The 284,957-nt window shown below is 33.6% G+C and overlaps 35 protein-coding genes, 2 long non-coding RNA genes and 1 other non-coding gene across 45 annotated transcripts; 20 read left to right on the top strand and 18 right to left on the bottom strand.

Annotated features, from left to right (window-relative positions):
* Positions 1-333: 333 nt before the first annotated feature.
* Positions 334-4,693, bottom strand: LOC122596629 (ubiquitin-conjugating enzyme E2 35). The gene is made up of 8 exons (XM_043769242.1): positions 4,510-4,693; positions 4,284-4,311; positions 3,736-3,822; positions 3,056-3,114; positions 1,538-1,579; positions 1,379-1,452; positions 587-684; positions 334-499 (listed from the first exon to the last, which is right to left on the bottom strand). Exons 1-8 carry the CDS (start codon positions 4,543-4,545, stop codon positions 462-464), a joined length of 462 nt encoding a protein of 153 aa, XP_043625177.1. The 5' UTR covers positions 4,546-4,693; the 3' UTR covers positions 334-461.
* Positions 4,694-6,475: 1,782 nt separating this feature from the next.
* LOC122596052 (phosphoenolpyruvate carboxylase 2-like) lies at positions 6,476-12,272 on the bottom strand. Its single transcript, XM_043768556.1, has 10 exons — positions 12,065-12,272; positions 11,307-11,698; positions 10,806-10,890; positions 10,450-10,672; positions 10,012-10,115; positions 9,825-9,912; positions 9,529-9,683; positions 8,452-9,450; positions 7,545-7,931; positions 6,476-6,896 (listed from the first exon to the last, which is right to left on the bottom strand). Exons 1-10 carry the CDS (start codon positions 12,236-12,238, stop codon positions 6,600-6,602), a joined length of 2,904 nt encoding a protein of 967 aa, XP_043624491.1. The 5' UTR covers positions 12,239-12,272; the 3' UTR covers positions 6,476-6,599.
* Positions 12,273-13,102: 830 nt separating this feature from the next.
* Positions 13,103-15,312, top strand: LOC122595849 (multiprotein-bridging factor 1a-like). Its single transcript, XM_043768307.1, has 4 exons — positions 13,103-13,344; positions 14,455-14,538; positions 14,770-14,852; positions 14,936-15,312. Exons 1-4 carry the CDS (start codon positions 13,209-13,211, stop codon positions 15,053-15,055), a joined length of 423 nt encoding a protein of 140 aa, XP_043624242.1. The 5' UTR covers positions 13,103-13,208; the 3' UTR covers positions 15,056-15,312.
* Positions 15,313-21,537: 6,225 nt separating this feature from the next.
* Positions 21,538-23,399, top strand: LOC122598623. The gene is made up of 4 exons (XM_043771210.1): positions 21,538-21,588; positions 21,674-21,971; positions 22,075-22,189; positions 22,282-23,399. The coding sequence occupies exons 1-4, from the start codon at positions 21,571-21,573 to the stop codon at positions 22,559-22,561; spliced, it is 711 nt and encodes a 236-aa protein (XP_043627145.1). The 5' UTR covers positions 21,538-21,570; the 3' UTR covers positions 22,562-23,399.
* A 256-nt stretch (positions 23,400-23,655) lies between these two features.
* On the bottom strand, positions 23,656-28,674 carry LOC122598288 (tubby-like F-box protein 7). Its single transcript, XM_043770883.1, has 4 exons — positions 28,250-28,674; positions 27,551-27,638; positions 24,595-24,724; positions 23,656-24,504 (listed from the first exon to the last, which is right to left on the bottom strand). The coding sequence occupies exons 1-4, from the start codon at positions 28,598-28,600 to the stop codon at positions 23,925-23,927; spliced, it is 1,149 nt and encodes a 382-aa protein (XP_043626818.1). The 5' UTR covers positions 28,601-28,674; the 3' UTR covers positions 23,656-23,924.
* Positions 28,675-36,843: 8,169 nt separating this feature from the next.
* On the bottom strand, positions 36,844-44,847 carry LOC122598097. Its single transcript, XM_043770703.1, has 18 exons — positions 44,497-44,847; positions 43,770-43,836; positions 43,532-43,654; positions 42,565-42,767; positions 41,703-41,870; positions 41,419-41,601; positions 41,247-41,341; positions 40,951-41,035; positions 40,566-40,778; positions 40,428-40,487; positions 40,228-40,307; positions 39,760-40,064; positions 39,572-39,663; positions 39,372-39,501; positions 38,062-39,215; positions 37,703-37,980; positions 37,386-37,553; positions 36,844-37,293 (listed from the first exon to the last, which is right to left on the bottom strand). Exons 1-18 carry the CDS (start codon positions 44,722-44,724, stop codon positions 37,161-37,163), a joined length of 3,765 nt encoding a protein of 1,254 aa, XP_043626638.1. The 5' UTR covers positions 44,725-44,847; the 3' UTR covers positions 36,844-37,160.
* Positions 44,848-46,447: 1,600 nt separating this feature from the next.
* LOC122597519 (exocyst complex component EXO84A-like) lies at positions 46,448-50,620 on the top strand. Its single transcript, XM_043770108.1, has 8 exons — positions 46,448-46,588; positions 46,770-46,867; positions 47,188-48,229; positions 48,464-48,964; positions 49,181-49,369; positions 49,783-49,919; positions 49,995-50,170; positions 50,450-50,620. Exons 1-7 carry the CDS (start codon positions 46,448-46,450, stop codon positions 50,131-50,133), a joined length of 2,247 nt encoding a protein of 748 aa, XP_043626043.1. The 3' UTR covers positions 50,134-50,170; positions 50,450-50,620.
* Positions 50,621-52,039: 1,419 nt separating this feature from the next.
* LOC122596378 lies at positions 52,040-54,697 on the top strand. 2 transcript variants are annotated; one of them, XM_043768942.1, is made up of 5 exons: positions 52,072-52,382; positions 53,007-53,111; positions 53,260-53,328; positions 53,623-53,715; positions 54,195-54,697. In XM_043768942.1, exons 1-5 carry the CDS (start codon positions 52,268-52,270, stop codon positions 54,305-54,307), a joined length of 495 nt encoding a protein of 164 aa, XP_043624877.1. In that variant the 5' UTR covers positions 52,072-52,267; the 3' UTR covers positions 54,308-54,697. The 2 variants fall into 2 exon arrangements, with proteins under 2 accessions (XP_043624878.1, XP_043624877.1); XM_043768943.1 differs by lacking the exon at positions 54,195-54,697 and having other exon boundaries at positions 52,040-52,382; positions 53,409-53,712.
* Positions 54,698-70,925: 16,228 nt separating this feature from the next.
* On the bottom strand, positions 70,926-72,848 carry LOC122596809 (protein GRAVITROPIC IN THE LIGHT 1-like). Its single transcript, XM_043769457.1, has one exon. The coding sequence runs from the start codon at positions 72,673-72,675 to the stop codon at positions 71,371-71,373; it is 1,305 nt and encodes a 434-aa protein (XP_043625392.1). The 5' UTR covers positions 72,676-72,848; the 3' UTR covers positions 70,926-71,370.
* Positions 72,849-91,028: 18,180 nt separating this feature from the next.
* LOC122596264 lies at positions 91,029-94,690 on the top strand. Of its 2 annotated transcripts, XM_043768815.1 has the most exons (7): positions 91,042-91,831; positions 92,925-93,164; positions 93,281-93,370; positions 93,506-93,655; positions 93,724-93,848; positions 93,988-94,117; positions 94,280-94,690. In XM_043768815.1, the coding sequence occupies exons 1-7, from the start codon at positions 91,283-91,285 to the stop codon at positions 94,403-94,405; spliced, it is 1,410 nt and encodes a 469-aa protein (XP_043624750.1). In that variant the 5' UTR covers positions 91,042-91,282; the 3' UTR covers positions 94,406-94,690. The 2 variants fall into 2 exon arrangements, with proteins under 2 accessions (XP_043624751.1, XP_043624750.1); XM_043768816.1 differs by lacking the exon at positions 93,988-94,117 and having other exon boundaries at positions 91,029-91,831; positions 94,280-94,365.
* A 36-nt stretch (positions 94,691-94,726) lies between these two features.
* On the bottom strand, positions 94,727-102,068 carry LOC122596263 (probable LRR receptor-like serine/threonine-protein kinase At1g53430). The gene is made up of 24 exons (XM_043768813.1): positions 101,808-102,068; positions 99,845-100,025; positions 99,549-99,620; positions 99,306-99,374; positions 99,147-99,218; positions 98,993-99,064; positions 98,844-98,915; positions 98,683-98,754; positions 98,519-98,590; positions 98,343-98,414; positions 98,176-98,247; positions 98,023-98,091; positions 97,852-97,917; positions 97,685-97,744; positions 97,565-97,606; positions 97,442-97,491; positions 97,001-97,356; positions 96,708-96,906; positions 96,489-96,623; positions 96,282-96,400; positions 95,974-96,184; positions 95,660-95,897; positions 95,423-95,573; positions 94,727-95,338 (listed from the first exon to the last, which is right to left on the bottom strand). Exons 1-24 carry the CDS (start codon positions 101,929-101,931, stop codon positions 94,991-94,993), a joined length of 2,994 nt encoding a protein of 997 aa, XP_043624748.1. The 5' UTR covers positions 101,932-102,068; the 3' UTR covers positions 94,727-94,990.
* A 3,929-nt stretch (positions 102,069-105,997) lies between these two features.
* On the bottom strand, positions 105,998-107,159 carry LOC122594852. Its single transcript, XR_006323125.1, has 3 exons — positions 106,946-107,159; positions 106,541-106,690; positions 105,998-106,424 (listed from the first exon to the last, which is right to left on the bottom strand). It is a non-coding gene; the product is annotated as an uncharacterized LOC122594852 (long non-coding RNA).
* An 11,029-nt stretch (positions 107,160-118,188) lies between these two features.
* On the bottom strand, positions 118,189-122,314 carry LOC122596385. Of its 2 annotated transcripts, XM_043768952.1 has the most exons (8): positions 121,974-122,308; positions 120,727-120,867; positions 120,427-120,519; positions 119,923-120,049; positions 119,453-119,562; positions 119,228-119,308; positions 118,904-118,983; positions 118,189-118,598 (listed from the first exon to the last, which is right to left on the bottom strand). In XM_043768952.1, exons 1-8 carry the CDS (start codon positions 122,286-122,288, stop codon positions 118,379-118,381), a joined length of 1,167 nt encoding a protein of 388 aa, XP_043624887.1. In that variant the 5' UTR covers positions 122,289-122,308; the 3' UTR covers positions 118,189-118,378. The 2 variants fall into 2 exon arrangements, with proteins under 2 accessions (XP_043624887.1, XP_043624888.1); XM_043768953.1 differs by lacking the exon at positions 118,189-118,598 and having other exon boundaries at positions 118,900-118,983; positions 121,974-122,314.
* Positions 122,315-124,808: 2,494 nt separating this feature from the next.
* On the top strand, positions 124,809-127,991 carry LOC122597518 (protein trichome birefringence-like 41). The gene is made up of 5 exons (XM_043770106.1): positions 124,809-125,077; positions 125,657-125,834; positions 126,295-126,470; positions 127,297-127,461; positions 127,558-127,991. Exons 1-5 carry the CDS (start codon positions 124,809-124,811, stop codon positions 127,853-127,855), a joined length of 1,086 nt encoding a protein of 361 aa, XP_043626041.1. The 3' UTR covers positions 127,856-127,991.
* Positions 127,992-128,305: 314 nt separating this feature from the next.
* LOC122598729 lies at positions 128,306-128,467 on the top strand. Its single transcript, XR_006323718.1, has one exon. It is a non-coding gene; the product is annotated as a U1 spliceosomal RNA (small nuclear RNA).
* A 581-nt stretch (positions 128,468-129,048) lies between these two features.
* LOC122597517 (protein trichome birefringence-like 42) lies at positions 129,049-130,738 on the top strand. The gene is made up of 5 exons (XM_043770105.1): positions 129,049-129,308; positions 129,430-129,598; positions 129,720-129,895; positions 130,217-130,375; positions 130,447-130,738. Exons 1-5 carry the CDS (start codon positions 129,049-129,051, stop codon positions 130,736-130,738), a joined length of 1,056 nt encoding a protein of 351 aa, XP_043626040.1.
* Positions 130,739-134,491: 3,753 nt separating this feature from the next.
* On the top strand, positions 134,492-137,236 carry LOC122596664 (B-box zinc finger protein 22-like). The gene is made up of 3 exons (XM_043769283.1): positions 134,492-134,891; positions 135,598-136,005; positions 136,562-137,236. The coding sequence occupies exons 1-3, from the start codon at positions 134,703-134,705 to the stop codon at positions 136,847-136,849; spliced, it is 885 nt and encodes a 294-aa protein (XP_043625218.1). The 5' UTR covers positions 134,492-134,702; the 3' UTR covers positions 136,850-137,236.
* Positions 137,237-138,328: 1,092 nt separating this feature from the next.
* LOC122596277 (probable sodium/metabolite cotransporter BASS1, chloroplastic) lies at positions 138,329-141,963 on the top strand. Its single transcript, XM_043768828.1, has 7 exons — positions 138,329-138,939; positions 139,680-139,773; positions 139,872-139,905; positions 139,988-140,042; positions 140,145-140,228; positions 141,085-141,372; positions 141,519-141,963. Exons 1-7 carry the CDS (start codon positions 138,418-138,420, stop codon positions 141,681-141,683), a joined length of 1,242 nt encoding a protein of 413 aa, XP_043624763.1. The 5' UTR covers positions 138,329-138,417; the 3' UTR covers positions 141,684-141,963.
* Positions 141,964-143,357: 1,394 nt separating this feature from the next.
* Positions 143,358-150,170, top strand: LOC122596285 (SH2 domain-containing protein A-like). The gene is made up of 12 exons (XM_043768833.1): positions 143,358-143,645; positions 144,476-144,640; positions 144,755-144,937; positions 145,031-145,120; positions 145,753-145,830; positions 145,915-146,079; positions 146,664-147,008; positions 147,616-147,929; positions 148,065-148,227; positions 148,640-148,983; positions 149,486-149,563; positions 149,970-150,170. The coding sequence occupies exons 1-12, from the start codon at positions 143,490-143,492 to the stop codon at positions 149,998-150,000; spliced, it is 2,112 nt and encodes a 703-aa protein (XP_043624768.1). The 5' UTR covers positions 143,358-143,489; the 3' UTR covers positions 150,001-150,170.
* Positions 150,171-154,677: 4,507 nt separating this feature from the next.
* LOC122596409 (solanesyl diphosphate synthase 1, chloroplastic-like) lies at positions 154,678-158,035 on the top strand. Its single transcript, XM_043768981.1, has 6 exons — positions 154,678-155,139; positions 155,352-155,461; positions 156,135-156,262; positions 156,349-156,452; positions 156,991-157,118; positions 157,207-158,035. The coding sequence occupies exons 1-6, from the start codon at positions 154,875-154,877 to the stop codon at positions 157,753-157,755; spliced, it is 1,284 nt and encodes a 427-aa protein (XP_043624916.1). The 5' UTR covers positions 154,678-154,874; the 3' UTR covers positions 157,756-158,035.
* Positions 158,036-158,598: 563 nt separating this feature from the next.
* LOC122598704 (transcription factor bHLH53-like) lies at positions 158,599-159,681 on the top strand. Its single transcript, XM_043771278.1, has 2 exons — positions 158,599-159,331; positions 159,429-159,681. The coding sequence occupies exons 1-2, from the start codon at positions 158,612-158,614 to the stop codon at positions 159,552-159,554; spliced, it is 846 nt and encodes a 281-aa protein (XP_043627213.1). The 5' UTR covers positions 158,599-158,611; the 3' UTR covers positions 159,555-159,681.
* Positions 159,682-159,846: 165 nt separating this feature from the next.
* LOC122597787 (mitochondrial inner membrane protease subunit 1) lies at positions 159,847-161,425 on the top strand. The gene is made up of 4 exons (XM_043770356.1): positions 159,847-160,081; positions 160,173-160,397; positions 160,934-161,044; positions 161,131-161,425. The coding sequence occupies exons 1-4, from the start codon at positions 159,956-159,958 to the stop codon at positions 161,161-161,163; spliced, it is 495 nt and encodes a 164-aa protein (XP_043626291.1). The 5' UTR covers positions 159,847-159,955; the 3' UTR covers positions 161,164-161,425.
* A 711-nt stretch (positions 161,426-162,136) lies between these two features.
* Positions 162,137-165,106, bottom strand: LOC122598439 (cytochrome P450 72A397-like). The gene is made up of 5 exons (XM_043771031.1): positions 164,793-165,106; positions 164,060-164,277; positions 163,324-163,574; positions 162,878-163,250; positions 162,137-162,785 (listed from the first exon to the last, which is right to left on the bottom strand). Exons 1-5 carry the CDS (start codon positions 165,070-165,072, stop codon positions 162,360-162,362), a joined length of 1,548 nt encoding a protein of 515 aa, XP_043626966.1. The 5' UTR covers positions 165,073-165,106; the 3' UTR covers positions 162,137-162,359.
* Positions 165,107-169,560: 4,454 nt separating this feature from the next.
* Positions 169,561-176,090, bottom strand: LOC122595833 (60S ribosomal protein L18a-like protein). The gene is made up of 4 exons (XM_043768286.1): positions 175,690-176,090; positions 171,324-171,399; positions 170,116-170,230; positions 169,561-170,007 (listed from the first exon to the last, which is right to left on the bottom strand). Exons 1-4 carry the CDS (start codon positions 175,862-175,864, stop codon positions 169,960-169,962), a joined length of 414 nt encoding a protein of 137 aa, XP_043624221.1. The 5' UTR covers positions 175,865-176,090; the 3' UTR covers positions 169,561-169,959.
* Positions 176,091-179,576: 3,486 nt separating this feature from the next.
* LOC122595832 (60S ribosomal protein L18a-like protein) lies at positions 179,577-184,299 on the bottom strand. Of its 4 annotated transcripts, none has more exons than XR_006323259.1 (6): positions 183,933-184,299; positions 182,188-182,263; positions 181,238-181,317; positions 180,951-181,079; positions 180,030-180,051; positions 179,577-179,961 (listed from the first exon to the last, which is right to left on the bottom strand). XR_006323259.1 is itself a non-coding variant. In XM_043768284.1 (5 exons), the coding sequence occupies exons 1-4, from the start codon at positions 184,105-184,107 to the stop codon at positions 180,991-180,993; spliced, it is 420 nt and encodes a 139-aa protein (XP_043624219.1). In that variant the 5' UTR covers positions 184,108-184,299; the 3' UTR covers positions 179,577-179,961; positions 180,951-180,990. The 4 variants fall into 4 exon arrangements, 2 of the variants coding, with proteins under 2 accessions (XP_043624219.1, XP_043624220.1); XR_006323260.1 differs by having other exon boundaries at positions 181,203-181,317; positions 183,933-184,293; XM_043768284.1 differs by lacking the exon at positions 180,030-180,051.
* A 5,433-nt stretch (positions 184,300-189,732) lies between these two features.
* On the bottom strand, positions 189,733-192,695 carry LOC122595807 (persulfide dioxygenase ETHE1 homolog, mitochondrial). Its single transcript, XM_043768255.1, has 9 exons — positions 192,185-192,695; positions 191,411-191,539; positions 191,231-191,338; positions 191,006-191,140; positions 190,878-190,919; positions 190,722-190,781; positions 190,588-190,641; positions 190,018-190,042; positions 189,733-189,942 (listed from the first exon to the last, which is right to left on the bottom strand). The coding sequence occupies exons 1-9, from the start codon at positions 192,461-192,463 to the stop codon at positions 189,851-189,853; spliced, it is 924 nt and encodes a 307-aa protein (XP_043624190.1). The 5' UTR covers positions 192,464-192,695; the 3' UTR covers positions 189,733-189,850.
* Positions 192,696-196,617: 3,922 nt separating this feature from the next.
* LOC122598103 (C2 domain-containing protein At1g53590-like) lies at positions 196,618-200,070 on the top strand. The gene is made up of 11 exons (XM_043770709.1): positions 196,618-196,743; positions 196,869-196,943; positions 197,069-197,212; positions 197,295-197,390; positions 197,480-197,611; positions 197,714-197,866; positions 197,957-197,998; positions 198,790-198,838; positions 198,921-199,016; positions 199,089-199,272; positions 199,358-200,070. The coding sequence occupies exons 1-11, from the start codon at positions 196,618-196,620 to the stop codon at positions 199,854-199,856; spliced, it is 1,596 nt and encodes a 531-aa protein (XP_043626644.1). The 3' UTR covers positions 199,857-200,070.
* On the bottom strand, positions 200,031-203,885 carry LOC122598102 (putative pentatricopeptide repeat-containing protein At1g12700, mitochondrial). 2 transcript variants are annotated; one of them, XR_006323535.1, is made up of 2 exons: positions 201,051-203,885; positions 200,031-200,953 (listed from the first exon to the last, which is right to left on the bottom strand). XR_006323535.1 is itself a non-coding variant. In XM_043770708.1 (2 exons), the coding sequence occupies exon 1, from the start codon at positions 203,852-203,854 to the stop codon at positions 202,208-202,210; it is 1,647 nt and encodes a 548-aa protein (XP_043626643.1). In that variant the 5' UTR covers positions 203,855-203,885; the 3' UTR covers positions 200,031-200,953; positions 202,187-202,207. The 2 variants fall into 2 exon arrangements, 1 of the variants encoding a protein (XP_043626643.1); XM_043770708.1 differs by having other exon boundaries at positions 202,187-203,885.
* Positions 203,886-208,818: 4,933 nt separating this feature from the next.
* LOC122597514 (probable ATP-dependent DNA helicase CHR12) lies at positions 208,819-211,522 on the top strand. The gene is made up of 3 exons (XM_043770104.1): positions 208,819-208,902; positions 209,802-209,951; positions 210,356-211,522. The coding sequence occupies exons 1-3, from the start codon at positions 208,819-208,821 to the stop codon at positions 210,764-210,766; spliced, it is 645 nt and encodes a 214-aa protein (XP_043626039.1). The 3' UTR covers positions 210,767-211,522.
* A 2,078-nt stretch (positions 211,523-213,600) lies between these two features.
* On the top strand, positions 213,601-217,953 carry LOC122595241 (C2 domain-containing protein At1g53590-like). The gene is made up of 11 exons (XM_043767574.1): positions 213,601-213,990; positions 214,098-214,172; positions 214,448-214,591; positions 214,955-215,050; positions 215,140-215,271; positions 215,344-215,496; positions 215,590-215,631; positions 215,990-216,038; positions 216,133-216,225; positions 216,299-216,482; positions 216,573-217,953. The coding sequence occupies exons 1-11, from the start codon at positions 213,865-213,867 to the stop codon at positions 217,735-217,737; spliced, it is 2,259 nt and encodes a 752-aa protein (XP_043623509.1). The 5' UTR covers positions 213,601-213,864; the 3' UTR covers positions 217,738-217,953.
* Positions 217,954-218,154: 201 nt separating this feature from the next.
* Positions 218,155-230,147, bottom strand: LOC122595242 (putative callose synthase 8). Its single transcript, XM_043767576.1, has 40 exons — positions 229,787-230,147; positions 229,383-229,483; positions 229,145-229,266; positions 228,988-229,069; positions 228,795-228,896; positions 228,408-228,527; positions 228,237-228,329; positions 228,074-228,165; positions 227,860-227,986; positions 227,372-227,509; positions 227,206-227,282; positions 226,973-227,123; positions 226,488-226,631; positions 226,281-226,398; positions 225,825-226,159; positions 225,666-225,718; positions 225,519-225,579; positions 225,364-225,445; positions 225,229-225,278; positions 225,059-225,145; positions 224,855-224,989; positions 224,682-224,779; positions 224,522-224,606; positions 224,257-224,417; positions 224,051-224,174; positions 223,883-223,977; positions 223,325-223,466; positions 223,095-223,246; positions 222,909-223,015; positions 222,705-222,824; positions 222,231-222,299; positions 221,887-222,155; positions 221,676-221,795; positions 220,970-221,082; positions 220,788-220,871; positions 220,577-220,689; positions 220,269-220,498; positions 219,145-219,993; positions 218,653-218,838; positions 218,155-218,563 (listed from the first exon to the last, which is right to left on the bottom strand). The coding sequence occupies exons 1-40, from the start codon at positions 230,040-230,042 to the stop codon at positions 218,333-218,335; spliced, it is 5,874 nt and encodes a 1,957-aa protein (XP_043623511.1). The 5' UTR covers positions 230,043-230,147; the 3' UTR covers positions 218,155-218,332.
* Positions 230,148-233,832: 3,685 nt separating this feature from the next.
* Positions 233,833-236,574, top strand: LOC122597975 (pentatricopeptide repeat-containing protein At1g53600, mitochondrial). The gene has a single exon (XM_043770572.1). The coding sequence runs from the start codon at positions 233,895-233,897 to the stop codon at positions 236,031-236,033; it is 2,139 nt and encodes a 712-aa protein (XP_043626507.1). The 5' UTR covers positions 233,833-233,894; the 3' UTR covers positions 236,034-236,574.
* Positions 236,575-238,748: 2,174 nt separating this feature from the next.
* Positions 238,749-239,093, bottom strand: LOC122597513 (glycine, alanine and asparagine-rich protein-like). The gene has a single exon (XM_043770103.1). The coding sequence runs from the start codon at positions 239,091-239,093 to the stop codon at positions 238,749-238,751; it is 345 nt and encodes a 114-aa protein (XP_043626038.1).
* A 693-nt stretch (positions 239,094-239,786) lies between these two features.
* LOC122596680 lies at positions 239,787-241,360 on the bottom strand. Its single transcript, XR_006323356.1, has 2 exons — positions 241,227-241,360; positions 239,787-240,307 (listed from the first exon to the last, which is right to left on the bottom strand). It is a non-coding gene; the product is annotated as an uncharacterized LOC122596680 (long non-coding RNA).
* A 765-nt stretch (positions 241,361-242,125) lies between these two features.
* On the top strand, positions 242,126-244,355 carry LOC122598136 (heme-binding protein 2). Its single transcript, XM_043770738.1, has 2 exons — positions 242,126-242,467; positions 243,763-244,355. Exons 1-2 carry the CDS (start codon positions 242,211-242,213, stop codon positions 244,175-244,177), a joined length of 672 nt encoding a protein of 223 aa, XP_043626673.1. The 5' UTR covers positions 242,126-242,210; the 3' UTR covers positions 244,178-244,355.
* Positions 244,356-245,215: 860 nt separating this feature from the next.
* Positions 245,216-248,257, bottom strand: LOC122597512 (receptor-like protein EIX2). The gene is made up of 2 exons (XM_043770102.1): positions 247,897-248,257; positions 245,216-247,734 (listed from the first exon to the last, which is right to left on the bottom strand). The coding sequence occupies exons 1-2, from the start codon at positions 248,255-248,257 to the stop codon at positions 245,216-245,218; spliced, it is 2,880 nt and encodes a 959-aa protein (XP_043626037.1).
* A 1,891-nt stretch (positions 248,258-250,148) lies between these two features.
* On the bottom strand, positions 250,149-256,416 carry LOC122596219 (ubiquitin carboxyl-terminal hydrolase 15). The gene is made up of 14 exons (XM_043768760.1): positions 256,189-256,416; positions 254,595-254,980; positions 253,987-254,380; positions 253,615-253,897; positions 253,354-253,493; positions 253,115-253,203; positions 252,805-252,890; positions 252,543-252,705; positions 252,282-252,405; positions 252,039-252,196; positions 251,850-251,934; positions 251,396-251,608; positions 251,238-251,299; positions 250,149-250,852 (listed from the first exon to the last, which is right to left on the bottom strand). The coding sequence occupies exons 2-14, from the start codon at positions 254,888-254,890 to the stop codon at positions 250,384-250,386; spliced, it is 2,562 nt and encodes an 853-aa protein (XP_043624695.1). The 5' UTR covers positions 254,891-254,980; positions 256,189-256,416; the 3' UTR covers positions 250,149-250,383.
* Positions 256,417-280,758: 24,342 nt separating this feature from the next.
* On the top strand, positions 280,759-283,684 carry LOC122597511. Its single transcript, XM_043770101.1, has 3 exons — positions 280,759-281,624; positions 283,117-283,228; positions 283,568-283,684. The coding sequence occupies exons 1-3, from the start codon at positions 280,759-280,761 to the stop codon at positions 283,682-283,684; spliced, it is 1,095 nt and encodes a 364-aa protein (XP_043626036.1).
* Positions 283,685-284,957: the final 1,273 nt, after the last annotated feature.

Here is a 284,957-nt window from a genome sequence, read left to right as displayed (position 1 = left end):
ATATTAATTCTCAACCATAGGCCCATAGCATAGTAAAATCTCAATATGCTAAATATAACATATTGAATGAAGATTTTGCCATTAGAGATGGCCCTGTCATGCTCTAATCACCGCACTTGTGTAGACAGACGTGAAGCACATATATACATTTCAATGTGTACACATTTTTTAGGCTAGCCTATTCCCAGACGATCGAGGAGATGAGAGATTAATACTTCAGCTTAAACAACATGATTCTACCCACATTAATTATGTCCCCTTACACAATTACCCAGAACCAAAAATAGAAAAGAGAGTAACTTGTCTCATATACTGGAAAACAGCACGGGCATATAAAAGAAAGTGAACAACATTTGATCGTTCAAGACTAGCAGCAGAATCATTTAAGTTTTGAATTGTCAAATTACATAACCTAACCAAGTACAACGTTATTTTTTATAGAACATCATCCCGCATCTCCATTAGGCGCCACTGGCATACAAACGGGTCCACTCCTTGGCTGAAAAACAAGTATTGAAAAAGATAATCACAAAACAAAGCACCTTAGATTTGTATTATTTGATGAATACCAAATAAAATTATTTACCTGTTTCAACAGCTTCAGCTTCATTAGATTTCCAGTGCTTCGCTATGTTCTCAGAGAGGGGATCATCTGGGTTTGGAGCACTCAGAAGAGCTTGAATGCTGCACTCATACAGTTGTAAAAAAGCAAGTGTTCATTTTTGCATTATTGGCACATTGGAATAACAATTGAGTTGTCAGATTCAAAAAGAAATAATAGGTCAAGTGAGTGACAATCATCCTAAGTGCATTCAAATGCATATAACCTAACAGATTACTGTTAACTAGCTCTTGCTGCTTCTATCTCACGCAAAGTTAGGTAAACTTGAAGACTTGAAGTGGTGATTGTGACAGTATCTCCGTATTACATAAAAGTAGGTTGTAGCGGGTTTTAGTTACCTTACCCTGGCAAGTCAAAAGCTACAATATTTAACTAGAAAGGAACTGAGTCTATTGGGTTGATTTGTGCATTTGCAGATGGATATATGGTTATATGCGTTTGGTCGATTGACTAAAAAATCAAATGAAGTACGTTCAAACGCATATAACCAGATAGCTTGTTGTAAAATACTAAAATAGCTCTTGCTATCAGAATTAAGCACCAAATTCATACACTATCTTTTATTAAAAATGGGTATAGCGTATTTGCAGGATGGACCAAGCCCACCCGACCTATTCTGACCCATATTTATGTTTAGACATGCACTAAAAAACTACCCATTATGACATCAGCTACTTACCCAATCACCATACGTCAGCTTTGGTAAAATAATATCTGTTGGTACCATATTTATAGCGCATGCATGGACAAATATACCTTAGGAGTACAGTGCGAATCTGAAGAGCAGGGCTCCATTTATCTTTGAGGATATCAAGACAAATTCTACCAAGCTGCATAGAAAACTGACGCTAAGAAAGACAGAAACATGGGAAGAACACACACACACACACACAGAAAGAGAGAGACAAGGCATACCTTGTCAATGTTCGGATGATAAATTTTTGTAAGAAACCGAACCTGTTACATTACAATAAACATTACTATCTGAAAGCGAAGACATAGATGCAAACCTTAAGTTGCATCAAGCTAAACATAGATGCATGCACTTATAAAATTTCAAAGGAACATGCAAGCGATGGAACAGCTAAAGAACACCAGCAATCAAGTACAGGACAACAAAATTAGCACAAAAGACTTTCCAACACATAACAAAATGCAGGGGAAATATAATACTTGGGCAAATCATTAGCTCTTACATAAACTTGAAACTAAATGAGTAGAGGACTAGTAGTGCATACATAATGGTTTTCTCATATTTTTATATAAGAACTTCTGGTGAGGGTTCATTATTAGGACATAAAAAATTACATAGCTGCCAATGGAATATTGGCAGTTCCGGATCAAACTTTCCCCTAAGCACTATAAATGCTTTAAAATCAATTACAGTTGAACAAACAGCGTAATGCAGTAAAAGGTTCAGTAAAGGAATTCTAATATGCGGGACAGATTATAACCAAATGAAATCCAGATGGATTAACCACATAAAATAGAACATTACAGGTCTCCCTCCCTCACTCTGATACATGGGAGTCAAAGCCACATTCTTCAGAGAACATTCTGTAATTCATTTATTTGCTTGCCCCTGAGAATTGTTCAGCTAGTCAGATAACTTGATAAGTTATTGATGTCATTCAACTGACAGTACAAGAAGGTAGTTCTTGTATATATACTATACTCAAATGACTAGCTAAATTTGGGCTGCTACAGACAAGTTCAATGGAAACTACAACAGCTTTTGTAAACTCCAACACTAAAAACTTTGATTAAACCTTGTTGTAGTAATGAACTCTAAAAATATATTGGCATCGACACTATATGCTAAATAAATCAAATTTCATAATCTAGCAAAAAAGTCTATCCAGAGCTAATATCAATCTTTTTAGGAAGATTTAAACATATACTCCACACTTTTGAGACATAATTAGATATTTCCCCAAAATGCAAGTTCTCAATGCATAAATACAATGCTTCTAGATGCCAAGACTCAAGAGAATGTAATACGATGAGCATATAGATCCCCATAGGAGAGATTTCCATCTATGCAGATAAATAAAGCAAACACAGAAACACCTCATAAGAATATAAGATACGTATCAAACTACTTCATGTATGATCCGACTGATGAAACCAACTACGTTCAAGGTATCCTAGTAGTCAGTCAGAATCTGTCATCTTACTCATAACAGAATTTCAACAGTGTAACATATATTTATTATTGATGGAGGTACAATCCTATTGACTTGAGGCAGAAACTCAAAAAGCAGTACTACTCATGAAAAATAAAGAGCCAACAATGTTGGCCAAACAATATGATAACATTAGATACCATCATCAAAGCCCCCACTATATAACATCAAAACTCATAACAGGTGTTATCATATGCGGTAAAAAAATGAGCATTTCAATCCACATGTATCAGTTTATCTTCCATACCTTGGGAGCAGCCATTGGATACTCTTCTGGCAAAAATAACTCCAGCTTGAAAACTCCTCCTGTAGATTAGTCGAAGTGAGAACATGCATAAAATAGACATTTACCTCTACATTCATAATAGCTAAACTACAACCATTGCTCCCCTTCAGAAATATGTATACCCAGAACAGATCAAGTTTTATTACTCGTGAAAACCAAAGCAGAAATCAGGTCGTCTTAGGTCCATAACTAATTAGTAACTCGCGTACATAAATACATAATCACATTAAGAGCTGCAGAAACACCTGTTAGCTACTCTATCCTTGATAATGTCAACTTTCCATTTTGTCTGAACCGATAACAGTGTTATTAAAAAAAGATGTTTGAGTTTTAATATATATTTAAAGTCCAACACATTGTGAACCGTTGACTATTCAGCCTTCCTGTTTTGATTAAGTATGTGTAACAAATCAACATCTATTTTAGGATAGCAGAACAAGCATCATTTCTTTTGAATACAGTCTATGATATATATACAACTTCCAAGAAAAGTTTTTTTCAAGTTTAACATCCTAATTACTTGTACACAAATGTCTTGTCCTCTCTTTACCCCTTTCCACATGAACTAAGCAACAAATAACCAATTACAGTAATTAACTAAAACTGCAGATAGTCAAAGAAAATAACTTTAATCAGATTACCTTCATAAGGAGACTGTGTTGGACCAAGGATCATCACATTGAAGTACCGCATATTATCTTCCGACGGCGATGCACTTATTCCCGGAGCTAAAACAACAAAATTAACCATAAACATTATACATTAGTGAATTATATGGAGTACATGAAGCGATAATTTATAATATAAATGATTCAATTAGTGAAAAAACATAAAAGAACAAGAAAAATACATCAAATCTGTATCCTGCATGATGAAAAACATATTCTGAAGTCGAAAAACTGATTTTTGCATCAAAAAAACACGTTTTCGCATTACATTTTTCATGCATCACATAGTCGCAATAGTGGTGCAGATTCTAAACTTTGGGAAATAAAGCGTATAGAAAAAAAGCGAAAAACTTTATCTTATAAACAGGTAGTAAGAAACGAAAAATAACAAAAATATAACTTTTTATACACACAAACACAAATTAACCATTAACACTATACACTAAATAATTAAAGAGTATAAATACACACATATATTATATATAAATTAATATATACTATATAAAAAAGTTAAAGTTCACCTGGTTCGCTAAGTAAGCGCTGAGTTTCCTGGATCATAAAAACAACAAAGTCAAAACCTAACTTAGGGCTTTCAAATATACATATAAATATAGATAATACATATTTATCGTGATCGATTTATCTAAAAGCAAATATATATGTATCAATTGAGAAATGGATCAGATGAATAATTGATAATAAGATCAGGTAATTATTGAAATTAATTCAATAATTAATTAAGAGTACCTTGATGATTCTTCGAGGTAGATTGCTGTTAGCCATGGAAATAAAAATTGTAAGATTCACGCCACCAAAGGGATTTTTGCCTTTTTAGAGAGAGAAGAAGAAAGGAGAGGGTTTTCTAGAGAGAGAAAGTGAAATAAATTTAGTGGATTCGAAAGACTTTTTTTTCTCTCTATCAAGAACAAGGTGAGGCTTCTTCTTATGTACTCTGTCTTTTGCTATTTGGAATGTATTTTGCATATTGGGGCTTGGTTTTTCTAAAATTTGTTAAGTTTGGGTTTTAGTTTGAGTGCATGATTGTGGGACATGCCCTCTTAAGTTTTTAAGTTTCTCTTTGCTCACTCGCAATAGTTTTTTATTGAATTATTATTATAAGTATGTTTGAAGTAATTTACAAAATCTTGTATTTTGAGCTGATGCAATTTGCTTTGGTGATTAAATAAGTATGATACTATGTTTAAATGTGTTTCTCCTTAGATAGATATCACCACTTGAAGTCTTGAACAATCTCATATCAAATGGAAAGAATGAGCTCAATTGTTGCTCCACATCACTATTGGCTGCGAGTAGGCGATCTACCATATCAAATAATACGCCATCACAACTCACCACACTGAAGAAGTGGAGAAAGGTATGGTTCTTCGTTCTTTTGTGTGAGGTGTGCGAGACAACAAGGATAGAGTCAGGAGACGGGGATAAAGATTGATTTTGTTTTATTGCATGCTTTATTTACACAATGAAACACAAATGGGAATGTGCATTTTTCATGCACTTGGTAATCGCTGGAATATATGAAAAATCATTGAAGGTTAAAAACACACAACATAGAAATACCAAAAAGAATTCTTATTGTCACTTTTCAATTTGGGTGTCTCTGTATGGGACACCCATCAATTAAGACGATTAGCAATTGGTACGATTTTAATAGCAATTGTAATGACTTTATTTTCACCCTGATGGCAATAGAAAGATACATAAGATATAAAAACTAAACGAAGATAATATTTTGATCAATATATGTCAAATAGAGCATTATTTTGATTTTATTTGGAAACTTGGATATTATTTCATGGTTAAAATCATATTTCATTTAGGACCTTTCTTTACACACAATAATGTTAGCTTGGGAAAATAGCTTTATATACTCTATGGTAAGTGTTTTCATAATACTGAGTAATGATATTTTTATTCTAAGCATATTTATCCTTAATTTAAAACTAATACGTTTTTGAAATTCTAGACAACTTTAAACTAATATAAATTAAAAATGTAGAGTTAACTTGAAACCAGAGGTCAAGTCCGAGGTTACATCTTTTTTAGTTAAAAAAATCATACGAGTAACTAAGATTAAAATTATATATAAAAAAAAAAAAGTAAAACAACACGTTAAAGTTATTCTTGAATAGTCAAATTATATTCGTTTGAAGGATTATTTCATTTCTCGGTCAACCCCTTCGTGGTCCCACTCCCCAATCAACCCAAACAACTTATTGGATGAAGAGTTTTGAAATACGGAGTAATGACATTTTTGTTTAACTGCTTCATTTTTAAGCAAATATTATATTGAAAAAATTGCGATCGACATCGAAATCTGGATTTGTAACTAAATGACTTTCAAAAATGTGATAATGTAGCGTGTATTGAATAACATTGCGTTCTACATATATTCATCTAAAGCAAGACAAATCAGGTTGTTTTTTGCTACTGGTTTTTACAATTTTTTTTTCTAGAAACAAACAAGTTTCATAAAAGTCTCACTAGAAATTTGCGGCGAACAATCAATGATACTTGAAACCTTGAAAACTATACTAAAAACATAATGATTTGGAGGTTATACGTATAGGAACTAAAGAAAATGACTGTTTCACAAGTGTTGAGTAGAACTTTCTGATGATACCATAGATTTTTATTCATAGTAATGCAATATTCGTATATAAACATATCCTCAATTGTGTACCAATTTCATCATGCCACCACCCGGTAACCAAATAACTCAGCTACAATAGATACCTATCTGTAGCCGGGACATTTCCTTACGGACATTAGGAAGAGTTAAAAAGACTAAAAAATGTGGTGATATAATGGTTAGATGATCAACCAGTGTTCTGCATTCCAGCAGCAATACCCTTCATCGTCAAGATGAGTGTGTCTTCTAAACCCGGTGCATATTCACTTGTAGGATTCAGCTTGATAAGTTCATCGGCGGGTTTACTTGGCTCAGGGTCGTCCTTTGAGATATGAGGTCTCAACTTCACGTGGTAGGTGGGATCACGAATCCGTTTGAGGGTGTAAGCCTGGCATACATTCAAGGTCGTGATGTATGAATCGCGCAGCTTGAGCCTTTGTTTCAAGTAAGGATCACCTTCAAGAAGATCCTTATGTCCAGCAATCTATGAAATGAAACATGAATATCACGGGGTTGAAGCTTCAACTGGAGGAGGCATTTGTGGTCGATGAACCATTAACTTATATATGAGTCGATTTGGACTGTGTTATATCTCCAGTGGGTCAAATAGGTAAATAAAAATTTAGCTAAACGAGTGAAATGGATGCAAATGGGTCACTTTAATGCATAGGACCTCCTAAAGTTCATTGAAAAAAGACTATTATTTGTGACTAATATATAACCTTTGTGATGATGGTTAACACAATGAGTATTTACATAAGACTATAGCCAATGGACAAAAAGTGTTTATGGGTCAAGTTATCTGTTTTCAAACTGTTACCCAACCCACCCATGTTGTCCCCTCTAAACAAATCCACTACACATAACGTCCCACAAAATGAAGCAGTTGACTTTTCCGTTATCATACATACTTCTCTTTACGTTGAAAAGCAACTAACTTTATCTCAAAATTGTGTCAAAGAATGCTTTCCCAAAACTTCTTGTTTTGTGCATTGTTGCATACTCTTTATTGTTCTATTTTTTTAAATTTTTTTGAAAGAACAATGTTTTATTTGAAATGAATTATAGTATGGAAGTACAAAATGGTTAGTCTTTATATAGAATGTTATAGATATCAAACTAAGATCCGTACCTGAAGGAGGAAATTCTTGGTTTGAGAATAGTTATCCCGTAAGGATTCTCCGAATTTTAACAAATCATTAGAAACAAGCAGCTTGTCGTTTAAAGCAGCAATACCAGGATCTCCCTTGGCAAACACCATTTCGACCAGATCAATAGCGACCCTAAAGAAAGGCCATGTTTTGTACATATCCTGCAACATCAACAGACTCTTGGCATCTTTTTCTATGACTTTCTTGAATGCACCACCAAAACCGAGCCAAACAGGGAGATGGAATCTCGTTTGAGTCCAGGCAAAGATCCATGGAATAGCTCTGAGTGATTCTATGCCTCCGCTTGGCTTCCTTTTGGATGGGCGGCTCCCAATATTCATCCGCCCATACTCCAATTCAGGTGTAGCCTATAAACATACAGAGTACAAAACAGCATTCATTTATATTACTTTCATCCATTATAAATATATCTAACCCGCCTTGGTAGAGATGTCAACTACAACTTGTTTACTTATGTAGTTAGTAATTCGTCAAGATGGGTAATGTAAGGATCAAAATAGGTCAAATGCATTAAAACTTGCCCGGGCTCTATATTTTATACAACTTACTTTATTGTTTTATTCAAAGATTCAAGTTATTATTGTCATAGATATTGTTTTCAGAAGCATGATTATTGCAATGCTATTAACAAAAACAAATAAAAGGACAATGAGTGTTTGCATATTAAACTAACTAGATCCGTCATATTCTGACCAGTATTAGAAATCACTTGCTTCAACCCAAACCTACTTACCTGCCCATATTGTCATATCTAGGACCTACTACATAAATATGATTCATAAATCCAAAAACGATAAATATGGATACATAATTGTGTCCCAAATGATAAAACAGGATTACAGTGCAATTTAAGATGAGGATACTTACAAGCCGGAAATATTCAACAAAGCGTGGTTCCTTGAATACGATAGAACGATATTCTTCAGTTGAAAAGGTTGCAAGATTGTCCATAAGTTGACGCCACTCAGGTAGAGGTGAGATGGGGGGATTCATCCCATGCTCAAGAGTGGCTGCACAAAACCTCTGAAGTGTTCTGAAACACAAATGTTCCTCACCAAATGACTGTTCTATAACTTCACCTTGAATAGTGACCCGGAGGGACCCATGGATGGTTTCAGGTGGTTGGGAAAGTATAGCAAGATGGGTCGGGCCACCTCCTCTCCCAACTGTCCCACCACGTCCATGGAACATTGTGAGCTTAACCCCATACTTTTTCGAAACATTTACAAGGTCTTCTTGAGCCTTGTAAAGTTGCCATGCAGCCGAGAGCCTTCCTGCGTCTTTTCCTGAATCAGAGTATCCAATCATCACTTCTTGCTTACCATTAATCCTATTTCTATACCAGTCGATTGAGAAGAGACGAGACATGGCTGCAGGGGCTGCATCAAGATCTGTGAGTTTCTCAAAGAGGGGAACCACTCTTAAAGGTTTTATTACATGGCATTCCCGCTGAAGAAGCTCAACTGCAAGAACATCAGAAGGTGATGTAGCCATTGAGATAATGTAAGCACCAAAGCAGTCAGATGGGAGTTCTGCTAACACATGGAACGTATCCAATACATCTGCAATTTCCTCAGTTTGAGGAAGATCAGGACCGAAAAGAGGACGTTTTCCACTTAGTTCTTCTAGAAGCCATTCTTGACGCTTGTCTTCAGACCACTCCCGATATGAACCAATTTCCAAATGTTGAGTAATGGTATCAAGGACATCTGTGTGGCGTTCAGATTCTTGACGTATATCAAGTCTCACAAGTGAGAGCCCGAATGTAGACACTTGCCTTAAAAAATCAAGAAGAGTTCCATCAGCAATCACATGGTCACCACACGTACATAGCGATCTGTAGCATAATTCAAGAGGCTCCAAAAACTGCAAAACTTTAAAAATTTTGAAATTTGATCCGGGAAGAATCATATATGCACAAATTGGTGGAAAATATTAAGATACCTGTTCAACATGGGTATAAGCGGACTCTTCTGGTATGTCCGAAATCCCATGGGCTAATAAATGACGGGAGCGTTCACGCGTATTATATAACTTGTCTCTCACATCACCAAGGACAACTCGATAAGGTTCAGTGGGAGGAACCTGTTTCCAGAACTCTGCAGAAAGCAAACCGAACATTTACACCTCAAATAGTTTCTTGTAGTCAAAGACTAAGAAAGACCTGGGTTGCAAATAACTTCTATTGGGTTTGACCTAATTTAAAATAATAATACTGAATAATCGGTAACATAAATCACCAATGTAGTGTTTAACATCTCTCCTTGCTGATCTATAGAGTTCTTCTGCTCGAACACGAAGTTCATCACTACATCGCCACATGGACAACTAACAAGAATGATTGCAAAGTAAGTAAAAAATGCTTAAAGAAAGTACATAAAGCACCATCCTGAGTTACATAAAGTTCAGTTCAAAGTATTTGCATACCTCAAACATTAGATCCTCAATCTGGGAAAAGTACATATTTGCAGCCATCATTCTGGCAAGTAAGCAAACATCCCTTGTGACCTCAGGAGTTACTCTTGGATTACCTGCATTTCATAGAATCAATGCTGGGTAAGACTGCGTATTGACACATGGTTATCACTTCTCTGTTGGGTGATACAAAAGGGTTTATTTGATTATGGTATATCTCTCCAGGGTCGAATGAGTAAAAAATAAGTTTAAGTTAAATACAACTAGAAAAAGTTGACCAGTTTGGTTTGATCAGAAAATGTTGGAAACGAGTAGGGAAATCTGTGTTAAGGGTCCTAGCCAAAATCGTACCACTTATATTCCTAGTTCTCACTTCTCAAGGTCTGCCAACAAGCATAATTAGCATTTTACCAATGCCCATTAAGCTTATGTGTTTAACAGGAAACATACCATCACGATCACCACCCATCCATGAAGAGAATTGTATAACAGGTGCATTGTATGGAACACGTTCATTAATCCCAATGTTCTTAAGGGCCGTGTCAACACGACGCAAAAATTTAGGAACACCTTTCCATATTGTTTCATAAAAGTAGCTCATTCCAGCCCTCATTTCATCTTGTGGGGTTGGAGGACTTCTACGGATCTCATCTGTGCGGAAAGCAGCTTGAATCTACATATTAGACCGGAAGAAATGTGAATAGACAATCACAATTACCTTAGTTCGACATCACATCTAACTTATAGTAAACACTTTGACATATAATTGAGTCAAATAGTAGATATATTGAAATGTTAGTTCTTACTTCCCGTGACAAAGCCTCATCGAGTTCCTGTTTCTCATCAGGACTGATGTCTTTGACATATAACTGAGCCAAATAGTCTCGAATCCTAAAGCACACAGAATGACAGAAACTAAAAGTAAGAAATATGTTTTAGTTGACTTTCTGTTACGGCTAGTTGTATAAAATGGTTACTAACTTTGGTTTGATTCTTGTGTTAGGTAATCAACTTAATTTTGGCCAGAAAAACCCATAACAGTTTCATATTTTTTTAAATCTAGGTGATTGACAAAAATTAGTTAGTTACGGGCTACATGTGTAGAGTTAGTTACTTGCCGGTCTTTGGTTTAAATTTGGATTTTGGAATCACTTTAAAGGGAATGAGATGGATTTTCAAACCCACCACCCTAGATGATTTCAGAAAATGCTTAAGCTAATCCCAAAGCCATAAACCAAACAATGTTAATGGGAATGAAATCCATTCATTTAATCCACACCCCTAAACCAAACACACCTGGTACACACCTTCCATGCTTTTGGAGCAATGATCTGCGAACAGCTTGAGTCGGATGAGCAGTGAAGACCAAATCAACCGTTTGACTCTTCAATGCATCAAAAACTTCTTGAGGGGATTTCTTAAGCTTAGTCACAAGTCTTTGAAGGGTTTCCTCGATATCAGATTCAGTTGTTGCCATAGCCTCATCACCAAAATCACCAGTCTTGGCTTTGATCCTTCTACGATGAGCAATCTGAACCTCTTCTGCCAGATTAGCCAAGTTAAGCATGTTACTGAAAGCTTTTGCAATGACAATGGAATCCCCAGCGTCTAAACTCGTCAGCACATTTCCAAGCTCATCCAGTTTCTTTGGGTCATTCTTCCCTTCATACTCGGCAGAAAGCTCATAGCATTCTTGGACCTACACAAAGAAAAAGCAACATTTTTTACACAATTAAGTACAACGGTGAACTGAAGATTTTTCATAAACCTAGTCCATAAACATGTTTGTATCTATCTATTCAAGACTTTCTGCACAAGGGTGTGCAAATATGAAACAAAATCGTACCATACCAATTTTGAGAATATGTGTACTAAATGAACAAAAAATTTACTCCAGCGAAGATCATCTGAATGTGTATCCGTTTACATTTACACCAGATGTATTCCAAAAGTTTGTAAATTAAAATGATCAAAATGCCCATAAGTCAATAATGTATCCAGATTATTATGCTAATGATGATCAAAATATGAAAACACGAAAAACGATGCGTAAAAACAAACATACAGTTTCTCTAAGAGCTTCTCCATGTAAATTCTGAAGAATATCAAGAAACTTGTCCAAAAGCAAAGCATCATATTCAATAAGTTTATCATCTTCTGATACTTTCCCAGGTGCTAATAGCCTTAATTGTGCATCTATTGATGCTAATTTCTCTACTTTCTTATTATTATTCGCCATTACATTACATACATTCTGTATTCCCAATGACACTTTTTTTTTTTTTATAACAATTTTAAAGAATGAAATGAAAACAAAAAATAACTGAATTTAACGGTTTTAGTCACAAAATTTTGGTCGCTGCCCAAGATAATAGGACCCCGTAAAAATTGGACATTGACTTGTTCAGAAAATCTCAAAGCACAACTTCTCATCTTTTTCTATTTATGTTTACTTACTTTTGTTATTAAATTTCTTTAGTCCTTTCTTTCTTACAAAAATATTGTTCTTTAATTTGTTCTTTCTTAGCGTGATCATTTGTTTTAATATACTTGTAGCTTTGAAATTTTGCTATTCAAGTCGTAAACAAGAATAATGCCAACCAAAATAGTGAACGCATTCGTTTGGACTAACGACCCATATGATCTTTAAACAAATTACAAAAGGATAACACAACTTTCAAGGAGAAGTGTAACTATTTACATGTACAATTTACAAAAGAATTAATGCATATGTCGAGTGGAAGTTTAACTACGTACATCTCCTCTCGTCCGTTTTTGACGTGATTGTATGAATGTCTATATTTCATCTAGCCCGTTTTTTAGTAGGATTAGAATAACAACCCGAGAGCAGGATATAAGTAAGGTTGATGTAAACAATCTTGTCTTTACTTTACCGCTTCCATAAAGACCTCCAACCAAATACGAGTGTAAAGAGTTTAGTAATTCGGCCGACTATGACCGGGCTAAATCGGGCTAAATCGACCATTAGCAATGTTATTGTTTTATAGCAAACCTAGCAACCAAACACCCGAGATGCTACACCTTTTCCTTTTTTTTCTTTTTTTTTTTTTTTTGTCTATATAACATAGACACACACACATAGTTATATTCTATCTCTCTTTCTTTCTCTCACAAAAAGAAAAAGTATTCGTACTCATCCAAATACACAGATATTTTTCACCAAAACACACTAATCGGAAAACAAAAAGATGGCAGGCCATATCGTACAAGACTGGGAGCCGGTGGTTATCCGTAAGAAAGCTCCGACCGCCGCCGCTCGTAAGGACGAAAAAGCCGTCAACGCCGCCCGCCGTGCTGGTGCTGAGATCGAGACTGTTCGCAAGGGTTTGTATTCTCCTTTTTTTTCCATTCCATTTATTTTCTTTTTGTCTATATTTATATATATAGTCATAAATTAGGTTTTCATAAGTCTGCTTTTGATTAATCTACTCTTATCGCGTGTTAATTATTTGCTTACCTATTTTTATATGTTTAATCTGTATATATATATATATATATATATTATATTGTCATACATATTGTGTATGTGAAATGAAGATTCTGTATTGCTACATGTTTAATTTTTATATATATGTTTGTGTATAGAAAGACAGGACTTACAAGTTAGGGTTTTGATTTTTGTAAAGAGGTGAATTGAAGTTTATGTATATGTTTATGTGTGTGTATATATATATATACATGTTTAATTTTGTATATAGAGTGTGTTTTTGCGCCAGGGTTTGGTATTAGCTGTATATTCTCCAATATGCCCTATGCTTTAAAAATAATCTATCGAACACCCTTTCATTGTTCTTTGATGTATTTGTATCTAATGATATGGCTTCTGTATGATAATGTCTAGTTGCACAGTTGGTCAATAATTGGCCATGGGCTCCCGATTCCTCGTCTCAAATGATTATTAACTTATATTCATATTGATTGAAATTGAATGCATCATAAAGAAGAGAAACAGTTGCTATTATGATCGGCTTTTTGAAATGAGTATTGAGATGTAACTAATGGGATATCCTCAATTCGTATGTTTATTACTAACAGAGTTTGCTTATTATAAGTTTGATTTTGTGTTGTCAGAAACTATCTTGAGGCTCCAAAAATATGAATTTTGGAGCCCGGATAACTGAAAGCATGCTGAACCTGAAAAGGGTGTTAAATGAAAGTATGATACTTGGTAGCCATTAGATTTAGCAGTAACTTCTTTATGATTTTCATTTTCTCGACCTGTTCCTGCTCATCTTATACTGAACAAAGTTGTGATAATGATGTTCTTTGAGCTAATGATAGTATGGATAGCCAATATGTATTATCGGCATCGAAGCTTCTTCATTTGAGATTTTGTAGCATATTATGGATATGAAATAACATTAGAGAATCTGACATATTTTGGTTTAAATGGATAGCTTGTTGTCTGAAGTTCTATATTTTTTTCTTTTGCAGCTACTGCAGGTTCAAACAAGGCTGCCTCAAGCAGTACTTCCCTAAACACTAGAAAGCTTGATGAAGAGACTGAGAATCTTACTCGTGAGTACTTTCCTGTCTTTGTGAATCCTTCTCTATATGTGTACAACTTTTATATATGTCTAGGAGAGTGACCTGTTGTAGTAAATATGAAAATCAAAGTAAAAGAAATATGATGAATTGAATAAGAAAACGTTTATTTTGTGTTTTAGTATATGAATAAAGATGAAGATTGTGGATCTAATAAAGCAGAAGTGTAAATCCAATTGCTGACTAGTCATGTTTTGTGAACAGATGAGAAGGTACCAAGTGAGTTGAAGAAAGCTATTATGCAGGGTCGTACTGACAAGAAGCTCACACAAGCTCAACTGGCTCAGGTTAGCATTTTCTTATGTTTTAAACATCTGTGGATCTATTTCATTGTTTGAATAACCTAATGGTATTTTTAATAACCATGCAGCTGATTAATGAGAAGCCACAGATCATACAGGAGTATGAATCTGGGAAGGCCATACCAAATCAACAGATCATTACCAAACTGGAAAGGGCCCTTGGTGTGAAACTTCGGGGTAAGAAGTAGAACAAGAACCGTAAGCAGCTGCAAGGAGTTCCTGCCTGTTGCAGCGTTGTGGTTATGTACTTCTTTTTCTACTAAAAGAAAAAAGGGAGAAAAAAAAAAGGGAGTGTGGGTTCGCAAGCCTTTTGTTTCCTTTGGATTGACTCTAATCTCTGCTATGTTATTATGGATTTTATAATTTGGTGTTAAGTCTCAGATGCTCTGATGTGTTGATCATAATCAAAATTATGTCCATGGCTATGACCAGTTCTATTTTATAACTCTGGGCTTTGGTTGTGCATAAGATATGAATGAGTCGCAGATGTGTTGTGTGGGTGCTTAATATGCATATTATTCTCTATACGTGCTGTTTGCCCTTGATTGTGATGCCTTGTGCCAATTATAGTATTTATTGATAAAATAGTGTTGTTAAATATCCTTTCCGTTTTGTAGACACTGGGTTTTTTGTTGGTTAGCTTGAATATTAAGGTGTATCTAATCCCTAGGATCCAGTCAAAAAGCATGCTTTTGAGTTTGGCTACTAACTTTATTCTGTAACGAGAGATGGTTAACAAGTTGAAACGTTCCATGGTTTCTATATCTATTTTGTAAACCATCGTTTTCTTACAAGTTAGAGTGAATAATGTTATAGAAAGATAAAAACTTGTAATGTGAATCTGGTTTTCTGATGCGCGTTTGAGTAACGTCTTAAAAGAACTTCCTTATAACATTGAAATATAAAAGTCTTGGAACGGAAAGTAAAAAGAGAATGAGTATCGTTGAAGAATGTTCATGTCAAAAACTCAAAATGAAATGTCCTGGTTAAAAGTTGAGAATAACGCTAAACGAATACCTGAAATACAATGTAGGTGTGTTGTAAGCTTGGCATAATTTCATAGTATTACTTATACGCATGATGTGAGAACTATAGATTTGTTGGTGTTGTAGGAGACCAAAGACGAGTGACGCTCAACACGGCCATTTTAAGTGAACCCTAAAGAACCATTTCCAATGACCATATGTATGCAAGGTATGGGACAGTGAGGTGAGAAACTATCATAGGATAATTTATGTTCTAACCAGCTCAATAAGAAACACATAGATTGGGTCATGAGTCATGACTTGTCTCATGTCGGCTCTGGAGCCGTATCATGTGAATGCTGCGAGGGTTTGGAGCACAAAAGTCCCAACATGACCCTAACTCCCTAAGCTGGTACCTTCCTAGGTCCTCATCAAATGGTATGAAAACTACAAGCACATAACTACTCTTTTGCTCCCATGTTTATCCCCCGATTTCCTCAAGTTACTTCTCCAACTTGGGTCAAGTTGAGGAAACCTTATCCCTTGATTGAAAATTAATAGCCACGATTCAAAGATGATCTTTAAATCTTGGGCATTCTTGGCCCTTGATTTTCATCTAAGGGTCAAGATTACCCTAAAATGACTATGGTAATCATCTTGAAGTGAATCAAATCATTTTTAAGTGTATAATACAGAATTACTACGATTTACTTATTCAACCGATGACTCGGTGTTTTGGTTGTGTACAGGCGATACCAGCGGCTTCCCTCCACACCACTAGCACATTAGATGCATCTTGGAATTCGGTTCCGATATGTCTTCAAGGTATTGGTTGAGTACGTATACAGGTGATATTAGTGGCTTTCTCTCCACCCAACTAATGCCCATCAAACATACTGGTTTACCTACTATATGTTAACCAAACATGCGCAATCCATGATATCAAATAGCTTGCATATGCCACTGGACTGCCGAAGAACCGTTGATCAGGCGTATCTAGAGTTGTCCACTGTCATACTACGTTATTGTCATCACTTCACTTTGTTAAAGGTGGATACACACAACAAAATTTCACGTTGAACCTACCATCATAAAACCAAGACTAGGGGTAAGTATGAATCGGTTTGGCTCGGCTTTTGCCTAAAACCGAAACCAAAACCGATCTATTCGGTTTTTAGAAAACCAAAACCAATGGATTCGGTTTTTGTTCGATTCGGTTTTCCGGTTCGGTTTGGATCGGTTTCGGTTTTTTCTCGGTTTTTTAAATAAATTTTTGTTTTTAAAGTTTTTTATATATTATGTTATAAATTTAACTTGCAATTGTTAAGAAAAAAAATAGGATATAAAAACTCAAATACAGAGAAACTTTTTATTAGCTAATTATATTTTTTAGGTGTTAAAATTTTTATAACTTTTATAAAACGAATTTTTTTTACTGCACGTTTTTATTAAAAATATACAATATGTATAGATTTGTACATTACAAAGATAAAAAGATTAAATATATTAACATATTTATAAATTATAAGTAATAAATATAAATGTAATATGATATAAAAATAAAATAAATTAAAATATATTTAGTTCGGTTCTGTTCGGTTTTGATCGGTTCTTTGGCATATGAAACCGAAACCCGAACCGATTCGTTCGGTTTTTAGAAAACAAAAACCAAACCAATGGATTTTCTTCGGTTTTCAGTTTTCTCGGTTCGATTTTGTCGGTTTTTTTCGGTTTTTGATTTTCCGGTTCGGTTTTTGCTCACCCCTAACCAAGACCATATCAATATCCATCTAGAACCAAAACAACATCAAAATCCATCTCATAACCACGCATAGCACAAATCTTATACCAAACGTTTCCCTACGATCATCACCACTATCCAAAGTATGGGATTCATTTCATCAAGAACAAGCTGCACAAAAAAATTTGTTCCTACGATTCCTTAATAGTTTAGCTCAACCAAAGATGTAAGTAAGGAAGATGATATTCTTTCAATTAAAAAATCGAAATGGTTAGAGAGATTGAGTAAGAAATGTATGGTAGAAGTAGGGTTGTTAACGGGTTCGGTTCGGGTTCTCGGGTCGAAAATCTCTAACCCTAACCTAACCCACTAAAAATTTCAGGTCAGAAATTTCAATCTTGACCCATTGCTTCTCAACCCGAACCTAACCCACCAACTTGAAAAAAATCGGGTTGACGGGTCGAGTTCAGGTTGGCGGGTTAACAGGTTGATTTCATGCCAAACAGGTCATATGGGTCGTGGATTGGTAATTTGGCGGGTTGGTGGGTAAATTTCAGGTCAAACGGGTCATGGATTGGTGAGTCGAACTATTTTAAAAAATTATATAAATTTAAATTGTTTTCAGGTTGGCGGATCGACCTGCCAACCCAATGGGTCAACCCGAACCCAACCCAAAAAATATTAGGTTAGTGGGTTAGCGGGTTGATGGGTCGAGATTTCACAACCCTAACCTGATATTTTTTTTAGGTTGGGTTTCGAGTTGGGTCGAGATTGATTTACCAATTTCATCATCACTATCACTGTTGTCACTTTTCTTATGTGGGGTTCTTATTTGGAGACTCAGTTTTTCTTTCATCCTTACTCTACTCAGTAAGATGCATAGCCTATTAAACATTTACATTGTTTATATTAACATACCATATTGCATGATTTTTTTTTATCTAAATTATATTATAAAAATAACCCTTTTATATTTGGAAGTGTCGAAAAAATGTACATTTTTACTAAGCACCATTTAAAAATATTTTCACTTACACTACCTTATTAACATTAACAATTAAATTACACTAGTAATCTTTTATCTTTTAAAATATCTTAATAAACCTTTTACATTAATTATCTACATCGCTCGACGCCTCATCTACCACTAACAGTCACCCCCACAACCCGTTATCGTCACAACCACCGCTGCATTGCCGCGGCCCACGGGTAACGTGCTAGTTTAATTTTTTAAAATTTGAACCAAGTAGTAGAACTCAAAATGATTTATTTTGGGAGCAAAATACGGACATAAATCAACATCTTTAAAATAAATTTAAATAGATGGTTGAGATATGACTTTTTGAAAAAATAATGAGTAATAATTAATAACTAATTACCGTATGTCATCATACAATATATTACTTTAATTAAATAATAAGATACATGACAATTAAGCATCACTTTAATCTTTTATTATGTTAAAATACAGTTGCTCTAATAACTTATCGCCCAATCACAACTCTCGATTTTTAAAGTTGACTATTGTTTTCAATTTTGACTTTAATTTACACTTTTTTTGTTTCCATCACAAATTTACACTTCAGACCCAATAGTTTTAATACGATAAATAAATAAATAATAATAGCTAATATATATCAGATAGAATAATAGCCACAAAATAATACGATTTTTAAAGTTGACTATTGTTTTCAATTTTGACTAACTTTGACCGTAAATAACTTTGTTTGTACTATATAGTAGTTGATGAAACTTATATGAACGAAAAGTACATTAAAAACCCAATCTATTAAAATATTTTATATCAAGTGTTACATGACACAAACAAAGTTATTTACAGTTGATGGTGTGTTTTATTCCTTGTCTTTAAATTTATGTTGTACAAGTAACTATCTAACCTAAACACACTTAACGAGAAGAGAACCCGGTCAATGTAATATAGCCTAGTGGTAAGTTACAGGATCGTTCGCAGGGACGCGTTGCGTTACCTAATCTAGTAGTACGTGTAATTCTAGTTTGTTTGGGGGTTTGTCACTAACTCCTAATAAACTAATACTTTTAACAGTAAATTAAAAATCTAACCACGCGCTTTGCAGCGAGAGGCTAATCTGAAAGTTGTTTGGAAAAAGCAAATAACAGTAATTAAATTAAAATACTTGTTTGGCATCTTCGATCTCATGGTGCGACCAAATACTATCATACTGGTTTGTTAGCCTGTTGAAAACTTAATCACGGTTCAGATTCTCGTTAGATTCATTTTGCCTAGTTAGTAGTGCTGTCGCTAAACTCACACTACCCTTTAAAACAAATTCTCGCTAGATTCATTGTTTTAAGCATTATGACCTAAAGTTTGTGTTACTAATTCATCTTTTAATTACATGGCTCTTAAGCCATGACCAGATTTAATTCCCTCCGGTGACCACAGTGCTCGTTTCCCAAGCGAAAATGTCCATGTTCTCCTACAGTCTTTGTATTCCCAAGCGAAAATGTCCATGTTCTCCTACAGCAATTTTCGGAGATTGTGTTTACATCCATCCGAAAGGTTTACACCAATAGAGACCGTTTGATCGGGGTATCCAGGGTTGATTATGACCTTCATAGTATTTTCCTCTTCCTGCATATCCTTTGGGATGGACGGACTTGCGTCGTCGCCCCTTTTTACATCACTGACTTGCTTTGCTGCTTCGTAGGCGGAAGGGATCAATCCTATCCCCGTCTCGGATCGGAATTTTACAAATCTGTGAATTACCGAGGGTACTATCTCCAGCTTTTGCATCGCGGTTCTTCCTAGGAGAATATTGTAAGGTGATGGAGAGCGCACTATTGAAAGGTCCAGCGTCTCGGTCCTTTCATGTGTTCCGTCGTTGATGGTTATGTCTAGGTCGATTTCCCTTAATGGCCATGCGTGTTCCCCCGAAAAGCCAATTAACGGGCCCCGGGGGTCTACTTTCCAGGCTCGTAGGGGGTCTGGTAGTTTGAGGAAGCAGTGTTCAAAGATCACGTCACACTCACTTCCATTATCTAAGTAGACCCTTCTCACCTCGATGTTAAACACCGTGGTTTGAATAATGAGAGGGTCATTGGACGGTTCATCCTTTCTCAAAAGGGGGGAATAAGAACCCTTCGTCTTGGCTCGAGGTATGTCTGGGCGACTGGCAATTCCTTGGTTGATGGCCAAGGCTGCCCTTCTGTCCCTTAGGGGCTTGTTCTTGTTTTTCTTTACCATTTTTGCGGCGCGAGTGCACAAAGATCTTTGTCGTAGGTTTTTGGTTCTGGATGGGGTCCCACGGATGGCGCCAAATGTTTGTACACCAAACCGCGATTAGGTTAAGAAAGGAGGATGATGGGTGTTTTTGGTTGTTTGTTGGCGATTCCCCGAAGGTAGAGTGAATCTCTTTACGCCGATCAATTATGATTTGATAGAGTTTATGAATGAGTTAGAATGAATGAATGATGCCTTCGTGAGGTCTTATGAATCTCCTTTTATAGGGATGATCTTGGTTTGAAAAATAAGTCAAGATCCGAGGTCTTCTTTACAGGATATTGTTTCCATAAATGCCGGCCTTTTTATAAGAACAAATCTCTACTTTGTAGGGAAACAATTCTTATCCTTTTTAATCTTTTGTGTGCCCTTCGTTACGCACGATCTTCGTGACTCACTTCGTGACTTAGGCAGGGTGTGTCATCACTAATGTTTTTTTATATTTTTTTTCTTGAATTTTATTGAATTGTATCATCTGGGTTTCTTTAATCTATTGTTGTTTAGATCAATTATGATTTTACGTATCTCCTAATGATAAATAAAAACCTAAACCTAAAAAAAAATATATATATTATCGCATTATATATTCTCTCTTTACCCTGTTTCTTTCATTTGACCCTTAATTAATTGGTACGTGCGTGCTTTTATTCATTCAATTGCCGGTCATCGTCTATTGATCTAATCATTATATATTTAGGTGTTTTGAGATTTTTGTATATCCTACCTTGGATCTTGATGGCGGCTGCCCCGGAGGTATCTATCTATCTATATATCTGTGTTCATTTGTTTATTTTTTATTATGCCATCAATCCCAAACACTAACCAAAACTTATTTCAGCTTGTATTAATCGGTTTCGACAATTCTGCATGGATGCCCCGCGGTTCTGATAATCTTAATGCTCAACTTGACGCTTTTAAATATTATTGCCATACTAAATTTGAAGTAACTTTCATGCTCCACAATTATTATGTTATTCGTATCTTTGATTTTTTTCTTACTCGTACTGTGTGTGTTTGTTTTTTGTTACAGACTAATCCAGGTTCCTTTGTGGGCATATTCACAATGAGTGAGTCATGCTATGATGAATGTCTTTTTCCTTCTACTGATCTTGAAGAAATCGTGGATAAAGCTCAAGGTGTCTAATTAACACACTTTTTTCCTTTTAATTTTACATGTTTGTAGGATTTTCTCTATTCTACTAAATCATTAAATTTAAACTATGCATGATTCTTTCTTAGGTATAACTACCGGTTGTGGCAACTTGGACGTTCAAAGCGCATTAGTATTTAACGCTCCTTCTCTCAGAAGATGGTGCCCAGGTTTGAAAAAAAGGATCCTTCTCTTTATTGGAGGGTATGTAATTCTTTTCTTAAAATTTTGTTGCTTTATTTATTTATCTAGTGCATACATTTGCTAAATACTTAGGTTTGTTTCTTGGCTGCCAGTACTACAAATTTGGATCCAACATTCGTGGCCGAGTTTTCGAAGATATTGAAAGACTGGTCTATAGTTATTGATGTTGTCAACTTCTATCCGGAGGACCGTTTGTGCGTATATTCAAAGTATGGTTATCATTTTGGGAAGAGCGATCTTCAGGATCTTTTTGCTGCTACTAACGGTGATGATGGCAACAGCCACTTCGTACAAGTTACACCTGGATCTTCTATTCCTATTGAAGATTACATGTCTATATTTAAAAAAGACCCCTCTGAAGAAAACAGCTAGCGGAAGAGAATGTCATAAAACCTTGCAACCATCTTACAAGGCTGCTGCAAATGATGAACCACTGGCTGTAGCTCACTGATGCATCATGTGTGCTGCTTATTTGTTTATGCATGTGTAAGCTGCTGAATTGTTTAAAAAAGGGTATTCCTACCCTTTCCCCTTTCTGTCAATGTTGCCAATTCCTATCCCAATAGGCCAGCGGGCGGAACGAGGAGAGGGCCCGACAATCAGCAATCTTCGATTCTGATATCATATTAGGAGAAAGGCGCTCCCCCCGAGAAGATAGAAAGAAATTAAAAAGTCATTGATTGTTGGGTATCCCTTCCTACTTCTTCATAAACTGATCATAATGTGAATCAGCCGCATGTAGTGTTTGAATGATTTTGTATGCATTAATGTTGGCAGTGATGTTCTATCACCCCTTGGTTTAGTTTCTCTTTCTTAGTCAGTCTTTCCACGATTAGCAAATGCAAAAATTTAGTTCAGTACCAATGCTCACAGATCTAGAGATGGTACGGTTTCAAGATGTATTTCTTACGCAATCCTCACACTCACAGATTTACGAAGTTCTAACTCGGGCTACGTTTGGTATGATGAGGGATGAACCAACTAATGGAATGGGATAAAAACAGGAGTAAAATGTAGTGGAGTTAATGAAAAATGCAGATTTTGAGGGAATGGAATCTAGATCAATAATTGTTTGGGATGTTTCTGTTGTTTTAAGGTCTATGTCTTCTTATATTCTAGTAGATCTGCTGCACTCTGTTGCAAAAAAAATGGAGCTACCTACTGTTTTGCTCCCATGGTTGTCCTCCCTATAATCATCTTGAAGCGAATATATAAGATCATTTTCAAGTATATAATACAGAAGACTCGGCGTTTTGGTTGTGTATGTTTAACTCAAAACTAGCAATAAGTGCCTTTCATGAACCCCAATTTTAGGGGTTTGAAGTGTTGAACCAAATGGAGATAATATGCTTATATGCAACTAGAATTCAAATTGTATGTCATTAAGTTCAAGTCCAAATGTCATTCATAAACATGTTTTGACTTTTCATGATGTATACACAAGAAAAACAAAAAACAAACATGTATGTTTTAACGTCTAATGATGCATACAGTAGAAAAACAAAAAACAAACATGTTTTAACGTTCTAATGATGCATACAGTAGAAAAACAAAAACACTTTCCTGCTCAAACCAAGATTCCTAAAACAACAATTAGAATGTTCGTGCCTATTTACATCACATACATCCTGAAAAGTAAAACACAACCTCGGATGGTAGCAAAGTTTCTAGAGACAACCCACAGATACCTTTCAAACTCATATTCGAGCACACGCACACGAATGTCAGTACCATACTACTCGCAGGCAAGCTTTGTCCCAAAACTGGTCAAACAGATGGCAAAAGCATGAAAGGCCGACAAAGGCTGCCTGTAGTCCATCGTAAACATATCATCACCAACCTTTCCAAACTGAAGCAGGACTGTTTCACCATCCCCTTTCCCTCCTGGCTGACTCGGGTCCATCGTTGCCACCAACTGAAAGTTCTTAACTGATGCAACTGTTACCCGCCCATGAAAATTCAAACACCAGCATTGCAAGTGTTCATGCCACCTCGGGGCTTTATTTCTTAATAACGTCAGACCAGAATCAGAACCAGTACCAGCAGCATCAGATTTGGATTTGGTCAACTTGGATTCTGCTTGAGGTTCGTCCGACATAGGACACCTTAAAGAAGATACCATTCTTCTAGGACCTCTAGATTTCAAGAGGTTAAACTTGTAGGAAACTTCCCCTATCTCAAAATTGCCAGCTGGAACTTGTGGGCTTATTTGCTTGGTTGTGAAACGCCGTGCAGCACTGCTGCTTGAGTGCTTTGCCCCAACGCGTGGAGGCTGGCTATCATAGATTGTAAATTTGGTACCGAGAAAATCCGAACTGCAGATTCATACTAAAACGCAAGTTAAAAAAGCAACGAGAACGAAAATATGATGAAATATTATAAACTCTACAGAGCAAAGGACTAACCTCAATTTACCAACGTAAGCATTGCTTCCTTGAGATAGATCATTTGGATCAAGTGATATTATGTATTCCGTATGAGCACCATGTCTTGATCTACGTGCTGCCAGCAGAAACTTACCTTTCTCTGTGAACGCTGCCAAACATAGAATCCATGTTATACACTTTCAATTTAGTAAAGTTTTATTTTGCTACAGCTGTCACTGCTTTCTTATAAAAATGAAAAATGATACTATTTAACCACCAAGTCATTGGTCTTTGACATAAAAGTCAAAATAAGAAAATGACATCCTATCAGGTCATCCAGTAAATATAAATTTAAATTCGTTACAGGATCCAATAGTTTATATAGTTATCTGCACCAAGAAACTTCATGCACAAACATGCAAGTACAAACAGGGAAACACAATACAAACTTATATTCTCCTTCTGTGAGGGAACAAAATGGCGGCACAGTTTCCATCATTTAGTAAGTTTCATTTCACTTCATCCATTAAGTATAAATTCAAGTCTGTAGTTAAAAAAACACAGCTAAAATTTATTTAGTAATTCATCATCTCTTGTCAAGATTACCATTAAGTAACCGAAATTAATGTCCTACGAAAACACAATGGAGTTTTAGGAGAAAAACATGTAAGAGCAACCAGATTAAAAAGTACTTGGTTGTAAAAAAATGTCATCTCAAAAGCTAACAATACACATGGACACATGGTGACACCATATTATTATTGTATCTCATTAGTGAGTAAGACAACTCGTCCACGTCTCTGCTCATATTTTTCAAACATGACGAATAGAACCTTCTGGCAATATGTAATTCTTGCAATGTTATTTTGTTAACAGTATTATTGACTATGCAAATGCCTATTGTCCTGTTTTCACTGCTATGGACCCTTACATGGTAACTTCAAAAAAACAATCTAAGTAATGAAACTCTTCCCAAAATGCGATTTTTGTGGCTCTCTTCTACAGGTTATTCTTATTTGGAGTATTTTATATAACCGGATGTAGTGATCCAAAAGAATTTTGTTGACCCTCTCCATCTTCTTAATAACAAATATCTAAAATGAAATATGTTTACATTTTACAGCTTAAAACATCTTTCCTTATTGTAACGCAAATGGAACAAAATTATGACTGATGACACTAGAGGTGGCAAAATGTTCGGGTCGGATTGGGTTGGGTGACGGGTCAATACGGGTCCGGGTCAAAATGGACTCGGGTCAATATGGGTCATTTTGAAAATGGTATCAATTGGGTGTGGGTCAAAACGGTTCGGGTCAAAACGGATCCGGGTCAAAATGGATCCGGGTCATACCGGGTCATGTTAAAAATGACTTTTTATTTACGGAACATGCTCTGAGTTTTTAGATTATGTTTTTAAAAGGTTGTGAAGTTAATGTTTTACTCGTATATTTGAATACAAGTTTTTTAGTACTCAATTTATTATGACATATATATTGTCACTTTACAAACAATGTTGATGACATGCTAAAACAACCAAAGGTAAGCTTTTTGGAATGCACGAGGTATACTTTACAAAGAAGATTTTTCACATTGTATATTGTATATTTTTTTATTCCTCTTTTTATTTAACTAAAGTTGAAAGAAAAGGGGTAAACTAGATCAATATTTATATGGAGTTAACTTTCATATGTTTCTTCTTTAGCTTTCGTATTGATTAAGTTGTGATATTGGTCATATTGATGGTTGCTCGAATAATCAACTGTTACTATGTAAATTTTTAATTCATCTACAATCAAAAGTTGTCATCAAGAATCAATTTACTAAGAATATACATAGAAATTAATGAAGCAGAAAGTTACCCATCAAGAATTAGTACTTAATCTTCATACGCAATGCAACTTCTTTATTTTTTAATTATTAATATATGTTTATGTTTTGATAGTAAGTATGATTCCGATATGTAAGATAGGTCTTCCCCGAAAGATTAGTTTATTACGCATTAATTCTTCAACTTTTTGCCTTATTTCAATCGTTTATGTTTTATTTTTAGGTATTTTAATTCTATTCGGTATTTATTTAATATACTTTTTTTTTTGAACAGCAGTGGGCCGGATCACAGGATATCCGGACTGGATACCGTGGGCCTACCCATTCCCCTCCCCCTGCCAAGCCCCCCCAGTAAATCCAATTTTTCAGCTTTGATTAATATATTTTGAGACTACCCGTCCAATGGACGGGCCTGAACACTAGTATTATGTAATGGAGGGTTAGGTGAGACTTGTTGGGAGGTGTAACTATGATACGAGTAATATATATTTTGTATCTATCTTCTTCCAATTATGTCTTCTACACCAAAAAACAAATGCAGGAAAAAAGCAATCACTTTCTCTATCATCACTTGTGATGATCATTATTTTCTCCATCGCACTACATCACCTTCGTCACTGACCATGAGCCCATGACATCTCCGTCATCACTCCTCTATCAACAATCCATCACCAACATCACCCTCCAGTCGCCGACGCAGCGCCACCACCATCCTATTTAAACTCGGTCTGATTCATTACCATAAACGGTCAGATTCTCCGGCGGCGGTTCAGGTGGTGGTCAGTTTTCCGGCGGCTGGTCAGATTTTAATTTTATGGTTTTCAATAACGTCGATTAGAGTTGCAAATTAAGCTATGGAAGAATTATCGTTTTTCAATTTCATGGTCCATATCAGTCATAGGATTACTAAGCACCTGCCCAGTTTGACCCGTCCTCTAAGATTTTACTTTTTTGTTTGATCCATTATAACCCGCATAAGAAAACTTTAAAACCCATTGTCACCCAAATGACTAAGTTGAAGACCCAGAATGACCCAATTTTAAATGTTTGGGCCATAATTGCCGGCTATAGATGACACCATCAAACTACCTTTAATTCCGTTCCTCACTAGTAATTACTTGATTACACATGACAACCAAAACAAGATCTGAGCAAGATTTGTACTCACATGGGCTATCAGCAAGATAAAGGTAAAACATCGAGTTTTTCTTGTTTCGCTTAATAAGACATTGAAGAGGTGTATCCCGTGGACCAGGCTGCAACATAACCAAAAAAGTCGTCAGCCAATCAAGTTTAACAAACAATACCTTAAGCTTAATCATTCATCCACAACACCAACAAAAGATCAAGCATCTATCAAGACATACTACGCATACATCAATCTGCTTTTAAACCATTACTCCTAATCTAGAACCTTAACGTATAACTTGTCACGAAAACACCAACAACGGGAACTTCATCTAACGATTATTCCAATATAATCATCACTATAAGTTACTATATATTTTTTCACCTAAAAAATATCCCTATCAAACTCGTAAATTCTAGCTCCACACATCCACACACTGAAGTATCTACGCGTGTGTGTATTCTAGAGCTAGATGATTAACTTAGATTTGATTTCATAAGCATTCATTTCTACTACTTAATCAGCAATCCATTAATCTAACTACCTAATGCTAATATTCATCTTCTAATCTATTGGATATCATCATAACTATTTTAAACACTCGATAACGATAACGATAAAATCAACACAGCTATAAATATATCCATCCCCTAAACATTATCAAAAATCAATCAATAACTCACATATAAATATAATAAATACATTAATGAACATATAGATATAGATACAAAATAGGACCTGTTTAAGGCAAGAAGGAAAGGTAATAATAGAGGTAAGAAGAGGCGGTTTAACAATCTCCTTAACAACATCTCTCCACTTTTTACAAACACATCCACACGCCACCACACTCTGCCTCACCGGCCACCGCTCTTCACTACTTTCAACTCTCCTTATTATCTCTCCGATCAGCTCCGGCAACATATTTGACCACGAACCGGCCGGTTCACTCGTCACGATGATGTCATCAACATTATTTCTATTATTATTAATAATAACAAAATCATTGTTATCATGTGTGAATTCATTGAGAGATTTGGATCTGCTGCTGGTTCGTATTCTTCTTGATAAAAATGATCGTCGTAACGACATCGTTTTGAGAGAGAAATAATGAGGTGAAATTGATTTTTGAGAAAGAATAAATAAAAAAGGGGAGAAATTTTTATGTTTACTTTTGTAAGGACGATGTTACCGTGACGTATCTGGCAGGATACCTCAAGTTTTTATTGTTATTTCTATTTTAGATTTTTGTTTCTATAAATAAGTTAAGTGTTAACATACCTGTATTTTTATTTTTTTCTTTTGGGTGTTATGGATAACAACAACGGTACCCAATCCCTGAGCAGGGTATTGGGAGGTGAGCTGTAGACAGTCTTACCTCTACCCAGAGGTAAAGAGATTGCTTCCATAAGGATCTCCGGCCAATAATATGTAAAAGTCGTACAAGGGTAAAGTGTTTATACCTGTCTGTCGGGAAAATGCTAAGACGATATACCTGTCAGCTGTGTCCGCTGAATATGGCTACCTGACGAGTAGGGAAGAGTAGCAAACGTACGGCCTAAAAAGTACCTTAACATAGTACATAAGATCTAGCAACCATAATACGCGAATAACAGCATTAAATGTAGGAACATAATAAACAAATTTGGGTGTTATGGAGAAAATATTATAAAATAAATTTACATTCTTGGTTCTCCATTTATTTTGGATATACTAGCATGGTATCTGACGACGCCACGGCGATAGTGTAGTGGTGGCGACGATCGATAGTTGTAGCGAAAACTAGTAGTATTGTGGTGGTGACAACGTCATCTAGCAACCAATCCATAAGAATTCCAAATTTGGGGTGCTTGAATTTAAACTTGATATCACAATGAGTTTTTAAGTATTAAGTGGGAATAGAAAATGGATTTAAAACCCACTAACTTTACAAATTGTAGAATATGACATAGTTTTTGATACCCAAATTTTGGCGTCATTAGTTTCAAAAGAAACTCATTGTCTAAAAACCGACTATGTAAAATACCCGGAGTCAAAAATCGTTCCTCGGATCTACGAACACCAAGTCTTCCTCAGCACTCTTCATGCCACTTGATCTAGAACTAAAAACGCAACTACATACCTAAAATTTAAAAGATAAAAAAATATAGTAAAAAACATACATAAAAAACAAAAAAAAAATGTGTTCATCCGTGACGCAAATTATTCACATGTAAATTAACGTCTTATGATAAAATATTAGTAAATCAGACAATAAAAAGTTTGAAATTTTCGATAAAGTTCTAGGTGCAAATTTGTATTCAATTAACAATCGGATTTTGTGTGAATTAAGATGAAATAAGTAAGTAACTCCCAATGCCGTTTTCTACGGGTTTTGGGTCCAAATACCGTCTTCGACGGTGTATGGGGGAGGTTGATATGTAGACAGTCTTACCCCTACCAAAGGTAAAGAGGCTGCTTTCAGGTTCTACCATAGGTAGAAAAGGACCTCCAGCCTTGTTGGGCATGAGGATCGAACCCATGACCTCTGTTTTCAAAGGTATAAGCTCCAACCGCTAATCCAACCCATTTGGCATGAATTAAGATGAAATGAATTCAACAAATAGCAAATACTGTAGAAATCACTAACCACGAAGGCACGAAGCTGGACGTAGCTCATCAAAAGCTTATAAATGTATTTATAATTTCGGAGTAAAAAACAATGATAATCACTTTTAATTTATATTAAACAGTTACGGTTGTAATGTTTATATTATAATTACGTTCAATATATATTTTACCCAACTTTATTCTATGGATCATATCTACCAATAAACAAAAACAGGATTGTGATGTCCTTTAAACGACACATGGCGTAATCCTTGACCGACACGTTTTTTTTTAATTTATATACTTTATTAAATGAGTTTTTTTAATTGTATATATATTCAATTTTCTTATTAGACTAAGAATTATACTCTAACTCATGGCTTATAAATACAAAACACATCATAATCTTATTTGATTAATCGTTTTCTCATTAATAAAATTGTATTTTTTCCTTTTTCAATTCTTGAACTCATATTACTTATATTACTTATAATAAATTATTAATGTGAAGACATCAAAATTTTGAGTTTACGATCCGAAATTACAAAGCTATTTGCCATCATTCACTATGCTTATAACTTTCGAATTTGATGTGATTGTAAACATTTAAGGTATATCCAGAATTCTAACTTAACATATATTATATTTAATTATCATTAAAGTTTATTACAATTTAAATTCGATCATCGGTTTATTTTAACTATAATTTATTTCATACTCATGAATCATGTATTTGGCATAGTCGAATTTCTTTATGATACAATATATATATTAGGACTAGTATTTATATATATATATATATATATATATATATATTTGTGTGTGTGAATAAGCTGCATACCATTGACTAATTCTTAATTTTAATGAAATTTATAGTCGATTCCATGTCCATTTATTACAAGCTAGTCTTTGACGTTAACTCCTGTTACATGAGAAGCAAAGTCGCACAATTGTGAATTGTCAACTACATATATTTAGCATATATATATTTTCCAAAAACTCACAAAACTGCTTACAAAAGAGTTGACAAGAATATATCAAATAAAGTAAATTTTCGCATAACAATATATCTAGAAGTGAAAGCCATGGGTTTTATTCAATGGAATTTATAGATTTGTTGCTGGTAGTTAATAGATTATTTGACTTTAAATTAAAATTCTTTGATAACTAGTTACGTCACCCGGGCTTCGCCCCAAGAAACATAACGTTGTTTTCGAAAACCTTATACACGCGAAAGATACATTCGTTTGTTTTTTTTATTTAAACACATGTCCGAAAATGATGATCGTCTACAAACGTAAAATACAGTAATCATTTACATGATCAATTCTATTAATAGTTTAAGGGAAAAAAACTGTTAATCATATAGCTAACTATATCTGTTTAATTGGAAAAAAAAATGTGACAAAACGAAAAAAAAAATAAAAACGCACTAAAACTATACTATTATATGTGAAATGTGAAAAGAAATAGAAAATTTCATATAAATCATTGTAGAATTATACAAAATAAAAATATAGATGAACGCGAATACCATATTAACTTTGTACATTAAATTGTAAAAACCTAAAAACAACTTGAAGAATGACACTTTAGTTAAAAGTATAAAGCAAAAACAAAAACGCAAAACAAAAAACAAACTACACTCGTTTAAGAAAAGACTTAACTCCTAAGAAGTTAACAACCGTTAAAAGAGAGGGATATTATTGCAAACTATTAAATGGCCGGGCTGATGTTGTTGAAAAAGCGTGGCGCACGGAAAACGGCGCACGCTATTTATATCGGCGGCTGGTATCCCGACCACTTTTTTAGTAATTAAACCAGACTATTTGCAGCGATTATCGCTGCAAATAGTGGTGTTTTTGTCCATATCTAACTATTTGCAGCGATTACTGACAGGAGGCCAGCTATTTTTTGCCAGATTTTCCATTACAGATAGGGGGTCTACACTATTTGCAGCGACTATCACTGCAAATAGTAGGTGTGGTCGAAATACAAAAAAAGTTTGGTTGGTATATGAATCCCTTTTATATATCTATACTCTATATTAAAGAAAATACCCCCCATGTTGAAAGTTACATGGGGGAAAATGTTTAAAATGCCATTCTATACTCTATATTAAAGAAAATATCCCCCATGTTGAAAGTTACATGGGGGAAATGTCTAAAATGTCCTCCTATGTAATATTTACACCTACAAGGCTACAACCCTTTAAAATATTTTCACATACACTATTCACTTAACATTAATAATTAAATTACACTATCAATCCTTTATTTTTCTAAAATATTTCCACTAACCTTTTAAATGAATTACTTTTATATGAATTATCTACGGCACTCGACGTCGCATTCACCACTAACACTCGCCTCCACCACCACACCGTCGCCGTCACGATCACCGCCGCATCGCGCTGGTATAATGCTAGTATATATATAGAATACCTTTGAATATCGTTTAAGACACTCACTCGAAATTTCAATGAAAAAAAAAAAAACTAAATGTGGCCAATAGAAAAAATACAGAAAATGATTTTTAAAATGTCACACGGTTAGTAGTATATTTAATGTGTCAGACATGTGAAGTTAGTGGGGGGCGATCCGCGATCTATAATTAGTGGTTTAGCAGTCCAACTGCTTTGACCGTAAAACATGTACAAAAGACGGTACAAATATAACATTTTCAATTGCAATTTGCAATAGTGTACTTTATATGATTCCCCCTATAACATTTTATCTTTTATCGATAATTATCGATCGGCAAACGCTTCTTACTACCTAAACGCCGGAGTTTGTATATATCAAAGTAGACGACTGTTTTAATTGGGTTTCACCACTTACATTCATCGGAAAAAACCTTAAAGATGTCCATCAAATAAGTAGCAAGAATCAAACTCACACTTCAAGAAAATAACTGACTCAAACACTGGTATCATTGTCCTAACAATTAAAGTTTGCAATTTCAGACTACCTACTACTTAAAGATTGGCAAAATTTGAAATATGAGTTAGATTGATGATTAACAACTACCAACCTGGTCTAATAGTTAGTTGTCTTACTTTTTTCAAAAAGACATAATAAGTTGAAATTTTGCTAGGTAAACAATTTAAGGTCAACTAAAATAATGGGCAATTGTTGGAATCCGTCACAGAATTGCCTCAATTAAGTCATGTACATGCATCTGAGTAAAAAAAACTCGTCAACGTCAAAGAGTACGAACATAGAAAATTAAATATCATCCAATTTGTCTAAGTAAAACTATCATTGATATCTTGGCGTTCAAAAAAAAAAAAAACACTATCACCTATGTATTTTATCATAGTAGTAAAAATATGTTGCATTTTGTTACTCCACGTAAATGATCAAACTAGTATCTCATAAATTATAGAGAAATATAAAATTGATTTACCGGTTTTTGTGTAATTTAATGACACAACTTTTTTTCTTTTTTTTGTTATAGAAAAAATGTGATCTTTTCTTTTATATAAATAAAAGAGGATTGTTTCTAAAGTGTTTTCAAATAAAAATCTTATATGTCAAGCTCATATTTTATCCTATAAGTGTTTTTAAATATCATGACATCATAATTCATTTTGATTTTTTTTATATTTTTTTTTATTTCATTTTAATTTTTGTTATTTATGATGTCCTATTCTAAGAAAAAAAAATTAAGTTTTTATTTTTTTTAAAAAACTCGAATAATTTATACATGCATGGTCTTTTAAAATTCTACCATTTAAATAATTTTCTCATAATAAATTTTTAGTTATCTACATATTATGAGATTAATAAATTAATTTTATATATATAATATTCAAAATATAGGGTATACTATTTCGAGATTATGAGTATGGTTGAACTATCTCATAATTCTTAGACATCGACGTAATTTAATATTACAAAACTTTTATCAATAAGCCCGGGTTGAACCCAGGTTATTAGCTAGTTATATATGAATTTTTGATTGGTGCTGAATTGGAACAAACCAATGGTCCAGTGTGTGGGGAAGGAGGACCTCCCTAGCTACTTACTATGAATTGATAGGCCAGATATTGACTTAGACTCGACAAGATGTTCAGTTTGTGACCAATACATAAAATTAAAAGTTTAAAACCACGTATTTTCTTTAAGTCTTATATCGCTAATAAGGTTTGGAGAACGTTTTCACATAATGGATGACCAAATGCCACGTAACTTCCCTAGCTATGATCTGATTTGAAGGACCACTCCAACGTTTCTAATAATAATTCGACATGATTTTCACAATCTCAAACCAAGTCCATACTAGTATCACTCTGTATATATACCATAGTATCATACATATCGACATATATCGTGGATACACGACAACAATGACATTTAAAATCAATCAATAAGAGAAGGGGCAAAAACTGATCGAGCTAGAAGTTTTTTTTTCCTTTTAACTGGGTTAAAGCAATAACTAGCAACATTTATATATAAAATGGGTTCATAACCAAAATCTTACTTTGAATGCTATATCTATATTATATTACAATAAAAATGTCAAAGATCCTTATAAAAATAGTCTCAACATTCTGGGCTAAAAATATTACTATTTACGTTACACTTCCCTGTTTATCACTTATGACAAAAATGGATAGTACTACAACTTATTAATAATCAAACGATTTAAAAAAAAGACGGGAAATTTAGGGTTGAGCAAAAACCGAACCGAAAACCGAAAATACCATGAAAATCGGAAAATCCGAACCGAAAAAATCAAAAACCAAAAAAACAAAAAATCATTGGTTTTGGTTTTCTAAAAACCGAAAATTATGGTTTGGTTTTGGTTTCTAATAAAAACCAAACCATAAAAACCGAACCGAACCAAATATATATATATATATGTTATTACTTTATTTATATTTATATCGTTTTATTATTGTTGGTAAATATATTATATATTTGCATTTTTAGTTGTATATAATAATATAATTTATATGTTTTAAGTGAAAATACACAACAAAATTGATTTGCTTTTGTAATTGTATAATTAAACAACGCGTGAAAGAGATAAATAGTTATATAAAAAATTTGTTTGAAGTTTGTATAACTTACTTTATGGATTTGTTGTCATTGTTGTAGTGTTGTTACTAATATTGTTTTGAAAACTTGTTGATTTTAATTATGGTGTAATTATAGGTTATAAGTTTATAAACTTTTCAAGCTCAATTTGGCCCAACCCACAAGTGGTTAAAAACCGAACCGAAATAGACATAAATCGAAAAAATCGAAACCGAAAACCAAAACCCAATGGTTTTAGGTTTCAAAAACTGAATTATAACGGTTTGGTTCCAGTTTTAGTCAAAAACTGACCCAAACCGAACCGTACCCACCCATACCTAGAGGCATAGGCATAAAAGGAAAGCAAAAGCATAGGGGTAGAATGAGGGATGAATCTTCTGAACTGCTTGAGAACCGAAAGATTGAGATATCCCGACTTCCAATTCTTATACCCGCTTTTAAAGGTAAGATATCGACCTTTAATGGGGGATCTCACAGGTCTACTCGCCAATGTCTTCCTTCCACAAGTTCCACCTACGCTTTACTATTGTTGTTGCTAATGTATAATGTTTACCAATATATTAAAACATGATTGAGACAATTTTTATCGATAATTGATGTTTTATTTAATCAACATGTGTCATTTTGAGTTTATATTCGAGAATCATAGTCTTTGAATATTATAAATAATTAATTAAAACTTTTAATTAATAATATATAGATATAGATATACTTTTTAAAAACATATAGATATAAACGTTTATTTTTACTATATATATATATATATATATATAATACGTTCGTATATCATACTAGTTATATTATACCACTCGTCAGATGCGTGGTAAATGGTAATTAGGAAATAGTCCACATATATCCAAACAACACATCTTTTTGCCATGTTACATTCTATAATGCACCCGTATATGTCCCCCAATGCTAAATGCATGCATTTACAGATAATCAGAGACCTAACATATAAATGCAAAGTTTATATATAACAATTTTGTAAGTATGTGCTATCATTACAAAATTTCTTACTAACGGCCTTTTTGTGGTGCTGGGTGACCAGAGCATTAAAAAGTTATGATATGTACTCGTAGTATTTAGGGGCGGATTATACGAGGGGGCTCAATTGACATTTTACAAAAAAAAATTGTTTATGTTTATGTAAAAAGAAATCTTTCAAAAGGTAACGACGAATTAAAAGAATTGTTTGTTTTATGTAGGAATTAGTTCATAGCTCTGATAACAAGTTGTTGGTAGACGAGCATGGAACAAGAAGACCACATCGGTCGGACTTCTACTGATGTAGTGGCCAAAGTCATTTGCTACCAAAAACATCGATGTCGTTTTCTGGTGTTGCATTATTGTTAAGAATGTTGTTTACGGAGTAATTCACCAAATGTATTTAAAAATTATAATAATACCAATTGTATTGAAGATAAACCTGATTGGGTGGGAGTAGTCAAGACTTTATCTTGTACACATAAGTCTAGATAGACGCTAGACAATAGAGGGTGTAAAAAGTCAATACTTAGAGTATACTCAAACATTATCTCAGTTTGTTTCTCAATGATTATGACGTTGACTAAACGAGAAGCAAAAGGTTCAAAATTGGCAAGCAAATACTAATGTAGTTTAAACTTTGGTATTTTCTATTATGTATTTTAACGCCAAATGTTAGTTGTTAGTAGGTACTAGATAGCACAAATGTCCAACTTTGAACCTGAGACCTTCAAAGAGGCAAGTCTTTATTAGTAATTAGTGAAGATATTACATAGACAACGCACAAGATAATGAAGACTTTGGTATTAATTTGGAGTTGCTCCGGCATACATTTAAATTACAAATTACATTTAGAAAGAGTAAAATAAATAATGACAAGTTAACCTTCTGTTGTGATGTTGTCATGAGCAAGAAATCAGCAAATTTTCTCCAGTCTGCTGGTCTAATAAACCGCACTGCAACAACCTTCAACCATATACTCTATATTTTATTTTCTAATGTTTCTACCCTTAGCTCGCACAAAAAAAAACCTACAAGTCTGAAATTTCTGTTTTTGTTTCAGGTGACTGTTCCTGGTGGCAACTATATTTATCCAGCAACAAAATATCTTCGCTTGATAATGATAATGCACCAGTACTCAAGTAATTTCGAGCAACCCTCTTTCTGCAAAAATTTATAGAAAAAATAGAATGTCAAACCCATGAAAATGCTTTACAATTGGAATTATTTTGATAGGCAAAGCACGTCTATTATACCGTCTTTTGTTAGTTTGGTTAACTGCTTCTGATAAACGTGAAGATTCTGATTTTGAAATCTGGGCTAGTGACGAGAGGTACTCATGGAATACATAACCTTTCAATGATAACTGTGATCGTAAAGGAACTATGGACTGAACTGTATTGCAAACCGGTGACTCAAGCATGCTGCATATACACAAACAGTTGGTTAAGTCAAAAAGACATATCAATAATGGAAACTGGTCTGGAATATAACTCTAAAATATCTCAATTTTGTGAAAAGGTGACAAGAGGCATAGATATTTATTAAACTACGTGGCTCAAGTGGGCAGTACCTTCTTGAAAAGACTGCACCTTGCGGCTTTTTATTTACCAAAGTCTTGACCTTTCCATAGTCTCGGGAGATCAATTTCCCCAACGAAATAGCATTAGTTGATGCTGCCAGCATCTCCCAAGCCAGATCAACTCTACCATTTGCTACTGAAGCAACACTTCTTTTTGCATATAAGCAGAAGCCATGCTGGGCAAATGTTGATGCCATTTGCAGTTGGTCATCATGCCAGCTGTACGAATGTGATTTCTCATTTGAAACCATTGATGGTTTTAAGTAATCCTGTAGATGAAAAGAATCACCATCAATGAAAACATGCAAACCACAATTTATCACATAATAGTATTCAAAATATATACTCACACAAGTTAATGACTGGCAGTTAGCAAGTAATATATCAGCTTCAGATATTAAATTAGTCATTCCAAAAGCAAGCCCTAAAGCTTCTGAAGTGTCGTTTTCTTCAGTGGAGACATATTGACTATATTCCTTGCTGCAGTTCCGAAGTTTCCTCCATGTTTCTTGTACAATATCTGTGGATCCCACACTTTCAGACCCGTGGATGGATTCAGCTCTCCTACTGAAATCTATTCGACTACATTCATCCATCATTTGATATTCTCTTGGCATAGCTTCTGTGGGTTCAATGTGAGAATCTCCAATTTCCTCTACAGTATCTAGATGCAAATGTTTAACCATAACTACTGGGACTTTATCTTCTGCCGTAGTTGTGGTTACACAGTCAGTATTCAAAGGAGACTCGTCTATTCTAGGATCAACATGCTGACTAGAACACATAGTAGAGTACATCACAGTTCCATTCTCCATTTCTGTCTCAGCGACATAAGAAGATTCGGGAACACATGAAACATCTTCAGACTTGCATATACCGTTAATCTTGGAATCACATGGTACTTCAGATGGATGGCAAGTGTCCTCCAAGTTTTCCTCTACATAATCACTTGCCGTATGTACCGATAAGCCATTTGGTGGACATAAACCATCAACGAAGCAGTCTTCTTCTGAATCAGAAGACAGTATTGCATTATATTTTCTCCTCAACTTCTTTGTTTCAACAGCAATTTGTGCACTTACATCCTCATTTATATCAAACAATTCTTCACTCCAGCCCTGTCCTGAATCAGAAGACATTACTGTGTCATATTTCTTCTGAAGAGTTCTTCGCGTGAATGGAGCAGGGGAGTTTGAGATACTAGGAAGCTCATTAGTGGTGACACAAAAATCATTTCCATCCTGATCATAACAGTGCCTTCGTAGCATCTCGTCCTTTTTCGCTTCGATACCATGTGTATCATTGAGCTCCACCTCTTCTTCTTCCTCGATTATCTCCATAAAGCTAACATCTTTTTCAGTCAACAAAACTGACTTTGTAATCTCGTTCTCAATCATTTCAGATAGCTTTGAAGTGTAACCACTTGGGATCATTTGTGGTAGAACATGATGCCCAGCATCAGTATCAAACACCAGTGGAGCATATTTGTTCCTTACTTCACTATCTGAACAATCACGAAAACTAATTTTAGCAAATATAGCTTCAGTTAGGACGGCAGAATGGGCTTGTCAGGTCACTCAGTATAGGTCACCAATTCACCCCTTCCCTCCCTCTATGGCTGATATGTTCACTAAAGAGTTGTAAGATCTAGTAGACTAACCTTTTTTCTGTTTTTGACCCTGGCACCAAAACTGGAGAAGCATAATGGTTTTACGGATATCACCTTGACAATAATCAATAAAGCGTTCTGCCAGGCAGGGCTCGATTTCAGCCTTCTCTGCTTTGCAAACCTTGGGGGAAAAACTAAATATGAGATAAAAGTCAAAATAACATGATAAAAGAAAAATAAATGTTCATTACCATGTACATAAGGTTGAGGAGCTCTTTTGATGATGGTATTGTAAAGTTAACCTCTATCCTATCTAAATTATTTGGTAAATCAGGATCATCACCTATTAAAAGAAAATAAGATAACAGTAATTAGATTATGCAATTAATGTTGACATTTAAATAAAATAAATGCCAATTAATGTTTCAATATGACTTACTGTTGCTAGTTAATATCATTGGTCGTTTTGCAGTTTCTGCAAGCTGTTGTATAGTAGTAAGAAAACCACGATCTTCATATAGAGATGCATCCACATCTTCAAATAGGATCAAGGTTTTAGTTCCGTTTTGAGAGCTGATTGGCTTCACAACCAGTCCACCAACATTATCTGAATCCTCGTCATCTGACAAGGGTATCAACTCAATAACATCGTTGGCAGACCTTTGAACATCTTCAACATTACATGTAGTTGAAGGTGACTTCAGTTGACTTTTGCTATCAGGATTTTTAATGTTGGGCATAGAGCTGTAACAACAGAATATTGCAAAGACTGTGTGATTAAGAAATAACACAAGATAAAAAAAAAATCCTTCATATTATTAAAATGCCTAAGTTACAAATTATAAATTTGAAAATCAATCAATTTGTGATATAATTAAAAAACTTTCAGAGGGTAACTTTGAGAAACCGTTTAAGCCAGTGTGATTCTACAGCTTCCCCAAACTTTTGCTTGACAAGTGCGCCATTCCTCCAATCTGATGTATTCACCTAGGAAGGTAACCAGCTTAGATATTTTCATCATTAACCACCAACTGATATAAATTACCAGCTTTCATTAAATTTGCAATACATTCAGTTCTGTAAAAGATTATCATATATTAAAGTTACCTCAATAACTTGAAACCCTAGCTCTTTAGCACAGGCATAGATGGCTGCAGATTTCCCACTCTGCATAGAGTTGAAAATAACTCATTGAACCTCAAATAAGAAAATTTTAAATCTATAAAGTGAAAGAAAGATGAATACCCCAACTGGGCCTGTAACTAAAAGAACATTCTTTAGATCAGTTCCTTCATCGGCACAGTCAGAATCACAGTCACTTGGACAGTAGTTAAGGTCAACATCTTCCATGATCCAATTATCATTATCAGTAGAACATTTGTTGGTCTTTAAACCTTTCTCGTGCCACTGTTGTAGCCATTCACTAAGAAACTTCACAGAGTCACAGTTTCCACATATCTGCATCGTAGACAAATGAGTTTATTTGATAATATATATTTACACACACAGACACACTAAGTATACTTGTGAAAAATCAAAATGAGCATAAACGAAACGGTATGATGTTATGAGAATAAATAAACCAATCCTTTTGTCAAAGTTGTCAAGATTCTCATTTAAGATATCACACCTCTGTGGCCCTTTCAGGTTGATACTTGGTTGTCCATAAGCTATTCTTAGGCTGATAGCTACAATCTTGATAACTTGATGTCGTCCTGATAATGCAATAGAAACTGAGATTAACTACAGCATTAAGTAAGTACTCATTTTAACTACAAAGAAGAAAATTTTGAGGAAATACAAATCAACAGATAGATTGATCACCAAGCACCAATAATAGACAATTATAATATCAACTAACACTTTGTTTCTAAAAATCTAGCGATAACAAATAACTAATTCATTAGGATAGCAGTGATCATTCACCTTTCAGCAAGCAAGGTACCCTGCAACTGACTATCCGGATTCACCACAAATTCAGAGTTTGCTGAGAGACCACCTATTTTTCCAATTTCACGAACCTGCCAATTTAGTGATACTAATGACACATGTACACTGGACTCCAAAAGGCAATCACTGAGAGAGATATGCTTCTCACCTCACTGTTTTGACACGGTGATATTTCAGGTGAAAGAACATCATGAAAGTTATCAAATTGCAAACATTTGACTGATCCTTCATTAATCAGCTGCAAGCAAACATCTTCAGGGTCTCGACCAGCCCTTGTGGAGATGCTTTCAGAAAACGGCCAGTTTCTCCAATCAACAGAAAAAGTTTCACCCTGCAGAGGTGGTTCCAAAGGTCCAAGATAGGAGTTTATGATAGCGAAAAAAGTAGACACTTGAAACATGAGTAGTTATCCAGACTATGTAAGCTTTTTACCTGTACATCTTCAAATATGTGAACAGGACTGAAATCGGTGTTACTCTCATTTCTCTCAGCATAAAAGCATTTATTCGCTGTGCCGGTACTCTCAGAGTTTTTCTTGCTAGTTTTCCAAGATGAAAAAAAAGGATGCACTTGCTTTCCAGCAAAAATACGTGAGTTTTCCTGATAGAAAAGAATATATGTTTCAGAATCTAGGGAAAAAAAAAAAATTAACACCTGAATCTTGCCAATAAAAGCAACATTTAAATATTCTAAAAGTTTTATCTTGAAAGTGATTGTGTGATACTGAATTATCAGAGTTAAATATTCACCTGTGACAAAGATGGGCCGCGAAAGTTAGTGTTAGGATGTGTTTGGAGTTGCAAAATAATACAATCAGATGTACTCATGTTTTGTGGATTCAGATTGCATAAAAAATGATAATGATCCGAACACCACCATTTATTAACCGTGCACCACCAAACGTACTTTAGGGTGTTGTGAAGGACGTTTGGTGGTGTATTGCTAAAAAAGGTACTCTGCAGATCATCTTCCTAACTAAAATGGCTAGAAAAAACATTTTTTCTGAAATGGGTATGAAAATCTCTCACGATATGTCATCACAAGGGGTATATAGATCATTATTTGTAATCCTAGATAGTCAACTTTGCCGTAACTAGTATGAAACTGAATACCCAAACCCAATATTTGACACCTAAACAATTGGGTGATCAAAAGCAGTTTAGGCAACAATAGAACTAACTATTGCCACTTCAGATAAGCAGATTCAATACTGCAATGCCGAACACTCCCTTATCTAGTTAGTTTTAATTATCACAAAACACAGTGTAATAGACATTATGAGTTTATGACCAACCTCAGCAGAAAGTTTTGCCTCTAAACGTAGATCCGGAAGTGGTTTAGGAGGACTGGCGAGCATTTTATCTAAATGATCTTCATTTAGGGTACCATTAGTGGCTCGTGTGGAGTTCATTTGCCGCTTCTCTGGGGTAACACTAGCCTGACGCTTCTTTGGTGTAGAACTAGCTCGTTTCCTGGGCTTCCCAGGGCTCTTTGAATCTTCAAAGCCACACAAAAATTTATTATACATATAAAGCAAACCACTATATACAAAATCACATATATAATGGATTGTGATGTGAATGTTTGGCCTACTAAAATGGTGGATCACAATTAGATGATTAATAGAGGTTTAAGATTTTGGAATTGAAAAATATTAATAGACTAGTCAATGCAAAAACATTAAGTGACATTCCAAGGAAAAGAAAGCATGTGGTTCCTTGAGGTTTGAGAAGTATTTGAAGATATAACTATACTATGTTACTATCGTATGGTTTACTAGGATGGTATACCAAAGTTAGGACATGTAAATGCTTGATGGGTAACAGGTTAATTCATTGATCTCAATCTTGAATATTAATGAAGACGAAAAAAAATAATCCTGCCTATACGAATATCAAGCCTATGAGCCACAGAATGTAACTATAAGAGTGGGTCGTTCAGCATCACTAAAGGATAGTAATAACTAATATGTATCAGGAATTCAGTTTGACTACATGCCCATGGAAATATTAGCCGCACAAAAAACTTAATAAGACAGCTCACAGAAAGATATTAAGAGGAGTGATATGTAAGGTCATTGAGAAGAACAAATGCCTTGAAAGACACATTGGTGTTATTAATGATAACTACACTGTTGTAGCATGTCCTAGCCTTCCTAACATTCCCATAACTGACAAATGAGTTTCCTAGAAGCCAACTTGGCTCAAATAACAAGGATTCAATAAGAACCAAAATGATATTGTTACAGAAATATATCATACTTGTAATGACATCCGGAGGTGAGCAAATTTGTTCAACTTTTTCGGGTGAATGGAAAGATAGTTGTTCCTTTTGCTGTTTCCGTTGATGGCGTCTCTCAGAAACTTTAACAAAGAAATCAACTTCTGCAAATTTTATTGTCAAATGTAGACTTTCCTTTATTCATGATCAACAATATCTCAGCTAAAACAAGAGAACATAAAGAGAGTCTAACACATATCCATCTTAACAATCACTTACTAACAGTAGCGGGAGAATCTTCTTCCTCAATTTTCTTTTCCCCAATCTCATTTCCACTAACAGCAACCTGGCATTAAAATTAAAAACAATAACTATCATTTACACATTTCAAACATAAAAAAAAATGCATACAATAATCCATACAAAACACGTTCCATCCAACTCAATTAACGTCATCAATTATCAAAATATAATAATTTCTGGGACTTAGCATTAAGGATGAAGAAAAGTGCCACTGCACGGTGACATATCCTTCCGTCTTATTATAAGTTGCAATAATATACAGATACTCACAATTTGTAAGGCTCAAGATAACGGGAATCATATTAGGCATGGCCACTTGATGCGTTGTATGCCTCTTATTTCAAGGTATATCATTCACCATAACCCAGTACCCAAAATTAATCAGCTTTAGTATTTGTTGGTCGCTCAAACTAAAAAAGTTTTGAACTTTTTTTGTAAGGTAATAATAATAATAATAATAAACTACCTGAATTTACAGCTAAGTAAAATTCTAGTATATCTATCAAAAGGAAATATCAATCTGCACTATAATTTCCTCAAAATCAGCTCAATTACACTCTCGAGTAATATATATATATATACATATATAGTTAGTATGATAATAATGTAAGGAGTAGCAATTATCAGAATAATTACAACTATATTGGTAAATTAATTCAATAACTATAGATACAGATATATGTATATTTGTATGTATATATACCTTTCTAGAAGCTCGTGATTGAGAAGCAGCACCCTTCGCCTTTCGCCTTTTTAATTTCTTCTGACTTCTACAATCATCTTCATCATGTTCCTGATCAACATTGGCTTCAATAATAACATCTTCGTCTAAACAAACGACATCGTTTTGAGGCTTATGCGGAAACAACGTTGATTGAATTAATCGCCGGCGAACGCGGGGTTTCATTTCCAAATTAGGTGAGATCTCCATCCGAAACAGCTCAAATTAGGGTTTTGTATTTTCGAATTGATTCATTTTACAGTCACGAATTAATGGTTTACTGAAATTGGATTTAAGATTGTGAGGTATTTGAGAATTAGGGCTAAAAAAATTGGATAAATAAAAAAAGCCCTAAAATTGATGAGGGGTAAAATATGGAGGCAAATAAAGTTGGATTTGCTTGATTTCCCGCGCTTGTATTTGCTTTTGGTAAATGTTTATCTTTTTTAAAATAAGATTTGCAATGTTTATTTACTCATTTTTTTTGTATAAAGCACACGTGAAGAATATTACTCAAAAATATTTAAGATGGTCATGGTGCGAGGGCACAGATTGAGAAGTTTTATCTTAGATATAAAAATATTTACGCAAAAATGGTAAGTTTTTCCTTAATTAAAAAAGAAGCGGTCCTTATATAATAGTATTTTTTAGTCATACACAACATTATATATATATTATACAATTATACAATGCATTGCATTATATATAGTTGTGTATGACAAAAAAACATCGTGTAAGAATCGCCTCCCTAAATTAAAATATGGTATAATTAATGTGGGCATACTTTACAAATTAACCTTTGGCGGATGCAATTCATTAGAGCATGGGAGAATGACCGTACCCCGCCCAAGTTAGCGCAACATAAGTATTATAATGGTATTTTTACTTAGAACTCAAGCCTAAAAATAAAATGAACCCAGCCAAAATATATAAAAGAACCAAGTGTTTTAAATTTTTTAGCAATATCAATAGAAAAAAATTCATGGCAAGTCATTGCAAATATTTGGAGAATTCTTATGTTGTACACACAATATCAACTCTAGCATTACAAGAATAGAACTATCTAGGTTGTTCTTTTTCTTGTTGTTACACACAAGTAGCCACTTAAGTAGCTGGATGTTCAAAATGTGTTTTTTCATGAAACAACCTCTAAGTTTATGGATGATTGTTTTGTTTTAGATGAAGATAAAATTGATAGTAATATATAGCAAGTATTGAGGTTACTGATTGTAGGATCATATCATGATTAGGAGCAAGGGATAGTGTTAAGTAGTATTTGGTTATAGTATTGGTAGTTTTGTATTGAGACTATATTCTACAATTTATATCTACAAATGATCAGATTACGCGCTTATTGACGAAACTCTTGCCAAACCTCATATATAGAAATAGAAAATGAGCAAGCGTGTTGTACGTATATCCACCCATAAAAGTCAAATTCTGTTAGTTACATATACAATCCTCATATTTTTCTACTTGTTTGCTTTTGATCACGTAGAAGAAATGATAATATCAATAGACTATGATTCTGTTTACTTTTTGCTTAATTAACCGATATAAAAATAAAATAAAAAAAACCTTAATCCGTTCTGTCAAACATGATGTTTCTTTTTCAAACAAAAATCTATTCAATTATTTATTTATTAATCCACTCAACTAAGGTTGAGATGTCTGGATGGGTAAAAAATTACAAAAGGCCAATTTTTTTAACCTGTTTAGTAAATATGAAGATAGTTTACTTAGAGGATTCTTGATGTAATTATTATGTTTTCTATATATACTCTTTGTAATGTAATCATTGTTTAGCACATACAATACAGCACAATTATACAATCACAACCTTTTATCTTTGCAGGGAAAATATATATGGATCATATATATGTAACTATATATATAAATCAAAAAACAATTCAATAATTAAAAGAATAGAAATATGTCTTTAGCTGATTCCAATGCTGGTGATTTGGATTTCGGACAAGAGGTGACGCTGGGTGATAAGCTTAAAGGATTCAAATCCTCCGGGTTTGATCCCGAAAATTATGTATCAACCAAATGCCGCACAACCAGCGAAAAGGTACCTTGTAAGCAATAATAAGAAAAATACGTTCGTTCCTGTACCTATAACTGGTCAAAACTTGATGTATGTTATGGAGTACAACAGATACCGTTAGGCCAAGAGTCTATTGTCGACTTGGCCTATAGAAGTTGCATAGTATTCATGCGGGCTAAATTGCGTAAAATTAATATATTGGCAGGAAATTAAGCACTTGGTGACTTGTCTTCTGGATCTAAAGAAGGCCTCAGCAGAAGAAATGAGAAAAAGTGTTTATGCTAATTACCCTTCCTTCATTCGGTAATATTCATTAAGCTATATTAAGTGTTACAGTACATAAAAAGTTAAATACACAATATGACTTGCATTAGTAGGTATATGTAGTGTGGTTTTTTTTTGCCCCATCAAAGTCACAACTTGAACGCAAATTAATCGGGTCGCATATAAGTTAAATGAGAAGAATAAACAACTAACTTTCATTAACGTGTTCAGAACATATATAGATACAATGATCAGTGTTATATTCCTATGGAATTCGCTCTCTCATACAGTATATTGTGATTTGTGACTACATACTTTATGTAAAAATCGGTATTCATCTGTACGTTACATGCATGCAGTGTATCAAGGGAGATCTCTGATCTTGAGGGACAACTAGTAGCCTTGCGGAACCTTTTATCCAACCGTGCAACTATTATTCATACTTTAGCAGAGGGCATTGGGGTAGAACCCATGTCGTCTTCTGGTCCTGGGTCGAGGAAAAATGCTAGCTTCGACTTGGAAGATAGAGAACCTTCTGAGATGGAAGTTTGGTTGTCACAATACATGGACAATTTGAATATTTTGTTAGCCGAAAGAAGAGTAGATGAAGCTTTAGCTTCCCTTGACGAGGGAGAACGTGTGGCAAAGGAAAAAAGATCAACTATGCCAACCATGCTACTCTCTTCATTACAGGCTACTATCACTCAGCAAAGACAAAAACTAGCAGATCAAATTGCAGAATCTGCCTGCCAGCCTTCTTCTAGTGGCGCAGAGCTTCGATCATCTGTAGAAATAATCAAACGACTTGGTGATGGTCCACGGGCCCATACACTACTTCTTAACTCACACCACCACAAGTTACAATCTAAAATTCAAGGTATTCAGACATCGGGCTCAACATATGGTGTGGCCTACACTGCTGCCCTGTCTCAACTAGTCTTTTCAATCATAGCTCAGGCATCAAGTGATTCTTTAGCCATATTTGGTGATCAACCCTTGTACACATCTGAACTTGTGACATGGTCTGTCAAGCAGACCAATACTTTCGCGAATCTCATGAAGAGACATGTAATTGGTTCACCTTCCGCTTCAGGGGGGCTGCGAACTGTAGCCGAGTGTGTTCAGATTTCAATGGGTCATTGTTATCTATTAGAAGCTCATGGATTGGCACTTGCACCCGTCCTCCTCAGACATTTTAGGCCGTGTGTTGAACAAGCGTTGAATGCTAACTTGAAAAGGATTGAGCAAGGTACTGCTGCTCTAGCAGCTGCAGATGATTGGTCACTCAGCTTCCCACCTGTCGGCTCTCGTTCTTTGGGTACTACTGCTTCCCTTGGAAGTTCAAATGTATCTCAGCTAAAGTTGTCAAGTAGCGCTCATAGATTTAATGTGTTGGTTCAGGTGAATTTATTTCTTTGCCTCATGTTTCTCTCTTACTGTACATACTAGAAAGGGGTATAATATAAAATTCAGATTGAAAGATAGGCGTTCTTCAACTTTGAAGGTTTTTTCTTGGTAATGTAATAGATATAAGAAATTCGATCAAAGGTAGTCCTTTTTGCTTTGCATTACTGCATTTGTTTTCTTATATACACACACATACATAACTAAATTTAGTAGTTTTATTCGCTGTAGGAAATGTGTGAGGATGTTGGACTCCTCAGGTCGTTGCAGTTTTCAAACCGGGCCATGGAAGGTCTTGTACAAGTATTTAAATCATATGTTCACATGCTAGTAAATGCATTGCCTGGTTCATCTGAGACCGAGAACTTGGAAGGTAGAATTGTGAGGATCGCAGAGGATGAAACTCAGCAGATAGCATTACTAAATAATGCATATTTGTTAGCGGATGAGCTACTTCCACGAGCAGCCATCAAGTTATTGCCTGCACAACAGTGTCTTGCCCCTGATACCCCTAGAAGAGCTTCAGAAAAACAACTACGTACTCCAGAGCAAAGAGAATTAAAGAAACAACTCCTTCGATTTGTTGATCAGCTGAAAGATAGTTTTTGTAGAAAACATGCCCTCAATCTCATCTTTACAGATGATGGAGGTGCCCGACTTAATGCGCAGAGGTACTTGAGTATGGATGAAAGTTTAGAAGAACCGGAATGGTTCCCATCTCCAATATATCAGGTGAAAAAAAGATTATCTGTTTCCAATTTAATGTACATTTGAGTTATCTAGAAAAACCATGAGTGCTATTCAAAATTTAATATGTTCATAGTTACTAATCTCAAACTTGAAGATTAGCATGCTCGACTATGAATTTATACCAATCTTTTTAGCTGTCACACAATGTAATTTATCTTTTGGCGTCTGATATAGGTTTGTAATTGATCTATGTATCAGGAACTGTTTGTTAAGCTGTGTACCGTTTCAAGCTTAGCATCCAAGATGTTTATGGAAAGGCAAAAGTTTACCACCCTTCTTTTGATTAGACTAACAGAAACAGTAGCTTTGTGGCTTTCTGATGAACAAAGTTTTTGGGAAGAAGTTGAACACGGGCCAAAGCGTCTAGGACCTTTTGGGCTTCGACAGGTTTCTTTCGTGTTACCTCTATGCCTAGATCATATTAGGCTACCCCACATTAAATGTCACAAATCTCAAGCCTAGATCCAAAATGACCAACTATCATCAAAAAAACTGCAGGGTTTTCCTTTTAGATTTGTACGACTTTCTGAGCAATCTCTTATTGCAGTGTGCATCCTTATTGATAATCTTGAAACGACCATTGCCATTGACTAATATGGCAATAGCGATGTGGATAAAGTGGGCTAGTTTCGAAGTAGATGATATAAGCATTAATCATAAAGTGGATCACATCCAGTTTATGCATTTATTAGCTGATATATTCCAACAGTTAGGATTAATTAAAACTCGAGCCCAGTGGTAATGCTTGCAGCCAAGTTTAACAAGAGTTTCTTTTGGTGGTCTTATTCTATGCTATGCAGTTTTATCTAGATATGCAGTTTATTATAGTCTTTGCCAAACAAGGGCGTTACTTATCACGGAGTCTACGAGAAGTTATCCAGGGTATCATTTCAAGAGTTATGGAATCGGTTGCTGCTGTGGATACAGATCCTTATAGGTTCTTTTCTGTTTCTTATAAAGCCAATTTTTCCTTTTAAAATTTGGTTTTAAAATATATGTTTTAATGAAGCAGCTTGTTACCTGAGGATGATTGGTTCACTAATACCGGTCAAGTTGCAATTAAGATGTTGACCGGAACTGACACCTTGGAAAATGTAGAAGTTACAAGTCCAACAGCTTCTTTGTCAATTGTGTCTCAAGGGAGTAATTAGTGCATCTTCGCTCGCAAACAGGATCCTTACAAAATGGGTAATAACTTGAGCTTACGAACTCCAAATGGAGAGATTAATTAACCTGTTGAACTGAATCATATCATACCATTGTTTGCAAAAATAGTTGATTAAATTAACTGGAAATCATACTTGGCATTTAAGTCTAAAACCATTGTACATCATAAAGCGCTGTTCAAATCTCACATATTCCTGCAAATAAACACCTTTTTGACATTAAAAATTCAAGGTATCATGGTTTAGAAAGTTAACTACTGTCAAGTTACTAAAGCTTTGATTTTCTTTCTTTGTTTTGTAGCTTAGTACTTATACCATGAAGAGTGTTATATCTTGCTAATTACTCCAAACTAACTGGAGATGTATGGATGTTACATCACTTTGACTACTTGGAAAACGCAACAAGTGGATCGCCTTCATTGGGCTACTATACGCGGCTTGCGCACACGCATACGACACAGACTTTGTTTTGATTACCCATGTGAATTAGCACTTACTCGTATTAAATTTGAAACTTGCAGGATGGGGCTCCTGCCTCAGTTAACCCAATAGGATAATTCATTTGATCAATATCATTCAACCTTACACAACACAACATTTACCTTGGTAACTCTTCCGATTGGTTACCCTGCATTATAAAAAAATAAAATAAATTACTGACAACTTCTTAAGAAAATTTTTTTTACACACTCAATCCTACAAAACATCGACTATTTAAAAAACCCAGATGAAGTGAAGCCAAATCCCAGATGAAGTGAAGTTCTTGTGTCTATTTAAAAACCTTTCTCAAGTTGCAACTAATTAACTCTTTGCATATCCACATCTATTTCAATATAATTTTTTTCCATGCTAACATTTCAAAAAATAAGTAAAACGATGGGGTATATATATGTATAGTAAATATTACTCTTTTCTGGTAACCTATCGATTGAAATTTATGGTTTTGGTAATGGTATGGTTCTGTTACATACTTATGTGAAAGGGTGAAATAAATTGAGTCTAGCTAATTTGAGTCCAAAAAAAGTCCATATGTGTAAGTTACCTCCGACCACCACCACCACCACCACCGTCATCATCTCCGACCATAACCATGATCCTCCGTCGACGGCGACCATCTCCGGCGAGACTTACACATGTGTAAGTTAACTTTCCGGCGAGAATCAGGTTCGTTTTCGGGTGGATACGGTACGGGCCAGAGGCCCTCATCCGTTCTAAGCTGACCGTCAAGGGACGCATATGAGAATCGTATGGATTTAATGAGCGGCGATCCAAGAGATGGCGACGGTTTGCTACGGTACGGGCGAAGCCCTTGATGCCGGCATCGACGCCGTGGTTGGAGTGGTCGGAGATGATGGTGGCTGGTGGTGGTTGTCTCACGAAGGAAAAAACCTAGAAATTTTAAACCCTAAAATGCTCAAAAAGTTGTAGTGTAAGTTGTACTTACACATGTGTAAGTCTCGCTGGAGATGGTCGCCGTCGCCGGAGGATCATGGTGGTGGTCGGAGATTATGGTGGTGGTGGTGGTGGTAGGAGGTGGTTGGAATTGGAGGAGATGGAAGGAAATCAATGAACTTTTTTGACCTGGACTCATTTTATCTTTTTCCCATAACGTACATATACATAAACAAATTAAAATTGGTAAATTTAGTGATGACGCAAACAAAAGGTTTATGGGTGCGTGTTATTCGGCAATATGGACGTTATGGTATCGGAGCAATGCTACATGCTTTGGTTAGCGGTATGTGCATGAAGCTGTTATAATCCGAAATGAGGATAAGAACAAAATTTGGACTTAGGTCACCACGAAGTCGATATCATAAGAACAAAAAACGCCACTTTACATAAATTTGGACCATTTTCGCAAACGGGATGATATCAAAAGGACCAAAAATGTAATTCGTTCTTTATTAATCTTTCACATTTTGACCCAACACGACACAAGCCCTAGTTTCATTATTTCCCTTATACATCACGACGGACGGACGGACGGTACCCAACCCAACCTCACCTCTCAGTGACTAAAAAAATACGAGTAACTAAAAGAGAAAAGAATGAATGGATCGTGAGGGATAGAAGAGATGACGATGATTATCGTATCGTGAAACCAAATGGGATCGTGATGACATTCCCCAGCCCGAAACCCTGGCCTCGAACTGGCACATCTACGGTTGCACAACAACGTCTTTATGCTCAGCAACATGGTATCAAAATCTTGGATAAGGATGTCTTATCTAGTAAGTAATTTATACCTTTATTATTATTACTTGTTTATATTCTATGTTTTTTTACATATATTTTTTTTTTCCGATATCAATTATATTTATGAGACCGGTTATTTTAATTTACTTTTATTATGTATGTACAACAAACATATATGATATATCCTCTTAATATGATACGAGTATCTATTATAATTAATTAAATAAGGAGGGACTTTGTTGTGTGTTTGCTGTTTATCTATCTGATACATATTAGAATAACAAAATTCATTACTTAATTAACAGTATGTATCTAAGTATGGTTGAATAAAACGCGTATCCTGTTGGCCCGTTATAATTCATGATGCTAAAAATGAAATGTGATGATGTGATTAGAAAAACTTCGAAATTCTGATAGTGAAATGACTATTCATATAAACACTAAGAAATTGATAACTTTACACCTTGATGCACTTACTGCGAGTGCATCAGAGAGTTCATTGAAAGTGCATTAAGGATGTCCTTTTGGGCCAAGGGCGTATGAAAGCGCCAGAATCATTACTACTAGCTAAGACCCCGATCCTATATATCATTATTCATATTATTGTCTTGGTTATGTCTGCTAATTTTTTGCACCTTGTCATTTTATCTATTGTTTAGAGGCCAGAGGTCAACCCACAGCTGAAGAAAGAAAGGCTAAAAGGATTGAAGAAGCTATCGCCCATAAGCGGTATCTTGGATTGGATCCTTCCGAAGCAGAAACTGGTCAGAGCAACTTCTTCTAACAATCTTTTATAATGCTTGTGTCAAAGTGTTGTATATATATCAATATGTATATATCTATAAATAAGTTGACAGGATGAAAGTTATTACATACTGGTTCATGGTACTATTATATTGTTGTTTCATTTAGGTGTCGAAACTGAAGCGAATGTTATGCCCCGCCCCCCGCATCCTTACATTACAGTAGCTTCATATACTGGTAACAGTCCTATCCATTCTTTATAGTGGGTGTTGCACTATTTTATTACTATAGCTAATCAAGATATTCTTATTGATTAGGTCAAGTTCAATCTTATCTTGTACTGGGCAAGTTACTCTCTTTGTGTAATAAAACTGCCGTTTTCCAAATTGCTGGTGTGGGGACTAACCGACCAACTACCAGCCTGTTTGACATGTTACAAATACGTTTATATGCATAAATAACTTAACAGATCAAAATTAATTACATATTTGGGTTATGGTATTATTGTGTTGCTTCATTTATCATTTATAGGTAACAAAACTGGAGGAAAAGGAAGGTGCGTTATTTTTAAGCGTGTTCACCAGTATCCGAACCTTTCAGCGGCTTCAGTTGCAACTGCACCTGGTAATACCTTTTCTGTTTCGATAATTTTGGTCAAATTCAATCAATCACTTTGTGCTTGGTGTTTTATTTGACTTTTCAAATGCTGTATATGGTTGGTGATAGACTCACTTTTCATGGGTACCTGTTTGTTTAATAATCTGTCATTTTCTAAATTGTTTGCGCAAGACCAAATTTTAACCCATTTGACCTGGTCAAATATATTACATCACTCAAATTAAATTTGTTCATAAATAAACGGGCTAAAGTTAACTTGGTTTATGGTATCATTGTACTGTTCAATCGATAGGCTCCCCAATACTTGGTTTATTTATCATCCTCAACTGTTGTTTTCTAAATTGTTTTGTGTGAGATTGAGCAACTATCAACCCATTTGTGCAATTTGAATAATTCACAATACAACTTCAATAAATCAACTTTTGTATTCTAATATCTTGAAATTACTTTGGCTTATGGTATCATTGTTTTGGACTTATTAACAGGTACCAAAGAAGCTGAAGTGGGAGATGGAACCCTTTTCAATTGCCCCCATGAGGATTTTGGCAAGTCAAGTGAAACTTCTGTTGAGAATACAAAACCCGAAACAGATTCATAAGCAACTCTTGTCACTTTTAGTAACAATTAAATTCACCCGATTTGGTGTTAAGTATCTGCTTCCATGAAGCAGCTTGTTACCCGAGGATGGATGGTTCACTAATATTGTTGAAGTTGCAATTTTGATGTTGACCGGAACTGACACCTTGGAAAATACAGAAGCTACAAGTCCAACAGCTTCCTTGTGAATTGTGCCTTAAGGGAGTAACTAGCGTATATTTGCTCGTGAACAAGATCCTTACAAATCGGGTAATTTTGAGCTCATGGCAATACAATGACAAAACGATTCCCTACACTTGTTGTCCATTTTTAAGATTATTAATAGTTAAGGTCATAAATATATTATAATCATAATTTTATTTAAGTATGATGATCTGGAGAGTTCCAAGTATTTGAATACACACTTTAGGAATGGGGTGGTGAGGGACTGCACTGCCTGGAGTTACACTTTTAAGTATTCCTGGATTTACACTTTAGGAGGGGTTGTTTACCTTGAGTGAGGTCTTGGGATCAAGCCTCGTTCTAGGGATTTTCTTCTTCGCAGTAACCCTAAGGGTATACCTTGGGGGTAGTAACGGGTCTAGCTTATGGAGTGTGGGTTCGGGTGCGCAGACTGCCTGTTTTTTGACATGCAAAATTCAATGTATTATGTTTTAGAAAGTTAGCCGCTGTCTAGCTACAAAAGAATTGTTTTCTTCCCTAACCATGAAGAGTAAACTGGAGATACATGTATTTTGACAGCTTACATTATTTTAACTATGAGAAACAGCAACAAGCGGGTCACCTATATTGGGGTACTATATACGCCACCCATGCACCATATGACACAGACTTGATTCGTTTTGATTAACACGTGAATTAGTGCTCATTAAATTTGAAACCTGCATTTCAAAAAAAAGTAATATGAAACCTGCATCATCAAGGGGATGGGCTCTGGTCTCAGTTAACAGTATGATAATACATGTGATCAATATCATTTAACCTTATGCAACACAACCTTTACCTTGGTAACTCCTCTAATTGGTTACTCTACATTATAGTAAAAAACAGAAATTTTCGACATCTTCCAGAGAATTTTTTTTACACATTCAGTATTACTCGTACAAATTACTTGCCTGAATTGTGAAGTTCTTTGTGTCTATCCTAACATGCTTCAAAACATTCCTGGAGTTGCAACTTGCAAGTTGCAACTAGTTAAATCTGTGCATATCCACAACGATTTATTTAAATGCAATTTTGAAAAAAATGGTAACTGGGTGGGAACCACTTAGCCCTATGTACCATATTGGTATCATGCCGCACTACCGCATATTGGCATCCCGGTGACTTCCCCAGGGAGTAGATGAGAATAACGAATAATGGGTTGCGCCAAGATTCAAACCCGTGCCATACTTGTGTATAGTCTTTTTGGGTAACCAATCAATTGGAATGTAAGGTTTTGGCATGGTTAGGTTACATACTTGTGTATAGTCCTAAAAAACAAAACCATGGTTTTGTTACATACTTTTGTATGGTTAACGTATATACATAAAGAAATTAAAAATCATATATTGATGACGTGAAAGGATGCAAACAAAAGATTTATGGTGTGTTATAATGTGGACGTCATGGTATAGAGAGGTAGCGATGGCGGCATTTGAAGAAAAATGGTGTGAAAAGAGGTTGTATGGTTCACCATAAACATTCCCTAAACCCATTTAATGTCGAGATTGTAATGTTCATCTTTATTATATTTATATATATCCACTAGTTGATAGACCGTGAGATGCACGTGTATTTATTAAGAATATTTGTATATTAAGAACTAGATTAAACCAGTGGCGAAACCAACAATTTTACAAAGGGAGGGCCAAATTTTTTTTGTTAACCTGGATACTAATTGCAAAATAACAGCATAATAACATCAATTTAGTTCACAAATGGCAACATATAGCTCACAAATAACGTACAACAATATATTTGCAGAATTATACAAAGACAACAATTGTACTGTATCTAGATAACGTCACTATAATAGCATAGCTATAACTTTTAGAAAGAATGAGTTCACATAAATAAATACAGGATAAAGCAATCATAATTGTAATAAAAGTATATGTTTTTATCTCGTGTTTTTTTGAAAGATAGACTACTTTATATGTATACTTTTGTAATAGCCCCATTACATCAACGCAGTAAACTATGTAAATGGTTGAGGATAAATGGATAATAAAAGCTTACTACTTATATTAATCATCACAATTACTAAAAATGAATTAATGTTAAAATACCCTCATTGGTCCATAAGAATAGAAGACGTATGTGAGGCTTAATGAATTTTTTAAACTTTTACCTTTTTTACTTGTAACTTTTAGTTTAGAGAGATACAACTATAATATCACAGAAATTTAATAGGTTAGGATCTTTCTATATAGGATGGGCCAAAAAGTTTGATGGATCAAAAACATAACAGATTACCTATAATAATGTTGGTATTCTAGTCTATCTAGGGTGGGCTGTGGCCCTCCCTATGTCTAAGGTCCCTCCGTCACTGGATTAAATCCGCACGTTGTGCGAGATTAACTGAGAACGTAAACTAAAATTAATTGATAATTACATTATTATTCATAGTTTATGATAATATTAAAAATAATCAATTTACAAATGATACAAATAATAAAATTATAATTTATAAATATATAATAAATACTTATCAAATATGTTAAAGCATTACTAATTAAACATAAATATTCATAAATCATAAAATTCTTTTTCTATGCTCTATATATTATAAATATAATACAAAAAACAATCTCATCGAAAACAATGATCATTATTTATTTATTTTTATTCTTTTGAACGGCGCAATGATAATTATCATTGAATTAATAAAAGAGAAATGATTAATCATCCTAAACAAATAGCCTAAAAGTCCTCCTAATCAGTATATAATGCCACATGGAAAAATCAAGGGGGGAGGTGAAGAAAGATAATGAGTGGATTACACATATTAAATGTCTATTACATATGTCAAATGTCTATGATATTAAGAGGATTTTTAGACTATTCTTTTAGAAATCATTTTGCTTAATAAAAAGACGCAGTCTAAATCATATATAAACATCTTTGCGCTCATATATTATCAAAATACATAATCTTAGTTATATGAATATAAGTTACAAATATAGATTTACATATCAAAGATATATGTGTGAAACTGATAAAGTAAATATCTAATTTAACATTATGTCTTACGTATCAAAGATAAGTTACAAATATAGATTTACAAATATGGATTCTCCCAGCATAAGATAACTTCTTGTTCCTCCATCCTTTTATTCTGTCTTTAACTTTCTCAACTAAAACCTTGCAGTCCTTGATTTCTAATTTTATAGCTAATAAAGGCACCCCTAGGTATTTCACAGGAAGTTTCCCACACCTAAATGGTAGTATTTGTAACAACTCCTGCTTGTCCCTTTCAGATATAATACCAAAAAATATAATACTCTTGGACAAATTTGGCACCAAACCAGATACACTACTAAACTCTTCCAAAGATTTTTTAATAACCATTAATGAACTAACAGTACCTTTGCTCATAACCAGTAAATCATCAGCAAAACACATGTGGGACAACCTAATTTCCTTACACCTAAAAGGATATTTAAGTTCACTAGATTCCTCTATATTCTTCTTCAAAATAAGAGTGAACACCTCCATCACCATTGTAAACAGATAAGGTGAAATGGGGTCACATTGTCTTAGACCTCTACCACCTCTAAAATATCCATGAGTTTCACCATTTAGACAGATTGAGAATTTAGTTGTAGTCACACATGTCATTATCCATCTCACCATCTTATCATGAAATCCAAACCTTCTTATAATATAAAAATATCCATCTAACAGTATCATAAGCTTTTTGAATGTCAATCTGCATTGCACACCTCTTAGGACCATTTTTCCTATTGTAACCCCTTAACAATTCATGTGCAATTAATATATTATCTTGTATATGCCTGTCTGGGATAAATGCACTCTGATTTATATTAACAACCTTAGCAATCCCTACCTGAATTCTTTGTGTAATGATTTTGCTTATGCATTTGTAAATCACATTGCAGCAAGCAATTGGTCTAAATTCAGAGACTTTATTTGGGTCACTGACCTTAGGAATGAGAGCAATCAAAGTGGCATTGATCTCACCTAATAGTTTGCCATTACTGAAAAATTCCTTGACTACCAAACACACCTCCTGTCCCACCACATCCCATGCTTTTTTGAAAAATTCTGCAGTATAGCCATCAGGTCCAGCAGCTTTATTGCTGTCAATACCAAACATAGTTTCTTCAAGAAGTTGTCTTTCTAATGGCTTAGATTATAAATACGGCTGCATAATGTATTTAGGCGATTCATTATTATTTCATTTATCTGACTCTATGATGTCAAATTTGTTTGCTGTTTATTAATTTATCTCCCGGAGCTTACTTAATTACCTTTTTTTTCCTTCTGAAAATGATGCAATCTAACTCGATCTTGTTTCTTCAAGAAGTTGTCTTTCTTATGGATCAGACTATAAATATATATATGGTTGCTTAGTTGTTAAATCGTATGACTAGTTAATTATCCCAGTCAGTTTAGTATGTGTTTGGATTATAAAGTTTGGGATTAGGTTTTGGATAATCACAATCAATTTTGTTTGTCTTGTTTTTCGATTTGTTTGTTATAGATACTTATGTTTTATTTAGGGATTTTTGTCTAAAAGCCCTATGTACTTTTTTATTTATCTCTTCCAGGCCATCGAACTCTTTTATATTCATTTTCAAACTTGTTGATCATGATGACGTTACTATTATTTTAGGTGACATGGACTCGTCTTATACATGTAGCATTGCTTATGTTGCATTTATTTAAAGAGCAATATTCCACACACCGCCGTTTGTTAGTCTTATATCACCTAACATGCTTAAAGATGTTATAATTTACGATGATGTGAAAATTGTTTGTGATATACGATTCAAGAAAGGCGTTGTACGAATGACCACTCATACTTAAACCACATAAGCAATGACACGTCAATTAAAAAGTTATGAGTCTATATTAGCTAGAATGGTAACCACATCTTAAGATGGCAAAAGAACACCGTATCCGATGGGGGAAATTCAAAACCCGTCTTTTTGGGTCGAGACTAGGTCTGATATGGGGATGGTTTCATATTTTATTGCAGTTCCGGGTTCAGTGCCGGTTTCAGCTGAAAACTCGCATACGGGTTACCCTACAGTTAATAAGTAAATGGGGATCTGTTGGGTTCTGGGTCGGAGATTTTTAATTGGGTTCGGGATTACCTAAATCCGACTTATATCCGGTTTGCTGCCATCCCTAGCCGCGTCATCATGGTCAACAAAATTTGAAAATTGAGATTAAACAATTTGACAACTTTAAATGACCTCTAAGGGAATAAAAAAGTATGATGGCCTGGAAAGGACAAACGGAAAAGTATGTAAGGGTTTTAGAGAAAACCCTATTATTTATTGTTATTAAGGGCCAAGGGACCAAATTTGTAATTCTTAGCGAAACCCTGCAAAAGGATACGAAAGTTATTTAAGAAACGAAACCCTGCAAAATTAAAGGAGGGTTATCGGCTTATCGCAGAACAATTTTGAGCGATCAATGAATATGAATGAATTTGGCATCGACCACAACGAACCTTTGGCCGTTTATGATGGGACCGGGAGCGACGATCTGTTGACGTACTATTGCGGTGGCATGACAGAGGGGGAACTAGCCTTCTTGCGCGAGCTTGTTCCTGGTTTTGGTGATGTGGATGAAACTAGAGTTTTTAACCCGGGTAATAAATTAATTAATTTTCACTCTTTTTTTATTTTTAGTTTTTTAGTTATGGCTAAACTCAAGTATGCTGAACAACACGCATCTGAGGTACACCGTAAAAAAAAAAAACTAAAATTATTTGTTTTCCACCCTAGCTAGCTGGCATGTTTCAACCTTAATTGATTAACCCTGCCCGTTTTATCCTTCTGTTGTTACCTATATAGTTATTTAATCATGCGCCTTAATTAATTAACAGATACCGGATGGAAGACCCCTTCTGGAGGACCTTGCATCTACTTCTCGTTCTGGTAACTGCTTAATCCGCTCATCTTCTATAAATTGCTACTACTTGAATTTTGGTTTTCTACCTATGCTTAATTTATTATCGACTTGCATCTTAAAAAGGAAAGTTACTATTATTGCTCATTGCTGATTTTCGTTGTCCAAAGTGCCCCGTTAACAAATTGGTAGTTATACTTGAAGTTTAAACTATGACATTTTTTTATTTATTTCTAATGTTATGTTCATTGATGTGTGTCATTGTCGAGCTGAGGTGAATCTAATTAGTTATTAGGAAAATTTTTGTATTGACTGTGGTTAGTTTAGTATTGGGCCACCGAGCAGGCTATTAGGTGCATGTTCTTGATTTACTTCTCTCATGTTACGTACCTATATATATCTATTTAATAATCATGCTCCTTAATTAACAGATACCAAAGATGAAGTGAAAGGAGGACCCCTTCTCAAGGACCTTGGCGATTCAAATGATGCTGATCCTAGCCTCGCACCAGAATCAAAGAATGTGAATGAAGTGACGACAACCCTTTGGCCTCTTATATGATCAGAGCAGCGACGGCCCTTTGCCTATCCTTGGTGAAGAGATGAGGGAACTACTAGCCCTCATGCGTGATCTTGGTCCCGATTTTGATCAACTTATAGCTTATGCGAATCAAGTTCATCAAGCCGTTTTAACAAGATGGATGTAGTTTTGATTAATTACGACTTATCTAGCTAAATGGGATTATGCTTATGTGGAACTAATTACTAGTTAGCCCTTTCCATAATTACTAGTACCCCAATCTGAACACTATGGCTGTGTTTGACACGTAAATTTTTGGAGTTGATATGGAACAATAGAAGCTAGCTGGTTTTTATGGTTTTCATAATATCAAGTTAATTTATACTCCGCATATATTTTGTTTGGCTACCAACATTTTTAGTAGCGTATAGTTTTCACTTGCATTGTGTTATATAACTATATACAGTAATTAAGGTCATAAGCTATTTTTGCAAGTAACCATACTTGGGATTTTAAAGCCTTCTTTATATATTAGAAAATAAGTTTTGAAAAGTATAGTAGAATAGATTTCAGGAATTTGGGACCCAAGTAGTATTTTTGAATATGTAACAAGGACCCTTCATGAAGCATGCACAGTTGTTGTTGTTGTAACATATATTGCTTACGAAAAGCAAAATGCATGTTCAAAAAGACATTCTCTGGCTTCTGAAAAAAAAAAAAAAGCCCATTGATCCTCTCGTTCCAAACTTCAAAACAAACATTGATTAGCTGCAATCATCAAATAGTTAATTAAATTTTGATTTACTCTTGTCTATGTCACTCTATTGCATTTGTACTATAATCAGTTAGATTCCTCTATTCTGAAAACTCTGTGTTTGGGAATTAGCCTTTTTTTGGTGGCATAAAACCAGCCAACTACCGAAGGATATTGCCAACCAATCTCACACAATCATTTGGTGACGCAAAGCAGACCAACAAATCTTGTCACAAAAACAAGATTAACTCCCTTAATTTTAATTATAACTTTTATGTTTAAACATCGATATCACACATTCTCTTTTTTGTTTGAAATCGTAACGTTTAAAATTAAAAAAAAAAATTAGTTCAATCAAAAGGAATAAATTATTTGCAATCAATGATTTATGTATGCTCTAATAGATAAATCCTTTTAATAAATTGGTCTCTCCTAACAATTGGATTATAACACTTGAAAAATCGATTAAAAAAGAAAATGAATATATTACACTGGTCATATTCTAAAGTTGTTAAAAGATTATTAAGCTATTTATAAAAAGGATATATAAGTAAAGAAGAAAAGGCATAACCAGAAGAATTGTGTGAAATAAGTGAATTTATCCAGTTGAGGCATCTTGATTGAGAATAAAGGATGCCAGACGCAGCAGAGCGACGACCCGGGAACGGATTCCCCACCGGCGGGGGGAGACGGCCACCTCAAACCTAATTCCCTCTTTTTGAGTTTTTAATGGAAACGGATGGATGGTTAGATGATACTTTGTTTGACTACATTAAAAAAAAAAAACAGAAAAGAAGGACAAAAAAGAACTTTCGCCCGGTAACGAATTTGCAAACTATTAAAACTAGCTATTCAAAGGCAAATCAAATCTTTGCATAGGGCGTAGTATAGTTTTGTTTTATTTTTGTAACTAATAAAAATTAAAATAGATGAAAGTATTTAGATTTAAGTTTTATTTTATTCCTTTTAAGATTTAATATCTCCATAGTTACGTTATTTAATCAATTACATTTACATCGACCCACACTAATAGTCGTCATCATCATCACTAGTCGCCAACCTGACTGTTGACATCGTCATCGTCATAGCCGTTTAAATAATAATTTTGAGATTGGAAGGGAACATTTTACAAATTTCAAAGTGTAAAACCAATTTTATGTAATAAAGACCAATCTCTTAAACTTGACTCAAAAGTTTGAGAAAAAGCACGTTAGCTCCAAAATAGAGTATATATAAAAAGGTCATACATCAACATTTCTCCAAACCTACATGAGTAGCATGCATCTAGCTAGCAAGCCATGTCTGAATACTCCTCTCCTGCATCAACACTCACTACAGAAACCTCATCCCCTTACAGATTCAATTCTTCAATATGTATTGTTCAAATTGTATCGAAATCCTTGTCAGATGGACTGCTAAGCAAGTTTGTTGATACTTGGGAGTTCAATTATGATTACGAACAAAGTTTATTATGGTCTCCTCCAATAACTCCCCCTAAATACTTCTTAGAGTCCCCGGCTGGATTCATATGCTCAGTCGACGAAATGTTGCACAAGTTACACAGAATCCGTGACACCAAAATATCCAGATTCAAGAAGTTCATCTCTTGTAATTTATAATGTATGATTCATTTTCATCTTTGTTTGTAAGTTATGAGTGGTTTAATTTGATTTTTTTTTCCTGGCTCGTTATTAAGTGAATCTTAAGTTCTTAACGTGTTTTAGTTATATATGTATACAAAAATTCAGTTTAAATCTCGTAAACTTTCTTAAGATGGTGATTAATTAACAAGCTAGTTAAATACCATGCATGGTCTCATAATATGATTATATCATGATAAGATCAAGATCATTATTGAGTTTTTATTGATTTGGAATAGTAAGTTTCTTTTCTGTAAGCATCAAACTACTATATATATAACTTTGGTTAATTAATTAGCAAGTTAATTTTGTTCTCTAAATGTTTCTTCATGTAATGTAATTAATTTCAAATAGCGCGCAATTAATTAGTACGTACGCATGCAATATAGTGTTGTTGAGGCAAAACTTAATTCAAAAGGAACAACCAATAAGTCAATAACTACCTACTATAATTGTTTACAACCTAACACAATCAACCGGCCGGCCTGACGTACACCTAACTAAATACTAAAGCAATATAAACATAACAAAAATGAGATTCCTACTTTGTAACACCAGAGAGATCTATGATATGTACATGACAACTAATTTTATTTGACCATACAATTTACAGAATATTGCAAAATATGCGGTGTACGTGCTCTCTAGCTAGGCATATTGGGCTACTCTGCTCTTTTGAGATACGAGTAGCCCACTGTCCTGTTTCTGCCTGTAACTAATATGCTAATTGTCCGTATGTAAATGATCAATGATAAATTAACAGATGCAAAAGAGCATAAGAACGCAATTTATAGGTGAGAACATCTTTAACATTTGTTGCAAGTATAATCATTGAAATATATCGATCTCGAAGAAAAAAACAAAGGACTGATAATGTTTAATTTATATAATATTAGATAACTAATTAGCCCCATCAAGCTCACAATAAGTCTTCTATGGTTTGTATTGGATATATATTTCATTAATTGATTCTCTCAGAAGTCAGAACTTCTATAAGTTTAAGTTCATTTTAGTTAACTACATAATTAGGGGTGTTCAGGCAATTAGCTTATAAAAGCATAAAGTTTAAAAAGTATAGTATAGTACGAATAGTAAATTTCAGGAATTCAGACCCAAATTAGTATTTTGATTTTGAATATGTAACAAGGACCCTTCATGAAGCATGCACAGTAGTTGTAGGAGTATGCTTATAAAAAGCAATTTGTTCAGAAAGACATTCTCTGCCTTCTGAAAATTCCCATTTTGATCTTCTCGTACCAAACTTCGAAACAAACAACGTAATATTGATTAATTAGCTGCAATCATCAATACTTTTTATTATTTTGATATAATCAGTTAGATTCCTCCTGTATTCTGAAAGGTCTTTTTGTGTTTGGGAAATGGCATTAATTGTTTTTGTTCTTCTACCTACCATCGCCATGGGACCATCACATGAACACAAAAATGAAGGTTGAAGGTCACGGTCTCTAAACTTGTCAAAAGCAAGTAGAGAAACTAAATCTCCACATGTAAAAATAGTGATTGCTTACCGAGTTCTATACAGTATGTGTTATATCTATTGTTCTAAGTAGCAAAACAGTGCATGGAGCAAAGGGCTCCCACCTTTTTTTTTTTGTAAATACTTATACTACGTATCAAAGTTATGTTGATATATAATAGACGTTTCGTTAATTCAAAAGGATAGAAGTTCCGATATATATATATATATATATATATACTTTAAAGAATGAATAACTTGGAAATAAACAAATAAATTATAATCAATTTTAAAGAATGAATAGGATCGAAAATATATAAAGAAAAGTTGGTAAATAATTTCCGACCTTAAGGAGTGTTTGGTACATGTGAATCGTATAGAATGAAATTGAATGAAATAATGGAAAGAGAATGAAATAGATAAAATTGGAATGATTCATTTGTTTGGTATAATTAGAGAATAAATATTAACTTTTTATATATATTTTTTTTATTTATCTATGATTAACTTTTTATACATTTTTTTTTCATAGTCTCTTCTTAATTATCTTTGGATATAATATGAGTGGCAGCTTATTTAATTAAAGTATAAGTTAATTAAAGATGACACTCGTATAAATCTTATACTTCATCATGCCTACGTTTATTTGATTTAGAACCGGCCTGTCTCGTTTACCAATAAACTGAATTGTCATGCTTTCAATTTTGTTTTTTCTAAAAAATAACAAAGACTAAGTTCACCAAAATTTGACTATTCTTGTGTCTAGTATGGTTGGGGGAGCATATAGGAGTGGCACCATGCACATCTTAAGAGCTTGGTATGTTTCAGCGTTTGTGGGGTCTACTAAAAATCTATATCTAGATATCTAATATATGGGGTGAGTTATTTTGAGAACTCTTAAAAAAAAAAAAAACTCAAGAACCATTCTGGACCACACATTTTTTTCCTATTTCTCTCTCTTCAATTAAATAATAAAATTCACCCAAATCATTCAAAATGTTCTAACTCACAAACCGTAAATCGTTAGACGAAACCAAAAGCATGGGTAGTCTTAAAATTTCGTCCAATTCGATATACTTTTGACGACTTTTTAATTTTCGTTTTCTTTTTGGTAGCTACACATAACTTACACATGTGTAGGTTGAACTTACACATGTGTAGATTGAACAAAAATTATGATTCGGAACGGGCTTCGCCCTTAAGGATATTCATAAACCAAAGCTAGTGGGGGTGATAGGTCATAGAGGGTGATAGGTCATAGGGGGTGATCAGTGAGGGGTGATCTACCTAACGGGATCCGCCCTTAGCCGCTATTCCTCCGCCATGGACTGACGGGCTCCGTCCTTGGCTACCATGGCTCTGCCATGGATTGACGGGCTCCGCCCTTGACCCTCATTGTTGTGTACATATGTTCATTTACTAATTTACATGTGAAAACAATGATCTTACGATTTACGATGAACGCGATGGGAAAAAAAACGAAAATTAAAAAGTCGTCAAAATTATATCGAATTGGATCTCTAATGAAAGAGGACGAAATTTTAAGACTACCCATGCTTTTTGTTTCGTCTAACGATTTACGGTTTGTGAGATAAAGCATTTTAAATGATTTTGGTGAATTTTCTTATTTAATGGATGAGAGAGAAAATATAAGAAAATGAGTGGTCCAGAATTATTCTCGCGTTCTTTTTTATTTGTGAGTTCTTAAACAACCCTTCCTATTTAATATATAAAGCATGATTAGGGATGTGCAGAAGTCCCAAAATCCCGATCCTGTACTGATACCGTCCCGGTCCCGGTCCTATTAAATAGTACTGAGTCCCACTCGGTAGCGGTACCGGTACTCGTTTTTTGGAGTTCGTGAGACCGGTACCGGGAAATTCCTAAAATACCATTTTAGTCCCGTTTAGTCCCATACTCCTAACTTACGTAATATATATATTGTTTCACAATTCATATTTAGATTTGAAAGGCCACCATTCTAAATTTCTAATAATCTAAACCCAACTAAAAATCAGCCCATTAAATATGATTTCATGTATACCGTATATAACTTTCGGTAATCTGGTATGGCTCCTGCAGCTAATGGTTAAAGCAAAATTTCTAGTATATTTTTGTAGCTAAAGTTAACAACTAGAAACCAACGGTATGAACATATAGACACATGCTACCTGTAACTTTGTAAGTCATGCACTAAAACTTTTGGTATGGGATAGCTACTTACTAATATTAGATCAGTTATAAACTTCAATGTTATGGGATTAGTAGTACCTGAACTTAAGTTTTGTATAAAATGAACTCGTTAGTTGTATACGATCTGATGGGTATATATTATATATGTTTGTGTGTTAGTTTATGTCATGTTTGTATATTAATTAATTAGTTAGTTATTGGTATTAAGTGGGACTAGTCGGGATTTGGTACCAATATTCCGGTCCCGTCCCAGTTCGGTACTGGGACCGTGACCGGTACTAAGATTTCGTGAATTTCGGGATCGGTATCGGGACGGTACCAGTCCCATACCTATCCCTAAGCATGATCTAGTTCAAGTTTTATGTCTGATAACAAATAAGTTAGTCAATGACATAGTATTGTATTATGCGAATGCAACTCATCGGTTAATCATCGGTTATATTGTCATTATCAAAAGCTTGTAGTAAATACATTTTACGATAACAAAAATTTGATTGTCATATTGGTGGCTAATGTCATAAAGTTTAGTAGCATAGGAAGGTTGAATCAGAGCATGAGACTAGGCCATCGATGAAAATGTGTAACGCACTAACACCTCTAATTTCTAGGGGCCTCCAAATAATTTCTTTTTAAATAAAAAACAAAATAAGACAACAAAAACAAAGTTCTGAGCAAAATTGAGAATGATTGTTGAAAAATTCTAAATTAAGTTATACTTTATTTAATTTAGGGCCTCATTTTATTACTCGTATTATAATTTCAAAGGACCTATAAAGATTTGACAAACTTTAATTACGGTATGACTGAGAGCAGAGAAGAATCAAAAGACTTCACAAATCACAAAGAATTATCTTATGAATTTTGATGATTGAGCATTTGAGTATTTGACTATTTGAGTATACATGATTAGAATAATATAGCAAGTTGGGCCCAAAAGAAAAGAACCTTACTAAGCCTACCTAACGCCAAAAAGGAGTAGGGCTAGTTGAAGATGAAGTGATAAAAGTCATGTGGCGCCACGTATGCAAAAGAGTTTTGACGGGGAAAAGAGAGAGCGAGGCATATCTAGAGGTGGGGGGATATATGTCATGTGGCATCCATGTTTTTCCTACCATTTTTTATTTTTTTTACTTTTTACTTATTCTTTTTAACATTTTTACTTCAAAATATAACACATCCATATTTAAAACATCCCACATAATTTAAAAATAAAGTTCATTACATAACAATACTTAAATATATATATAACCGAAAAAAATAATATATATATATAATCGAAAAAAATAATATATATATATATATAACTGAAAAAAATAAAATCTTCCTCCGGGTCTTCGGTAACCGATAACCAAGCCGTGCATAACGCCATTTCTTCCTCCCTTGACCATGGAATCGAGGGAGCTCTCAACCTCACTTTGTCGGGGGCCTTCTTCTTGTGTGAACGCATCTTGGGCTTTGAATCGCCGACTTGGTTTTCAGGTTGAGTTACGGGTTGAGTTTCTTGAACAATTTCAACATCGGGGGAAACGGGCCTTGGTGATGGTGGTCTTGACGATGATAGTCTTGGAGATGGAGTGTCGATAACTTGTTGTCGATCTATTTATAAAAATAAAGACATATGTATAAATATAAAAAGTTACCTAAAAATAAAGAAAGACATAGTATTATATAAAAAAAAGACATGTGTACAATATAAATATAAAAAGTTACCAAAAAATAAAGAAAGACATAATATTATATAAAAAAAAAGACATACGTACAATATAAATATAAAAAGTTACCAAAAAATAAAGAAAGACATAATATTATATAAAAAAAAGACATATGTACAATATAAATATAAAAAGTACAATACAATACAAAAGTTACAAAAAAAATGAACCCGGCATGTTTTGTGGTGGCGTAATCCCACCAAAAAGTATAAACCATCTTGTCGTGGCGCATAGAATGGTGTAAATCCCGGCATTTGTGGTGGCGTAGATCCCATTTGTTGGATCAATTGGAACAACATCGCGTTTGATAGCATATTAGGATCGTTGACGTCTTGTTGATTTTGATTGTTAGGACGGACATGACGATTATTTTTTATTATTAAAAGGGTTAAAGTTATTATTATTATTATTAGGAAACATTGTAAAAAATGTAAAGAAAAGAGAAGAAGAAAAGAAAGAAAGAGACAAGAAATCAAAAATGGTGTAGTATGTATATATATAGTGGGTAAAATAAAAATGAATGGTAAAAACTTATTTTTTTTTAAATAAACTAGCCGTTCAACGACTCTTTGCCTTGGAAGAAGAAAAATTTTGGGCGAGAGATTTATTCCGCCAGAAGGGGGGAGGGGCGCATTCGGCTAGGGGGGGTGGTGTTCCGGGAGAGATTTGGGCAAGAAAAGGGGGAAACACACCCCACTCTGTATATCCTAAGGTCATCCCCATTCACAACCAACTCAACAATACTATTCATTAAAAAACTACTTTCTTTTTCTTATATCCATCCAACCCAACTAAAACTAATTTTTACATCCCCATAAACTAAACTTTACACACCCATCAAATAAACTTATATCCACTTAGGGGGAATGAGTGGTCACCCATCCTCCTCCAACACTAACCAATCAAATTTTTACACCTCAATTTTTCCCCAATTTCTTCAAATCACTGGCGACATTTTCCCCCATTTTTCCACAATCTCCACCTCATCATTTTTTTTTAATTTATTTTTAATGCTGTATAATTTAAACAACTATATAAACTAAAACATATATATATATATAAATAATCAATATGTACAGGGACCAACATCTAACTAACATAAAATTATAGGGACCGAAAGCAATTAGTATAAATAAATAAACAATTTATAGGGACTAAAATGTAATTAGCAATAAAAAGAAAAAATAAAAAAGTAATAAAACCGATCTCAATATTGTTTGTTCTTCTTCTTCCTAGTTCTATATATATATATAATAAATCCATTGTTCAACTTAAAAAAAAAAAAAATTAACCTTGGTGAACAACTAATCACGGCTCACTCTCTCTCTTCCTCCCTTTCTCTCTCCTTTCTTCCCCCCATCGGGGACTTACCCCATTTTCTCCACTCTCTCTCCTGCAGGGAATGGCAGACGGCGGTGTGGCCGCGCGACGCCGCTAGCGGGGAACACTCACCCCGCGACCACTCCCTCCCCCCTTATAATATTGAAAATATTAAAAAAAATAGCCCAACATTAGTTGGTGATACAAACAAGTCGGGGAAAAAATGTAAGGAATTTTCATGGGTCTCACCATTATGCCCAACCGAACAATGAAATTAACATGGCGATAGGAATGGTCTAATGGGCTTGAATATAGTTAATCACTCTATATGATTAGGTTAAGTACCAGACCCAGTTTAAAAGTTAATGAGCTGCTATACCACCGATCGAGAGTTCGAGACCAAATCGGCATGCAATTCTTCCTCGAAAAATTTATCACCAACATTTGAATATGTAGGTTTTTGTTAATTTGCTTTGTTTTTAAATCTTAATTTAAAGAGCCAAAGATCTTGCGTATAGCATACGAGTATTTGATATAATCATGCCTAGGACCGTAGGTTGTTTAGAGTAAAAATCATATCATATGTCACTCCAGCATAGCTCTTTTTAAATAATTTTATCATTTTATTTTGTGAATTATTTCATAAAAATAATTTTTATGAAAGTGTTCATAAAGTAAAAAATATCATTGTTACTTTTCTACTACACAACACAAAAATTAAATATCGTTCGCAATTTTATGTTTTTATGTAAAAAACATAATATTTACGAGACTAAAGGATTGACAAAAAAAAAAAAAAAAAAAAAAAAGAAGCATTTGACATAGTATACTCTTTTACCCATGGTCTCTATGGCCAAGCTAGTCATATGACCATGAAAATAAGAGCACAATATGCATTTGTTGCCACTCTTGTACATATGTTAAACCATTGTACACACAATCATAATAACAAGATAGTAAACCCTTAAAGCGAAACATCAGAGATGAACATGACATGTGTACTCCGGACCGATACTAAACTGATCCGGGCCGAACCCAAAACATGATTGCCCAATATGTATTTCATTCAACCTGTAAAATTATCTAAGAATAAAAACATGATTGCCCATACCATAATATGTCTAGAAACATTGCTTCTCTTAAGAAGTAGATTTACCAAATAAACCCCCACCCAGCCCTAATATTAACAAAATTGAGGAATGGGCTTACACTCAAATTTTGAAAAGAAAAAAAAAAAAACATGAACCTTATGTCCTACATGGCTACATTACCTACATACCAGCTGCAACTTTCAAAAGCATCACATACCACCAAAATATGAGACCTGGCGCATGGCCCATATGGGCTTAACCACCGTTGGATCAACTTAGGTACACTTGACACTGTACAACGCTTTTATCACCCAACTTGAACCCCGGAACCACTGTAAACGCCACTTCCCGGGCACTTTCCGGCGACAAAAACGCTTCTTCGTTAACACTTTCCATAAACACTTCCGAGAACCGACTCCGTTTTCTCACTTGAAACATAGATGCACCATTTGGGTCAAACGAAAAGGCTAAACAATGTAACAACCAAACCCGTTTAGCAACTTCAGCAAACGACTCGAAAAACGTTGTTTCGGGGAATTTTTGGACACTTACTAAACTTCTTTGGTTTAAATTCCCAAAAAGTAATAATTCCATTTTGGGATGTACTAGTCTTAAATATTTGGACCAACAAAATGCTGCAAATGTAGATTTTGGTTTCCAAGTTATATACTCCCTTGCTTTTAAATACTTCAACTCCATATATCTATCAAAGAAAAACTGTCGTCTTTTTGCGATTTTTGGCCCGTTTGAAAGGGAAAAACCCGAATGGTTAAACCCATCAAACATTTCCATACAAACAAATGACTCAAATGCATAGCATTTATCTGTTTCTTTCCAATAAACAACGTCGGGTTGGATTAATTCAACTGCTGCATCCAAATCCCAATTAGCATATTGCATTTCGGTAACCATTAGCTTCACGAAACTTCTGATAGATTTCATGGTGTGATTCAGAGCTGACACGAAATCGGATGGAGTCACTTTTGAATAATGCAGATTCTCATGATATGATAACGGGCCACTCGAATTCAATCTTCTTTCAATCAACTTGTTTTTTCTCTCAATTTCATCTAACTTGTCTTTCAAACAGACGATTTCAGAGTCTTTTAATCGCCTCTGATTAACTAGCTGATCTTTTGTTATTTCGTATGTTTTTGAAAGACTCTTTTGTTCTTGAATCTCTGCCAACATTATTGTTGTGATAGGAGACGGGTCGTCGATATGATTCTTTATGTAATGTTGTTTTAATTCGGATAAGTGTTTCAATTCAGATACCATGAGTTGATCAGCTGACTGAATGCCTTCAGGGTCATAAGGAGATTGAAAATACTGCAGTTGTGCATATGCAGATTTTACTGATGATAATGTCGCTAAAACTTTAGCAATGAACGCGTCCATTACTATTTTCTTTTGATTATTCTTTTCGACTTCTACATTTTTCGGTTTGTCTTGGGCCTTCACTTTTTGAAACTCGTCTACTGTTGTTGTTGCAGCTCGAATACGCATAACTTTAGGGAATGTACGACCCAATTTGGTCTTTCTTGGAGTCACACCAGATCGGCTAATCGAATCCATTTGAGGAAAGGATCTGAAAAATGTTTTACAAATATGGTAATGCAATAAGTTTAGGCAATATGGCTTATGTTTTAAGGGAAAAAGGCAAGACAAGAAGGTATGATGAACATCAAAAGATAAAAGCACAAGACTTTTCTTAGGAAATAATTATAATAAAAAGTAGTATGCTTTAAGTCTTCATAAATCTCCTACTTTGACTCCATAGGGGACATACATATATGGTTTACCATTCTTAAACATGTAAACACCTAACATGTGTTGTTATCAGTCCATATCAAGGAACATGTCCTGTTAGGTAAAATTCACACACCTTCCGAAAAGAATATGGCAACCTATTTCCTTTAAATATAGTGTATTATGTAAGGTGAACGAATTAGGCTTTTGAGAAGGACTAAGTAGCAATCTCAATGAAGCACTGAAACGTAGTGAGAGTCTCATTGCGTACAAGCTTCAATAGTGAGAACTAATCTAGGAACGGGGACGGATGAGCAAAGGGAGATGATTACCGACCAAAAAAAAAAAATGTTCTTTCTGTGAAAAACTATGCATATGAATACACCGACGATTTTTGATCCATACACCTCAACTATTCGTTTAAATGCCATACAGTTTGTTATAAAGTTTGCACAAAAATGGTGTGTATCAACAGTTGGTGTATATATCACCTCTTACACAAACGTAAAGTAACCAATTAATATTTTAAATCTTTTTATTCAATTTACACACGAATTGTTTAGTTACTTATGACTGTTCAATCTAGTTCACCTAAATTGGGACAATTCGGACAATAACAGTACATTATATAAAGTCAAATGATAAATCTTTAGATATGAGAATACTTTGATTCGCTAAATCATATTGGTATCTTTTTCGGAAGTGCATTGTCAAATTGACAATGTGATCCACATCTTAAAGGAGAGGCATAGTGTACAACTATACATATATCATAAGTTTTTAATATCTTCATTCACTCACCCAGCATTAGTCTGTAATATATATTTTTTTTCCTCATATCCTCGAATTATTGGACATAATTACATATTTTTTCAAAATTTAAAATTTCAATACACATATACTATGAAAACATACTTTAAAAGGACGAGCATAGTGCCCGCGCGTTGCAGCGGCTAGAAAGTGATGACAATATAAAAGGGAGGCGGTGGTGGAGAGCGAGGTAGGCGCTGGAGAAGGAGAGCAGCGGCGGAAGAGGGTGATAGAAAGTCGATGAGAGTGTAATGATTAGAGAGAATGGAGAAAGGATGGTATATAAGGGTATTATGTTTAAGTAGGGGTATTTTGGGAAGAAAAAAAATGCTGAATTTAAAAAATTCAATACTCTTTATAAAGGAGTATAGATATTGCCCCATAAAGTTGGGTATACATATGTAAACGCCCGGAAAAGGAACACTTGCAAAGATATTCAATACATCTATTCGGTATGCCCCATAAGTTAGGTATACGCATTGTTTGCTCCATTAATTGAAGAGGTTAGCAACGATAAACTAATCAATATATTTATTTAGTTAAATCTTTCTTAGCAAATCATCGAGCTTTTAAAGTTTGTTCCTTATTATTAATTGTTGTATAACTAGAATAATACTCCCTCCGTCCTATTTTAGTTGTTCTATTTCGACTGGTCAAGTCTTTTTCTTCCGATTTTGACCGTAAATATTTATGCTTATGTTATATATTAGTTGATGAAATTTATATGAATGAAAAGTAAATTGAAAACTCAATCAATTCATATATGTTAAATCAAGTGTTATATAACATAAACAAAGATATTTACGGTCAAAGTCGAAAGAAAAAAACTCGAAAAGTCAAAATAGGATACTTAATATGAGACGGAGGGAGTAGGAAAGACCGTTGACCTACATATAACGAATATTTGATTTACACATAGTGTAAACGTAAACGAAAAGTTTAAGGGAGAATGAATAAAAACATCTATGCAAACTTCGTAGGTGCAACCTCTAGATTCGCAATGATAGCTAAACCTTAATCTTAATTCATACTCGTATAACATGTATATGATTAATCCTACTTAATGATGCACTCATGATAATAGAGCTTTAATAAGTCATCTAAGCAACTATAGACACTTTTAATCATTATATATATCATACACCAAATCCTAACTAATATTCATTTATTTATTAATAAAGTTGTAAACTATTATATTAATTTAAAGTTGTAAACTATTATATTAATTTATGGACCAACTTTGTTTGGGTACATATATACACTTGATCAATTTAGGGGACATTATTTAATAAAAATAAGAAGTGATTAATTCTCCTAACTAAATAGCTTAAAAATTTTCTTAATTATTGGACGATAACATATAAAAAAATCAGTGGGCAAGATTAAGAAATAGAATTAGTGAATACCACACGTCACCTTTTTAAAATGTTAAAAGGATTTTTAGACTATTTAATTAGGAGGATTTATTATTTTCCATCAAAATTTATTCCAAAACCTTAAACGGAGACACAAAATACTACTGTAGTATATTATATACATTCTAAAAACCAACATGGAATTTACAAGTTTTCTATGCATAGAAGTACAACTCCTTTATGCATATTAGTAATACAAGTTTTTAAGCTTAAATTACAACACTTTTTTTTTTTACCTTTATCAATTTTCAGTTTATACCCTAAAGTTTTAACTTTTTTAACTTTTAACATGACTTTTATGTCTTTTTATTTTTAACCCCTAAAGTTTATATCTTTTAACTTTTGTGTCTCACCAATGTTTTTATTTTTAGTTTTTTCACACCTAAAAACCAACATGAAATTTACATGTCTTCTATGCATAGAGTACAACTCCTTTATGCATATTAGTAATACAAATTTTTAAGCTTAAATTACTAACACTTTTTTTTACCTTTATCATTTTTCAGTTTATACCCTATAGTTTTAACGTTTTAGCTTTTAACATGACTTTTGTATCATTTTATTTTTAACCCCTAAAGTTTATATCTTTTAACTTTTGTCTCTCACCAATGTTTTTATTTTTAGTTTTTTCACACCAATCTTTAGGTTCTCATGTTTTTATAAAGCAAGTTTAACAGATTTATGGTTTTACCTTTAAACATGCGATTTTGACTATTTTCTTTTGTTCTGTTATATATAAAATATTTTTAGTAAATAATAGTTTTAACCATCATTACATTTTACGCTCATGTAACATTTAAAGTATTACAATATGTTACATCACTATTGTCATCAAAGGTGTCATTATATACATTAATATAGCTTTTAGTTTGTTCCATGTTTTTTTATCTGTCTTATTATAACTATTATTCTTACACGTTATTTTTTTTAATTCTACATTTTTTATTGCCATTTTTAGAGTTGAGTTCAAGAATTTGACATAAGTATGTTTGTAGTGTTCTAATACTACTTTCTATTACAAAATGTATTTCACGACAATGCGTGGATCTATTACTAGGATAGTTTTATTTTTAACAACTTTGATATGCTGGTAACTTAATAACGAGGTTCTTTTAAACTTTTGCTTATCTGACTTTTGCCACGAAATTTTCATTCTCTTTACTTTTTATCACAAAAACTTTTAACCTTTTACTTTTTGTCATATAACTTTAATTTCTTTTACTTTTGGCATGAGATTTTTGTTTTAGTTACTAACTTTCATTCTTCTAACTTTTGTCACAAAAGTTTCATTCTCTTTATTTTTTATCACGAAAGTTTTGTTTTATTTGGTTATTAAACTTTCGTTTTCCTAACTTCTCCCACGAAAGTTTCATTTTCTTACATTTTATCAAATAAACTTTTTACTTTTGGTACAGAAATTTAGTTTTATTTACTTGTTAAACTTTTGTTTATCTAACTTTTGTCATGAATTTTCATTCTCTTTACTTTTTATTACTAAAACTTTTAACCTCTTACTTTTTATCACATAACTTTAATTTCTTTTACTTTTGGCACAAGATTTTTACTCGCTTACTCTATACCACATAACTCTCGATTTTTTTAACTTTTCTCAATGATAGTTTTATTTTTCTTACTTTTCACCACATAAATTTTAGATTTTTTCCCTTTTTCGTTTTCTTAACTTTTTACCATATAACTTTAAATTTTCAACTTCGGTCACCAAAACTTAGCGGAAAATTCAATTTCCGAAAAAAAATCTCGCGGCAACGCGCGGGGTATTTTGCTAGTATGTAGTAAAAACATGGATAATTGGCTTTTTGTGTGTTGATGGTCCCAGGTGACCTAGATTTTACGTGAATAAAAGAAAAAAACCATTAGCTCTGCATCGTCAACAGGGCCCTTACTATTTTTTTGTATCATATTTTACAGAGAAAGTAAAGGTTGTCTACATGCGGGGGTGACTAAAAGAAAAGGAATCCAGCTAGCCACTACTGTCTTTTCGAACTTTGCAAAAATAATTTTTTATTTTACTTTTTCACAAACAAAACTTTTTTTTTTTCTATAAAGCAATAATATTTAATTGGGCTAATCACTTAAAAATTTTATTAACTTGTCACTGAAACTTTTTCTGTGACTCCTACAAAAATTCTATTTAATGGTATGAAAATGACTAAAATTACTATAGTAGGACCGTGACCACTTTTTCCTGACGTGTACAGTAGATAGCCGGTTTTATCCTTATTTTTAAGGGCTAATTACTTGAAAAATCTCTCAACTTGTCACTTAAACCTTTTATAGGGCTCCAAAAAAAAAAAAAAAAATCAATTTAGTCTCTTCTTTATATTCTCTTGTACCATATCAGCATTTAGCCACTTCCATTTCAAAACCACGTTGCCGGCGCCAGAAACTTCATTGGATACGAAGTTACCAAAATTTGAATAATGCTATCATTCCAAATCATTGAATCTGCAAAACCCATTCACCAATTTCACAAACACACACAACTATCAATAACTAACACCACACACCTTTGATTTCTCCGCCATCCATAATGTCCCTTGTTCCGCATCTCCGACAGCCACCACCAGTAGCTTCGCTACCTTTGATTCCAGAACTAATTTTAGTTTCCTCACAACTAAATAAGTTCCCATGAAGAACTTTGTTAGGTTAAAAAGAAATAAGATTAATTAATTTAAAAGTGTCAGATTTGGGTATTAAGGTTCGTCGTCGGAATAATAGCGTTGTTTATGGTGACGGCTATGGAGACTTTACGGTGGTGTTAAGTAAAGACTTCACATCTTTAAATTGGGTTGTTTAATAAAAGTTGAACATGAAAATGGTTAGATGGGGACAAAGATACAATCAAGATTATTCAAATTGTTTCATGAGTTTTGTGGCCGGATCTTTGTGGTGGTGGTGTTGGGGTGGCCAGAAAAATTGTATGTTGTTTTTGATTTTCCGATGATGTAATTATTACTAGTGATGTTGATGATGAGCTGACGTTACCATAAGAAATATCTGATTATGGCATCCCATATCTGTAGAAGTAGAAGGGTAGTCGGATTTAGGTGGTGATGGCGGTAGGGTGATCGGAGGTGATGAAGATGGAATGGAGATGGAACACAGAAATATATATATTATATTTGGTATTTTGTATAGAGATACGATTTGGAATTTCTATGTAATTCATAAATGAAATAAAATAAAAAAGAGAAATTACATTCAAAATTTTTTTTTTACCGGTTACTTACGAGACCCCACAAAAGTAGTTTTAGCCGTTTTTATACCTTCAAATAGAACTTTTCTTTGTCGGAGTCTCAGAAAAGGTTTCAGTGACAAGTTGAAGAACTTTCTAAGGAGGTTTTTTTTTTTTTTTTTTGCAAAATGAGTTTTGATTTGTTATAGATTATTTTAACTAGATATGTATGGACCTCAAACCCCCTTCTCATGAAAAATACCTTTAAGATGAAAACCCCAAAACTCGAACCCTAGACCTTTGGATAAACTCATCATTGGGGCCTACATAGTGCATTTTGAGAATACCCTTGGCCTAATAAGGAGTTGAGTGATTAAAAATGATCAAAATCATCAAATATGTTTGTTTTAAACATTTAATAAGTGAAAACTGTATTTTAGGGGAATAATGTTTAAGGAAATAACTTATATATATACTTCTAGTATAGGAAGGATTAAATAATGTGTATTGAAAATATATGGAGAACCGGTAATGCATGTATATTACTAATATGCATTTTCTAAGCTTGACTGTCAGCGTGTGTACATAGCCACATTTATCATGAGTTTCTTACATGTTTTTTAACAGCATGTTATCCTACTCCTATAGATACTTAAGTACACATATGTTTACAATGATGTAACAACGGAACCTAATGAGATTGTCATCGCTGTAATAATGGCCAAAATAATAATAATAATAAAATAAAAAATAAAAAAAATTCTAGAATGAGATATCGATATTCGATCGATCTTATAACATATCTCAATGTTAACAATCATACCTCTGTTCCAGGGTGGCGCTAGAAATATGTCGAGTGGGCTCGTAATCAAATTTATCAATGTTTACGTATAAAAGATAAGGGGATTCGTACAAAGATATATTCATATACTCGTAATAAATTTTATACTAGATTACGACTGGAAAATTGTGAAAGAATTTGTTTAGTGGCTTTGACTGTACCCTCTTGAATCTATGTATGTAGCTCCGCCCATGTCTCTGCCTCCAACTTATTGCATATAGCACATTAGCATGTTACTTAATTAATTATGTTGGGGAAAATCGACTAATTAATTAATATGTTATGGAAAGCATGCATATATAGTATATTACTCGTACTATATATGGGATAAATAGTTTTTACTTTTTTTTTTTCTCAAGGTACTTTTATAGTAGTTTTATATCAATAGTTAGCTTGCATTTAAATACACTAGAAAGAAGAAACTACTTATCAGCCATATTAAAAGGCAAATAAGCAAATCCCAAAATCCAAACGATATGAATTCATTGTCAAAAACGACGACATATCTAATTGTGAAAACCTATATTAAGAAAATTTACATACCTTTTATTTGTGAAGAAAGATAACAAAAGGCCGGTGTACGTCCTTGAGTGTGCGTGTGTCAAATTCTAACCATAAAAAACCATGTTTAAAGCACAAGCTTCAACAAAGGAAAAACTGGGATAAGGGAAGCTAAAACCCCAATATATGTATGCAAAGCACTTAAACCCCTGATTATCGGTTGCTATTTATATTTGTGGTACGGTAATATAATAATGTTATAAGACCACCAAATGAAAACACATTCATTTTAAGAAACAAATTAAATAAATGTTTTTTTGCTGTAAACAGGTGTTATGCATATAAATTAGTACTAATAAAAAACCATCAAGTGAAACAAGAAACAAAAAGGGAATCCTTATAAGAAATTTAGGTAAGACAAGATTAGATAGAAACGACATGAAAAAACAATTCTTTATAAGGAACATAATAATAAGAATATACTAGCACGATACTCGCGCAATGCGGCGGTGATGGTTATATATGGTGGTCTGGTGGTGTCGGCAACAGGTGGTGATGGCGCGACCATTGTTGTTGGTGGTGGTGGTGGTGGCGGTGTCGAGTGGGGTAGGTTGATATAAATGTAATTGATGTAGAGATAATTGATCTAAAGGGATAATGAGATATTTTAAAAGATAAGGAACCAATGGTATAAGTTAATCCATTAAGGGTATAATGGTCATTTTGTATCTCTCATTTTTCTAACTTTTCAACAAAGGTGTATAATCATATATAGTAGTATAGATGTGTTTTTAATAACAACATTAAACATGACTAACTAGAAAATAAAGAAGTCGCGAGTGTCTGCTGTTGACCTGATATTGATTATTGGAGTAAAAGTTATTCCATAAAATATGCATGCTGAGGTATTTATGTTTATTGAGTATAAAATGCTTAAATCGTTTAGAAACAAGACCAAAATTATTTATTTATTAATTATTCTGTATGTGTATATTACAGTACTAAAAAGGAGAAAGGAAACCGTCGGGAAAGAGAAGTAAGAGTCAAAGTATTCGATGAACCGCCGGCAGGTGATTAGAAGACGCTGTGAGACATGGTGAGGTTTAATTAATGATAACTCTCCAATATATTTACCTATATACTAAAAACCAATTTAGTTTTTATACAATAAACAAGCATATTTGCATAAGTTACAACCATATAACTTGCGTGTTTTATCTCAGCACCTTTTTTTCCGTCCTTTTTCTATTTCTCTTGGTACACCCACCACACCTATTCTTATCCGAGCGTAAAAGAAAAAGCCCCCAAAAGCAAAGCTAAAAGTACAAGGCCTTAGGCATTAAATACAACCCCCTTATAGCATGACATTAGGCTCAAGGGTATTTTCTTAACTTTAAAAAAAAACGCAACCAGCTCCGCCATCTCCAGTATAATTGTCGTCGCCGGTCGCCGTTATGTTTTTATCATTAACAAAATCAACATCAAAAATCTCTGAACAACTTCAATGGATGTAAAAAAAAAGAAAAAGATTATGAATAACATGGTGTTAATAACAAAAAAGATAAATAAAAAGTTATCTTCATCATCATGGACACCACCTCTAAATCTAAAAAATAAAAAAGATGAAAGATGAATAAGGTTCTAATGTGGTATGTGCGGCTGCGACGGAGTATTGGCCTGCCATTTTCGCGGGCCGGTACAAAGTTTTGTAATAGATGAAAATTTTGTTTCTGCAACAACAAACCAAAGGACAAAGACGGTGGGAAATGGAGGCATGGAAATCAAATTAGATAAGACAAGAAGACAAATGCATTTTTCCTTAGCCGATTGATTCTAAAGGATAGACTAAGAGAGAAGCAAAGAAAGTTGTTTTTCATTTCATGGTTTTTGACTCATTGGTACTACACAACAGATTTTACTATGACATGATAATAAAAAATGAGAAAAGATGATGGACATGTGTAATCAGTTTGTAAAAGGTGTCTTACACGTTTTATGTGGAATTTTAGTTTATATTGTATAATGTAAAAGGTAACTCAACTGATTAAGAATTTTTATCTTACAAATGCTTGAGTATTTTAACATAAACAAAAGTTCAACAATACATAATTTATATACTTTTACTTTATAAAGATCTTAATAAATTTATAAATAAATAATGTATATTACGTACTTAAAGAAAGATTAAAATAGGTATACGCGTAACGCTGAAGCGATGATGGCTGTAACAGCAACGGATGGTGATGATGACAACAAACTCTTGATTGAGTATATTAAGCCATTTAAAAGTAGTTTCGGCAATTCGCATGTTTCTTTTTTATTAACTTTCAACTTGGATTAAAGAATTTCTTTTTGAAATAGTACTGATAACACATGTAAAATAGAATCTTAAATTTATAACGAAAGTTTTGTATTATTTAAAATAGCTGCTTGACTTTTCTCAATTAAGATTTTGATACATTATTAATGTGTATTAAAATATGCAACAACATAAAATACGTCAAAACTTATGAATAACTTACCTATGATAATTAGCGTTTTCTGCGGCAACGTGCGGGTTGAGTTACTAGTGCCAATCTAATTGAGATCTTTTTTTCCTAGCGTGCCTCACTAAAAAAAATTCGAAAATATGATGGACTTAGTAAAATGGGGCTCTATAAAGTTGTCGGCCCAAACGACGCTCTTTGTAAGCATATCAGTCCTTCCCGACGGCCTGATTTAAAGCTGTAAATTTTGGTGTAAAAGTGGCCCAACATGGATTATATATGGGTTTTGAACTTTTCATCGATCAAATTATTAAATAAAATTAAAGTATGTATCAAAATTCGATGTACGGAGTTTTACGAGTACATGACCATACCATATCGAAGAAGAAGTTTAGGTAATTGAAATGGTGTGTGATTTTAACATGTAGGTGTGAAGTGTGAACCATACTATTCACTTTAGTTTTTTTAAGACTAAAATCAAAAGTCCATTTAATTAGTTCAAAAACTTCTACTTTTATTCTGGAAGAAATTTGGTAAGAAGTCAACTAACCACGTATCTAGCTTGTACATTTCTGGTATGCGTCATGCGTGTATGCTGTGTTAGTGTGTGTATTGAATAATTTTATAAGAAGGTAATCGTTACATTTATTTATTCGTATAGAACGTGCTTTATCCCTTTGGTTTTATTTTTATTTAGGTTTTATTGACATGTACTAATCAAATATCATAAAAAGAGTTTAGACTATATTTTATTTTAACATAGACTAAAGAATCCCTTGTCCAATACTTATTACTCTGTTGGGTGAAAAAATCAATATTAATTCGTTAAAAGCATAAGTAATAGGGGTAAATCTTTTCTCTTATGACCCGAACTCATGTCTCCGTGAATTCAAGCCTTCATTGAAAGGTTCTCTTTCCCAACAGGGTTTAATTGTTACTTTGCTAGTATACATGTTCAAGTTTATATAGAAGTAAGTAATTTGGATCGTCCAATTAATTAATTGAGATTTGAAAAAAAATGTTTTATAAGATAAAAAAAATATTAGATAAGTTAAAAAATTAATTTAACTGAAGTTGTCATCTCATGTTAACGAGATATATTGTTTTACCTTTTATTACGTCACGAAGCTTTCTAACTTCTACCAACGGATTTATATATATACTTTTATTATTATTTTTTGTTTTTTATAAAAATGACATAACCCAAGGTCCAAACATATGAGCATATTAAGCCGTTAACATCGACCATCTTCCTCCATAATCTCTAGTTAAAGTTCCATTTCGTTGACACTATTGATGGCCTATAAATGGTTTTAGGTAACCTGGAAAATTCAGTTGATATTTTAAAACTAGCATTGAACTAGGATGATAAATATCTTATACTTGTAAAATACCACGACTATAACCGAATCGAGAAACATACGTCATGTAAGTATATTCGTGGCATATTGTGTTGGTTTAGGGAATTGCTAATGAGCATTGTATAGTTAAATACTAGAAGGGTACTCCAGCAATCCGATAGTGTCATAGTGGCGGTGACAGTGACCGGTTGAGGTGGCGTGCCGCCGTAGTGGTGGTGGTGGCAGTGGCAATGTAATGACAGCAGTAGCGGTGACAATTAGTGATGGTGGCAGTGGCAAGTGTAATGTAGTCAATTTGTTACCTATTAACCGACCAAACACAACAATACCATAAGTAATTATCAATACCATAAGTAATTATCAGCTGCTTTACTTAAGAATGAGTTGGTTTGAGCTAGATAATTTCTAACGAGTCAAATTTATCAAACGGATTGAAATTGCACAATCAGACAACTTACAAAACGAAAACCAACTTTATCACAAACAAAAGGATCAATTTGCACTCAGGGTGTGAGGCCATAACACGGTCAATACCCAAGGCATTAATGAACTCTGAAGTAAAGTGGTGTAATAATATATAATGTTAGAATTCAGATGATGAAACACATCCACTATAAGAGAATAGAAGCAGCACTCATCAGTAGTTGCTGGATGTGCTGCAGGGTTCAGATTCCAGCCCATGATTTGATTCGCCAGGATCCACAATGGGGTGCTTGAGAACAGACTCTTCTTTCACTTCATCTTTGTTACCCATCACTTAACAAAAAAAAATCACACAAACAAGGTAAGTTATAATTATGTTAAACAGAGTTAAGTTATATCCATAACGAGTCGAACGAGTTGAAATTGCACTCAGGATTGAATATGCATAGATGGCAATTGCCAACATTAAGTATCTCGGGCGTCTCATCTTCCCTTATCTTGCTAGAAAAAGGTTGAACCCAACCATCAACAGTTTCATAGTTTGCAACCAACACCACCTCCTTATCTGCTCTTTCCATTTTCTTTTATTTATTGTTATTATTAATTCAATCAATATCGCTTAGTTTAAGTTCTAGGGTTTGCTTCCAACTTTCAATTTCGATTTAAGCATTTTGGGCTAATAATTAATCGACCCACCGACTATGCTTTCTTTTTCCCCCTTTTTAGTCCTTTTAGTATACCTTAGTTTGCCTTTTTTACCCTTAAAATTACATTAGTTAACCAACTTCTTCCCTTTCTTTCTCATATTTGCACCTTTCTTCCCCCTTGAGACGAATAAAAAAAAAGATATCTACTCTCTTTACTTCTTTATGTCTCTGCCAACCCACGACACCATCATTCTTCTGCCACATCAATCTTTCTCTCTCTTAAATCACCTCTTCCTCACTCACTACCAACTCCACCTCTTCCTCAACTTTTTTTTTATCTCTCTATCGGACACACATGCTCCACACACCCGTCCTCCCCCTTCGTTTCATGGATGGCAGTTTAGGACTAAGCCGTCGACGAGCATGCTGCCATTGGAGTCCTCAACGACGAAAGTGGGGAAGGGCCAACGAAGAGGTTGTTAGCACCGACCTTAGTAACGCACATATAGAGATGACAATAGGGCAGATATTGTCAGGTATCTCAATCCATGTCCCCGGTTTTAATTGTAATTCTCATCCCCGTTAGGGATATAAATTACATCCCAGACCCATCCCCGTCGGGGATCAAGAATACTTTTTTCTGAAGAAACATAAATTTATTGTGCCATAAGATAAGTAGTAGAACGTCTAAAGGGTCTTCATTCATGTCGGGAAGGACATTGTCGTTGCTTGCCGATTCATAATCCGCCGACTTTCTTTTTGAGGATCCACTAGACGAACCGATTCCCATTCTTACAATATCAGCAAAACAATCTTGTTGCTTCCATTTATCATGAGTTTTTACCACATGCCACGCTGGTAGATGCGTAAATGCTTGTCCAATTTGGTGTGGTAATCGGACAAAGCGGTTGTCGTAACATCCAAGTCATTGCATCCACTCCCCTTCGCACGAAACTACATAAATCAAACATTCAAAATCCAACAGTGTACTCAAAATCAATTCGACATGAACATATGTTTGATCACAACTCAATTTACACAATTTACACTCAAAATCAATTCGACATGAACATTCAAACATTACTACACAATCCAACAGTGTACTCAATTTACCAATATATACACATAATCGACACTGTATCTATATCTATGTGCTTGTCCAGTGTACTTAATCTATAGCAATGAAAGAATTTTCAATGAAACACATATATATCTATATCTAAACAATCAAACAATTAAACATTTGCAATGAAAAAGGTGTAAGTATATGTACCGCTTGAATCCATAACCCGTTGAAAACACCCATCTCCATATTCATCGTCTTCCACTTTGTAGTCAAGCTATGAAATGTTCGCGCAGTCGAACCCAAGGTGAAACGACACCGACTCGATAATGCAAAAGTTTTTTTTTTTTTTTAAATGTCCCCACTGCGCCGCAGTGAGGTCGAGTACTCCCACTGCGCCGCAATGGAAATTCTCGGACCAAAACTGGAAGAACCTCCACTGCGCCGCAGTGGGCTAGGCACGCTCCCACTGCGCCGCAGTGGGAAGAAGAGAGAGATTTGGGCAGTGGGATTCCACTGCGCCGCAGTGGGCTCGACACGCTCCCACTGCGCCGCAGTGGCCCATTTACCCAGCAACATCAACTTTGCCCACAACAAGACTTAACCAAAACCTTTGAACCACAACCAAAATTATAAGGAAGTTACGTTCCAGAATTGAAAGTAAGAGAGTCAACCAGAAAACATTCATATTTGTCAAATTAGTTTGATCCATGATCGACCACGCAACTATATGGGTCGATTACCCATTTGACATGCTACAACCAAACCAACTATCCTTATCAACTCCAAAAGACATGAACATGACCAGTTACAAAACATATCAAAATATGGCCAATAACAACCAAAAAGTACCATGAGCCAATGTCAAGAGGGACAACTAGGTTTCTAACTGAATCATGCTATTCTTTCGAGAATAGCCAAGATACCTTCCAACTATCTACAGTCCCTAGCAACTTCGTTCTCTATTCTTCGAGACAAGCAAACATAGTTCCTTCTTCCGGAACCACCTAAAATCAAAAGGGTAAACATCTGAAAGGTAAGCGAATGCTTAGTGAATATGCTTGCATAATATCATATAAACGAAGGAGGGCAATGCTCAAGGGACTGTTGCATATGGACTATGACACCGTCGTGTCATATCCATAATACTCACCCTTGGGCTAGGCATTACATGGATCCATATAAGCAAATGATTACAATCACACAATTAAAACAATAACAGATGCTCCGCATGAGCCTATGTCCACCAATTAGGCCTGTAATCAAACTCAACCTTAAACATGGGACTTAACGCCAAATCAATTACCACCATGGACTCACTCAACATGAATGGTAATTGACCCGACGAATATACAATTTATGCAAGTATACTCACCTCCTTCGCGACACAACAAATAATCAAGATAACCGCAAATGCACAAAACCAAGCTTTCAACCTATCAACATATCATAATGCACATATAAGACATCATCCACATTTCCTAGCTATTTCACTATAGCTAAACCAACCTTTCACTAGCATTCCTAACCTTAACCCTTCCCATTAAGTCATTGAGTTGCTTACTTAACAAAATTTCATATTAACCCGGGAATTCATCATCATCATCAACATCATCATATAGCTAGCAAAGTCACCATTTCCATATTTAGAGTTTCACTACTAACATTCTCATTATTAAAGATTCCCACATACAACTCAATGACACAATCATAATATACAAGAATTTTGGGGAAAACTCACATAGACACCCATTACTAGCAAATCCCCAATTTCACCTTACAAGAACCCTAATTCAAAGAAAGGAAAAGAAATTAGGTTAAGAATTCTATACCTCAAAGATGGAAGATAAAGATTAGGGTTTTCAAATCACAAACTCTTCCCTTTTTTTTTTTCTTTAAATAATTCGGCCACCACCACTACTCCAACTCAAACCCTTACTTTTCAGTTTCTTGATCATATAAGGTTATTGTTATGATGATTCTTGGATAATTTAGTAGTATTGCATGAAGGATTTAGTTGAGGTTTTCTTTGAATCAAGAAGAAATATGGAGAAGAAGAAGAAAGGATGAGTTAGTGGAAATGTGAATAACCCATAACAATGTGGCTGGCACTCCATATGGATGCCACGACCCATTTAGAATTTCTGATGATAAAACACCCGCTATCCGTTAACGTTCCAACTAAATTAACCCCATAATCAAAAATAAAATATTAGGAACTTATTTTAATGTCAAAACTACAAAAAAGGGTTATTTTATTACCTTGTTCTTCCGTCCAATGTTCACGCGGCTTCCTCCCGGCAAACACCTTTCTCCTCCCACGACAATCGACCTCTTCAACTTCTTCCCGTTCTTCAACCGGTTGTGTTTCAGGTATAACGTCGTCGTTCCCTATATCTTCAAATGCAGAAAAGTCTCCCGTTTGCGCGAGTTCAATGTGTCAAAGTTCGACGGGAGGTGGAGAACCCATGTGGTAACCGTAAAGTGGGCTAGCGGGTTGTGGTGTATAGAATTGCACCTGTGGTTGTTGGGAATATTGATTCTGTGGTGGTGGCTGTGTATGGTTTCGACGGTAGACTAGATTCTGTGGTGGTGGTGGTGATTGAACAAAACCTTGATTCGGTGGTGGTTGAAAATACCCTTGATTCGGTGGTGGTTGGTTCGGCGGTAGTGGTTGATTTGGTGGTAGTGGTTGACGATAACCTTGGTGGTGGTTTCGTTGGTTACCTCTAGGTGGTTTCATGGTGGTGGTGGTATGCATATAATCTGAGGTGGTGGCTGTGTGTATATATATATATACGCACAGGCTATGTATATATATAAATGGAGAAGGAGGAGTAATAATAAAGGAGGAAAGTGAATTTTTTTTTTTTAATGTTCAAACTAGCCGTTTCCACTAGGGCCCACTACTTCAACGTTCTAAAATTTTGAAACCAAGCTCGGTTTCACTACTCAAATTGCTACCTGATTTCTCTTACCCGAAGCCTAACTGATTGGTGGAAATGGTGTAGCTGATCGTGGTCCCCTAACCCGATCTCTTACCCGATGCCCACTCCTTCCACCCTTAATATGTTATATTACAAAATTTGGATATGTCAAAAGGAAATATGTAGATCTTTAACCAATTGCCAACCTGCCATATTAATTTATTCTCCAAACAAAGGTTTACGCCATCGACTTGTTCGCTTACATAAAAGATTTTTAATATTTTTTTTCCTCCACTAAGTCCAACCGACCAAGTGTTTACTCCCCCGATAGGGATAGTTTAATTAACCCACACAACGTTGGGCGCCAAAGCAGTGGCGGAGACAAGGGGGGCTAGGGGGTGTCTAGCCTCCCCCAATAGCCGCAAATAAAACCGACTTCTAATACTCCGGTCAAAGATTTCTTGATGTTTATATAACATAGCCTCTTATAAGGAATCAAAAAACGATCAAAACTAGAGTTATTAAAAGAAAAGGATGGAAGTCAGACATTGTGTCGGCCGGAAGTCAGAAAGTGAGATGTTGAAGACGAAGGTGAATTTAGACTAGTGGGTGTGGTGGGTCCAAATGTCCAATTTCAGTAGCTTTTATTTAGAATTTCCTTTTACAACCTCTTAGTTTTTCAAAAATCTCTAATACCACCTTTTGCTTTTTAAGTTTTAATATATTATATATAATTTTATAATTTAATATAAATAAGTTATTGAAATTGTTAAAAATGTTATGAGTTTATGACAATATCTTATGTCATCCGGCCCCCATCAATCATAAATCCTGGCTCCGCCCCTGGCCGAAGTCACGGAGTGCCACCCCATTGCAGTCTCAGTTCACCGACATCCCCTACGCTTGCACATGAACCCATCATCAATACCTTTTTTTAGTTTTTCTACTCGGTCGGTAATAGTGACGCATCAAATTTGTAATGGTCATGGACGTGTATATGTATAGGAAAATGTTTCCAGCTGTCCTTTTATGAAGAAATAGATTTCATCAAGAAATAAAAGCACACAAAGGAATACGGCACGTGTTGTCTCTCAAATATTATACCTATCATTATTTTCTTTAAAAGTACAAATTTCATGAAAAAATAAAATATGAAGAAAGACAGATAAGTTTTTTTAATGTCTTGGGAGTTGGGGAGAAAATTTGAAAGTGGAAGAATTCAAAGAAATGATTAATCTTCTTAACTATATAGTCTTATAATTCTTTTAAATATGAGATAGTGACAAGGGAAAAATCAGGAGGTAAAATTAAAAATGAAAATTAGTAGATATTAAATTTTTTTTTTGTCATTGTTATGTTCCGAATATTAAATTAGGATCTTGTAATTCACTAATTAAACAAAAATAACACTAATAATCTAAATTTTCCATTCAAACTATCAATACATAGTTTCTAATCAATAAAAAACTACACATACTTATGAAAATACCAAGAGAAAAGACGTATACTTATGACAGGGGAGGTCGGTGGTGGTGGTATCCTATCTTTGTTTTCTTTCTTGGAGCCTAAAACTCAAAAAAGAAGAGAAAGCCTAGGCTTAAAATATAAAATTATTAATAAGTGGATTATGGGAAACTATAATGATAAATTTTATTAGAACTATTAAATTAGTTAAACATATCAAAATTTTTAAAAAAATAATCCATGAGGCTGGCTTAATAAATATAAATTTTATTGAACGAAATACGGATATATTAATAATATTAAGAGAAAAAGTGACAGTGGTCCGGGCCCCGCCGGGTCCCTATAAAGAACCACCCCTGACTACATCTCACATTCTTATAGTTTTATAATGATTTTTATATTAATTTTGAAAAAGATTTTTCATTTTTTATAAAGAACATATCACCCACAGGCAACAGATTTTTAAATCCGGTCGATCGATTACTGGATGTTGGAAACAACCATAACAATATCTGGTTAATAAGTTTATTCGCATATATTCAAATCCAAAGTCTTGCCATTCCCATATAACCTACATAGAAAAACCTCGTCCATTCAAAATACGTAAAAACAAAAAGAAAAAAGAAGGCCATAAAAAAATTTATGTACCCAACTAGCATTATATAATGGTCGGGAACAGTAACAGGACATAAACTGAAACTCAATACATTTTTTTAACATGTTAATAGGTAGTATATTGTAGCATACCAAAAAACACCTAGTTGAATATACCGTAAATTTTAAAACACAAACTTTAGTACCGAAATGCAAAATTGAAAAATTTGGCAGAAGGCAAATATAAAAAATTAAAAACTTACCGAAAGTAAAAAGACGGAAAGCTTAAACACCATAAATGTTAAGACGGGTGAAGTCCAAATTTGGTGGCTAAATAAAAAATCCAAGATTTTAGTGGTAAAAGTAAGAAAAGCATATACTTTACTATTAACCTTAAAATAGGTTATAATTTGACTTTCTTTTACTTGCAAACCAAAAAAACATAACCCAACAACCACCGACCACTAACAAACTCTTATCCTTTCCCCCCTCAAATTTCCTTCTTAGCCTCAAAAAAACTCTGTCACAAAAAAATAATAAAATAAAAAATAAAAAAATCACCACCTAGCATCTATCTAAATATAGTATGAGATGAAGATGATCATTTGCTGCTAGCGTTTATACTCTCCAAAAATAAATTTGAGATTCTGTTATAAGTACATATATATTTATACTTGTATAGTTATAGTTATCTAAAAATAATAAATGTCTGTTGAGAGATCATTTGAAGCATGGGAAGAAGTACAAAGACATGGATTAGATTTAGCAGATAAGTTAACCCAAAGTTTTACAGATATAATACAGACCCATATCACTCCTAAGCTTTTTGATGTTGAATTACATACCCATAAGTTTGTTGAACAAGATTTTAGGTTTTTAGTTAATAACAATAATAGTAATTATGGAATTAATGGTGTTTCGGCTATTTTCGATATTGGTAATAAGTTAGGACAAGTTGGGTTGGAGTTTGGGTCAAGTTTGAATGGCGCTGTTCATCAGTTTTTTAGTAGTTTGCCTGTTCCGTTCCGGAACCAGGACGATTCGGTTGTGGTGAGGGTGGATAGTCATAGTGGTGTTTATAAGGATGGTGGTTTGGGGATTGGTATAAAGGTTGATGAGGATTTGGGTGCGTTGGCGAAACGGTTTCAGGATTTCGGATTTGATGATGATATTGAGAAGGAGAAAGATGATTCGGGTAATGAGGATGTTGCAAATTGGAATTTGAAGGATGCTGGATTTTCGGGTAGAAGTCAGGTATATGCTACTTGATGCAAATGGTTCTGTTTATTGTAGAATAATGGTGTATATGTTCATATTAATATATTTGTGTGAAGTTTTTAGTAATTTAATTTACTTGTAGAATGCTTGTTGAGCTTTTGATTGAAAATAGAAATGTGGTTGTTAGTTAGGTATAAGGTCATTTAGTGACTGCGTCCTTGGTAACTTTCGTTAGGTTTTCGTTATCAGTTTGGGTAATATATTATGTGCATTTTCTCAGTTTGGGTAACTTTTTATTTACCAAGCCACGGCATTACTGGATGTCTGGATCCTAGTCAAGACTTATCAGTTCACATTTTGCCCTAGTTAGGAATATAGAAAGAAATTTACCCAAATTGAGGAAACACAGATAGTAGAATGTTCCCAAATATGCATTTTTCCTCAGCAGTAGTAAAAGGCTAATCCACCAACCACCAACATGTCCCTTGACCATCGTGAAAAAGGCAGAGCATTTTTATCAGAATGTGGCTGTTTTTGTTGTTAATATTGAAACTCAAAAGGGTAACCCACCTTAACAGAAGGGAAAGACGGGGGAGAAGCTAATGTGGAGCAGGTAATTCTGTTCATCGCAGTCAAGAGACATGGGACATGGGGGTATGTGAATAGCATTGGAGCCCTTAGGCTTAGACTGCATTTCCCTGACCGCTGAGCTTCCACTGCGGGGACAATTGTTAATAGTAATTTCGCTTTCTTCATTATGTAGTGCCATCTTCAGTTTAATATAATTTGGAACTATGCAGTTTTTTTTTTAGCTTATTTGCTTGATGATCTATTGGACTACTGGTAATAATTGTAAATTGTTTTCTTTTTAGAAAAAATAGAAAAACTCATATCTAAAGAATAGGTTTTACATGGTTAAGCCTTTATACCTAGATTATACCCTAAGGCTAACCAATCAAATACAAGACTATATATCCACTTTAACCTCTATATTAAACCTATCTAAACATACAATCTATATAACACCTATCTAAACATACAATCTTACAAATTGATACAACTACTTCACATTCCACTGCATATTGATTTTAGTCCGTTTTTAACTGATGGCTAGTTTATTTAATTGCAGGGAACACTTAATCTTTCAACAATATTTGATAGTCGGACATGTGGTGTGGAAAGTTCTTTGGCTGCAAGGGGAGATTTTTGGAGAGTAGAGGCATCACATGGCAGTTTTTCCTTCGGAAATGGGAATCCGTCTCTTTTCCTTGTCCAGCTTGGACCAGTGCTATTTGTTCGTGATTCAACTCTTCTTCTGCCTGTGCATTTGTCAAAACAACATCTACTTTGGTATGGTTATGACAGAAAGGTATCATACTATCATCATATCCAATATCTTTCTAGCATATTATTAATTAATCAAGATCTTGATATGTCAACTAAAGCTAATGCCAAAAGAACTCACCTTTCTTAGTTGACTGTCAGAATGGAATGCATTCTCTTTGTCCAGCTGTGTGGACAAAACATAGAAGATGGCTGTTGATGTCGATGTTATGTCTCAATCCTATGGCTTGTGTAAGTATAAATAAGTTGATGCCGATTGAATCCTTTTCCTTTCTTGTTATTGTAAATTAAGCATAACAATGATTATAAATTTGCAGTATTAGAAGCTTCTGTGTTATTATCTGTAACTTGACTTTTTTGCTGCAGTCATTTATGGACTTGCAGTTTCCAAATGGCCAGCTCACCTATGTTGCCGGTGAAGGTATATCCACCAGTGCTTTCTTACCGCTTTTTGGTGGTCTGCTTCAAGCACAAGGTCAATACCCAGGAGAAATGAGGTTCAGTTTCTCATGCAAGGTGAGTTATTGTACAACGCCAATGTCCTTGTTTCTATACATATTTCTGATATAGATATCTCTTTACAGAACAAGTGGGGAACACGCATAACACCAATGGTACAAGTGCCTGCAAAATCATTTACATTGGGTTTTGAACAACCTTTGGCTTGGAAAAGATCTGGTATCATGGTGAGGCCAACTCTTCAGTTCAGGTAATACTCAATTCTGATGCACCAATTCATTCTAAAACTGCACATAAAATTTTAAGCCATTTTAGTTTCATGTATTCTGCTCAAGAACCAAATGCATTGGGTTTTTCTATGGCCTTAGATAGTCTTGTTTCTTGACCAGCTTACAGCCAACACTTGGTGGGAATAACCCTGGTGTTAAAGCAGAGCTAGTTCATTCTTTGAACGAGGAACTTAGTCTCATTGGTGGTTGTTCTTTAGTGTCACACCCTTCTGCATTTGCATCACTATCTGTAAGTGCATTCCTTGAACGAGGAACTGGGTCTTATTTGCCTTTTTCCCCCAAGAATCATTTTTCTTGTCTGTATCTACCTATACATATACATATGCATACACATTGAAATTTTTTAAAGTTGTGTTTTGTTTCTAAGATCCATGTTCTACCGTGTATGCAGCTAGGTAGGTCAAAGTGGAACGGAAATGTTGGGAAAACAGGGATAGTACTAAGAGTTGAAACTCCTCTTGCAGATGTTGGCCAACCTTCTTTTTCTGTTCAAATAAACAGTGGGATTGAATTCTGATCAACATTACAACCAAAATATACAACCGGTGATGGAATCTCAAGTTCTGTATCCAAGTTGGATACTCATGTAAATAAGCAATGTTTCAAGCTATGCTTTGAACTACCGCCTTTTTTCGGTTTTAGTCCTGACTCTAAGCTAGACAACATGCTCAGATTCTAGCTCAGCTGTAATTCGGTTGGTGTTGGGAACCTCAATGAACAATACAAAGTTGTGTAAAGTCAACATAATCCTTGTAATATAGATACGCTCTTTATGATATATAAAAGACAGGTATTTCCAGTAGTAAGCATAAGTTAAATTCTTTCGTTCACACTAAAATTACAAATAATTTTCTGCCTGATCTTTGTACCACAAGCAATAGTAGATGAAATATATCTACAATGTTTATACATCAAGGACACCGTTAAAACACAAACAGAAGCATGTTAAGCGTCCATCCTAATAATATTTTCAGAATAATGAAAAAAACGTAAACTAGATTTTGATGTATATTTCTCTATAAATCAAATTCATATGGCAAACTTATCTAAGACGATGTTTATCAATAACAACAAACTAATGATCACAAAAAGTGATATTCCTTTAGGCGGACGAGTCTACCCATGGACCATCAGTTGACAGGCTCCCCCGCCGTTGACTATCCCCTGATACAACAGAGGTTAGTGTTTGACTGTCTTGTGATAGCATTTCAAACGCTCTAAATCTCATGTCGGCATCCATAGCTCCTTTTTTCACTAAAGCTGGCTGAACTGGACTCTTTCCTTCCAGCATACTCACTACCGCTGACATCTTTGGCCTAAGTGTCGGTGATGGATTGGTGCATAGTAGAGCCACATTCAGCATCCTCATCACCTCTTCCTTCGAGTAGTCTGAACCGAGTCCAGGATCCACCAGTTCAAGTAGATTCTCTTGCTCTTGTAAAACATAGGCCTTTAAGTTCAACAAACGTGTAGCAATAGTCAGAAATATGAGACTGGCTAAAATGAAGTTAAATGACTGTAAGTTGAATTTTACCCAATCAAGAAGGTAGACAAATTCCTCCTTTGGCCGATAATTTGTATTGCTTTTGCCGCTCACAATCTCTAATGCAACAATTCCGAAGCTATAAACATCTGCTTTATCTGTCAAGTATCCTCTCATGGCATATTCTGGAGCCATATACCCACTGCAAATCACACCATTAATATGTCATACTCGATCACAGACACACTAGCTAGACAATATCAAACTGTGATACGAAATGGGACTCACATTGTTCCAGCAACTCGTGTGCTGATATGGGTATTTTCTTCTTCATCAAGTTTCGCAAGACCAAAATCTGATATTTTCGCATTAAGATCCTTATCAAGAAGCACATTGGTGGCTTTTATGTCTCTGTGAACAATTTTCAACCTTGATTCTTCATGGAGATAAGCTAAGCCCCGCGCCACTTGTATACATATCTTTTGTCTTTTTGCCCAGTCTAGATTAAGACGTTGGTCCACTTTTCCTGAATTTGGAATGACCCGAAATGTTAAATATCATCAACTCTTGAATATGAGATATGTGGATAGTAAAGTATTTACCAAAAAGAGCGCGTGCAAGACTATTGTTTACAAGGTACTCGTATATCAGTAACAACTGGTTTCCTTCTATACAACATCCATAAAGCTTAACGAGGTTTGGATGTTGTAAGGCAGATATCATGCCTATCTCCGTGACAAATTCTCGGTTCCCTTGCTTTGATTTTGAAGAGAGTTGCTTAACAGCAATTTCAGAGCCATCTGAGAGAACACCCTGCAGATAATGTGAAGGAAAAGAAAGTTGTGTTTAGATGATGAGGCTAATATAATTCTGCTTCTCAAAAATATAAGTTGACAGACAGATTGTTTACTTTGTAAACGGGTCCAAATCCTCCTTCTCCAATTTTGTTTGCGGGATCAAAGTTATGCGTAGCAGTTTTAATTTGTCGCAGACTATAATAGCCTGTCTGTAATTCAAGAGCCCGAAGTTCTGTAATGGAAATGAGCGCAAAAACTATGATAGAAAATAGGGAAGAACAAGTGATTATTAAAACCCAACGTTTGTATAATGTACTAACCTTTGTCTTCTTTATCCCCTCCCAGATAACCTTTCTTCCAAAGAACAGCCAATATTAAGATGACAAATGCACACGAACCAATCACGATTCCAGCTATCGTCCCAGCAGAGAGTCCATCTGTGGGGATATCAAAGTCTACAAGAAGGAATAATCAATAGGTTTAGACTCGTTTTATTAGAATGAAAATTTAAAACTTGAATGTTAAGGAAATTTACTAACTTGGTGTTACAGTGATAGCTGATATAAGCGGGCCATATACACCTCGATCTGGAATTGCAGTAGTCCCCTTCCCTGCCCAGTACAAGTGAATCTCTAATGTGCTACCGTTAACAATAACATTATCAAACTCTCTAACGATACCCCTGCCGGTACCATTAGCCTCTTCCCTGATGTTAAAGTCTTTCAATAACAATTGTCCCTATATAAACGGCAAATCTAATTTTGTAACAAATTATATAATCAATACATAGTTATATACAGTCAAATAGATACTGAAGTGTCTGTGCACTCACTTGGATTGATACATCAAAGATACGTCTTCCCAAGCTATTAAAAGTCGTATCATCAGTATACATTATTTCAGCAAAGTGGAGGCGTACTCTGTAGCTACCTGATCTTAAACACAGCCCAAAGTATCTAAGGGAAGTAGGTGAAAGGCGGGCCGTGTTGTATAAACTGCCACCTGTCACGTTTGATGTGCGCGTGACAAATGGTGCATTATCATTTCCCAAGAAAACACCATTGCTGCTATAAGCCCATCTCTCAGAAGAAGGATAAAAGTAAGACTGTTCATCAGTCAGGTCTTGCTCGTATTCATTTCCTTCAAAGTCTACACTGTTTCCACCACAATTTATAAATAAAGAATAACCTGATATGCAAATTCAGAAAAAAATGTAAGGTTAAATATAGATTTGAGTTATGGGAAGGCAGAATAACAAAGGAGAACTATTTACGGTTTGGATTTCTGCTGCAAGTAAGTCCGTCTGTCAAACACCAAGAATTTCTACACAATAAATTCACACTTAGGAACATTTCTATAAGTTAAGATGAGCAATATATAAACATAGGAAGCATACCCGTTGCTTGTTTCTGAAGATGATAAGGCGGCAACCAGATTCCTGCCAATGGATTAAAGAACAATTGGTAAGCGCATGTAGGTGAGTACGTTTTCTTGTGGTAAATGAAATATGACTTACAAGCTAGATGGCTGACAATTCCGTTCTTGTGTTTGTGTAAAATTGTTGTAGGATAAGTCACTGCATAATACTTAATTAAGATGGTGCATCCACTGATCTCATAGCCGAATGCAAGAATGTAAGTACATACATTCGTAATATGTAATTAAGGACGGGGAATAACTAACATCTTTCTATTATTGACGAATGCCCAAGCAGGAATTTCTCCAGATAGTGAGTTATTATTAAAAAACCTGCATCCACGAAAAATATTTCATTTCAAATTGGACTTGAAAATCAAAATATCCATGCAGTGCAGTAGACATTATGAGCAAAAAAAATTCTGATTAGTAATTTACACGCTGTCAAAATCCACACTTCCAATTGAACTAGGTACTTGACCATCCAACATATTGAAGCTTAGGTCTCTGCAAATAACGATTGAAAATAAAGCTTTAAGAAGTGAAAAACGATGTAGTCTGCTTTAAGATAGATATTACAGATTGACTCACAAGTTTTTCAGCCGAGTCATCTGTCCTATGTAGTCTGGTATTGAGCCAGTAAGCAAACAATTTCTCAAATGCCTGCAGCAAAGTTGATGAAAAGAATTATACCAGCTTTCTGTACTAAGCTGATTAACAAACTTTCTGAAGCAGAATTAACCATGAAATCAACTTACAGTCTAACCATGCGTGTCATATTTTGCAGATCAGGAAAGGGTGAACTTGGTCCAGTCAGATCGGTAATCCTCCTGAGAACCATAATGCACGAATGAGGTAAGTTCTATGCCTAAATCTGCAGTCACGAACTCATTGAATAAACCAAACTAATAACGGTGACAAAATGTGGCCTCACAGTTCAGTTAAATTTGTCAACAGAGATATTGTAGAAGGAATAGGCCCCTCCATTGATGTTCCTTGCATATCACTGCAGGTATGTATGATACATTAAGGATCACATTGAACTGAAACAGATATTTATGTAACAGATTGTAAAAAGTTTAGACGAAATAAACACACAGTCTTGTGAGTCTTGTCCAATTCCCAATCAAGCTAGGTATTCTCCCCGATAATGTACTTCCATCTATCCTACTGCAATTATCGTAAACAGGTTTAAATTATCAGGAAAGAATTTTTGATGGATGGTGAAAAGAATATAAAGGTCGCTAGCTAGTACTTACAAATCTTCTAAATTAGTAAGGTTGCCATATGATTCCGGAATGGTTCCTGTGAAATTATTTGCAGAAAGAAGGCTGCAAAAAAAGCTCTAAACTGTAAATGAGATGGTACGATCTTAATAAATCAAATTATGATTGAGATGTAGTCTTACATTCTTCTCAAGAGAGGTGAACGCCCAAGGTTTGGTGGAAGTGGTCCTTCAAGCAAATTGTCTTCCAAGACTCTGTTATAAGGATCCAGATGTAAGATCAGTAAGAAGTCCCATAAACGATTGATTTATTGTTTACATGAAAATTATTACTTACAGTTCCTCAAGTGTCGGTATATCACCTAATTCACTAGGTATTGAACCACTGATGCGGTTTCCCAAAAGACTCCTGTAAAGAAAGAAATATCAGAAGAATGTTTCATTAAGCTTAGAAAATAATACATAAAGAAGAATTAGAGCAAACAATAACTCTTACAAAATGGTAAGGGGAAGCTGAGCCAAACGTGCTGGAATACTTCCGCTGATATAGTTGCGAGAGAGGTCTCTGTATGACAACAATAAATTAATAATATTACCAACTTCGTTTATTGCATTATGTCACCATGATCACATCCTACAACTGTCAGATAAACATTTTCTTGAATGGGTGTACTTACATTTCTTGAAACTATATGGGGTTATGACATATTTAATAAAAAGGCTAAAAATGTGCACTTACAGTTCTTGAAGAGAAGTGAGGTTTGCAAATTCTTCAGGTAGAACTCCTGTCAAATTAAGTCCCTTCAACTGGCTGTAATAAAAAATAAGTATACTCGGAAGCATTAGTGAAAAAGGTATAGAACGTCCCAAACAGACAAACATGCATCAGGCCCTGTGATAGTGTGATCCACTGCAATGTATCTAGCTAATCTCAAAAGAATTCATTTGGAAATTTCTTTTCAGGAACTTAAGACGGACATACCTATTCATAATTATAGGATAAAATGAGACATAAAAGGATAAATAGATTCATACATGTGTGTAATGCGACAAACAGTGCTGTTACAGTTGCAGGTTACATTGCTGCCAAATCTAATAAGCCCTTCATCATTCTGAGATATTGAGTTATTAAGACCTCCACCTCCACTGCATGAATTTCTAGCAACCTGCCAATCGCTATACTGCAGCCTTGAGGATATTGACTGAAGAGCCTCAACTGTTGTCGATCATTAAAAGAAGAAAGAAGTTTATCCAAATGAACTTTCTACTTAAGAGATTACGTACTTCTAACCTTGCCATACTTTGGTAAACCAGGTGTTTTAATCATAAAAGCATTAATTAACTAGTGTTAAAAATGGTAATAAATAGTGATTAACATATAAGTGTACAGGTAACCAATCATGAGTAGATTGACTGGTATGTGGTGGAGCCTAATTCTGAGAGATCTTGAGTTCAAATCCTAGTGTGAGCACAATGTTTTCCCATCATGCCGCTTTAACAATAAGAATTTAGTCAAAAGTCATAAAGCTTTTAAAATATAATTAGTTTTATAAGTACATATTATTTGTATGTTTAGCTTCTAATATATATCAAAACTAAATGATAGCTTGCTCATGTCCTTGAATTGTTCAAATCCTTAACCATTTCCAATGTTCCCTAGTGGTAATGCATATGAAGGTGTCAGAAGAGACCCGCGTTTAAACCTCACTAGGTAGACATCTTGAGATGATCAGAGGAGAAATATAGACATTGCCGGCATACCGGCTAGACTATCAACATCAAATCCAAAGCTCTAATTTCCTGGAATGGCTTAAACAAAGATACCTCTCCGTTTACCGGTTTTGTTCAAGTCGGTCAATGCTTCTAATCTGTAATTAATAATTTATCTTCTTGATATACCTTGGTTGACCAAAATCGGTCATACTTTTCAACTATTGCATATTTGACTATAATTTGACCATAATCAGCCATACATAAATTGCACTTATGAGACCAACCAACCAAAGATTCAGATGCCAGCTAGTAGCTCAACCAATCAGCCAATTGACATGTTCAACTTCAAGAAAATGGGGCCAACGAAAAATAATTGTAAGATTTGCTTCTATTATTTTAAATTCTAATGCTATTGACTTTACTTAGCCATCAAAAGGTTATCGGTTCTAATCACACTTGTTATTAACATATTAAAAAATGATGCACTTACATCAATTTTTACACTAGCCCTCGTGCATTTTATGGTTTGCCTGGAGAACATCATCTAACTAGATGATGTTAACATCATATAAATTATCTCCTAATCTAAAAATCAAAAAAAAAAAAAAAAAGTACAATTATCTAAGCCTTGGTTCATATAATTGTATTTTTGACACAGATTATTAATTTATAAATATTACTTTAACCAACTTCAATAAAAGTTTGTTTAATGGGAGAAACAGTCAAAGAAACAATATAGAAAGTGGACTGCCGGTATACGTACGAGTCAAAACAAAATTAGATTTTCAATTTTCAACAGTTAGCTAAAGTTGTTATTATTACTTTTTGGATAAAATTATATAAATTAATAATAAAATAATTCAAAAACTGAAAAACAGAGGCAAAATCAAGTAAGACAACAACTAGAAAGAAATCAAAACAATAACCACCACGGCGGCACCACCACATATTTGTTTTTTAGTTAATATTACTGTACATTCTCTAAAACAGATGAAAATATGAAATACGATCGAGTATATATGTAGTGTGTAACAATATAAATAAAGATTGTTACTAGATAATTAAAGATATGGTAAGAAGATTCCGTTAATTAGTTGGTTATTAGTTAGTGTAACAAATTCAGTTATGTTCAAAATTCTATATATATAAAATTAATTCATTCAAAACAGATATGATAAACTCACGAAAATCATGTATATATACATAAAAATAGTAGTACTGTTAAAAATCATCATTTTGCACATGCAGATACAGAGAATAGTGAAAATGAAACCAACGTGCGTACCTTCTTGTAGGGGCAAAAGTTGAGCGGAGCATCTAAGATGCTCAAGTGGAATTAATAGAAAAAACATCAGAATAAGTAGTGTTAATGTTGTAAGTACGGGTGGACGACGGAGATATAACTTCATTATTTAGTATATGGTAATAACTAGCTAGAAGGATGATAATGAAAAATAGATGAGAGATTAGTGGTAAGGGTTTTAGCTAGAGAGAGTAGTGGCCTGCCTGCTGCGAAAACAAGTTAGAAATTATTATATATGAGACTATGTACCTAACAAAGTTTGTTATGTTCTATATATATTAACAACAAAAGAAAAAGGTAAAGAAAAAGATCAAGAAGTTCGATACGGATTACATGATGATTATCTTAATTATCAATACAATAATACTAATATTATATAACCTACGTACGGACAAACTACTACATTATGATAATAGTTGTCGATTTTGACCAATGTTCAGAGTGGTTCAACATATGTTTTCTAATAGCATAATGATTTATTTTTAAAATATTAGTCTAAAACTTTTTATGAGTTACAAAAAATTAAAATAGATTTCGTTAGTTTTCTTTTTTAATTTTACCATTTAATTTCATATAATAGTGAAAAAGATCTTTAAACTATTAATTTAAAAAGATTTATTATTCTCTTTCAATATTATTGAGATGGTTCAAGTTCCACATAAGATAAAAATCAAAGTGTTTTTGATGTGTGAAATCTAGTAATAAAATTTATAAACACGATTTACCTAAATACTAACCACTACACACTCACAGGCAGTGTGTCTGATCACATGCAGTATAGTAAAAGCTGGTAAGCCGAGATCGTTCACAAGGACTATTATAAGCATTTGTAACAATTAAGTGATTCAAGTAAAAATGGGGGGGTTTTGTGGCCGAATTGTCACGTTGCAAGTAGTTAGTAAAAGAGTTAGTAATCTCTCAGGATTAATCGAAAGAGGAGTTTGTTGTTTAAAACAAGAATTTAAAGGTCACCCATCTTGATTTCGCTCGACAACATGTTAAGATTGCACATTTTATGAAGTTCAAATCCAATTAGTTGATTAAATGACCGAGACCCAAATTAATCTTCAACCCCGTACCCGTCAAGTTTACAACTTATTTGACTCTCTTGTATAAACTAGTTCCATTATTAAGACCGGTACCCCGAGACGCCTTTTTATAACTTCTCTAGTTCAACAATGATTTTGATCATTTCAGATAACAATTATGTCTATTGATTGTACACAACCATCAACCCATTAATCCTTATTAATTATTAATTCTCTTCTACCGTACCCGTCATAGAACCAATCGCTTCTAACCAAGCGATCAAAATAACCTTTACTCAACCCTAGTTGCCACTAAGCTTGTATAAAAATTATCCGCAATTAATAATTAAATAACAAATAATTAATAGATTAAGATCACGACACAACGTGAAATCAAATCATTTGAATTATAAAATATTGTGCAATCCTTACATATTGTCTCACTCCATCAAGATGGATGAAAAGACGATTAGCCACTCATATTGAAATACGAATAACGAATCAAATATAGAGAATTCATCGTTACCGAATACAAGGAATTGAAAACGAATAACGCAATGATTCTAATCGAGCTTGAGATCCTTCAAAATGATTGAATACAAGAAAAACCCTTGAAAAGTACTCAAAAATCGTCTAGAAAGTGAAGTTAGGGTTTTTAGAATGTTTTTGCAAGCTATTTATATGTTAACAAAATTCTGTAGATTCGGCGCCAAACTGCGTCGCAGTCTCCCTTTTGACTTCAGTTGACTTTGACTTCCTTGACTGGTCTTTTGGCGTATATGGTCTAACTGTGTCGCAGTTTCAGGGGACTGCGAAGCAGTTTTATCCTCAACAAATATTACTGCGACGCACCATGAGCCTGCGCCGCAGTGCGCGTTGACCAGTGTTGACTTTCTTTGACTTTCTTCTAATCTTCACTCTCTTGCCTCGTAAAACGTCCGTAAACACTCGTTTTACTCCAGAAACTTCGTTTTCTTCAGATTATCGCTTAAGTACCTGTTATCAACCTGAAACACTAACAAATACCATAAACGCACCAAATGCATACGAAAACGTCTCTTAAACATCAATAATCAACTACTTAAGCTATGGGAAATGGACATAAAATACGACATATCAGTTTCTTACTATGAGTAAGGATGTAATGACAAAGTATCAAATTTTAGTTAGGTTTTAACCAATGACAAGTTACCATGTGTCATCTACCATTTTTGTTAAAAAAAAAAAGTCAAATTTTGCCAAATGAGGATATAAGAAAACTAATGTATCAAAAAGAACCAATTTGTTAAAACACAAAAGACAAAAGAAAAATGGTAAAAGGAGCCACAATCGGCTCCACTAGGCCGATAAACTCCATGCCAAACATTGTCAATGCCAAAGATGTAAAGAAATCAATTTGTTAGAAAATTTCGATAGAAGAACAATATATGAAAAATAAATCGTCTACACCCTGACTCTTAAATCAGATAATTTTTTAACAATTGTTGTGAGTTTTTGACATAACTTGTAACACGATATATAATATTTCGATGGCAAATCAATTATATATTTAAATTAATCGTTAAAAAAGAATAATTAATAGTAATGCATGGCTGACTATTCTACGATGGCGACAACAATAATGACTGACATAAAGCGATCAGTTGGATTAGAACCTTTACATCCAACTAGTTTCTATTTCTACGAACTTTCCGTGTTCGTATGTTTGCTACAAATATAGGAACAAATTACTGAATTAGTGAATTAAATTTAGTAATTTTCTATATTGGGCCCCTGAACGTCGTTTACTAATTACAAGTATAACAGAAGCCCAAGTCATAAAATAACCCATGTGCTATTTTAGCTTTCGTATTCTAAAAAAATTTGTTATGACTATGGCGAAGTTTATTCAAGCCCGGAGACAACTTTATCAAGCGAAAGCTTGAAAAATAGTTGACGAAAGTTAACTAAACTAAATGACCATCAAATTTGAACAATAGAAATACATAAATATCCTCGGTTAAGAACAATTACAAAAGTTTACTCAAAATAAACAAGTAATACCCATTGTAGTTTGTAACATTAAAGTCGAGGTTTCAAACTTAATATTAGTCACAATTTTTAATTTGGTTTATTGATGATACTAATCGATCTTTTATATTATGTATTTATGTTGAATGTTTGTATTAAAACAACAAGTTTGACGACTTGGTATAAAAATTTACTTTTAACCTGATCATGATTATAATATTTTACATATAAAATTGTCAATATACACACAAGGATAACGATTTATATATATTCAATGGGTCCATACGACTATAAACACCTGGCTATCATATATTTGGCATTGAACATACATATATATACAAACTAAACTCGGCATATAAATACGTATAAAAAAATACAGTTAATGGTTATGTATGCAATCCAATTCTCTCTCTCTATATATATATATATATATATATAAGAACGATGAGAACACCTTAAAAATATCATTTTGATGCATTAAAAGTCCATAAAACTAACATAGTGCATAACTAATTATCTTTATTTAAGTGTTTAACAACAAATTCATCCTTCAAAATCAAAATAATCATGTTTTTTATTTTGTGCATCCATCTTGGATGTATATTCATCAAAATGATGCATCCAACAAAAAACGTGATTTTTTCAATTTTGATGAATCAATGTGTTGTTAAACGCTTAAATAATGATAATTAGTTATGCACTATGTCAGTTTTATAGACTTTTAATGCATCAAAATAATGTTTTTAAGGTGTTCTCACAGTTTTATATATATATATATATATATATATATAATATAATTACCCATTTAAGATTCATACACTCACATGCAGCAGTGCTACAACATATACTTGTATTTCCTTAAATCTTTTTTTTATTTTTGAAATAAATCCATAATCCATCAATATCTAGACATATCAATTTCTTTAACTTTTTCCTACTCAATATTCTCAATGCCAAGTATTTCATTATCATTATTTCTTCATTTTCTTCCAATCACAGTCTTTAAATGCAAGAAATTTATACATGTTTATAAATGTGAATAAAAATGATAAATAAAAAATTCAAATTTTTTATAAGTGTGAAAAGAAGATATAGAATTACAGATAAAAATATTTTTGTTATACTGGACTACTGGTAACGGGTTGGGTCAAAAGTCAAAACATACTATATTGGGCCTTGGATATCATTTGAAGTTTGACCTCCTTTACAAAATTATAAAAGTTTTCGGAAAAAGCTACATATTGTCAAAGATGACTTGTATTCCTTTTTATTTCCTTTCCAAAGTTGAACTTAACATTCCAATATTTTTTCTTTTCATAATTATTTTACATCATCTTAACTAAAAACTCATTTAGTTAAGAACTCCATGTTAAGTTCAAATATGTTAAGTTGTTTAACCTAAACTATTGTCTTTTCCTTGTAACTTTTCTTCTGTAGTCCACTTTAAGGAAGCAGCTAGTTGTTTATCCTAAACTATTGTCTTGTTTTCCTTGTTTGCCGTTCGATCACTCGAAGCAGCTAGCTTCCGACATTTTGCATATATCCCATGGAATCAACCTTCCTATTTAAATATCACCATATATACATGATCTATCAAAACACATGTATTTATAGCACAAGTTAAAACTTCATGGTTAGTATTAGCTTCTATTTAGAGAGCAATTAAGGATGGCTGACCATAATTCCCAACAAACTCCAAGAATAAGAATCATTGGGGTTTTAGCCACGCTCGTATTGTTGTCTGCTGCTTTTGGGTTTGCTGCTGAAGCCACCAAGCCACAGGTAATTAAGTTGGACACACATATATGCACCTTATATATATACTAGCTGCAATTAATTAGTAAAGCAAAAAAATAACAAAATAAATAAATAAAATAAAGACAATTTAAAAAACACATAACTTACATTCTTCATTGATTTTTTTTTTCTTTTTTTAAAAAAAGTATTGAAACAAATTATATTATTTTCTAAACAATTAAACCATATTGAGTTATATAACTATTATCAAATCAAATCACAAAGCACGCAGCGGAATATTAATTCTATGTAGTTAATTAATTAACCAAGATAGAAAACGTGTACCTTAGATTGAAGAGTATAAAGCAAGAAACTTTATGGAAAAGGTTTAAAATAAACCTCTCTACGATCGCACACACAACGTTAGAATGTAGGTATGCTAGTACTTGATCACGAACCGAACAACTTTTGTTAATCACCCTTAATATCAAACGAACCAAAACCCGAAACCCTTTGTGTTTGGTAGAAACGGCCGAAGACAAGAGAAAGGAGAGAAGGAAAGATTTTTAGGGTTTTAAAAAACCTTAAGATTTTGTGTGTGGAAAACAATTATATTAGTCCTCCTTATATAGGAGTAGGAAACTTGATGACCAAGTTTAGGGCTTTAAAACCCTCCAATTCGGCCAGCCACCCTAGAGGATTCTAGAGGGTTTCCTAATTGTTTCCTAATTACAACTCTCCTTCGTTAAGTCCGTTAATTAAGTACCGTTAACTATTAACCCTTTTAACGGACGATCGTTAGTTTTTCGTGATCTAATTAATTAATAAATTACATTTAATATATTAATTAGTTATAGTTACATTCGTGTTGAACATGTGACCCCATAGGCTTAAATACTTTTCGAACATACGTTCATTTTACGTGATCATATTCTAACAAACCACATACGAAAACCATCCTAACAAATCATCAGATGCCACCAGTAATAATAGAAACTATCTACTCCCGTCGTATTGCACGAGTACTGTATATATATATATAGGTTAGGGATAAAATAAAACAATTATTAACGTAAAACAAGTAAGACACCGTAAGAAAGAGTGTGGCATGATAATTTTTAAAAGTAAATTATAATTTTAAGGGTATTCTGGACATTATGTATATTTCATATCCGGCTCCTATGGTGATGTACCTATCGTGTTTATTTTTAGTCAGCCCATACAATAACAATTTGTCATTCAAAATTATACATATACAAAAATGGCGTGCGATGGGTTTCGAGCCCGACTTTTTTTTTTCCATTTGTTTTTTGCTTTTGTTTTCAATTAAGATTTTTCCGTGTGTGTATCAAATGTAGAGTTAAACACGTTGAAGCAAAATGGACCAATGGCCCGACCTTTCTTTCAAAACACAATCAAATTTAAAACTTCATATCATCATTTTCTTATACATAATCTATATTCCCTAATAAAGCAACCCCCTCTCCAATTAAATATTTGTGTTTTTGAAATACTTTATTTGCCCTTGGAGTTTTTTGTTTTTTTTTCCTTTATGTAACTACCAAAAACTTTTATTTTAATAATTAATATCACCAATAGAACCATCACCGACACCATTATATCGTTTTCTCCACCACCGCTATCGCATTACGCGGGTACCATGCTCGTATGGAACTCCTCTAAGTTTTGACTTTTTCTTTATTATAAAACAATAAAACATTTTTTGGAATGTAGTAGTGACGCGTGCATCAAGCAAATGTGTATTTTAAGTTGTGCATCGTTTTTTACTTTTTAATTTCATGTGCTAAAAATATTATGGAGTATCATTTTACATCTTAATGAAACTATGAGACACATGAATTTATTTATTTTACACTTTCATGTTTTTTTTACATGTTAATATAGTTGCTATATAATTTGATGTACTTTCTTATATATGTCGATTCATTTGTCTAAATTATGATGCACTAATTTAAATATCTATTCTTTAGTCCAAATTATGATGCACCGATCCATTTATCTTAATTATTATGATGCACCAATTTATAGATATTGATCCATTTGTCTAAAATCTGATGCATCAATTTATACATATTGATTCGTTTGTCTAAATTATGATGCACCAATATATACGTGAATTCATACATCTATCTAAACTATGATGCACCAATACATACATATTAATTCATTAGTTTAAATTATGATGCACCAATTTATATTGATTCATTTGTTTAAATTGTGATGCACTAAAAGTTATTGGTAGATTAAATTGTAGTATGGTAGAATAAAAATCAATTTTACAATCTTTTATATATATATATATAGAATAGAAGTGTCTAACAGTGCATTTAGATGCATCAGAAAAATATAATTTGTTAAAAAAGTTTGTTTCAAGTTGAAAAAAAAACTAAAAACTTATTTCATATATATTATTTTTAGTTTTTACAAAAACTTCACTATGTGTTAAAAATAATCACGATTTATATCTATTTAAATTTATTTATTAGAATATGTTTAAAGAGTTGAAATTAACAAACAAATTGAAGCTAGTTTTGCGGCACGTTTCACCCTTTTACGCAGCTAATGCATCAAATTGTCTTTTGTATATACCACTCCACTTTATAAATATTACGTAACTGCCATTGCTAGTTTTCTTTTCCATAAGATTTCATCTAGTATCCCATCCGACGATTGTAATTTTGTCTTACTTATTCTACAATAATAGTTATTTTATAATAACTGACCTCTATATATATATATTGATAACGTATTCTCATATACTACTTGTACGTGCACGACGCAGCTTGCTGAAGTACTCGGTGTAGTACGACATGGAACATGCACATATCCAAGTAGTACCACCCCCAGGGGACTTGGTGTCGCAGCGCTTTTAGTCCTTTTGGTCTCTCGTTTTTATTGTCCCGGAACTCGAAGCTCATCTTCCATTGCACACCTCTCCCGTTTATTATCTTGGTAAGTACTTATACATAATTAATTCTTCAATCCTAAGAAAAACATATAGAAAATGCAAGAACACAAAATTTATAATTTAGATTCCTAGTTGATATTTTAACTAATGTATACTAGTATTATTATTATTATTATTATATATATAGGATGGCATGGGTTGGTGCGATATGTTTCTACATAGCTGGTTTGATAATGTTGGGTAATGAAGGCGAGTTAGAACGCACGGTATATAGTCGAGGAACAGGTGGCGGATCTCCGTATAGTTACAGTTATTATGTGTGCGAGGTCGTAAAGCCAGGGATTTTTGGTGCGGGTGCTTCTTTTGCTCTCGCAAGTATTGTTCTCGACATTATTTACTTGGCTGTAATATATATTTGATCATGTAGACAAACCACTACCTATACCTCAACGCAACTTGGCTAGGCCGCCTAAGTGATCAGTGATTTAACTAATTAATTAAGAATTACAAATACATTTCCGATTGATCGATCAAGACTGTTTTTATTTAAATATTCATACATGCATTAATTCGATTTTATGCTGTATAATTATTATTAATTAATATGAATGAATTTTACTTCGAGGATTTTATTTTGTATATATAAGAATTATATTTTTCGAGTCAGACTACAAAATTAAATATTCATAGATGCATGTCTTCGTCGTGATATGAGGTCATTTGCTTATTTTGCGACTTAAACACGTGTATTTTAATTTTTAGACTACATTGGTTGTTAACAAATAATAGATAATATTGCGCTCAACTGAAAATATCCTGAATCCAAGTTTTTATTTGAGTAATTCTAACCTACAAACATTTTACAAATATAATTTCTACCAACCAAATCATGTTTATGTAATCTCTTTCCTCTTTCTCTCTCTTTGTTGATTGTATCAGGGGTGTTATCGAGTCGAGCCGAGCTGAGCTCGAGCTTAACATGGCTCGAGCTCGACTCGTTGTACCTATAATATGGCTCGAGCTCGGCTCAAAAAGCTCGAAAAAGACTCGATTTTGGCTTGTGTCTATAAAGATGACTCTAATTCGAGCTCGAGTTGCTCGATAAAAACTTGGCTTGTTAGCAGCCCTAAACTCCATGCCACATGTGGTTTAATAAAATTTTTTTCCTTTCCTCTCCGTTGGAAATTTACATATCTATACAATTTAATATTTGTCCAGCATACATTTCGAGTCTACAACTTCTTAGTTAATGACACTCGAATACCACAACGCTTAAGACACTGTAGATTAAAATTTGTTATCTAATTTGTAGAGGATTCACAAATAGGGTAAAACTAAAAAAATCATAAAAAGTAAATCTAAAAACGGACAGACTATTCAAAAGCTATAAAAAATTTTTAAAAAATTTGGGCATTCCCCCCACCCCCCAAAAAAAAAAAATGTAGTATCGCCCCTGCGAGAGTGTATTGTTTCCATGATTTGTTTTAACCACAATCAAAGTAATGTGATTCAACTATCTCATATCCCACAGGTTAATATTCAGCGGAACCTAGGTTCGAGTTTAAGAGCGAAAACTTTTTCACTAATGTGCATGTTGTCATGCCTTTAGACAGGCTATTAAGAAGTTTTTCTTTTTTTAGATATTGAATAAAACAATCTTTACCATAAACCCGGTTAAAATACATATGATATTTGATCCTTTGTTTAAGAATATATATCTATAAATATATCTATATATATTAATCGTATAAGGAGTCGTTGCTCCGCTATTATGTTAGTTATCTTAATTTTCGAGTTACAAAGTTTTAAGAATATTGGGATAGTTGCTTAAATTTTCAAATAAATACTTTAAAATAGTTAAATGACGATTGCATTGAAAAATAGACGAAAACTATTATAAAGAAGACAACGTATTATAGTTCTCTATTATATCTAAGGGAATAATAAGTATGCTGCTAGAAGGAGCATACTTCCATGATTTTGTGACGGGGGATGATTTGGTATTTATACATGTGATTTTCAGGGGGAGGGGGGGATTGTGAGGGGGAATGAAGGAGGATATATGCTTCTAGCAACATCTTTGTTTTTTTTTATATTTAATTTTAATAATAACAGTTCCCAAATGATTATACTCTATCCGTCCCATTGCGATCTCTGGTAGCGCGAATGCGCGCTTCTTTCCTTGCATTCTATATTTCAAAATTTTAAAGTCTTTCATTTTGGATTTTATCATTTTTGTTTGTGTTATATAACACTTGATGAAAGTTATATGAATTGTTTAAGTTTTGAATGTTATTTCGTTTATATAAATTTACTTGCGTATTATATAATTAATTAATTTTTTTTTTTCTTGTCAAAGTTGAAATATAAAGATTTTGAAAACTGAAAACATGACATTTTAGTAAGATAGATAGAGTAAACAACAACAACACATTTAATTATTTGTGCATTTATTTCAATATTTAAAACTCAACTAATTTTACAGCTGTATATATAGATGAGTTTTGTTTATTGTTTTTATAAAGGACCAGACGATTAAGCAATGACAACCAAATTTTGTTTGCTCATCTTCATTTGCCTTATGTGCAAAGGTAGATATACTTGTCATGAAATATATATTAATATTTTATTTTTCAAATTTTGATCATGTATTTTTTGTTGAGACATAATATTATGGTGTGTATATGTATAGATGTATGTGGTCAAGATCAAAACCTCACCATAAATCAAGAACCAACCGGTGAACCCGATGAGTGGAACGTAACACTTGAAAACCAGAACTCTTGCGTCATACTAAACGCATACTTAGATTGTACGGGGTTCCAATCCCGCAAAGACATCGACCCAAAAGTCCTCTTAAAACAAGGCGACGTGTGCCTTGTCAATGATGGCCAACGCATTAATCCTAGTGATAGCCTAAGCTTTGTTTATGCTTGGGACAATCAATTTCCTTTCACATTACTTAATCAGTCTATTTCTTGTTCATAACTAGTGATCATTGTTAGTTTTACAAATTTAGACCCGAAATGGGGAAAGGTAAAATATTTCTTGTTTCCAAATATAATTACACCCTGTATAAAGAGAATTGACGTGAACAGTGAAGCAGCCTGACTGGTTGCTGGCTCAGCAGCCTGCCTGCTAATTTTTTTTATTTTTTTTTTATTCGCGTGGTTTGTAGATGTCAATTTGCCTTCTTTAGGTTTCTTTTTTTAGACTTATATCATTATTTGCTTTCTTTAGGTTTCTATTTTTTATTTTTGCCTTCTTTAGGTTTCCATATTTTATTTTTGACTTATATCATTATTTGCTTTTTTTTAAGTTTTCTATTTTTTATTTTTGACTTATATCATTATTTTTAAGGTGATAACGTTTTAGTGTTTCGTACTGTAACCGTTAAATCTTTTAAGACTTTTATTTTTACCTTTAAAGCTTTATGTTTAAAAATAAAAGTTGAGTTAGGTTGGATTGTTTAGGTGGAAGAGAGAGAAACTAATTTTTTATTAAAGGTTGGGTTGATGTAGGTTGGAAGTGTGGATGATCTAACCGACTCCCCCACTTTAATTTCTTGATAATCACGTGACCCACCCAGATACTTTTCTATATAATATTTCATCGACGTATTTCATTTATTTGTTTCTCTCTTTCCTTCCTGTCCAAATCCTCAGGTGATAACGTTTTAGTGTTTCGTACTTTAACCATTAAATCTTTTAAGACTTTTCTTTTTACCTTTAAAGTTTTATGTTTAAAAATACACGGTGATGCAGTGTTAGTCTTTCTATTTCGCAACCAAAGGTTTTTTTTTCTAAGACTTACATTGTATTGTTTAACGATGCGGTTGACATACTAAAATTAAGGACCCAGATTCAATTGTATGTCTGGTTGTTATCCTCAGCCAACGGCCGGGTATAACACTAGTTAGTATAAAAACACAAGTGTACACCATAAAATCAAAACTAGACTATTTCCAGATGACCAAAATCAATCGATTTTAGCATATTGTAATTGTGATATATAAGTACATCAAAGCTTTAACTTCAGAATTGAATATATTACACGGCATTAAACTTACACAAAGAGTATGAGAGGGTTCAAACGACTCTTCAATGAAAGCAGAAACGGCGAAATGCCTATAAAGTATTTTTAGAAGTAAGGCCTTTCCTAGCGGGCTTGTGACTGGCTCGTCTCGACCTCTTCTTGTCCAAACACCGTTGGCACCATTTCTTCATGGGGCCTATCATGGTCTCATGTATAGTGGTGTAGACGCGGGGTGGGGCCCTATGACCGTTTAACCATATGTAATAATTTAATAAATCAATTAATTGGAAATCTTAAAATAGTATAATATAGAAGAAGTAAAGAAATGTATTGTTGTCAAGAGTGCCACCCAGTAAAAAAAATATAGGCGTGAAGCAAACGTGACAATAGTAAAAAGTGAGAAAAAATGTCACAACTCACAAGTCTGATTGTAACGCCTCAAATATTAAAACCATTTTTCTTTTCCTTTAAATTCTATGGATGTCCGCGCGTTTCAGCAGTACCATTTAAAAAGCGATGATTAAGTGTGGTGGCAATGGATATGGAAGGCGATGGTCTGGGTGTCGGTGATGATGAACACTGGAAAATGATAGTATGAAAGAAAGGGAAACAAAGAAATGGTGTGAAGTGAATGTGTGTTACTTATTTTGGATAGGGATTCCCTATAGTTAAAATCAACTTTAAGGGTAAAGTTGTTAATCATGGCTATTGAATTAAAATCAATGGTCAAGATTCAAACCTTTGATTTTGATCCAAAGGTCAAGGTTGATTGAACTTTACCCCTAAAGTTAATTCTAACATTAGGGAATCCCCATCCACTTATTTTAGGGTTAAGGAAAATTTAGGGATATTGTAAAAAGTGCTTAAAGTCTTAAATTCAATTTCTCTTTATAAGGTACGAGAATAACACACGCGCGTTGCGGCGAAATTTTGTTTTAAGAGTGACAATATGTTATAAGGGTAGATATGGTAATTTAGTGTTGTAGTGTGTGGAGGAGCATTTTGGAAACCATAAATATGCTGAAAGAGGCTTTTTAGGTTAAAAAATATGCTTAATTTTTTAAAACATATCACAAATAAAACCCAAAATGTTTTATAAAAGAGTAAAGATAAAGATATTATTGATAAATTTTTCATTTACATGTGTAAGAGTAAGAATATGAGATATTTCTAAAATCGAATTAGTTGGTGATGTTATTCTGTTATAAGTTACACAATGTTTCATATTAATAATCTATCGGTCCAAAATAAATGCTCATTTAGAATAAGAAATGTTTTTTTTTAATAGTGATTATGGCACTTTGTTAGTCAAATCTATACATTTATCTTACCCACTTGAGGTACATACCATTTTTAATTTAGGAGTAAACCTTCATTGTTTTTCTGTGAAAATATTAAAACTAAAGGGTAAATTAAATAAATGTATGGATGATCTTGTGAGTGAAACATTTTCAAGAGCAAACAAAAATACAAAATGCATATAGGGATTGTTTGCTTTATTTTGACCTAGGCCCAAAATTGCCGCGCTTCATTACCTGGACAATGCTTTATTTGACCCCGGCGGCGGCCCGGCCATTTTGAACAACCCAGAGCGGGCTCTGTTTGGGCTCAGAACTAGCTACCTGCCTACCTGGATGGCTGGATACGTGCATCTTTTGACTAAAATCGTTTTATATAAAGAGTTTGTGTAATTCATAAAAGTAAAAAGTTAAAAAAAGTTCTGATCCAGTTAAAACTGATAAAATAGTAATAGATGATATGATATATGGATGATTTTATATTACGCCAGATTCTCTAACATGTTACTTTATACCGCTTAGCCCAAGTCCTATTTGGTTCTTTAACTTTAATACATGTATTTAATTAAAGGGACAAATAGAAAGAAAAAAAACAGCATGCAACCTACAATATCTAAGGTATGATCGATCATTATATGAATACAATTGTGAAGAAAGTAACTTCTGTTTTCATATCAAGACATCTTATGCCTACTTCAAGAAAATAACAAGAAAACATATTCTGCATGTCCTATATGGCTATATCTATACCTTGCATAGTTGCTCAAGAATACATGATTATTAATGACTAGAATCCACATAAAAAGGGACAAAAACATACATCATATCCTTTGATGAAATACATGTATATATTTACAAGCACAAATGAAATGCAAACCTTCATTCATAACTTGTGAAAGCTCGCGGTTTCTATCATTATGAGCACGGATAATGAACATAAGGAACGTAGTTCGAGGGTTAAACTTGTCGCCGTTACAGCCACTGCAGGCTTCGTATCAGCTGTTCTTGGTTTTGCTGCGGAAATTACAAAGGTCCAGGTAAAATCGTATATAAGTCATTCACTAATTTTCTCAATTACCTAGCTAGCTTCCGAATATTAATTAGTACATGCATATACAATACTCCATTTTTTATGACATATACATATGGAGGTAACATGTAGCTAGCTGAGGCTCAAGTATATGAAAGAGGATGCGTATATCCAAGCCATTGGGGTGCAAAGACCCTTGCAATTTTCGCAGTTGTAACACTTTTGGGTTTTCGTGTTTATTGCCCTGGTTTTCGAAGCCCATCGTCTTCATTGGTTCTACTCTCTCGTCGTTTGTCATGGTAATTAATTAAAGTGTTGTTCTTTTTTTACTATCATAATCTACTTGAGCCTTGACATAACTAAGTTTCAAATTAATTAAAATGTTAATTTTTTTTGTTGTATCAATGGTCATTTATGAATAAAAAAAAATGACCTTTGAAATTAAATAAATGATTTTGATGGTTTCCAGTTGAGCTAATAAATCCCATATCTAATTGACTAATTATATGTTTAAACACATGGAAACAAGCTAGGTGTTCGACTAACTAACAAGTGTTTATATATATATATATGTAGGTTGGCATCCTTTGTTGCATTGATATTATACATTGTTGGTTTGGTGATGATCATAAATCAAGGCCACAAAATAATCTATCAAGAAGATCTTGAAAATTATTATGAATGCAACGTTGTGAAACCTGGTGTTTTTGGGGCCGGTGCTTCTTTCGCTCTTGCAAGCGTCGTACTTGAAGTTATATTTATGGTTGTTACTACACAATCTAATATTGATCATAAGACAACGACGGATCATCCTTTACCTAAACCTTCTGTACTCGCAATGTGTTGATTACCAAGAAGTTTTACTTGAGGTTAATAATTTGGTGGTTATATTAACGTATCTTTTTCGTTTTGCTATGCAGTTTTGAACCATTGTAATATGCATATAACACTACTAACCTATTAAACAACCGCGACTAAATACGATACAAGTTTTAGTTCATTAATCGTGTTAATATAGTTATTAAACCATATGAGCATGGTACCCGCGCAATGCGGCGGCGAGCCAGCGATGACGGTGGTGTGATGGCGGAGACGGATTGTGATGGTGGTGGCGGCATTAACTGATGTAGGTAAAGGTATTTGATTTAAAGTGGTTTAGTAGAGATATTTTATAATATAATGTACTAATGGTGTAATTTAATATTAATTAATTGTTGATGGCGATTTAATTCATCAAGGGAATTTTGGTCAATTCGCATGTCCCATTTTGTAAACTTTCAACATGGACTTATAGTTTTTATATAGTAGTATAGAAGTATAGATATATACGGAGAAATTTAGAAACATTGATTCTTTGCATGACAGCGGAAATAATACAACTTTCAAATCTAATTTATGTCTAAAAAAAGTTAGAGACAGTTGTATAGAAAAAAATAGATAGATTTATGAAAAATGATTAATCAACTTACCTCATATGTCTAAAAATCAACCTAAAACCTTAGAAATTTGACATATGGATTCTACTAATTTTATCTTATAATCTTGCTCTCTGATTTCTTCACTTGTAATCATCCTATAATTAGGTTTATTATTAGGCATACAAATTAAATTGATTTATTATTATCCTAAATATATTGATATATATTTCACTTATCTTAAATGGTAGTGGTTTGGAAACATTTTTCGTTCCGAATATTTAGTTGGTATACTGATAAAGAATGATTAACTGCTTGAGCAGTTGAGCTCAAAGTTCATATAAAGTTGTTTTAGGAATAAGTCTCACGTACTTATTTGATATATTGTAATCTTGTATTGCTTGTAATATTTTCACCTGTCGATTTGAAGATGTGTAAATAAAAGTTAATTTTAAAAAAAATAAATAATAAGTTTCACGTAGTCATGTGCATGTTTTGGTTTTGTTTTTAAATATTGTCAAAGTAGTGGCCCTTAATAATAGGTCTAAATGGCTACATAGCGCACAACCGGTGTTACAACCCACTTCCGACCACCATATCAGCTACAACGTTTGAAATCAAAATCAAATTGACACAAATTGCAGCCACAACGGGCTGGTACCGCCACAAATTGAATTTTTAAGAGGTACCGTCACAACGGGCTGGTACCGCCACAAATTGAATTTTTAAGAGGTACCGTCACAACGGGCGAGTACTTTCACTAGTATTAAACAATAGTTAGAAAAAAATTCATTACAGTTAATCACACAAAGTTAAAGGACTGAAGACATACGGGATAAGGGTGAAACTCCGAAGGTTGGGTGGATAGATAAAAGCTCATCTTAATTGCAATGATTTCTTTATAAAGAGGCACTAATTAGTCATAACTCGTGTTTACGCAAAAATGAAATTGCAACAAGATGCTAACAGAAATCATTATGGTGTCTGTGTACGCAAAAATGATTTCTTTGTAAAGAGGCACTAATTAGTCAGTAACTCGTGTTTATGCAAAAATGAAACTGCAACAAGATCCTAACAGAAATCATTATGGTGTCTTTGTGTACGAGTGATAGAACGACCCATACGAACCCTTCGAGCGGTGAGGGAGGCCAATAACACATCGACACTATTCTCAACTGCTTCTGCCTGTTTTTCCAACCCTAATGAGTTAAATTGAGAAACAAGATGTAGCTCGTCTAGTAGCCCAATGGCAGCTGCTGCTGTACACGTTCGGTCCCATGACGGTTGAGGCCTGCCCACATATAAAATATCCCAAGTTAGGCTAACAATGGCGCACACTATTGCACCAAGCTAGTGGGCTTATTGAAGGTATTCAAAGATGGAAACTGGATATATGGCAAAATGGGAAGATCCGGTAATGAGTGCATATGGGTTTAAGTCACATTTTTTGGTTTCATATGAATATACACATTTGAAAAACTTTCAAAACTTTTCCCTTTTCGCCTTTTATATGTTTATTTTTTTCCGTTTGACCCAAATTGAGCAGTGAAATGTCCACGGGTCAAACTTGTCACCTGTAACTGAAACAGGTCTTACCGGAGTTTATGCATTGCCGATGCACCTGTGGTGAGTGATATACAAGGTAAATCCTCTCCCCACACTAAATCTGCTCGCTCCTGCAAATATAAGAAATTATTACTTCCTCAAACCGCTGAATATAGCATATGCTTGACAAGATATGGTATAAAAAAGATGAATGAATAATTATCAGTCGCACTAATTTTCCGTTATAAACAAAAGTCATTTTAAACAAAAGTGATAATGAGTCTTGCCTATTTGATATGGAGGAAAAGAGAATAACCTATCAATCAAGAATGACGATAAATGCTGTAAGCAAATAGCAGTCTTTTTAGTTTTTACCTTCAAACGCCTAAACATTGCTGCCGAATTGCTCCATGTACCATCAATCAAGATAAAGTTCAAGGTTTCACTCGCATCGCACTATAGAAATAATCAAGCACCACCTCGGTTAACATATGACAATAGGAAGCTTAGTTGCTTGTGGATAGTTAAGACGCCTGTGAAATTAGACTCCAATTGACCAAAAAGCTACAGCACTGAACCAAAAAGATGAAAGCAAAGTACCTGGCATGATTCTGAGAGAAGATTATTTAACTTAAATTCAGCAAAGCTATCCTCTACAGACTGTGTAGGTGCATTCTTATTTGGATAAAGGCACCAAATATTGTTTCTCCCTGAAAATGTTTCATAACACGTCAAAAGTTCAATCCCATTAAAATAGCTTAAATACTCTAAGACCAATAGCACCGACTTATGTGTAACAACAATAACGAGCAATATGTAAGTTCAAAATGTTTGAATAATTTTTTCAAGTGCATAAACTGACACTGTAATTAAGATGAAATTAAGGTATTTTGTGAACCAAGTCAAGAGCATCAATAGATCTATAATGATATTCAAAAAGATACTCGTAATAAAGATTATCTTTAGCGATTATCATGGAAATGGGTATATTTAGCATAAAAGTTTTTGAAGAAGGATAACGGTTGCCTTTTGATATGATGGAGCATACAGTAACATCAGATAGGACCAACCTGAATGCATCAACGCCTTCCACATAATTTCTTCATGTTCAACAATGCCAAATATGCATAATGTGGCTGCATCAATTCCAAATACTTGCCATAATAACTTCCCCGTGTTGTTTTGCCTCAAAAAATCCTACATAAAAGAATATAATGTCAATTGACTAAAACACTAGTGACGAGAATGGTCAATAGTAATGGTGACAGTTTTAACACATTAACATATGAATACATTGACAGGTTATGTTTTATCGCTAATGAGTAAAACGTATAGAATCCATAAGATTTGCTTAATGCTTTTCAGACATAGGACCTTCCAAAACATTATTTAAAAGATCAGATTATTAGATAATATGGTTTTAGTAATCATATATTTCAATTAGAATAGTTACTTTTTGGAATGAAAAGCAAGTGAGTGTCTCGTGTCAACCCAAGCCATACCAATGAATAACCCAAATTTTATCCGTTACCCAACCCACCCATCTTACCATCTCTAGTCCAATGTTTATATACCTTAGGGTGCATATATAGCCAAAACCGAATCCGATGCCAAAGAGAGGAAGGAACAACGCTTGAACACATGCAATCTTCAAGAGGAAGCCAACACTGTGAAAATATAAATTAATATCTGAAAACCATAATTGTGTGAAATTATATTACAAACAGTATTGTTGTATTAACATATTTTTGCCGCAGTGGAATTGCTGTCAGTCAAGAAAGAAGGAAAGCAAGATTTAAACATGTAGATTGTCAGAAAACATATTTGTCTAATCAACTACCTAGTGTTAGAAACCGGAAAATGGCATGTCATACCTTTTGGCACAGATAACCTCGGCTTCCAAGTAAACGGCATGCTATTTGTCTAGATGAAAAAAACTGGAGCTTTTGTTCCGAATCATCTAAAGCCCTATACTTTGATCTGTGCTTCTTCTCTTCTTGCGTCCTAAAGTCCCCCTGAATACTAGTATAGTTATAGATATGAAATTGCAATAGGTTTGTGAAGAATAAGTGAATAACAATGAAAATTTATGTAAAGTAAGTAAGTACTTAGATGTGAGTTATGAAATGGGGTATTTAACTGTTGTGACTTGATTATCCGTTGAATTAGGGTCAAATGATTGGTTTTGAATAATCAACTTCGTACCAACTGCAGCAAACTTTTTAAAGCCCTCACAGTGCCCCATTCATCATTCATCAATAACCAGTCCTTGTCAGCGCCACATCAGAAACCCTCTCCAACCACTAACCAACGACTAACCAACCACTAATCCCTTACAATATCCCAATGCGTCACTAATGAACCATTAGTCTTGGACCCACTTTATTATCAGGATAAAATAAAGTTACATGCACTTTCTTGTAACATTATTTAATGGAATTTCACCCTAACGTTCTTTTATTGTTTCGCAAAAAGGCCTCTATTGATTAGTCATCTATTCTTCTGAATTCGAAAGTTGTCGAACATCTAACTACATTATTATCGTATTAGTTATCTATACAGCCAGCCCTCTGTACACCTGAATATCGTATCCTGATTCTTGAATATTGCATTGTCGATTTCAACATGCACATCCAAATACAATCTAAGGCGTATGACATAAATTTAATTTTACATTATAGTTTCAGTGCAACAATTGTTTCTCCAAATCAGATAATATTGACCAATATAATCAGAGAATTGTAATCAAAGTAACTACTAAACTAATATTTATAAAAATCAAAACTTTACCTTGATTTTTATAAATATTGTTTCTAATGATAAGATTAAATGACTACCCATCAATCAAAACCAAACTAATATTTATAAAAAATCAAAATTTTACTTTGATTTTTATAAATATTGTTTCTAAGATAAGATTAAATGACTACCCATCAATCAAAACCAAACTAATATTTATAAAAAAAATCAAAACTTTACTTTGATTTTTATAAATATTGTTTCTAAGATAAGATTAAATGACTACCCATCAATCAAAACTAAACCAATATTTATAAAAATCAAAACTTTTCTTTGAAAAATTAAAAAAAAAAAAAGAAAAGAAAAAGAAGAGGGTTGAGACCTTGAGTTTACCACCAAGGCCTCCAAATTTCATCTGGGCATCACTTTCTTTCTCCAAGAGAATCATTTCATCAACAATTTTTGCCACTTGTTTTGGTATTGGGGAATTCGTACCCCAGGCCTGCCATTCTTGTAGGCTAATGGAGGTGGGTCTTGTTTCATTGATGAAGTTTCCTGTTGGGGAAGACGTGTCAATGGAGAGGGCGCCGGAGGAGAGGGTGGTTGTTGGTGGCGCAGCCATTGCGTGTAAGCGAGTATGTTTTGAGCATTTGAATAATGTGACTGAGGCCTTCAATGTTGCGGTATAGGTAAACATGGTTGCTTTTTTGGTAAATTTTGGGTTTATCAAACGCCTTGTTGTAACTTGTAAGCCTAAGGCCCAATTAGTAACCGATCGGTCAAAAAGGATCAAATTTGAGAAAAATAGTCAAAATTGGGACACCTTTATAAAAAAAAAAGTTAAAAAGGAACCCCATTGCAAAGATATACAAACCACATAAACCAATTTTACAATTAACTATAAAATAATGATAATTCTGTGTTGCTTCTTATAAGTTAAATTGTAGTGTTTTAGGGTTTGGTACAAGTGAATTGTGAAGAATGGAATGACAATTAAGAATGGAAATGATGTGAATGAGAATAAACTTAGGGGTGCTTGGTAGGAAAGAATCATAGAGAATGGAAATAGTAAGAAAGAGAATGAGTATTTGGAAAGAGAATGGATTCCATTGTTTGGTACACACAGAGAATTAATATATATATAAAAAATAAAATTTTAAATAATAATACATTTATTACATATAACATTTTCAAAAATTTTTTTTTTTTTTTCTATTCTCACACATTCTCTACAAGGAGAGAATGAAATTGATTCCTTCTTCTCCTTTCTCATTCTCTTTCTTCGTCGTAAACAAACAAGGGAAGTCTTTCCCATTCTCTTTCTCCTCTTTCCATTCCATCATACCAAACACCCCTAAAAAATGGATTTTTATTCATTTGTTTGGATTTTTATTCATTTGTTTTGTTTTCACTCTTAAATGCTACCAAACTAAGAAAGTGACCCTACCAAACACCCCTTAGTCGTAATGAAGTCTATAAAGGTGATGTTCTTTCACAATAACCTTACAGATTTTCGTGAGATAGATTTTACAATTATGTGACAATGTGTATGTATGAATTTATTTATTTTTTGTGAAATTTATGAACAAGTTTTATTTTTAAAGAAACTTTTTAATAGATGTTCATCTTATTCATTGGTAAGTATTTACATATCATCTTATTTATTTGTACAGATAATTAGATTAGTCTTTAATGGAATTTTTGTTACTATTTAGATTGCATTTTATTGAATTTTTTTTTTTTTTTACTTTAAGCAACTGGTTATATTATATTATTGTTGTTTTATATGTAGCATTTTTGGGTGGCTCAATAGTTTTATAGGGCTAAGTTATTGTTTTGGGCCATCAAATATTTAGGGCCTCAAAGTTTTATATAATAAGCATATTGTTTGTACTTTAGGCTAGTATTATTCTATAATTCATTATAGTAAGACTTTTAGTGATTTAATATAGCTCAACAAAATAACTTTGAGTTTTTTTTTTTAATTCAATTCTTTGCATACTTAAATTTGTATTTTAAATTCTTATTGAACCAGGCCTCCAAAATTAATTCGTTTAAAGTCACTAAAAAGTTTAAGCCGACACTGATAGCATTAATGAATTTTATTTTTATGTCAAAAAGGTAGCAAATGCATTTGTTAATATGATACTCCCTCAGTCCCTTATATGTGTTTTATTTCGAATATTTAAAGTCTTTGTTTCATTAATTTGATCTTAGATATTTTTAATTGTGTTATATAATATTCGATGAAAGTTATATGAATAGAAATATAGCTATAACTTAATCAATTCATATGATTTTTATCAAGTATTATATAACACAAACAAATACTCGTATAATTAAGATCAAATTTATAAAAGAAAGACTTTGAAAATTTAAAATTGAACACTTTTAATGGGACGAAGAGAGTGTAAATTTTGGGTGACTTGGCAAAGGATAAGCTTGAGGGGTCCATGGTTGCCAATTATGAATATGGCCGGTAAGAATGTAGACAACGAGCTCGATCGGGGATGTTTCTTAATATAGCTCGGGTATAGTATGGAATGGAGGTTCAGTCTTGCTAGTAGTCATGCCATGACAAGTTGTTATGAGGGAGAAGAAAAAATAAATGGTGGTAAAGAGTGCTTCTCAGACAATCTTAGAATACGTTTTCTCACCAATGGCGGATTGAAATAACTAGGAGGCTCTGGGTCACCACCCCACTCACTACCAAGTTTTTCTACATAAATTTATATATATGTTTTTAATACTAGGCACCAATAACCAAAAATATTATGCTTCAACCTAATTTAGGGTAAAAAAGTTTAGGGTAAACAAAATTTCAGGTCCTCAACTTTCAGAAATCATAAATCACTATACCAGGCCTACTAGTGTTAAAAACTTGCTTAGGCGTGGCGGATCTTATTTTTTTTATTTAATAATGAGAAGTAATTAATCCTCCTAATTAAATAACCTAAAATTAAAATCTCCATCCAAGTTATGCGGTGTGAAGAAACCATAAAGGATACAATGAATAAATGTACAAGGCAATAAAATCAATTAGATATATGATAAATGCAAGTGTCTTTAAAAGTTTATACAATACAAAGAATTACAAATATGTGTAAACACTACCCTATAAATACCTAGCTACCTCCATCATATTCGTTGGCAAAAATACAAAGAGCTAGCATCTCTCTCTCTCTCTCTCTCTCTCTCTGCATGATATATAATGAAAATGGGTTTTAAAGTTAGCCAACGTTGTCTATTGTTGTTTCTTTTTCTACTCTCTAATAATAGTCTTCTAGTGTATGTCAATGGAGAAACAGAAAAGATTAGTTGTAATATGTTTGAGGGCAGTTGGGTGGTGGATCCGTCGTATCCACTCTACAATGCAAGTATCTGCCCTTTCGTTGGCAAAGAGTTCGATTGTGTTGAAAATGGGCGCCCCGATCAACTCTACCTGCAATATCGATGGCAACCAGCTCATGGTTGCTCGTTATCAAGGTATATATATATAAACTTAAGTGATTAAATATTCTTGATAAATTTATGTTAAATTTGATTACTAAGAACAAAATAGTTATAACTATACGAATACGACTATATATATGTCTTTAAAATATAACAAAATAGTTATAACTATACGTACTATGTGTCTTTAAAATTTATGTTAAATTTGATTACTAATTAAGAACAAATAAATAGTTATAACTATACGTACTATATGTCTTTAAAAATTTAAGCTAAGCATCTTGAGTTTTTCTTGTTGAAAAAGGTACGTAGTTTATTATAGTAAAAGGATCGGATGTCATTATGCAACAAACTTTCTATCAAACTATCTTTCTTTGTAAGAAAATGTAGCAATATAATGACTTTACAAACTCTTGTCATGTGACACTAAAACAGTTTACGCATGTTTTTGGCCCATTTCATAACTACCAGTCTTTGTTTTTTCTTTTCTAGCTATACCCACACTTATATATATCTCTAAAAAGTAACTTCATTACTATATATTTTGTCTAGATTATCTTTTCGTTAATGCATTATGGTATATCTGATACTTATTTCTTTATATATATATAGATTTGACGGACGCAACTTTTTGGAGAAACTAAGGGGCAAGACTATAATGTTTGTGGGAGACTCATTGAGCAAAAATCATTGGCTATCATTATTATGTATGATCCATTCATCAGTACCTTCTGAAAGTTATGATGTTAATCTCTCTGCAGCCAAGGGCATGACCACTTACACCTTTACGGTATATCCAATTTGTTAAATTTTTGCTATTCAACTTAATTTTAGTATTTCTTGTGTGAATTAGAATTATTTATAGAGTTGTGTTAGTCAGAGTCTTTCTGTTAATATTATAAACTATTTAAATGCATTAAAATTTATACTTTGTTAAGTGATGATTAAAGTACTAATATGCATATAATAAGATTCTAATGACAACTCTAGCTTACAAATATCATTATTAATTTTCCTTTTTTATATTATTGCTATTGTCAATATTTAACCCCTCATAACTTGCAAAAAATATTGTTGCATATTGATAATGTACTTGTAATTGATGTGGGAACTTGCATATGGCTAGCTATTGTGTCAACAAAAAATAGTACTAATAGAACCTAGCTAGCTAGCTAGCTAATGAATATATAACATGATTCATACAAATCCAATTGTATCTGATAGAAACATGCGTCTTTGTAAATTTTCAGGGTTATGGAGTGAAAGTCATATACCATCATAGCTTATATTTGGTAGATGTTGTCAAGGCAAAAACCGGAAAGGTGTTGAAATTGGATTCAATTACAAATGGCAACCTCTGGTTGGATGTTGATTATCTTATCTTTAACACGTGGCACTGGTGGACCCGAAAGGGCCCTAAACAACCGTATGTCCTTGTTTCTTTATCTGCTTCAAATATATGTTATAAAAAAAATAAAGGTGGGAACTTTGGCTTCATACATCGACTGCATATATATAGATTTCATGACTGGTTGGTCACAATTTTTATACATGGATTATAAATTGTAATCTCTTTTACTTACCTGTATCAAATTTTAAACATGTGACATGCACTCTTCATTAATTTGTACGTCAATTTAGTCAAATTGTTACGGTATCATTGGGGTTTCTCTCCATTAGTCATGTACATAAGTTATACGTTTATATATATACCCTCCGTCCCATTGGCAGTGTCTTGTTTTGAATATTAAAAGTCTTTATTTATCAACTTTGACTTTAATTATATTTGTTTGTGTTATATAATAATTGATAAAAGTTATACGTTTTGATTGAGTTCTAGATATATTTTTATTTGGTATAAATTTCATCAAAAGTTATATAACAATAAAAAAATATATATATGGTCAAAGTTAACAAATCAAGACTTTAAATATTTATAATGTAACAATTATGGTGGAATGGAAGGAGTATATATATATATAAGTAACTTACACATGTGTAAGTACTCACACATGATTTTTTTTTTAAGTTACGAAAATCAATGGTCCTTTTTTAGACTTTTTTTAGTTGGTCTCAAATTATCTTTCTCATATATATATATATATATATATGCAATTTGTAATATGTACAAATATTATAGATACACACATATGCATACACATGTATTATTTGGATTGAAGATTTGACTATATCCTATATGAAGTCGAAGAACTAAAAAGTAGTAATTAATAAAGATGATGCTGATAATGTAGATTTGACTATATACAAGAGGGAAATAAAGTGTATAAAGAAGGAGACATGGATCGTCTAGTTGCTTTCGGGAAGGCTATTGATACATGGGGTCGATGGGTTGATGCCAATATTGATCCACTTAAGTCTAAAGTTTTCTTTCAAGGGATTTCACCTACTCATTACAAGTAAGTAACTACTAATTAGATACCTTTTTTTTTTTTTTCCCATTTAACCATTCTTAGATAAAAAATACTAACAACATTTATCATGATATATGATAGCGGCACAAATTGGGGGGAACCACTCGCACAAGCTTGCATAGGACAGAAAGTACCAATTCCTGGCTCCACCTACACCGGAACACCTTCCGCCGCACTCGAGGTTTTGAAATATGAATTGAAAACCATCAAAAAACCAGTGACTTTGTTGGACATAACTAACCTCTCGTCTATGCGAAAAGATGGGCATCCATCAACGTACGGGCTTGACAAGAAATCTGGGAAGGATTGCAGTCATTGGTGCCTAGCCGGAGTTCCTGATACTTGGAATATTTTACTCTACAATATTCTTATGTTATAAAAATTGAAGCAACAATAGTTAGTTGTTGGATTGTTATATAGAAAATAGTTAGATAAGATACGATGTTTGTGTTTGTAATCTTAATAAAGATAGTGCAGATATATCTCCATATAAGTTATACGATTAGTTTTAATAATCATACATATATGATGTAGACATAATTTAATTAGTGAATATGTCATATAATGTGATGCCTCGAGCCATTAATCATCTTTATACACACGATAAGGTTTGTTTAAATCGAACTCTGTTTATTTGTATGGCAAAAAAAACATAGCATTGTATGGGATTCACATTAAGATTATTACTTTTTGCAAGAATACAATATTCGATGAGTTATTAGAAAAAGAAAACTAGAGGGAGCATTTAAAAGTTGTCCCACATCGGTTATGATTAGAAAGTAAAAGGCAGGGAAAGTATTATAAAAAGGAAAATAGGGCGAAGGATTACGTACTTACCTGGATGGGGTCTATGGGCGATCAACAAGGTCTGTGGCCTAGACCAGGGCCTTCCATTGCACTTAGGAGGGCTGTCTGGTGTAAGGTCGGTCCAAGTGGCTGAACCTACATCATAATATTTGGAAGCGGGGGCTTGCGTTCGCGCAGCCCCTAATGCGAGTCTAAGTTTTCTTAATTTATTCAAGTTATCTATTTAAAGAGTTAAAACTGTCGTTTGTTGTTCTGTATGAAGTTTTCATGATTAGTAGCCCAAATACTAGCCACGGTAGAAAAATTCCTAACCGACCAGTGCACTTTTCATGATCACTTGGTTTTGAATACACATGAAAAAACAAATGGCAATATTGAAAGTGGGAGATGAGGAAAGAGGGAGTCGAATTAATGTGTCAGTGGTTGGTTAATTATGCATGTTTAGGCATATGAATTCATACCTATGTATCATGACTATAATTTGATTCCGATTATGTACAACCTTGTGGAGAAAGTCGAGTTACTTCACCATATTCCGAACTTTTTTTTTTTGGGAGGGGGGTTGTCAGATCAGTTTGAAGCCGTTCAACTTATTAAGAATGTTCAGTTGTACAATGAATTTTACCAATATTGCACCAAACATGGTTCTACTCCATAGTAGATAAACTAGTAAAGGAGAAAAGTTGTTCTAGAGTGAAGGACACAAAATGCACATTGTCCAACTACCCAAAACACATCATAAAAAGTCTGAGTCCGGTTTAGTTCATGTTGAAAATGAGTGTGTGGACTGTGTGTTTTCTTCTTGTTTATGTACTAACAAGGGAAGTTAGCGGTGTTTATGGGGACGAAAGAAGTTGCAATTTATTCAGAGGGAGGTGGGTATGGGATGAAACGGGTTCATACCCCATGTATAAGGGGTCAGAATGCCCGTTTGTAAACCCGGGCCTGAACTGCCAGGGAAATGGTAGACCCGATAGCATGTATCTCAACTTCACTTGGCAGCCGCACGGTTGCTCCCTTTTAAGGTCCTTTCTTTTTTCCTTCACATTTTTGTTAAAAATATGTGATAAAATGTTAGTATAATTCTTGGTTAGGTTAGGAATGACCAAAGTATGTAAGCTAAAATTCGTTTTGAAATTTATATAGATTCAATGGTGAAGATTTTCTAAGGAGATACAAAGGTAAAAAGATAATGTTTGTAGGGGACTCGTTAAGTTCGAACCAGGCTCAGTCACTAGCATGCATGCTTTACCATCCTGGTCGACGTTACAGCCGCAATTACACACCTCAAGGATCATATACTTATTTCTTTTATGTGAGTCTTCATTTCCAAGCATTAGACTACTAAATACAATAAACTAAAAATAAAGTTATACCTTTTTGGGAAATGGGTTTCCAGCTTTTTCATCTAAATGTTTTGATTTCTGTGATTGAAGGATCATGGTGTTTCCATAATGTATCAGAAAAACGGGTTCCTTGTAGACATGGTGATGGAAGAAAACGGACGAGTTTTGAAGTTGGACTCAATCAGCAGAGGGGGGAGATGGGAAGAAGCAGATATCTTGATCTTTAATAGCTATCATTGGTGGGTTCACAGCGGAGCATATAAAACGTACGGTTTGTAGCTAAACAAATGTAAATGTTGCAGTTTTGACTGACTGACTTTTAAATGGGTTGATTCGGGGTATGCTATATCTATAAGAGGTCATTAGGGTTTGAAAAAATATTGAAGAAAATGGGATGAACGGGTTGAAAGTCGCTAAATTGTATACTTCTTAACATTTTATATATCAAAAAGCTAGATTAGGGAAATAAGACTCTTGTACGAGTTTTTGTTGCAGTTGACCTTTTACCTGATCCGCCCATTTTGTCACCTCTACTATATTGTGGATGTTCCTTAAACAGATTCATTAAGTAGTACCTATGGTTGCAGATGGGACTACTATCGAGTTGGTGAAAAGCTATACAAAGACATGGCTATTATGGATGCTTACAAGATCGCGCTGACTACATGGGCTAGATGGGTTGATTCCAACACGAATCCTAAGAAAACCCGAGTCTTTTTCCAAGGGATATCTGCTGTTCATTACGAGTAAGCGCATCCTACTACAGAAAAAAGTTTCATCATGTGGTTCTAACTGATATACTAATTGTCTTAAATAGTGGCAAGGATTGGGGGGCATTGGGTGTAGAGAACTGTAACGGGCAAACTCAGCCTATAGAAGGATTTAGCTATCCCGGGAAGAGACATCCAGCAGAACAAGTGGTGAAAAATGTGATTACAAAAATGAGAAGTCCAGCTTATTTGTTGGATATAACACTACTGACCCAGTTACGAAAAGATGGGCACCCATCTAAGTATGCAGGTGGAATGCTAGACTGCAGCCATTGGTGTCTTGCTGGTGTTCCTGATACTTGGAATCAAATCTTGTACACGATTTTGCTCAAGTATTAGTTCTAGTTACTAAGCATCAATAAATGGCAGTTTAAAACTTTAGATCATAGAATTAGCAAACAACTTCAGCATATGTCCATATTCATTCTTACATAATATGATAACTATGCAATCCATATATAACCCATAACATATTAGATAACAGTGCTAAAATGCAACATACTTTTTGGTTTGTATGCAGTTGCACGGTGTATTTTTATTAACCAATATACAACTTAGAATTTATACAAGTATGGCACTTCTTATCTAATTTAACCATTTTCAGGCAAAGTTTATTTTCCCTGGTGCCAAATTTTATTAACTCCTTTTTCACTATTTACAAACATCAAATTTGCTTAATCTTTTTTTTTTTTTTTTTTTAACGACCAACAAAATTTTCATGAACAATATAAGCTAGCAAGTAACTAGCATACAATGGTCACCGAGTTAATAGAACACCCGATACAATATAAAACATAAGTACAACCAGACAAAATCCGGACCCGAAATGTTATAAGACACCACTTAGATCAAATGCCTTCCATGATCTACTCCTAACCCAAATAAGGTGGGTTATGAATGATAAATAATGATAAAAAAGATGATGAATCATAACTTATGATCTTTAACTTTCCACGGACAATGATGATAAAAAGAATCATAAAGCATGTAATGTACAATTTTTAATAGGGTTTTGTTAATGACAGCTAAGGGTTGTCAGTAAAAATTAATTGAGTGCATAAATATTTGTACCTTGCTGTTAGAAAATTCAGGACTGTTAGAAAATTCAGGAAACGGTTTTTAATATACAATGTACAATTTTTAAGCATGTATATGGCTGTTATTATCATTGACATTGGTTGTACCTAAAACAAGACAAAAAAACAGTGGAAAATAAGATGTAAAGGTGTTTGCCATAAAAAATTGAAGATTGTGGTCGGAAAAACAAAGTTTTGCCTGAAATTCGCTAGAATCTGTTCAAAACTACCATACTTGTGAAATTTCAAAGTTCAATAAATAAATATATGGTGCAACTATATACAAACCGAAAAATACGTTATCATTTTAGGCCTTTAACCCTTTTAAAAAAATACAGGCCCAAAACAGTCACTTTCATAAATATGACCTATAAAGTATAAAGTGTATGCATTACAACTTCCTGTGATTCCCAGAACATGCAAACAAAAACTGATTCTAAGTTCCACAAATCCCAATCTTTATACTCCCACATTCTAGTTAAAGTTTGGGGTTAGTTCCCTCGAATGTAAGAAACTTTGAACGAATGTTTATAGTAGGAAATAACTAAAGCTATATGTAAACAACTTTGAAATAATGTTTATTGTATGTAAGAATTTCGTTTCAACCAATTACAATCTGACAAGTGACACCTGTATATGGTTGCCACGTATGTTTTCTTACATACAATAAACATTTTTTTGAAGTTGCTTACATACAATACACATAACTTTAGTTTTTTCCTACTATAGACATTCGGTCAAAGATAGTTACATTCTAGGAAACTAATTCCTTAAAGTTTTGGATATTTATGTCAAATAAATCTAGCAGTATACGTGAAGGAATGTATTTTGCTTGAATACGTAAATAATACAAGATGCGCTAATGGTGCCTATACTATAGACTTATAATAATTGTCATTTTGTTTAGTAAGATGATTTTTTAGTAGGGTATATATATATATTTTGAAGCGCGTATGATAAGATATTTGAAGTTAAAAATGTGTGTGGAATTGGATCCCCTTGACACTCTATCTCTATATGATATTTTAGCAAGTGTGGGCGGGCTTTACTTGGTGCATTCTTGGACTCGCAAGTTATGATGAAAATATCCAACATTTTATCAAGTTGCAACATGCCCCATTACACTTGACAGCTCTACTACTCGAAAGATATTTATTCTTTTTCTGCCTTTTAAAAAAATGATATATGCTTTTCTTTCTTATTCATTCAATCATTAGTTCATAATTTGACAGTCTTAATTTGACATCTTAGTTTGCACATTTAGTTCTAAAAAAGTGACTATTCTTGCTTCTTGGTTACTACTCGTAATATTTGAGATATCACACTTTAACTATGTTTGGTAAAATTAGTTGTAGCTTGTAGTTGTAGTTTTTATTTGGAACAGTAAGCTAGAACTTTTATTTTTTTAATTGTTTGGTATGGCAGTTGTATCTGCAACTTCAAGAGGTTTGTGTAACTTTTAAAGATTACAAACTTCATCAAAAAGCTAAACCTCCTGAAATGTCACTTTAAGTAGCGTTTCATTTTAGAGTTTTCTCTTTCAAATAAAAGCTAAAGCTACTTACATCTAAACAACAACTGGGTTAAACCCTAGTGGCCAGAGGTGTTTCACTAAACCTGCTATGTGAGGCCCCGGAGGATTTTACTCCAAGGTCTCGAGTTCGAGCCTTGGTAGGTTCTCCTCGACGGTATTTTCCAATTAAGTAGGTGGTATGGTGAGAAAGACTATTTAAGATCCGCTTAGTGCGAAAACCTTTCGTTGTGCAATTAGCACACATCATACGCGTCTGAGTTAAAAATTCACTTGTAAAAAAAACTTACATCTAACCAAAATTTTAAACATTTTTAAAAAAATAACACAAAAACTAAAAATTCTGAAAAACTCTTAAAAAGTTTATATCAAATTCTATATATATAATTAAAAGTCGTGCGTTATTCTTCGTGCCATCTCTCAATCTTCTTTTTTTATTAATTTTAGTGGGGCCCACATACCTTCTAAGTTTTTCTTTCAAACTTCTTTCACGGAGTATTGCTTTGGGTGGGACCCACGTGCCTTTTAAGTGTCTTTTATTTTAAAAACTTTTTACTGTTTTTGTCACATAAGTTTACTTATTTTACTTTTTGCACAAAAGTTTTATTTTATTTAGTTTAAGCTTTCATCTTTTTAACTTTTATCACGAAAGTTTTATTCTTTTAATTTCTAAGTTTTTGCTCTTATACTTTATTTTATATAACTTTCATTTCTTTTACTTTTCACACGAAAGTTTTCTTTTATTTATTTTTTTAGTTTTATTTTTTTAACTTTTGTCATGAAAGTTTCATTATCTTACTTTTTATCACATAACTTTGTCCTTTTAACTTTTGTCAACCAGTAATTTTTTGGCTCTCTCATTACAAGTTTTAACCTTTTTTACTTTTTTGTCATATAACTTTAATTCTTTTACTTTTCACTGTTACATTCGAACCAAAGTTTTGTTTTATTTAGTTTTTAACTTTCACCTTTCCGACTTTTGTCACGAAAACTTTAATTTCTTTAATTTGTATCGCATAAACTTACTAAACTTATCGTCCTTTTACTTTTCGAATAAAGCTTTGTTTTATTTATTTTTTATACTTTTATTTTTTTTTTACCTTTTGTCACGACATTTTATGTGTCGTTATTTTTCTCAGGGCAACGCTGGGGTACAAAATCTAGTATATCCTTAATTTCTGCAAGTATACAATAAGTGTATAACATCTATCTATCAGTTACTATTACTAATACTATTAAATTGAAAAAAAAATATATACTCCGTAGTATCTTGGAAACTTTCCACTAGGAGAAAGGTTGACACTATAAGCGCGCGTAGAAAAGCCAGCTAAGCCCATGATTCACATAACTAATCGCCGACGTGTCCACATCAAACTCATCACCAAAATAAAATATCACCCAATTCTAAAACTTTCTATTTTCGTCTTTTTTTTTTAAAGAGAAAACCATGAAAGTTATCCATACTACACAAAAATAAAAAAAATCCCCTATATATATATATATCCACATATTACACCCCAAATCTCAACATCTTAAACCCTATATACAAATTAAGATTAAAAAAAAATATTCTCTAGCTAAAAAGATTTTCTTTCTCTTTTGAATAGTATTTTTGTAATAATTAAGTAAAGTGTTATAGATATATAGTAGTGTAACATAGTAGTATTAGGTAGTGAAGCAGAATATCATTGTAGAGATGAAGATCCAGTGTAACGTATGTGAGAAGGCGGAAGCCACGGTGTTTTGTTTTGCAGACGACGCGGCGTTATGCAAGAGGTGTGATGAGAAAGTGCATGCGGCCAATAAGCTGGCTACTAAGCATCAAAGAGTTGCTCTTTCTACCTCCGCCAATAATCACTTATTGCCTAAGTGTGATATTTGTCAGGTATTCATCCATCTATACATATACATACAGATTTTTGGTTTGTTTAATTCCTATATTTTGATTTGGATAAAGATTATTGCTACGACATACGTTGTATTAATTTTACTTTTTGACTAAATAAAAAACAAAAATAAGATAATAATTGGTTAAAGATAATGGAACTAATTAAATTGCTGCAGGGTGTGTTTTATTTTATTTAAAAGGGATGAATACTTACAAATATCTATTTCTTAATAAGGACTGAATTATTAATTTTAATTATTACTCCGTATTATTAGTAGGTCGGTAACTCATTTGACTTTTTTATTTATTATTTTTTTATTTAAATAAAAGGAAAAATTAGTAATAATTAGAGGGTGTGTGAGATTACGTTTTAAAATGATTAGTTGATTATTATGTTTGTAAAATACTGATAATAAAAAAAAAAGTGTTTGGATGGAAAACAGGAAAAGTGATTATTTGCTTACCTGATTTGTTTTGAAAACACAAAATATATTTAATTTGTAAATACGACACAAAACACCTCCTTAATATTAGTATTTATTTTGATAGTTTAATACACCGTATAAATGTGGTTAATTGACTTCTTGTACGTACGTGAAAACTGAAAACAACTATTTGTTAGATTTAATATAGTTAATAATACGAGTAGTTAAGTTTATTACCTTGTTAATTGTCATGAATTAATATATACAGTATCTTGCAGGAAGCAGATGGCTACTTTTTTTGTTTGGAAGACAGGGCGTTACTCTGCAGAAAATGTGATGTTGCCATTCATACCCTCAACACCCTTGTTTCATCCCACCAACGTTTTCTACTTACTGGTGTTAAAATCGGGCCTCAAACCCCTGCTGCATCGGACACCCTCCCTTCTGATAATAATTATGCTACTACTAATATAGAAGTGCCCGATACCGTTTCTCCACCTACTAATAGTTCTACTATGTCTATCCAAGCAGCTGCTGCTGCTGGAATTGGTGACTTTGTGTCCCCTAAGTTGCCACACGGTGGTGGTTCTTCGGCACCAAGTATCCAACACTGGCAGTTTGATGAGTTTTTCGGATTGGCTGATCTTAATCAGAATTATGACTACATCGAAGATTATTCATCCAAGGTATATAAATGTATGGCACTTTTATATTAATTAAAAGTGTATCTTTAACAGTAGTTGTCCTGGGGGTGACAATTTCCGTCACAACGCCAAAGTAGACATGGTTGGGTTGGGGCTTTAAAAGGGTTTAAGTTATAAACTAATTAACTGCACACTTAATAAAAAGGTCAGCTAGCTTGAGATTGTCTTTTGTAATCGTTTACAACCCGTCAACCCATTTAATACTAGCAATGAAATAGTTGGGTGTTTTCAATTGTAGCTTAACTTTATGGTGGTTAACCAAAAGTTGCAACCACCTTATGTTTTATTAAGTTAATCACATTTTACTTATTGTTTATTTTGAAAGTATTTTTGTAGTTCTTTGTACTTCCGCCTTAATTTTAAGGCGTTCATTGATGGTATTCAGATTCTCATCTTGTACATTTGTTTTGTACCTTTTGATCTAGTATGGGCCGACATGACTAAGCTGGTTATTGAATGGGTTGGGTTCGTGTTCAATATTCGTCACAATTAACTAAACAAGCTGAAATGATGGTCTTTTTGCATGTATGTCTATCAGACCGACAGCAATAAAGTGGGAGACTCTGATTGCTCCTCAATACTAAGGGCATTGGAGGTTGAATTGGATGCCGACGATTATTTGGGTCAGGTTCCTGCTTCATCTTGGGCAGTCCCAGAAGTACCTTCACCGCCGACCGCTTCAGGACTCAATTGGTCAAAAGGTCACCATTATCATAATTATCATCAGATGGTCGACACAGCTGCTTTCGTTCCTGATGTATGCTACTCTCCTATGTCAAGCTACAACCAATCTCAACAAACCTTAAAAAGGAGGCGACACTTCTAACGTTTCTCCATGACCGTGTTATTGAAGAATGCTAACTACAAATGTTAGATGTTTATACAAGAGGCACGCCCCCAAGTGCATCCCATATGGGGGGTCATACATAACCCGTTTGGGTTCAAATAATCGTCGAAGATATTGCAGCTTTTGAGATGTGTTTTGAAAGTTTAGGCTCTACAGTCAAGTTGTAGTGATCTAATTTGTGCGTTTATTTAGTTTGTTTGGGTTAGTGGCAGACTGTATTAGACTTGTTAGAAGAGTCCATAGCTTACGTTTTTTTAGTTGGAACAAAAGATAGTAACTTTTGTTTGGAAAGTGTTTCTGGACATGTTATTGTTGTGTTGGGTTCAACTTGAAGGATTTATAATCATCTTAACTATGAATTATATAGCCTTCTGAGGGGTTTTATTTTTTTACTTGTATAAAGTATCAAACAAATTTAACCTAACATATGTAGGCCATCTCTAATTGAGCACATTGATTTACCTCGACAACATGCTAACAAATGGCTTCAATGTATCTCACCGAAATTCAATTCGTTTGGTGGAACATATTGATAAGCAAATTGCCATTCCAAATGATCATTACAAATTGTTTTGAAGAATCTTTGGAGTATATTGAAAAACATTTTGAACCTCCCATTGTAACAAGCATTTTGAACCTCCAACCAATTATATCAAATTGATATTTGGGTATGCCTGTGGAATATATTTCATAACTAAATTGCCATGGAGGGTAAACAACGTGTGAAATGCCATTAAAGATTAACAACTTATGAAAGTTGAATAATTGATGATTGGGTTTAAGGATAATAGTGTGTGGCAGAAATTTCTCAGATTAAAAACTTTAAAATCATATTTTATAAGGATAGTGTTGGTATTTCTAAAATAATTCAATGTAACTTGAAGAACTTCAATCGAGAGAGAGAGATTGAGTATATCCATACAAGTTGACACGATATTTATAAATCCAAACATTTAATCCCGTTATATTGCGTTGATAATATGCTGATTATTTTCATAATACTTTATTCCTTTCAAATAAATGTATATTTATTTTTTTCTTAAAATTATTTACTCAAACTTTAATATTTTTATAATTATTTTATTCATTTACTAACTTAATTTATAATATGTTACATGTTATAACCTTTAATTATAAAATAAAAATTTTAAAATTATTAATGAAAAATATATATAAGAGTTAATCACAAAAATCGTCCCATATGTTTCATAAATTTCGTTTTTATCATTTTTGACATCCGTCCACACTTTTACTGTAATTCAAAAATCATTAATTTTTGTCAAAAAGTCAATGTTTGCAACTTTGCACCAAAACTATTGATGAGGTTTCAAAAAGATAAGGATGAAATCGTAGTGTATGAAAGGTAGAGATAAAATCTGTAACATTTGATAAACCACAAGGATATTTTTGTAATTTTAATTTTTTAAAATAAGTAAAATTATTCCACTCCTAGTTAATTTCAATGCACACTCACCATCTCCGGCAGTGACATTTCCGTCATAATTTCTTTCATCATCACTTCCGAAACACACACACACACACGCACTATGCAGTCTTCATCACTTTCATCCAATCATCATATAATAACTTCACTACACTACAAAACAAATTTACACTTTTCATCCTCACATTTAAACCCCATTTCAAATCTCACCCCTCTCACTTCACTCCCCACGAAGCCCATCACATATCACCACAGACCCAGTTACAAAACCCATTATTTTCTACCCCCACTTCTCTGCGGCAATTCGTCGAACACCTTGAGTGCATTTGAGGAAAATAGTGAATTTGGTGAAAATAAAAAGAAAAATGATAATAATGGGGGTTTTAGGGGTTTAGTGGAAGTGGTAGGAGAAGGGATATCGACTGCGTTTCCGATATGGGTTGCTTTGGGTTGTTTGATAGGTTTAGTTAGACCGAATTCGTATAATTGGGTTCAGCCCAAATGGACTATGATGGGGATTACTTTTACTATGCTTGGAATGGGAATGACACTTACTTTTGATGATCTGAAAGGGGCTTTAGCTATGCCTAAAGAGTTGTTTACGGGTTTCGTTCTTCAGTATTCGGTAATCTCTTATCTTTAACTTAGTTGCAGACTTTGATATTTTAAGTATGGTAGTTTGTGTTGGCTGTTTTTCGGGCTGTAATGCTTGCCTGTTACAACAAGCTTTAGGCTTTCTTGACCAAAATGGGTATATGTTATAGAGTTAAAGATGTGCGTTAAGCGTAGATAATAATGCTTTTTTGTGATCAACTTACTAAAGAGATTCTAAAAATGCTGCCTTTTCTACCATATGTTATAGTTTTAAGTGAAGTATGAGAAATCTGATACTTGAGGTTAATTACGTGTTTTCAAAGTGAAACTGATCGTCTGATCGTAGTATTGTTTAGAAAGTTGATAATACATTAGCCTACAAATCATGAGGTTGTAAAGGCAGAAGTTATTTTGGTTGTGTTGTAATCATGTAGGGTTGAACCTGCACGATCCCCATTTAGTTTCGTGATTTTTTGTTTTCATGAGGCAGCAATGACTGCATCTCCATCACCAAAAGCTACAAGTTATTTACATTTCAAGTAGACAAAATGATCAACAGTCATGTTAGCAATGAAGTGTAATGCAGTTAATAGCTACACGACACTTAAGAAATCCAGAACTTGTCTTCAGATATTGTAATCTTCTATATTAAACTTATACATGTCTAGATTGAATAGTGTAATTTCATCAAAAGAACACAGGATGGTTATAGTGGTGTTCACCAATGAATTTTTTGTAATGTTGAAGTAGTTAAATGTTGTTCTGGTGCAGGTAATGCCATTATCAGCATTTTTCATCAGTAGAATTTTAAATTTGCCATCGTATTATGCCGCAGGATTGATATTGGTTGGCTGCTGTCCTGGGGGTGACTACACTCTTTTAGCTTATTTACTTATACTCTGTCGTCTATGTGTTTTATACTCATCATGATTCAGTCATCATACTTTCCATGTTTAATTTCAGGAACCGCAAGTAACATTGTGACCTACATTGCACGGTATGTAGCTTTATATGTAAGTGGTATAGGTGGCTTCCCCTTTCACTTGTCATCACTGACTCATATTTTGGCACTTCTCCAGCGGAAATGTTGCCCTATCGGTTTTGATGACTGCTGCAAGCACTGTATCTGCCGTGGTTGGTACATAACTATTGCTGTTTTAGTACATGTGTACATATGATCTGTTTTACCTAAAGTTTGCATAAACTGTGATATCTTATTGAGTTTTTTATAATCAGGTTATGACTCCTTTATTAACTGCCAAATTAGCTGGTCAATATGTTGCAGTAGATGCAATTGGACTCCTTATGTCCACACTGCAGGTGAGACTCCTATTGAACAGATTAGTCCCTCCTTCCTTCTTATGATAATAACATGTGACTTGACATATATCAAGCAACTTTTTATGGTTATTTTCAGAGGTGGTGAATTGGGTGGGTAGGGTAACCGGTGAAGGGGTAAAGGGGTTTTGACGAACCAGGTCATTTTATATGGTCAAAATGGGCTAGCCAAGTTGGGTTTGCCCTCACAAACCTTTCTTTGTCCATTTATTATTTTTGAATAACAAAATTAATGTGTTAGTTCTGTGTTACAGATGCAATATGAGTAATAATACACTAGTCCAAAAATCTACTTAAACAGATTCCTAATACACTGAATTCCTGTTACATAGTATAGGCATTTTTCTTTTTGAAAACTTAACCTTTGTTTTTGCCATGTTTCTCTATCTCTTTGTTAGGCTTATTTTAGGCATATGAATACTTTTTTCAGACAATATTAGTAAAGTAGTTATCTCAATCTTTGGATATGATTTAGGAGGGCGTATGATTAGGAATAGGCAGGTTGCCTTTCAACTCACTTGACGCGTTAGGTATATATTTTGAGGCGACACATTTGAGGCAAAATACAATCCCAATCTAACTTTCATTTATGCATGGAGCATGGGTCGAAATTGCCACCTCTAGGCCATGTGCCATGTATGTAATATTCCCTTGTTTAAACACAAAAGTTTACGGATTCTTTGTACCATAAAAGCATTAATCGTCTTCAAAGTTGATAATGGGTTAGTCGGTAATTTTACATAAAAACTTGGACTCATGGGATAGGAGTAAATTTTTTTAATCTGTACTATAAGTCTAACTGATTATATTTGTTCATATCCTGTCAAAAAATTGTAAGGTGGTACTGCTTCCTGTGTTGGTGGGTGCATTTATGAACCAATATTTTAAAGGGGCTGTGAAATTTGTATCTCCATTGATGCCACCGATTGCTGTGGCAACAGTAGCTGTACTTTGTGGGAATGCTATTGCTCAGAGCTCGTCTGCAATCCTTATGTCCGGTCAACAAGTGGCACTTGCTGCAGTTCTCCTTCATATATCTGGATTCTTTTTCGGTTACCTTCTTTCAAGAGTTCTTGGAATTGATGTATCTTCTTCAAGAACAATATCAATCGAGGTTGGCATGCAGGTAGGTAACTGTGAGCCATCTGTTAACTACTAAAATATACATTACAAAATAGTTATGCTAGACACATCATTCATAGAAGATATCTGATAAGCAAATACATCAATATCAGTTTAAATTGTTGATGCATTTGAATTGTGTTGTTTCAGAACTCGGTGCTTGGTGTGGTTCTTGCTACACAACACTTTGGAAATCCCTTGACTGCAGTACCATGTGCAGTTTCTAGTGTTTGTCACTCGATCCTTGGGAGTGCGTTAGCAGGATTTTGGAGACGAATTCAACCTGAATCTCAGGAAGGGAAATGTGACCCATGAATGTGAATCTTGTTATATAATCTGGTTTTTCATTAGGCGCTGCTCATCTTCTTGTATTACCATCAGGTCACCATTGATTGAAATTTTGTGGCGCCATATTGTTTATGTATCCCTTACAATTCTCTTTTTGATTAGAACATATTCTGCCTAGTCTGTACCAATCGTCTTTGATCAAATCAAGGGGTAGGCAAGGTGTTTTTGTATTGTTGTTGAACAAGTTGGTATTAAATGTATCAATCGAGACTACTATTGAACAAGGTGAATTACGTTATCAATGATATATCCTACATGCGTACATGGTATTTCCGTACAGGTACCTTTTCACAATCCATCACATATTCATGTTTCTTTCATATTGACTCATCTTCGTAATTATTTGAAATTTAGTTGAAACTGTTGAATATAAATTTGGGAAAAGGATTAAAAAGGGGATGCCAGTAGTCCAGTACAATAAACTTAAGTTTACTATAATCCAACCGAAAAAGAAACTTGTTTCCCTATTGTGTATTGTTTTGGCGGCATGACTGAGTGGTAAGGCGGGAGAATGAAATTCCTTTTTCCCCAATTCAAATCCGAGTGCCACCCTATCGAACAGGACTACTGCTATACGAAAAGATTATAATGAGACACTAGTCCCTACACAACATTCATCTTTACATTCAAAATCAACATTGGCCCTTTGATAGTTTAATTTATCTTTTTTGCTCTTATTATATCAAAGAGCAAATGTTTTCCGAAAACTTTTCTACTTTTCTAGTGATATTGCGAGTTGTAGTTGGTATTTAGTTTAAGCTGAGAACTCTAGTTAGTTAAACAACTATACAAAAGTGTATCAAAATAACAAATATTAAAATGGGAGTAACATGTATATTTTTAGTAACATCTAATTTAAGTGCTACTTAGACAAATTAATAAAACGGTGTCTATTTCCAGTCCTCTATATTTTAAACACACATATAATCCTTTATCAATCTTTGAAATCACCTAACTTAGATGCTACTAATAACATCATAATTTTTCCTATTAAAATATCTACAATAAAATAAATTGTGATTATTTCATCAAGCTTGAGCTTAATACTGAAAGCAAGTGTTTGATAATTCTATTATGCGATAGTTTTTCATCAAAAATTCTTAAGAGATTTGTTTGAATTGTCAAACATATCGTATATGAGAAAACATGATATATTTAACAAAAATAGTTATACGCAGAGTTATAATATCACAATGGTGTCAGAGATCCTAATTTCTCACAAGAGTTATCTGATTCAAATTTCTCTACAGGTGGTGAGAAAAAAGCTTCAAACTGACCACAACGCGAAAATCACATATATCTAGTTAAAAATCTCTGATTAACTTAAACGGAAAAATCTTGTTTATTATCTGTTTAATATGATATTCCTTGAAAGCGATCACCAAGCACACTCAGAATTTAACAAATTTAACTGATTTTTTTGAACATGACAAATTTAACTGATACTTCATAAGATAAAAAGTAATGGTACGTATTTATCATCAGTTTATTAACCAAGGTACTAAATTATCAATATACACTACTTTGAGAATTTTGTAACCAACTCCAAATATAAAATTGACTTCAACTTGACGGCAAACAAAACTATATTTTTGGTGTAGAAAATCCTCCACCTATTTTCAAAGAAGTACCAGACAGAGACACACCCTAACTAACCTTTTAAAACACACACATACACATAAATCAAAACAACAACTTATATCGTTGTTCTTTCACTTGCCCTAAATTCTGTTTCCTTGAACATTTCCTTTGAACATATAATAATCATCCAAAATGGGCACAAATGTAGTCAATGATAATCATCTTTACACTTCCTTAAACAACTTCAAATTGGAAATTACCAATAATGTAAAAAGCAGTTTTTCACTTTGTTTTTGGATTTTTTTACCCACAGATTCATCCCCTTTTCCTTCTACACTTATTCACCAGGTTTGTTTTTTATATTTATTTATTTATATTGATAATTCAACTAAATTTTGTATTTTAATTTTGTGGGGTTTTCAAGAAATTACTTGTATTGATCCAAAGTTTGAATCTTTTTTGTTATAATTGAAAAATGATCATTGATACATTTTAGTCTTAAGATTGTGAATTTAGATTTTAATGACTAAAATAATGTATTTTGTATTTTTATTGTGTTAAAGTTGAAAGATTTATTGTTGAACACACACACACACACACACACAAAGATGGGTCAATTTTTTTAGTTGAATATAGTGAGTGGCAGATGTGGAGCTTATATATGCCTGAGAGGTTGCAGTTACCATTTAAAACAAAATGTTATCCAGAACTCTGGTGTTATTTAGTATAAAGTTTATATAAATTTGTATTTGAACCCCTGAATTTATCTATAAGCCTTAAAAATTTTTGTTTATGAACCCACTCAATAAGTTTTTTGGCTGGATGATTTCTTTTGTATTGATTGGAGGTGTTTTTGGTAATCAATATCATAATTTTCTATATTAATTAAGTTAAAGTTGACAAATTTTTAGTTGAATAATGCTAGTTAGTGAACGACTAGTTTTTGTACCGTTGAAGGAATTTTTTCGATTTTGGTCCAATGAGACACATTTCTACATAAACCATGCTGAAGTTTGTTGATTTATTGCTGGAAGGTAACTTGTATGATCTGTAATCTTCATGGGTTATGTTGGTGAAGATGATTCTTGAAATGGTTCAAATACGTTAGTTGGATAATGCTACTGGAGTGAATGATTAGTTTTTCGCTAACCGAAAACCATTTTTATATGGTTTTGCAGAACAATTCTGATATAGTTGGTGCTAGACCTTTTCTTGCATTGGCTGCAAGTAGAGAAATGGTGCTTTACCCGATTGGTAAGGATACAAGTCCGATTATTCAAGGCCTATGTGCAAGAACCAAGAATGAAATACCTTTGAATAAATGGGTTCATGTCGGTTGTGAGGTAAAATCGTAAACAAAATTTGCAAATCCTATAAAGTCATTATATATTAATGCATGTATTGTATCTTTGATGAACCTGACTATTTGAATTTTATAACTGTTTGTTTTAAATCAGGTATGTACTGATGTTATCCGAATTTACTTTAATGGTGCGATTGCTGGGGAGATGCGTGTAACCTGCACATCTGATAGTCTAAAAAAGATATCCTTAGTTGGTGCTAATGAAAATGACTCGATTGATGTCCATGGTGTGGAGATCTTGCCTACCATGTCATGTATTAAAGATTATTTTGTTAAGGTGCATCCTTGACTTTTTATTTTTTCTATTAATAAAGTTCAGTTACTTGTCTGCCCTTGATTTTGATACTCATAATTGTTGTTTTGTTGCCAGAACCCTCCAGTACAACTTTATTTTGATGCTATGAGTGTCAGAAATATCGAAGAAGATAGTGACGGTGTGTGGAGTGTTGTTGGTGGGAAGGTAAGTTTTTAGTCAAAATTTCCCCATTATTGCTTCTTATAATCATGTATTAAATATACAAATGTAACAAATAGTTGCATGTTTCACTAGTTTGAACTTTTTGGTATGTTTCCCTCCATATTTGCATTTGTCGTTGAGCATTTTCCTCTATTTAGAAAGGAAAGTATGTTTCAGTTACCTGTTAGCATTCTTGAACCTTATATTTCAAGGTGGCGTATACAATAACACCTGCTTTTCAAGACTTACTTTGTTTGAATAATCAGAATGAAAATAAGATTATAGGTCAATTAAAGTGGATAATTAGATAAGCTTGCATGTATCTCAATGGTTCTATTTTCTTACACCAACTCCTTACCTGGGTTTCCAAAGTGAATGACTTAACCCTAATAATCAAAGTCAGAACCATAATCAGTTTTACCAAACACTTAAGAGTAATCAACATGACATCATTTCTCAACCATCACTTTAAAGCCGCATCCAAACCCTCCTTTCATTGACTTCCTTGGATTCCTTTTCATGTCTTTTCATTTTCACATTAATAATATATCTAATAAATGCTAATTTAAAGGGTTCGTGCCATTAGGACATATTGTGTATTTTTCTGTTATTAAATTTGGTAAACTTCTATGCAGGCATCTTTTTGTAGGAATTTCTCAATGAATGTTGCTCTCATGAATGCATTTGGGCACACAGTGAATAAAGAAATGGAGGTTTTCACTGCAAACTGGCACTTTCATTTCTTATTATTTACAATTTTCAAAATGAAGTTAAGCATATTATGTTTCTAATTACAGGTTGTTGCTACACTTACATATGCTGACAATGGGGCACCCGTTGAAAAACTAGATGATTCAGAAGCTCCGTTATTGACAATTAATGATGGAATCGAGTTCGCTTCTTGGGATAGACCAATTAAACTAATCGATGGGCATGCTTCATTTAGGCTTAAGATATCTCAGGTAGTTATACAATTATTCTAGTGATTCTTTCTTGTAGAAGCTAAGAGACATTTATATCGAACCCTTTTACCCAATAAAAGAGGCATTTACATGATTCTTGGTTTGTATTAGAATAAATAAGCAGTTTTTACTTCTTTTTTTTTTTTTTTGGTATTATGCAAGCCACCATTTGTAAGAAAATGCAAAAAAAAAAAAAAAAAAACATCCCACTTCCAAAGTTGATTGAATGCTCTTTCGACAAATATTAATATTGAAAGTAGTTTTTTTTAATTAGAGAAACAGAATTGTATTAAGTTTATCTGGACATGAAATTATTAAAATCATTATTAGTTTACCCAAAAACTTAACACGAATCAATAATCACGACTTCATATTGCAATAGTAAGTAACTCACATCCAAACAACCCTTTTCTGTCCAGCAAATGCTCATTCTCGCATGATGCCATAATGTTCTTTTTCTTTTGTTTTTGCATTATTGCAAGAAAGATTGTTTGCTTTGCAAGGAAAACCAGATACAATGGTCAAACAGTCTCTAACTTGAACTACCATTAAAGTTTTCATATTCCTTTTTTCTGTGTTTTCAGCTTTCATCGAAGTGTGATAACAGGCTGTTTCGTATTAAATTTTGTGTTACAAAAATGGGGAAAAGACACCGTTTTCTTGAAGCATATTCGCCTTTGATGCGATGTATTTCACCTAGCCTCAATGCACGTCCATCTACTTTGATTTGGAAACGGTCAACCTCTGCCATGCATGTTGTTGGTGGAACATCTTGGCTCAATGGTGGTTCACTAGAAGCTGTGAATAATGTTGTTCATGAGGCAAAACCGGCTCCATCATCAAAACGGATCAAGTTGGGTCAAGGAATTCCCTTTATGAGCACAAAATCTGATAATTTGTTGAAACAACGTGATCCTGGAATCAATGAGGTAAATCTCTTACTCTATTACTTTCTAGCTCATTCAAATCTTTGATTCTACTTTAACTACAAGTGGTTATTTGGATTATTAGTCATAGTAATATTTTTGTAACGTTTGAATGATTCACTACTGCCTTACAATGTTGTTGGGTCAAATAATCAGTTTTGGGTAATTGGTTCCATACTAGCTGCTGCAACAAAGCATACTTTCTGAAGGTAAAATAAATTTACCCGTTTACTCTTTTCCCTTAACTTAAGTTGGGATACATATTCACATTTTAGATAATGTCTCCTTCCTCAAAACTGTCCCTTGTGACTCTTTTACTATGCTTTCTGTATATACATAGAATTTGCCAAAATTCAAACATCTGATTTTCTAATTATAACAACTTCAAGCTGCAGAAGCAATTGCTAACACCATTTTCTAAAATCTGTTTTCTTACAAATTCAAACATTTGATTTGGGTTGTTCAACATCACATAATCAATTCACAGATTCAAACATCTGCTTAAAATGTCTGAACATTATAAAACGATGTTGTATTGTTGTGGATGTTAAATCTAGTAGTTCGATTTTGTAATAAAAGCTATGCATTTTGACTCATTGTTTTGCATCAGGATGCAACATTGAACTGTAAGACTTTGACTCCAGAACTCAGACCAGAAACAAATGAACGTACGGCTTTGACTCCAGATGTCAGGCAAGAAACACATGAACGGACGTGCAACACATCATCTGATTCTGATAGTGGTGAAGCAACAAACACGTGTGACGGAAGTCCAATTTCAGATGTAGCTGTCTTCAAATACTGTCTTGGAAGCTTGACCGAAAGGTCTCAACTTCTAAAGGAACTTTCAAGTTTAGTTTCTGAAAAAGATATTATGGTCTTTGCAGTTCAGGTTTCCCAGTTTACAGGCTGTCTTCATCATCGGTAATTTGCATTTATTCTTGAAAATGAACATGCTCTGTTCATTATTTTCCAACAAACATCCAATTGAAAACAGTTGCTGTTATATATATCGATCCAGATTAAAAATCTTAATTTATAATTGATATGGGGTTTCAGGAACCAAATAAGAATTTCAAAGAGAATGATAGAGGACGGAATGAAGGTTTGGAACTTGTTATCACAAAACAACTGCAATGTCTCGTGGAATAATATGATTCTTGTGATCCGTGACCAGTTCATGAGAATTTCTTGCTGCCGGAACAGATATCTGGCATTACAGGTTGGTGTGTGTATGTCTGATAAGATCCATAACGGTAGAGATAGAAAAAGAGGTGAATCGGCGGGTGTGGTTTTGGACTAGAACAGAGCTATTGTAATAGGTAAAAAGGGCCAGGTTGGCCTGATCCGTGAAAACTAGTTTTGTCAATTTTCTAAATTTTGTAAAAATGATCTGATAGACATGAATCAAGTAATTTGAAATTTTTGGATAAATCAGGAAGGATTTATGCATTACATATTGGATGACTTCTGATCCATCTGACCTGATCCCTTTTTCTTCATATATTTTAGCATATCCTGTTTGACCTTTTAGAGATAGAACATGACCAACTTAGCCTAGATCTAGGCAGAAGGAACAAAATTTCCACCTCTATTGACGAGTCATAATCAGAAGTTTTACTCGAATTTTGCAGGATTTTGAGGTCTTGAGGAGTATAAGTGGTTGCCAGGAGCATGTGAGTAAAGAAAACTTTGAAAAGTTGTGGTGTTGGCTGTACCCCGTGGCTTTCGGTTTGTCACAAAATGGGCTTAATGAAATGTGGGATTCAAGATGGATTGAAGGACTCATTACAAAAGAAGAAGCGGAAGTTTCACTTCATGGCCCGGGAAACTGCCTTGTGGACCCTGGTACATTCGTCCTCAGGTTTCCTACCTCAAGAAGCTGGCCCCACCCTGATGCCGGTAATCTTATTGTCACTTATGTTGGTAGCGACTTTGTCATACACCACAGGCTGCTCTCTCTTGACTTCTTTCATAGGTGCGTAAAATATCCATAACATAAATAATTGATGATATAGTACATACACAAAGATGCACATTGGGGTGTTTGGATGTGCATTAAAGAACCGAGTACTTGATTATCGTGGCGCCGTCAGCTCTTGGTGTTTAAGTATAATGTTCTAATTACGTTTGGCTTATATACATGCTACGATATAACTTGTTATAGTAGGAATATTAATATTGCTTAATTACCCCTCTTTTTTACATAATATTTGGTAATAATATCATTAATTATCAAGAATAAATATGAAGGTCTTGTTTGTCATTTATTCTGTTTATACACCAAATTCTATAGATTTTTTCAAACACACCAGGTCATAAACTGCTTAGTATATGCACATCCAAACATTCATTGGATATCCTTTGCATCTGATTATTCAATATCATATAATAACATCCTTTCAAATACCCTCTTATATGCACCTGCTTGTAGTATATTTTTGTTTTCTACATCACACATTTGGTTACTGCATTTGTAGTTGTCTTGCGAATGAGATGCCTGGAAAATCACTGAAAGAGATGCTACTTGAGGAGCGTGAGCTGTCTCGTCTAGGAAGGCAAGATGATGTTTGCTGGTCATCTTTTTTCTATGGGTTTAGTGCGCCGGAATGAAACAAACTATGCCCAAAAGTTATAGTGTGCACTAACATTTTTGTTTATTGTATGCATAAACTTAATAAAAAATTTCAAATCATGCAATGTGTATACGTGGCAGCCCATATGAGTTGCCACGTGCAAAATTTTTTTTTTTCAACAGGCCACGTGTAAGGTTTTGATTGGTCGGTCACAAAAAGTTACATGATATAAACATTTTTACCAAGTTTATGCATACAATAAACAAAAATGTTAGTTTGTGCACACTATAACTTTTTGGGCATAGTTAGTTGCATTCCGTCGCACTAAACCCTTTTTCTATCCCCCTAGGTTTTGTATGCAAACTAATGTTAATTCTTGAAACTGCAGAATTACAAGAAGACCTTTACTGCGTGTTTGAAATCTACGTAGTTATATAGTTTGGTGCACGGGTATCCCAAATGTGACATTTCCATGATAGGTTTTCATTAGTTTCTAATGGCTGGTATCTTTCTTGACTCTACGCGCGCCCTTTTTGCCTGTATATATTGAGATCAATGCAAATATCTTGTTGAGCTGCGTTATCATTAATCTTCCGAGTCATGTGATAGATAATCTCACAATCATATACTCGTACATATTTGTGTGTGTGTGTATCTTTGGTGAGTTATAGTTAACTAGTATATAACCATGTAATTAGTTATACGTAATATTAGTTTTGAAATGGGCCAAGTAATATAATCTTCGTTAGCTCTCAATGAGTGACTAATCTTTTTATTAGCTAGTGGAGTGGACAGGCCCAATTATTACATTCACAAACAGTTTTTCAAACCAACAATCATTAATGTACAAATACATTATACAACTGTCCAAAGTAATAATAATTGTTTTTTTTTTTTTTAATGTTCGTGTCATGGAACGGCTAGCCGTTACATCCATACAGACGAGCAGTCACTAGCGACCGATCCACGAAGTCAGGGACCACAAGGGAGCGAAAACTCACCAATTTAACCGTTACAGAAGGTACAACGTTAAATTGGAAGTAAAACCCACCAATAATAATTGTTATATATGACGAATGTTATTGTGATTTGTGAATGTGTCATCACTCTCACTATTAGAGTGGTGAAACTTGTGATAACTTATACTAGTATATATTTTATTTTAATTTTTTAATACTAATTTTAGCCTGGTGAATTTTTTCAAATCAGTTACATACACGTCATTATGACAATCAAACAAAGGATGGACGCCTTTAAATTTGTAGTTACAGCATATTGAACATTTTTTGATTAATAAAGCTTTAAGAAAGTTGTGATCCACTTCAATAAGCTTTAAAAGAGCTTAGGATGATATTTCATGATCTTTGGACGCATAATACTAAATCATTGTATTGACATGGTCCAGCCTCACAACCCTTGGCAGGTTGGTTTAATCTCCAGGCGCATTCCTTTTGGCTCCTGAGGCAAGAAGGAACTTTCAAGCTGTATACGTTTAGTTACTAAATTATTACAGTACTAAATTATAATCATTGTATTGAACTTAATTTAAAAGAGCTATAAGTCATATAATATAATTCACATGAAATATCATTTACCTCTATACATTTAGTTACACCGTGAAATAACATGTGCATTAATCATGAATTCAAGTCCTTGAAAAGAATTAAAAAAAGGGAATGATATTTCATGTGAATTATATTATAAAATATAAAAAATAATAATGATGATTTAGTAGTTGACCTGAGTTCATGATATCTGGATGCACTTTAAAACAAAGTTTTTAAAGCAAACAATGTCACTTTTATAAATCGTCCTCCTTACAACTCTTTTCTAACAATATGTACATGTTGTGTAAATTTATAGCGCCCTTAGAAAAAGAAAAGTAGAGTGATAGTCCATAAATCAACACGTCAACACACATTTAGAAGTACAAAACTATGTACATCAGAAATGTCATTTTCAACTTATAAAGAGAAAATAGTACTCCGTATTTTAAAGATAAAGTAATTATAAGTTTATAGCATAAGATACATTTTGAACATCCTCAAGGCGACTGATTTAAAGAAAAAAAGAAAAGAAGATTTACTCGATTAGAAAAAATAATCATCAGTACTCATATGCGTTGATGGTCCTGGCTCAATAAATGACCATTTGACTTTGAAAACTTAACTAGCTTAAGTGTGAGATTTAGAGAAGGATCTTGTTTTAAAAGTTTTTACCAACTTTTTTCATGGGAGAATGTTTAGCATCCAAAATGATTATAACGATCTCATTTGTCACGTTAAGTCACACTAAATAAAAACTGACATAATAATATTCAATAATACCTCATATAATAGCTCAAAATAAATTAATAACACACAAGTACACAACGTCATTTTGTCCAAACTCACCAGTCACCACATACTCTTCCAGTGGCAAGCGGTGTGATGATAGCCTCATTTCGTTCGGGGAAAAAACCCGAAGATGCTTTCAAAACAAAACACGTTAATAACTGATATTGTTAAAGATATATACTTTCATTAGGTCTTTTATCCGCACGATGTGCGGTTGTTTAAAAAAGTTGTTCATGTTGTTTAGTTATATCTATAAACAAAAAATGACATGAACAAAAAGTAATCAATAAACATAATATGTTCAATTTAGTTGTGAAAATTATGATTTTTAAAAATATATCTTGATATAATATAAATATTAGAATAGATTGTAAGCTATATGTGTTATATCTTGATATAGGATTTGATTTTTTATTTTTATTTTCTTAAAACTTTATGTATATATAGTTTTTATTTTATTTTACTTTTTATTTTTTTGAACGGCTAAACCTACCTATTCTAAATCTAATACACCAATTGCTCCTTATGGAGCTCGAACCTTCGTTCGCACCACCAGAGGCATAATGCCTCACCAGCCCACTAAAGTGGAACTGGCTATATGGTTTTTATTTAATTTAGTATATTTAGATAGTATAATTAAAAGAATTTAAGCATTGAGTAGCTGAAGAAATATGAGATGAAAAGATAACTTTAGAACCTTTAAATCCTATATATATTGTATTCGATGAACACTAATGTGTTTTTTTCGGTAGGTAATATTTAATTCATTATATGATTAATATTAAATTAATGTTAGTATAATTAGAGCAAGGTAGGAAACCAAATATTTGTTAAAGAAAAATACCGTCCAACGTTAAATAATATCTCTTGAGTTTTTAGTTTTATTTCATTTTTTTTATAATTAAATTAATGGCAAAAAATTTATAAAAATGCCATATAGGATTAAAGCTTATGTGGCAATGTTATAAGATAGTTTTAATTTGAGGATGCTTTAAAATCATTCGGTTAACTACTGTTTTAATAATTATATAAATATATCATTTTCATATCTAAATTGTTAATTTTGTCCATACATCGATACATGCATTTAAAACTTGTACATGTTATATCTATATCTATATTTCTTTAAAAAAAAAAGGCCCATTTCTATTCTAGGTAATTCTACATTTGAATTACCAGAATTGACCTTAACTTTTTATATATAACCCTTATCTATATTCCCTTATTATAAAGAAAAAGCCCCATTTCTATTTTAGGTAATTCTACATTTTAGTTATCAGAATTGCCCTTAACTTTTTATATATAGCCTTTAATAAATTAATTTACAATCTAAACCTCTATTTTAATAATTAACACTTTAAGTCCTTATCTTCTGAAAATTTCCACTATCACAATTATATCAACCTACACCACTTGACACCGCCAGCATCACGAATAGATACCATCACCGACACCACTAGACCGCCTTCCCCACCATTGCAGCCGCATTACACGGGTACCATGTTCGTAAATGCATAAAGTACCATAGTGTTCACAAAAATATCATGCCTCTTTTTAACAATTCTATAATGTGATATTAGCTAGTTTTCTTAATAAAAAACAATGGTGCTCATAATTTATCTGTTTTTTTATGCAAAACAAATTCTAAATGGAGGGTTGTTTTATCTTGTAAGGTAAAAACTTTCTATGCATAGTAAATTTCCTTAATATAGATACAAATTTTATGATATACAATACATACAATATATACACAAGATTAAATAGATAAATCAGTAAGATTTATCTTGCTGGCATTGTCCAAAAAATGACAACTTTTTTTTTTTTCTTCTCATATATCTTCATAATTCTATCGAATCATTGATGATGTGGGTTATATCAACGATAATGGTAATGTTTACATAAAGAGAATAAAACTTGAGACTTAGCTCTAAAAACACACCATATATGATATGTAAAATGTAAATTTCGAAATTAAAATTTCCGTGAAAACTAAAAAAACTGGCGAAAACACATTGTGATCTGAATTTAACACAATGTGTATTAATTGTGTTTTTTAAAAATACAATGTGTTTTTATTGTATAATCTAAAAACACATTGTATTACGTTTTAAATCACAGTGTTTTTTTATTATTGCCCGAAAATCAGAAAATTATTCAAATACGCTTTGATATAAACTTAACACAGAGTGTATTTTATTCAGATCACAGTGTGTTTTGGTTAGTTTTCTAGTTTTCACGAAAATTTTAGTTTTTAAATGATCATAACCTTATATGATATAGTAAAATAATACTAATGCAGTATATAATGTGATTACTCTTATGTGAATATAGCTTCTTCTTTTTTTTAAAAAAAAATTGCAAAAAAGAAAAACAACATGTACAAATTACAGAAAAATAAGGAGAAAAAAAAAAGGTTTTGCCCAACATCACACAACTCATGAACGTTTCTCAATTGGCCACCAACTGCAATGCCACACACACAATTTTAAGCCATAGATAAGGTTGACCCTTTTCTCCCAAAACTCTCTTTACATATACCAAATACAACACCCCCCTTAACAAAATATATATACACACCCCACAAACAATCACTCTTTTTCAAATCCCTCTCAATTTTGTGGCAACTAAACTTTCCAAGTAAAGAAATACCAAGTTTTTTAAATAAGAAAAAAAAACCATTTTCATTTCTATTCATTAAACTATGTGGACTTTCTGGATCCACTAAAACTTCCCTATATCTATTCTAACAAGATTACAGTTTTGCAAAGCCCCCTCTTAACTATTTCATTTCATTTCATTTTACTCCTCTCATTTCACATTGTTTCTTGAAATATAATTCTTTTAAAAATAAATGGGAATTTGTATTGTGGGTATTTGCTTATATTGAAATAAAGAGGTTTTGTGAGGTGGGTTTTAAGTTTTATTGAAAAAAGCTTTGATCTTGGGGATAAATATATATGATGATGCCGGCTACATGCCATAATCTTGAATTTAGTAGAGCAGCAGCTGGTTTTCTTGATTTCAATAATGCTTGTGGGTGTTCTTTTAATTGGCTTTCTAAGAGAAATTATGCAAGAAAAATGATCCGGACTGTTGGTAGAGGATATTGTGGCGGTGCTGGTGCTAATGGCGGTGGCCGGAGATTGGTGTGTTTCCGGCGTGATGGTAACATTGCAAAGTGTAAAGTGTTTTCAACTGAAGCTCCTGGGACTTTAGTTAATGGTACTACTCATTTTATTTTGCTTCCTTTTTTTTTTATTCTGCTAATGAGCTGTGGTTCTGTTAACAGTAGTTGTAAGGTTATATTGTACATAACAACATAACCATCCTTTTTTTCTATATTGTGATTATGGTTAGCAGTATGCTGTTTTATTAAAATTTGTGGTACTTTGTGATTTAGTTTAGTGATTTGATTTATTTGTTATTATGAATAGGGGATGTACCAGGGCCTCCAACCGTATTAAGTGAGAAGAAAGAAAGTACAACTGATTTGTTTGAAGTTGTTTCTGATGACCTTTTAACATTGAACAAGAATCTACAATCTGTGAGTTATATGTTGTTTTCATCTTAGTACATTTTTTTTTATATATATTCTGATAGACAGATATTGACTAACTGTTTCGGCACATTTGTTCTGAATGGGACTTGAAAACATAACTTCTTTGTTAATGAATCACCTTGATAACAAACAGGGCAAGAGTGATTAGTATCTGTTTGAATTTATCTTGACATGTTTGAGTGAAATTTATTAGCTTAAGGTGATTTAAGATCGAGGCTTGTGATTTTGTATTAGAATTAAATGTTTGTAATAACTGATATGGCGGGAGTCGGGAACAGTGTGTTGTGACTAGTAAGCAAATACTACGTAAGAACGGGTTACTAAAGATTGTTTTTGAATTTGACTCAAAGGTCAATAGACCACTTTTGTGGCACAATGATTTGAAATAGAATAGACAACAGTTTTGAGGGGAGTTTGATCATGAACAACCCCACCTCCAACCTTTTGACATTCTTTTTTTTTTGAAAGATTTTAGTATGAGATCTTAAAGTAAGTAATCAATTTGTAAACTTTGCACCCTCTGCGATGGTTTTCTGGCTCTAATTTTGCTAGACATCATTGGTCACACGTTACAGATATTTCGGCCGCTACTGATCTTTGTTTTTTTTGGTATTTTTTAAAATATTCTTAAATTACTAATATGTTTTTGGTGTTGTAGATTGTTGGTGCGGAAAACCCAGTTTTGATGTCTGCCGCTGAACAGATATTTAGTGCTGGTGGGAAGAGAATGAGACCAGCTTTGGTTTTCTTAGTGTCAAGAGCCACATCAGCCCTTATGGGTTTAGAGTGAGTATCATATTTTTCTTTCTTTTAATCCCTCAATGGTTTTATATAGTTGTAAATATGTAGTAAGTTCTTTTTTTGCGAATCAGGGAACTTACAAGAGAACATAGGCGTTTGGCGGAGATCATTGAGATGATCCACACTGCCAGCTTAATACATGATGATGTTTTGGATGAAAGTGACATGAGAAGAGGTAAAGTCTTCTGAGTATGTAGATATCATTAGATGATGTTTTTGTAACTTAAGGGTAATAAGAAATAAAATACCTGGAAAAGTTATAGTTAGCACAATGACGGTGCCAATGCCCATCTTGCACTTAAGGGAGGGTGTTTGGATTTACTTTTGGGAACTGATGAACGATATTTATCTCCAAGTATCTGTCTGTTCAAGAGTCAGAAATCAGAATATCAGTTTTGGGTAAACTAGAAATATTCAAGGGTAAACTAGATCTTATAGATTCATACGAGGTACAACAAATCAGATCATTTAAGGATAGATAATCGGTTTCACCATAATATCTTTTGGGTCATTTTTTTGCTACTTTATCTAATAACTAGGAGTTTGCCAGATTCTAGTATATGAGTGTTACAAATTTAAGCTTCACTTCTACAGATTTGAACGGAATTCAAACACACATCCAATTCCAAGCACCTTTAGTTTGTGAGCTTTCAAATGAAAGTCATCTTGCCTGATCCCTTAGTAAAAGTTAACACTTATCTTTGTGTATGCAGGGAAAGAAACCGTCCATCAGCTGTACGGTACACGAGTGGCTGTTCTAGCTGGTGATTTTATGTTTGCACAATCATCATGGTACCTAGCAAATCTTGAAAATCTTGAGGTTATAAAGCTTATTAGCCAGGTATGTCATTGCATTTTTCATACTTCAAAAGGATTGAAACCATTAAAAAATAAACCAAAATGGAGAGCTAAGACTTGTGCTTTTACAGGTTATTAAAGATTTTGCAAGCGGTGAAATCAAGCAGGCGTCAAGTTTGTTTGATTGTGATGTTGAACTTGATGAATATCTGATCAAAAGCTACTATAAGACAGCTTCATTAATCGCTGCTAGCACAAAAGGAGCAGCAATCTTTAGTGGTGTTGACAAAGATGTCAGCGAGCAGATGTATCAATATGGCAAGAATCTTGGTCTTTCGTTCCAGGTTGTCGATGACATATTGGATTTCACACAGTCAGCCGAGCAACTGGGAAAGCCCGCTGGCAGTGACCTGGCTAAAGGAAACCTGACTGCACCTGTTATTTTTGCTCTTGAAAAGGAGCCAAAGCTGAGAGACATCATCGAGTCAGAATTTTGTGAAACGGGATCCCTTGATGAAGCTATTCAGTTGGTGATGAATAGTGGTGCGATTGAAAGAGCACAGAGTTTAGCTAAACAGAAAGCTGATATGGCAATCCAGTGTCTTCAATGCCTTCCTCAGAGCGCATTTCGGTTAGCCCTTGAGGGGATGGTGAAGTTCAATCTCGAGCGTATTGACTAAAATTGTTGATGGTTTTGAACTGGGACAATGACTAACTCCTATCATTAAAAAACTGCGGGGTTCAGTATGATGCATTTAATCTGTTGTCCTTGAATCTGTCAAGAAACACTCTTGCTTCTTGGAGGTTATAAGGTGTCCTTCGTTCTGGATCGGCTTCTGTAAAACATTATAGAATTATAGGAAATTCATATAGTTGGAAAAAAGGAAATAAACATTCATGGGTGTTGTATACTAGTTATATTCTTTAAATATGATCGATCATAATTTTAAGTGTTTTTCACTTTCATGGTTCATAGAACTTCTATATAATTGTGAAAATTTGGCTGTATATATAGTGAGGAACAAGGCGACCATTTCTTATTGCATTTTTAGATACTTTTCAGATTGAGTTTTTTCTACACTGGTAACATTGGGGTTTTGATCAAACTTGATGGCATGTTCAGCCTTCTACGACTCATGGGTCATTTCGGGTCATCTTTTTTTCCTAGCGGGTCAAACGAGCTCAAAGTGTAGTTTTAATGCATATACAGTAACTTCTGAAACTGGTTTATTTTGAAAGTCTTTATTATTAATAAATATATAAATGGTACATTTAGTCACAATAACACAGCCAAAATGAAGTAAAAAACACCCTGAAATATGTATTTACCACTTACCCAAGAGGTTATTATTTGTCTAGGTGTAAAATAATAATCCCCTTAATCTTCTCCTAATAATAAGGGATCAGTTAATCACCTATTGACCTTTTCCCCCACGGTTATAATCCATTCCATGTTTCTATATATATAAGAAGCAAACATAGGTCTAATATCATTCAACTTCCATCTCTTTGATTTCCTTAATTTAGTCATTCACAATGGTTGCTCTCAGCTTCAACTCGAACAACTGGCCAACAACATTCTATCAACACCACAACAACGACACCGACGTCCTTCCGCCACCGTATTTCTTACCGTTTCATGACAACAATCTTCACTTTTCAACTTTCAACAACGCCATCACCACCACCAACAATAACCTCCCATTTCATAACTCAATCAATTTCCCAACATTATCTTATAATAATAACAACAATAATCCACTTTCTTCATTACCAACTATTGCTCAACAATATTATTATCCGAATCTGCCCTTTGTATCTGATCCTCATGATCCGTACTTCTTTCCAATGGCCACCCACATTGAACAAACACAGCCAGAGTATAACTCATATCAGTCTTTGACTTCTCATTATTCATATCCACTAGTTTATGATATGTTTCCTATGGAGCAAATGCAACCCGATTTCTATGATTTTGGTAACGCGTGTCCTAATGTTTTTATTGATCAAGACGTACAAATGAAGGAGCACGACTACATTGGCAAGGGTAACGGTAATGGTTCTAAGAGGTTATCAGCGCAAAGTATGGCAGCAAGAGTGAGGCGCAGGAAGATAAGTAGCAAGACGTCGGAGCTTGGAAAGCTTGTGCCCGGTGGACATAAAATGACCACGGCTGAAATGTTTCAAGCTGCTTATAAGTATATCAGGTTCTTGCAAGCTCAAGTTGGTGTTTTGCAACTCATGTCGTCTTCTCTGGTAATTAATTATTACTCATTATCTCATTCAGAAATTTGGGGCCTGAAAAAGTACTTGATACAAAACCTTTAGATGTATAAACGCACTTTACTTGCAGGAACTCGATGAAGAACTACAAGCGATGATAAAAGACCCATCGGTGCAAGAGAAGCTATACGTTGCGGAAAAGTGCATTGTGTCTCAGACGCTTGCGAAAACCTTAGCCGATTCTCATGAGGAATAAAGAGACCAAGAATTTTAACAAATTTGATCATTCTTGGGTTCATAGTAGATTAGTTAGGATCATTGATGTTGTTATTGTATTTTTATCACAGTTTTTGTAATTGTTCGCAAAAATGATGTGATGCAAATACTTGTTCTAACAAATTTTCCATATTATTTTCCGATTTGATTAATCCCAAAAGTTAAAAGGACTAAAACTACACAAATCAAAAACACAAGGTATACACACACAAAATAACAACTTAATCCTAGAGTGTCGAAATTGAAACTTCTGCTAAAAACCCCAAATTGAATTGGATAACAAGAAAACAATATTATTATTTTGATTAATACATAAAATAAATAAAAAAAACATCATTATATCCTGTTCTTCCCCAAAATCTTATATAACACAACACAAAAATGAGCTTATTATGGTTGGGCAGATTCAGTGGTCTTGCTAAAGAATCAATAAATCGAGCTGCCATTTTCGCCAAATTCCTTTGCTTACTCCACGTCACCAATACTTACATCTTTTCCCCAACCCTTGTAAGTTGTAATACATTATCTATATGTATGTATACATATGTGTGTATGTATATGTATAGGTTGTAATATTGTGGTGGGGGGTTTTGTGCAGGTATATGGACCAAGTATGTTGCCAACCTTAAATTTAACAGGGGATGTTGTACTGTCGGAATTTATATCACATAGGATAGGGAAAGTGGGACCGGGTGATGTTGTGTTAGTACAATCCCCTGAAAACCCAAGAAAAATGATAACTAAAAGAATATTGGCAATGGAAGGCCAAAGCGTTTCCTTTTTGGTTAATCCGAACCGCGGTGATAGATCCCATACTCTTGTGGTAATGCTCATAATTATTTTAACCTTTTTATATTTTTGTTCGAGTTCGTTTGGATTAGTTGGTGTGCTTAATTTATATTGGCCTTAGACGGTTTGACTTGAATTGTTTAGGGTTGTCGTCTATTTGAATATCCAAAAAATGTTATCGTATGTAATGAACTTTTTTTTTTTTTTTTGCTAGCAATGTATGTAACACCCCGCTAGGCAGGATTGAGTATTGTTACTGTAGTCATTGGTATGTAACAAGAATGGTGATGTGGCAGGCCATATCATCAAAAGTCAGTTTCATGTTACTAGCTTACCTGCTATAACAGGTTACTTTGTTACATCATAACTAAAAAAGAGGAAAGAAATAGTATACCTTTTTGATGTGATAATAGTTTACAATGCAAATTGGTGAAAAGTTGTTAGTTCAGTAAACTATATAAGCTTTGTTGAAAGTATCATCTAGATGTATGCATTTTTATGCATCATCATTCTTCTTTCTATATTTTTTCCCCGCTAATGATGTTTTGTTTTTGTGATTTGAACTAATAGGTACCAAAGGGACATGTATGGATTCAAGGGGATAACATTTATGCATCTAAAGATTCTCGAAATTTTGGTCCGATTCCTTATGGACTTATTCAGGGCAAAGTTTGTTGTAGGGTGAGTACCTAATTTTATCACTGTTATTTGAATGTAAGAGGTTTTTGTTATATCTAATTCTGCACTTGTATCTGCTTTGAGTATAGGTGTGGCCGATAGACGGTTTTGGATTCTTATGATATTAAGAGTACTAAGATATTAAGCACAGAATGGGAGTTCTTAAAGGTATCACTTCTATCCATCATGCTTCTTAGGATATGCAGCACAATTCGAGATAGATTGTAGAGCGAATAGAGTATAAGAATGGGAATAAACAAAATGTGAAGCTGTATATTTGAATTTGATTTTGTTAATGATGATTAATAGATCTTTCAATGTTCCTAACTGCATATATATACTCCGGAGTATTTGATATTCATTCTTAGTCATATAATTGTGAAATGTCGTCTTTTTATATTATGAGAAAACTGAAGAGTATTAGTTTATGATAATTGATGAAAGTTCAATACAAAGAGTTGGCTATAGTAACATTGAAATAGAGAGAAGGTGTGGGGTGTTTGGCTTAGCTTATTTAGACTTATTTGTATTTGGCTTATATTTGATAAGCCCTGATTTTGTGGTTTATTTTTTAACTTATGAGCTTATCATGACCTGTACTTGCAAAATAAGCTTAAGTCCAAAAGTAAACCACAAAATCGGAGCATATCAAAGATAACCCTAAGCTAAGCCAGGAGGAGATGTTAGGCCTTACAAACTAAAACCCACACCATTACCCTTATAGGATTGGATTTTAGAATCTTAAAGTGTACATTAACAGATAATAGCCACATTTCAGAAAAGTTGAATTCAGATCCTTGTATGGTATTGGCTGTATGAAGGAATTTGGGCCCTGCTGGGTGGCCACATGTCTGTTATGGTCAGCCCATCAAGATTGTTCCTGACTGCTTGTAGGCTCTGTTACTTGCCAAATAAAGCCAAGGCAAGTCATGAACAATTTGGGACCTTGTTCAGTTAAGGGACTAACTGGACTTCTGACAAGATCCATAAGGCTTGGTCCTCTCGTCCAAAAATAAAGGGAGCTGGTTTTTAGGATAAGGTCTTATGCACACCTGAGTAGTGAGTATATTTTGCTTGCCAAAAAATGGAGGGAACTGGTTCTTAGTATAAGGTCTTATTGCACTCCTAAGAATGTTCTTAGAAAGATTGTCACAAGACTAATAATCGCATTATATACACCAAGTCTTCAAGGCCAAAGAAAATATCAATCACAAACCATGTTAAACACACTTTTACACGAAACATAAGAAAAATAAAATTATTCTCCATCATCTGGTATTCTGCACTTCTTTATACGATTCCGTTATGGGCTTGAGGGCTATATCTTGTGGAGAATCAAGTGAGCACCATGTCGGGGTTGAAGTGTGACGACATACACAGGTGAGTGAGTGTAAGAAGGCGATAGCTCAAACGAGAAATTTTGTAGAATTGTTGATATAGCCAACTTAGCTTCCATCAAGGCAAAGTTATTCCCAATGCATATCCGAGGACCCCAACTAAAAGGAAAGAAGGCGACCCTGTTCTTTGTTGCCTTCGCAATTCCCTCAGAAAATCTTTCAGGATTGAACTCCTTTGCATCTTCTCCCCAAATTTCACGATCGTGATGTACAAATATAACCGGCAACAAAAATTGTACCCCGGCTGGAACGGTTAGGTTCCGGAGTTTTGTCTCATTGTATGTGATTCGTGTGAATATGGTAGCTGGGGAGTACAGTCTAAGAACTTCATATAGTATCATGGTTACCTGATCAAACGAAAAGTTTAAATATTGATGAAACGACAGTCTATTAACAATACTTATCAGAATTTCTTGTATTTGGTCAGATATATGCTTACAATTTTGAGGTGATTTAACCCTTCGTAGCTGGGTTTATTGTGTCCAAAAACTTGGTGAACATCCTCCCGTGCTCTTGTTTGCCATATCGGGTGTTGGCTCAACAAAATCATGGTCCAAAGCAGGAGATTCGATGAGCTCTCTTGCCCTGCAAAATAAATAGATTTGCACTCGCCCATAACCTCGTCAACACTCATCCTTAGATTCTCATTTATATTTGTAGTCGATTTCAACAACAAAGATAGTAAATCTTCGTGATCATCACTTTCTTTTGAAAGCATCACACGCTCTTTCTTCTCCATGATTTTGCTTAGAATAGACCTCAATTCACTGTCGATTTGCTTCATTCTTCTGTTAGTTTTGGTAGGTAAATACCTACACAGCATATGCTTTTATCGAAAACTCTGAGTTTATGTTGTGGAAAAAGGATTATGAAGTTATCGTTTACCTTCGCCCTGGGAGATATACTGACTGAAGAACTTTGCTTGTGAGCATGGCTTGTTCCTTTTGAAGTTGGTATATCCTCCTGCCCTGTTCATAGCTACTCCCAAATGCGTTTTGTGAGATCACGTCACTAGAAAAATCATCAATGTAAGGTTGCACATCTAACTCGCACGAACCATTATTCTCTGAAACCAACTTTGACCATGGTTTCACCAATATGTCGTTACAACTCGTGTACATAGCTGAAAACATATGCTGCCATACCAAAAAAATGAATTCAACACATACATTTATGGGGCTTTCACACATATCTACAATTTGAACAGAAGGCAACTAGTAAATACTTGTAAATAAGGGTTACGCTAATCACTTAGAAAAGAGTTGGAGACTTAGCTTGTGTATTATTTCGAGTGAACAATTTCTTCACATGTTTAAACATTCTAAGTAGTTCAGATGGAATTCATCACAGGCATCCAAATTTCTTTAAACTTATTAGTAAATTATATTTATTGTGTAAATTGTAATGAATGAGTAAAAAATGTCATTTTTATTGTGCCCGTTTTGGTTTTTTAGTCATTAGGTGATGAGTTTCATAAGTGGCTTAACGGATAAGAAATGTTTGTATATATGACGGTTATGTTTTCTTATCAAGGAAAAAAAGCATAAAATTTAACTTATTATATTAAGTTTTTATTTATTAAATCTGCAAAAAGTAAACGAGGCTTTGGACGTTAAATTACCTTCAACTTATCTTGAGTAAAAGCAGGAGCAAGAATCTTGCGATGCTTGGCCCATTTTTGGTCCTCGTAGCCCGCAACTCCGGAAACCAAGAACCTGACCAGTGGGTTCGGGGTTGGTTTTTTGTAAACCTTATTATTCACCAAAACCTCCTTGATTAGTTCAGGATCCATGATAGTGATCCTTGCCGTTGGTCCTATCCATGCAAATGAATTTTTACCTGCAACATATATATGCTAGCTATCTGGTCAAAACCATTAAAAAAAAAAAAGTTCATCATATCGACAAATTTATAAACAAAAGTTGTTTTTGCCCATATATGATCGGTTTATACTTTATACCAAACTAGGAGTGCGTCTAGATGTGTCTGTGCACCACATGACTTTTTTTTATGCATATACTTTAAGTTTTGTCAAAATAAAATCTGATTTTTCTAAAATGTACTAGGTGTAAGAGAAATATACATCGATCCATATATCTTGTGGACATGCTGGATTTTGGTATATAGGGTTTGCACTACACCAAACTATACACAATCTGGTAGATATTGCATGATTAATTAATATTGAATCTGGATACAACGTACTGTATGTTATATATCGTTATTATAGGCAACTAGGTACTAATTAAGATTGCATTAATTTGTTGTGCATAGTTTAATACTCAAAACCCTGGCTACTAAGTACTACCATAGGTAAATTCAATAAAAAAAATTTCATAGAAAAACATAGTTACCATAGGTATGGATGATGTGGTGGTAGAACGGAAGAACAGAGGGGAGGAAATCGTCGGAAAAGCTTAAGGGTTTGGGATTCAAAGCTGCCTTTCGAGACATGGTGGCTAATTGGTTCGTGTCACCATGCAACAACTTATATGATGGTCCATCGAGACCTTGTTTCCTCAAACATTTTTCGATGGCTCTGGGTCTTAGCCAAACCCATTGAATCACCATCCAAGCCCACCATGCACCACTGATTACTGCCAGTGAAGCCAGCAATGACAACATGGTGGTCATTGCAGTTTTTTGAATATAGGAGCGTAAGTGTATGTGTGTGTGTTTCATTTAAGGAAACCCATGTCTTTATATAATAATTTGGGCTTAACGACATGTCTCTTCATATACCCAACTCAAATTCCAAAGGAAACCATGTCATCATATAACAACAGGTAGTTATTGTTATACAACATGTAATTAGTGTACGTACTGTACATCAAATTAAATTTGAAAAGAAAGTTAATTTATTAAATAATAACTGCTTGAAAAATATTGTAAGTTAAATATATTTTCCAATTGTCTAAATTAACTTTTTTTAATGGTTAATAATGTAGAAGTTTTCTATTGGTTCTCATATGGTATGTATTTCTAAACTGTTCTTATTAGATGACTCTCTAATAAGAAAATCATTTACGGTCAAAGTTATAAAGAAAAAACTTGACAAGTTAAATAAGACATTTAAATTGGGACGGAAGGAGTATATAAATATAAATTAGTAACTAAAAAGTACCAAATTCTGGTCCCTGTCTATGAATTTTTAGGCCTAGCATTATATATCGATGCTAACTAAAGTGATTGCATTAACCCAGTAAAGCGAAGATTCTTTGCCCATTAATATTTTCTTGAACCTATTTTCTACCATTCAATATAATAATATTTCAGATTCAATCAAAAAGCTTCATAATCTAGAGCCACCAAAATTGATCCTGCATGTCTAAAACCATAAAAAAAAAAAAAAAAAAAAAAGAAAGAAAGAAAGAAAAAAAACAACTAAGCCGGTCTCGAGTATAGTGGTGTGTCTGGTGTTTGAGTTACCCAGATCGTGGATTCAAATTTTTATTTTTTTGAACGTTGTGGGTTCAAAGTGTATAAAATATATTTAGAGTAAAACTTTTCAATATATATGAAGGTTTTCCTTTCCCATGTTAATATCAACGGCAACGACTTATAATCTCACACATATTTGTCATATGTTTGCTTTTCCTAGTAAAAGGTGACTAAAAGCTTTCATAACTCATACAAAAGGAGAGGGTACTGTCATGAGACATCAACCGAAACTAATTCAAACCAACAACTACTCATATATTGCCAAGTATTAATTTAACACCCATCAAACCAAAATTTCATCATTTTAATAAGGTGTCATGATACAACATATATTTAATTATTAAAAAAAATTAAGGAGATTAATTGGTTTTCAGTTAAACACTTAAACTCAATCCATGCAAAAAAAAAAAAAAAAAAAGTCCAATTTACATTTCCAAGACATATAAAAACCGATCTGTGTGAAACCGAACAAAAACCGAAGAGGTGGTCGTGGAAACAATATTCACTTTCACCCAAACCACATGAAAAGCCGAAGCCCACACCCACCCCCACCCCCTTAGAATCATAAGCAATTAAGCATACAAATGCATTTCGTCAAACACAAACTTAACATTTTATTAGCCCCCAATCCCCTATTACTTTGACATCATAGTGTGTCAAAATGCAAAATTACAGTAGTATTAGCCCCTGTTACTTTGACATTTAATTAGTATAATTAAGTTTCAATAACAATTGTGTTAGGTTTTGGCCGTGGTAAAAATCCATGGCAAACTATGCCTAAATTCATGGGTAAGAGGCTGCACAGAAGCACCTTTGTTCCTAAATGATGAGTGTCGTCTTCTACACAATGCATTTGGGCATGTTACCTTACCTTTGCTCCTAAATGCTTCATTTGTGTTCCTTTGAGTATATTTAGAGCCTTAATACAGTTCTGTTGAATCCTACTACCACAAGCCGAACAATGGTGCCAAAAGAAAAAAAACACTATAGCTATCAATTTATACTTATAATTACCTATATTCATATATAAATAGTTTTTAATTACATGAACCTTACCCTATATATATATATACGAGAGTAAGTACCCGCGTGTTGCGACGGTGAGATGGTGGGATGATAGGTCATAAAGTGTGATAGCCAAAGGCCTTAACCGTACGGGTTCCGCCCTCGGATTAAAAATTCGTCGAAAGTATATCGAATGACATCTCTAATGAAAGAACATGAAATTTTAAGAACACCCATATAATTTTTATAATTTATCGATGTACGGTTTGTGAGATAAAAGATTTTGAATGAATTGGATGAGTAAATGATTTATGGAGGAGAGAGAAAAAATATAATTGGTTGAGATTTGAGGAGAGAGAAATGGTATTTAGTAATACATAATTGACAGAAGGGGTATTTTGGGGAAGTAAATGCTAAAACTTAAAATTTTAAAGAATCTGCTTTATAATATAGTATAGATATAAGGGTGATCATGGGCTCAACCTGACCTGGACCAGTGATGGACCGGCCCGACCCGCAACCCGCAAAGTACAAGAAACGTGACCCGAGGACCGGCCCATGTTTCACCGGGTTGGTCCCGGTCCGGTTTAGATAACGGTTCGGGTTTTTAGCGGGTTGGCCCGTAGCCCAGACAACTAATATTTGTCAAAGAAACAAGTGTAACTACTAACGATTAAATGTATCAGCAATTATTAGTATAATGTTACTATGTTATATTAGTGATTATATGTTACATGTTACTGTGAGATAAAGACGATATGCAAGAAACAAGTGAAACTTATATGCTAAATGATTTAAGCTTCTCGTCAATCAAGATTTTGCTTATATGTGTTAGCTAGATATATACAGTAATGATTAACAATTACATTCAAAAAAATATGTTACTATAATAAACATAGAGTTTATGGGGTACTAACAAAGGTAAGCCAAATCCAAATATAAAAATTCAAACACATGTAACAGATCCGAATATAAAATCTAAAAAGCATGAAATGTAATCAAGCTTTGCGATAATCAAAATGAACAATAAGATCGTCTTTTGTCAACTCCAAAACTCATATAATTCATGTTATAAAGCTTCTCTAACAAGTCACCGAGTACAATTAATAGCGGGTTTACGGGTTTTCGGGTTTTACACTGGTTAACCCGGCTCGGCCCGTAACCCGTATTTCTATGAAATTCAGGCCCATAGACCGGACCGTATTTTAACGGGTTGACTCGGGTTCGGGTTTCTCGGGCCTGTTCAACGGGTTTCACGGGCCGGCCCGCATTTTGATAACCCCTATATAAATATATATATATATATATATAGTAAAGTTATTTCGAGAACTTTTTTTTTGCGAGAACCTTTGAGAACTTTTCAAATTAAGCTCAACCGATGATTGTTCATTACATGAAAATTATTTTTTGATTGTTTTTTGAATAACTTATGTGTAATTTTGAAGTTTATAATTGTGTGGAGGCATGGATTATCATCCGTTATATAATTGTGTGGAGATTTGAATTTTTGATCACATGTGTACGAATATTGCTATGATTACATGTGATCATAGGAATATTCGTGCATATGTGATCAAAAATCCAAATCTCCACATAATTGTATAACGGATGATAATCCATGCCTCCACACAATTATAAACTTCAAAATTACACATAAGTTATTCAGAAAACAATCAAAAAACAATTTTCATATAAAGAATAATTACTTATATGTGAGGAGTTTCCCATATAAGCTTAGATGGGGGACAACCCCATACTCACTTTTCCCATATATATATATATATACGGCTATATATATTTTAAAACATCAAACATTAAAATTCAATCAAATATTAAATTTCAAGCACAAAGTAAAGCTAAAAACATACATAAATATTTAACACACACACAAAATAATCATAAAAATTGGAAACAAACATGTCAATCCATATTTCCAAACGTAGTCAATATCGGCTCAAAGATTTTGGGGAAGTTAAAGGAGGTTTTGGCTATGGATGAGGGTGTTGAGCCGGTTTATGTAGCTTGATATACGTCCAAAATGGAAGATGGGTTTCCACTACGGATTAAGGAACAGGGTGAGATAGATCGAATGAGATGATAAAATGATTAGTAAACTGGTTTATCTAGGTACCATTTATGTTTAGGTTGTGTTTACCAACAACCCATATAAGTTCATGTTAATTTATGAAGAACTGATTTATATTAGTTCAAAAGAGTTGCCTAAAAGGAAGCCTCACGGTCTCACATGTTAGTGACCTGGTATAGTGTTGCGTCACAAAATCACAAATAATATATAGAGGATGTTTATTGCAAAAAGCATAAGCAAAACTAGTTTTTGATGGTAACTAACCAATCCATGTTTTATCAAATTACTCGGAAGTTTTTCTTCCACCCATTAAAAGTTGTGATATGAATCCATGTTGGATTAGTGCTAGTTTTGTACATTTGCATAAGTTATGAATGTAATTAGTTAAGTATGGAAGGGTGTTAAGTTTATTTTGCTATGTGTATAAATATCCCTCCACCACCTTTGTAATTCCTAAACCTTTTACATAATCATATTCCTTTCCTTTACTAATACCATTTTTCTCTCAACTCTCTCACACACACTAATCATGATTTCGTGATCTAGCTAAGATTTACAATCCACTTTCTCATTCAACCATCACAAAAAACTGAACCCACAATAACCAACGATAATATATAATCTATGCATATGCAAATACAAATACTTCACATTCTATTAAATGATGTGTTCACCATTTTGCACTCATAATGCTAATCACTCAAACCCAACAATGCTTTCAAAAAGGTGTCTCTTGACAAACTTACAAATCACGATGGGAACTACTTTGAATACATTTATATGTGTATAAGACCGGTGTTTATATATAGACAAATAAAATTAACTAGAATATGTCTTGACACAGGATAGACCTTACAGATTTACACCATTATACAACCATTCAAATAAATAGAACAAAAGATACCTTCCACTTGATTGATTTCATATATATGCATCAGTCGACTTCTCAGTTCTGTACAACTGACTTCAAATACTTGGTGAACTGTCAATCAAGCATTTGTAACACCAAATACCACAGCAAGTGTTCCAAGAATAGCCTGTAATGCAACAGAATGTGTTTTGGGGATTTATAGTTTGATGAAAATGCTCTCATTATAATCTGTCCCCTAAGTTGTGTCAACAAAAAGAACATTGAAAAAACTTACAGCAATTACGCATGCAACATATCCAGGTTTCTCACGTTCGTCATATTGAGCACATAGTAGAATGAATGCTCCGATATACCATGGGATTGCAGCAAAGAAGAAACCGATGATGAACCTTCAGGAAAGGGAGCTAGTGACGATCAGATCACATTTATTGATAGTTTAAACTCAAAACTTTAGAAATAGAAATAGGCAAGTTTGGTGGCTATCAAACGATCAGGCACAACATAATCTGTCGCTACCGCACGACAACTAATATCATGAGTCCGTGACCGTATCAAGGCAGCCAAGACCAATCAGGCAAAGAATAAAGGCACTATGATGTGTAAAATAGACCCCAAACATTAGCCCAAAAATAGGCCTAACAATAAGATTGAAGCATGTGGCACATTAAAGGTAAAATACAAGGTGAGAGAGAACGTCCCGCTTATATGTCAAGCATTGCATGGATTAGTCCGTCTTTAAGTGATGTTTTGGGACTATATTTTACTGTAAAGGGTAGGCATACTACAAGCATAGTCTAAATTATTTGTTTTTTTATAAACCAGATAGAATCGGCTATTGGGATTCCAGGATGGATGAAACTTGAAAAAAACCCACTGCTACCTATCTCACAATTAGTTAACTTCCATCAATCTAAAGCACCATCAAATACACATAACTGGAAGTAACACCACATAACTAAAACTTTCTCCCCAGTTTAACAGACTATACTATAGCAGACAACAGAAATCAATCAAGAAGTACCTAATTTTCACTTTCTTGAGCCCACTTTATAGGAAAATAATTCAAACCATACTCATTTAATTTAGAAAATGTTGATCATTTAGTTTAAACAAATTTTTTTATTATGCGGATCCCTAGTCGGTGACAAACTACAAGTCTACAACTAGCAAACCATGATGCAAATCTGTCAATTAGAAATTAACATGTCATTTATTCATTATCTGTAAGATGATAATAATTTCCTTGGGGTTTTTCCTTCTCATTGATATTAATTTATAGAATTAAAAATAAAATAAAAAAATTATAGAATTACAAATTACATTCGACTATCTTGAATTATTACACTTGACAACCTTGAACTATGACATAATCTAAACTAATACAATATACCATATAGATGGTCTAATATTATCCAAGGAGCAAACAAATACAAGAAACTAATAACATTTAAGTTCATTCAAGGTACCAAGGTGGAAACTTACAAGAACCATCCAATACCAATTCCACAGCAAGGAAGACGATGTTCTCTCAAAGGTCTTCCTTCAGCAACAGCATAGCCTACAACACCATATACAACATTAAAATAAAGTCACTATATAAGGAAAAAGAAAACTAAGTAAGCTTTTGTAAAACTAGCATCATCATTTGATATCGATCTTTCTTTTTTAAAACGATCTAAACCAGTACACTGATGATAAGCTGAATACAACAAGGATTGTGCCCCTACCAAGTTACAAAGTAAAGCTGATACCACTAGGCCAATGGCCTGTTGGTCATATGATGTAAATCTAATAAATAGAGCCCTATCATTTACTCAATACTCAATAGAGATCTCTTGTCTAATATACCAACCCAATGGTAGCGAACCTGGTTCCATATTTCTGTAGATAAGTAGGTATATGAAAATTATAGTTCCCAATCAAAGGTAAGGTTGTCGAGTAAATAAATAACTTTCAATCAACTAACATCAATAACCATATTCCAAGTGTTTATAGCTTATCGTGTTTTTCAAAGCCAAAACTCCCCTATAAGTGTTTACGGTAACAATAAATTTAAGCGATTAGAAACATACCTTGGCTCAGTGTAATTTGTAACTAAGTGATCATTTGCAAACTCATTTCCCTAAATACTCTCTCAATCTCTCTCGATTTCCTCTCTAAACACACATTGAATAATTTGAATTCCCATATATTACACACAAACATAATGTTGGTGCATTTCCGGATGACAACATTATTATAGAAGTTTGTCTTGAGTCATTTGTATATGTAATTATTAAATGATATGTTTTTGTATGTAATAAGGTCAAACACGACCAAGTCAACCTGAGAGTTGACCAACTAGACAGGTTTAGGTATTGATCTAGCTAGACAGGTCTAGGTAGGTCTAGCTAGATTAGTCTAGGTAGGTCTAGCTAGACCTTGGCCGATTTGGTTAGTATAAATAGGATATTAGACCTTATGCTTAAGGACAATCTCTCTAGTCTTTGTTTACGTGTTTTTCTAGTTAACAAGAGCTCATGTTTTACTTGTAATTGTTAAATTGAAGTAATATAAGACTCTGATTATTCATATATTGTTCGTGTTTATTGTATTGTTGATTGCTAGCTCTTGAGAATTTCCGCACTCAATAGTTAGTCATCTAATCTCATAGATCCGGTGGCTTAGGGACTTTCAAGTGGTATCGAAGTCATAGATCGTGTTATTTTTGTTCGGGATTAGAGCTTCCGACAATTGTAAGCCGCTTTTTGGAATGTTTCTTCAAGGTTTCAAGAGATTAAGCAAGAAATAAGGTATTTTCGACTTTTGGTCTAGTTAGATAGGTCTAGCTCGATTGGTCTAGCTAGATAGGTCTAACTCGACCTCATTACTAATCATCTTATATATTCTGTTCTTGGCGCACTGGTGTAACGAATTTTGAAGTTTGGTAAGTTAAGGTTTGAAACTCTCGGACTTGATTTTGAACTCGATAAACTCTCTTGAGTTTAGGTTTGAGATCTTGTCTTTCGGATTTTCAACTTGTTAACTTGAACAATTGTAAGTTCTTACGACTTTTACATTCTAAAGGACTTGTAATTTTGTTTAAGTTTTGGTTTGAACTTGTTTGAGATTGAACTTGTAATTTTCTTGGTTATGAGTTTGATTTCTGTCAATCAAGTTTTTGAACTTGTGTACTTGAACAATTTTAGGTTCTAGCTTAACATCATTCAAGTTTGGAACCTGTAAACTCTTCGAGTTTAGGTTCTGAATTTAAATGATATATGAATTAATGACGGCTCGAGTTCTATCCTCTATAGAAGATTCTGAGAAATCTTGTTCAAGATCAGGCCAAAAAAAGGTTATTCTGACATTAAGGGGCTATTGGGTTATCTCTTAGATTGTATATGTGAACAACTATGTCGTTATGATGTTTTGGCAAAGGACCTACTAGGTTATCTCATGATTGCATATTGGAACAACTATGGGATGAAGATGAGAATGAGAGATGTGTTGAAACCAAAACAAACATATTGATTGTTTTAATAATTTTGTAAAAATTTTAAGCCTTCCGTGTTTTCTATACAAAATTTTGGTTGCTTGAAATAAAGATCATAATGTTTTGACATAGTTCAATCATGGTATCTTTCTAGTTTTGAATCCGTGTGACATGTGCCCGACCTAATTTTTAGATCAAAGGTGCCTGATTATAAATTAGGTGATTCAAATAAATCAGATGAAGATTGAAGACTAGGGTTAAACGTCGATTAAACTGTAGATGATCTTTGATAAGCATGTGTTTGGGATTTTGTCTTAGAGCTTTTGGGGTAAAATTAATCATTTGTAGCCAAGTAGTTGATGATTAAACCTTTATTTTATGCCAATGATGTAGAGATGATTAATCCGGTAACTAGTGAAGGGGTTGCAAATTAAGTGGTTCTCTGTGTATGTTGGAGATGCTTACCTTGAGGGAGAGATTTGATACAAAAGACGTCACGTGATTCTTGGATTTGTGAAGTTACAAGACAAAGTCAGACACTATTGATAGAAGACAGAGATCGTATGGGAAGACATGGATGTTGTAAGTGTTGCATATGTGAAATTCAAGTTACAAAATTTCTTATCTTTGTGGGAGCTGATTAAATTCAATACTAATTGTTGGAGATTCAACTTCTCTGTCAGATGCCAATTAAGCTTGAAGATCAAATCGATTGAGTTATGTTGTCTTGCATGATATCTGTTATTGCTTGGGGAATCGATGATATTTGGATTGCTTGGAAGCAATGATTTATGGAATACTTTGAAGTAATAATATTTGGCATGGGAATATTGTTTGGAGCTTAATTTGGAGGAGATTACTGTTGAGGGGGAGAGTTACAATCTGTTAATGGATTTGTTAGTTGTCATAAGGATACAAAGATTTTTCAATTTGAAGGTTAATGTGCAACGTATGAAGATCAAGTCTTACCGAAAGAAGACGCATTGGTTAAATGGAAGTCTGTTGATGCAGCCTTTAAACTAATGATTGTTAGAACCGATGGCAATAGTCAATGGGTGTCCGTTTGTGCATTTTTGTTACTAATGTTTATGCATTACAAGTGAAAACTTTGAAGATCAATGAAAACTTCTAATTGTTGATATCAAGGGGGAGTCTGTTGGTGCATTTCCGGATGACAACATCCTTATAGAAGTCTGTCTTGAGTCATTTGTATATGTAACTATTAAACGATACGTTTTTGTATGCAATAAGGTCAAACACGACCAAGTCAACCTGAGAGTTGACCAACTAGACAGGTCTAGGTAGGTCTAGGTCTTGGTCTAGCTAGATAGGTCTAGCTAGGTCTTGGCCGATTTGGTTAGTAACTTAGTATAAATTAGAGATTAGACCTTATGCTTAAGAAGAATCTCTCCAGTCTTTGTTTACGTATTTTTCACTTTTTCTTGTTAACAAGAGCTCGTGTTTTACTTGTAATCGTTATTATTGAAGTAATACAAGGCTCCGATTATTCATATATTGTTTGTGAATATTGTATTGTTGATTGCTAGCTTTTGAGAGTTTCCGCACTGAATAGTTAGTCATCTAATCTCGTAGATTTTGTGGCTTAGGGACTTTCAAATAATATCTAAAAACTTCCTAATCATAGTTAATCAACTTCTAATCATAATGTACGAATCTTAATTCGCTAGTTAACAACTACCTTAGTTGGCTCCATATGTTTTGACGCCACGACTTCCAAGGTTCAAATTGGGATGGTGAGTGTATGGGTTGGAACCGATTTGTTTTAGATCCATACATTTACAACATTAAGAAGCACACTTGGGCACTTGGCAGGGACCCCCAACTTTACACCATCCCAATTTGAATTGCTAAGTGATATAGTAAGACAAAAAATAAATTTCGAGTAATAGTTGTAGATGCAAGAAGGAATATACTAAAAATATATCTTTTTTTCCTCGACATCTAGAATTCTAGATAAAGGTATGGTTGGAGATGGACTAAGCACTTACAAATAAGGATGTAAATGAATAGATCATTGAAAAAAAGTTCAAGCTCGATTAAATCGACACCGAACTTCGGAACTTTATACGTTTGGAACTCAATCATCTTAATATTCAACTCGGAGAGTCGAAAAAATTCATCTTACCATTTCAAGTCAAACTAGCCTAGTCTAAGTGAGTTTGAAAGCTCTAAATAAATCTTACTTATATCTAATAAAAATAATGCAATCACGAGCTAGAGCTAAAATTGAATCTAACAGATCATACACATACAGATCATGTTTCATAAATACATAGCTAGATTTCATGTAATTGAATTTTTAAGTAGGTTTGACTTTTTTTTTCAAACTAATAATTAATGAAAATATATTACCTGGAACAGACTGATAGCCATGAACATAAGAGTCGACCGGAGGTTGGCCGGAAAAACCGGGAGGTGGTACAGGCTGAGGAAATCCAGTGACCACCGGCGGTGGAGGATAGAAAGTACCGTACTCCGGCGGTGGTGGCTGATGATCTTTATTGGTATCCTTACTTGATTCACTCATGATTTTCCTTTTTATATATCAATTAATAGGAGATGAAATCTAATAAATCAACTTAACAAATGCAAAAGCACAAATAAAAATAAAAAATTACTCGAATTTTTTATGATAAATGTATCGTGGTGAGTTCTGCTCTTTCATGTGTTGGTTCTGACTATTTCAATGTGGATTGTTGACACCTGGATATAAATTAATCAATTAAATTGATTGACTGTACGGCGACCTCCTAGGACGAGATTAATTTGGGTATAGTATGCGTTTCAATTCATTATTTTAGAATTTAAAAAAAAATATTCCTCCTTTATAATGTATTGTATAATCATTAATGATGAGGCTTATGAAAAGTGTCACGCCACATGTCACTGTTCAATTGGTTCATTTATACCTTATGTTTTTATTCCAATTTTGTCATATCGGATTTCGTTCGAGTGTTTATTCTTTCGGTTTTTCTTGGTTTCTTCCACAATTCTTTTGGTTTTGTGTTTTTTTCTATTGGTTCATTTTATACCTCACGTCACTATTTACATTTTACCATATCGTATCCCGTTTGAAGTTTTTCTTTCGATATTTTTATACTTTTTTTTGTTTTTTTGTTATTAAGCATGAGGCTAATGAACAGTGCTACCACCACATGGCACTATTCTATTGGTCCACCTACATCCCGCGTTTCACTCGAATTTTGTTATATCGGATTCCGTCTGAACTTTTTTTCCTTTTGGTTTTTCTTGGCTTCTTGCACAAATATTTTTTTCTTTTGTGTTTTTTTTTTACTGGTATATCTTATACCCTGCATCACTATTTAGATTCTTCCATAACATATTCTGTTTGAAATTTTTTTCTTTCGGTATTTTTCATAGTTTTTTTGCTTTTGTGTTCTCCACTAATGTATTGAAAACTTTTACTCAACATTTTGTTTCTCCTTTGTTTGTTTTTTTTTTTTTTTTGGTTTTATTGCACAAACTAAAAGTATGTATTAGATATTGCAAACTTTTTGATTTGGTTTTCTTAGTTTTCTTGCACAAACATTATTTGTTTTCTTCATGTTATTTCTTAGGTTTTCAAACATTAACCTTTTGAATTATTAATTTGGTTCAACGCAAGTAGGCTATCATAACGAAACTGTATCAACATGACAATTAGAGTCTCGCAAAGCGGGGCCCAAACCTTAATATTAAAGGGCATGGCTATGAATAGTGTCATGCCCTTTGATTTTCCGCCACATGTCACAAATCATTGCTCACCACGTGTCACCAAATCAATAGTTGATTTTACACCATGTATTACTATTCGGATTTTGTCATATCGGATCCCGTTTAAGTTTTTTCTCTTTTATTTGAATAGTAACTTGCCTATGTGGTGAGTTCCTATTCGTTGATGTTACACCCCGTATCACTATCCGTCTAGGATTTTCTACTACCGGTTACTTTTTGGTTTTTTTTTACACTATTTATCTTTTGAGTCATCCGATATATTGTGTACACCCCGTACCACTATTTGCATTCTGCTACAACCGGCTTAAATTTTCAACTAATATATTAATGTTTTTGCTATATCATATCCAGTTTTGGTTTCCACTACGAATTATTTTTTGATTTATTGCACACTAAACATATTCATGAGAAAATGATTCTAATTAATACTCTAGTGATTGAAGGTTTAATGCAAACACACTAAAATAACGTAACCGTTTAAACAAGACAATTGAGGCCCCGCAACGCGGGGTCCAAATTTTTCTAGTTAAGATGGAGTATGAAATGAAAGAAAATAGTTCATCACTCACGTGCACTACCTCTATGAATTACATTATTTCCCAAAGAACCCTGAAGTTTGATAGGTTATAAGAATGAAACCTTTTACATTTAATACATGATTTTTAGTTTAAAAATATTAACAGGTCCTAACAGGTCTTAACAGGTCCGCACCTATTAAGACACGAAAATTATCGTGTCTTAACAGGCCCGGACCTGTTAAGACATGAAACCTGTTAAGGCCAAACACGAAATCTGTTAAGAACATGTCGTGTCGTGTTAACAGGTTTCGTGTCAAAATTGTCAGCCTTAGTTATGATGATATAATATATTGTTATACGAAGATGTATGAATCTTTAGTGTTTATGTATAAACCTTGATGTGTCAGAGTCTCAGAGATGATGTATGTATACAAGTTATTTTCCAAGAAAATGATAATTGAGCTTCATTTGAATTTGTTGATCTTGTGGATATTTTATTATGTAGTATGAATCTAGATATATCATAAATATATTTAGAATTAAATTTATTAAAAATAACGTTGTTCCAAAAAATTTTTTTTATTAAAAATAAAAAATATATACAAAAAGTAAATGTCGAGTGAAACGGTTTTTTGGAAATTACACACATTCCAAACCTTTGTTCTATATCTGACTTTCTGATCATTTATGGAACGGTTTATAGTCAACCGTGACAAAAGTTCCATTGTTTGAAACGGTTTTCAAACCGTTCTAAAATCCATTTTGTTTTTTGGAACACTATTTTTCGGTACGGATGAAAAAACGTTAAAAAATAGCAATAACCGTTCCAAATCTCAATTTTTTGTAGTAGTAAAGTCGTGTTACAAGTCTTTCCACCAAGTGCTGTGGTAGTTGAACAAAACCTCTGGTATAATAAGTTGTACTTTTTTTCATGAATAAACTTGTTATTATTATAGATATAGATTATAGATAATTTTGGATGTTGCATGAATATTTACTGTTGATGACGATGATTTAGTTGGTTAGTAGCTCGAACCCTAAAAGTGACATTTAAACGGACAGTATGCTAGAAGTTGGAACCCGAATGCACCCCTGGAGACCAAGGGTGCGATAACACGGTCCGCACCCGTCTGAAGAGGTAAATGTCCAAGACCATAGGGAATTAAGATTCGATCTCTAGTCTCCAAACCAAAATCCTCTCCCTCAAAACTTCCGAAGGCTTCAGGTGATCACTTGATTTAAGATCAAATGGTTTGATCGGTTTAAATTGATATCTATAAAAAGAAAATATACATAATAAAGAAAAAAAATGCTTCATGTGTTCTTTTAGTTTTTTCTTTTTGTTTTTCATAAAGTGACCAAGTAAGTCGAAATATAGTGAATTAGTAATATTGGTCAAATCGCAACATTGATCATGTTCAACTTTTATTGTAAAAAATTAGTAATATAGTGAATTAGTAGTAAGGTTGTAAAAAAATTTATGTAAGAAATGTGAAAATTTATTGGGTTATAAAATCCACGTTGGGCAAAATTGGTCTAAGCTATTCAAAGTAGGCAAGCAGTATATATTTGCAAGATGTCACGAAAAAACTTCAACACAAGGATACAAGATGATATTATCATTGATCTACCTTAGTTATTGTAATTGTAATATATACTAGAAAAAGGTTGTTAATAATCACTTATTAACAATTAATATGCTCAATTTGCTAAAAACTAATACTCAATGTTCATGTCATATTATATAATGAAAAATAAATAATATATGGTGCGTTAATGGTGAACATCTTTGTAGTTTACCATTTCTCCTAATACCACATCCCCGTGTTTATTGACACATCTGGAGCGTTAATGGTGAACATCGTTGTAAATGAGTATGTAACACCATGCTCCATTTTCCATACACCCTAAACATGGTTACTGATCTAATTGATGCATTCAAGCACAACAAAAGATTCCTTTAACTTAGATATGTACGAACAAAAGTTAGGGAATCACAGTGAACTCAATTTATAGAAACATAACCTGGGATATCTATATATGTGTGGAAAGACATCTTCAGGAAATCGACACAACCCAATTATTATCTAGTTTTGCTTAGTCTTCGACTCATTTAAACTCAAGATTGGTGACTTGCGTCAAGTCTCCAAGCCACCTGGTAAAGTTATTCATCTGTAATCAGAGCCTTACAGCTGCGAATCTCGCAAACAATTTATTCACAAACCTCTTTTCTATAAGCTATTTATTATTGTACAATAAGCATATAACTGTATTCAAGCAGCTTTCGAGTTTCGACTCCACATCATGCAGACCACAAACCATATTTGCTGGCACCACACATCTATCATCTTTGGATACGAGAGCTTCAAATCTGTAATGGAATTTAGTTAGATATTGACATATTGTTTAGAATTTGGATTAATACAATCATTTACTTACTAATGATGCTTTTGAACGTTTCCTGAAAAAGAAAAGATTGGATTAGTAAATACAGAAACAAAACTTCTACTCCAGTCTCCACCATATAATAAGGTTGTAAGAGTAATTTTAAATTTTAATCACATAAACACAAATCTAAAGCATGGGATTTCATTTTTCATAGCGAATGAATCAGAAATTCAATTGTTACCTATACACGTGTTGATTTGGGTTATGTGATTTCACTAACTACTCAAATTAGCAAAGCTAAATGATTTTGACTAAAAAGGAAAGGGTTCAAATTGGTCAAACAGAAAGACATTAATCCAAAGTGTAATCAAATGAAAAACAATCTCCTACTACACCCCTCTATCAAGACACAGTTAGATTATTTTGGCAACCATGATTAGCACAGTAACTGTTTGTAAAACTCCAAAAAATGAATAAGAAAGTCTTTGTGGGTTGGCTCAATTGTCTCGGCCCGTTTCACATTCAGTTTCGTCCATGTTTTATCAAATTACTTTGAAGTTTTTCTTCCAACCATTGAAAGTTGTCATATGAATCCACTTTTTCACTCAAACATCACACAAAAAAAACTAAATCTCACAATACCCGATGATATTATATAAATCATGCTTATACATATACGTATACTTCGCATTTTTTTAAATGGTATGTTCATCATTTTGCACCATATAGATAACAAAAGGAGTTCAAAATTTTAGTCACTCAAACCCAACAATACTTTCAAAAAGATGTCTCTCGACAAACTTACAAATCACAATGGAAACTATATAGAATACATTTACATGTGTTTTAAGACTGATGTGTATACAGACAGAGACAGATGAATAAAACTAGTATATGTCTTGACACATGATATAGCCGTTACAACTTCACACCATAATACAACCATTCAAATGAATTAATAAACAGAGATACCTTTCACTTGATTATTTTTATATATGCATCAGTCGACTTCTCAGTTCTGTACAACTGACTTCAAATATTGTGAACTGTCAATCAGGCATTTGTAACACCAAATGCCACCGCAATTGTTCCAAGAATAGCCTGCAACGCAAAAGAATGTGTTTTGTTGGAAATTTATAAAACTTGATTAAACTATTGACAGTTTGACACTATCATCTTTCCCCTAAGTTTTGTCAACAAAAAAGTATATTAAGAAAAACCTACAGAGATTACGCATGCAACATATCCAGGTTTCTCACGTTGGTCATGCTGAGCACATAGTAGAATGAATGCTCCCAGATACCATGGGATTGCAGCAAAGAAGAAACCGGTGATGAACCTTCAGGAAAAGGAAATAGTGACGATCAAATTACATGTATTGATAGTTCAAACCCAAACCTTCAAAAACAGGTAGCTATCTCATGATCAGGCACAACATAACCTTCAGCTACCTAACCTCGACAACTGGTACCATAAGTACATGACTCTATTCAGGTAAAGAAAAAAGGCACTATGATATGTAAATAGGCCTCAAACATTAGCCTAAAAATAGGGCTAACCATAAGATTGGAGCATATAGCAAGTTAAAGGTAGTAAAAAGGTGAGAGAGAATGTCCAGGTCATATGTCAAGCACTGATGCATTAGGTCTGTCTTTAAGTCAATGTTTTGAGCCTATATTTTACTGTAAACGGTGGACATACCACAAGCATAGTCTAAATTGTTTTGTTTCTAATAAACCAGAGAGAATCGGCTATTTGGATTTTGGGATGCTTGAAAGTAACTCACTGCTACGGTGCTACTTATCTCACAATTAGTTAACACTCATTAAATATATAACACAATTAAATATACATAACTGAAAAATAATACTGCATAACTAAACCTGTCTTCCCAATTTAACACAGTTTACTATAGCAGAACAACAGAAATCAATCAAAAAGTACCTAGTGTTCACTTTCTTGAGCACATTTTATAGGAAAACAGTTCAAACAATACTCATTTGATTTGGAAACCGGTGATCAATTAGTTTAAACCAATTTTTTAATTTTGTGGATCCCATTTCAACTACAACTAATATTACACGATGCAAAAGATTAACGTGTTATTTATTTATTTCCACGAAAAATGGTGGGTATATGCAAAGGCCAGAACGCATACAAGGAACCAATAACATTTGAGTTCATTCAGAGTACCATGGCGGAAACTTACAAGAACCATCCAATACCAATTCCGCAGCAAGGAAGGCGACGTTCTATCAAAGGTCTTCCTTTAGCAACAGTATAGCCTACAACACCATATACAACATTAAAACAAAGTCAACATATCTTCAAATAAATTATCAATTTGTAAAAAACAAGAACTAAGTAAGCTTTTGCAAAACTAGCATTGATGTCATCTTCCTTTTAAAAAAAAATAGTCTAGTACAGTAATAATCTGAGAATATAACTACCATGACGATCGAACCCCGACAAAGTTACAAAGTAAAGCTGATACCAACCACTAGGCCAAAGGCCTGTAGGTCATATGATGTTAATCTAATGTATAGAGCACTATCATTTACTCAATAGAGATCTTTTTCCTAATATCTACTACAATACTTAAGGTGGCAACAACAACAACAACAATGCCTGTTCCTACGGATATGTAGATTTTGGATTGAGACAAAGTCATATTAAAATATTATAGTTGCCAATCAAAGGTAAGGGGAAGTAAATTGACTTGTAGGGTATGGGGAAGGCAATATGTAGACATCCATATACAGAACCTTGTTCCAGATTTCTGTAAATAAGTAGGTATATAAATATCATAGCTGCCAATCAAAGGTAAGGTTGTCGAGTAACCTAAAAATTAAACATAACTTTCAAATCAACTAAAATCAATAAGCATATGTAAGCCATTGGAATCAGACTTTGTGTTAGTGTAATTTGTAACTAAGTGCTCATTTGCATAATAATTTCTCTAAATCACTCTCTCTCAATTTCCTCTCTAAACACACATTGAATTCACCTTTTATTTCACACACATAATATGAATATCAAAACACTTCCTAATTATAGTTAATCACCGTCTAATAATAAAGAGATCTTAATTCGCTAGTTACGACTACCTTAGTTGGCTCTATATGTTATGATGCTCACGGCTTACAAGATTCAAATTGAGATGGTGAGTACTATGGATTGGAACTGATTCGCTTTAGATCCGTATGCTTATCACATTAAAAACTCTTGATGGGTTTTCCACTCTCTAACGGCTCTCTCGCTATCTACATCTCTCTCTAGATCGGGAATTTTCTCTATAGATCTTAGATTCAGACAAAGCCGTCGAGAAATTTTTATAAGGGTGAAAGCCCTGGGCCAGAGGTCCTTCTGGAAACAGCCTCTCTACCTTTAGGTAGGGGTAATGCTATCTACATCATACCACCCTCAAATCCTGATTGAGTATCGTTGTTGTTGACATTGAAAACCATACTTTACATTATCCCAATTTGAATTGCCAAGTGATCTAGTAAAGTATAAAATAGGAATTTGGAGTCATAGTTGTAGCTGCAATACACTAAAAATATATATTTTTCTCCCTCAATGTCTAGAATTCTAGATAAAGGTATGGTTCGGGATGCACTAAGCACTTACAAATAAGTTAATTAAACTCCTATAGATCGATGCCGGGTTTGACATCTTAAAATCCAATATTCAACTCGGAGCGTTCGAAAATTTACTCTTACGAATTCGAGTCAAACTGGCCTTGTGTAAGTGAGTTTTGGAAAGCTCTAAATAAAGTTTACTTATATCTTAAGAAATGAATCACTAGCTAAAGCTAAAACTTGAATCTAACAGAGCATACGCATACACATCATGTTTCATACTTGCACGATAGCTTCATGTAAATGACTTTTGAAGTAGGTTTCACTTTTTTTAAATTAATAATAATAATTTCATTAATATATAGATATATACCTGGAACAGACTGATAGCCATGAACATAAGCGTCGACTGGAGGTTCGCCGGAAAGACCGGGAGGTGGAACAGGCTGAGGAAATCCGGTGACCACCGGCGGTGGAGGATAGAAAGTACCGTACTCCGGCGGTGGTGGCTGATGATCTTTATTGGTATCCTTACTTGATTCACTCATAATTTTATTATGAAGATGAAATGAAATCTACAGTAATAAATAAGCAAAAAAAGCACAATGTTTTTGTTTTTTTTAGGAATTAAGATAAACGGATCAGAGTGAGTTCCTAGCTAGTTTCCTACTGTGTAACAGCTCTTTTTCATACGGTGGTTCTTCTTCTGACGAATTCGATGTGGACCTCCGGATATATTAATATGAATAGTTAATTGCAAGATTGGTCCTGGTTTGTGTATTTTAGCGGGGTCATTGTTGCAACTAGGGTCATTGTTGCAACTAGGTCCTTATTTTGAGAATTTTTTGTAAAAGTGGTCCAATTTTGACGAATCCGTTAAAGCTGGCTGTCAAGTGTGCACATGTGCATCACGTGTGAGGGTATTTATGTACTTTCCACTTCACAATAACCCCCATTGCTAAAATGGAAAAACCACATGGACGAATTTTGCAACTAACTCTTCTTTATCTAATATCTAGTACTATCTTATAAAGCATTTTGTCTTTTTTTTAAGAAAAGATGATTTGAATTTATATATGCTCATAGTACTATATATATGCACATGTGATCATAAAATCTATGTTTTCACATAATTGTATAATTGATGATAATTTATGTTATCATATAATAATAAAATCCAAATACACATTTAGATAATAAAAAAAAACAATTACTATAAAAAAAATATGATTAATGATTGAACTTAGTTTAAAAAGTTTCTAAAAGTTTACACAATTTTTAAGGTGTTTAAAATAAGTTTTCACTTTGACATATATAGATGGGTGCCCGCGTTGCAGTGATAACATTTAAAAAACGATAGTTAAATGTGATAATGATGGATACGGAAGGTGATGGTCGGGCTATTGGTGATGATGGACATTGTCACACTGGAAAGTGATAGTATAAAAGAAAGGGAAACAAAGAAGTGGTGTGAAGTGAACGCGTGTTACTTATTTTAGGGCTAGGGGTAATTTAGGAATATTGCAAAAAGTGTTTAAAGTCTTAAACCTTATTCTCTTTATAAGAGACGAGAGCAAGTACCCGCGCGTTTCGGCGGTGAGATGGTGGGGTGATACCTAGGTCATAGAGTATGATAGGTTATAGGAGTTGATATGTCATAGAGTATGATAGTCAAATGCCTTAGCCGTACGGGCTCCACCATCGGATTTAAAAATTTGTCGAAAGTATATCGAATGACATCTCTAACGAAAGAGCATGAAATTTTAAGAACACCCATATAATTTTTCGATATACGATTGTTGAGATAAAAGATTTTGAATAAATTAAAGAATTAAAATGATTTATGGAGGAGAGAGAAAAAAGATGATTGGTTGAGATTTGGGGAGAAAGAAAGGGTATTATAATTATTTTAGATAAATATAGAATAGATAGGAGGAATATTTTTAGGAAGTACTTAAAATCAATATTAAAAATTTCAAATTTAATCTTGAAAATTTATGGAAAATCTGCTTTATAATATAGTATAGATATAGATATAGATTTATAGATATGTTGAATTGTTACTCCAACTACCAAAAGAGGATACCCAAAATTAAACCGCATCTCTTTCTCAGTATGCCTATTGCTAGCTTGCATGGTCGGAACAAAATCCGCTCATATCTTTTTCTTTTTTATAAAGCATGTTGAGTATTTTTTTATTTTTTATTTTTTGAACATGCACAAAAAAAGTATAGGATAAATACCAATAAATGAATGTTGATAACTCTAGACTTATGAAATAGTTTCACAAGTATAAGATTTATAAATTCATTAATAATGTACACATACGATAAAATAGTATAATATGATATCAAAAGTAATAAATCATTCCAAAATGAAATAAAATCTTTTTAAAAAAATAAAATCTTTCAAAAGGAATAAATCATTCCAAAGGAATAAAATCTATATAAAATATATTTGATCGTAATAAAATCTTTGGAAAGGAATAAAATCTTTTTAAGGAAATAAAATCGTAATAAAATTTTTCTAAATGAATAAAATATATCCAAAAGATGTTGGATATTCACGATAAATAGTGAGAGACGGAAATGAAAGAATCCATTCAAACAAAAGAGCAAGAAAACTCCATCAAAGAAAAAAAGTAGGACTATCGTCCCTCAAATCATCATTAACACAATCACTATCATTATAGGAGGATGATGTAAAACCGTACACATAATACGAGTTACCAGCAGATCAAGAATTGTCACCAAAATATCCTAATTTTCCTCACACATTCTCATGCTAGATGGCATGTACAAACCCCCTTCTTTTATATAATGATATTACATTGCATACTTTAAAACTTTATTTGTTAAGGGATGTGTCATCGGTCATATTAATTAATTTGTATAATTAAATATGAAATAGAAACTAACTGTCAAACCAATACAAATAACAAAAAATTAATAGAAAACGTTAAAAATAGTACTAACAATTTAGTCATAATTACCCTAACTTTGCATGAATATAATATTAGTGCTAATAAGTTTATGGTGTCAGACTGTCACTTCAATCTTGGTTATGCCAGCCGTCTAGTATTGTATCTTCATCCTGCAATAATCCGATATGGAGAGGTAATAAAACCGAGTCTTTTGATTAATTTAGAGATTCCAATTGATTAACCTGATCGATCCTTAATTTGTCGTTAATCTTGTTTGTAGAAGGCTTCGGAACTTTAAAAAACCATAAGTAATTGCCAACCGGCACCCTAGCTTGATCGAATTTATCTTGTGATCGATAAAGCCTATCTATCTATTTATCAAACCCTAATTTTCAACTTATCAACTTTGCAAATAGGATTCTCCTTCAACAAATTATCACGTCCTACACCCGAGTAATCGTATCTACAAGCATGATCCTCCGGAAAAGAGTGAAGTCGACAAAACCATCCACCACAACGACATCTAAACGTGGACAACCCAACTCTTTTGTCACAAAAGTACTGGCATGACCGCCGTTTGCTCTTCTGATGAATATCGTCATGCAAGTCATGATCGAATTCAAAACAATCACCAAGATTTGAGATGTTTGAAGGTTTAACTTTGATTCTCGGTAACATGGTTATCGTTTTGATGAGGGAATAGTCTGTATCGTTCTCCATGTGTCAAGTTTTTCTTGATTTCGTAAACGTACTATGGTGAAGTTTTGGGTTAGCATTCACGTATTTATTTCTTTTGGTTGTAAGGTTTCTTGGATTGCAAGTACTACATGGAAAACATATATGGAAAGTCGATCGGTTTAAACTTTTAATATTGAAAGAATTTAAATTGGTTATAAGCGCGTATATTAATAACTTCGTCATATTTTAATGTTTTTAACAATTTCAATTTTAATATATTTTTTAAGGTTTTTTTATATATCTACCAATAAACTAAAACGTGTCATTTTAAATTATTTATTGTATTAAATTAGCTTTTGTAATTATATATATTTATATTCAATTTCCTCATTATACTTATAATTAAACTCTAACTCTTTACTTATAGATACAAAACACATTAACCTTATTTGATTGATCGTTTTTCACATTAATAAACTTGTCTCTTTTTCCTTTTCAATTATTCAACTCTTATTACTTATATTATTTATAATAAGTTATTAACATGAAGATCTTACCAATGGGTCACCAACCCATTGGCTGTTAAATTAAGTGATACAAATATAATATAAAGATTAGCTATGTGAAGAATTGATCACTAAAATCTATGTTTTCTTTTTTATGTCTACATAATGTAATTCTTTTTTTACATATATTTTAACTCGTTTAATTCTATGTAAACAAATATAATATTATTGTTTTTCAATACTATTTATTAACAATTTATCAATATAAAATATCATGACGTATTTAGTTTTTTAATAGTTATATATTTATTCGCGTATTACGCGGGATATAATCTAGTTATATATTGAAATAAAAACATGGAACCGACTGGTATGCGAAAGACTCTCGGCAATATAAGACTAAGAGGAGTGGAGGGTTAAGGGAATGCCCCTCCTCCACTCCATGCATGACAAGTGTCTACTACCAATCATAAGGGGCATTCCCCCCATTCCTTTGGGGTGGAGGAATGCCCCCAAGACATTCCTTTTATATATAAATAGAGTTAGTTTAAAAAAAAATTGAATAAAGGGTTGTTGGTATCTTCAAAAGCTGCAGGCAAAATTATAAATTGGGTAAGTTGGCACACTAGATGTAGCAGCTGCAGGCAAAATGACAAAAAACCAAACGCTGGAGCCTCGCGTTCAATATCCAACGGGGCACAAATATTAAGGAAGTAGAACGCCCCTCGGGACCGAGATTGGGCGTTCCGGGGGCTTTCCACACGAAAAAAAGAGGGTGGGAACGGGCTACTCCGTTCAGTTTAACAAGTAATTAACAAATTGGAATTGAAGGTGAAAAGGTACTGTTTTCATAGTTTTAATTCATTTGATATTTGGTGTTGGAGAAACCAGGTTAAAAGCTTTAATTTTATGTACTCTCTATTATAGCTTAGTGGTTGAGCATCAGTTTTACATGCTGGAGGTCTCGAGTTCGAGACATGAGAATGACATTTAAAAGGAATTTCACAATAAAGTCCTCCAGTGAAACAGATTTGAGTCTTGTAGATGGGGCAGGGTTTTATCTCAATTAAATGTCATGCCTTTAGGCGGTTTAGTTGAGAGTTTTTCCTCCTACTAGGTATTAAGGGTGAAAGGACTCTTTAGCGCGAACCCGGTTAAGACAATATAAGATGGATCCCCTGTTGCGAGCAAATAATCCACGCATTTCAAAATAAAAAGCTTTGATTTAATGGTTCTTTAAAACAGAATATATACGAGTATAATTTTTATGAAAATCTGGTGGGCCCTTAAAGTGATTGGGTCTGCCCCTTGTGCACCGTTTCGTCTCCTTTAAGCCGGCCCTGGCTAGTGGTGAACATCTTCACCAAGCTCTATTTACAATGCACCTTAAACATGGATATAGATCTTATTGATACATTCAAGCACAAGAGATTCCTTTAAACTTAAAAAGATACAAATAAATAACTATTGGAAAGATATATTTTTATAAATTCTTCCCTTAGGTCATATCAAACGACATAATCGGGTCACACCTCAAATTTCCAATATCTTTAATTAATCCTACTATCGTATGCATTCGAATAAATAAACTTATCTACAACTATTGCTAAAAGAAAATTCATTTAATTGCACACATTTTCGATGCACATATCTTATATGCCCTTTTTAAATGACATATTTTTGTGCGACTAAAAACTAAACATTAGTGGCACTTTCCAGTTTACACTTTACACCTTCCCCCTTTTTAATGTAGATACCTATATTAGTGACACAACCCATAGTCACTAGAACTAACTAAAACTTGTGTCAAATATATATCCACATATTCCCTGGTTTAACAAAATCTTCATCCCTAATTATTGAAATGATCCAAATAGCTTCAAACCAATCTCATAATCATATATTCACCTTTGTAGCAGCTAGTTTTGCAACCATGGCGTATTTATCTGTGGGGAAAGACACCATCAGGATTTCGACACAACTCATTTATAATTTAGTTTAATTTGCTTAGTTTTCGACTCATTTAAACTTATGATTGGTGACTTGCATCAAGTCTCGAAGCCACCTGGTAAAATTATTCCTTTGTAATCAGAAAGATACAGTTGCGAATCTCGCAAACAATTTAGTTACAAACCTTTCTTTCTATAAGCTATTTATTATTGTACAAGAAGCATATAATTGAATTCACGCAGCTTTTGACTCCACATCCTGAAGACCACAAACCATGTTTGCTGGCACCGCCACATCTATCATCTTCGGATATGAGAGCTTCAAATCTGTAATGGAACTTAGTTAGATATCCACATATTGTTGGGAATTTCAAATTTGAATGAATACAATCATTTACTTACTTTCCATGATGCTTTTGAAGGTTTTCTGAAGAAGAAAAGAGTGGGTTAGTATACGCAGAAACAAAACAGTTTCCCCACTATATAAAAAGGTTGTAAGAGTAACTACAATCAAATAAACATATTTTTGAGGCATGGGACTTCAATTTTCGTAGTAAATGAAACAAAAATTCAATTTTTACCTATGCATGGATTGATTTGGGATATGTGATTTGACTAACTAGTCAAATTAGCAAAGGTAAATGATTTGACTATAGAGAAAAGGGTTCAAACTGGTGTAACAGAAGACATAAATCCGAAGTAATAAAGAAAAAAGAAGCTCCTACTACACGTCTACATCCCTTTATTAAGAGGCGATTAGATTATTTTGGTAACCAAAATTAGCACAAAACTATTTGCAAAACTACAATAAATGAATATAAAAAAAAGTGTTTGTGGGTTGGCTCAATTGCCTCAGCCAGTTTTGACATGCATTACAAGTAATTAATTTTGACCCAAACCAATTTTAACCTCTTACACTACCCAACCCACCCATTTTGCCACCTGTGGTGTAAACATATAGCATCAGGGTACCTCATCCTTGGTGAGGCGAGGGTTGTATAACATCTCTTCTTCCACGGTGCTAACCTGAAAGCCAAACAGTTTACTTAAGCATCTGCTTAATGTATGTAACGATTGAAGAACAGAATGAACCATTGTCTACTAACCGTGTAGCCTTTGTAATCATGAGCAGGATAAATGAATGTGTCCTTTGGCAATGTAAAGATCTGGAAAAATGGCAACAAATGGTTGAGTTTCACAAATCAAAAAAAGAACACCATACATAATTATTCAGCATTCAATTGTCAATTTCCAGCTCTTGCCTGTGAGTGGACTGATTCATATAGCTGCTGCGAACTTCCACCCTGTATTATGAAGATACAAATGGTAACTATTATATATAAACATTTCCAGTTTGTGTTGCTATTAGGATCCGAATCATACTCTATACCTGAAAATCAGTTCTCCCACATCCACGTATTAGTACAGCATCACCAGTAAATGCCATTCTTGGTTGAGGCTGATCAGGTCCATCACCAGTAACATAGGTAACACAACCTACGGTATGACCTGGAGTTGCACGAACCTGGAAAAAAACGTAACAAAAATAGGTTAAAATCTTTATGTAAAGATTCGACAAGCAACTCTTTCTAGTATATATCACAAACTGCAATACCTCCAAATAAAGATCACCAAACTGAATCTTATCACCAGCCTCAACAAATATATCAGCTGACGCTTTGCTTGCTTTTGAAATGATAGATTTGACACCAGGAACTTTAGTCTGCAATAACGATCGTCCGTTAAAGTTCTTGACGAGAGGGAGAAAGCACAGACAGGGAGGTCCGTTTTATACCTTGATCAGCCCAGTTCCAGTGACATGATCGGCGTGCACATGAGTGTTGATCGCATATACAAGTTTCAATCCCAGATCTTTTACAAGAGAAAGATCCCTATCTACGGTCCTATCTACAGGGTCAACCAACTGCAACATCACTAAACACTAAGTCATGCCGAAAAAATAGACTTTAGCACACAATAACATAATTTATACAACAGCAACATCTCTTTTACAAACTGATCAATGAAATAGGACAATTTTAAAGCTGAATGTAGACTGTTATCCCCTCTTGTGCGCCTACTTACAGTACATATATGTATCTCTGTTACATTATAAAGCATTTGTTACCTCCAAATTTTCTCAACTTTTAACTTTTCAACCACTCATTTTCTTCTCTCTCCTCAAATATCAACCACTCATTTTCTTCTCTCTCCACCATAAATCATTTTAATCCTTTAATTCATTCAAAATCTTTTATCTCAAAAATCGTACATTGAAAAATTATAAAAATTATATGGGTGTTCTTAAAATTTCATGCTCTTTCGTTAGAGAGGTCATTCGATATAATTTCGACGAATTTTTAAATCCGAGGCGGAGCCCGTATAGCTATGACATTTGGCTCTCAGAGTCTATCACACTCTATGATCACATTTCACATTTGACATTCCTAACTTAACTTCAAACGAACAATCATATGATATTATTAATTAAAATAAACATAATTAAGCTACAAATTTGTAATTAAAAAAAATAATAATAATAATAATTAAAAAAAAAAAAGTTACAAACCAAAGCAGGTTTATCGGGATGAGAAGCATCAGCTAAAAGATATGTATAAGTAGATGATTCCTTCTCAAACAACTGTCGAAATAACAACTTCTTCTTCTTAGATTCCGTTGAATACGACGCCGTTTCCATTTTCTTTAATGAGCAACAAGATATGATTATTGGAGAATAACAATTACTATTATTATTATTATTTTTAAGAATTTGATATTTAAATGGAAGAGATGATTTTGAACAAGTAGTAGTAGTTGTTGTCAACCATAGCGATCGCAATCGTAACATTGATATATAAATTATCTTCTTGTATCTATAATAATTGTATGTATGTATATGTTGGCGATTATGTCAACACACCTTGCTGTAATGTTGATATTGTTGATTTTTCTATTGGGAAGAATATATTTCGTTAATTAAAATTAAAAATTGGAATATGAGTATAATAATACTGTTGGCTTTGGAGTTTGGATCCTTTGGTATTGGGCGCAGGGCGCATGGCGGTTGGATATGGACTGTATTGGATCTTCCATTTCATTGGAGTGCGTTTTCTTTCTTTTATTGGTCCATTTGGAATTTTTCTGTTCATTAATTTGTCACACAAATCGTGTCTTTAACTGGTTCGGTTTCCACAAAATTCTCAGTTTTCAAGCATAAAAATAATCCATTTAATACTTACTTTTTATGTATCAAAAAAGTTAAATGTTAAACTTTAAAATATTAAAAACAATTATTTTTAAAATTAGAAAAAATTTCATAGTACATTTTTTACTTAACAGTTACTATAACAGGTCTTAACAAAAACCCAATTGACATCCTTAGTCACGCAAACATTTTTTATTTTTTTCTTATGTTATTCCAATCAATGTTTTAAAAACGATATTTTAGTCATATCGGTATTAAAAAAAATTTCGTTATTACCGGTATTACTGGAAATACAGGCCGGTAAAACTATTTTAATTTATTTTATTTTATAATAAAAATCCTACAAAACTTGTTACAATTTAACAAAAATAGTCAAAATAAAAATATAATCCACTAAAAAATAATATCAAATAAGTATTTCATAACAAAATATAAGTTTTGAAGTTTACAAATAACAAAAAATAACATTAAAGTATCATAAAAATATATTCAAGAAATAAATTAAAATACCAGAAATACCAGAATGGCATCGGGAATACCGGAGATACCGACCGGTATTGAATAGTGAAAATACCGGGCTTTAAAATATCAGAGGGTACTTCGGTACCGGTAATACCGGTCGGTATCTACCGTATTTAAAACATTGATTCCAATTATTATTTTTTAACAGGAAACATTTTATTAACCTATTGTGGAGGGAACTACGCGATGTGGTGGCAGGGGAGGGACAGGTGCCAGTGATGGCGGTGGCGACGGTAAGTGGCGAGGAGTGTCAAGTGGTAGCGATAACGGTGTGGTTATTATTGTAAAAGTAATTAATGTAAAAGGTGGTAGTGTCAGTGGCGAAGCTAGAAACTTTTGAGTGGAGTTCGGGATCTAAATTTTTTTTCCTAACGCTATTTTTCAAGGAATATGTTCGGGTCAGTGATTCGATTCGGGTCGGGTAAAAAATTAGATACTATTATTATAAAATAAAGTTTCAATAACGGCAAAACTAAACATTTGTCCAAGACAAGTAAACATTAAGAAGTAGACAAACGGTTGGTACCTGGTTCGATTCACTAAAGAAATAGAGTTCAGTCTTTTGACCTTTAAGAACCTTGAATTCAGTGGGCTAAATTTTTAATTAAGTAATGAGTTTTAGTTTGGGATAAGTAATTTTGTTGGCTTATGTAAAATGTAATGGATCAATTTTATTGCTTAGTATATAAAAAAAATTTCACAATTAAGATGGGGGGTCGAAACCGAGTATATCGAAATTTTTCTACACGAAAACAATATACTCCCTACATCGCAAAAAAAGTTTCAGGGGGTCGGGTGCCCCTCCCGGCCCCTATGTAGCTACGCCCTTGGGTAGTGTAGTAATTCTAAAGGTATTCAGTCCGGATACCTGTGGTCCAGCCCTTCGCTGTTCTAAAAAAAAATACATAATTTAAGTAAATCAAGTTATTTTTTAAAATTTTTGGAAAGATCAATGTTTTATAAGATAAATATAAATATAGATAAATGTATGCAATCTAACCAAGAAATCTACAAAACAAAAATCTATTCCGGATAAACTAAGGTAATGTTTGATGATATCTTAAGTAAAAAGTCATGACTTAATCATTAAGTCAATCCAATATGTTTGTTATTGCCTTAATAAGTAAAAAAAACCATTATATTGACTTAATCCATACAAACATTATAATTCTAATTAGTTACTTTCTCCATTCAGTCATAAATAAACAAACAAGTCCTAACTCCTAATGTACCAAAAGCAAGAATAATTTAAAAAGATTTAATTTTAAGTTATCAAGTTTTTGGATTACAAAAGAAAGATCCTTTTAAATTTTCAGTATTGCAGCACAAACTACAAAAGGACATGTACAATATGCTACTGTATTATTTTGCTTTTATCATATATTCATATGTATAGCTTTAGGATGGAAAGTAACTTTCATGTCTCCATCATTAACATGTGACATATCAACTCTACATTGTTACAGATTTCTTTCCAACATTTTTATCATACCAAAACCCACAACATCCGCTAAACCAAGTAAAATATATTAAATAAAAACTTTTCCCTCTCCCCTCTCCCCTCTCGTTGCCGTGACAATGCCTTTAACCCCCCTCGCCCCGGTCACGCCAGGGGTGGTGTTGCAATGGCTACCACGCCATTTCTGTTATTATTTTTGCTTTTATGACTCCACAGATCGACCACAATAGGAATAGTCTCTCAGCCTTTAATAAATTGTGTACAAATCATGGCGATGTATAAAGTGGATTTAAAAAAAAAAAAAAAAATACCCTCCTAAGGAATGTTCAAAAGTACGTGGGGACCAAATGGAAAAAAATCTAACTATCTCCTGATTGAACAAACCCTTTTCTCCAACATGTGAAGTAAGGCAAGATGTCTTCAACTAGACATTTACATTATAATGCAGTTAAATTTTTAGGTACCTACTTATTAATGTTGCAACCACCCAAATTAACTTTTACAGTATTTTATAATTTTCTGCAAGTCACCAACCGATTTAAATGCCAAAAATATACATATAACTTCACCCTTTCAAGACTGAGATCTTTACTCTGAAATGACTATTTATTTTGAACAGTTACTCTAAAATGACTAAAATGTCAAATTATATCTCAATGAAACAATAAATAAAGAAAAGGATAGATATTCTGTTTAGTCAAACAGTACTCAAACATGTGATAGAGGATATATGTGTTGTATAAAATTTCTAAGAAGTTTGTTAATTAGATGCAAACACATGATATGCTTAGTTAGTTTGATTCATAATGTGTGTCTATTTCTAATTATCAAACTTCTCAAATATTGATTACTCGATCATAATGCAATTTCACACTTACCTTTCATGAATAAACTAACACTCATCATAATTAAACAAGTAACATGTATTTTTGTTGATTTTGATATATCCATAAAGTTGCCACATGATCGAACAAAATTAAAATCGATGTCACGTCATTACTAATCTACAATTAAGTAACTAACAAGTACATTCGTTTTATCATGCACGATTCATGAGCCCTAGCTACTTAATTAATTGATATCTCATAGCCCATGATTTTGATGGACCTATATATTCAGTGACATGTACTGTTTAATTAATAGTCTAAATCAACTAACTAAATGCAAGACGAATTAATGTCGGCCAAAAGAAAATGTATGTTGTATGGTTCAACCATACATACCCTTAATTAGGAGGGTCAGTAAGATAAGAAAAGATCCAAATTGTTGGGTATACAGTACATATATGTAATAAAGAAGCTAATTAATTAGCATACTTAATTATACATGTGTTGACAATATAACTAAACACAGATGAAATCGAAAAAAAGTGGTTGCCATGCATGTTATAGTTTGGCGACATGAATATTAATGCTATAAATAAAAGTAACTATATATATATATATATACTAGCACGGTACCCGCGCTATACGCCGGTGTTTGTGGCGGCGACGATGTGGTGGTGGAATCGACAGTTGGTGGTGGAGGCGGCGTCAAGTGGTGTAGATACTTGATGTAAATGTAATTGATTAAAGAGTTAATTGAGATAGTTTAAAAGATTAAGGACCATAAGTGTAATATATCTTTAAGGGTATTTTAGATATTTTCCCCATGTAACTTTTAACATGAGATTATTTTTTTTATAATATAGTATAGATATATATGAGACAGACAATTAATTTTGTATAGCAACCAAAATGTATGAACTTAATTGTATAAGCTTTATATATATATATATATTATAAAGATCTTATATGAGTTTTAATTTAATCATACCATGGATATTACAGAAGTTTCATTTATTCATCATGTTGGCATTGTTTTGTTGGTCATATGGTTACTCTCTTTTTTCAATTCTTGCCACCCATTAGTCTACTTATTCAGTTTCATCTATCTTTATATGGTAAGATCTTTAAATTTATACAACTTTGTGTGTATATATATATATATATATATGTTAGTGTAAATCATGAGGGATTCTCATTTAAGTATATAGTATTAACTTACTCCTTTTTTGTGTACCAAAAGGTTCATGAGAATGTTTCGCCAAGATTCAAAAGAAAGGTGCGATTTGAAGAAATAAGGCAAGCCAACGAAAAAATGGTGAATCTCTTTAGCTCTCGAATGAATCTCAATTGTGTTTCCAAGTGAAATGATAAAATCTTTAACAACAATAAAAATTGAAACTTGTTGACTCCTTTTCGTACTACTATATATATGTATGGTAGGTATTTTCTGATTCTGGATCGGTACGGTGGTTGAACCATTTGATCAAGAGGATTTGGCCTCTATGTATCGAAAATATTGTCTCACAGAGAATGCTACTCCCTATCATGCCTTGGATCATACAGAAATACAAACCATGGACAGTGGTATTAAGTTTATTGTGCTTAAGTTCATTCTTTGTAATAATTAAGTCTATTGTATAATCTTAGAACGTAAAATTGTATGCAGAGAGAAGGTATGGTCCCAACATTGTTTTTGGGAAAATCTCCCCCTATTATTACTGAACTGAGGATTCGTCGTCAATCTACTAGTGATGATCATTTGGTAAATTAAAACTTGTCTCGAGCATGGCATTGTAGTTTGTTCAACGGTTCTTGATTTTTAATTCAATGTTCTCATCTACTTGAGCTAAGGTTTTGGAAGCAGGGTTAAATTTCCGAACATCTGATGACATGAATGCAATATTAGCGGTGAAACTAGCAAAAAAACTGTGCTTTGGAACGTCGGCTAAACTGCATCTGACAGGATTGCATGTTGAAGGAAAGGTCTGCTACCCTGTCTTTTTTCTTATCATCACCATTCATGAGGTTAACTATATATGCGATTATGTTAGTTTTGTATAAATAAGTCTGTGATATTTGTTTTAGGTGTTGCTAGGGATAAAGTTCCTCCCAAAATGGCCGTTTCTTGGTCGTTTGAGTGTGCGTTTTGTTGAGCCACATTACTTTCAACTGAACCTAAAATCAATTTTTGCTCATGGTCATGATGTCAGTGATATTCTAAGGATTGCTGGATGGATGGTCAGTACTTGGTTAACTTCTTTACTTGTGATTTATACATAAACATGGTTATCAACTCAAATCTCTAATGTCATTTTCCTACTTAATTAGAATAAGCTTTTGAAAGTTGCATTCAAGGAGACAGTGGTTGAGGTAATATTCTTTCATTTAGCATAATACTTTAAACGCGCTGAGCTTCAGCTCTCTCAATTAGACAAAATCCAAGCTCGAGCTTAGGCAGGCTCAAACTTGGCTCCATTCATTTCAACAATAGTACTTGTATATTATATTAAACGAGAGACAATGCCCGCGCGTTACGGCGGTGAGATGGTGGGGGTGATAAGTCAAGTCATAGAGTATGATAGCCAAATGCCTTAGCCGTACGGCTCCGTCCTCGGATTTAAAAATTCGTCGAAAGTATATCGAATGACATCTCTAATGAAAGAGCATGAAATTTTAAGAACACTCATACAATTTTTATAATTTATCGATATACGGTTTTTGAGATAAAAGATTTTGAATAAATTAGAGGAATAAAATGATTCATGGAGGAAAGGGAAAAAATGAGTAATTGAGATTTGAGGAAGGAAAGAAAAATGAATGGTTGAGATTTAAGGGTATTATAGGTATATTAGGTTGAGATGTTTATGTTAGTGAATAAAGAAGATGGGTAATTTAGGTAGTTCAATTATTTAATTGAGATTTGATAAAAGGACAAAATGTTTTATAAGATAGTAAGATAAGATATAAAATGATTTTTAGGTTTTTATACATTAAAAACAGATTGTATTAATTTTTTACCCATTTGACCCGTTTCTTTTAAAGCTTTTCTTTTTCTGTATCTTTAGCCTTCTGACCGTCAAAGTTATAACATGACCTGAATTCCCTTAAATAAAAAAAAGGATAGAAAGTCGACCGTTTACTCATATTCGTTGTTATTCCAGCCTAATATGTTAGTGGTGGATGTGGAGAAACTTGTTTCATCACAGACAGGTATACTGTATACATCGTTTTTTACTTGAAAATTAGTGTCATAAAGTGGTAAATTTTTAGCCTAATTTGTGCTATATTTTAGAAGCTTGGTTTTCTGTGGATGCAAAGGAGGAGCCAGTTGGTTATGCTTTAGTAGAAGTAGTGGAAGGATCTGATATGAGACCATCAGACATGAAAGGTAAGTGTACTTCCAACGCCTGTTTGCCTAACCATTATAGTGAACATGTGGGCTAACCAAATCGCATTTCAGGGTTGCTGGATCCTTACATAAAAGGCGAGCTTGGTGCATATAGATTCAGGACCAAGACACTAACAAAGACATTGTCTCCAAAATGGTATGAAGAGTTCAAGATTCCTGTTGTTTCATGGAATTCACCCAATCTTCTTCAAATCAGAGTCCATGATAAAGATAACTTGATTGACGATACCACTAGGTTCGTTTCTGCCCTAATCTTGATCATTACTTTGAAATCAGAATATTATTCAAATAAGCTCGTGTTTGTGATTGGATTTATGCAGTGATTGCTGTGTAAAAATTAATGAATTTAGAGATGGGAAGAGACATGACATTTGGTTGTCCCTTGAAGATGTTAACATGGGAAGATTGCATATTGCTGTAAAAGTTGTTGAAGGTGAAGATGTACTTGAACAGAATTGTGATGATAATGAGTCACATAGTGAGCTTATGAAAGAGGATGATTCAGTTAAATTTCCTAGTAAATCTAACAAGTTGGCAACGGAATGTTGCGAGCCGATTGATGTCAAAGGCCTAAGTAAGAATGTCATATGGGTTCAGCGCCCAGGGCCTGATTTGGCACCCCTATGGGAGCCAAGAAAGGAGGAGAACACAGTCCAGAAAGATAGTGAGTCAGTGAGCAGTAGCGCAAGGGGTTCTGAACAACTTACGAGTGACTGGAGCAACACTAATGAAAGTCTAAAGAGTAACAAGATAAAATCAAGAAACCCGATGAAGAAGGGATTCATTAGGTTTGGTTCGTTATTTCATAGATACAAGTAAATGGCAAAACATAGGGATGTAAAAAAGGATGAGCTACCTCAGCTTGTTAAAGGCTTGACTCGAGCAAAACCGCTTTTCCATGTATGGAAAGGAGCAGGTGCCAGTTCTATATCAACATCCAAGATGTATTTTAGTACCCTAAATGTGGTCAACAAGTTTTGTAACACCTTAGAATATTGCAGGAACAATATAGGACCATTAATTTGGAAAAACAATAGAGTTACAAACATATAATATTAGTGATCATTGATAGCTGTTTGCATACAAGCATCAATATAATTATCATTCTTACTCTTATCTTCAAACACTCATTTCATTTGTTCTACATTTGTCCTTATTGACTAGCCTTCTTTACTTACCATTGCAGTTTAATTAACTCGGCCTCCAGGTCACTTGTAACCGACCCGTCTTTCTCGTTTCTAGGAACTCGACTCCCAAACTCTTTCTATTGGTAACCTAACACTCAATCTTGATAGCTGACCAGGAAAAAAGATCAATTCCAGCCAAATGTGAGTTCTTCTGTAGCCGAGTTCCAACCACAGTGCGTCAAGATTTCACCTATTGATGAGTTACCAGGTATCCTTTACTTGTGGGACCCGACAAACGTAAACAATCCAACGACCTTTGACCGTTTCAAGATACCCGTCAGGAAATGGAGTCCAGTCAGTGATTGACTTTCTTATTGTCCAAAAGATGGGCGAGCCCAGACATTCTAACCTAAAAGAAAGGCAAACAACTGGTACAGATGCATAGCATGACCAAGCATACCGTCAAATATCGGGTTCCATTTGTGCCTGGTGAAGCAGAAGTACGTATGGCATTAAAACTTAATCAGGTAATATTCTGATACGTTTAACTTTAGGCGAACTCTTCCTGATCGTTCTAAGCTACCATACTCCAGCCTCAGGAGGCAGGGATCGACATCAGTTGGGGCCACATGAGCCGGCACATGTTCTAACATAAGAGAAAGCTCCAAACTATTCCATATCAATTTAGGTTGATTTGCAGAACTAATTTCCCCTTACTGGGTGCTTGTTCAATCAATTCTATGCCAACCTTTAAGAACTTCATGAAATGAACGGGCTAAAACTCAACCACTAGCAGCAGCAAGCAACAATCAGTCAAAAAACAGTCATTTTCTACAGCCACTTAACTTTTACTCTAAATAAATTTGGTTTTATCACATCAACTTACCTTGACTTCTTCCGAGTGAAGACTGAATTGTGGCTCGGGCCATCAATATTGACATGTTTTGTTACAATAAGAGGGCATACAAACCTTACCTATGCTGAGTGGTGTTATAATAATAGAAGTCCAAATACGAAGGGGTATATCGGTCAGGTCAAAAGACATGGAAACCTTTCGACCTTTTGCTGATGAATGGATTGATTTGGGATGTGTATTATCAAATAGGTAAAATAAAAAATGTAGAGCCAAGAAGACAAGTGGTTGAATAGGCCGAGTGGGTTAATTGGGTTGAAAATTGCTCAAAACTCTAGTTTTAACACATGCTACCAACTAGATCGCTATTCTTCATAAAATTTGGATTATTATTGGGATGATATTGTTTTCTATAATAAAAATTGCATAAATTATTTATCTTTCTTTGATGAAGAACTGAATAAGTTTAAACTTTGAAGAGTGTGTGTGTGTGTGTGTGTGTGCCTAACCTCACCCAGCCTGTTTCAACCAGAACTCATTTTGGTCAGCTATCCAACCAGTCTGATTACCATTGCTGTCACCTAGCTGTGTCGATATATATTTATTCAACATAAACTTTTAAGGTGGAATTTCACTTACCGATATCACCAATTGTTTGATATTCAACCTAATATGAATTTGATTGGAAACTACCCTGTTATTGAGGCACCCTTTTAATATGCAGATGAACTTCCACCCAGACCAGTCGGAGTGCCCTTTGGGACATCTTCCTGGGCTGCTTAGCTATTACTGTGTGCCTGGGTCTCCTCAAGCAGCCCCCTCTGAGCATACAGAGGAGAAAGAGAAGGGTTTAAAGGTGTATATGTTTCACCTAACTCGCTGCCCCATGATAAATAAAATAAAATAAGAAAGGTTAACAGATCAGTCTGACATGACCCGGACAGTTTCAACATGTACAATGATCTGTATATCAGCATGAACCCAATTAGACACGTTACCCAACCTGCTCGCTCATCTTTCTACATCTAACATAACTAAAATGGACAAACAACTTCTGTTTTATTAACATTTAACACTCTATAGCTTCATCTATAATAATGATTTTTAACATATAAGTAATGCATTAATCTTTACTATGGCCGGGAAAAACTTAGAAGAGTATGTGTTACCTAATTTTAGATGTTCGAACTTCATGATTCAATTAAAATAGAATGTTCATCCGCGGTCAAAACTGATTGGAAGAATGTTCGCCATCTCTTGCAAAAACCAAAATGTCCACTTTCAATCATGTCATTCAAGTACTCAAATGCTTCACTTACCCGTCCACAATCACACAACACGCTTATAATCCTCTCATATAATGCTCCATTGACCACCATTTTGCTCTTCAAGATCTCTTTAAACACCATAAGTGCTTTTGCAACATCATTATGGTTACAATATCCATTCAACATAACTGTATAACTCATTATATTAGGTCGCCCATAGTTACCTTCACTTGAGCGCCATTTTTCAAAAAAATTCTCTGCTTTGGCTACACATTTTTCTTTCCAATAACTATCTAATATCGAATTACAAATGTCTGAACCATTGACAAAACCTTTAACCATTGCAATCTCCTCAAACAACTTCAGAGCATCGTCCGTTTTCCCCTTTTCACATAACTGCATAATCACATAACTACCTATCTCATCAACACGAACCAGCCCCTTTTTCTTTTGAGTCTTAAAAAACTTCATAGCATCTTCATCTCTACCAACCCGAAAAAGTGCTTTTATAAACGACCCATATACACAAATTTCAGGCAAAGTCCTACCACTAATCATCTTCTTCAATAACACCTCTGCCTCATCAAGTTTCCCGACACTACACAATGCACGAAAATAAGATTCATATACCATCATTTCCGGAACAACACCTTCACACTTCAACTGAAATATCGCTCTTCGACCCTCCCTCAACATTAATCTTTTCTCTCCAAACCCTCCTGCAGGTACTCGTTTTGATAACTTTTTAAACAACTTATTAGCTTCACGATACTTACCCGACTTACAAAGACCATGAAGAAAAGTTCCATAAACACAAATATCAATCACGAAACCATTTTCAACAAGTTTTCTCAACACCAAATCAGCTTCAAAAATATCCCCATTTCGACAAAAACATCTAAACATAGAAAAATATGTCCAGTTATCAACATCCATACATTTATCATACATTTTCGTCACAACGTTTTTCGCTAAAAGTCCTTCATTTACATTACACAAAGCACCACACAAAGCAACATAACATTGTCTCTTAATAACACTACCATTAGACATTAAAAGTCTCTCATAAACATCCTTAATTTCAACAAGCCCACCAAATTTACACACAAATATCACATATTCTGAAAAAAAATCAAAACTTTTTGATGACCCACAAATTTCTGACCAAACATTTTCAACATCATTAATAGTACCATCCTTAATTATGAAATCAAAGACTAAACTATACAAAAAATGGTCACTTATATTGTTTCTTGATTTCTTCAAATGTGAAAGTACTAATTTGGCCCTGCCAATTTTGTTGATTTGAGAGAGATAATCAATTAATATGAGAGATGTAGCAGAATTTAACAGATGGGGTTTGTTTATTAATGAAACCAGAGTGGTTAAAGATGGATTTTTTGGGGGGGTTTTGGAGAGAAGCTTGATTTGGTCGAGTATGGATTGAAAGTAGGTGAAATGGTGAGGTGGAGATGGTGGTGGATAAGGTGGAGGGGTGGTGGCCGGAGTAAAAAATGAGGAGATGGGTCGCCGGAGATGGAAGGAAGAGGGTGTGTAGGGGAGCTTCATGATCAACAGGAGAGTGTGCGGGGTTAGTTAATTCTTTTTCTTTCTGAACCATGTGTGTAGTGTGTTTAGGTTAATTAAAGATGTGTTATCAGTAACAAACCACGATAAAAAAAAAAAAAAAATGAAATAAAAAAATCTATCTATGATTAGCATCCTTATTATCGATCGGTTCTATAGAGTGGAGGATTCAGAATTTCAAGTCATGAGGTCATTGAGATTATCACGATAACTTAGTTGAGACGGAAAAGAAATAATCCAAAACGATTTGGGTCGATTAATTGGGTCACAAATGTAAATAAATCCGTAAAATAATGGTACTATTAAAAAGTAATAATGTTACAATATTACTCAACGATGTCTTAAACTTTATAACTTTGTCACAATTTCCTCATTACCAAGTGCATGACACTAAACCATAATTTTGTTAGCGCATATTAGTTTTTAGGGTTATTTACTGAAATGGTACTTGGACTATCCATCATATTACTGATTTCATACCTATAACTTTAAAATTACTCTCATCATACCCCAACTTATCAATTCTCCACACGGACGATACCTGACCTGACGGGCGTCAGTTTAACCGTTAAGTTGGGGTATGACTACCGTAAATTTTAAAGTTTTAGGTATAAAACCAGTAATATAGTGGATAGTCCATGTGTCATTTATGTAATTAACCATTATTATTATTATTATTATTATTATTATTATTATTATTACTACTACTACTATAATTTTCTTGTAAATCCTATTAATTTATAATGAAAGTGATGTTATTATTATTATTATTATTATTGTTATTATAATTATCATGGTTGTTGTTGTTGTTTTTTTTAATTACACAAAGTATTATCTAGGAATAAATAATTTTAAAAAGTACATTGATATTTTTTTTATATATTTACTTTTATTTTATAAAAGAATACTTTATTTCTATAAAAAAAATATTGTAAATATTTAGTTTTTATTAAAAACTATTAATCTATCAAATTATAGATCCATGATGATTTTATTTATTTCATATTTGTTTATTTTTTATATAAAAAAAAATAAGTAAATCGGAAGCAGTACATTAATTTCATGTAAGGCATTGATAAAATGTACTTTAAGTCTTGAATGGATACCACCACATGGAGTTGATTAAATTTGTTTTGAGTTGATTTAAACCTTACATAGTAGTTGTACAAGTACTAATACAACACAAGAAATTATGATATTTTTTCCGGTTTACCCCTTTAAAAAAAAATTTGAAAATTCTTTTTTATAATAATAAAAACTTTGTACTAAAAATGATCTTTTATAAAATAAAATATAATTTTATTAAAAAATTTGTTTTATAAATAATAGTATTTGATATATTAATAGTTTTTAATAAAAAAAATTAATATTTACAATAATTTTTTTTATAAAAATAAAGTTTTTTTTATAAAATAAATACAAATATTTACAAAAATATACCAATGTACTTTGTGTAATTAAAAAACAACAACACAACCATAATAATAATATAATAAATAATAATAATAATAATATAATAATAATATAATATATAAAAATAATGGTTAATTACATAAATGATATCTGGACTATCCACCATATTACTAGTTTCATACCTAAAACTTTAAAATTTACGGTAGTCATACCCCAATTTAACGGCCAAACAGACGTCCGTCAAGTCAGGTATCGTCCGAGTGGAAAATTGATAAGTTGGGGTATGATAAGAGTAATTTTAAAGGTATAAGTATGAAACCAGTAATATGGTGGATAGTCCAGGTACCATTTCAGTAAATAACCCTATTTTTTATTCAAACATCCACCTTTATATTGTAATTGATGAGATAAATAGATATAAAAAGTTGATGTAGAATGTTAAAGTGAAAAGAAAAAAAAAATTAATATAGCCAAATTAACCATATAGCCTATAGACCCACTAAAGTCACAATCTCAATATAAAAATTGCAAGTCTACAAGTCTATGAAAACCACATGCTATATTTTATATTTTATCTCTTATCTTTAATGAAAATACTTATTTTTTTTTTCTTATTTACTTATCATGCACATCAAATAAATAACATATATATCCTCTTTCTTATTAACTTACAACAGACTAGCGATAAAATCTTACACTCTGTTTTTTTTTTCTTTTCTCATTTCACTAACATTATTCATCACCTACAGATAATTATTCAAAACAACAATAAATGAAAATCACTAAATCGTGTAACCCTTATCAGTTGTTCTATCAAGTATCACAAGGAAAAGCTAAAAAGACAATAACTCAAGCAAATAACAAATACTATAATGTACGCCAGAGAAAACCAAAATGCAGCACTTTATGTTTGGAATCGACATCAGATCAAATTAAAAGAAGGAAAAAAAATGATACTTGATTCCTTTTTTTCTTCATCAAATTTAATGGGGTCATTCAAAATTAGTAAGGAGGTTCCATAAAAAATTTATATGGACTCTGTTAAAAATGTTTTTGTGTAAGGATGGTTAATTGACCCCCCTAAAGTATATATAGATTCGCATCATCCGCCCCTATTTGTATATAAACTACATAAAAGATAGTCAAATCAATGTTTTAAAAACCGGTATTTTAATCATACCGGTGTGAATAAAATTTCCGGTATTACCGGTATTATCGGAATTACCGGCCGGTACGACTTTTTTAGTTTATTTTATTATTATTCTACAAAATTTGTTACAATTTAACGAAAATAGTTAAAAAACAATTATAATTAACTAAAAAATAATATCAAAAAGGTATTTCATAACAAAATATAAGGTTTAAAATTCATAAATAATAATAACTAACATTAAAGTATCATAAAAAAAATATTTAAAAAAATAAAATAAAATGAAAATACCGGAAAATAATGAGAATACCGGAAATACCGAACGATATGAAATAGTAAAAATACCGAAAAATATCGGGAAAAATAGTAGTGATGATTTGTTGAATTTTTTTTTTTTTTAGGATTTTGGTTTGTTGTGGATATGATATATGTATTTATGAAGAGAAAAGTGAGTATGGTTATGCACCCAATTTGGGTAAAAAACCTCTCATATACCAATATTTTAAATAAATGTTCCCCCCATGATTTTTATGGTTTAAAAAAGATATGTAAGAGTTTTTCACCCAACTTAGATATTTAACAGCCTCATATTCCCTTTCTCCATATATGAAATATTAATTAGAAAAAAATGGATATATATGTTAGAACTTAGAAGTAATAGTTATATAGATCGTGTATGTATACGTTTCAATATAGTATCGGTAGAAATTTAAAAAAGAAATTGAGAATTATATTTTTTCTATGTTATGATTTCAACATGTGAATTTTTTTTTATTAATATTAAGATGATTGTGATATATATGAGAAAGTTTAGATCTATCTATAGTCTCAATTATACTTTTGGTCCTTGTGTTATTGAAAGACAAATACGTCCATTATGTACCAGTCACGAATTAAACGATTGTTAATGATTTGGATCAAAATTGTTAACGGGTAACTCTTTTGCATCAAAAGCGTATATATGAAATCAAAGGATGAGAATATGAGATCTATTAACAGTAGAGACAAGTCGAAAATCCCAAGTCTTGAATCCCGTCTCGATCCTGGTACCGAGAAGTGATACCGAGTCCCAAGTGGGATCGGGACCGATACCACTATTTTTGAATTTTCGGGATTGATACCGTCGATAGGGGGACCGGTATGGAACGAGACCGGTGTCATGTCCATCCCTAGTTAACTGGGATTGAAATTGTAATTTATAATATATTGTATAAAGGATAAACTGATGAAACAATATTCGGCCCAAAGAGGAACCAGGGTTTTTAATTTTTATGCCCCTTTTCAAGTTTCAATTCAACCACTCTTCGAAATTACTAAAAAAAAATTCAACTAATTAAAAAAAAAACAATTTTCAAAAAACAAAAAAGAAGCAAACGGCGAGCTTGTCTCCCGCCATGAGTGAACAAACATCATAAGAATGAGGAAAAAGAAGACACAAAAACTCGATCTGATTTCTGCTCTTAGTTTTCTCTCTCGCAATCTCCCTCTTCCTCGTCATGTTTTCGATGCGGTTTCTTCCATATATGATACCCGATCCGACCATAATTTTGATTCCTCCAACGTTAGTTCCTTTTTTTTTTTAGGGTTTCCAGTTAAATTTTTTTTTAATAATTTTTTAGTTGTTTCAAATTTTTTCTGCTTTTTTTTTTGTTTGTTATGATTGATTTACAGGATAACAACATTCCATCTTCAAATGGGGGAGATCAAATCGCAGACCTTGAAGATGCTTTTGTTAAGCATCGGTATACGGGTTTCGAGATGGCACAAGTACAGCATAATCGGATCCAGACCCATATCCGGAGTCGCTTAACTCAACTTGAAGGTTACCCACTTCTCAGTATTAATTAGTACCTGTTATCTATCTATAAATGACAAAATTAGTGTATAGGTGATTTATTGTGATTAGTTGTATTAATCTAAAAATGTTAGTAATGTCTATGCGTTTGCAGCATAAAGATGGTTTTGTTTTTGTTTTTTTTTTTGTGTGCATATTTTTAGTACCAAATAGAGGGTGAAAACTTGATTATGTATTTTTTCCCCCTAATAATTGCATCTGCTTACTGATATATTTTTTTTTTTTTTGAATTCAGAGTTGCCTACAAACAGAGGTGAGGACCTGCAGTCGAAATGCTTGCTTGAACTCTATGGGCTTAAGGTATCTCCAGTTTAGTTCTTGATATAATTAGCATGCGTAGCTTTTAATCATGCATTAATAGTATTGTTTAGTGAACTTTTGTTTCTTTAACTCTTATGAGTGCTGACAAGTGTTTACACGTTATAGCTAGCTGAGTTGCAATGAAAAGTGAGATCAAATGTTAGCTCGGAATACACGTTGTGCTTAAATCGTGTCTATCCAGAGAATCATCTCTTTGATTGGGATATGATGCGCCTGCCTCACCCTTCTTATGGCGTGGGAGATGCTTTTGCTTTTGACGACAATTATCTGAAGAAGAAACGAGATGCTGAGGTAGTTCTGTACCTTTTACTGTATCTTTTTTCTTTCATCTGTCAAAATCTTGATAGCACATCTTTGTTTTCTTTCTAGTATTTTATTAAACTAGAAGTGGCGATTTAAACCCATAAATAGGTTGATTTGGGTTATGATTTATCTTTAACGGTTAAACTGGGTGGAATAGGAAAAAAATCATCTAAAGATGAAATGGTTCAATGGGTGAAAATCGCCTAAAGTGTAAGTTTAATGAGTTAAACCTTTTATATCGTTTCATTTAATCTATTAGGTAAGCATAAAAACTTAGTAATTGTTCTGACAAGCTAAATATGTGCAAAAACTTCACTGTTTTGCACAATATGTGTTTAGGACCTTGGATTCATTCTAAACTGACTATCTTCTACAAAAAATTACTTAACCCGAAGTCCGAACCTGTTTTGATTCCGCGATAAACATCTGTTAAACCATGTGAACTTAATATCAGTGGAAATGTATCTTATGGGCTTAGGTCAAATTATCATGCCATGTTCACTAATTTACACCCTAAAGAAAAAACACTCGATAAATTTATTTTTTATGGCCCCTTGCTGTCTCTTCTGTTTCATAAGACAACATTGTGATGAGTCATTGTTTCTTTTCTATCTAAATGTTTAACTTTTGGCTTTTGACTGCAATTGAAATTTAGTTTGTTTACCTTGTGCTATACTCCTTTAGCTTATAATTTTTAGTCATACAAGAAGATAAATTATAGAGAAAAAATATCAGCTTATCTACAAGTAGCAGGTACACAAGTGTACATTATGGTTCAATTTGTGAACCATATAATGATCATCTGTTCTGCTATAAAAAGATTCTTTGTTTATTCATGTCATAAATATCAATGCATCTCGCACACCATGACTTGTTAGTTGTTACAGAGAATTTCAAAGTTAGAGGAAGATGAAAAGAACAGAGTAGAAACCAGGAAGAGGAAATTTTTTGCAGAAATATCTAATGCATCTCGTGAACTGCAGTTACAAGCAACAGCCTCTCAGAAACGTCGAAGGCAACACAATGATGGTGTTCATGTATGCAAACTATTCCTTTATATACAAATGTTCGTGGACGTGTCATTTTCGATTCATTCACTTATAAATGAGACTATTCGGGTTACATCTTATTAGAAGGTGTCAAAAGGGTACATGTAAAAAGTTAGCTTAAAAGATGACTTGTCAAACGGGTTGAACGGGTCGGACCGAAAGTGTATGTTCAGTTCATACAACCTCGTATATCATTTTTCCAACGAATAAAATAATTATTGAATAATAGATTTGTTGTAATTATTTTTTGAATCACTAGCTACTTATACACTTGCTGAAAGGCACTTTTATCTGTTTACCAGAGGGCCAACTTTTCACCTCAAGTTTCTTTTTGCTGAATGTGATTTTATTTTGCATCTTATGGTTTTTTAATTTATATCTGTAACTGTTAGGCATGGCATGCAAGGCAAAGGCAACGTGCTAGTCGACAAGAAAAATTGAGGTTTCAAGCTTTGAAGTCAGATGACCGAGAAGCCTATATGAAAATGGTTGAGGAAAGCAAGAATGAACGGCTAACATTGCTTTTAGGGAAAACAAATGATCTGCTTGTCAGATTAGGAGCTGCTGTTCGACGTCAAAAAGATGCCGAGCATGATGGTATTGAACCTTTGAAGAGTCCATTAGCAAACTTACCTGATACATCCGCTACAGGGATTGTGGAATCAGTTTCTGATGAGGAGGATGATTTAGTCGTGGTTGATGACAACGGAGTAAAGACATCTGATTTACTTGAAGGTCAGCGACAATATAATTCAGCCATCCATTTGGTTCAGGAAAAGGTATCATCCATATATATTTATTGAATAGCAAAGTATGTTGTATTAATGAAACCAAGGGCTGCCAAGGCTACCAGGTAAAGTCATGATTGAAAGGGGGTACATTGTTTGAAAAAGTTTAATCCAAAAAAGTTTCTAACAAGATATAAATATCATAAGTTATAGTTACCCGTCTTTTTCCAAGAATGAACTAAGATTCTGAGGGTTTGTTATCCAGGTAGACTAATTTTTGAACTGGTTATGACTCCTTGCTTTAATTCAGTGAAACGCCATTTGTTGAATGCAAGGAAACGGGTCTTTGTTGCGAATCATAAGAACATCATCAGGCTATGCATTTTCCCCATAAGAACCTCATTATATTTTTTGACTGTCCCATAATATTTTCCCTATCCCTAATGTTCTATATAAAACCTTTGATGGACTGCAAATTCTCATATGGTATGTTTGGTAGCAAGCTTTTAGGAGCTTCAAGCTTTAAGCTCTGAAGTGAAGTTCTTACCCATTAAAAAGCCTTGTTTGGTTAGAAGAGTTTGAAGCTTTTAGGTGGGAGAAAAAGCTCCAAAGCTGGAACACCGAACACTACATATGCTAGCGTTTGAGATAAGCTTGAAGCTGTTAATGTCTAACATTACTTAGATACCTTTTCTGTTTTATGGCTGCTTTGGTAATAGAATAAAGCAGATGTGTATGTAGGATCTATATCTGTATAGGTGGGCGACTGCAATATGCAATTATCCAATACCTCTGCTCTTTTTTTGTTTTTCATTTTTTTGGTATTAAGAACAGTTTAAAAAGCTTTTGTAAATTTTCTTTAATATAAATGTAGTAATTAAAGTTTCTTATGTATTTTATATATGTATAAAAAAAAAGTTTAGGCTTTTTTTTTTTTTTTTTTTAAATGTATTTAGTTGATAAATAATTTATGTGTTATGTTTAGTATTACGTATAAGGCTTCAGCTAATCAGCTAAACACCTAAATCTATTTAAAAAGCTTGCCACCAACTAGTTTTACCAAATATGCCCTAAAAGTTTAGATAGATAGATTAATTCTTACCCTGGTGGTTTGATTCTTTAAGTTTTAATAATCAGTTTCAGAACAGCTGCAACAGACTATAGTATTTTTGAGTACGGATCGCCAACCAAAGTACAACACCTTAAAGCAGGTTTGGTGGTGTCTGACTTAAAATAGCGGTGTAGGGATCATTACCCATTTAGAAAAACTCAAGTTCTATAATAATTGTTGTATTATATTCTCATTTTAAAGAGTTTTCACCTGCCAATAGAGGTGGTGGCCCATTGGTAAGGTCTTTGACCTTGGGAGGATCCACCTGAGTTCGAGTCCCACTTTCCACATTTGTGAGGGTGATAGGGGTTTTTTAAAAGCCTTGGTTTTCAGGCATACATATAATTTAAGAGGAGTAGGATAGAACGTCGTTCAAAAAAAGAAGAGTTTTTACCTATGTTTTCATTGTTTTCCAAGAAAGTTTTTGTTGGAAGTATGTATTAATAAAAATGAAGAAAAGGAATTCGTTGAAGGGAAATTTTAATTTCTTATGTTTATTAAGCTACACCAAGTGACCAATATATAAGAACATGTTTTTGTGGCCCATGTTTATTTATTAGCTTCTTTAATAATTAGAATTCGGAAACACCGTCTTCTGCAGTGTGTTATAGCTGATTATTATTTCACATAACTGGTTCTAGAATTCGGCCATCAAATGTCGTCTGGTTCTAATGTGGTCCGAGTGGAGTTTTGGAAACGTTGGGTATGATCGGCGTAATATCGAAAGAAAAGGTATCAAACTAGCAATATCGCTCAAACATTAGGTACCATTTAAGTAATTAACTCTTAAAATTATATAATTGAGTCTTGTTTTTTCACAAAAGATTATAAACTAGAGTCTAGTTCGAATCAAATTATATATGAATATTCACATAAATGATTAAAACCAACCATAAAAGAAAATTGCGTTCAGCGACGAAATTTGAATGTCGTTATAAACAAGCTAAAAAAATTTTCTTTCTCGAAAATATATTTACACATCAAGCCAAAAAGTATTTTCTATCGAATTTTTAAAGTGATTAATATAAATATGCATATATAACTTTTTTTTAACTTCAAACATTAGATAATTTTTTTTTAACAACATTCTATTCTACTTTTATTATTATAATACACGTATGTCTGAAAATCAGGACTCTCGAAAAATATCTATTAATTCACCCTAATAAATGTGAGAAGTGAAACTCGAATCCAGATAGATCTTCCCAAGGTCAAACTTTTGGAGAGACCCGAGTTTTGTTTTGCCTTATGAATCTTTTGTTATCAGTATCTTCTTATGATGTTCTCGGCTGACAGGTATGATATCTAAACACTTTACACTTTCTGACTTTTACCTCTTTATGGACAGAGGTCCTTATTGAAGCAGCCTCTCTACCTTTGGGTAGAAGTAAAACTGTCCCTATAAAACATTTAAACAAACGAGATCCTCTATATGTTGGAAGATAAAATCTACACAAATTGAGTGACGTCGATCCTTTTCGTTTTCATGTATTGCATAAATAAAAGTTAAGAGATGACACGTGTAATGACGATATTGCCAAATGGATAAACAAAAATAGAAAGACTAAAAAGATCCAGTGCGATGGCACCACATCTAACATGTTACATACACGAACAAAACACGCATCAAACCCGTCCAATACGGACCCAACCCACTATCTTTAATCTTTAATTAATTATTGTTAATCTTTTACTACATGTCACAAGTCAAACCATCAAATCAAAAATAAAAACAGTTGGTCACAATATGTATACAATTCGATGTCTATATATATCTATATCTATATTTAATCCGCACGAAATCCCAAAACTCAGTTAAAACTGACTTCAGATAGACACATCAAAACATACCCATATATCAAGTTTCGATCTTTATGGTTGTTTCTTTGATCTTTCTTGAATCTTGAATAGCTCTAATTAAGTAAAAAGTTCGAAACTTTATGAAGTGAGTCGGTTGAAGCTTTGATTTTAATGGCGGGTTTCTGAAAAGAGATCTTGTAAGTGAATATTCAGAAGAAAAAAGAAAAAGTCAAATAAAGTCAACGGTGGTGGATTTCACTCCATGGATATAACAGAAGTTTCAATTATTCATCATGTGGGCATTGTTTTGTTGGTGATATGGTTACTTTCTTCATTGAATTATTGTCACTCATTGGTCTACTTTTTCTGTTTCATCTATCTTTATATGGTAAGCTCATAACATCTTTGTAGACTGTATATTACTTTATTTATGTATATATGTTTGTATATATGATAATTTATAGTTGTTTTTGAATGTGTTTGTGTGTTATAAAGGTTCATGAGAATTTTTCAACAAGATTCAGAAGAAAAGTGAGATTTGAAGAAAGAAGACAAGCCAATCAAAAAAGGGTAATTCTTTTGGAATTGAATAGATTATATGCTTTGTTGCTTTTACATAAGCTTTAATGTATTGATACCATGATTAAGCTTACTGAAACCTAAAGTTTTTATTATAGAAAATTAATTAAGTGAATCTCTATTGTAAAATTTTGTTCCTTTTTTGCACATTATAAAGTTACCTTTTCACTAGTTGTTTTAATAGTATTTGTGATCAAGTTAAATGATTGAATATTTAGCCTGAAACTGAAAGTTATGAGCCCCCTTAAATTTAAATTTTTTTGTAGGTATTATCCGATTCTGAATCGGTACGGTGGTTGAACCATTTGGTTGAGAAGATATGGCCTATATGTATGGAAAATATTGTCTCACAGAAAATACTACTGCCAATCATGCCTTGGTTCTTGCAGAAGTACAAACCGTGGACTGTGGTATGAATTTAATCTTAGTTTCATCTTTTTAAGATCGTATCATCGAATGTGTTAAATATCTTTCTTTATCGAGATATTTAAGGATATCTTGCTGGCATATACATTTGGTAAACATGTTGCTTTGAGTCGGTTTAACTCTCCCTGATTCCTACAAAAATTACTCATTTCCACACGTTGCCTCTTCCCTGAGCCCACCATAATGTCCACCTCTATACTGGAGTATAACCACTGTTCTATAAATGTATCGGATAATTTCTCAACTATATTGCCCATCAGATTGAGTAGTAACTATTGGATATCATCGCTGCACCAAATTAAGAAGTTGCTATTGTTTTTAATCTTTTTATGTATCTATATATGCAGAAAGAAGCTGTAGTTCAGAGTTTGTATATGGGAAGATCTCCACCAATGGTTACGGAAATGAGGGTTTGTCGTCAATCTACTGGTGATGATCATGTGGTAAGTTTACTTGTGTAGACCATGAGGTTGTATGTAGTAAAAAAGTCTCTATTTCGTCATTTTGATTCATTTTCCTTCTTTGAGTCAAGGTTTTGGAGCTGGGACTAAATTTTAGAACAGCTGATGACATGAGTGCAATATTAGCTGCCAAACTGACCAAAAGATTGGGTTTTGGAATGTCAGCAAAAATGCATTTGTCAGGAATGCATGTCGAAGGAAAGGTCAGTTATTTTACTAATCTACAGTGTTAACGAAGTTATAATGCAATATCTGATATCTAAAAGTTGTCATAGGTATTGGTAGGGATAAAGTTTCTCCCAAAATGGCCATTTCTTGGACGTTTGAGGGTGTGTTTTGTTGAACCACCATACTTTCAGATGACTGTAAAACCAATCTTTTCTCGTGGTCTTGATGTTACTGAAGTTCCTGGGATTGCTGGATGGCTGGTTAGTATTCGGTTTACTTCATTAGTTGTGTCTATACACTTACACACGTACACACCCTCTAATGTGTGTTTAACATGTTTTTCACTATCACAGGATAAGCTTCTGACAGTTGCATTTGAGGAGACATTGGTTGAGGTAACATATTTCTGCTTCTCCTATATTTTACTAGAGGTGGTAATGGGTGGGCACTGGGTTGTTACAAACATTTGCTCCATTTTTCATGAAGGTATGTGTTATATTGATTACTAAACTATGTTATTAAAACTAAAGTAAAATGACTTAGGAAGCTATAAGCATTAAGAATGCAGTCTGAACGACCTTCAACCTCTTTGACCGGTTTCCGTTAAATTTTCCGACTTGACATGCTAAATTTAAGCCATTGCCCAAATCGACCCAATAATAAGTAAATTGGTTGAGATTACCACCTCTGTATTTCACTTGCCAAATCACCACAAGAGATGGTCTCTGATATGCAAGATTGGTGTATTTACAGCCGAATATGTTGGTGGTGGATGTAGAGAAATTTGTTTCACCAGATGCAGGTATAACGTGTTCTCTGACAGGATTACCATATGTTGTTGCGTTGAGTGTGTATTGTGTTAAGTTTGAAACCTAATTTCTTGTTCTATATCTTAGAACCTTGGTTTTCTGTCGATGCAAAGGAGCCAGTTGGTTATGCCTTTGTGGAAATTATTGAAGGATCAGATATGAAACCATCAGACATGAATGGTAAGTTTACCTTAGCAAGTGCATTTGCTTAGATATTTTATTGAACATGGTTGCTAATGAAACTGCTTTTCAGGGTTAGCTGATCCGTACGTAAAAGGCCAGCTTGGTTCATACCGGTTCAGGACAAAGACACAGAAGAAGACGTTATCTCCAAAATGGTTTGAAGAGTTCAAGATTCCTATCGCTTCATGGGATTCACCTAATTTTCTTGAAATTGGAGTTCGTGATAAAGATCACATATATGATGATACCCTTGGGTTCGTTCTAGTTCTTTATTCATTACTTTGAATTCATAATATATTCAAACATTCTTTTTTGAGTGAAGTATGTATCGTTATTATATGCAGTGATTGCTGTGTAAAGATTAATGATTTCAGAGATAGTGAGAGACATGACATGTGGTTACCTCTTGAGAACATCAAAATGGGAAGATTGCATCTTGCTGTAAAAGTCATTGAAGGTGTCGACAAACTATTTGAACAACCATGTGATGACAATGTATCAAAGGGCGAACTCAAGAAAGAAAACCTTTCGGTTAAATTGCCTGACAAATCTAAAAATTTGGGAGCCGATAGTTTTGAGCCGATTCATGTTGAAGGCCAAACAGAGACTGGCATATGGGTTCACCACCCAGGTCACGATGTAGCACAAGTATGGGAACCGAGAAAGGGGAGGGACCGGGTCCATAAAGACACAGAGTTAGTCAACAGTAGCACCAGGCAGGTCCATAAAGACACCGAGTCTATCAATAGTAGCATCAGGTCTGAACCATATCCAAATGAATCAAGCAGCACTGATGAAAGTGTAGAGGATAATAAACCAAAATCAAGAAACGCTGTTAGGAGGGGGTTCAATAAGTTGGGTTCGATGTTTCATAGAAGCCCTAAATCGAATGATGATAAAGATAAATCCCCAAGCACTAGGAAACAGGTTGATGAGGAGTGTGATTCCCCTTCATATCAAAACGTTAGGGCAGTGAATGAAAAAGGGATCGGTGTTAAGTTGGTTATGGAAGAAAACATTATTTCCCCTGGTCAGAAATCGAAAGTCGGATTCGAAGAGAGTCCAGAAGGAAGTGATATTGAAAACCCCGATAAGAGGAAAGTCAGAGATACAGTCAAAGGTATTCTGAAGCATACCGGTAATTCTGCTCGTGGTTTGATGCATACGATTTCACGTAAAGGGTCAAAAGGAAAAGACAAAGATTTGGCGGCACAGTCAGACTCTTGTGGTGAGGCTGGATCCATTGGGTCACCCGAATACAAACCTGACGGTGAAAGGACCCCAGATGGTCAATCTAGTCCCGTTCTGACGGATTCCAGCAAAACTGCTGTGAGTCCTCTGAGCCCAGCAGGTGAAGTCAACGTTGATGATCCAGATAGGCTTGGAATTAATACTTTGGATCTAAATGCAACAGAAAAAGGTGAGGCTGATGATCTTCAAAGAGAGGCCAAGGTTGATGATTCTGAAAAGAAGGTCCAGGAAACGCTGTTTTCTCCTTTACCTCAATAATGGGGTATGTTCTTTAGCTGTTGCACAAAAGTTCTATGTCATATATGTGTGCCTAAGCTGCATGTATATATAGTAAATAGGTGATTCACCTTTTTATTCAACGTGTGTGAATGGTAAATCGTTTTATCTGGATAAACATATGTAAATGGCAAGATTTTTTGACTTCTTGCTTTGAAACTTTTCAGCTTTTCATTTGATATAAAGTTCTATACATCATGTCCTCGCTTCTGATTTAACTCCTTAGTTTAGGATATTTATTAAACAGATGGAGTGCAACAGCAACGCTATATTCTAGGACACCTTTAGTCACAATTTTCTCAAATCACATCAATTGCTTATTGTTTATAATAAGCGCCAACAAAATTAAAAACAACAGATTTGATTATCAAGAAAGAGTCTCGGACTCTCGGCCCATCCTTTTGAAAATTGAAATACTGTCATTGATGTGTGTAGACCTTTATTATCGTAATTTACTTATTACTGGTAACTATATAAACCACAAAAAATTACAGTAACTGTTATGTGCAGTAAGCTATAATGTGATATTTTATGTAGCGATATAACATTTACACAGAAATTTGGATGTAAGAAAAGGCTATATATGTTTCTTTTTTGCTTTGAGAATTGGTTGAATCTGCAGTCTCCTACTGAAAGCCCTGTTAAATAGGAATCTTGTCTGGAAAGCTGAAATGATTGGTAGCCATGCTAAGCAAGCTATTGGTGTGAAAAGAATTATTCCCATCCCAAAATCATATGCTTGGGCAAAAAGCCGTGTGAATTTCCATAAAACCGTCCCTTGGATCATTGGCCTGAAAGCTTGAGCGACCTACAAATCAAAGATGGTTTGTTACATTGAGTTTCAAGAAAGTGAAAGAACAAACTTTTAGCCATTAACACGGATTCACTCGAGCTTACAAGTATCAGGCCCCAGCCAGTGGGCAGAAATGCGAGACAGCAAACAAGCAGATCATTTGCAGATAATTGGCAGATGAAGGAAAGAGTGATTATGGTTGCTATAACAGATAGGAAAAGAGAAGCTTTGAATAGTCTGAAGGAAAGCTGATGGTTATTACTGAGATGCTGTCTACCTACATTTACGAGCTGCATAGAACATTTAACCTGGTTAGGAATCTATCAAAATTTGACCCATGTACTTGTGAATTCGATTTGGGGCCGAATGGTTATAGTATAAATGTGACACGATTCATATGCTTCAGAAGTGACTGACTAAAGCCTCCTAATTAATTGTTTAACTAAAAGATGGGTTTTTATAGTAACAATGTAGCTTTACTAAATATCCTGGGATTATCAATTCAATACTCTCATACAAAGTTTGCCAGTTTTGCTGAGCAGTTTTGTCACCTATATAAGTTATTTCGATGTGATAATTAGAAACACGGATTTTACCTTGATTAACATGAAAATCACGACAATGACGACCCACGAAAGGACATAAACCACAAAGGTTTTACGCGACCCGGCTATATCAAGATGATATACGAGACCATATTGGTAAATAAAGAAACGCAAAGAAAGAAGTATCTCAATGATCCGAGAGCCCAATCCGGAATGACGGAGATGTTCTTGTTCATCATACCACCATGACTGCCAACTCTTATCTTGCTGAATCCCGATACCACCTTGTTGTTTAATCCATTTGTTCCAATCTTTCCAATCATCAACTATCTTCCCCCAATCAAAACCAGAAGGATTAAACAAAAATGGGGCAAACAACCAAGTCAACGATAAGAACCAGATGGCGCATGTGATCAAAACATATGTCATGTGGTTTTTATAAGTCCGTCTGATGATATCATGAACAACTAAAAGTAGGAGCAGCTCAAATCCTTTCATGAAATGACTCCTCGAGTATAATCGATAGTTTTCTGTGAAACTTGCATGAAAGACCACAACTCTTCGTCCCGTGGGCCTGTATTTGGCCCCACCATGAAGTATAGTTCGACCAAAATAATGCGTTTTTGTACCAACTGCAAATGTGAAAAAAACTGCAGCGAGTTGGAGCTGCATAAGAACGAAATCTTTAAGCGCGTTAAGAAATCCTCTTTCGAGTGTAATCTCCATTACCATTGGTAAACCCGTCAATAATCCAAGCTGAATAAACGACTGTGAAGCCAATGCTGTCTCCAAGGACTGTATGTTATGCACTTTAGCCTCTTGAATTAAAGCACTTTCTAAACCACTTAGCACGAGGTAGAGTTGCCCATATAAAAATACGTAAATACCGATTACGGATATCTGCAAAATTTGGAAAAGATCAAACTTACAGGCTTATTTCTGTGGGTCAACTAAAAAAAATAGCTAAAATGAAACTGATTAATGAGTTATACGGTAAAACATGTTAAAAGTTGCCTAAATTGTACTTTTAGAGCAGAAGACATACCTTACCAAAAAATTTCGATATATTGAAACATTGATAAACCTATTTTGACCCGTTACCCAACCAGCCCGACTCACATTTTTCCACCTCTAATATGTTTTATAAAAAGAAAATGCAAAAGATAACAGTTTACCAAGCTGCTGAGGTAGAAACCAACTGTCGTGTAGTAACACGAAAGCATGCGAAAAAAGTCAAACCGGCGGCCAAGCCGGTAAAGATCACGACTAAGAACTTGTTCACTGTTCCCATTAGCGACCTTCGCTTCAAACTTTGAGATCTGATTTAGGCTTACATCACGACCTTTACCAACTTGTATGTACTCATGGTATGTGATATGCCCACGGCGTAATGTCGTGTTATAACCTACATTATTAAAAACATTTTAATAAAATGATTTTAGATAATGAAGTAATCGATAAGGTTTCAAACAGAACTAAGAACCTGCAAAAATGTCTTCACTCAAGTTAATTGTCTTTGAAGCTTTGCTTATGCCACCTCTTGTTAGGTGAAATATTCTGTCAAAAATATCTGGATGCCCATAATGGAACCTAATCCTGTGTAGTAAAGTAATCACAAATGTTTAGCATGTTTCAAAACGTCAAATGATCATGGGTTCGTGTTACAATGAGCCTGCAGTAACAAAAAGCGAAACCTGAGAGGGTTTGCTAGAAGCCTTTGACCAATTGTGACAAAACTGGTCTCCTGATAAGACATGAACCATGCTAAAGAAGATACACTGCAAAAAAGGAGCACCATATGAGACGTCAAGAATGAAAAGAGTCAATAATTCACTTCAAAAAGTCAAACCTGGTACATATGAAAATGAACACAAACCTTCCAGTAAAGATGTGTTCCCTTAGGCCAAGTATTTTAGGACGTTTTCCGAGTTTTGGTAGAAACTCTTGCAGGAGATTTCTCATTTTGATTGCTTCTTCCAGATAGTTATCCTGTAGGAAGGCATTTCAGTTGACTAGTGAGAAATTAGAAAACTAAGAGGTGGCAAATTTAGACTAATTTAGACTCATTTACTGGAATAATTATCTTCAAAGGGGACAGGACTAATAGGACCTCAATTGGTTTAACCTTCTCAATCCCAGTCATCCCAGTCTGATCGACAACTATTAAAAAAAAAAAAAAAAAAAAGGTCCTTTCTCGGATTTGAAGCTATGACTTAAGCCTCTTTCTTGGCTTAGGTCCTTTAAAGTGAAAGGTCGGGACTCTTTAATATAAAATCATTTGATTCAATTCATGAATTAGCCCACTATGAGTCTACTCTACTGCATTTAACTGGTAGAAATTTGTGTATGGTGTATATATTTATATGATGCATCCTCCTAAATTAATTTTATTCAAAAGTTGGATTGTTATTTAAATGACATACTTTTAGAAAATAAATATGATATAGTAATTATTTCTAAACTTTAGGACAAGTTTCTCGGGTCAACCCAGGCCATTGTAACCAGTATAAGAATTATTTTTGTTGTCCTGACCCAATGCACCCATTGTCAAAACAGATGATTTAGATTGAAACTTAGCATACTTGGTTCATATCAATTGCTTGTAAAGCTTCACCACGAGTAAAAATGATGGCATGATTTTGATTTTCGGGTTTCCCTTCTCCAATATTCGGCGGACCTGGGAGCTTTACTCGATATATCTCCTGTAAACACAAACAAACATTAAAATTTCTCCTAGAGAAAGCATTGGTTTATTATCCATAGGTATCAGCCCTTTTCTAATAATGTTCGCACCTGGTCAAACCCATTGACTGCTTTGACTAGTACAGAGTAATATGTTGTTTCTGGCTTGTCGTCCCTCTCTTCGACGTAAGCCACACGTAATGAAGGGTACCTTATCATAAGATCAATGATTTCTTGGGCCTGAGGGTCTCCAGACATTTTCTGTGACCCAAACATCTGACAGGAGACGACATGAGTGAATTTCAAGTCTGCTAAAGCATCAAGTTGGGCAGATAATGTATCATTCCCCCTCTCGATTGCATCATAACCTTGAAGAATATCTAACAATGGAGATGAAGATGAAAGAAATCAGATTATGTACACATGTGATATGCTTAATCTAGAATATGACTAACCATCATCTTCAGCCATGTCAAGAAATGCTTGCAGCTTTAGTGCTTTCTGGTAATACATCATCCCACGAACTGTCAACAATATAAAGATTTTCAAGGTACTGTTCATTTGTAAATTTCAAAAGAATCTATTTTTTTTTAGATGTGACAATTTCAACTTGGACGTTCAAATTGTTCAAACAATCAAAAGGGGAACGAGTCAAATGTGTCAAAAGGGTCACCTGGCTTGGAGGTCTCACAATATCTATTTTAGTGTAGACAACTTCCTAAATACTATTAGTCAAAGACGTTAGATTACTAAAGTAATAACATTATTTCGTAATCAAAGTTAAGGGGATAACTATTTTTGTAAAGTTTTATAATATTGACAAAAGGTGTTCAAGGGTCAACCCAACCACCCAGACAAAATTTATTTTAGCCCATTACCCATCCCGCTAAACCCATCCATCTTGCCATCTCTAGTTACTTGCAACTCACTTGTCCTGCTCAGAGTCTGCCCACGAAAAGAAGCCCAATCACGAAGCTTCTCTTTGTCATGATCATCTAGGTCTTCCAGATTTTCTAACCCCGTTCGTTCCAGGAAGTTCTCCAACTCGTCTGAGAAAAGAGATGGTAGAAATGGTAAAAAGATATGTACTACCATTGGATTTAAGATATACAAATTTCCTTAACTATGCATACCTGGAAATATTTTCTGCATATAAAAGCCGATAGAAACATAGTCTTGACTTGCATTGAGTTCCTTCGTAGAAAACTTGACCTCTTCCATTAAATGTGGAGTCAAAACGCTGTAACCACAAGTTATATAATTGATCAGAAACCAACTATATCATTAAAGTAAATCATGATTCTATCAAGAATGCAAACCTGAAAGACAGCATGTTGCGCACTTTTGGAGCTCGGGGTATATCCATGAATAATGAAGTTGCAAAAAATGATATACGCCTCCGGGCATCAAGGTTTGAAGGTATGTCAGTTGCTGTATCTTTGATAGTTAGCAGCAAAAGAAAACGCTTGAGCTATGAAATTGGATTTCGTGTTAGTTTTTTTAGCAGACATATATTATCAAGATTTTTCTACAAAATTGAAGGGAAAACCTTTTCGTTAAGAGAATCAGTATCTGGCAATGGAAAATGAACAGAATGTCTTGATGAGAATAGTTGTGGGTCGGGTTCAACATCACCAAAATATGACTTTAGACATCCGTCTTGTTGGTAAGCATTGACCGCCTCCATCGTTCTGTATGAAATTTACATAAACTTCCCAAAAAGATTCTAAAATCCGGTTGTCTAATTGCATAAAAAGGCAACTAACTTTAGTCTCAGATATGTTTTGGGCATGATACTCTACTTGCACACACAAAAATGATAAAACCTTCCACAAATTTGGTAAAAACTCCTGAACTTTTATTTTCATTTACGCTAATCTTACTTGTTACTCGGTTAAAATGATGACATTTTAGTAACTTTCACGATGTTGACTAAACTGCTGATCTGAAAGATTAACCATGAGAAGTTTTTGAAAGTTTGAACCTTTTCTTTTTTACTGCAAATATAGTGTGGTTTGACAAATAGAAATCGAGCAGAGTTTCGTCGTCTATTTATGCAGTTTGCTCAAAAGTAATAAACCTAGAGAGATTAGCACAAGATATTAACCTGGATCCGTTTCTCATCATATCATTTGTTACGATTTCAAGAATATCTTGCAGCACTTTCACAACTTTAGCATAATGGTTCTTATTGCCCTCAACCTAAATATCAAGAACACATTCAGGCTTACAATACGAAAAACTAGGCATGTGACTATTAGGTTTCAATATTTACCAGGAGTTCCACCAATTCAGTACATTTAGTATGCAGATCTAGAATCTCACTTAGATCAAAATCTTTAACGAAAGTTGTTTTCTGTAAACTTTCTTCGATTTCATCTACTATCCCTGATATGACTCTGAAATAAGAATGCAACTGAAAATCGTCATTTATGAATATTGGTGGAAGATAATTAAGAGTAGTGACTTCATTGATGATACCTTCTCTCCAAATCCCCGACAACTAGTATATCAAGAACGTATTTCAATGAATCGTAACACTCTTTTACAGTTATATACATGTATACATCTCTTCTCATTCTTTTAAAAAGATGTGCATCTTCACCCACAAAGTCTTTTGCAATAGTTAATGCCATGGGCAACTGTAAATAGAAAGATTAGTAAATAGTAAGTTATACTGGTCTCTGATTCATTCAGTCTTAAATCATAATGTTATATCAAATACACAGTGAAAACCAAGAGGTACCTGATTTGCTAGGAGGAAAATAGGCCAACGAACTAAGCCAGAAAGTAACTCAGACGATAAAGGCATCTTCATCAATTCAACCTCTCTGTTCATAATCACAGAAGTTTATTCACCCTCTACTTCTGGTTGAAAAAAAAGAATGTAAATGTAGATAACGAACCTGTTACTTATGAGATCCTCCTCCCGAAAGCTTTTAATAATTTCATTCCATACAACAACAAACTTAACAAGGCCGTTCCTCATTTGTCTCTCGGACACCTACAAAGAACCACTGCGACTCAGACCTGACTTTGGATTACAATAACAATGACCTAAAGAGAAAGATTTGTTTACCTTTTGAAACATTTCTCTCAAGAAAGACTTCCTTTTAAGATGTTTATCGGTTTTTGAAGGATGTGGAATTAGAGAGTTCATGAACGCTAAAGGTAAATCTTGAAATCTGCTTCTCATCATACTTAATGTCCGAATCTAAAGAGAGAAAAGGGTGTTAGATAGTATAAATAGAAGTACTAATGTACTATGAGCTTGATATTTTACCTCTCCAAGATGATGCAAGATTCCGTAAAGTCCTCCAAAGATGGCACAAAAGACAGAATACCAAATCTGGGTGTCCATGAAGTATACCTAACATGGCATATATCAACTTAATACATAATATCTATGCATATGCCAAGTGAAGTGCGTGAGGTGTTCTTGAAATAGCTCACCATTATGACTGGAGCCCAGATGGCAGCAATTGCACCAGCATTATTCTTGACTGGATTAGAATATGATTTTTGTAAGATAAATGAATCATACCATATATCGATTACTTATTAATTTATTAGACATAGATAGGTTACCTCTCGGGAAAAGCTCATGCCAGTCGTACTTTGTAATTCCAATGGCCATTATTTGTCTTGTTGGTACTATGAGTGGTTTTATCTGATGGTAGTATAAGTTTATAAGTCGACTGATAGACATAAATTTGGATCAAAAATCCAAAAGGTCGACTAACCTCAAAGGTGTAGCTAAACGTCAATTTACTTAATAACAACAAAACCCAGAATGAGCTGTACCTGAAAACACCAGCATAAAACAAACTTTAGGAGACATTTTCAGGAGTACAAATCAGTAAAGATCGAGAAATAAGTTTCGAGTGTACTTCAGAAGGGAGTATTGAGACTCTTGCATTCCTCTTCCTACATATAATCTAGGCTACATCATAAATACAAGCAAAAAAGTCAGAATGTGTTTCAAGATGATAAAGTATTTACTGGTTCTGATTACCTGTCCAAAGATGATAATAATACCTGAGGTCCACCCAAATAAAAACTGAAGATAGCTGGAAATTGAGGTTTTCTGGAATGTAGCGCCAATTGGTACAGATCAGCCTGAGCATTAGTACAGAAGTCATATTGACCGCATTGGACATTAAGTAGAACGCGACTACAAGCATATATGATGAATAACACCACTCGCCAAACCAGCTTCTGTAATTTTTTGAATAACAAGTGTACTTTCTTCTAGTTTTGGAATAAAATATAGGTAACATGATAGTCCACATCATTGCAACAACCACCTTCAATGCATGCTTGCGGGATCTAGTATTGTCCATTGTCGATCTGGCCTTCCAAGTGAATACAATGTCAAGAACGGCTGCAAGATTCAGTAACAGTCTGGAGGTGAGTTGAATATGGTCATGGTATCACATACTGAGTATGAAAAAGGTACAATGTCATCTTTATGAGAGAGTACCGAAGTTAAAGTAGCATAAGACCTTGAACTAGTTTAAGAACTGCTGATGTGATGAAAATGCTCATAATATCCTCTAGTATTGGTGTATCAAACATTTGTAATGGGGATTCGAGATTATGACATGCCATTATTATCATTGCCTGGAAGCAAAACATAGTTTCAGAAAAAAAAAAAAAGCGATACAGCAAAAGATCAGAAAGTCAGAGTTGGTAAGAAATTTTAAACGAACCTGGAGAGATAGAATGAGAAATGTCCACATTCTATCGAAGCTTCTGAAAACATGCCAGAATGATCGGAACTCTACGTAATTTGTTTTCCCTAACCACTTTTTCTCTTTTACTTTCTCCTCGTTGGACTGGTCATTTTCTTTGAGCTAACAGATCGAAAAACAAGCATGGATAGTATTGACAATGTGCATGAAAGAAGGTCTAGCGATAAAAAATATAAGTATGTTTGGAATGGGCCTTGGTCAGGTCTGGATGACCCGCAAACACCTTTTATGTTTTCTAAAAATACAATACTAAAGCTGTGAACTATGATTATTAAGACGATATTATTACAATAATAATTCCAACTTTGGGCGTATTTCAACACGTTCCCCTAGTGCTAACTTTTCGATTTGACCAATTTTTTTTAACACAACCCAAATTGACCAATACATCAGTAACTGGGTCAAATTAAACTGCCACTTTCAATGCTAATATGAACATTTACCTCTACTTCTTCATCATTCTTTTCTTTCTTTTTTTCCGTCTTAGGTTTACTCGAGCCTTTGGTTTTTTTGCTTTTAGGATCATCTTCAGGGACATAAAAGAAGTCATGTTCCTGATTCATAGGCCATCCTAGTTGGAAACAATCAGGAGACCTAAAGATACAAAACAAGTAGTTATTACCTTTAACTATGTTCACATTGCCATTATAACTTTAGAGATATACACAAGAAGTACCAAAAAAACTCATTCAAATCGTCATAGTTTCTCCATGTAGAATGATCGGTCATGCCATTTTGGTTTTTCTTAGCTTCCTTCAGTATTTTCATACCAAAATATTAGAAATCAGACTGTCAAAATCGAAACTGAAGTTATAATAATGGATGTTTGTATCTTGAAATACCTCACGAATAACATTATATATTGGGGTTACAACATTGTTAAGAAAAGATTCAGGACCTCCCCCATATGCAGGCGCGAAACTTTCACCAGCTGCTAAAATGGTTGCACCCATCAACATACTACGCAAATCATGAGCCATCTACAAAACAAGAAAAAACTAAGTGACAATCATGATGGCATGATTAGCTACCATACTAAGTAATAGGTCAACTTCAACACAGTCTGGTTGAAATACGTCATTTTAAGCACGAGTCAGGTCGGGTTGGGTTGACCCTCAAAGACTTTATTTTTTTTGTCTAGGTTTACAAAAACAATATAAGTAATTATAACCTAAATTCTGATCATACAAATATGTGGGACTACTTTCAAACTATTTTGCCCGTGTGACCCATTCCACGTTCAATTAAGTAAATACAACCTAAAATGACCCATTCATAAGTAAATGAGTTGATTATGTCCTCTAATTGAAATAACAAATGTGCAACCTACATGGTGAAAAATATAAGCAAGACATTCTGGCATGAATCGCAAATTAGCAGCCTCGCCCCATATGAGAAGATAGAGGCCAATATACAGAAGCTGGTGTTGTTGTGCTTCTGGATCTGAATATGAGAACCTGCATTAGATAGCAATCAGAAATTGCCTTTAGATGAATTTTGTAACATTCAGGAAAGATGTATCCACTTAGTAGAATATCTATGACCTTATGCTGTTCTTCTTCTCCAAGAATTTGCACCATTCTCTATAGTTCTTGAAGAATTTCTTCATCATATCACGTAGAACGCCATCCGCTAACTGTATCTTTCAGAGTTAGCAAATACATTTCGTAAATAAACAATGCAAGTGTATATATAACTTTTGTCTACCTTGGTTGTATTTGTTGGTTTATTACAGCACCTAATATGACTGTTTGCAAGAAGTAGAATTAAATGTTCCCTCTGGTTTGCGACGTTTCCTTTCTGAATATGCATAAAAATATTAGCACAAATTGATGAATAAGGTTAGGAATGCCGAAAACTGGAAAGGTGTAATTCAACCTGAAACCCAAAACAATGCTGGAGCCAGTCAAACAAGTCAAAATGAGGCCTTTGAGTGGTGAATTCTTCAATGAAAGGTATACCTTGAATATTACGGACAGCACCAACTGCAGCTTTAATCTGTAGCAGTTCATCAAGTGGTTAGATGGCTTTATATACAGTGAAACAACAATAGGTAATCTTGAACGTGAAAATTCTAGCCCGTGTATTTGTAATTTTATATAGATCAATTCAGGGATAATTCATCTCAAACCGAAGATTTTCAAAAAAAAAAAAAGTAGGAAAAAAGGAAACGGGTCAAACCAGTTCATGTTGACCCAAACACAAATTGACAGGTTACCCAACCCACCCATTTTGACAAGTCTACATAATCATTTAACATCAGACCTCGGGGAGTTGCATAATTGCTTGATGAACACCTCCTTGATCAAGAGGAAGGATGTTAAAATCATAGAATTCTGATCTTTTAACGTCATTATCAGCTTGGGCCTGTCAGGAAGATACAATATAATCAAAATTATGAATGAATTTATAATAACTTTATTACAATTCAGACATCGTGCATAAACGAAACATGAACCTGTGTACCCGCAGCCTCTGTAAGTTTATTTAACACTTCATATAACACAGAAGCGATTGTCCCAGCTTTGATCAACGCTTCCCTAAAGACAGCTTTTTTGTCAGCATCAGAAACACGAACAATTCAGGGATGCATAATTCTGAAAAGTAACAAATACCTGTTCTCCAAAGTACTTTCTCCACCATGTTTGATAATATAATCTTTGTATTCACGATAAACACGCCTGACTTCACGTACATCACTTTTTTCTTTCCTTTTTCTGTAAGTAACTTCTTCATCCTATTCACCGCATGCAATATATAGTTAAAATGGAAGAAAATTATGATACCATATGAAACTCTTAAGTGTATTTAAACTGATATTGTTTGTTTTAACTGTAAGGGCTTTTAGTTCACCTGTTCAAGTCGCTGAAGAAGAGCAGTCTTGAATTGCCTCACTCCACGCCCACTTGAATTGCGATCCAAGTCATGTGCAACTACAAATGCATGAAACCGGCCTGGTCCAACAAAAAAATGATTAGACAATGATAAAATTAATCAAAAGAAGATCAAGAATACATACAAGAAACATTGTAATCCAAATATTAAGAATATCCATATTGGAATCTTTTCAAGAATCACATGATTCCAAATACTTTGTTCTGTTTTGTTAGTAATAACAGAATCTATCACAAATGAGCAAACACAAATATACTTTGAATGTTAAATATACTTCCCAACAAGAATCTTCTAAGTTCTAACATATATATATGCTAACAAACTCAAAAATTCAACTTATTTGAAGCTAAAAAAGGACTTACATAAACAAGCGACACGAGGCTCTTGGGAATCAATGAGATTAGCAACACGAAGAAACCTTTGAATTTCTGATTTCAAAGTAACCGGAAGTTTCTCAGAATCAAATGGCTCAAAACCATACTCACGTCCCGACGTAATTGATCTAGTGTAAAACGGTTTTGTCCTGTTAGTATTTTGATTACTTGAACCATGGTTTCCTCTAGTAGTATTATTACTAGTACTCGCAATGCTTGGCTCTACGACCACAATTTCCGTCATTGTTGTTGTTAAACATATATGAACCAAAGATGTAGAGCAAGGAACTAGAGTTTAGAATAATATGGAGGGGATCTTGTATGTATAGTATTAGTAGTATATGCATATATGCAATATATGATATAATGTGAGTAGTATAGTGTATGTAAGAAGTACACTTTATGAAGAAAGATGCAAGGCTTGCTTTATTGATTTTAATTAGTGGTTAGTGGTGGTGTGATCTTTTTTTGCTTTTGCTTTCTATAAAATAAATGTATGTTTGTGTGGGTTTGCTTTTTGTGACAAATTATCAACTAAAAAGCAGCAGTGAAGAAAGTTTTCTTCTTGTTTATTGCTCTTTGTATTAAAAATGATACAACATGAGATTTTTAACGGAATTCATATTATTGGCGTGGAAAACAGTATGTTCAGGTTATCTGGGGAGGTCGAGTCTAACTGAGATATTTTCTCGATCGTTTTGGACCTTTTTCTGGCCACGTAGAGCTTTACTTAGAAAGGGAAATTCATCAGAATAAATGTGAGGATATTAGACCTTAGTAACTAGGCCAATCATCTGATCAATTTTCTCGATCCATTCGCACCTTTAGTAACTAGGCCAGCTTTGTGTGTTTATAATTTATATACGACTAGAGTAATATATTTTTTAAATGGGATTCTTTTATTTCTTATCATCTGATCAATTTGTAAATCATTGAACATTAATTAGACTTGAGTCGGTATAAGTATGATAAATGAGATAGGTACCCGTACAATGCGGCGGCGGTGGCGGCAACGGGTGGTGTTAGTGGCGATGATGGTAACGATGTGGCTATTAATTTAAAAGTAATTGACGTAAATGGTAGTGTAGTTATTTTATAGTTAAGGGATGTATTGTTTGTAAATAACTTTATTAAGAACATTATAGAGATATTAAGTTGAAATATTTAAATTTATTAATAAAGGATATAGATAGTTTGGGAAATATGGGTGTAAAATATTTTAGGATAGATTGGGTAGATTTAGTGTGTGAGTTAGGAATGTGTTAAAAATTAAGGGTATTTTTGGTATTTTAAAGGTAGAGAGTTGAAGAGAAGGGAGTGTAGTTTGTTTATTAATATAGATATAGATATAGATATAGATAGGGAAAAATACATAAAAAGGTAACTCATTTACACAAATTTCCTATTAAAGGTAACCTATATTGTTTTCGTCTATTTAAATGACCCTATTTCCAAAAATTTCATAATAAAGGGTATCTCGTTAGTTTTTGACAAACGACGCCCGTTAAGTGCCACGTCACCGATGTCACGTCATCAGATTTGCTGACGCGATAGTTGACTTTGACTAACTTATATATGTTCATTTTGGATAAGTTAGTCAATGTTTTAAATACCGGTATATACCAGCCGGTATTTGAGAGTACTCCGGTATTTTAATCCCGGTATTTTTCCGGTATTTTCACTATTTCATACCGGCCGGTATTTCCGGTATTCCTGGTATTACCGTTCCGGTATTTCCGGTATTTTCATTTTTTAAAAAAAATTATTTTAAATATTTTTTTATGATACTTTAATGTTAGTTTTTGTTATTTGTGTAATTTAAACCTTATATTCTATTATGAAATACCTATTTGTTATTATTTTTGAGTGAATTATAATTGTTTTTTGATTATTTTCGTTAAATTGTAACAAATTTTGTAGAATAATAATAAACTAAAATAAAATAGTCGTACCGGCCGGTATTTTCGGTAATTCCGATAATACCGGAAATTTTTTTCACACCAGTATGATTAAAATACTGGTTTTTAAAACATTGAAGTTAGTTAAAGTAAACTGCCACGTCAATAAATCTGATAATATGGAACTTAACGGGCGTCATCTGTAACATTAACGAGTTATGGGAAATATTATAGGAAATATTACATTCATGCATTATGGGAAATATTATAGGTTTATTACCAAGATCAATCATACATCATGATGGAAAGTTGCGGATTTGATTTTAAAGCTAAATTTATAAAATAAAGAAAGTATATATATCTTAAGATCTCTTCATTACGAGTATATATTATTTTACTCTTAATCAAAAAAAGTTTAAATTAAGTAAAATATCCTGATACACCCTTAATAAGGCTATCTCCAATGGGGTGCCCTTGTGTGCCCTTAGATATCCTTTGCCGTTGAAACTTGTCCAAAACTAAAGATTTTTTCGAAGGATGCCCTTACTTGTCCTTACCTAATATATTTTTGTTTTTAATGGAGGTAAAATGATATGTAAGGATGTTTGTATGGTTGGAGATAAAATTATAAGATTTGAATGATTTGTAAGAATGTATAAAGATTTGTAAAGATATGATGTGACAGCTTAAAGACGCCTAAGGGCGTCCTTAGCAATATATATTGCCTAAATTAAAATTGGATCCTATGGTACATTTTTTTTTATAAAAATATGTGGATCATTTGTTCGCAACAGGGGATCTAGTTACGTGGTTTTAACTAGGTTTGTGCTAAAGATCCCCTAACCTTCAATACCTAGTTGTAATTATGTCTACTAGTGCGCTTGACTAAGAAGATAGAAAGGCTTCCGACCCGAAAGGAATTGCATCAATATTGTATGTTGGTAATTTGGTAAGTACTATTGAATGTTTATGATGGTGTATATTTTTCAACATGAGTCTTAAACATATAAAGATTGAATGATTATTATATGTCGGTAATTTGTTAAACATATTCTTATGGGTATTATTATAAGTTTTGATAGACATAAAAACATTTCAGGTATAATCGTATAGAAAAACTCTCTCTTGAAAATAGATACAAACGCAGAAGATGGTTTTTCCCTTTCAAGTTATAAGAAAGAGCAAGTCTTTTGATTCTCACATATGCAGAACTGGTAATTTTTTGTGGCTATTTCCGAACTCTTCCCTGACCATCTAAGATATTACCTGTAGAAGTTCAAATACGAGATGTGTGTCTTGTGCTGATACTAAATTATTTAACTACTACCGTACTATGCCATGTTGTTAAAAGAATTTTTTCGGTTTAAGTAAAACTTTTGGTTTGAAATGTAAAAAAATAAAAATAAATAAATAAAATATGTTCGTTAAGAATTTTGAGATTGTTTCGAATGTGAGAATGGAATTGTAAGAGTTGTACAATTAGGTGAGTACACCTCAAAAGCATTGTAGTTGTGAAACATGAAGGCTCTTACCTTTTGAAGTTTTTAGGTGTCTGCTTTAAACAAAGCAATAGATATGTAACTACAATATAGTTTCTTCCACTTTCACAATAACTTGTCTCTTTCTTAGTATAATAAATAACTCAAACAACATGAAAACTCCAAGGCTAAGTAATGCAAAAAAGTTGAAATGCCAATTGGTCAAGATCACATGTGGTATTTTAACTTTCTTAAAAGCCTTCTTCCAACCTTTTCACTCTTTCCTTAATGTAGTCTTGTGTGAGTAACTTACATGTATTTCACTAACAATCATTTTATTATCAAGACCTAATTATCAAATTTGATAACTCATACATACAAACATGTAAAAGCATATATGTTATAACTTATAATAGGTCACATATATTTTCTGCGGTTCACAAATATTTACACTTTGACTATTATAAAGACTTTCAACATGTTCTAATTTTTGGTCCTACAAATATTAGTTAAAGAAAAATATACGTATGCCTAAATCATATATCGAAAAACAAGTCTAAAACTAATAAGCTAATCTAAATCACTTCACATGTATTAAACTTCCGATTCAAAAGATCAGGGGCTGTTTTCGCAAAATCAAAAAGATAAAGTTACCAAATAAAAGAAGTTATAATGGCACTCTTAAACCCTAAACCCCATTAATTTTCATGGATTGGCATAATGGCATCAGTCATGTTATTAAAAAGAAGTTATAATCATATAATTAACAATCTAGTATTATCTTATAACAATAATCTGGTCAAACTTGGTCAAACATCTTCATTTTCAGCGAACCCTAATTATACTTCAATAATCTTTTGCAACTCAAAGATTAGTGAACATGGACGAATTGGTAACATTAAAGAATCAGAAGCCATTTTTAATCAAATGCCCACAAAAAATATCATATCTTGGACTGCTATGCTCACTGCATATGCAAACAATGGGCAGATTGATAATGCACGTAAGGTGTTCGATGAAATGCCTGAACGAAACGTCGCATCTTGGAATGCCATGATAACGGGTTATATGAGGATTAGGGATGGAATTGATAAGGCTTGTGAGTTGTTTTTGATGTCGCCTGAGAAAAATGCGGTTTCATATGCTTGTATGATCACGGGTTATGTTCGTGCTGGCAGGTTAGAGGATGCAAAGAGGTTGTATTGTGGTATGCCGAGAGAGTGGCGGGATCCTTTTTGTTCGAATGCATTGATAAATGGGTATTTGAAGAAAGGGGAGTTGGAGGAGGCGGTGAGGGTTTATGAGGGAATGTTGGAGAAGAACGTGGTTTCTTGGAGTGCTATGGTTGATGGGTATTGTAAGTTAGGGGAGATTGAGAAAGCGAGAGAGTTGTTTGATGGGATTCCGGAAAGAAATGTTGTTACTTGGACTTCGATGATTGATGGGTATTTGAAAAGCTCGTGTTTTGAAGATGGGTTTGCGTTATTTCAACAACTGAGACGTGGAAATGAGATAGAACTTGTTTCGAACACATTGACTGTAGTATTTGAAGGTTGTGGAAGATTTGGTAGATATAAAGAAGGGATTCAAGTCCATGCTTTGGTGTTGCTTATGGGATTTGACTTTGATACTTACTTAGGCAATTCTGTGATTACCATGTACTCCAGATTGGGTGATTTGGGTTCAGCTTTTAAGTTGTTTAATGTAATGGAGAAAAAAGATCCGGTTTCTTGGAACTCTTTGATTGGTGGTTACATTCAAGCTGAAGATGTTGAAGATGCATATAAAGTTTTCAGTAAGATGCCACACAAGGATGTGTATTCCTGGACAGCAATGATTACTGGATTCAGTAGCAAAGGGCTTACGAAAAAATCAGTGGAGTTTTTTAACATGATGCCACAGAAAGATGATGTTGCATGGACTGCTCTTATATCAGGGTTTTTCAGTAATCAGGAGTATGAGGAGTCAATCCGTTGGTTCATCCGGATGCTTAAGACAGCAGTCAAGCCTAATGTTCTTACATTTAGTAGTGTTCTTAGTTCTTCAGCTTCATTAGCAACATTAAATCAAGGTCTGCAAATTTATACTCATGTACTTAAAATGGGAGTGGAGTTTGACTTGTCAATACAAAATTCACTCGTTTCTTTTTATGCAAAGTGTGGATGCGTCAACGATGCCTACAATATATTTCAGTCCATTAGTACTCCCAATGTTGTTTCTTACAATGCCATGATTAATGGGTTTGCACAAAATGGGTATGGGAAAGAGGCACTCAAGTTATTCAGGGGAATGGAGGAAAATGTTGTTGAGCCAAACGATATAACATTTCTTGGTGTTCTTTCTGCATGTACTCATGTTGGACTGGTGGAGGAAGGACGCAAATATTTTAAATCAATGAGATCTTCTTATAAGATTGAACCTGGTCCAGACCACTATGCGTGCATGGTTGATCTTTTAGGCCGAGCTGGTTTACTGGATGATGCATTTAATTTGATTAGTTTGATGCCATTTAAGCCCCATTCTGGAGTTTGGGGTGCACTTCTTGGTGCAAGCAGGATCCACTTACGTTTGGATCTTGCTGAAATTGCAGCTAGACATATATCTGAACTGGAGCCTGATAATGCTGCACCTTATGTGGTCTTGTCTGACTTATACTTGGTTTCAAAGAATAAGGAACATGAGGAGCTAGTGAGAACAACGAAAAGATTGAAAGGGATTAAAAAGAGTCCTGGGTGTAGTTGGACCATAGTGAAGGATGATGTTCACTTATTTTTGGCGGGAGATCGTTCTCATACAAACTTTAAAGAGATTAAAAGCACACTTTTGATCCTCGGGGATGAAATGAAAGAGCAGTATTAGTCCAGGAGAATTGATTGTACAGGGTGAATATCATAAGTTAAGCTTAGGAGATACTATTTCATCATGCCTGATTTGATTATTGAATCTGTTTATATTTCAATTTATTTAACGGATTTACAAAAACTAGATATATACCCAAAAAAAATATCTTAACCAATTGTGTCAGATTCCAATTCCTTCAAAGTCTATTTGAACACACCTTCATCGCGACCATCAATAACAGGACTGATCATGGTGACTATCCAGAGGAAAACTCCAACTCTTACAACCAGAGTGCTTTGTTTGACTTTTTGACCTCCTTCATCGGACAGGATTAGCTTGGAATGATTAAAAGTAGTTTCTGTTCTCATGGTGGTTGGATGGGATATGGCTCTCGACGTAGATGGATATGTGTGTTCCCTTTCACACTCGTCGATCCAGAGATAACAATGCCCAAATGCGTCAAGAACAACATAGTGGGAGATATGCATTCCCTAGATGATAATCAATGCCTAAATAAAACCAGAGGACAACAGCAGCAATAAATTCATCTTTAAACAAAGGAAATATCTTTACATTATCGTTTTCATAAACATCAAGCTGTGTTGACTAGTTCATTTCTTGTTACCTTTAATCAGCCTCTATTCTATTTCATTATCATTATATATACTAATACAACACTACAGAATTGAACAGGAAAAAAAAAACATATAAATTTTGCACTCACGTTCCAGAGCCATTCTGCACCCTTCTTATACACTGGAGTGATCAACAAATTAATCATCTGCACAACCTCCTCCACAGCCACCACATCCACTAGCGCCACAACCACCACCGCCACTTTCTTCACCACCAGTAACACTAGATCCGACATCTACTTCTAAAATAATCATTTCTCCGTCGTTTTGAGTGGTTTTGCTCATCTTGGAAGTTGAAACTTTGTTTTTCTCAGCCCTCTTCTCAAAATAACTGATACAACAACCTAGGCAACCCGCGAATATAGGCAACCCGCGAATATCATATGTGCCACAAATGCACCGCAGATTATAAGAACAACAAAATATGCTTTCATCTTCTTCTTTCTTTTTTCTTTTTCTTTTTCTTTTTTATTTTTGAATACATGCACGACTGCACGAGGATGATTAAAATGTTAGTTTATCATCCTATTTATTGCATTAGCTTGCTTGGAAATTGATCTCCAAGACTCATGTGTTGACTTATCTTACGGGTAGTTTGTGAAGAGACTTCGTCAAAGCAAGGGAAATGGAGGAGAATTGCTAGGCAATTAAATTCATTTGATTTGGAAATTTTTTAATTGTCAACTATGCAACTTTTTCAAGGAAAGGTATATCAAAAGACTGTTTTTTTAACCCGGTTTTACCAGTTTCACCAACATTTTGGTCGAAATAGCCATACTAAACATGTACACTCTCGAAGGTACAACAAACCCACGAATCTTAAGGACTCTTTGAGAACAAATGTGTCAGTTTAAAAGTTCTAATGGATTATAGATAAAGAGAAATGCTATAAAGATCCTCATTCTTTTTACATTCCATTCACCCATATTCTCTATACTACCATGTTTCAAATAGATTTTGCAACATAAGACATTGATTGGTCTGTGCATACTATAGATTAAACCCTCAATGTGAATGAATCAGTGAAACATCGCAAAACTTACAACTGATATCGTTCTTATAAGCTTTTAAGAAGCGCTATAATGGAAACTTTTTCTGCTGACTTGTGATACATCATATAAGTGGCAAGTGGGTAACTTGAACGTCCATTAACACTAGAAGACTTCCCAAGCTAGCCTGGGCACATCTTCTGCGAGAAGGATAATATTCATCAAGCCATAGCAAGTGCATTTCTTATTTCTTATTACCGTTCTCTCTTTTATTTCATCGTCATTGTAACAGGTCATAAGAAATGCACTTACTATGGCTTCATGACATATATTATCACAAGAATAATACATCAATATGCTTGCTATACCTACATCTTTCAGTCTGTTATCCTTTACCAAGTGAAATGTAAGTGCAAAAGGTTTTGCATGTTACCATGGTTGCACACGTAATGAACTTTCTACTACATACATACTTTGTGAGACGTGATGAAGAATTTTTCTTGAAGAGCTTTGTATGCAGATATTTCACCACCACTTGCATTCAAGAATCCATGACAGATTGTGATTACCTGGAGCACAATGGGTTCATAGATTTTTCTTTTGTCTGGAAAATTGGAACCTACAATCTCCAATATGTTTACCCATTTGGCCAGTGGACCGTAGACATGGTGTGAAAGTAAAGTTTATATACACCCAAAATAAGCTATCAGAAGGAACTTGCTCAGTTGAGTTCAGATGAATCTGTAGGTAACATGAACTTCCATTTACCTAGAAGACTTGTCAAGTCTGATATCATCAAATTATTGGAAGGGTATCATTTGTTTTCTTATAAACATCATCTCTTTTATTTTATCATTCTTATTTACTAATTGAACACGGAATACTGTACAACAAAAAAAAACACATTTCACACAGAAGTATCCAAGAGCTAGCAAGTTCAGAACCATTCGGCCCCTTTTATGTACAAAGCGTAGACCGTCATGACAACTGAAAGGCAATGGGTTACTGAGTGGAGTTTTTTTTGTTCACATTAGGACGGACGGAAAAAAAATTAACTTTTTCTTACACTTGAGAAAGTAGGCTGAAATAAGAGAATGACTAAACCTTGATCAACCTCCACAACCCCCTCCACAGCCGCCGCCACCACATCCACCACCACCACATCCGCCGCCGCTATCTCCACCTCCACCGCCACTAATTATTACAGCAGCTGTAGCTACAGAAGCTGCAGCTCCTGCTAGAATTACCATTCCCCCATCATTATTTGTGGTTTTGCTAGTTTTACCTAATTCAAGGTCACGAGTGGTCCCGAGTGGTGGGCGGATTATTTGTGGTCTTGTGCTGGTTGGAACTCTGGTTTTCTTTTTCTTACCAATATTACAAACACCGCACAAAAATATAAGTGCTGCAGCAACAGAACCACAGTCTATGAGAACGATGGCATATGTTTTCATTTTTCTTTGAACCTGTGATGATAAAATGTTGGCTTGTTATCAGTATTTATAGCATTAGGTTGCTTGGAGGTTAGGCTGCAGAAGGGTGGTTTGTCAGTTGACTTTTGGTATATGTGACTAATATGAGCCCTATATGTGCACCAAATACACCTAATGAATTATGAAATTAAGTTAGGAAGGAAGACTTTGTCAAAACAGGGGAAATACTAGGAAAACTTGCTTGATTTTCAGAGAAGCTTAATTAGAAGACCTTTTGTGGTAAGTTTGGAAGATTGTTCTATGGTGAAGTGAAAAACTGTCTTCGACTAAGGTAAACGGTATACGTTGAAAACACATCATTCTTTTAGGTTATTTTGAGTATTAGCATGTACCGTTACAGACTTACAGCCTTACAGGTCAATATGAAAAGGTTCGAAAACCTTTGCCCCTATCATTTACTATTTCACTCGTCTTTTATTGAATGCCAGAATGCTGAACCTAAACTTAGAATCATTTAATCTGTAACCCTGAGGCCCTTGGTGATGCCACTATAAGGAGTTTTCAAGAATATCAGTTTGATGCATCTACTGTTTTTGATGTTAATGTCTGTATTCATTTTCTGTCATTTGTTAACAAAGAGTAAACATGCAAACCATATAAGCAAAAATGAAATAAAATAAGGAGAGGCTTTCCTCTGCCAACTTTAAATCAATCTATAGATAACAGGCACACAATATTCATAATAGACTTCCATCACTTTTCATAATCAATTCACACATCCTTCTACAACATGTTCTAAATAGGTAGTGCTACACAGTAGCAGAGTTCTAGCCATAAAGACAATGTACTATCCATATAAATACAGTCATCTATCCTTTATCAAAACACAATGTGTTGCTTGAAGGTGGTAAGTCACGTATAAGCACTCTATTTTTTTAAAAGGTAAACACAAGCACACATGTTTTATGTTGCAATAGTTGCAAATATGATATTTTTTTAGATGTAAACATACTTGGGTCACCATAAAGATTTCTTCTTGAGGAGCTTTGTATGCAGATCCTTAAAGCTCCAGCTGCATTCAAGAATCCAAAAACAGACCACAACCTGAGCTTCACAATTCATCTAGATTATAGACGGTCTAGGACTTTTCGTTCCTCTTGTGTATTTGAAAGTTGAAACTACTCTCTCGAACATATTACCCGTTTTGCTCATCAATGATAAAAGATTAATTTCCCCTGTCAAAACCAACAATCATGATAAAACGGTATTCTACTAGAGTATAACGTAAAAAAATGAAAACTGACAAAAGATACTCATATACTAAAAAATTTGATTTCAACATTACAAATTTTCAAATTGACTACTTTATGCTAAATTTGTAACGATGATGTGACACTGACAGAAGGAATCAGCAAGCATTGATATATAATCATATGGCATATCTATACAACATTAGAAGCTCTCGGCATAACCATAAGATTACGGCTGCACCAGGAGAGCATCTAGGCTATATGACTACCTCGTAAGTACCTGTTATATTTCATCATCTTCCATTCTGTCAAATTCAGACTATATAAACATATTTTTCTTATGTTGCCCTTCAATGTTACTTTACACTATATATTCTATTTCTTAACCTTATGTTACTACAATATATATATATATAACCACCACCAAAGTAAAAGAAAATGTAGTATAGTTGAGAGACTCAGATGAGTAAGAAAATATGTAATCAAATCTAGCCATAATTATTACGATTTAAAACCGTCAACAGCCGAAAGAAGCTGGACAATAATAAAACAGTAAGAATTAGGCACAGAATCAGGAAACCTGTTTCATCCTCATTGTCATCTTTAGTTAAGAGTTACTATTCAAAATTAAATCTGATAATTTTAGACTAAGCTAATCATTGCAAAAATAAGTCCAAAAATAAACACAAAAACAGGACTTTATCAAACATAACCCAAACTCAAATAAGCTTGAAAATAAACTATAAGCCAAGCACCATACTGAAAAATTACATCATATATTTTGCAGCAAATTATACACAAATAGAAGTTGGCTAAATTTAGCAGCAAAGATTTGTAACAAAATAACACTATGAAAATGAGATGGAATAATGAGGAAGTAACAATTTAGGTTAACATAAGTGACCTGTTGGTTGGTTTGTTATACATGACGGCCGACAACAGCAGCAGCCTTCACACCCATGGGCTGGAACGGGCTGGGCCGTTGATTGTTTAATTTCATCTTTTGTTAGCTGATTTTTTATTTAAAAAAAAATAAAATAAAAACGCTTTAGGTATCCGGGAGTTTTGAATACGTGTACTTGGTTTAAGAGTTTTTTTATTTAAAAAAAAAAAAAATCTACAGTACCATTAAACCCATTAAGTCGGAATTGTGAGATGAGATCTTATATTTTTGGTTTGGTAGATTAGCTCATGGAAAAATTAGTTAAAATGTTTGTTTGTGGGAAACAATTTACAACATTGAAAGCATAATATACAATATTTAGACATAACTTTTAAGTAAATATCATAAGAACTCATCTTTAACAATATAAACCCATATGGAAGTAACATTTAACTACATGTAATTAAATTAACCATTAACAGTGAGTTCTTGATTTTGGTTTGGTTTATAAAAGAAAAAGAAAAGAATTAGAATCTAAAAACCAGATTATCCTTTCAAATCCTATTATTTCATTTTCTTCTAGGCTAACATTTAACTCAATAATCTAACTTATTTTGTAATTCATCGTATTCTTTTTCTTCTAATTATTTTCTAAATAACTCTCAAAAACTGTGTAAAAATGTTTGGTCTGGATACCAGGCGCCTTTTTTAAATTGGTGTGGTTACTTTGAGTTTGAATCCTTATAATAACTTAAAATGTTTGCTATCTTCCCCGAAATGCCAAAACACCATCGTGTATTGTTGTAACTAAATCCATACGTGGAGTAATGTCATCCTTTGAAATCCCCAACTAAAAAATAACACCATATATGACATCACCCCAAACCCCCAAATTCGAATTATCCACCTCAAACGTGTGGCCATCCGACACTTATCATTTTACCATTAATATTGCTCGCTTCTTAAAAGTTGAAACTCATCCTTTTTTCATTTCAATAAAGAAGAATGGGAGTGTATAACCTGTTTAAACTGTCAATGCTACTAAGCCTGCTGTCCGACATCAAGTTAGCCCCCTCATGGCAGTCACATACTAATAAACTGCTGGCCGTGCCACAGTGTGACCGCATCGAGTGTCCAACCTACGACGTGGTTCACTCGGGTGATGGATATGAAATTCGTGTCTATAATTCCAGTATGTGGGCCACCACTTCTCCCATTGATGATATTTCCTTTGTTGCTGGCACTCGCTCCGGCTTCCTACAGTATGTCTATCTACTACTGTCACTCACCTTTTATTATTATTTAAATACTATTTTTATACATATACGTTATTAGTATTATTATTATTATTATTATTCATATAGATTTGAGAATAAATTGCATGACTCTATAATATAATTCGGCCTTTTTGGTGTTTTGGATTGCTTATTATATGAAAGTTTATATACTGCAACACTAAAAGTGACCGGACACGATTGTCACACTTAGTTTAAAACCAGCTGACAGGACTAACACGTTTAATAAACTTGTCAGGGTTGTTTTGTTGATAAATAAGTTTACGCCAAGCCGTTTAACCTTGTATACTTGGATTAAAAACAATTTTGCATATCCTAACAGGGTGATCCGTATACCTACTTTTGTTATAGTCTTACACCACCAAATATGTTTCACATACAACTAATTAACGCATATTTGGTGGTGGACAGTTAAGTTAAATTAAAGTGGTGTACGGATCATTACAATTATAAAATCTATAAAACCCGTTTGCCCAGTGGCGAAGTTAGAAATTTTTGAGTGGGGGGTCGGGATCTAAAATTTTTTTTCCTAACGTTATTTTTCAGGTAATATGTTCGGGTCAGTGATTCGATTCGGGTCGGGTAAAAAATTAGATACTATTATTATAAAAAAAAGTTTCAATCACGGCAAAACTAAACATTTGTCCAAGACAAGTAAACATTAAAAATGAGACAAACGGTTGGTACCTGGTTCGATTCACTGAAAAAATTAGAGTTCAGTCTTTCGACCTTTAAGAACCTTGAATTCAGTGGGCTAAGTTTTTTATTTAGGTAATGAGTTTTAGTTTGGGCTAAGTAATTTTGTTGGCTTATGTAAAATGTAATGGATCAATTTTATTGCTTAGTATATAAAAAAATTTCACAATTAAGATGGGGGGTCAAAACCGAGTATATCGAAATTTTTCTACACGAAAACAATATACCCCTTACATCGCAAAAAAAATTTCGGGGGGTCGGGCGCCCCTCCCGACCCCTATGTAGCTACGCCCTTGCGTTTGCCTAATCACCAACCCATTTGTAACGCGCTAACACGTTTAGATAAATGAGTTTCATCTTACATAGTTACATGGTCTTGTTTGGGTCTAAATTATTTTTTTAACAAACGTTAACTAAGAGGTTGAGGCCTGACACGCAATGTCCAAATTGTATGGTAGATAAAAATACTTATTGCTATTTTTAGAAACAGTGTTTGAAATTAAGAGAACTGTTTGTATACAGTATATGACACACTTCTTGGACTGATTATATCTTTTTCGGTTTAGGTTATTCAACTACATTCTAGGGAAAAACAACTACAACCAGCCGATAGAAATGACAGCTCCAGTTTTAACCGAGATTGTTCCAAGTGACGGACCATTTTGTAAATCTTCATTCATTGTGAGTTTTTATGTGCCAAAGAAAAATCAAGCTAATCCACCTCCTGCTAAGGACATCACAATCAATAAATGGGGACCTACTTACGTAGCAGTGCGCCAATTCGGTGGATTTGTGACGGACTCAATGGTAGGCGTTGAAGCTGCAGCCTTGTCCACCAGTCTCTCTGGCACAATCTGGTCTGATGCTATTAAAAAAACTCATGCTGGTGAAATCACAACAGTCTACACGGTTGCGCAGTACAATTCGCCATTTGAGTTTGACAACAGAGTGAATGAGATTTGGTTCACTTTTGATATGTGAGCATCTGAAGGGGAAGAGAAGAGATATCGATCAGCACGTATCGAGAATACATGTGTGTAGTATGTAAGAATAATAGGTGAAGTTTTTTGACACGATCATACATTCGAAATGTTTGTATAGTTGAACATGTTATGGTATCGGAAAGAATAAATAAAACACCCCTATTTTCTTACAAGAACTTCTAAAGCTTCGACCTTTTCAATCGACTTTAAAATAGTAATATTGTGACTAAATAATAGTTGTTTTGTTGTCTGATATTCCAATGCTTACTCTTATGCATGAGAGTAAAACTTCATGAAAACATAGGTGTTGGTCAGGATATCTTTACTTGGGAATTATGAATAACTCAAACTGTAGGGTTGGGTTATTCCTCAGTGTCTTTGTATAGTTGTGTGTATCCTAGTCTTATGATGCATGTAACATGTACTTTTTCTTTATTTTGGTAATCAAGGTTACTCTGCATTTTTTTCAAAAATATATTGCTGTCTTATTATGAGATATTAAAAACAACCTTTTTGACTCATTACCCAACCCGCCTGTTTTGCCACTAGACATACCTGTGGAGTTGATTTGTATTTTGAGACTCGTAATGATCATATATAAGCCTCACAAGTTCAGATTCTTGATAGTCTAGTTTAGAGGAGTTGATTTATATATTGAGACTAATGAGGATTATTGATGATGTTTTATTTTGAGAATTAGATGTGTATTTTGAGTCTCAGTCTCAAATTTAAGCACAAAAGCATTGCAAAATATCATGTTTTCTCCTACGTATGTATCACAAATTCTTTCAAATCATTGTCAAGGTGGGTCTACAAGCTGCATACAATTGTAATGACTGATTAATGGCCAAACACACAAAACAGAATGACAAGAACTAGAGATAAATATATTTCCCAGTAAGGATATTCTTATTAAATTCAAGAATGGAACATGTCTGCCCAAATTTTAAACAAAGCGAAATACTTAAGCCTAGATTGATGCAGAAATAGTTGTGAAAGAAAACCACACGAAAAACAATTTGAGGGAATTTTGCGGTTATGTATGTGCAGTCCTTTGAAATTTCATGAAGATCAACATTGCACGAATAGAAACCCAGTCCATCATGTGGTCATGAAACCGAAAGAAGACATATCTCCCATGACGATTGAGCAGTAAAGCCCCAAATGCAATCCAAAATCCAGTACCAAATCCAATGCCTCCACCGATATAAAGCAATCTCAAGGATCCATCTGTCTCCTCCTTGGCATCTTCATCTTCAGATATGCCATTTGGAACCTCTTGTATGGCGTCTCCTGGGCAATTTTGGCTGATGGGAGGTCCGCATAGTCCTGCATTTCCTGAGTAACTTGATGGTTCAAACGATTGGAGTTGAGTGCTTGATGGTATTCTCCCAGATAATTTATTATCTGATACGTCCAAGGAGCTTATTAAAGTCAATGAAGACATGCTTGATGGGATCCTTCCTGACAAACCATTCCCAGATAGATCTAGAACTTGAAGAGATTTTAGCTCACCAATCTTTCTTGGAATCTTCCCATGTAAGGCATTCCTTGACAAGTTAAGAGCAAGAAGTTTGTAGATACCTGTTAATTCATCTGGAATCGCTCCAACTAGATTGTTACTTGACAGATCGATGATCTTTAACAATCCAAGATTGATGCTTTTGAATTCACGTTCATTTCCTTGCCACTCAATCATTGCATAGTCAACATAGTTACTATAATCAGAAACTTGGCGCTCATCAAGGCCTATAGATGTGTATGCAGGTAAATAGTAGTGCAAGGCTTGTTCTGATGAAGGTGTTTCCTGAACCATGGCAGTAAGATTATTCAAACACGAGGGAATGGTTCCATTAAGTTTGTTTATTGACAAATCCAGTATTTGAAGATTTTCTAGCCAACATAACTGTGAAGGAATAGGTCCAACGAAGTTGTTTGATCTTAGACTAAGAGCATACAACTCTGATAGATTTTCTCCAATCCAGGCAGGCACATTGCCAGAGAACTTGTTGGACCCCAAGCACAAAAGGGTCAACTTGGTGCAATTTTTCAAAAGTAGAGGCAATTCACCGGAAAAGTTATTGTGGCAAAGGTACATTACCTCAACTTGAACCAAAGATTGAACAGACGTAGGAATTGTTCCGGACAGATTGTTATGTTCTAGATTAAGAATTATTAGTTCCCTGAAATGAGATAAACAATCTGGAATTTGTCCGCTCAATGAGTTGCGAGAAAGGTCAAGAAAGGATAGAAGACCATCCACTATTTGGCATAAAAAAGAGATTCCACCGTAGAATTTGTTCCTTGAAAGATTTAAAGATACCAAACTAGAAGGAAACTTTGGTATATGTCCATGGAAGTTGTTGGAACTCAAATCTATAGCAGAATAAAGACCAAACTTTGATGTTAGGTCTGGTAACTCTCCGCTAATGTTATTGAAAGAGAGATTAAAGTATCTTGGTCGAGAAGGCCATACGTCCCAAAGTCCTGGCGAAACTGTATCTGAAATGCCACAATTTGCAATATCTAGATGAGTAAGATTTTTCTGTGTTTGAATCCACTTGGGGAACCGAGGGCCAAGCTTGCAAGAGCTCAAATCGATGTGATTTAGTTGGAAAGGGGGGACCCAGTGGGAACTTAGCTCAAAAGATAAAGAGTTGAATGACAAGTCCAGATGTTCTAAATCAGAAAGGTTTTGCATATGAACTTCAGAGAGGATACCGGCAAGAGAGTTTTTTGAAAGATTGATGTAACGTAGCTTTGACTTGCCAAACTCTTTCGGGATAATACCACGAAAAGAATTGGAAGAAGCACTCAAATATTGAAGCTTTGGTAGCTCCCACATCTTCTTACTTATGGATCCATCCAACTGATTGTCAGATAACTCTAATTTCTTTAAGGACACAAATTTTTGGATTTCACTTGACACTGACCCTGTAAATCGGCTCAAGTAAATGTCCAACTCTTCTAAACTACTCGCTGCACACCCTGATAAGTTGGTCAGGAAATCTGGAAAGCTTGTATTCACGTGGTTTAGTTTGATATCAAGAAATGTCAAGCTGCAGAGGCTTCCAAAATATTTTGGGAACCATTCTAATCGATTTGAAGAGAGATAAAGATGGCGAAGCCTATTGCTAGTTAAAGGCAATAACCAGTTGTATGCTAATGAAGTGAGATTGTTGTCGGAAATATCGAGACTAGCAATAGATGAAGAAGAGTTGACCAAAGAAGAATATGGAAGTGTGACAGCTGAGAGGTTACAGTGATTCAAGCCTAAATATGATAACTTTGGTAGTCTTATTATCATATCAACCCAATTATTTGGCTCAGAGAAGGGAGTGAAAGAAATATCCAAGTGTTGCAAAAAAGAGAAATGAGAAAGCCAATCTAGGTTCTTAACGCTTCCTGATGATGCTAGCTTAAGATAACGCAAGTTACGGAGGTTCCCGAGTTCAGAAGGAACAGTTCCACGGAAAAAATTCCATGAAAGATCAAGGTAGCGTAATTCGGTCAAGGAACCAATGAACTTGGGGATTGTTCCATCGAAAGAGTTATATGAAAGGTTAAGGTACCTTAGTTTGGTCAAAGAACCAATGAACACAGGGATAGTTCCATTAAAAGTATTATAAGAAAGGTCAAGGTACCTTAAATTGGTCAGTGAACCAATAAACTTTGGAACTGGGAGTTTTGGAACGTATACCTGTCCAATATTCATATGGCTAAGATCAAGATAAGTCAAGTGGCTTAGGTTAAGCAACGAAGGACTTACCTCGCCTTCTAAACGAAGTTGAAAATGTTGAAGGTCAAGCTTTATGACATGACCCGTTTGGTTGTTACACTCGACTCCACTCCAACTGCAGCAGTCATCTTGGGCTCTCCATGTAGAGACATGGCCAGAGAAGTCTACAAAACCGGCTTTGAACTCGAGTAGAGCATTTCGCTCCTTCTCACTGCACTTGCCAATGACCCTATTAGGAGGAGCACCAAGTGAAGGAACAGCGTCGGATTCAAGAAATATCAGGAAAATAAACACAAGTACAATATTGAAAGGAATTAACTTGATAAATCTCTTTATCATCATACTTGATCAAAATCGTTCTATATGGTCTATGTTCGCACATGAGCGAAGTTTAAATTTATATGGTATCAGCAGAGCACTTTCACTTAACATTGTCTTGGTCTTCGGCTAAACTTTCCAGGGTAAACTGTTGTGGAAAAAACAGTGAAAAAAATTCCACAAATACAGTTAAACAAAGATGAAAATCCTTTACTATACGTGCTATATGCATACTCGCTACATACATAGTGACAAAAAAATATCTTATAGATTAATGCAATAAATCCACCATCAAGGTGGCCTGGTGGTTAGGAGTCCTCACAAGATGTCTCGTATTTGAAACGTCCCTAGGTAATCGTTTTGGGAATGGCCAGAGAAATGGTTGGAAACGGTCACGGGGATACCTTGGTTAAGTTGTGTACATTTGAGTCAAAAAAAAGAAACCTTTATTCGGTTAACCAATTTAATATCGCAATAATGAACATTATAGTTTAAAGGGAATGATTAATCCTCCTAATTTATCAGCCTAATATATTTGTCACATTCATAAGGGGTTAGAAGGATCAGTGGAATACACTTATCACATTCATAAGGGGTTAGAAGGATCTTTACGCTAAAAATTTAGGAGGATCAATTATTTTCCATAATTTAAACTAGTTTTTTTGACAGGTGTATATTATTCATGATGCCGACACACTCCCCGCCATCAAATGGGAGGGACCATCTCAGCAGTGGGTAATCGGTTGTCTGATACGGGTCCTGTTACTTCCACACTGAGATGGCTGCCAGGGAAAACTCCAGAAAGCTCTCGCACATGAAAAATTTAACAGAGGGTCGATTCTAAACTTGACAAGGATTGAATCCTCCACCTCAAGAATAAAACCTAGGTGACTCACCACCGGACCAGTGGATCATTGTAAAAAAAAAAGTGGACTAGTTAATTATGTTTTCCACAACAAAAAGAAGTGGACTGATGTCAGCTGTAGTTTCAATGCTGTACAATGCTGTACATGTGAAGGTTCAAAGTAATTTCTATTTCCTAGGATAGAATAGTTTTAATGTTGACAGAAATGTAAACAAAGCAAACCAATAGAGTTCTTAAACTATTACCAAAAGCAATACAGTAATACCAACTCCAGGTCAAAGTCTTTTGTTTACTGATTAAACTAGTATCCCAATAGTTATTTTTCACCGACAGTAAATGTGTTAACGACTTAATGTACTGTTAAGTCATTGTACACTTCCATAATATCCAACTTAAAAACTTAATATTTTTATAACTCTTAGAGAACGTGTTAAATTGATCATGCCCCTCAATTTAGCCTATCAACCATTGCTCGCAGTCGCAGATATGGAATCAACTCTTTTCAGGACTCCTTTACCATAGTCCATAGGACAGACTTCAACTCCCCAGCAGAAATGGGACGTTTTCACTTTTTAAACAAATCTCTAATCCCTCTGCCAGCAAAAGTCTTTGACGCATAACTGTTCAACCTATTCCTTCAACCACCTTACAAAACCATATTTGATATTTCACACCACTCAAATCATATCAGATTTGGGAAGACATGGTAAAATTCCTGGAACTGACTTGTAGAGGAAGGTCTGTTTGCGGCATAGTTAGAAAACTAACAATTATAGTCGCGTTAACCTTAATAGAATCAAGCGGTTGACACCCTCTTAAGTCAAAATCAGCATGACCAAAAATGTCATCTTGCATTCTTGCATGCTAAACATTGAGACCACGTATATAAGACCTTTGAAGCCTTGTGGTACATTATATAATATTAGTAGCTTTTTTTACCATCAACGATTCAAAGTTGTTCATCAACTGTGTTCATACTTCCATTTTATGTACAGTAATTTAAAGCCTGTAACTTTGTTGTGCTAATATAAACCTCAAGTCTCAAGATACAGAACAAAGAATGGTTCTAATCATATAATACCAACTTTGATCCAAAAGAAATAAACTAAGGATTCATGGGCCTCATTTACATAACAATTGGAAAATTTTGAGGCACTAATTCCTACCCCTAATTCTAATATCTGTCAACAATTTAAACCACTCTTGCATACCATCTATGTAAGACCATTAACCATAATGACTGCTACTATTACTACAAGAAAAGTTGTTCACTTGAAGAGCATCAAGCCTTTTGGACATTATGTAATCTATAAGGAGGGTTACCCGCTTCATAAGATTTCATAATGGATCTTCTCTCATCCTCCTCCATGAATCTTGTGTGAGCCCTACTTCTTGAAGACATGTTACATGACACTGTGTTACTCGATAGGTAATCATGATAAGTGTATGGGGTGTTAAAAATTGAAGATATTGGGTCAGTGTTGTTATCGGTGTAATCAACTGTGCTGAATGAGTCGCGAGTGCTTTCAGTAGTGAAAGATGCATCATCTGAGCTTGTGAATATTGACCAGTCACTAGATGCAGCATCTGAAAAGTCAAAATTTGATGGTTTTGGGTGGTTGTGACGGTTTCCATTCACTCCTCCTAGGCTGTGATCAGAGGACGACTTTGGTGGTTTACACTTTGTAAAGGCAGAAACTTGGTGTTTAGAGGGTTTACCAAAGTAACTTCTTGGGGGACGGGGGGATGATCTACAAGAAACATCAAACAATTTCAATAGATGTGGCAAAATGGGATGGGTTAGGTATTGAGTTCGGATCAAAATAACTAACTTGGTACTCAATTTGATGGATTGGGTTGATCCAAAACAATTTTGAACCATACAAATATGTGTGTATATATATATATATATATAGTTTGTTGGGTATATCTTAGAAATATAAAATTAATAATCTATTTTTTGAATAAATTATATTAGGAGGCTTTATGCTTTTAATGTTCAAATATACATCGGGGGCAACTTTTGACCCATTTAGTTATAAGCTAAGTTTATGTGACTCATTAAAAATATAAATAACCAGAATCGACTCATTTATAAGAGAACGACTCATTTTAACTGCAAATTAGATTGTTTACCTCATGTAAAACAATATGTATGCACCTTCTGACATCACTTGACTCAAAGGCACCCGGATAACCTGCAAGTCAAGATAACAAGCTGATTAGAAATGGAATGGTAGATTCACATTTGTATCTCAATAATCAGTATGCTATACAACTATGAGGCTGATCACCTGGGCATCATCTATTCTGTACCAATTGCCTTGAAGATCTTTCACATACGATATATAGTGACCAGAAAAGGATGCATTCATTGTGTCTAAGTGCACCACAACACCATAAAGCATGTATAGTGGAGGAATGTCATCTTTCCCCGTCATAAACGGAATCATGTTCAACATTTCAGGATACGTGATACACTTATTTAACTTTCCATAACTACCCTCCTGATAATCAAACAAAAAAGGCATAATTTAATCTTGATTTACACTACATTAATAAGTTAATCACTTAATTGCCAAAAATACCCATATAAACACGTGAAATTTCCATTAGGGGATCTACATGTGAATCTTGGCATGCCAAGTGTACAACCATCATGGATCATGTCATGTCATCTATCATGTATGGATGCCATTAACAGAAACATTTGTCAAAAATTAATATAGACAAATAGGCATATAATACCTGAAATCTCTTTAATACAATTGTCAATATATTTGGAGCTTCGTGTATTGCCAACTGCTTTCGAGCACGAACATAAGCAGCACACCTTCAAAATAAAATATATTTTACGAGACTGTGACTTTTCATGTTTGTGCAACTAATGCATGACCTTTAAATAAAGACGGATGCCAATATAATTGTTCCACAAACCTCCCACATCTATACATATTTTCTCCATCCAAATCTTCCGGGCTTGTGAATTGAGTTAGTGCATCTTCTAGCGACTCAACCCATCCATATATCTCTAGAGTAAGATCCATAAAGTTTTCATATCTATCTGATTCATGATGACATCTCAGACATTTGACCTGGTAATATTCATGTGATATGCCAACAGTAAGTTTGTCATTATGTTGATTAGCCTATGAATAAATTGCTGGAAGGATGCTTCACCTTTGAGCGCAGTTGACCCCCAAAAGTATGCTGAATAAATGTGGTTTCTTGCAATTTAGGATCAACTACATCCTCCCCACCCAAACCCTCCAGACATATAGATTGCATCGAGGTGATCAGAAGCCTAAAATATATATGCAACAGATCAGTAAAGATATTAACATGTACCTTAAACTTAAAAGTAAATCAGTGATATATTCCAAAGATTGAACCAGGCCCAGAAAGAGAAGTAAAAAATAATGTTTAGAAGCATTGACTAACCTTAAGAATTCATGAGCATCTTCCTGGCTCCCATCACCAATTCGGCAATTAGCACTTCGCATATGCACAAGAATGCTGCTGAGAGACAATGGCTCACCGCTTTCACGTAGCATCATTACATAATTCTCAAGTTCACACATTAGGCACCAACCTTTTGCACAACCTAAAGCGAAGAAGAAAAAGAATAACCAAAAAGTCAATGAGTATATTCACTTACATCCTTCAAAGCAATTGAAACGACATAACGAGATGCATTAATTACAAGTTCTTGAATGTGATCTATGGAGCAAATAGATAGTCAAAGGCCTTGTAGACGCCAGACACTGCAACACAGCATTTGCATAACAGCTGCAAAACAAAACATAAGTAACAAGAAGAGAGTTACATGAGTCCTAATTGATACTAAGTGGGTAATTGGATGTACATTTAAACTAATTTGATTCTGACGTTTGGTTTATCATGGTAAAAATAATAAGTTTTGGAAAAGTATGTGAAAACTTGTAGAAATGATATAAGATCACCTAACTATTCCCTAGGACCTCTAATAAGAAATGAACAGTATGGTTAGGTACCTATTTCCGCAATTCACAAGGCCCCTTGGAAAGAAGTCAAAGACTTCGTACTGGAAATACTTCAAAAATTCTTCATATGGAAATAGCATCTGAAATTGAAGATGGTCACTTTAGCAATATGCCATATAAGAATTTCACGAAAATACAAGGCAAAGGAAATTATTTAATCGTATCATAATAGTTTCTTTAGTCTACCCAATTATATCTAGTGTTTATAATGATTCATACTATTTACTTACTTTCATTTTCTTATGCTTGTCACTATTAACTTGTGGAATTTCAACTCTGTCATGCTTTGATGACTTCTTTAATCCAATCATCTTCATAAATCCTTTATTAATGATGCCACTGCCTTTAGCATCCCTCATTCGACAAAAATCTGCATGGGATCATGTGATCGGCACGTTGTAAAGAAAGGTGCATGCATTAAATATATATATATATATATATATATATATATATATCATAATGAGAAATATTGTAATAATCCAGAAACATACCTAAGTCGTCATCAATTTGTCCCATACTTTCAGTTCCTGGACATGTTTGATCTCGTGCAACTTCCACTGTTGATTTTGCTAGTTTATGTGCTTTGCTTCCGGATGAATGTGATCTTGATTTTAGCATGTTACTCTTCTTTGGCGGACATCTTTCTGTATCCATATCTAGAGATTTGGTAACACTTTGAGCTGATGTTATTGAGTCACCAGGACCACTAACCATTTCAGCATTATTTTTCTCTAGAATAACTTCTTTCAAGACTGCATAATGACCCCGTTTGGACTGCAATTACCAATTTCAGTATAAAACTTTCATAAAATTAATAAAAAGATAAAACAAAGAACTTAGAAGAAAGTATAGCAGATAAGAACCTTTTGCCTGAGGGACGTTTCCTTTGGTGTAGCATTATCATATGAAGTTGAACAGGCATCTGCAAAAGGTTCTAATGCATCTATCTCTTCTCTCCTTGGAACTTCCCTGTTAACTTTGCTACGGGAGCGTTTATCTGCTGATCTTCTTTCTGAATTGAGTCCAGAAGATGGATCAGGGGAATCCTTTAATACAGGATTTTCATGCATGTGTTGATCGGCATTGGATTCAAAGCACTGGGATTCTAAGTTATCACTGAACGATGGTTGTTCATGAACAGATACAAATTCTTCATTTAATGCAGACTTAGGAGATGAACAATCACTGTTGAGCTCTAATAACTGGCACTCATGTTTGTGAACTTGCCTCCAGTGAAGTATCTGACACTTGCCAGAACTGCATAAATAACGTGTTACGGACTATAAGGAATAAGCCTAGAGTACAGTAGACATACACTTGAAGACTATATACATCCCAAAACATACTCTACTGAAGGGCTGAACCGAATAGCCTCATCTCAGACAAATTTCATATGATATCCTCTTAAGCAAAGTTCAAGTTGTGATCAATGTGAAGATTCATGTATCAGTAAACAATATAACAAACGTACCAATATCGTACAGTTTTGCAGCGTGAGCATCTAGTAGTGGCTGGACTAAAGCATCTCGCACATTCATGAAATACATTGTTAACCTTTGGAAGAGATACAATCGGAGGTATAAAAGTAGCGGCAACCATGGCCTCAGCTCTAAAAGATTCTTCTGCAGCAATTTGAGCAAGCACCCTTACCTTGTCTTTCTTCTTTGAAACATCACTCCATTTTCCTAACAAAAAGTACGCAACGAGCGGTAGCACAACAAACACCAAAAACAGACCCAGTAAATCAGTTTCTCTTGGACGGAGCATGTCCTCACCAACCTACTCATGACCAATTTCCTCCCCACTGGCTATTTTCTTCTAGCTACCATGCTCTTTATTCTCGAAATATAAATATCACTGTAAAATGAAGATTGCAGATGTGATGTAATTTCAACGAGTTGTTGACGCAATTTTAATGTGTAGAAGTTCTAGGTTACTTATGGAGCAAACAAAATTTAATGCCCAAGATAAACTTTGAAATCGATATTTATTATGCCCCTTTAATATTTTCTAACTTCTTAAGGTTACAAGTTAGTGACAGAACCTTTTCTAACGTTTAAGGTTAGAGAGATTTCTAAATACTTTTGTGCACAAAAAGAGTAAGAGAAACGTAATCAATGTGTAAATTATGCCGTCTTTTATATCTATCTCTACTGCTCCAGTCCCCAAGTAATAATAGGTTACTAAAGTGGCATGATTTAAGCTTCTATAGCATGAGACCTATGGTTTTAGTGTACAACGTACCACACTCGGTGACTTCATAATGTATTAATCCCTCAACTTGTTAAAAATAGTATAAAGCAGATTTTTCTTAAGCAGTTTCATTACACTCGTATAAACCTACATCGGCAAGATACAAAATAACCTAAACAAACCAACAGTCATTAAACAAGATCCAAATTCGTTTTGTTTTCATTTCCCTTTTTCACTATCTATGAAATAGAACACTTAAAAAAATAACGATTTGAGCAAGCACCTTAACTGAATTTGAATAAACTACACCCTACGAGTCGCTAATAATTCAACATAAACTTGAGTTGCATCATGCATCATACAACCTACTAATTTTAATATTAGGAATCTACAAACACAAGTCAAAGAGCCCTATTTTCTTCAGTACAAAAATGGCATACATATCTCTTTGACCTACTTTTTTACTTGAATTGCCTTTTTTAGGGAAACCATAAGAAGGGATATTAAAAAGCCTCAGTAAGCAAATCAAAAACCTAATGCAACAAGCAACAATTTTTCCAAAAAACAAATAAACATATATATAAATATAATAGCTATTTTACCAACAAAAAATCCCAAAACAAGCACAAATCTTGATTTTATTTTTATTAAAATATGTCTCTTTATCATTTTATGTCACCATAAGAATTTGCAAAGAGAACACAAAACCCATTATCAAATATTTCATTTTTAGAAAAACCCAGTTACAAGATTTCCTTTTTAGAAATACCCAGATGAAATCAAGCTAAGAACAACCAAGATTTAGCCCAACTATTAATTAAGTGGTTGGTATTATTTATAAATTTAAAATTAAAAAAAAAAAAAAAACATACCTTGGTTTGCTGAAGAGTAACAAGAAAATCTGAAGAAAAAAAAGCCCTTACTATTTTTCTTGTGCAATAATATTATAATAATAGCTCACAAACAAATGAAAAAAAGATTCCTTTTTTCCGCATAAAGAACCACTGTTTACACTCTCACACACACACTCACACTCTCTCACACCTATTTTGAGTGAATAAATACAAATTTTGCTAACTCTGCACTTTACACTAACTCACACACATACAAACATATACATACACACATATTTGCATATATTACTACATATACTTTTTTTTCTTTTTTTAATAGATACAAATGTTTGTTTATTGTCTTGAAGATTTGAACGAGAACTACTATTGTTGTTCGAAAACTAGGTGGTTTGCTGAGCTGGCACACAACTAGTGGATAGTTTTTCTTGACATGTTGGTGGGGTATGTGATATATGTATGATGATGATGGGCATATTGGAGATAGATTTGTATAAATTGGTTACAATAATTTGTGCATCATTTTCTTATAATTGGATCCAATATTTCTTTACTACATGCGTAGCAATGGTAATAATTATACGGGTTGTGTTTGAAAAGATAGTTGTGTAGACCTTGATATGACTTATGATGATGTGGGTTAGATTATGGACTCTTTATTTTAAAAACTGTTAAGTACTCGATCTAAACCGTCAATTTTCATCAGATCTAATCACTACTGATCATCTCCGGCGACATCTCCGACCATATTCATCTCCGACAAGACTTACACATGTGTAAGTACAACTTACACACATGTGTAAGTTGAATAAAAATTATGATTCGGAGTGGGTTTCACCCTTAAGGATATTCATAAACCAAAGCTGGTATAAGTGATAGGTCATTCAGGGTGATAGGTTATAGTGTGATAGGTCATAGAGGGTGATAGGTCATAAGGGGTCACCAGTGATGGGTGATCTACATAAAAAAAAATTGTACTTAAAACATGTGTAAGTTACTTACACATGTGTAAGTCTCGTCGGAGATGGTTGTCGTCGCCGGAGGATCATGGTGTTGGTCGGAGATGATCATGGTGGTGGTGGTGGTGGTCAGAGTTGATGGGTGGTGGTGGCCGGAGAAGGAGGTAGAAGGAGTCCCTAACAGTCCTTAAATTAAAGAGTCCCTAACAGTCCCTAAAATAAGGAGTCCCTAATTTAACTTTTCCCTGCATATATATATATATATATATATATATATATTCTCTATGTAGTATCTCTTTTCAATCTTTGATGTAATAAACAATTACACATTGTGCATAAGTTGTTATAATTTTACGGGTATATTTAAGAAAAATTAAATAAAATAAGAAACCCGATTTTATATATTGTACATAGTATCTGTTTTCGATCATTTTTGTCTTAAATATATCATATATGTAATAGACAACTACATATTGTATTGGGTTGATAGTCTAGTGATAAAAAGAAAATATTTTCTTTGAAAGTTTTGATTCATGAAGATCTGAGTTTGAGGCATGAGAAGATAAGGTTTTCCTCTATTAATTGTCGTGTCTTCTGACGAATTAATAAGGGATTTTCTTCTACTAAGTAATGGGCAATGGTGCTCTTTAGTATGAATACAGTCAAGACAACATAGTCTATACCGTTTGTTATGGTATTCGATCTGAAACCTGTAAAAAAAATACAAATAATAAATTATAGTAACTTAAAGGATGTCTCGTTAAGGAGAGAAAACTGTTAAAATAGGAACAACGGCTATTTCTTAAAAATAATAATATAAATCACAATATGTATATCAAAGGTGATGTTATTAGGATTTTTTATTTTTTTTATCTTTGTAATGTTATTAAGATAACTATGTCAAATAAAATCTTTTATATTAATAAAACAAAATTATTTTCAAAAGTTATTTTTAGAAAAAGAATGAAATTACAAGCATTAATCCTTTGCTAGCACAATTTTTAAAAAGATATGACATCATATTTTTTGTATTTTTATTTTCTTATTGATTTTTTTAATCATAAACTCAATGTTTACTTTCTTTAGCTATCTCAAACTCTCATCTCTTTTTCTATCCTCATATAAATAATTTTTAAAATATATATACAATGATAAATGAATAACCATCAACATTAATTATTATTTTTTTGTTAAAATATTAAAGTTTTCAAGTTTTTTTTTCTAATATTGATCCGATTTTTTTTTCTAATAAATTAACGGAAAATGTCCAGGTTATAACCGATTTTACTTTAAAAACCCGGGTTGAACCTGAGTTTGATTAGCTAGTAATAAATATTAATAAAAAAAATAAATATTAATGTAAAAAAGATAAAAGAAACCAGGCTATAAGATAATTTCAAAATGACAACTTTTATACGAATACATGAAAGTTAATCTTGTGTGCGTGCAACACATGACCAAATTGAATAATCACTTGAGATTCGTTAGTCGTAGGTATGATTAATGTGTATATTTGCAAATCATGAGTATGTCTCACGTAACTAAATTTGTGTAGATATTTGGTTTTGGGTTTTGGGTCCCGATATACCTTCTTCAACGGTGTATGAGGAAAGTTGATATGTAGACAGCTTTATCATTACCAAAGGTAAAGAGGCTGCTTCATGGTTCTACTAAAGGTAAAAAAGGACTTCCAGCCTTAAACTGGACATAAGGATCGAACCCATAACTTATATTTCTAGAGACAATGGCTTCAATCACTTATCCAACCCAATTAATTTTATTTTAATTTTTTTTCATGTAGAGTACAATTTCGACCAAACCTAATGTATCACTTGCCGTACTTTTTTGCTAGCTTAAATAATTAGCATGTGCCTTAATGGTTTTTGTTCCCTTCTATTTGGAAATCATGCATCCTTTGGCTATGTCATGTGACATCTTTATCATTTGGAGAGTTATCATACATTTATACCAAATTGCTCAAGTGTTGATTCTCGTTAAAATTATATCGGTACCAATATTTAACACTAGTTTAACTTGTATTTAAATTTGGTGGATTTTAAGAAGTAGGTCTTGATTATTCATTTTTCTTTTTACTAGTTTTATTTTTGTCTCAAATTAACCGTAGTGTCAAGACAATTCACACCAGATTTTCATGCTAGAGGTATCGAATTCAAGACATAGGAAGGACATTTCAAGATATTTCACAAATAAAGTCCTCCAGTGAAGCAGGTTTGAGCCCTGCAGAGAGGGCAGAGTTTAATCCCAATAAAATGTCGTGTATTCGGACGGTTTAGTTGGGGGTTTTCCTCCTATTAGGTATTGAGGGTGAGGGAACTCTTTAACGCATACCTGATCAAGACAACGTAAGTTAAATCCCCTTTTACGAGTAAATGATCTACACCTTTAAAAAAAAAACAATTCACACATTTACCAAAATCAAAGTCAAAGAACGACAAAAAAACTTATGCGCAACCAACTTTTGTATAGTTGTTTTTCGTTTCATATACAACATTTCGATCGATTTTATAGCAATGTAATACATTATATTAATGTTATTAATTATAAATGTTGATGATTCTTAATATTAATAATATTAATTCGTTACAATTTAATCATACTGTTTTTATTATTATATTATTAATTAGTAATATAAAGTATAATATATAGTATATTTAAGTCTCTCGTATATACATGAAAAAACTATATCAACAAAATTAATTTCCATAGACCAGGCGTCTTTTATTTTGTTTAATTGGGTCATTAGTCATTACGGTTAAAGGTGTGCTCGATATATAAATATTCGCATGGGACATCGGCATGTAGGGGCATGCGGCATATCCATCCCCGTGAATGATATCTAAAGGGACGCGGCATTGGTAATACAAATCGACACCAGTATCCCGATGTAAAAAGACGTTGGGAGCGTTTTTGGCATGCCCTCTCTCATTCCCCGCTCTCCTTATTAGCATGTCGATTAAACCACCTGTTATAATTTGGTATTTTTGGTTTCAGAAATGTGGTACAATATCAATTATCATTGGCTACCACCATGTCAAATTTTGACATGGTGTTAACGCCACCCTTTATGTACACTTTAATATTCTTAGTTTTGATAAACATATGACGTTTATGTACACATTTATATGATATTTTTAATTTTAATTAAAAATAAAAAACAATACAATTGTATGGCCAAAAGGATTTTAACCTTTTATTAATCTGTTGCCATCAGTTTATTATAAAAAACAATATATACTAATACTAATACTATAATCGTAACTTATATATAGCAGTGAGACTAGCTAATAATAATAATAATGATGTTAACGTTAATCAAGTTTGCCGTAAAGATTGAAAAGAAGCTAAGAGATAAAATAGACTGGCCGTCCACATTCATTGAAAAAGGCCAGCAACATATATTGTACTTCATACAAACACCCCAATTCTATTTGGACCCATGATCTCATTATTTACGGCCCATTATTAATGATGATCCATATTGATATTTCACTGCCTCTACCCAAGCCTAGCGGGCACCAGATCCTTTTTGCCTTCGGCAAGTGGCATAGCAACCTTTTTATAGGTGGATTGGGATACATTTGGAATCAACTAGGAATTGAAAAGGAGATCTAATTTTACAGAGTTTATAAGAAGAAAATGATAAATTTATGTGAAGAAAAAAAATGATAATTGAAGAAAAGCAAAATGTGACATGATGTAACCATGTTAAAAACTCTTGAAATTAACAAGGGGTTGGGTATTATAAAACAAGTATTAAAGTAAAATAAATAAAATAAGATGAAGACCCTTAGATCATGATTAAATTGATGTACAAAGATTCACGAAGCAATTGATTCACGATAATTTTCATAATGTACGGTAACTTTTAGTAAAAAGAAATATGTTGTTTTATTTGTTTTACAAACAATACTTTTTTTATTTTACCTAAAACCAAATTAATAGTATCTAAAATGTTCTTAGTTCACATAGACATTTACATAATTCTAACTAAGTGCAAAATTAAGCATTACACCAAATTTAATACCTATCTATTTTAAGCACTTAGCTCAACATTTTGTTTTTATTTTACACATCGACCATTTATTGATTAATTCATATAATTTCCTAAATGTTAAAAGTTAAAACAAATTATGTAAAGTACTGAAAATAAAATCAAAACGGGATATATATAAATTTGGTGATTAAATTGGAGTTAAATCAAATTAATGTAAAAAACTTCTAAATTTTATACAAAATTTGGCTCAAAACGTGGGCATACCAATGGCGTACTCTTGAATGCGCGATAAGTTGGGTGAGAATTTGGCTGTTGGGAGCCGGGAGATGCCTTAGCCTTACCACTCAAACCTATAACTTAATTACTTTTTGGTTGATGGTCACATCGATTACCAGGGATTGAATAATAAAACTATCTCCGTGTGACATTCAATTTGATTTGACACAATATAAGCATTTAATGATAATAATTGATTGATGAAAAAGTTCTATAATATCAGAAGCCAACTTGTAAAAAAGTTGACCGTATATTGATATTAGATAGAATGTTTAAAGCAGCAGATCAGACTGATGCGAGACAGAGTTGCAAACCTACCCTGTGCCCCTCCCATCGACTACTCATGGAGTTGGCAATGATAAACATTGATGATATGGTTATGAAACCAGTTACGCCTACCAACCAACCATGGTCCATAACCTGGCTGGTCCCAATTCTTGAAAACAACAAGACCTTCGTCTCATGTTTATTTTTTATTCATGTATATAACCATTTATAGAGGATCCCGCTAAAACTGAAAGGCAAGTTCTACAAAGTGGCTATTAGACCGGCTATATTATACGGTTCGGAATGCTGGCCGATGAAGAAAACCCACGCATCCCGGGTGGAGGTGGCAGAGATGAGGATGCTAAGGTGGACGTGCAGGAAGACCCTGTTAGACAGGATCCCCACAGGAGTTTTTAGAGCCGAACTAGAAGTATGGACCATCATTAACAAGCTAAGAGAATGACGTTTGAGATGATTTGGCCATGTTAGGAGAAGAGACCAAACAACACCACTAAGGAGAGTGGAAGCTATTCACGTTGACGGCATACGAAGAAGGGGAAGGCCTAAGATGAGATGGGAGGAGCGAATAGCAAATGACCTAAAAGAGCTTGGCTTGCGGAAGGACTTAGCGTTGGATAGGACTGCATGGAGAACTAGGATTAAAGTAGAGGATTAGGTTAGGGTAGGTTTTTGTGTGACTAAGATAGACACATTTTCCCATACTGTCTTGTTAGTGATGGTTGGTCAAGAGTAATGGGCTTAACGAATGTAACTCGAAACTACAGAGGGCTCGGATCCGACATGATAAGAGGGAGGCCGACGGAGATAGAAAGACGAAGTTCCGAACGCGCCATAAAAGCTTTCTACCTGGGGGCGTGGACCAATGAGTGAAAGGCATATGGGAATAGGTTTTTGTAGACTTTATATAGACTTTTATCTTAGACTTTGGTTCTCTGTGACCTTTGTAGTGTTTTTGGCATTGAGTCTCAATAGGCCAAAATCGAGGGGGGAGGTTACTCTAGTGTTTGATGCCCCCGAAAACTGCTTTGTCTGTCGGAGGACATGATCGAGGACTAGGTGTCTAGGTTTAGTTTAGTGGTTTGGAGATTTATGTGAGAGGACTAGGAGTAGGTTAGTTAGGAGGCCTTAGGACTAGGAGTTATGTTTTATGTATATATCTTGTCTTGGTTATGAGTTTTCCTACATTTTATGTTGTTTAATATGTGCATTATGGTTCCTATTGTATATGTATTATCAAACTTGTGCTAAGCCATGGGCAGGACACATTTTTGGTAAGGTAGCCGGACTCAACAGACAGGTATTTTCTCTTATGATCTTCTCGACTGACAGGTATGCTATCTAAACACCCATCTCTTGCCGACATTTACATTGTGATGGCCGGAGGTCCTTATGGAAGCAGTCTCTCTACCTCTGGGTAGAGGTAAGACTGTCTACAGCTCACCTCCCCCATACCCCGTGCAGGGATTGAGTCTTTTTCTTCTTGTTGTTGTTGTATTCGAATCCCCCCATATTGTTCACACGTGGCATCATGTGCATCAATTAAAGATTTGCATTCATCTTTTAAGGAATCATCATTCGTGTTATTTGGATATGCAATATACTGATATTTAGATATGCAATATACTGATATAGTATGGTTTGGCTAGTTTTTTACCGTAAATTTTGTTTCAAAGAATCACATTTTAATTATTTAACTTTGATATAATAATCATTTTAACCATTTAATTTTTTTGTAATGATATTAATCTTCGTTTTAACCATTTAACTTTTATCTTGAATGACTTAGTCACCTAATTTTAAAACCATCATTGTTTTAACTACTTTAACTTCTTATCAAATTGGTAAAAACACTTAACTTTAGCTGGAGTTAATATTTTACCCTCTTAAACCTTTAGCTAAACACCTTTTGAGTGTTGTTTTGAGTGTTGGGTGAAAGCAGAGACCAAGCTAGTAAGGGGTTTAAAGGGTGATCGACTCCTCCAGACAACATAATATTGTGTGTAAATTTTTATTTATGAGTTTAGTTTTATTTTATATTTTTGTTTTTTGAAAACTATGAATTACTCGAGAATATTGGAAGGTTTAGCATATGTTGTCTTAACCGAGTCTGTGCCAGATAGCTTCTCAGGAAATGAATACCCAATTTAAACCTAATAACGAGAAACTCCTATCACTCAGAGGAGATTTGGAAGGGATAACTCACTCAAACCTACCGTAGATGAATATTAAATACATGTAGTCACACTCGAAAATATCTAAGATAGTACTCATACCTGTGACTTTTTAACGTCGCAAATAACATCATGAGGTTATCCCTCTTTATAATAATAACATCAATGTGACAATGTTGCCACATTCTAACGTCGCAAGGATGATTTCCAATCTTGAGGTCATCCATTAGCATGATTAATTAGGTTTAGGTTTATGGGAATTCAAAAAGAAAAAACAGAATACAAGTTTCGCACTTGGCTATCTGGCGTTTACCGTGGACATGATAACTGTACATCAGAGGTGCGTCCTTCCCTGTCCTCTTGTTTGAGAGCCACTCATGCAAAACTTCTTTTGCTAACGAAGATGGCGGATCTACAGTAGTGGAGGTCGGAGATGGTGTAACCAACGTAAAGGGACTTAAAAAAAGGGCTCATTTCATTGTGTGGTAACAAAAATGAAGATTGATTTATATAAAGAAGGGTTATTTAAGAACCCACAAATAAAAAAGAAACCCAAGAACCATTCTGGATCACACATTTTTTCTTTCTTTTTCTCTCTTCAATTAAATAAGAAAATCAACCCAAATCATTCAAAATGTTTTATCTCACAAACCGTAAATCGTTATACGAAACAAAAAGCATGGGTAGTCTTAAAATTTCGTCCTCTTTCATTAGAGATCCAATTCAATATACTTTTAACGACTTTTTAATTTTCGTTTTTTTCCTCTTGTACTTGTGTACCTACACATGTGTAGGATCATTGTTTTCACATGTAAATTAGTAAATTAACATATTTACACAACAATGAAGGTTAAGGGCGGAGCTCGTCATCCCATGGCGGAGCCATGGTAGCCAAGGGCAGAGCCCGTCAGTCCATGGCGGAGCCATAGCGGATAAGGGCGGAGCCCGTTAGGTAGATCACCCAACACCGGTCACCCCCTATGACCTATCACCCTCTATGACCTATCACACTCAATGTCCTATCACCCCCACCAGCTTTGGTTTATGAATATCCTTAAGGGAGAAGCCCGCTCCGAATCTTAATTTTTGTTGAACCTACACATGTGTAAGTTATGTGTAAGTACCAAAAAGAAAACGAATATTAAAAAGTCATCACAAGTATATCGAATTGTCTATAGTGAAAGAAGACGAAATTTTAAGACTACCCATGCTTTTTGTTTCGTCTAACGATTTACGGTTTGTGAGATAAAGCATTTTGAATTATTTAGATGAATTTTATTATTTAATTAAAGAGAGAGAAAGAATGTATAGTCCAGAATGGCTCTTGAATTTATTTATTTTTTATATAAGTTATTAAAATAACTCATCCCTGATTTATATATGTACACATGTTAAGAAAGAAATCAAATATTCAAATGAACTATGAACAGATATGTTGATATACATTTTTATATTTTTGTTTTTGTTTTGTTTCTTTTTCTACTATTACAACATGCAAGCAATAATCACCAATGAAGAAGGGTGTATACAAAATTTAATACGTTTATTTCACTTTTCGTTTCTCAATTGTAGTTCATTTATCACTTTCCACCCTAATGCTGCACAACAACTATATCTTCATGTGTTTGTATCAGGCGGGGTGTCGGGGTTAACAACCAAAACTAGACGAAGTTTGATAGCAGATTATAAAGTGAAAACAATACCAATTGTGAGGATCAAAACTATAATTTTTCCGACAAAAATACAATAACTTTAAAACATGTCAACTTAGGAGACTAATTAAAATAAATTCCTCTATATATTATTTATCAAATGATGATTTGACTCTTCAAAACAAACACACGAGTCATACGATAATTCTATTTATATAATTTTTATGAGAATATGTAATGAACATTATAATACTCACTTTATGGTGAAATAACAATAACATAAAAAATATTTGATTATCCACATATATTATTAATGATGATAATAATTTAAGACTTTTAAGTGTAAATGTACCTCAAATGTCAACATAAAAATGTAAATGACAATATCCATAATTGTTCACCATCTTTTATAGCGACTGTGATGTGCGATTCGTATCACAAAATTGGATTTTACAATGGATTTCTGATTTGACTCGCGACTTTCATTAACATATGCGACGAAAATGACTTTTTTTTGTTTCTTGAAATACATTTTTTTAATTATAATACAGATTTTCAAAAACTTTATAATTGTATTTACAATTAGAAATTACTTATTAGGAATAATTAATTACTTTTATTAAGCTATACTTCTATATTTATACTTCTACTAGTTAAGATATTATCTATACTGCAATTGGGGTGTTAGCCTAGTGTTCAGGGAGTTTTCCATAAAGTGGTTTTCTCCTGGAAGGGTCTTAGGTTCGAATCCTGCCACATGCAAATGTGGTGAGGGGGGCTTATCAATGCTATATTCATCTAACACATGAGGAGCAAACCCTTTAGGGCATTGCAAAGAGACGAACCGGCATGGGCACATTCGCGTGGAGGTGTTAGCCATTTATTCGTTATTGTCTTTCAAAAAAAAGATATTATCTATACTTCTATATTTATACTCCTATATCTATAGGTTTAAGGTAAAATAAACTAAGTATTAATGTAAACAAATAAAACAATAGATTTCTCTTCACTGAAAATCATCGTACATCATTATAATACTTTTGTTTCGTGAATCTCGTGCATCAATTTTATCACTATCTAAGGTCAAAATTTTGTCTTATTTATTTTACTTTAATACATGTTTTACAATAACCAACCTCTCTATATCTATCTATACTTCTATATCCCATCTTCTAAATCATCTCAACTACTTCCTTTACATTAATTACATATATCATTTGACACGTTCACCACCATTGTTAGATAATATCATTATAAAATGAGAAAAATAACTTTTACCTATATTATAAGAACTGGTTTGTGCCAGCCATTTTGAGGTTTTTGGTTAACCAATTTTATAGTTGAATTGTCAATGTGTTCATCCGATCGATTTTTTGTTTTTTCTAGTTCAACGGGTTTTTAAAAATTTTATCGATTATTTTTTTTTATGATGTGTACACGTAATGGTATTTTTAATTATTTGTGAACTTCATAACAGCAAAATTTTATTCCAAATTATAATGACAATTCAAGACGAGTTGCCAACAAACTTACAAAATCAAAATAGAATTTAACAACCAAACCCTCCCATCTAATGTTTTTTTTTTACAATTTCTATATACATACCTATTAAAGCATCAAAAACAATGTGATCAAAATACTTGTCTCGTATGGAAAAAGAACAATTTTCGAATACCGCATATGTACCCTTAATTAGTGATCTATATATATGATACTCTATATAATCTATATTATGTTAAATCTGTGATATCTATGTCTTAAGGATCCATCAACTTTAACTTTATACATATTTGGAATAATTATTATTAATCAATGTAAAGTAAATCGATCAACTTGCATGGTTAATATAATTTGATGATTAAACCTGCCCATTAAGGCATTAACAACCATTATTCGCGACTTTACTAATTATAACAATAACAATCATCGTATATTTGCACTTTTGCACTAAATAATAGCTAGTGCATATAATCTGACAGCGAAACTTATTGTCAAAAACTATATTTTAACACATTCCACTATCATTCATGTAAAAATTATTAGTCGCCGGTTTTATGATACGACTGTTATGATAATGATGGATTGCTTGATATCAATCATTTAGTCATCAATGCGCGCAATTTAGCCACCTTATCTTTTTACGTATCGAATTACTAATGTGTTATGTCACGGGTACATATCCGTTGTGGGCCAATATGTTGGATATTTCAAGTAGCTATTACAAAGAATTATTTTTGCATTTGACAAATAAAAACTAAAATGTCACAAATTTCTCTTTCAAATAATATAAAATAAGAGAATATAATAAATAAAAAAAATAATAATAGTTTTAGATACGGATATAGATGGCAAAAATACACGTACCCGAGGGGAAATCCGATACTCGCACCCTATTTGATCGGGAAATCCCCGAGTTGACCGAGAATGGGGATGGAGATGGATATGGAGATGTAATTTTATTCCTCGATGAGAATGGGAAACTGTAAATCCCCGAAGTCTATACCCGAACCCGAAAACACTATATATATTTATTAGTATCATTTTATGTTTTTGTCTACATATTAGAGAAATTTTAAGTTTAGAGTTTTTGTTTAATACTTTCAATGTGTTCTACTTTATTAATCATTTACTTAACATACATATTAGTTTATATATAGAAAAGTTTTGAAATGCACGTTCTCCTACTTATCTTATACTACGTTAAATTTATGCTCATTCAAAAAAGGTATACCCGATACCCGAAGTGGATCTCCTATTCCCCGGTACCTGATAGGGACGGGTATGAGGATGTAACTTAATTTCCCGACAGGAATGGAAACAAGATTGGGGATTACAAGTGAAAACCGGGTACGGAGATGGAGATTGAGATCCCCGACAGTACCCGTCTCATTGTCATCCCTAAATGTGGATATATAACAAAGTATTATATCTAAAAACGTTTCAACATTGTTATTTAATTTTTATCAATGGATTAATTGAGTTTCATTTTATGTACAATCCGCTACATTGTTGGTGATTTTAGTTGAAACCAAGGGATTTAAGGTTAATTCCCAATACAAGTTGATAAATACAGATTTCATGCTCGTTAAACTAATTAAATGTTTTTATTTATGTCTTATGTTTTGGATCGTATTGTATCGGCTGGTATGGTATCTTTCTAACATTTATATCTCTTTATATAACTAAGAGAGGATAGGTTTTTTATTATGTAGCAATTATGAAATCATGTCATGTAAGATTTTTTCTTAGTTGTCATAATGAAATTGAATTCCTAATTTTAAGCATACATTAAAAAATAACACTTTAACCTAATCATCTTTAACTAGTAATAAAAAAAATTAGGAACTCTTAGTTGGCAAACTTAAATAAATATAAAATATAAATGTACATAAATATATAAATTTAATATGTGCGTTACTTTTTATAATGTGTATTCATGATTTAGATAGATACATTATCTTTTTATAAAGATTTGATCATATATTTTTTATTCATTCGTAATTTTTTTTATTTTTTTTGATGTGTACTCATTGTTTAGATGGATACATAGACTAGGCATATACACTATCTCTCTATATAACTAAGAGAGGATAAGTTTTTAATTATGTGGCAATTATGAAATCATGTCATGTATAATTTTTTCCTAAGTGTCATACTTACATTAAATTCCTAATTAAGGATACTTTAAAAAAATTACACTTTAGCCTAATCATCATTAAAGCACAATTTGAAAATTATAGTTTAGCCTAATCATCATCATTAATTAAATAATAATAATAAAAAGTTAAAAGTAAAATAAGACGGCAAAGTATATCTTAATGGAAGCAAAGTATATCTTAATGGAATGGATGCATAGATTTCTTATGTTATATTCATGTATATTGGCTAAAGTCATGGATGAATTTCTTCTAGATTTTTTGTTTATGTTTATAATAATTATATTATATTAAAGTTACAGTAAGTATATATATTCAAAATTGGCTAAACATTGTTTTCCTAATTTAATTTTAATTTTATTTCATGTATATCTCTTAAAACTTAATGGATGGATTTCTTTTTCACAAAGATATACAATTTTTTATGATTTATAAATGTGAAATTCAAAATTGACAAAGAAATTACAAACAAAATATACAAACTCACTTGTCATATGAGATGCACCAATTAAATTAATTCTTTTTTTCTTTTTTATGTTTCTCTCTTGGTGACACCTAAGTTTGTATAGTTTTGTTTGTAATCTGTTTGTTGATGTAGGTATATTACACATTTGACGTAGTTATTACCATTTAGGTGAGATGGTAGAGACTTTTGCCTCTTGGAGTATAGACCAAGGTTCAATCCTTGACAATGGTGTAATTTAGTAGTGTATTATATTTGTCGTTCAAAAAAAATAAACATATTTGACGTATATCATATATTCATAAACTATAGCTTTGTTGTTTGAATCTGTCGTAATCGAACATATTTTAATATTATGAATAATAATGTAACTATATGTAATTGTATTTTTTACTTATGTTATCAGTTAGTCCCGCACAACGTGCGGGTTTAATCTAGTCTTTTTTTTATAAAGAGTTGATCATATATAATTTTATTCATTTAACTTTTTTAATATTAAAAACTACTATTATCGGTATCATTATTTAGTATAAATTAGATTTAACCCGTATATTATATAGGGTTGAAGAACGTAAATAAAAAGTAATTGGTAGTTATAGTATTATTTGTTATTAGAGGAGTAAGTACTATATCTCTATTTTGCTGTAAGTATACTCAATGAAACATCTTTATGAACTTGGTGTAATTTGCATTAGTTAATCATAAAAGAAGTATAAAAAAATCATGTTATATTGTATTAAATACTTTTATTATATTGGATTCTTAATTATTTTTTTTTGAATTAGTTGTCTATTAATCTCCTCATATTAGTGGTTTAAATTGAATATACTTTTGTTAAAATATTATAGTCTTATATTTCAAATTTAAAAGATGCATTATCTATCTTAACCGGAGTTTTACAACTACAATTATTTATCATGCAACACATGGGTTTAATCTAGTTTCTATATATAATAAAATTCAAATGTCGTTAAAAAAAAAAATTCGTTGGATATACCAGGAGTCAAAGGGGTTATGTCTTGCCGAATCATTGGGTAGAGTTATAGCCAGCAAAAGCTCCTAGTTTGGGTCTTGTTTCGAAGTGAGCAACAAGGTCGAGGGATGGTGTAAATTTAATACTGCGTACGTAACACAATTTCAGAATTTTGATATGACTTGATGTTTTCGAAAAATATATTATCAATCCGTTCATCCAAAACGTTTTGCTAAGTTAACTTTAGAAACTTACTAGAAATAAACACCCGCGCGTTGTCGTGGAGCTTTTATAGTAACATCGTGGACAATGATTCATTAAGCTTAAACACATTGCCGCAGATTATATTACAAAACTTGAGGCGAGACTCAAGTAGATTATCTTTTCAGATGACAATGTTTTGGTACAAATTTGATAAAGTCACCAACAAACATTTATTTGACATTGTAACAATAAAGTATTTTATTGATAGGCTAAAATGTAAAAGATAAAAACTTTAGGGGGTTAAAAGGTAAAGACGTAAAAGTTGATGGGCTAAACTGTAAAAGGAAAAAACTTTGGGGGTTAAAAAGTAAAGAGAAAACTTTAGGGAGTTAAAATGTAAAGTAGTAAAAGGTGATGGGCTTAAATGTAAAAGATAAATCTTTAAGGGGTTAAAAGGTAAAGAGTTCAAAGTTGCATGTATGTGTAGTTGTATCATGTGCATAGAAACTTGTAAAAAACCAGTTGGTTTTTAGTATATATATAAATTTATAGTTTAATTTTGTATGTGTATATATATTTTTTTTATGCAAGATAATTAAAGAGATCATTAAAAGGTCTAATTAATATACATTGGCCGATTCCTCCAACAGATTTTTGCCCAACTTTTGCTTATAGAATGAACTTTACGTTTCCAGGCACATAGAAAATTCCCTCGTTTTATAGTCTTTGTTTTGGTGGCATAAAAGTCTAACGATACTTTGAGTTATTCTATACTGTCGTGTTAGTGTAGGGTCGCTATATAAGCAAGCATATATATAGACTAATTTTATCTACCAAATTAATTAATATGATTGTAAGTTTGCAATATATACTTACTCCTACTGTAACGGCATCGTAGTCAACCATAAAGGGATCACTTTCACGTCGTCTATCTCCAAGTCCATATCGACTATGTAACCCAACCAATCTTTGAACATCAGTACTGTATAATCCTTTTTTTTTTTCTTTTTTTAGTTGTACGTATTGAATAAAATTTAATTTTTAATTATCTTTTTTTTCTTTTTTTTTTAAGTTTATATTTTAATTTTTAATTATCTTTCATAATAATATTATAGCATGTGCTTTGTGGAATGACTACGGCAAACAATTTCATCAATATGTCTCAGCTAATAATGACAGTGACGAACCTATGATTATTGTGCTACAACTTGCAAAGTATAACACTTGGTACCGTATATCTTTAAAATTATAAGCTTTTATGACTTAAATGTATGAAAATCTGATATTCATAATATCGTAAATCTCGTGTTGAACACGGGTCTAAAATCTAGTTAATTAATATAGTATTACACATACATATTTTTCCGAACAACAAACTTATTACACTAAATATTCTAAATGATACACCTACCAGGTAATAAGTAACGCCTAAAGTGTATTTGTTTGTGAATGCAAAATAATTCAATGTCTATATATCTTTTCCGTTATGTAAAGATACATAAGAGAAAATATAACTTACATGTAGATTGTATAGAAATTTGTTTCATGAAGTCTTGATTGTGGAATCTATGAAAGACAGAATTAAAAAAATAAAATGTAGCAAGTATTGTACGAGTAATTGTTTATGAGATGGTGATATTGGATAAGGTGAACATAAATATCTGGTGAATTAAATGGTCATCACAAGACAAATAATGATGAAAATGGGAAGAAGGCTTAAAGCCTAAAAGGTGCTACTTTTTTGTGGAAGTTAATTGGTGTCTGGTGATATGACTTTGGAACATGCTAAATTGCTAAGTTGAAATATTTTGAAAGCCTAATCATTCAATTAAGGAAAATGCTAATGCCTATATGTTGTAATCAACTAGATGGATCCATCCGCGTTGCAGCGACAAAAATAGACAACGTACAAGGTGTTTTGACAATGTTAATTTCAAATCAAATACTTAATCAGAACTTTTATTTGTATGATAGTTTTTGACAATAACAAAAAAATTTTTGACAAACAAATAGAATTCTAATAAAGTTTGAAAATTTTGTAAGGGCATTTTAGTTACAGCGTATAAAATAAAAATAAAGATATATTAAGATAAAGAATAAAATTAGACATTTCAGGTTCATAAAAGTTTAAGGAAAAGTCCGTTTCTTTTATAGGATAGTATATAATAGCTATTTTATCATATGCATGTAAGTAAAACTAATTTATATATAAAAAATCATCTAAACTTTTAATATACTAAAACTTTTAATACCGAACTGACATTTGATTAAATACTACACCAAAAAAGTAACAACTTATCATGTTAAACAAATATCAACAAGTTAAAGACTTATTATTTTTTTTTATTTGCGTTTTAAAAAAAAACTTGATATAAGTAATATGAATGAATTATATCTTAAACCTACATTTCATTCATATAACTTTAATCAATTACTAAATAACACAAAACACACAAAAAAAGATAACACAAAAATATAAATGTTTATGATAAAAAATTAAAAAATAAAAACCTAAGATGTCAAACTAAGAAATGGGACGGAAGTAGTAAATTTTAAATCAATTGCTTTTAGGTTTGAGAAACGTGATAACGTAGGGGGATTCTTTTTTTGTTAGAAAAAATTGAAACAGAACATATCACTACAACAAAAGTGTTAATTGCTCACAATTATTTTCTCGCATTTTTAAAAAATGTGAAAAATTATGTTAATTTGTTCACATTTTAAATTGTTTAAAAAAATTTCACACTTAGAAATGTGAAAAAATTAATAAAGACATACTTTTTTCACAAGTATAAATGTATAAGTAAAATGTTCACACTTAAAAGTGTAAAAAAATTTCAAACATTTTCACACTTAAAAGTGTGAGAGCTAATTTGTTACACTCAAATTCCTCGCACTTCCTCTTGTGTGGGGAAATTTGGTGTCACAAGTTACTTCCACACTTTTAAGTATTAACAATTATATATTTTTACACACTTGAAAATGTGAACTTTTTGTTTCTACATATATAATTGAGAAATTTTTTTGATCTTTTAACTTTCTTCACACTTTTAAATGTGAGTTTTTTTCACACATTTATAAGTGTGAACAAATTTACAATTTTTTAAACATTTTTAAAATGTATGAAGAAATGAGTATTAAGGTATAACATATTTGTTGTAGTGTATCTAGCATCGATCGGATTGATGATGAACTTTTCAGCATTCAATTGAAAGTCAAATTTCTCTTGTGCACACGATGACTGTATACCATATCTTTGTGGGTTCTTTTTTCCTTACCGCCATATAAAATGTTTTTTCAAAAACGTGTAACGGGATATTTTATATTTTATTGATTAGATTGATAGACTATAAATTGATATATAATCATGGGATCTTCATCAAAAACACAAAAGATTTCAGGGACAAATATCATTCCTGTGGATCTTTTGAATTGAGTGACGAAGACGTGTTTTCTATTCCTATAAGAAACGTTCTCCTCCTAGAAGAATTTATTTCGTCTAAAACATTAACACCTTGAGGGGATGTTAATCAAGTCATTCGGTATTACACTTTTGAAAAAAGTGAAAAAGATTTTAAGTGAGAATCGTACTTGTGACATACAATTGTGCACATTCTTTTTATATTTAATTTAACTAAGCTTAAAAATCTTTGACCATGTTTTTTTTTAAAGGAAAATTTTATAAAAACTAAAATTCGCATTCAAGCATTACATGATTATGCGTGTTTTAATGATAAAGTTATTAAGGTATTGTTTGATAATATCTTAATTAAAAAGTCATGACTTAATCTTGAAGTTAATTAAATATGTTTGTTATTGATTTAATAAGTAAAAAAATAATTATGTTGACTTAATCCATACAGACATTATGTTTTCATACAGTCACTTTTTCCATTCAGTCACTTAATGATTAAAAAAATAAACAAGCCTAAGAGTTTTCTGGATTTTATGTTATGTTTTATTTTTAACCACTAAATGATTGGATTTATAAAATAACTGAATGAATAAATAATGTAGGTATGAATTAAGTCATTGTAGTTGGTTTTGTTTATTAAGTAAAAAAATATAAACTTTTGATGACTTAATACATTAAGTATTTTTGATTAAGTCATAATTTTTTTATTAAGACGTTTAACACTCTAAAATAAATACGAGTAATACTCTTCGTTCCATATTAAGTGTCTTAGTTTGACTTTTTAAATTTTTTTTCTTTCAACTTTGACCGTAAATATTTTTGTTTGTCTTATATAACACTTGATATAGCATATATGAATTGATTGAGTTTAAAATATAATTTTTATTGATATAATTTTTATCAACTAACATGTAATAAAAACAAAAATATTTCTCGACGAGTCAATCTAGAATACTTGTTCTCTCACTCTAAACCACCCAACCAACCATTACAACCTTCGATCCTTCATACATGTCCATTTTTACAAAAAGAAAAATGGTTTAGCAATTGGGCTTTTCCTAAATCTCCTATAACCGATCGATGTCCTTGCTATTTTATTTTCTTATATAGAACCTTCGATATTTTGAAAAGATTGTTTTTATTCACGTGTTTTTCTATACTTTTATACTATCTTATAAAACATTTACTCTCTCTCATTTTATCAAAATAAAAACCCGATCTACCCAAATTACTTCTCGCTTTTATCCATTAGTTTGAATATCATCACCTAATATACCTATAATACTCTTAAATCTAATCATTTATTTTTTTTCTTCTCAAATTTCAACCGCACTCATTTTTTTTTTCTTTCATTCATAAATCATTTTATTTCTCTAATTCATTAAAAATCTTTTATTTCAAAAACCGTACATCGATCCATTATAAAAGTTATATGGGTGTACTTAAAATTTCATATTCTTTCATTCGATATACTTTCGACGAATTTTTAAATCCGAGGACGGAACCCGTACTGCTAAGACATTTGATTATCACCCTCTATGACTTAAATATAATAATAATAATAATAATAATAATAATAATAATATAATAATAATAATAATAATAATAATAATAATAATAATAATAATAATAAGGAACAATGTTTGAAAAGAAAATGTGTGTATGCGTTGAAAAATTGTCTTTGGGAACGTAATTTCAAACGCTTCTAATTAATTACTCATTTCTACAGAGCATAAATTTGAAACATTTTGAAAACCTTTCGTAACTAGAGTCATTTTAAAATACATATATCATTACTCTCATATCTTAAACTTCGTGTGTTTTATTTTAGGATGATGAGTTCATGCTCATGCCTAGCAGCTATGACTAGCAATTCACAAATAACACATCTCTACATTATTTCATACCTAAGTCATGACTAACAAGGCATAACCAATAACAACCATGTCTCTCCATGCCTCATATCCATTCTCTCCTATCCCTCTTTAAATCATTAAATATCTCTCTTTCTTTCATGTCTAAACGGCAATCCATGCCTAGCTCCATACCGCTCCCAATACCGTGGTCCTAGGATTTATGATGTATAGGATTTCATTGAGTCTTGGACCACAGGTGTTAAAAGGTTGGGGTCTATGTATGATGGACGTGTCTATAATTGATAGGTGTGGGTCGACAGCACCAGGAACCATGGCTTACAACACTGTACACAATTGCCACTTGTCAAGTTTTTACCTTTATGACAGAGATATTTAGTTTATGAATGCCAACTTGGCAAAATCTTTCCACGTCTCTCTAAAAGAGACATTCTAAATGGATATCCACACAATACCATCCCTTTAATGATAGTGACAGGCGACGGTAGCAGAGTGATAACGGGTGACGACGGTGATAGCACCGGTAATTGTGGTGACGTGGTTGTTAATATATAATTAACTGATGTAAAATGAGTTAATGTGTAATTAATATGAGAGTTGAGGGATACATTTTGTAAATAATTAATTGATGTAAAATGAGTCAATGTAATTAATGGATGTAAAATGAGCATGTTACACGCGCAATGTTACGGTGGTCGTGACAGCGACAATATGGTGGTGGGAGTGATTGTTGGTGGTAGATGAGACGTCGAGTGGTGTAGATTATTGATGTAAAAGTAGTTGATGTAAAGACTTAATGAAGATATTTTGAAAAAATTAAGGATTGATAGTATATTTTATCATTAATGTTAAGGGAGTAATGTAAATGAAAATATTTTAAAAGTTGCTAAGTAAAAATATTACATAACTTTCAACACTTTTAAAAATAAAATGTTATTTTTTATAATATAATATAAATGAAAATATTTAAATTATTATGAAATAAAGAAAAGAGGGCTAGTTTGATAAATAGAGATTCAAAAATAAAATATGGATATATTGGGTCGATCTACTATTCTAAGTTAATTTTTTTTTCAAGTTTAATGGTAATTTAAATATTTTTAAGGCTAAAAAAAAACACCGACATATTTTATACGGAGACAAAGACAATAATGATAAAATATTTTACCCACACATTAGATGTCTTACGTCTTATAACAAGTAAATACCTAACAAAACCACAAAATAAACCTTGGGAAGGAAAAAGTTAAATTATGATAAATTAAAAATAAAACTTAAACTTTTTTTTATAAAATAATAGTTTTTTGTTAAAAATTACATGGAAAAATTTCTAAAATATCCTTAATGATTATATTAAATTATCAGTCTTTTATCTTTTAAAATATCTTTATTAACCTTTTACAACATTTATTTTTTTACATCAATTATCTACATGACTCGACGCCGCTTCTATCACTAACAGTCGTCCTCCACCATTACACTATCGCCGCCACAAACACCGCCTCAATGTGTAGGTACCATGCTAGTTTATTAAGAAAAACCAAATTTAATCATAGCAGTATAGCACTATGAATATAGAAAAAATAACTCAAAAACAAATACTATATTTTTAGATTTATAATTGGATTTAAGAACGACGAGAGCAAGTACCCGCGCGTTGCGGCGGTGAGATGATGGGGTGTTAGGTCATAGAGTGTGATAGCCAAATGCCTTAGCCGTACGGGCTCCGCCCTCATATTTAAAAATTCGTCGAAAGTATATCGAATGACATCTCTAATGAAAGAGCATGAAATTTTAAGAACACCCATATAATTTTTATAATTTATAGATGTACGGTTTTTGAGATAAAAGATTTTGAATGAATTGGAGGAATAAATGATTTATGGAGGAGAGGGAAAACAAATGATTGGTTAAGATTTAAGGAGAGAGAAAGAGTGTTAGGTAAATATAGAATTGAAATATGAGCATTTTGGGAAATTAAATGTTGAAACTTAAAATGTAAACAGGGAGATCTGCTTTATAATATAGTATAGATAATACTACTTGATAAAAATAAATATTAAAATGAATAATTATGAATAAAATTTTGTTTTTTAGATCTGGTATTGATGTAAGAACATTTTCAAGAAGCACATCGATGTTCAGTTAAAAAATTTTTTTTTTTCATTTGCTTTTCCTCGATACTTATTTATTCGAACTGAACCTATACATGTTATGTATAAATCTTTGTTTTTTTTTCTTTTTTTTAAATTAGGTGGGTTGGTAAGGGGTATATTCTAAATCCACTATGTGAGTCCCGAAGGTGAGTTTTTCTCAAGGTATCGCGTTTGAATCTTGGGTTTCTCATCTTTAAGGTATTTTCCATGAAGATAGGGTTGGAGGTCCAGCATATTGCTGGTTAAAATTGTTTAAGCACGTCTGAATCGAAACTAACTTTACAAAAAAAAAAAAAAAAGTTTTATGTAAAAATCTTTTTTTTTTTTTTTTTTAAACTAAAAATCTTAGGTAGTAAAAATTATTCAAAATAGATTTTCTGTTTTAAAAATAAACTAAATAATATAAACTGTTGTTTGAAATGTTTTTTCCGTCACCGTAATAAAAACGCTTGTGATACAAGATTCCCCATCTTTCTCATTGCTGGTCACTTTTATTCAATTTTTGAATTGTAACTTGTCGAGGGTCACTATCTCAACTAGAAGTATTTAACATTATTCACTTCAAAATGGAGTAGGTGTTGATTATATTAGCCGACCATATCATCAAATTGTCAAAAAAAACTTTAATATCTTATAAAACCAATTTGTTACTATTACTTTCATATCCGTGTAATGAGTCATAATCAAAAAGAGATATGTATTGTTTGGCTAACTATTCCAAAACAATTACGGAGTATATTTTAAACGGAAAATGCTAGTTGTAGATAGCTGGTTATATTTTTAAATCTGAATTAGTAATTAGACGATAATGTCCGGATATAAAGACAAAATCTTTAAAGAAGAAAAGTCACCTACATCTTTTATTATACTAAAACACGGTTGCTCTAATAACTTATCGACCAATTATAGCTTTCGATTTCTTAATGTTGACTTTTGTTTTCAATTTTGACTTTAATTTATACTTTTTTTGTTTTTCATCACAAATGTACACTTTTTACCAATAATTTCGATATAATAAATAAATAATAATATCTAATATATATCCGATAGAATAATATCTAATATTTATCCAATAAAATAATAACTAATATATATCCAATAATATGTTCTATCATATATATATATATATATATATATATATATATATATAATTAATAATAAATTAAGTTTAATGTAAATATATCAAGATCTTAATAGTAATTTGACTAATTGTAATATTTTAATATTAATAGAGACAGTTGAATTTATGACTTATTAACCAATTATATCGCTCGATTTCATCAAATTGACACTCGATGATGTCACCATTTAGTTTTTTACACAATTTTATTTAATTAATAAAAAACAAATAACTAAAATAATTATTTTACAATGTTATTAAAATTAGTTTCTAACTACAAAGTCCAGCTTTCACACAAGAATAATTGTACATCGCAGTATCTCGAGTTAAGTCGAGAAGGGGCTCTAAAGTGTTAATATGTGACAAAGATGAGAAGAGAAAAGACATTACAATAAATTTCGTCTATAAAAAAGTCTTTCAACTGCCGAATGAGGGTATATGCTTCCAATATTATTTTTTTACATTGGTTTTCTTTCTATTATCTTAACATTTTTGACATTTGAATTAAACACATAAAATCTACATATATTTTTAACTTTGAACTTATAAGCTTTTATGAGTTACATGTATTAATATCTATTTTTAATAATGTCGTAAGCCTCGTGTCCAGTATTGGACACGAGTCTAAAATCTAGTTATCAGACTAAATGACTAATAGTTCATTCGCTTGGCTGAAAAAATATGTTGTAAAATATAATTGGATCAACAGATTATAAAAAGGCTCCATTTACTTTAAAACAACCTGTAAATTATTAAATATATAAAAGAACGAGACTGTATGTTTAGGGTGAATACATAGTATGGTACATGATATACTAACTTCGGTTGGGTGAAAGAGTTGCGTCGTAAACCGAGACTATACTACTAACATGGTTCATAAACTAACATGGTTCATAAACTAGTCGGCTTTTGATATGCCCTTCTAACATGTTTACAATCTGTAAATCCGTTTAGAAATTAGAACTACCAATAGAACAGTTATCTATAATCTATTTACACTCTCTTATTTTTTTTATTCATTGATTTAAACATCTCTATTTAATATACCTATAAGGGGAGAGGAGTGGCAAGCGGCATCCAAATGGCATGGCCATGCCATCGAGGGAACACCGGCGCCAATAGCTTGGCATGAGGACGACATGATGGCTGGCGGGATTAAAGCCCGTTGCGGGTTGAAGAGAATATGGCCGTTGGGGGGAGCGTGCATGGTGGGGTCCAGCCCACTTTTTGACCGTTGAACACCCATTAAAAAAAATAAAAATTTTCTTACCTCTTTATTTATATATACACTTCATTTTTAACCCAAAAAATCACCAAACAAAAACATATCTTCACACTTTCATCCAAAAAAACTCCACATTACTAAAAAATGGATTCCTCTTCTTCATCTTCTTCATTTTGTGTTCCACCGGAGTTAGACGATTCGTCTACGGGGAGTATTTTTCAGTTTTTTAATAAAGTGTACGCCGAGCTTGAAGATACCGGCACCTCTTCCGACACTCGGAGGTATATCGATCGAGACCGAGAAGAAGCTCACGCGATACTAATGCGTGACTACTTCGTTGAAGACTCAAAGTTTGACGAACCATTTCTTCGTCATCGTTTTCGCATGAGCAAGAGGTTGTTTTTGAAGATTGTTGGTGATATTGAAGCAAACTTTAGTTACTTTCAAGAGGGGTACAACGCACGGGGTAAAAAAAGTTGCACCGTTCTTCAAAAGTGTATATCGGCGATCAAGCAACTGTCTACGGATGAACCTTCAGACGCATATGACGAGTATTTATGTATGGCTGCAAAAACAGGACGCGAGAGCATGGAGTACTTTTGTTATGCGGTCGTCAATTTATATCAAAAGGAGTTCTTACGTAGGCCGACATCTCATGACGTTGCTCTCATCACACAAGCTCATGAAGAAAGACACCACATTCCAGGAATGCTTGGTAGTCTTGATTGTACACACATCGAATGGAGGATGTGCCCTAGACACTTAAAAGGGCAATACACGAGGGATGATCACAAGGTACCTACTATTATGATTGAATGTGTTGCTTCCTATGACTTGTGGATTTGGAATTCGTTTTTCGGTCCTGCTGGATCGAACAACGATGTCAATGTTTTGCAGCAGTCGCTGTTGTTTCAAAACGAGCGTAATGGATCCGCCCCAGACAGTTCATTTAGCGTAAATGGACATGATTACAAGCGCGGTTACTACCTTACCGATGGAATCTATCCTAGGTGGGTTGCGTTTGTTAAAACTTATCCTCATCCAGTGGAACAAGATGAAAAGAAATTTAAAAAGACTACAAGAGGCTGCAAGAAAGGATGTTGAGCGAGCGTTTGGTGTTCTCAAGGGAAAATGGAAGATCTTGGACCGTCCCTTCCGGCTATGGACAAAGGAGAAGATCAAAAAAGTCGTCGCTGCGTGTACTATACTACACAACATGATCATCAAAGATAACGGGCGGGCAATATCACCGGTTCATATTATGGATCCACCAGTGCCAAGAGTTTATAACCCGGAAGCAAACCGGGAGATAATGGACGAGAACGTGCATCATCGGCTTCGATTCTCACGGCGCATGTATCGGCTTTAGACTTGTTATTCCTTGACGATCCAGCGATGCAGCCACCATCAGTTGCGAGTTTGATTTAATTGTCTTCATTTTAGAACTTTAGAATTTAAATTTATGTACTTTTTAATTTATGTTTATGTAATGTTTAGTTTTAATTTTAATGAATGTTTAAGTTTTTATTTAATGTTTGATTAAATTAAATGAAAAAGAAAAATTTTTTTTTGAGAGGGATGGGAAAGTCATGAATGCCATTAAAAATGTTTGGGAGGGAGGGTTGAAAAAGAAAATTGAGTTGGAGGTATTTGATTGGTGGAATTTGGGAGAGATGGGAATTTGGGAGTCATGACTCCTCTCCCCCTAATACCCTTAAATCTCAATCACTCATTTTTTTTCTCTCCTCCATATTCCTCTAATTTATTAAAAATCTTTTATCTCAAAAATCGTATATCGATAAATTATAAAAATTGTATGGGTGTTCTTAAAATTTCATGTTATTTCATTAGAGATGTCATTCGATATACTTTTGACGAATTTTTAAATCCGAGAACGGAACCCGTATGGCTAAGGCATTTGGCTATCACACCCTATGACTTATCACCTCCTATGATTTATCACCCCCACCAACTCACCGGCGCATTGCGCGGATCCTACTGTTCGTATTCTCGTAATGCATAAAGGACCGTCTTAAAATTCTACGATTTTAATAACTTCTTAATTACAAAAAGCATGTTAGGTGTCAGCATATATCTACTCGTCTCTAATAACTCCTTTATTTGTAAATTGTAAGCTTTTCGTGCACATGGATGGCAAAGAAACCCCTACCCGATGGGGAAATCTGAAACCCGGCATTTTATGCGGGTTTAGGGCCGGGTATGGGGATCATTATAATATTTTATACCGGGTTCGGGTCCGGGGACGGTTTTTAATGAAAACCCGAATACCCGACTCGTATATATATTAGTTATATAATAATAGTATGTTTACATCTTAAGCGTATTCTTATCGGTACACAACTGAATCAACAAAATATTAAGTTTAACACTTAGAGCTTCTCAAATTTACATACAAAGTTACCTTTTAACTTTGTTGATGACGTGATGAAGATGTTGCTGTAATTCATGAATCATAATGCACATATAATATTTGCTCCAAAGTCACTCGGTAGCTTTTTGCATTATTCCAAATGTTAAGAACAATCTTGATTTTGAAAACAATAATACTAATAACGGATATCCGATTACCTGTGGGTTTTCCTGTTACCCGACGGTAAGTAATTAAAGCCGGTTATTTTTGATCGGGTCTGGGATCATCTAAACCCGGCCCATACCCGACCCGTTGTCATCCATATCCGTGCATAAACCATATATACGAATTATATGCCCCGCAATGCAACGGTGATGGTGATAGTGATGTTAAAAAATTTCCATAAAAAGTAATAATTGATGTTAAAAAAGGTAGTTTAGCTATTTTAAGAGGAAAATCTATAAAAAGGTAACCTATTTAATCAAAATTCCTATTAAAGGTAACCTATTTTGTTTTCGTCTATTTAAAGTACCCTATTTCCAAAAATTTCCTAATAAAGGGTATCTGGTTTGTATTTGACAGACGAGCATGGTATCCGTGCAATGTGGCGACGATGACAGTGACAGTGATGTGGTGGTATCGACAGATGGTGATGGTTGCGGCGACCGTTTGTGGCAGCCGATGCGTCAAGTGGTGTAGGTATTTGATATAAAGATATTTGATTTAAAAGTGTAATGAATTTTTTTTGAAAGATAATGGAATCTGTGTAAATTAATTTATTAAGGGTAAAATGATAATTTTGCATGTTTCAAAAATCTTAACTTTTCAACATGAGGTATAACTTTTTTATAGCAGTATAGATATAAAGCACGTATTCACCCTTACCGCTTTCTAACACACCCCAAAAAAAAAGAGAAAAAAAAGAGAAAACCTTATACCTAAAAGGTCCTTTATTTTCACTATTTTTATTATCTTCACTTGATGTACTTATAATATCTAATGAAATAACTTTATAATATCTAATTTTAAACTATGAATTAATTATATTATTTTATTTAACATCAATAACCTTTATATTAATGGACTATGCTAATCGCTGTCACCACCATCACCAACAGCCAACATTACCACCAATCGTCACCGTTACTACTAAACCGCCGCTACCACCATAACGACGCACCAAACAAAACTAATATATTACAACAGATATGTTACTCCCTCCGTCTTATTTTAATTGTCTTATTTTGTATGGTCAAGTCTTTTTTCTTCCGACTTTGAACGTAAATATCTTTGTTTATATTATATATTAGTTGATGAAAGTTATATCAATGAAAACTGCATTTAAAATTCAATCAATTCATATATGTTATATCAAGTGTTATATAACACGAATAAATATATTTGCGGTCAAAGATGCAAGAAAAAGACTCAAAAAGTCAAAATAAGACATTTAACGGAGGGAATAGAACTAAATAATTTCCCTCAAAAACAACACAATATAGAAAAATGTCACAACAAATCAGCCCCAATGCCATTTTAAAAGAATATACCAAACAATTATAGATTTATAGTACCTCAATTAACACCACATGAACAAGACCCATGGATGAAAAAGCCAGCAAAGAAAGACGTCTTAATCACCTATTACATCTGTACAACTGTGATCCAAGGATCCAAGCTAACAACATTGAAGTCAATTAAGGGTAAAGGAGGAGTCAAATTCTACATTTAGATGTCATCATGATTGTACAAATTACTACATTACACATATCTATTGTAAATCAACAATTAAAGAAACAATACCAAGAGATACGTGGTTCGAGCTCCGCATACTACCCAATTAGATGTTATTATGGTGTCTCGAATGCTAACTATTAACTGTTAAAAAAAGATAAAGAAAAAAAAGAAAGAGACAACTCAACTATACGAAAGGGTGTGGATACATGAATGAGTTTGATATCTATTTCCCACA

The sequence above is a fragment of the Erigeron canadensis genome, chromosome 4, assembly GCF_010389155.1.
Source record: "Erigeron canadensis isolate Cc75 chromosome 4, C_canadensis_v1, whole genome shotgun sequence".
Lineage (NCBI taxonomy): Eukaryota > Viridiplantae > Streptophyta > Magnoliopsida > Asterales > Asteraceae > Erigeron > Erigeron canadensis.
This window is presented reverse-complemented; position numbering and strand designations above follow the sequence as displayed.

Bases quoted from the DNA above. Each gene is read 5' to 3' on its own strand.
- LOC122596385 (XM_043768952.1), bottom strand. From the start codon at position 122,288: ATGTTTACCTATACCGCAACATTGAAGGCCTCAGTCACATTATTCAAA. The intron at 120,868-121,973 runs GTCTCAACCCTC...ACTAGTATTCAG, and splicing joins GCCTTGGTGGTAAACTCAAG to GGGGACTTTAGGACGCAAGA. The intron at 118,984-119,227 runs GTAAAAACTAAA...TTATATTTGCAG, and splicing joins CAATGTTTAGGCGTTTGAAG to GAGCGAGCAGATTTAGTGTG.
- LOC122597511 (XM_043770101.1), top strand. From the start codon at position 280,759: ATGGATTCCTCTTCTTCATCTTCTTCATTTTGTGTTCCACCGGAGTTA. The intron at 281,625-283,116 runs GTGGGTTGCGTT...TTTGCTCCAAAG, and splicing joins ACCGATGGAATCTATCCTAG to TCACTCGGTAGCTTTTTGCA. The intron at 283,229-283,567 runs GTAAGTAATTAA...TGTATTTGACAG, and splicing joins GGTTTTCCTGTTACCCGACG to ACGAGCATGGTATCCGTGCA.
- LOC122598102 (XM_043770708.1), bottom strand. From the start codon at position 203,854: ATGAAGCTCCCCTACACACCCTCTTCCTTCCATCTCCGGCGACCCATC.
- LOC122596409 (XM_043768981.1), top strand. From the start codon at position 154,875: ATGATGATGCCGGCTACATGCCATAATCTTGAATTTAGTAGAGCAGCA. The intron at 156,453-156,990 runs GTAAAGTCTTCT...TTGTGTATGCAG, and splicing joins TGAAAGTGACATGAGAAGAG to GGAAAGAAACCGTCCATCAG. The intron at 157,119-157,206 runs GTATGTCATTGC...GTGCTTTTACAG, and splicing joins TTATAAAGCTTATTAGCCAG to GTTATTAAAGATTTTGCAAG.
- LOC122596664 (XM_043769283.1), top strand. From the start codon at position 134,703: ATGAAGATCCAGTGTAACGTATGTGAGAAGGCGGAAGCCACGGTGTTT. The intron at 134,892-135,597 runs GTATTCATCCAT...AGTATCTTGCAG, and splicing joins CTAAGTGTGATATTTGTCAG to GAAGCAGATGGCTACTTTTT. The intron at 136,006-136,561 runs GTATATAAATGT...TATGTCTATCAG, and splicing joins TCGAAGATTATTCATCCAAG to ACCGACAGCAATAAAGTGGG.
- LOC122595832 (XM_043768284.1), bottom strand. From the start codon at position 184,107: ATGAGTGAATCAAGTAAGGATACCAATAAAGATCATCAGCCACCACCG. The intron at 181,318-182,187 runs GTAAGTTTCCGC...CTTTTCCTGAAG, and splicing joins ATTGGTATTGGATGGTTCTT to GTTCATCACCGGTTTCTTCT. The intron at 181,080-181,237 runs GTGAGAAACCTG...TTTGCGTTGCAG, and splicing joins ATGTGCTCAGCATGACCAAC to GCTATTCTTGGAACAATTGC.
- LOC122596277 (XM_043768828.1), top strand. From the start codon at position 138,418: ATGCAGTCTTCATCACTTTCATCCAATCATCATATAATAACTTCACTA. The intron at 139,906-139,987 runs GTATGTAGCTTT...GCACTTCTCCAG, and splicing joins ATTGTGACCTACATTGCACG to CGGAAATGTTGCCCTATCGG. The intron at 140,043-140,144 runs GTTGGTACATAA...TTTTATAATCAG, and splicing joins CAAGCACTGTATCTGCCGTG to GTTATGACTCCTTTATTAAC.
- LOC122596052 (XM_043768556.1), bottom strand. From the start codon at position 12,238: ATGGCGAATAATAATAAGAAAGTAGAGAAATTAGCATCAATAGATGCA. The intron at 10,891-11,306 runs GTGTGTACCAGG...TGTGTGCTTTAG, and splicing joins TTGCTCCAAAAGCATGGAAG to GATTCGAGACTATTTGGCTC. The intron at 9,451-9,528 runs GTATCTTAATAT...AAAGTTTTGCAG, and splicing joins CTTATACCCATGTTGAACAG to TTTTTGGAGCCTCTTGAATT.
- LOC122596809 (XM_043769457.1), bottom strand. From the start codon at position 72,675: ATGGATTCGATTAGCCGATCTGGTGTGACTCCAAGAAAGACCAAATTG.
- LOC122596263 (XM_043768813.1), bottom strand. From the start codon at position 101,931: ATGAAGTTATATCTCCGTCGTCCACCCGTACTTACAACATTAACACTA. The intron at 98,092-98,175 runs GTGAGTCAATCT...CGTTATTTGCAG, and splicing joins ATGACTCGGCTGAAAAACTT to AGACCTAAGCTTCAATATGT. The intron at 96,185-96,281 runs GTAAACAATCTG...CATTATCTGCAG, and splicing joins GATTTGGACCCGTTTACAAA to GGTGTTCTCTCAGATGGCTC.
- LOC122595242 (XM_043767576.1), bottom strand. From the start codon at position 230,042: ATGACGGAAATTGTGGTCGTAGAGCCAAGCATTGCGAGTACTAGTAAT. The intron at 227,283-227,371 runs GTATTTCAAGAT...AAAATACTGAAG, and splicing joins TATATAATGTTATTCGTGAG to GAAGCTAAGAAAAACCAAAA. The intron at 223,247-223,324 runs GTTTTCCCTTCA...CCAATTTCATAG, and splicing joins CTGATTCTCTTAACGAAAAG to CTCAAGCGTTTTCTTTTGCT.
- LOC122595849 (XM_043768307.1), top strand. From the start codon at position 13,209: ATGGCAGGCCATATCGTACAAGACTGGGAGCCGGTGGTTATCCGTAAG. The intron at 13,345-14,454 runs GTTTGTATTCTC...TTTCTTTTGCAG, and splicing joins GATCGAGACTGTTCGCAAGG to CTACTGCAGGTTCAAACAAG. The intron at 14,853-14,935 runs GTTAGCATTTTC...ATAACCATGCAG, and splicing joins CACAAGCTCAACTGGCTCAG to CTGATTAATGAGAAGCCACA.
- LOC122596378 (XM_043768942.1), top strand. From the start codon at position 52,268: ATGACATTCCCCAGCCCGAAACCCTGGCCTCGAACTGGCACATCTACG. The intron at 53,329-53,622 runs GTAACAGTCCTA...TATCATTTATAG, and splicing joins TACAGTAGCTTCATATACTG to GTAACAAAACTGGAGGAAAA. The intron at 53,716-54,194 runs GTAATACCTTTT...ACTTATTAACAG, and splicing joins TTCAGTTGCAACTGCACCTG to GTACCAAAGAAGCTGAAGTG.
- LOC122597517 (XM_043770105.1), top strand. From the start codon at position 129,049: ATGTTGAAAATGAGTGTGTGGACTGTGTGTTTTCTTCTTGTTTATGTA. The intron at 129,599-129,719 runs GTGAGTCTTCAT...CTGTGATTGAAG, and splicing joins CATATACTTATTTCTTTTAT to GATCATGGTGTTTCCATAAT. The intron at 130,376-130,446 runs GTAAGCGCATCC...TGTCTTAAATAG, and splicing joins ATATCTGCTGTTCATTACGA to TGGCAAGGATTGGGGGGCAT.
- LOC122598136 (XM_043770738.1), top strand. From the start codon at position 242,211: ATGGGAGTGTATAACCTGTTTAAACTGTCAATGCTACTAAGCCTGCTG. The intron at 242,468-243,762 runs GTATGTCTATCT...TTTTCGGTTTAG, and splicing joins ACTCGCTCCGGCTTCCTACA to GTTATTCAACTACATTCTAG.
- LOC122597514 (XM_043770104.1), top strand. From the start codon at position 208,819: ATGCGCCTGCCTCACCCTTCTTATGGCGTGGGAGATGCTTTTGCTTTT. The intron at 208,903-209,801 runs GTAGTTCTGTAC...TAGTTGTTACAG, and splicing joins AGAAGAAACGAGATGCTGAG to AGAATTTCAAAGTTAGAGGA. The intron at 209,952-210,355 runs GTATGCAAACTA...TGTAACTGTTAG, and splicing joins AACACAATGATGGTGTTCAT to GCATGGCATGCAAGGCAAAG.
- LOC122598103 (XM_043770709.1), top strand. From the start codon at position 196,618: ATGGATATTACAGAAGTTTCATTTATTCATCATGTTGGCATTGTTTTG. The intron at 198,839-198,920 runs GTATACTGTATA...GCTATATTTTAG, and splicing joins ACTTGTTTCATCACAGACAG to AAGCTTGGTTTTCTGTGGAT. The intron at 199,017-199,088 runs GTAAGTGTACTT...ATCGCATTTCAG, and splicing joins GAGACCATCAGACATGAAAG to GGTTGCTGGATCCTTACATA.
- LOC122596629 (XM_043769242.1), bottom strand. From the start codon at position 4,545: ATGGCTAACAGCAATCTACCTCGAAGAATCATCAAG. The intron at 4,312-4,509 runs GTACTCTTAATT...TTTATGATCCAG, and splicing joins TACCTCGAAGAATCATCAAG to GAAACTCAGCGCTTACTTAG. The intron at 1,453-1,537 runs GTATGCCTTGTC...TTTTCTATGCAG, and splicing joins ATCATCCGAACATTGACAAG to CTTGGTAGAATTTGTCTTGA.
- LOC122597513 (XM_043770103.1), bottom strand. From the start codon at position 239,093: ATGAAAACATATGCCATCGTTCTCATAGACTGTGGTTCTGTTGCTGCA.
- LOC122596264 (XM_043768815.1), top strand. From the start codon at position 91,283: ATGTCTGTTGAGAGATCATTTGAAGCATGGGAAGAAGTACAAAGACAT. The intron at 93,656-93,723 runs GTGAGTTATTGT...ATCTCTTTACAG, and splicing joins GGTTCAGTTTCTCATGCAAG to AACAAGTGGGGAACACGCAT. The intron at 93,849-93,987 runs GTAATACTCAAT...TTTCTTGACCAG, and splicing joins AGGCCAACTCTTCAGTTCAG to CTTACAGCCAACACTTGGTG.
- LOC122596219 (XM_043768760.1), bottom strand. From the start codon at position 254,890: ATGCTCCGTCCAAGAGAAACTGATTTACTGGGTCTGTTTTTGGTGTTT. The intron at 253,494-253,614 runs GTATGTTTCTGG...GATCCCATGCAG, and splicing joins ACAAATTGATGACGACTTAG to ATTTTTGTCGAATGAGGGAT. The intron at 251,935-252,038 runs GTTTGTGGAACA...TTTATTTTGAAG, and splicing joins AATATGTATAGATGTGGGAG to GTGTGCTGCTTATGTTCGTG.
- LOC122598097 (XM_043770703.1), bottom strand. From the start codon at position 44,724: ATGGAGATCTCACCTAATTTGGAAATGAAACCCCGCGTTCGCCGGCGA. The intron at 43,837-44,496 runs GTATATATACAT...TTTTAATGCCAG, and splicing joins AATCACGAGCTTCTAGAAAG to GTTGCTGTTAGTGGAAATGA. The intron at 37,294-37,385 runs GTATAATAGACG...AAATTTTTGCAG, and splicing joins AACCAAACTAACAAAAGACG to AAAGAGGGTTGCTCGAAATT.
- LOC122596285 (XM_043768833.1), top strand. From the start codon at position 143,490: ATGGGCACAAATGTAGTCAATGATAATCATCTTTACACTTCCTTAAAC. The intron at 144,938-145,030 runs GTGCATCCTTGA...TTTTGTTGCCAG, and splicing joins TTAAAGATTATTTTGTTAAG to AACCCTCCAGTACAACTTTA. The intron at 147,009-147,615 runs GTAAATCTCTTA...GTTTTGCATCAG, and splicing joins GTGATCCTGGAATCAATGAG to GATGCAACATTGAACTGTAA.
- LOC122597512 (XM_043770102.1), bottom strand. From the start codon at position 248,257: ATGATAAAGAGATTTATCAAGTTAATTCCTTTCAATATTGTACTTGTG. The intron at 247,735-247,896 runs ATATGAATATTG...TTAACCTTTCAT, and splicing joins GACTTATCTTGATCTTAGCC to ATAACTCTTTCGATGGAACA.
- LOC122598704 (XM_043771278.1), top strand. From the start codon at position 158,612: ATGGTTGCTCTCAGCTTCAACTCGAACAACTGGCCAACAACATTCTAT. The intron at 159,332-159,428 runs GTAATTAATTAT...CTTTACTTGCAG, and splicing joins AACTCATGTCGTCTTCTCTG to GAACTCGATGAAGAACTACA.
- LOC122597518 (XM_043770106.1), top strand. From the start codon at position 124,809: ATGGGTTTTAAAGTTAGCCAACGTTGTCTATTGTTGTTTCTTTTTCTA. The intron at 125,078-125,656 runs GTATATATATAT...ATATATATATAG, and splicing joins CATGGTTGCTCGTTATCAAG to ATTTGACGGACGCAACTTTT. The intron at 126,471-127,296 runs GTATGTCCTTGT...CTGATAATGTAG, and splicing joins CGAAAGGGCCCTAAACAACC to ATTTGACTATATACAAGAGG.
- LOC122595241 (XM_043767574.1), top strand. From the start codon at position 213,865: ATGGATATAACAGAAGTTTCAATTATTCATCATGTGGGCATTGTTTTG. The intron at 214,592-214,954 runs GTATGAATTTAA...CTATATATGCAG, and splicing joins AGTACAAACCGTGGACTGTG to AAAGAAGCTGTAGTTCAGAG. The intron at 215,272-215,343 runs GTCAGTTATTTT...AAGTTGTCATAG, and splicing joins GAATGCATGTCGAAGGAAAG to GTATTGGTAGGGATAAAGTT.
- LOC122595807 (XM_043768255.1), bottom strand. From the start codon at position 192,463: ATGTTACGATTGCGATCGCTATGGTTGACAACAACTACTACTACTTGT. The intron at 191,540-192,184 runs GTTTGTAACTTT...GTGATGTTGCAG, and splicing joins ATCCCGATAAACCTGCTTTG to TTGGTTGACCCTGTAGATAG. The intron at 190,043-190,587 runs GTACCCTGATGC...TTTCTTCTTCAG, and splicing joins CTCGCCTCACCAAGGATGAG to AAAACCTTCAAAAGCATCAT.
- LOC122598288 (XM_043770883.1), bottom strand. From the start codon at position 28,600: ATGTCGTTACGACGATCATTTTTATCAAGAAGAATACGAACCAGCAGC. The intron at 27,639-28,249 runs GTCCTATTTTGT...GTTATGTTGCAG, and splicing joins TTCCTTCTTGCCTTAAACAG to CCTGGTCCACGGGATACACC. The intron at 24,725-27,550 runs GTGAGTACAAAT...TATGTTTGGCAG, and splicing joins TTATCTTGCTGATAGCCCAT to CGTTCACAGAGAAAGGTAAG.
- LOC122595833 (XM_043768286.1), bottom strand. From the start codon at position 175,864: ATGAGTGAATCAAGTAAGGATACCAATAAAGATCATCAGCCACCACCG. The intron at 171,400-175,689 runs GTAATATATTTT...ATGGTGTTGTAG, and splicing joins TGGCTATCAGTCTGTTCCAG to GCTATGCTGTTGCTGAAGGA. The intron at 170,008-170,115 runs GTAAGTTTTTTC...GTTGCATTACAG, and splicing joins ATGTTGCATGCGTAATTGCT to GCTATTCTTGGAACACTTGC.
- LOC122598439 (XM_043771031.1), bottom strand. From the start codon at position 165,072: ATGACCACCATGTTGTCATTGCTGGCTTCACTGGCAGTAATCAGTGGT. The intron at 163,575-164,059 runs GTAATTTAACGT...TTGGTATGGCAG, and splicing joins TTACTCAAGATAAGTTGAAG to CATATGTTTTCAGCTATGTA. The intron at 162,786-162,877 runs GTAAGCATATAT...TCGTTTGATCAG, and splicing joins GGTTAAATCACCTCAAAATT to GTAACCATGATACTATATGA.
- LOC122597787 (XM_043770356.1), top strand. From the start codon at position 159,956: ATGAGCTTATTATGGTTGGGCAGATTCAGTGGTCTTGCTAAAGAATCA. The intron at 160,398-160,933 runs GTAATGCTCATA...TTGAACTAATAG, and splicing joins ATAGATCCCATACTCTTGTG to GTACCAAAGGGACATGTATG. The intron at 161,045-161,130 runs GTGAGTACCTAA...CTTTGAGTATAG, and splicing joins AGGGCAAAGTTTGTTGTAGG to GTGTGGCCGATAGACGGTTT.
- LOC122597519 (XM_043770108.1), top strand. From the start codon at position 46,448: ATGTCTTTAGCTGATTCCAATGCTGGTGATTTGGATTTCGGACAAGAG. The intron at 46,589-46,769 runs GTACCTTGTAAG...ATATATTGGCAG, and splicing joins GCCGCACAACCAGCGAAAAG to GAAATTAAGCACTTGGTGAC. The intron at 49,920-49,994 runs GTTCTTTTCTGT...TTAATGAAGCAG, and splicing joins GTGGATACAGATCCTTATAG to CTTGTTACCTGAGGATGATT.
- LOC122598623 (XM_043771210.1), top strand. The intron at 21,972-22,074 runs GTGTCTAATTAA...ATTCTTTCTTAG, and splicing joins AATCGTGGATAAAGCTCAAG to GTATAACTACCGGTTGTGGC. The intron at 22,190-22,281 runs GTATGTAATTCT...CTTGGCTGCCAG, and splicing joins ATCCTTCTCTTTATTGGAGG to TACTACAAATTTGGATCCAA.
- LOC122597975 (XM_043770572.1), top strand. From the start codon at position 233,895: ATGGCATCAGTCATGTTATTAAAAAGAAGTTATAATCATATAATTAAC.